The sequence below is a fragment of the Dryobates pubescens genome, chromosome 3 (assembly GCF_014839835.1).
Source record: "Dryobates pubescens isolate bDryPub1 chromosome 3, bDryPub1.pri, whole genome shotgun sequence".
In the NCBI taxonomy this organism is placed as follows: Eukaryota; Metazoa; Chordata; class Aves; order Piciformes; family Picidae; genus Dryobates; species Dryobates pubescens.
Genome location: NC_071614.1, coordinates 21,188,099 through 21,399,152, shown reverse-complemented (window position 1 = coordinate 21,399,152; position 211,054 = coordinate 21,188,099). Strand labels below are relative to the sequence as shown.

The following is a 211,054-nucleotide window of genomic DNA, read 5'->3' as shown; positions in this document are numbered from 1 at the left end:
AGAAAGCTGAAGCAAGTGGAAGAGGAGTCAGAGAAGTCCTCTGAGAAAGTCCTCATGGTCCAATTTATTTGTTTGGCTTTCTTGAGCTTGCACTGCATCAGGGTGATGTAGTTAAGGTGGGGCCATTTTAGGGACAGATGTCACAGGGGGGGAATTGAGGAGAGGTTTAGTTTCAAAAGCCAAACAAGATGGTAAAGACTGAGAGCTGAGTAACATTGTCCTTCCACCAATGTCAGCCAGGCACACTGTTACCAGAGCCACATCACCTTGCCAGTCATCCATGGAAGTTTCAAAACATCCTATCCACATCTGTGTGCTTCCAGGACAAGCCTGGAAGCCCAGAGGAGGCAGCAAGCATATTCTGCTCAGAGTGTGTTTCAGGCCTCTCTAAATGGTTCTATAACAGGGCTGAGGGCAGGTGGAAGAGGAAAACCACCCCTGAATCAGTCAGCTGCAGCCTCTGACCACATGCCCCAGATGTGCAAACACTGAAACTCCTCTTCATGCAGGAGCTGAAGTACAACATGGCCTGAGGAATGTAGAGTGGGCAGCACAAACAGTGAGCTATTAACCCAACTGCCTCCTGCCTGACCCTTTCACTCTTGTGACTTTGATACCTTCACACTGGTCCTGCGGAACTCCAGAGACAATGGTGCAAGAAATAAGGCTTAAAAGGACTTGGACAGGTTCTTCCCTTCTTCCCCTTCTTCCCTTCCCCAAAAGGGGCCACCTAGCAAACACCAAGAAGTTTTTGACATATCCCTAAACCCAGTCAATGAAATGCTGAGACTAAAAACCAGAACTGAGGGTTTAGGGGCTGCTTCACACCGGTCAGATTTCTGCAGCACATCAGAACAAAGTGCAGTAGAAAAATGGCTAAGACGGGAGTTTAAAAACCTTACAAGGCAGCAGAAGAAGCATTGCAGGACACAGGGTGGTCTGTCATCAGCACAACTCGTCACATGCCACAACCCAGCGCTGGTTCTGTTGAATCAATCACATCTAGAAAAAGAGTTAGGATTTTAACCCCCCCCAGGATTTTAGTGTCTTTACTCTTTATTGCTAAATTTCTCCCATCATATTGGCTTGAATGGAGAGGAGCTCTGTGCACAGGAGAAGGAGGAAGACCTGTACGCTGAAGATATGGTTGGAGGCTGCTCTGCACATTTTAGATTAGGATTTCTTTAGGAAAATTTAGAAAGCTGAGAGGATAGCTCAGTCCCTGGCAGTACTGTGCATGCTGCATTGTAACCCATCCCACCTTACTTCTGCTACAGATTAGTTTCTATTTTAATTTTATTCCTTCTGCATAAATGATATTAATTACAGTAAATCAGCATAATTACCTCCTTCACTGAGCTTCCCTAGCTCCTCTGATGACTCTGTATCTTTCCCTTGGACCTCTGAACCAGATGGTTAAGGCACTTAAGTTACCCACGCTGCAGCACGGGCACCACCGAGATGCACATTAAAGTTTAATCATTAATTTAGCATCCTAAATAGTCTCCACGTAGATAAAACGTCTATTGCTCAAGCTGTCCAGTCCCCCTGTGATGACTAAACAGGATATAAAGAGCTCAGGATATAAAACTCTGTGGCCTTCCCCCATCTGTCAGAAGGCGAGCCTGCGTACGTCGATATGTGCACACGCGTAGCCGCGGCGCGCGGACAGGAGTGCGGAGCCTGGGCCACAGGCAGTTAAAAAACAGCGAGTTACCAGACATAAAATCAAGTTGTTGGTTTTGTTTTTAAAAAAGCCAGCCCAAACCTCCCACTTTCAGGAGAGAAATCGGTTTCACAGAGGACTTTCCAGCTGTTCGCCCAGGTTGGGCTTTCCTGTGCTGCTGGGACGGCTGAGCTGGTGACGGAGGCACCTCCTCTTTGGATCAGCGCTCGGTGTGATGCTAGCAGAGCTCCTGTGTGGAACATCAGGCAGTGGATGATTGTAGAGCGCAGACATTTCATAGTTTAACACAATAAATAAAAATAAATAGGCTGGATTAATCCCATGAAAAGGACAGTGACCCTCTGCTCTGCAGAACCAGTTAAAATCCCAGTGTCCAAAGGCTGGGGGGGGACATGGAAGCACTGCAGTGCTCACCTCTCTGCAAAAATCCTCTTGGCCCATAGGGCAGAACCAAGGAGAAGGTGGTCCTGCCACTCTGGGGCAAGTCAGAGAGGGGATCCTGTCATGGTGAGAGTGCATGTTAAGCAGCTTAGACAGCAAATTTGCTCAGCTCTCCTCTTTCCTGATAGCAGAGATCAAAACTATTAGTGAGCAGGCCATGGGCCTTCTCCCATTCCCACCAAATCAGCTGGAAAGACTGTGTGCTGATCTCCACAGAAGGAGAGAGGGCCAGCAGGACAGTAATCACCATGGGGCCCTGCTTCCAGCTCACAAAACAAAAAGCTGCTGCTTTTTTTAATGAAGAGGGCTTGGGGGCTCTTTATTTCCAAGTCAAGTTTGAGCTTCACTTCTCTGCCTGTCCAGACCCCAACCCTGCCCTCTCACCATGTGTTTCCATGCTATGGACACAGTTCTGAGGACATTAGGAGGGAACTGCTATTTTGGGGAGTTTTTTCTTTAAAACCAACAGTCACATCAAGAGAAGTGTCACTGCCTGAGGAGGATTACATAGCCACTGGAAAGCCATGGCTTAATTTGAACAATTTCTGTGCCTCTTCCTTCTCCAAAAGGAAGAAGAGCACAGAGCTTCCACCCACCGCCACGAGCTTTCACCAGTGGCCATCAGTCATACCCTGAACCGTCCCAATTTGTAACAGGAAACGAAGGACCTCGATCCAGCACCGTGTCAAGGCAAAGAATTAACATGTCAATCACCCAAAGCAGAGAGGAAAAATCTTTCATTAGTGTTTGCCACAGACTAGGAGTTGAGGTGGTTGGTTCAGCTTGCCGAGGCGAGCAGCCCTGCTCCCCTGGCTGGGCTGCGCTGCTTGCCGTGCTGGGCAGGGCTGTCTCAGCTCGCCCAGGATTTCCTGTTCTCTGCGTTCTTCTGGCTCTTCTCCGGTCGCAGCATGGAGCCTCCTTCTGATTTGGCCAGGGCTGTGAGGGAAGCCAGGTTGGAGGCTGACCCGGAGAAGCTGCCGCTCTTCCTGTTGTCGGCAGCAGCGGCTCCTCCTTGCAGCTTCAAGCCGGTGCTGCGCCGCCTGGCCGGGCCCGTGGCCCTCTTAACCCTGCCCGGTTTCACCAGCAGCCCGTAGCCGGGGTTGCAGCGGAAATACTGCCTGCCGCCGATCGAGCCGTCGTTCTTACCTTGGGCAAGAAGGGAAAGACCAGAGACAAAACGTCATTCCTTGTGTCTCCGTGGAGTGTGCTGCCAGGAGGACACCAGAAGACGAAAGAGCTGAGAGGGAAGATGACTATTCCCTAAAAACAGAGTATGAAGGAAACACCAAGAAGGAGAGAGCACTACGGGCATGAGAAGACAAAGCCGCTGGTACAAGAGCAAACGAATCTGAAGATCAATACTTGTATTGATATAAAGAAAAGTCTTCCAGCTACTGGAGAAGTGGGAGTAGCATTCCCACAGGAGTGAATCACAGAATTAAAGGGACCTCTAGAGATCACCCCCCCTGCTAAAGCAGAGTCAGCCAGAGTCTGGCCCCATTCTCTTGGCCCTCACCCTTTGAATATTGATAAGCATTGAGAGGATTTCCTCTCAGTCTGCTCTTCTCCAGGCTAAACAGCCCCAGGTCTCAGCATCTCCTCATCAGAGAGAAGCTTCAGTCCCCTCAGCATCTCCACAGACTCTGCTGGTTTCTTTCCAGTAGAGTTCTCCATCTCCCTTGAATTGGGGAGCCCAGAACTGCAGCCAAGACTCCAGATGTGGCCTCACTAGGGCAGAATAGAGGGGAAGGAGAACCTCCCTCAACCTGATGGCTGCATTCTTCTTAATACACACCAGGAGGCCATTTGCTTTCTTGGCCATGAGGGCACATTGCTGGCTTATGGGGAATTTGTTGTCCACCAGCACTCCCAGGTCCTACTCTGTGGAGCTGCTTTCTAGCAAGTCAGCTCCTAACCTGTCCTGGTGCAGGGGGTTATTCCTCCCCAGGGACATGACTCTACACTTTCCCTTGTTGAACTTCATGAGGTTCCCCTCTGCCCAACCCTCCAGCCTGTCCAGGTCAGAAAATAAAAACATATTAACTGGTTTTATGTCTGAACTTGATGAAATTGTAAGACTAGAGGAAGCAGCTGCCTGTGACAGGAGAAGGTTGGACTCCATTCAAGGTGGCTCCCAGCTGCAGGCTTGTGCTCCAGTGACAACAGTATGATTTACTGCTCAACACCAGCACGCAGACAGTTACTCTCAATGGAACACTCCACTTTACTCTTACTCCCTACTTGCTATTCAGGGGAACTCTTTAATTTCACCAGAAGTGTTCAATAGTCAGTTCAGCTATAGACACATTAGCAAGCTATCAGGAAGGAAGGGGGGGAAAAAAAAGACATTTCAAACAGCTTTTTGTTTTCCAAGATGATGAGAGTCTGAACATAGGATGAGTTACTGTGCCTGTGTCATAAAGCCTCCACAGAACAGAAAGAATAATTTCTTTACACTGATGCTGTCTCACCAGACAGGATTAGAGGAGCAGAATCGCACCCCCTCAACCTTCTGGTCACATTTCTCCCTTTAGATCATTTCTGATTCTCATGACCACAGCTCTGGGTACCAGAACAGAGACTGCTCCCATCTGTAACAGCAATACAAATAGATACAGCAGCTCTTTAAATTACCTAAGGTCACCCCTCTTGTTTCATGGTCATTTCCTTCTCTCTACCATGATTACATGTTGGGTCCAATATGGTAATTTGCCCTCACCTGGCCAAGGACTTGGGACTCCCACCTCTGTTTCTAGTATGATGAAGGTACAAGTTTGTGGTCCTACTTCCCAAGTGAAGCTCCAGATGTGCTAGAGGCTAGTTATGCTTCAACAAATCAGGGGCTTGTTCTTTGTGGAAACAGAAAATTAAACCAACCCCAAAATGCCAGTAAAATCACTAGTTGAGTCCTCAACAGACCAAAAATCTTGTACCCTTCTTGGCCACCTGGGCAGCATTGCCCAGGAACTGTGTGTTCCTACTTCTACTGTAAGAAGCCAATGAAATAACTGAGAAGGGACAAAATTCAGTCAGAGAGAGGTCAGGAAGACTAAGTTTACAAAGGCAGACTGGGAAAAGATTAGAGCAGGGAAAGATCTTTTCTATGTCTCTTCTCAGAATGCACTAGTAAGGGCTAATTACCAGCCCCCCTCATCAAAGAGCAGCTTTAAAATGAACACTGCACTCTGACAGGCTGTCTGCTCCAGATCGTATTTTACCTGAAGGTAAATCCAGTTCGACACCAACCCATGTTCCCTCTTGAAAGTCTGTGGGTCCAATATATCTAACAATGCCTGTCTTATTTGTGCCAACTGTGACATATTCTCCCTCCTTCAGCCACTCAGGAATTTCATTGGCATCTTCAGAGTCAGAAGTCATTTCCAGTTTTTCCTCTGACTTCTCTGATCCGTTATGGTTCAGTCCATGGGCAGTGGATGTGCCCTTTTCTCCTCCTTGTTGCTCTTCTGTGTTTAGTGAGCACGAGGTATCTGGCCCCAGCATGCTTGTGAAGGACTTCAGCTCTGATGTCTTGACTTTCTGGATCTTGAAGGGGGAGGCTGCAACACCGAGCTGGGACAATTGGTCAAGGTGAACCTGTGGTTTGGGAAACCCCAGTTCTGAAGCCCTAGAAGCCATTTCTTTTTTCCTTTCTTGTCCTGATGATTCCATTGATTGTTTGGGTGACAACTCCTTCGGAGTGGAGGTAGAAATAAAGCTTTTTGTGTCAGTGGCTACAGAGGCATCATTTGCCTGCTCACTTTGAGTCACAGGACATGTGCAAGGTTTTGATTTCAAAGCATCATTTCCATTCACTTCAGTGCTCTCTTTAGGTCTTGCATGAGCACTTTGAAGGTTGAAGGCAGATAGACTCTCTCTCTTAGTACTGAGACAGCTTTCTGAAGAACTTTCTGAGTGCCCTGGCAAGTCAGAGGAAGAGATCTGAGCCACAGCAGGAGCTGGGAAGTCACTCACTGCAGGCATTTGACCTCCTGGTTGAGCCACAGCATCACTTCCTGCTGCAAGGGCTTCAGAGAGTGTGGCTGTTGAAACACTGTGAGAAAAGTACCCACTGGAGGCTTCACTCAGAGGACTTGGAGGTCCTTCCTGAGAGTCCTGCACCTGGGTGTCTCCTGTGGGCTGCTGCAAAGGCACTTTGGGTGTTTTTTCCAGACTCTTGTCCGCCTCAGATATCTGCACTGCAGCTTCAAATGGCTGTTTCCCTACTTCTTCTTGGTTAATCTGAAATAGAAGAGGACCACGGAGCTCTGTTATTCAAACTATCTGGGCTAAAAGAACAGCTACAAAGCCTCTGGGAAGTACTAAGGCCTTCAAGCTTATCTAAATCCCCGTGTAGCTGCAATCTCCAGAAGATGCAAGCTGATCTGAAGTCAGCTTTGCCACCCTGGGTAAGGATTGTCAGCTCGTTTCTCCCATTAATAAGGAAAGTGTCAACTAAAAGAAATACGCTTCCCAATATTTACTGAGAAATTATTTATATTACAGGAATGGTCATTTGCTGTTTGAATAGCAGGATTTATAAGGAATGTGAAGCAGCCATGATCTATAAGTCTCTCACAGTTATTTGGCTTAACTCTCAGGATTGATAAATCATCCCTCTCCAACTAAACTGTCATTTATGTCCCCGTTCCCAAATGCCATTCCCACCTCAATGCCTCCAGCACCACACACTTTCAGGGTATGAAATTAACTGCACTTCATGAGATTAACAGCCCATTTTAGTGATGTATGACTTGGCTGTAAAGTTTACTAAATCTGATAGATCAATATCTTTTGCCAGCACATGTACTCTAAAAGATTAGGATGTCTCTAAATCTCTTTGGGAAGGAGGAGGCTTCTAATACGAAGCGGGGCGGGGCGTGGGGGGGAACCCAAAACTCCAAAGTGGTTGGAGGATGGCAGATCTGCACCTATCTTGGGTTAACTCTCAGGTATACCTCATTGATTACTTTTCAACTTTTTGTGCTTTATCCCATCTTGGTTAAGTCCCATCCCAGCTTGGTCAAGTCTCCCAAGCTGCAGGGTTTTCACTTTATTTTGAAGTGCCTTTTTTTCCCCTGGAAACTGAAGCAGCATTTGAAGAAAGAGGGATTTGATTGAATTACAGGAATTTCAGAAGCAAAACTATTGCTAAGTGAAATGCAATACAGAGAAGGTTTTTTTTGAAATATTCCTGAGGATTAAAGTTGTATTTTTAGCTTCTCTGTGGAAAAGCAAGCACGTGGACTCTGGAGCTCTGCTCTTTCTTCGGGCTTTCCCTTTTAAGCGTTCAGATAACACACATTTTGCTAAGACAATAAAAGCACAGTGGGAGAAAGCTGATTTGCTATTCAGGGGACTGGAGTTCTGCTGAACTGTGGGAGATCACTGGGTCTATTTTCTCTCCAGCTTAGCAAGAACCTTTTTTTCACACCAATATTATGAACTGGCTTGAAATGTCAAACTGAGAATTAAGCTCAACACTCGGAATAACACACACGTTCTGTTTATAGCAAGCAATTTGCCTTTTAAAGCAGCAAACCAGCTGAATTTTAGCTGGTTAACTGCTAATGCAATCATTTCATTAACCAAGCTTTCAAATATAAAAGTGCAACCAGTGATAGAAGGGGAAATTTTACCACAACCTGAGAGAACACAGCAACACACGCTGCATTTCATTGTCTCCCAGTGAAGTGACAGCAGAAGTGCAACAGGTTTCAAGTAGCTAACTCAGCAGCTGCTTTTGCCACCTCTGGTTTTCAGGCATGTGAGTATGGAGATTGTTTCATGCCTTCCTGGGATCATAGAATCATAGAATGGTTTGGGTTGGAAGGGACCTCCTCCACTAGAGCAGGTTGCTCAGAGCCTTATTGAGTCTGACCTGGAATATCTCCAGGTATGGGGCCTCAACTACCTCCATGGGCAACCTGTTCCAGTGTTCCACCATCCTCATGGTAAACAACTTGTTCCTAACATCCAATCAAAATCTGCTTTTGTCTAGTTTGAAGCCATTGTCCCTTGTCCTATTACTGCAAGCCTTTATAAACAGATCCACTACAGCCTTCTTGTAGGTTCCCTTCAGGTACTTGAAGGTCGTTACTAGGTCTCCCCTGAGCCTTCTCTTCAGGCTGACCAACCCCAGCTCCCTCAGCCTGTCCTCACAGCATAGCTGTTCCTGCCCCATTTTTGTGGCCCTCCTCTGCACCTGCTCCCTCAGGTCTATGTCCTTCCTGTGCTGAGGGCCCCACAGCTGGATATAGTACTCCAGGTGAGGTCTTACCAGAGCAGAGTGTCAGAACTACCTCTCTTGATCTGCTGGCCATGCTTCTTTTGATGCAGCCCAGGATGCGACTGGCCTTCTGGGCTACAAGCACAATGACTGCTCACATCCAGCTTCTCATCCACCAGCACCTCCAAGTCATTTTCTATAGGGCTGCTCTCAATTTCATCATCCCCCAGCCTGTACTGATATTGAGGATTGCCCCAGCCTAGGTGAAGGACCTTATATTTTGCCTTATTGGGCCTCGTGGATTCATGGGATGTGCTCACCTGTTTTATCTTTGCAGCACTGACATCAATACTGGCAGACTGAACCATGATCCGTGGGACAGCCTGCAGAAATGCAAAACAAAAGGATTTTTTCAACACTACAACTTATATTTGAAATTCTGGAACCACAAGCAAACCTTTGCCAGGAAAGGACAGGGAATTGCTATTTTATTGGACTCTGATGACATAACTGAAGGGGTAAAAATTCTAACCATCAAAAATTCCTGAATTTTAAGACATAAGCAGCTACAAGTACAAATTCATGGGGTACAAAGTTTTCTTCTACACAGTCAGTCAAAGACAAATCACTGGTAAACCAGATAAGAAAGAGCTCTGAGGTCATGCTGGTCTGGCTACAGAAATCTTCAGCTTCTGTCCATCTCCAAACTCTTTCTCCATCTCCAGTACCTGAATTTGGTTTAGCTTGTGGTATTGTTTGCTTGAACTCAGAAAGGAAGCAAGAAACAAAGTCAAAGAGGGCATCACCACTGCCTGCTAGAGTGGAAACTATCCATTGCATATACTGGTCCTGTTCCAGAAAAAACACTTCAGTGTTTCAACAGTATCTTCTCTGTTATAGCATGGGGCTTGATATGAAGGCATTGACAAGAAATGTCTCTCACTTGCTCCACATCCAGGCTCTTATGTTAAAGATTTGAAATTATCCTAAAACCATAACAGCAAATTTGTGACACTTGACTATAAATCTTAAGCTAAGATGTCGTCTTGGGCTGTCATGCACTGTTGACACAGGAGAGAAAGGGACCACCAAGTTAATGGAGAACCTGGGTAAAGGGCAGTGTGAAGAAAAGGAGAGAAGAGAAAAAGGCAGAAACATTTCTCTTTGGCACTGTTAAATAATGTCACCGTCCCTGGAGGGCTTTAAAAGTCATGGAGACGGGGTGCTGAGGGACATGGTGTAGTGGTGACATGGCAGTGCTGGGTTAATGGTGGGCCTTGATGGTCCTAAAGGTCATTTCCAAGCAGAACAATTACAGAATTATAAGTGAGGACCATACCTTCAGGGAAAGAGCTCTTTAAAACCAACATATGACACAATTTGGGAGCAATCTGATTTTCTCTTTTTTAATCCAAGGGACTTCAGAACCCCTTGAGACATGCAGGCAGGTGCTCATCTGATAGTTACTTCTAGAATTCCACAGTCTGTTTAAAGAATGGTAACTTTCCAGCTAAAGAGTGAGGTAATTTTCTCTTGATTCCCTTCTAAGTACAGTCAAGCAGAAATATGACTAATCCTGTCCCCACAAGAAATAAAGATGTGAGAAAAGAACAGCTGCTATTTATACAGAGATTGCCAGGTATTAAATAAAACCACAATTATTCAAGGTTAAAAACAAACAAAGACAAGAGAAGGACAAAAAGGGCCCAACAGGTTCACAATAGATCAAAATATGGGGTTTTTTTAATCAGACATTAAACCACAGAAGCAGGGGCAGAGCAGGTTGCCCAGGATCACGTCCAGGTGGGTGTGGAATTTCTCTAGAGAAAGAGCCTTTAAGTCTCTGGGCTGCCTCTCTTCCAGTGCTCTGGCACTTATGCTCAGATGGAACCTCCTTGGTCCCAGCTTGTGCGTGTTGCCACTTGTGCTGTCACTGAGCACCACTGAAAAGAGTCTGGCCCCATCTTCCTGAGTTTCTCCCTTTAGATATTGATGAGCACTGAGAAGATCCCCTCTCAGTCTTCTCTTTACCAGGCTAAACAGCCCTAGGTCTCTTGGCACCTTCTCATCAGAGAGATGCTCCAGTCCCCTCAGCATCTTTGTAGACTCTGATGGCCTACTTTCAGTAGGTTCCTCTCTCTCTTGAACTGGGGAGCCCAGAACTGGACCCAGGACTTCAGATGCGCTACTGATCACAACCCTCTGAGCTCTGTTGGTCAGGCATTTCTCAATCCACCTCACTGCCCACTCACCTGAGCCACACTACTAAACTTCCCTAGGAGGATGTTACAGGAGACAGCATCAAACAACTTGCAGAAGCTGAAGTAGACAATATCCATTGCTGTTCCCTCATCTACCCAGCCAGTCACACCATCACAGAAGACTATTAGATTGGTCAAACCTGATTTCCACATTGTGAAAGCCTCAGTTCAATAAAAGAAAGCAGGACAGGAGGGGTTTACTTGTTATTAAACCTGCTAAATGAAAGTACACCCCTGAAGTGGGGTTCAGAGCAAACTGGCTCTATTTCAGGTGAACAAGGTATTAGCATTTGGTGGCCCTTATGAGGATGTGCACTGGGGCTCCTGGAAGCAGATGGTGACCTGAATCAACAAATCAATGAAATCTAAAAATAAGCACAGCTTTAGGGCTTATGATCCAGTGATTTTCAGACACCTCATACTCCAGAACTAAAGCTTCCTTTGGAATAAAGTGGAACTCTTCCAAGACAAAAGCATTAACCTGCAAACAACTGTGGTACTGACTTGTGTCTTAGTTCCAGAGATAGCTTAGAGCCATGAGTTGTCCCGGGTATTAAGTCAGGTATGCAAGGGTAACCAGACTGTCACAACAGCCAAGTGCTTCACTTTGTCAAAGACTAGAGAGAAGGACTAACTTTACCATGAAGCAACCATGCAGATTTTAGGTTTAGTAGAAACTCATCATGGTGTTTTAAAGGAGCAGAGTATTTGGCAGAACAGTTATTCCCTCCACTTTAACCATCTTTGAACCACAGATTGATCCATCCTCAAGTGCAAAGCCAAGCTATTAAACATCACCTTCTAATGAAACAACAACAACAAAATCTGTAGTCACAAGGCATTAGGGCTAATCCCTAGGCACTTACAGAGCACTTTAAACCTTTTGCAGAGGTGCAGCTGAATTTCAGTGAGAAGTCAAGGCTGTTGAACTCAAATGATCTGAGTTAAATATCTCCATGCTCCACTGCTAGAAGCAGTACGTTTTGGCATCTCAGGAAAGGAAAAACCACTGTCCTTGTTGTTTCCACATTACTGTTCATGATCTGATACAGCAGTGGAAACAGCCATTTTTGGCAGACCTTGAGCTAAAGCCAGGTCAAGGCTCTCACACTGGCACTGTAACACAACTGGATATTTTTACTCCATTTTCTCCCAGTATCTGTGCCACCTCTGGGAAGTGGTCTGAGGTCTAGCATTATCATCATAAGATAAGCACTCAGAACAGGAATAAGAGAAAGTATTTAAAGCTATTTCTCACTGCCTTTTATTTCTTGTTCTCACTTTAAAAAAAATGAACAGAGGAAAAGAGTTTGTTTGGGTTTTTTTTTATCTCTCAAAAACCTTCAGTCTTACAGCCTGTAAAGCCATGAAATCTGAAAATCCAGTCGATATCAAACAGCAAAAGAAAGAACAGCGTTACACTTTAATCATTCCTCATCAAGTTCTCCTCCTGAAAGGATGACAAATCTCAAAACTACAATAGCTTTGCCAAGCAATGTTTAGAAAAACATGGAGAAAAAAAAGCAATTATGAGAAGTGGCACTTGCCCAAGTTTGGTGTTGACAAGAAACAGATGGGCAGAAGCAGCCTCACTGGGGTGGCGGGGCTAAGGAAACAAATCTTTGTTATGAAATGCAGTTGAGTTACTTGTGGGGGGAATACTGAAAACAAAGTGTTTGACTATCTTTGAAGACATTTACTGGATGAAAAATATTTCTGAGTCGAGAGCCAAATTCTGTCATTAAATGTTTGTAGATAGCCACTGCTGAACTAGATGTATATATTTATCCAATGGCAAAACACAACCCTTTTCCAGTGATAATTGTTGGCACCACTTCTCCAACCAAGCTGACAAAACAGGGAGCAAGAAGAAACATGAAAGCAATTCACTTTAAAGAATCTTTGAATCTTCATAGAACAACAACAAAAGTGTCTTTTTCCTAAGAGCTGCTGCTTTTTGCAGTGAGTTTAGAAGGTGCAAATTTTCTGGTCAGAGGGCAGGTCAGTTTGCACATACTTCGAGGTGACCAGAAGCCAGGTACTTACCAGTGATCAGTGTAACCTGACCTGGACAAGCTTGAGAAGAGGGCCTTTGTGGCCAAGTGGAAGTTCCTGCATCTGGCTTGGGGCAATCCCCAGTATCAATACAAGCTGGGGGATGATGTGATGGAGCACAGTGTTGAAGAGTAGGACTTAGGGGTACTGATGGATAAAAAAACTGAACGTGAGCCAACAATGTGGCTCGCAGCCCAGAAAGCAAACAGCATCCTGGGCTACATTAAAAGAAGTGTGGCCAGCATATTGAGGGAGGGGATTCTGTCCCTCTACTCCACTCTGGGGAGACCTCAACAGAAGTACTGTGTCCAGCTGTGGAGTCTTCAGCACAAGAAGGATGTGGACCAGTTAGAGGAGGTCCGTAGAAGGCCACAAAAATGCTAAGAGGCTTGGAGAACCTCTGCTGCTGTGAGGACAGGCTGAGAGAGCTGGAAACCAGCATGGAGAAGAGAAGGCTCTGGGGAGAGCTTATTGCAACATTTCAGTATTTAAAGGAGCCTATCAGAAAGATGGGGGCTGACTGCAGGAGGCCTGTTATGACAGGGCAAGGGGTGATGATGTCCCTGCTGACTGTACGGGATTTGAACTGGATGACCTTTAAGGGACTCTTCCAACCTAAAGCATTCTATGACTCTACAACCTGGAGACCCTCCTGGTATGCTGGTGAGCTTGAACAGCAAGTGTGTATCTTGCTCCACATAGAGATACCAAACTTAATCATAAGTGAACTGCTGATCGTACCATATATTACAAATACATGTCAGTCTCTTCACTGAGCTCAGAAAAAAACACATTTCATATTTCTATGTCATTAAACATTCTGTAAAATGCCTCTGACAATGGTGACTGATGACTTCAGCACAAAGCCTTTTGACTTCATGTCACTGGATGAAAATCCTTCAGTGCTAACACCCAATCTGCAGAAAGTTCAGTGGCTGTTAACAGAACAGACTGGGCCAGCATGCACAGGAATAATCCTCCAAGCACCAGAAATGGTCTAGCCAAGGTTACAGCTGATGCAATCCTAAAAGGGCGTTATCAGAAAACTCCCATTGCTCTTGTCTGTGCTTTAACATCCACAGATAGAAATGACTGAGATCAAGGACTGTCACACCGAAGGCTTTATGCTTGCATCGCCATTTAAAAGCAGCTACTGGAAACTTCTGCAGCAGGGCATAACAGTTGCTTCATTAAATGTAGATTTAAATCAGTTTGGAGCAGCCAGGATAAAATACTATCACAAGATATACACAGCAAGAATTCTGAATTCCCTAGTACACAGCCAAGAAAACTCAAGAAGGCAGAATCCATTTTAGAAAAGTCCCTCCCAGCAATATTCCTCTTTGCCCTCAATTTTAAAATCATTTAGAAGCCATTAATTATTCAAATATAAAATTTTCCCTCATTCATAGAAGCAGAGAATCATTCTGGTTGGAAACAAACCTTTAAGATTATCAAGTCTGACCATTTCACCCGGCACTGCCAGGTCACCACTAAATCATGTCCCTCAGCACCTCATCTACATGTTTCTTAAATCCCTCCAGAAACGGTGACTCCATCACTTCCCTGGACAGCCTCTTGCAGGGCTTCACATCCCTTTCAGTGAAGTCTTTCCTAATGTCCAACCTAAGCCTTCCCTGGCACAAGTTGAAGCCATGTCCTCTTAGCCTGTCACTCGTTCTTTGGTAGAAAAGACTGAACCCAACCTTGCTCCAACCTCCTTTCAGGGAGTTGTAGAGAGCCAAGGTTGTCTCCTCTCAGCCTCTTTTTCTTCACACTAAACAACCCCAGTTCCTTCAGCTGCTTCTCAGAGGACTTGTGCTCTAGATCCACTGGCATCTTTGGACACACTCCAACACCTCAATGTCCTTCTTGGAGCAAGGGGCCCAAAACTGAACTCAGTATTTGAGATGCAGCCTCACAAGTGCCAAGGACAGGGAAATAATCCCTGCCCTCATCCTGCTGGCCACTGTATTGCTGATAGAACCCCAGATGCTGTTGGCCTTCTTGGCCACCTGGGCACAGTGCTGGCTTATATTCAGCTGACTGTTGACCAACACCTCCAGGTCCCTTTCTGCCAGGCAATTCCCAGCCACTCTTCCTCAAGCCTAGAGCATTCATGAGATGATTGTTGTGATTTAAGTGCCGGATTCAGCACCTGACCTTGTTGAATCTCATCCCGGTGGCCTTAGCCCTTTGATCAACAAAGACATCTGAAACTCAGTACAAGTTTGTTTGCTGGGTTTTCTTGGTCTTTGTTTTCTCCTCTAAAGACACTGTGCCTTTCACATAAATCTGAGCACACCCTTTTTATTCCACCTTCCATATGTGGAACGTCTCAGCCTGTCATAATACTTTTGAATTCCACGTTTCTAATATACTTTATGCAAAATTAACCATACCCTTTTCTGTGCAGTTAAATTACTTCATTTCTAGGTCTGGACAGATTAAAAGGGTAATTCATAATCATCTTCCAGTTAGTTCATACAGAAATTTCAGTGGTTTCCACTAAGAACTTTAAAAACCAGTTTTCCATCCTCATTCTCATTAAAAGCTACTTGTATAAAGATGACAGGGAAAAATGAACTCAGAAAGAAATCAAACCACTAACAACTCAGTCACAAGAACTAGATACAGAGGAGCTGAGCTGGCTGCAGAGGATCTGTTGAGCTATGCTGATTACAGAATCCAAACGATTCTTTACTTGAAGCTCTGAAAAAAGCCTTCAAGATTTTTAAAGAAGGTTCTGAGAGGCCACATTATTTACATTTGGTTAAGGAATGTCAGTTCTAGCAGTTAAACTATGCACCATGCACATCCATGAAACTGTTATTTTTTAATGCCCTGCCAGAAAAAAAGGCTTTTCATTAGCCACATTTCATGATTTTTTAAGAGTCTGCATCAAAAGGTGGAAAAGGAAAAAAAAAAAGGAGAGCTGCCCTCTCCCTGTGTCAACATCTCTGCATTTCTATAGCACAAATCAAAAATCAATTACATTAGGATGTGGAAATTCAATGAGGTTTTTTGTGCCTCAAGACCTCTCATTTAAGCCACGTGCTAACAAAAAGACATTTGAGCATCCAACAAGTTTCCCAAGTATCAAGATGGCCAAAACCCACTTACAAAATGCACACTGCTCAGAGGCTTGTGCTTCTGCTAGAGCAATGTCATAAACCAGAAATCTGGAATGTAATGTGTACATTTTTCATGGCAGCACCCAGTGATGCCCCAAAATGTAATTACACAGGCAGTGCCTGGAGATCAACGGGGTCAGAAGGTAAAGTACAGGAATTCTGGCTGGTGCACACCATGAAAGCCTTAGTATGTTAATACAAAAGACAAGCTTCAAGAGCATGTACATAGTATCATTAAGCACAGAGAGATGAAGCTGATTCTCCATCCACCTGCATGTTTTACCCAAGTATTTTAAACTTTTCCTCATCAGCAGTAAGGTTTAGTGAAGCTTTAAATCTTGTACACCGCAGGACTAAGCTTTCTGGAGAATAGGCTGAGAAAATAAAAAGCAATTCCAGCCATCAATAAAGATTCAAATTGTTGGGTTTTTGGTGGGGTTTTTTTATTATTTACAGGCTACTGGCAATTAATTTAAAAGGCATCAGATAATAGAGAAAATAGGCATTTTCTAACTTAAAAGTATATACACAGCTTCATCAGAAACCAATCTTTTAGGTACATAAACAGCTTCATCGGAAGCCGTTTTGCTAGTTACATAAAGAATCCTATTATGCCAAATTAATTCAATCTAACTAATTAGAGAGCAGGAAGTTCTTTCAATTATTTTATGTGCTGTCTGAGAAACACACTTGAATACGAGAGCAGATTTCATTAATTGCGGTTCATTATTCTCCAGATTAGTTACTAAACTTGCATCAGAAGGTCAAAGACAGCAATTTTGTTACCTTGGCTGGAATGTCTCTGCATTTTTGAAGCTCAGGCAACCACTGACAATAAACAAAAACAGCACGGGGAAAGACCATTCTGTTAGGATAACTTGTGTGTGTGCTCGCCTACTTGAAGTTTGATGCCAGCCTAACCAACTGCACCTGACTGAAATAAAAAGCTGCTAAAATAAAAGATGGCATTTGCAGCACGAGTGATCAGAACTCCATCTTCTGTTTACTTGCACAGGATCAGGTTTGATAACCCATCCACTTGGAATGCTGCTTGGTCACGATGAACTTAACTCCAGTACTAAACTTGAGAAAAGGTTAAGTGCTGCTCCCTTGGAAATGATGCTCAAAAGCACTAAAATCAACTTAGCCGTAAGACCCTGCTTACAAGGCACAACAATTCTGATGCTTCCTGCAGAGCTGTACAGCCAGCTAACCCTGACAGTTTCACTATAGAATCATAGAATGGTCTGGGTTGGAAGGGACCTCCAAAAGTCATCTGGTCCAACCCCCTCTGCAGTAAGCAGGGGCATCCTCAACTAGATCAGGTTGCCCAGAGCCCTGTCAAGCCTTACCTTGACTATCTCCAGGGATGGGGTCCCAACCACCTCCCTGGGCAGATTTAATCCAACAGTCAGGCCAGCCATCTATTTCAAGATGGTCCACCAGTATTTTTCCAGAAGGGGGTTTAATGGCATTAGATAATTAAGTACTTGCAAATAACACCACAGATAGGCACTGAAAAGGGAGCTTGATAAGAATTGTGGAAATTGTCTTTCACTGTAGTTGTTTGATGAACCAGGAGAATGTAATAAACTGATCCACTTAGCTTTATGGTATTTATGTTCAATACTTACTATATATCTGCTTGTTTGCTTTTAGCTATAAAAGGATGATTTAGATCTTCCCATTTGCTTTGAAAAGCATCCCTTTGGTCACTTCTATTCCTGAACCTAGCTCTCCCAATTTGTTGTTTCAGCAACACAAGTCTATCAGTTCCTGGTTAGGGGTCAGATTCCTTTGCAATCATAGCTGAAATATCCTTTGGGCTTTGACTCCCTTTATAGTTTTTGTAGTTCACCACCTACTCTCACCTTGCACATTCATTTATGTCCCCTGCCACCGTGTATCAAAGTTTTATTCTTCCCCAGAACTAAGATGCATTGTTCTGTATTTTCTGAGACTCAGAAATATCATTTTTTGTGTCCTCTCCATGGTGTGTTTTACTACAGCTAGGCAAGAATTACTACCTTGCTGTCTCCTTCTGGCAGGTTAGCAATAAGGCGTTAAAGCCTATTACCAAACAGTGACCATCAGCAGCCCCATCATCCACCGAGTACATCAGCCATTCATCAACACCACCATTTAAATCCTTCTGGCCACATTTGCATCATGATAAAGAAACAGCAAGACAGATTATGAGACATGGCATTTATGAGCTTAACAGTCCTGCTACAATGGCACGTATTTGTTGTGCTGCACAGAAGTTGCAGCTATTTCTGTAGCAGTTCCTTCACTTTTAGCTCTCTCTCTCCCCACGCTGTGATTGCTAACAGGAGTGAAGCAGAGCTGCAGAGAATATCTATAAACCTTTGAAAGCAGTGAGGTGTGTTTGAGATATGAGTGACTTGTTCTGTTACAAAACCTGCAAATAATTTGAAGACTTCCTTTTATTAATCAGATGCAGTGGTCATGGAAATAAACTTCACTTGCTCTTCAACTCAGCCAAGCACTAAATCATCACCAACTCCTATTAGCTTCTGGGTTTTTTTTAAACAAAGCAAAAATAGCATTCCCTCCTATTAAAAATAGTTGTGATCTCAATCAGAATGCTTAAGTTGCCACAGTAATCCATAACATAAATTAAAAATCTCTTAAAATAGATGTCTCTGTAGTTTAAAAACTGACTTCAAGGCAAATAATGCAAAGCTGATCTTGAACAGAGGGGAAAGAGTGGGAACAGGTGGTTAGACTAGAGGCAGGAAATTAGGCCTTGCTTCTAATCTTCACTCTCATTGATTCTGCAAGAGTTCAAGAAGTTGTGAAAGGCTCTCACTGCAATTGTAAAGAGCACCTATTTGCATCTTCTGATACCCAAATACTTTTAAAGAAAGCCACTGTCTTAATTCTCTAAATATCATAGATACATGATTCCAGTCTCCACATTAAGGCTGTTCTAAGCAAAAGGCAACATGAAACTGTAAAGGGTTAAATTAGATAAGATATTGTGATACTGTGATATGAGAGTAAAATTTGCTCTCTTTATTACTTTGTAAAGGAAGAAAAACCACACAGTCAAACTAATCTTGGGCTGCATCCAAAGCAGTGCGGCTAGCAGATCAAGGGAGGGGATTCTGACCCTCTGCTCTGCTGAGATCCCACCTGCAGCACTGTGTCCAGCTCTGGGGTCCTTAGCACAGCAGAGACATGCACTGCAGCATCAAAACAAAACCAAAAAACCCAAACCCAAATGTAAAATCAAATGCTTCTCTGACATGTGGAATAAATAAGAGAACGAACAAAATCAAGTGTCCAAAGTGCACAGCAGAAGATGGTAAAAGGTGACAGGAGGCAGAGCGAGGGGTAGGAGGGAACGGGGTATGAAATAAGGAATTAAAAATAGAATTACATTTTCCTCTTGGCAATACACAAGCACTAAGTGCACTTCATAAATTTTACTATTGTTGCTGCAAGTGGTATTACCATCAATCATGCTGGCAGTGTGTTTGGCACTTCTAAAAAGCCAAGTGGGGTGAGTGTATCAATAAGTTTAACCAGCTCCGCTACCTCTGAACAGAACGGAGGGGAAATGCATCACAGGGCTTTACTATGACTAAAAGCTTGGTTTGTGCTGCAACAACATAGAAAATAGCATTTTACCAGCCAGTCTAACACCACTCACCAATATTACTGCATAGGCTCTTTGATTTGATTTTTTTACCTGCTGTACAAGAGGAGAGGTCTGCCTGCCCTTCTTCTCATCCCTAACAGGAAAGAGAGACTTCAGCAGCTTTGGCATCTGAGGTACAAAAGACTTGACAGGATTCAAATAGGAAGCAGCAAGGCTACCAAGACCTGTTGGAAAAATTGAAAAATTAGAGATGATGCTGGAAGGTAGGGAAAAAAGCCCTAAAAAAAAATAAATAGCCAAAATGCAACAACATCTTCCAATGGTCAAAGCATTAGCCAAGGAAAAGCATTGAGTGCTTGTTTCAGCTTTGCGTGGGAGATATGAATTTGGGTAGGTCTTAATCTGTGGCCCCAGCAGACAAAGTATTTATGTTGTGAAAAAGCTTGCTGTTTGCAACTAGAAACACAAAGTGCTTTATAACGTGCAGAAGCAGGAAAAAAACCACCCCAAACAAACAACAAACAAGCAGCATAATGGAAAAAAGGATGTCCAGACAACACACAATTTAAATGACAATTCCAAAACTTACTAGAAGTAAAAGATGAGAAGATCCAAGTTAAGAAAAAGAAAAAATGTTAGGGGCATTCAACTCTCCTTATTCATACTCCTTTTTTCTACACTACTCTCCCTTGAGCAAACCTAGACATACAAAACATCACCACTATGTATCTCAGTGCTCTCAGTTATGTATTAGGCACAGAGTGCTGCTTATTTTCTAAAGCATGAGCAGTCTGTCTTGGCTGTTTTAACTCGTGTAACAGCATGTTCTGATCTCAGCTAACCCGTGGCTTTAGAAATTGAACTACCTGAGATAAAGACTGAATATTCAGACAACTTTAAACATGTGGCATTTATTTTGTAGTGGAACTAGTGTCAGGTTAGACTGGACATTAGGAAACATTTTTTCATGGAAAGAGTGGTCAGGCATTGGAATGTGTTGCCCAGAGAGGTGGTTGAGTCACCAACCCTGGATGTGTATAAAGGTGGTTTGGATGTGGTGCTTGGGGATATGGTTTAGGGGTGAACCTTGTAGAGTAGGGTTATCATTTGGACTTGGTGATCCTGAGGGTCTTTTCCAACCTGAATGATTCTGTGGTTTAGAGGTAAGGCTTGTTAGAGCTGCATGGAATCTGAGTAGCTTAGCCACAAGTGCTCATTGTTCACAGAGGACTGCATGGACGTTGCTGGAGAGGAAATTTCTTTGCACAGAATCATTTAGTCTGGAAAAGACCTTTAAATCAACCCTGATATCTTCAACTAGAGTAGGTTGCTCAGAGCCCTGCCCAACCTGACCTGGAATGTTTCCAGGGATGGGTTTTCTACCACATCTCTGAGCCACCTATTCTAATGTTTCACCACCCTTGATGTAAAAAACTTATTCCTTGTATGTTCCTTGCATCTCTGAAAGCAGCTCAGCTTTATCTGACATTCAGGAGCTGTGGTAACTTCATTCCATTTTTAGGAAAGCTTTAGGAAAGCCCTTACCTGGATCAGGAGAGTGGTTTTGCTGCCCTGAGCCTGGCAGAGAGGTACGAGATGGACTAATGCCTCTACTGGAATTTGTGGCACCTTGGGATACATCTTGCTGACTCTCCCATCGGCCCTACAGGTCAAAAAAGAAAGAGGTGTATTTTTCACTGTTAGCACACCAGCAAGAGTACAGCAGTACTTACACACCATGCCAGCCTGCACAGCCCCTTTGCAAAGTTCAGAATGCGCAGAGCTGAGGAAAGACCCTTGCCCAGAGACATTTTTAGTTGAAGCACCCAGCCCTGCAAAGATAAGCACCCTCAGCTCCCACCAGCATCAAGGCACATAAAAAGTCTATGTATAGACCTCAAAGCTATAGTATTTCACTCAACTGCACAGCTGTGTTTTGAAAGTTACAACCAAGTGAAAAGTTACAGCCAGATGAAAATAAAATAGCACTGTCTGCTCCAAATTCCTAAATGTTCTGTGTGTCTGCTCAGGAAGCCATCACAAGCAAGATCTGGCTATAGAGAATGTCAGAGAGAAGGGGTGAGGACAGACAGAGATCTGAATAAGAAAAGGAATACGAACATAAAGAGACCTAAAGGGTGGACTTTAGTGTCTAGGGTAGGATAATAGATGAGCTGATCACCACAAGCAGAAGCAAGTGTGGTACTCCAACTTTTTTTTAAAGTTGGAAAATTGAGATGGAAAACATCAAAATGAGCTGCAGACACCAGCAGCCAGAAATACATTATGAAAGTACAGGTCAGAGTTTTGACATGATTCGTGAATATGAAACACAGCAATTTTCAGACCTGTGTGTAGAGGAGAGAGGAAGAAACACTGAGTAAGAAGACAGGAGGCCATCTATCTTCCCAGGGTTCCTGGATTCTCTAGAAGGGTTTTCACATGGATACCAAGGGAGGTAAAATCATTCTGCAAATGGTGTGTGATTTCTCTCACTTTTCCAAAGGTCCATTGTAATTTTCATGTTTCCTCTCAACCTTACAGGTCAGAAGTTGGCTCAATGACAGAGTCTCTTGGCTAACAGAGAGAATCTCCAAGCAAGTATTTCACACCAGTGCATGAGTGGCAAGAATCTATGTGGCAAATTTGTTTGTTTTTTCTTCCAAACTATATCATCTTGAAAAGTAAACTAGATTCCAGATTTGTCTGCAGTAATTACAGGAAGTGACTGGCTGGAAGAAGGTGCTTCTGCTGATAGTTTCACATGAATATAAGACAGAACATTGCTTCACCAAACTGGCCGCCACGTTAGGTGTAGGTACTCATTTCAGGTAGGTACTGAAATCCATGTGGTTGTCCTGCAAACATCTGATACAGGTACAGCAGCAATGTTTGCTGAAGGAGTTCCCCTGCACTGCTGAAGACTAGGCTCTAATAAAGCTACCTGGTGCTAATTTACTTAATTTGTAAGAGACCTTAAGGCAATTCAAAATCTATTTAAGAGTCTGTGGATGAAAACAAACACTACAAGAAGTCTCAATGTCTTGTGGAAAAGTGGTGTCCTGTTCAGGGAGTAGAGTTCCCTCAGACTACAAACTACCTTCCCAGCCAAACTGAAGTCTGATCCCACTTCTGTTAAAGAGTTATGCTTCAGCTGGTACAAGATCTGTACTTGTTTGGATTTGTCTGTATCTGCATCTGAATCTTGCTTGTTCTTTTAAAAGACGTAACAAAAAGAGAGATGAGATGGTACAGTGAACATACTAGAAAAGAGTCACAAGGGATGGACAGATCTTCTACATGCCAGACCACAACTTTCATGTATTCTTCCTGGAGGAAAAGTGGGAAATGTGCCTCTTCCAAAAGCTTTGTGCTGCTGGATGTAAGGAAATTACCCAACCTTGAATAGAAAACTTGACAGGCAGCTAAACTAATCTTAACTGTAACCTAAAGTCATGAATATTTCACAAATAATAAATAAGCCAGGACAGGAGGAACAGATTTCTCCAGTTGGTGGAAGGTCACACTGAGCAGCCCAAAGCAAGAGTCATTTCCATTTGGATCTATATTAGTCTCATAGAAACTCTCCTGCTTTGAATAGCAAGTAACTTGTGCTTTTGCAACACAGCACTCATCTTCAGACCTCAACTAGCTAGCTAATATTTGTATTATGAGATGTAGAGACAACAGGCATTGTTTCTGTGAAATAACATCTGGGATACCTAAAGACTAATGGATGTCTGACTTCACTGGAGGCAGCCATTCTGGATGTCAAAACTGATATAACCCAGGCTGGGACTAGGAGTAATACCAGGGGTTTGTTTAGTCTTGTATTTTGGAGACTTTGGTGTTTAAGCCCTTCTTGAAAGCTTCATGCTCTATCTGGACAGATGATAGAGCTGTTCTACCCAAACTTTAAGCCCTGAACTTAAGCATTATCTTTGACCTGCAACACATTTATGTCTTACATCAAAAAGTCATGCCTGTGTCCAGAGAATTCTTTCCACAAAATGCTTCTATGAAGCGGTCTTTCCTATTCCACTCCTCAGACACACTTATTCATGTTTTACAGTCTTGTGTTTCAACTAGTGCAGGTTTCTTTCAGGTAGTCTTATCACATGCATCTTGATTGACTCAGATCCTCTCAAAATACTTCAGAGAATGCTTTCCTCTCCTGCCATTTTGATAATTCCACACACAGCACCTGACATTGAAAGCCAGCATGGAAACAGCCCAACGACTTCAGACAATGCTCAGACTGCCTTTCCCCTTCAGGATGGGAAATGTTTCCTGAAGTCTCCTTCTGTGGTTCCCACTGATAGGTTAGTTTGCAGAAGAGTAAAAAAATGAGAAAAGATGGGCAAAAAACCTGAATGTAGTTCAGTATTTTATGGATGCACCAGTTCAGGGGTGCTGAAGGAGGTAAAAAAAGGTGACTGTTTGGTGGGAAGTCATCACAAGACTCAATCAATCCTGAAAGAGTTCGGTTTTGTTGCTTTGCTGTCTCATCTGCCATCAGCCTGATAGATGTTGGCATTAGGTTAAGAAAAAGAACTACAGAAGAGTTCTGAAGGCTTCTTTTCTAGAGGATAAGTAACACTTGATTCATATTACTTTTGGATCTTAGGATAATGACTCACATAGTAAAGACAAATGGATAAATGTGACATGTGTTAAATATATGTACTGAAAAGAGTCTGTCCCCAGTCTCTTGACACCTGCCCTTCAGATATTAGTAAGCATGGAGAAGATCCCCTCTTGCTCTGCTCTTCTCCAGACTACACAGCCCCAGGTCTCTCAGCCTTTCATCAGTAAGATGCTTCAGTCCCCTCAGCATCTTCATAGCCTTCTGCTGGACTCTCAACAGTAGTTCCTTGTGTCTCTTGAACTGAGGAGCCCAGAAGTGGACCCAGGACCCCAAATGTGGCCTCATTAGGGCAGAATAGAGGGGGAGGAGAACCTCCCTCAACCTCTTCTGAATGTACCCCAGGAGACCATTTGCCTTGGCCATCGAGGGCACACTAATATGAGCCTCAACTTTAATAAAACAGCAAACTATTAAAACATGGGTAAACCAGGGCAAAAAGTGGAGAAATATTTGTAGAAGAAAATACTGGAGACAACTGAAAGGGTCAACTGTTGTGCGAAGAGCCTGCAGAGGCAAAAGGTATTTCATGAATGATTGATCGTACTAAACTGGATTGAAAGATAACTTATCTCAGTCTCACAAACCCAGAAAAAAAAATAGAAGAAATATTAACTATATTAACTTGATGAAGTTCCCAGGTTTCACATATACATGTTATATAGCACTCTCCCATGATTGCTTTGTGCATTCACTAACTGAAACACTTAAACTTTAAGTCTAAGCAATTGGTATACTTCAAGTGCTGTGAATCCTGCCTCTATCACAAAGGGTGGTGAGAGAAAGGAAGGAAGCCTGTAAATCATTTGCCCAGAGGAGCCATCAGTTCATGAATATATCTGGTCTCTGCCAAGTGACCAAACAGAGGTCAAGTGACTTAATTTAACAAATCAAAAGTAGCCACCTGATGAATGTGTGTCCTTTGATGTATTTTGATATAGAGCTGTTTATAAAGTTTTTTATTTCTATACATAGAATACATAGAATACATAGAATAAACCAGGTTGGAAGAGACCTTCAAGATCATCGCGTCCAACCCATCAACCAATCCAACACCGCCCAAGCAACTAACCCACAGCACCAAGCACCCTGTCAAGTCTTCTCCTAAAAACCTCCAGTGATGGCGACTCCACCACCTCCCCAGGCAGCCCATTCCAATGTGCAATCACTCTTTCTGTATAGAACTTTTTTCTAACATCCAGCCTGAACCTCCCCTGGCGCAGCCTGAGACTGTGTCCTCTTGTTCTGGTACTGCTTGCCTGGGAGAAGAGACCAACATCCGTCTGTCTACAACCTCCCTTCAGGTAGTTGTAGAGAGTAATAAGGTCACCCCTGAGTCTCCTCTTCTCCAGGCTAAGCAACCCCAGCTCCCTCAGCCTCTCCTCGTAGGGCTTATGTTCCAAACCCCTCACCAACTTTGTTGCTCTATACCTTCTCCTTCTCTACCTTCCCTTCTTTCTCACATCCTCCATGAAAAAACACCAGGGAATTGATTTCAGGTCAGCACCGACATGCACAGAATCTTTAGAGCAAATATGGGCGATCACTACCTAAGTCATCTGTAGGCTTTACCTGCCAACAAGTCTTTTCTTGAAGTTGACAGACCATTAAAATGCTGCCACTGCATGAAAGAAAGGAACAGTTCTTTTGTTTTATTATTTTAGCAATTCAGAAGAGGCTTGGGCAAAGGTGACCATGTAGCACTTAAATACAAGCATACAGCTGGGACAAAAGGCACTTGTTTTCATGAACAAGAGATTATTCAAACTGATCTTCATAGTACCAAACGGTGAAAAGACTCTGGTTCACAGTAAATCATAGAATCACAGGATAGTAGGAAATGGAAGGGACCTCTGGGGTGCATCCAGTCAAGACCCCTTGCTAAAGCAGGGCCACTTAGATCAGGCTGCACAGGGTCGTGTCTAGACAGGTTTGAATCTCTCCAGAGAAGACAACTCCACGATGTCTCTGGGTACCCTGGTCCAGTACTACATTGCTCTCACAGGAAGTATTTTTTTTCCTTATGCTTAGGTGGAACCTCCTGTGTTCCAGTTTGTGCTCATTGCCCCTTGTCCTGTCACTGGGCACCACTGAAAAGACTCTGGCTCCATCCTCTTGACTCCTGCGCTTTAGATACTGATCAGCACTGAAAAGATCCCCTCTCAGTCTTCTCTTGTTCAAGCTAAACAGCCCCAGGTCTCTCAGCTTTTCCTCATCAGAGAGACGCTCAGTCCCTTCAGCATCTTTTTAGCCTCTGCTGGACTGTCTCCAGCAGTTCCCTGTCTCTCGTGAACTGAAGAACACAGAACTGGACTCAGTACTCCAGATATGGTCTCATTCAGGCAGAGTAGAGGGGGAGGAAAACCTCTCTCAACCTGCTGGTCATGCTCTTCTTAATGCACCTGAAGTTTAAGTGGCTCAGTTGTATCTTCATTGGCTTTTGGATACAAGGTTTTTGAGCTACCAAGTATTGCACCTTTGGGCAAGGAAGGATGATTGTCAAAAGACAGAATGGCTACTATGCAAAGGAATTTTAAGACAAACTCATGATATTTTTCATCAATATGTGATTATAGTCTGAAAAAGACCTGTAAAACGAGACTGAGGTGCCTTCCCTTCTTTGTGCATCTGATTCATCCCTTTTAAGTCAACTGAATTTTTAAACTTCCAATACAAGCACCCTGGAATGTAAAAATCCAGCTCTGTATCTTGTATCACCACTAAGAGTCTACAGCCCTGCATCACTTGATGTGCTGATGTTTGAGATGCAATAAAACTCATCTTGCTCTCCTGTAACCGTATCTGAAGAGATAACAGAAGTGAAAATTGGCTTTTTCTCATTTAAGCAAGATGATATAACATAGAGGTGAGACCAAATGCAGCCCTGTGAACCTAATATGGACAGATTAGTCTGCACCCAATTCAGGCTGCTGTTACTATCCACAGAGTCACAGAAAGGCAGGGGCTGGAAGGGACTTCCAGAGCACATCTAGTCCAACCCACTGTGGTAAAGCAGGGTGACCTAGAGCAGATTGCCCAGGATTGCATCCAGGCACGTTTGCAATCTCTCCAGATAAGGACACTCCACAACCTCTCCGGGCAGCCTCCTCATGTTTAGGTTGGAACTTCCTGTGTTCCATTTTATGCCTGTAGCCCCTTGTCCTATCACTTGCCACCACTGAAAGAAGCCTGGCCCCATCCTTTTGATACAGGCTCTTTAGGTATTTATATTCTGTGACTGGTTATGATACAATAAACCACTTATTTGAGAACAGATCATAATCATTTGTAAATAAAAACAAATGCCTGGGGAAATGACTATGTATGACTGCTGGAGAAGACTTCTTTTTCATTAAATTTCTCTGCAAGTGACAAAGACATCTAACTTGGCTGACATTCTGCATACCAAGTTGTTTCCACACCCTTTATGCTGAAAGAGATAGGACCAATCTCACCAGTGTGCTTTTTCATCTGTGTGCTAAGAATTTCACAGAATAGGTTGGTTGGAAAGAACCTTAAAGATCACCTAGCTTCAACCCCCACTGCCACAGGCAGGAACACCTCCTACTTGAGCAATGCCAGGTTGCTCAAGACCCCATCCAGCAGGTCTTTGATCACCTTCTGTGGTTGGAGACTCCACAGCTTCCCTGGGCAACCTGTTCTAGTGCAGTGCAGTGTTACATTTGTTAAACATTTCATTGAGATTACAAAAGCTTTTCCTGTGGAAATGGAACCAGAGATCCATCTGAAACCTGACATTCCTAACAGGGGAGTTTTCACCCCCAGTGTCCTGAGTAACAAGTGCCTTGAACATGAAGCAAGCTGCAAGCAAGGAGGTAAAGCTACACCACCTCAATACCATGTTACAGCACTGCACTGTTTGTCAACAGCTACATCAGCCACGGTGAAGAGCTACAAAGCCTCATGCAAACCACTACCAATTAACTCTGGTTAACCAAAACCTGGCACAGCTAAGGGGACAGAGGCATTAGTCTGAGAGCATTAACATGGTATCAAGCATAAACATGTTTTCCATTGGCCCAGTACTAATTTTAAATCATTCTTTCATAGAAGTGAAGAGATGCTAATGCTGAACTAGTTGAAGTCATAAAGATTTGGAAGAAACTCTCAACATTTACCTCATCTCCAGGCTAATGTACACATGACTGGCAAATATTTGCTTGCTTTCATCTCTATCTTTCTTTTTTTTTTGAGCTAAAAGGCCATTTCTGAAATAACTTCACCCTGTCCAGAGAACTGTGAGAAATGGCCTTAAATAGCTATAACTCTGTAATAAAGCATAAGATAGACCCAAAGAGGAGACACTTCTCTCATTTGCACCAGTCTCACACTGCACTGATGATAGGCTTATCAATGGAAAAACTTATTTGCTGTGTATTATGCAAATGAGACACCACCAGCAGCATCTTCAAAGCAGAAAGTAGAAGTAAGACAGCAAAATAAACTTTATAGTGAGATAAAATTATTATCCCACTCATTAGGTGGACCTAATGCATTACCTCTGCTGGGACCTTTAGACTCTGAAACATGCAATGAGAGAAATCATTGAAAGGAAGGGAAGAGAAAAACAGAAATCATTAAGAACTCTGGATTTTAATTTTCACTTTAAAACCTGTAATAATGAAACGTTCCAGAAAACAGAAGTTGCTGTAAGCACTGTATCACCTGCAGATATTTTAGCATTCTCTACATGTATAAGATGTAGCAGATTTAGCAGCCAATGCTAGAGCACTACATCAAAATTCTATTATTCTGTGCAGCTGCATTATGCATTAAAATGCCTTGTCACCACTAGATTCTCCCTTTTAAAATGACTACAGGCTTGCTGGCCAGAATATCTCAGAAGACGACCCTTCAGTTTATCTGGGATTTGGAAAAGAAGTTTAAATTTAATCTTTCACTTTTTAAAGAAATGCTTTTGATCTATACTGTGGGGTTTTTTAAGGTGTGGAATGGCCTGAATTATCACCCACCACAAGCTTAGGACTGCTGGTTTCCCTCTGAAGGTCAAAGACTATCTTCAAAAGCCTCTATTCTGTCCTAGAGGTGGACCTACGGTTAAATATGAACCCAAATTTGTCCCTTACTCAGAAGGTTTGCATCCACCCAGGTGAAAGCTTTGGAAGAGCTCCAAAGCTTAAAAATGAGAAAATTTCCACTGCAAAATGCACTCCTGTGTGAGGGCTGGGTATACTTAATCTTGTCTAGTCTGCCATTGTACATCCCACAGCAGTTAGCAGCAGACTGACAAAGGCCTGAGAGCTTTCCAACAAGTCTTTTGTAGCACATCCAGAGCTAGAATGTCCTAGCAGTAATCCCAAGGATACAGGGAGCACATGGATGTGTCCTTTTACAGGAATTTTGCATTTATACCCCTGTGACTGGTACAGTGTAGTCACTGCAGACAGAGTGAAGATTTCCCAGGAGACCTGCAGATACTTACCCGGTTACTGCTCAGATTATAAAGGGGTGCTAAATCTTGGCGGCTTGCAGAAAGCTGAAATAGTTAAGACAAGCAGAGTTATTTCTGAACAAAAAGTTAAACAACTGATAAATATGCCTCTTGACAGACACGAGGAGGGGTGAAAAGAAATGGTTTTGTGGGTAAAACAACTAAAATCCAAGAGGTGAAGGTGAAGTCCCAATTACTGGCCCAGAATTTGACTAGTTTGGTTACCACTTCTACCAAAGGATTTCTTTTCAGGACAACAGAAGACTCATCTTGCTTAGGCACAACCCCATCACAAAGCTTAAGTTCAGTAAATATTTGTAACTTGCTTTCAAAGCTTCTAAAGAAACAGAAGAAAAACAAGTCTCCAACTTGATAGATACGTGAAAAAAAACAAACTCTATTTTTCAGGGAAAAAACCCTCCAAAAACTAAACCAACCCCCTAAACCTGCAAACAAATAAGCAATCTGAAACAAACAAAAAACCCTCAAAGCACAACAGAAGTTCTTTTTAATGTTGCTTTTTCATACAGTCTGGATTTGTGTGGGTGCTTCCAAGCATACTGGCCTGCATGATGAAGCAGATTTTGTCTCCCCTTTGGGATTTACATGCTCCCAAATAGCACAGACAAACACAAGGGTCAAAGAGAAGGAAATTCATTGCTATACACACTGAGTCTGACATCACAGGGACCTGTGATTGAAAACCTGGACTTGCTGTCCTTGATATGCTGCAGGGACCAGCATAGAATACTCACCCGATTCACATTGGGCGAGCTCAGGCTCCTGCGGCAGAGTTTTCCTTTTCCCATTAGCTGCTCTTTGACAGCAACTTCCTGCCAATCACAGAGAAGCAAAACAAAGAAAATATGCCTGATTTGCAAGAATCCAAGTTCCAGTCATCCCATCACAGTTTTGATTATACAAGAAAACTGTTTCTAAACAACCCTATTGCACAGGCTCATGTCTGTGAAATCTACTGTGATCTAAACCTTGCATGTAACACATCTAGTATATTGCTGGCTGGCACATGAAGGATTTTTCAGCTAGTTCTGATTCTAGGAGATGACTGTTACAGATGCAGAAACTCAAACACTCCCGTTCCTAGTTCAGAACCTATTTCAATCCCTTAAAGTAATTATACAAGACAGGGAACTTGCTTCCAGTACTTGGAGCGCATCACACTTCACCATTAATTTATAGTGGGCAGGTACAATACTCCAGCTTGTTTTGCATAACTTTCTTTTGTGCTTCCATAATTTATATCCAGAAGAACAATTCTCAATAAACACTTCTCCTCTCTTTTTCCTGGTAAACAGATCGAGCTACAGTACTTAAGATTAACCCTTACTGATTGACAGAACATTTTTGGTTACTTCAAGGCAGAAAATGGGCAAAATAACAAGAATCCTACTAAAAACTTCAGAAACTATTACTAAAGCCCATGCTTTTGCCACACAACTGCTTTTTCTGAACAATAAATCAGCAATAAAGGGTCTTTAAAACCAAGCATGGATCCCTTAATAGTGCATTTAATATAAAGCTTCCACTCTCATCCATATTGCAGTGAGAATCCCTCAGTGAAGAGACTTGCTCCTTTGGATGTTTGCCACATGCACATTTTGTAAGGATGAGGTATACACTAAAGTGTTGGGTTTGGTTTGTTAGCCATTGTATGCACTTATGAGAACATCTGCATTGCCATGCACTGTTCTCAGGAAGCAAATTCTCTGTTGTTTGATACAGCCTTAAACTCAGACCTGGCGCAGGCGATCCAAGGTGAGAATGTTCTCCACGGCCAGCACACTCCGCAAGTACTTCTCAATATAGGCTTCAGAGTCAGCTGAAGCTGCATCTTCCACATTTGCTGCCATTCTGGCCAGTGCCTCCCGCTCTTCAGCTCCTTGAGCATCCTAGGAAGATGAAAAGAAGCAACAAAATCACATAATGGTGGGGAGACTCTCTGAGATCATCTAGTCCAACACACCTGCAAAAGCAGGGATGCCTAGAGTAGGCTGAAGAATTTCCTTCTATGAAGAAAGGCTGAAAGAGTTGGGCTTGTGCAGCCTGGAGAAAAGAAGCTTCCATGGGATATCTTATTGTAATCTTTTAGTACTTAGGGGATATTTAGACTGGATAGAAGGAAGAGGGTGGTGAAACATGGTCATAGGTTGCCCAAAGAGGTGGTAGATGTCCCATACCTGGAAACATTCAGCTGAGGTCAACTGGGGCTCTGAGCAACCTGATCTAATTTATAATGTCCCGGCTGACTGCAAGGGGCGTGGACTAGATGAGCTCAAAAGGTCACCAAAATAATTCTGTGATTCCATGAGGTTGCCAGGGATCACATTCAGGCGGGTTTGGAACCTCTCTAGAGAAGGAGATTCCACAACCTCTCTGGGCAGCATGTTCCATCCTTTCAAAATAAAAGTAAAAATCTCCCACTTCAGCCCTGAAAAAGTCACATTTTTAACACATGCAGGAAAGATTCAAGAATGTTTTCCCTCATGCTTGGGGCAGCTTCTTGTTGGAGACTTCTAAACACAAGCCTTGTTAGACTGAAAGAATTCATGCCATGCCAATTGCATGGGAGCTCCTACCACTGTCACAGACATCTCAAGCTCCACGTGGCTGGTTGGTTTTGAGAGTCCACAGTGAGACATTGCCACTGATAAGACAAAGGGCTGCATGTTTTTAATTAAAAAGTGCTCAGATGCATTTGGGATGTTACCTATCCTGTGAGGAAAACACAATTTCAAGTGATTTGAAAAAAGACAACCAACCAACCAACCCCCAAAAAACCCACCAGAACACTGCTTGAGAAGCATTTTAACACAGAGTGCTAGATACAGCAGAACATAAAAGACAGAGTCAGGCAGCAATCAGACTTCCGGCTCTTCATGTGTTAATGTTTTTACAAGTGCTGTGATACAGCATCTGTTTGGAAGGAGAGGATTAGCATCTAGCTAGGAACATGCTCAGGAATCAAGAGTTGCATAAAGACATAACTCAGAAACAGCCACTTTGTTATTTTTTACAGATTCTCATGTACCCTACATTAGGCACTTCACATACACATCTATACTCCCCCTTTTTTCTCTCTCTCTAAATTGTTTCTTCAAGGACCTGAGCAAATGGATGCTCTCTCAACAAAATACATAATGACACTGATCAGGCACGGGTTGCTGCTAAGTCACAGCATGTAAAGGGAATATGCTTAATCTTTTATAAGAACCATAGTTTATGCTTGCAGCAGCAAGAGCCAGCATGCTCAAAATAGGGGGAAAAAAATCAGGAAGTTAAAGGCTCTTAGCCAACTTCAGAGACTCTGATTTCTTATTCACCTCTGGAATATTTGAGACTATCTCAAAAGTGACACCGCAGCCAGGAATGGAACTTCGGTGAGACATTCTCCGGAGGAAACTCTGTGCAAAGCCCTGTGGGGAAGCAAAAAACCAAGGCAATTATTTCTTGCTTTAAGGAAAACATGGTTTAACATATTTCTACTGAAGTAAATAGAGTTTACAGTGAAAGAAGTCCAAGCCCCAAAAGACTAGCCAATACATATGTAAGAGTCACAGATTTGAACTGGGAGGCAAACAATTTGCTTGTATTTTAGACACAGAGAATTAACCCCCTTCACTGCAAGGTGACTGCTTATCCAGCACACAAAGCATTTGCTAGTTCTAGAGGTGGAGGGTTGTTTTTTTTTGCTAGAGCCTTAGGTGACTTGTCTTGAATATTGACAAGTACAGACACTAAATTCTTGACCAAAGAGATCGTTATGAAGAATGATTTAAGGGGCATGGTCATTGTTTATGCTGACTTGGCGCCTTGCAGGGTTAAGAACTGGACTGGTGAATTAATGCAGAGATGAGTCATTCAAAGATGCTGCTGAGACAAACACCCAGCAAAGGTTATTGACAGGGATTTTTAGAAACCTAGCAGAAAGGCACAGATTCCATGTTGAATTAAAGTAAAAACTATCATTGACTAAAACCACAGAAAACAGAACTGAAGAAGACTTAACACAATTGTAATTACTGGCTCACTCCATTTACCCATTGGATACACACTTCCCTTCTAAATGACCAAAAATTTGCTGTTCCCATTCTGAGGAAAAGATTTTGCTTGATTGAAGCACCAGGAACTGCAGTCCTTCTATTCCCAGCACTAAAAGCAGTTTAAAATTGCCTACAAGGTTTCTGGGTGTGACCACACCTCTTTTGCTCTTGCTTCAGATTTTAACTACAGATGTGCAAACAGAATAACAATTCGGGCTTTCTGCTGTGTCACTACCACTGCTAGGGGAAGCTGGATTCTGAGACAACACTGAACAAACTCTTCCTCTTGCTCAAGAATCAGGTATTTTTCAGGACACAATGCAGCAAATGGAAGGACTACCTTCTGCTTTCCATTTACCATCCTGCTCTCACCTACACACTATCATAAGAGCACAAGCCACTTGGAAAACGTAAAAGACCAAGAGTGTTTAACTTTGACAAATTACACCAGAGGACCTCGGCTCCAACTGTTGCTGGATTATCTCTAAATATCTGGATGCATAAAAAGAAATTGTTAGGACTAAAGGGGTTGTGCTCGATCTCTACAGGCCACTTCCAACCCCTAACATTCTATGATTCTATGTTAACACGCTATAGGAGTAGGGAAACACACAAGTTTCTTTTGATGCACAGTTTTTGCCAAACAGGAACTCCAAGTTCATAAGAAGTCTACTCTTTCTACTTTTTCCAGTGACTGGAGATAAAGCACTTTGTAGTTAATCCAAATAACACCAAACCTCTCATACCTAAATGCTACTGAGCTTTAGAAAAAAAGCTGCATTATCATCCACACTATAAAAGACACCATCAAAATCACTTGGTAGCCTCAAGTCTCCATGCATGCCATTACGAGTCATGACAGCAGCATACTGCACAAACCACAGCCTTCCCCTCTTTGAGCAGTGGTGAACACAGAGGGGAGAGTGCAAATGTGAAGGATTATAGCAGGTTTACCTGTCTGCCATAGACATTCACGCAAATGCGTTTGCGTAGCACTAGCTGCATTTCTGCAGGGTGGCTGAGCTGGACAGTGGCTCTCACAATCAGGTACACCCTTTCATCTGCTGCTGTTCCTTTACTGAGCTGGATACAGTCATGGACTGTGGAATCCCATGAGGCTTCTGCTTTCACCTGCAAAGGAAAAAAATGTATCCTCTAATAAGCATAATTAGGTGTATAATTAAGTGTAATTAATTAAGCATAATTAACAAAAATACATAATACATACATTTTGAGAGTCAGCTTCTCCATTTCACCTTCCTATGAAGAAAAATCCCTGCTCTTTAGAAGAGGCCATTTAAAAATCAAGATTAGTTTGCCAAATGAAGATGTTGGGATTAAAAATGCCAACTTGCTCAAACTCTGGAATGTTTCCCCTTGAAAACAGGATCTTTGAATACCCAGGATCATTGCAAATCAATCATAGAATATGCAGAACGACAGGACCATTTGGCCTAATTTAAGATAAACCAGAGAGCAGCAGAGATTGCAGTGAAAATCTTCCCTCACACCCATAAACTCTCCTATCTGTATTTGAGGAAAAATTTTGCTAAAACATTTCTAGCAGTACAGCAAAAGCTGGAATTTCTCTTTTTGAATGGTAAAATAAAAACATTACTGAAGATTTAAATGGTTTATCTTCAAGCCATAAGAAAACTGGCCTGGCAGCCATCTTACTAGGCTTTAAAAGCAAAAAAGAACAAAAAAAAAGAACCACCCTACCAAAACCATCAGAAATAAAGTTCTTCTAGAAACAGAAAAATAAGTTTCAGAGCAAAGAGCAAAATTTGAAAGTTAAAAAAAAGTAACAATCAGAGATCCTGAACCTAGCAAAAAATTATAATCCAACAATTGTGAAGTCGTGAAACCATGATCTGTGTGGCAAAATGGAGTCTAATGAACGTCACAATCCAGAGGTAAATATGTTATCCACAGCAACTGCTAAGACTGGGTTGTCAGCTGGGAGGTTCAATGCTCTAATTTGCTCAAGGGTTTTGGTTTGGTGGGTGTTTTTTTTAATGCAAAATCAGACCCTCAAGCTTTTGTAATGCCTGGATTTAAATTAAGGCAGATCCCCGAGTTTTACTGTTGAATAGAATAGAATAGAATAGAATAGAATAGAATAGAATAGACCAGGTTGGAAGAGACCTTCAAGATCATCGTGTCCAACCCATGAACCAATCCAACCCACCTAAACAACTAAACCATGGCACCAAGCACCCCATCAAGTCTCCTCCTGAAAACCTCCAATGATGGTGACTCCACCACCTCCCCAGGCAGCCCATTCCAATGGGCAATCACTCTCTCTGTATAGAACTTCTTCCTAACATCCAGCCTAAACCTTCCCTGGTGCAGCCTGAGACTGTGTCCTCTTGTTCTGGTGCTGGCTGCCTGGGAGAAGAGACCGAGATCTGCCTGGCTACAACCTCCCTTCAGGTAGTTGTAGAGAGCAATAAGGTCACCCCTGAGTCTCCTCTTCTCCAGGCTAAGCAACCCCAGCTCCCTCAGTCTCTCCTCATAGGGCTTGTTTTCCAAACCCCTCACCAACTTCATTGCCCTTCTCTGGACTCGTTCCAGCAAGTCAACATCCTTCCTAAACTGAGGGGCCCAGAACTGGACACAGTACTCAAGGTGCAGCCCAACCAGTGCAGTGCAGTGTACAGGGGCAGAATGACCTCCCTGCTCCTGGTGGCCACACTGTTCTTAAATCATAGTTATTCTCCTAGCATATATTCTATGAATGCAAAGTCAGTCACATAAGGAACAAGTGTTGTACCCTTTGTATGCCATCTTTGATGCATTGTTTTCACATCTGAATACATAAAGAGAACAAGTGAAAGACTCCTCAGTGAAATATACCAGTCTGCATCTCTGCTTACCTCACTGTCATGATGCTTCACAATCTGCAGTTCAAAGAATTCCTCCTCCTCTTCTGCAATAAGTGTAGCATCCCATCCACCTGCTTCTGGGTCATCAAGGTTATCTTGAGAACTGAAGTCATCAGCTAGAAACAAAAGTGGATGCAGAAGGTGAGGGGACACAAAGCAATTATCCTTTTTAGAAACATCTGAGAAGCGATTAATTCACATTTCCATCACTAATTCCTCAGCCTGAATACTTACACTTTACCTACAAGAAAAGAGGAAAAAAACCAAGCTCCCCACATTGTTCCACCTAAGAAAGAATCCCATTTCTATGCAGAAAATATGCACAAGGATTTGGGAGCACACTCAAGAGTGCCTTGTAATGTCCTCTACTGTGTAGTCATCTTCTCAAGTCATAAACATCCCCTCCTAGTCCTCAGTAATGCTCGCAGTAGTACTGCTCAGTCATACCGAGTACATTGCTCATTTGGCATTAGATAGGTGTTGTGGAAGGGTTTTGTTGTTTTTTGCCTTTTTTTTTAAATGAAGATAAGCTGCTGGTTGAACAAGTAAAAATACAGTAATTATAGATCATGATTAAACAAACCCTTAATGTGGTTTTTGAGAAGAAGCTCAACCTGTTCTTGCTCCAATCACTCACCACGAATGAATTATTAACTAGCTCCTCTCTGAAGCCAAATTTGACTTATCAATGTGCTTTTTGAGGTGAACAAACCATAAATGTAAACAGTACTGCAGTAAACACAGGGAGAATGTCACCTCCTCACTCTCACACAGTGCTTCTAATCCAAGTGTTAACTTTCTTTTAAATAACTTTTCCTTTTAAAGAAGGATTTGGCCAACTGACTACGAAATGTTGACTCCCTGGACTACTGTGGGGTTGCTACAACTTCCCATTGTTGGTAGAAGTATCTGAAAACACAATGTTAGAAGTGGATCTTACAGAATGATGGAATCACAGAATAGTTTGGGTTAGAAGGGACCTCTTAAGGTCACCCAGTCCAACCTTCCTGCAGTCAGCAGAGACATCTACTGCACCAGGTTTCTCAGAGCTCCATCTAACCTGACCTGGAACATTTTCAGGGATGGGGCATCTACTACCTCTCTGGGCAACCTGTGATGGTGTTTCACCACCCCCAATGTAAAAATCTCTTCTATCTAGCCTGAATCTCCCCTCTTTTAGCTTAAAACCACCATCCTTTGTCCTGTTGCAACAGACCCTGCTAAAAAGTTTGTCCGTATCTTTCCTATAGGTCCCCTTTAACTATTGAAAGGCCACAAGAAGGTCTTCTTGGAGCCTTCTCTAGGCTGAACAACCTTAACACTCCCAGCCTGTCCTCATATCAGGTGTTCTATCCCTCTGATCATTTCTGTGTCACTCCTCTGGGCCCACTTCAACAGGTTCATGATTTCATTGTGCCCTGGATCTGGACACAGCACTACAGGTGGGGTCTCACCAGAGCAGAACAGAGGGTCGGAATCCCCTCCCTTGACCCGACTGCCACACTACTTTGGAAGCAGCCCAGGATATGGTTGGCTGTCTTGTATTTGGATGGATTGAAACACACATTGTTTAACAAAACCTACAGGATCATACTCTGTAAGGCTAACATGAACTTACCATGGTGTACTTTTTTGATATGCAGATGTTATTCCCAGTGACTTGACATTTTCTTCTAAGTGATCAGTAAAGCAATGACAGGATACAGCATCAGTGCTATATCCTTGTGAGACTTCAGAAAGAACATGGCCAACAATAATTTTTCCTTTACACTGACTTCTGCTCTTCATTCCCTAGGTGTACTCATTTTAATACTTTAATTATTAAATACCTGCAAAACACTGGGATTATTAAAACCTATGGTTCCCTCCATATATAATGTGTATTTTGAGACATTAAACAATGTTTCAGTGAAAAATGTGCATTGATCAAATTAATCTAATTGCCATTCCAGGTATTTCTTCACTTTACTAGCTTGTTTAAATTCCACAGTGTCAGTGGTTGTATAAATTTTGTTTCAAAGTGCTCTGTCATTTTAAGAACCACTTACCATTCAAGTCAAGGAAAATAACAGGAATGTGAGTTTCCATACCAGGCACAGGAGTCCTAAAACACAAGACAGGGACAATGGTGGCATTTAAACTAGTGCAGCTTTACTCAGCACTCATCTTATGATACAAGTCCACAGCACATTACGGTCAGTACAATTGCAATTCCAAACCAGACCAATGATAACCTTGGCAAACAGCTTTATTTTAATTTACTGCTGCAGATTCCAAGAGACTCAACTCAATTGCTGTTTTTTTCATACCAGCTCTCTTAAAATTATTATATTCTTCAACCTCTGCTTTCAGAAATGTTATCTTCCTCTAAAATACTATTAGCAAAATGAAGTTTACTTACTCTGACACACATTTTTATTAGGTGCAGACCCCTCTGCATTACTGACAGCAGTGAAGACACCAGAGTGAGAATCAGAAAAAGCAGCGTCAGAGTTTTTAAACTAACATTGATGCTGCCACACTAGAAAGCTGCTACTCTTTCTTATAAAACACACGAATTTAAGAGTCAAAGTTGCCCTTTAAGGTGTCTTTCATATCATGGAAGAAGGGGTTCTGTTTTTAAAATAAATTGTTCAGTGGCCAAGCTACACAAGGTTAAGTAGGTATTAAAAATGTAACATAAAGCATGAAAGACTTTAAGGCTCCTTCTTGCCATCTGAGCTGTAAAAATGGGTTGTAGCCATCTCTCCCAAACTGAGAGGAGTGGCTGACACACCAACAGGCTGTGCTGCCATTCTGCAAGATCTGGACAGGCTGGAGAGCTGGGCAGAAGGGAATCTCATGAAGTTCAACAAGGACAAGTGCAGGGTCCTGCACCTGAGGAGGAATAACCCTTGCAGTGGTACAGGTTAGTGGTTGACCTGCTGGACAGCAGCTCTGCAGAGAAGGACCTGGGATGTGTTTCCAACATGCATTTGCTTGTTCTTCTGTTTTGTTTCAGAAATACCAGCTTTACCAAACTTCACCCTTAAAACTCCATGACACTCCATTCCATCAATAAACACTGTCAGAGACTTGCCAGGAAAAAAAAAAAAAGCTGAAAACAACTGAAGACAAGAGGTTTGGAGTAAAAACACCTTGCTTTCTTATCTACAGTTGTTACTCACAGCTGCTACAGTATGGCAGCCTCAATCTAGTGTAGTTTATTATTTTTAAGGTTCATATGCAACACTTGCTGCCTACACAGTCTTTGTGCACAAACCAGGAGCACAACAAAATGCTCCTGTAGATGCAGTTTTATTATGACAGAGCAATCTTTTAAGTGAATGAACTAGGTAATTATCATATTAGCTAATTTTTTTAAATGCTAAGTGCAGTGGTAATAAATATTGATTCCGTTTCTTCAGAAGGTCATAATTATACTGGGATCAATAATAGTATCGTTTACTAAATAGCACTTCTGGATTTCAGATAAACAGCCTAATAAAATAATTTAAGCAAAAGGCCTAATTTTAACAGCTTTGCTCATGCAGTGTACAGAGGCTAAATTAAAGCAAGTAGAAAAGGGCAACAATCCAAGCCAGGAAGAGGCCATGCATCATTTTTACATTCGTTCTTGCATATGGCACTGTGTGTTCATACCACTCCGCCGGAGCTCCAGGGATCCCACTGCCAGCAGAAGGAACCATGACAGCATTCCTCTCTTCAGTGAGTGTTAGCCTCATCTCCAAAAGCTGTGCCTCCCGATCTGCATCATCTTCTGTTTTATCTGGAGAAGAAGGAAGTCAGGACAACTTCTTACTCAGTGCTTTTGAGGCTCTTACACCATCCACACCAGAATAAACCCCACTCTGCTGAGCAATTCAGCACACAAGGAACACACAATACATGTGAATAATGAACAATCTCTTATGTAGGTTTCTCTAACTTTAGTTTCACTGAAGCAAGCTACTGGTGAGAATAAAAGTGCATGGCCATGACTCTTTCCACCTTTCATTAATAGTACTTTGCTTACCAGGCTTCCCAACGAGTTTTTGCAGTTGCTGATCAAGGTACTCCTGACGCTTTGTTAAGGCACACAGCCACTTCCGACGGAGCCTCTCCAAATCCCTATCCTGTGAAGAGGAAAGAAGTCATTGTAAATATTGACTCAGGAAAGCCAAAGTTTCCTGTTTGTGGCTTACATATTTCCTCAACCCTTCTGCTCATCCTGCACCCAAGAAGTACATGAAGACAAAGTACACCTCCAACAAATCAGTTAGTTCTTCTCTATTCTCTTTAGCACAGGACAAGTTAAAAGGAAACACAGAATGGCTGCTGTTGGAAGGGACCTCTGGAGACTCTCCAACACTGCTGTGTGCCCAAAGCAAGGTCAACCACAGCAGCTTGCTCAGGGCTATGTCTTGTTGGAATTTGAGTATCTCTAAAGATGGAAACTCCACAACTTCTCTGGGCAACCTGTTCCAGTGTTTAGCCACCACCATGGGAGACTCATTGCATCTCATCATTTAACTGGATAACACTGAGAAGAGCTTGTTGTCTTTACCATTTCCCATTTACATACATTGTCAAGATCCCACCTGAGCCTTTTCTTCCCCTTAAAGTTAAACCACTCCAGTTCTCTTAAGCCTTTTTTCACAGGTCCAAATTCTTAACTTTCCACATGTTACTGGAAATAATTTTGCCTGGTAGCCTGAGGCATCTTTTTCTCTGTTATTCTGTACTACACAGACAAACAAACCTCACTTTATACATCTTCTTTGCCCCCAAATTAGTTTAAACTCACTAACCACTATCCTGCAGCAAAGCTGGAAATCCCAGTCCTTAACCATGACTCACCATTCACCCACAGTGTTTAGCAGCCTCAGATTAGGAATCCATCCCTGCTCTGCATCATGCCACTGTCCAGTCATGGCACTTGCAACTGAGCCTTTTAAAATATTTTTTCCTAAGTGTTCATGTCCTTCACAGAAAAACCCAACTCAGTATCCCGAAGAACATTCAGTTCATTGTCTCTGGTGTAGAAGTGCTCAGAAATGATGAACAATACTGTAGATACAGCATGCTGGGTGCCACAAAGATGAGCTATCAGCTCAGGGATGCCTTCAGGCAAGCCTCTTTTATGGCAACAGCAGTTCAGATTCATTCCACATCAAACTGTAACAAATACTTTGTCAAGAAGAATGGGTGGATGCAAGCCTATAAACTACAGTTGTATTACTCACCTGCAGACCCCTACAAGGCATGCTGGAGTCTGTCAGAGAGCATTAAACCTAAATCTCTGGCTGCTTCTGTTATACAAAGTTAAGATCTAGAATGACGCTGATGTGATGCTGTTGAGTTATGAAGATGAAAAATATATCACACATATTGTGCCTCGTCAGTTCTGATGTCATTCTGATATTATACAAGAAAAACTGATGTGCTGATTTCAGCTTCTTACGCCTCCAGCAACAGAATCCCCCTTGCTTGCCTGAGAGCTGACTACCAGCAGCATACCCCAGCTCTCATACACATACTGTGTTTGTAACAGGATACAGTATGAAGTATTTTGACTGCATATTTCAATACTGTCATGCTTCTTAATGAGGACAACTTCAATCTAACCAGAGGCTGTCCAGAAGGAAGACTCCTTCTTTCAAAACCAAAAAAGCAATTGGAACTTGTTTTGGAAAGACACATTAAGGCATCTTGTTCTTTCCCGTTCACCTAATCCACCATACAGCTCCGCAGCATCTATGCAATTCTTCAGCTTTGAGTTTCTTCAGAATACAAGTTCTGTGCACATCCAACCAGCACAGCAGAGTTAAAATGCTGGCCCTCCCCTACAAACTTTAATCTGAAAATGTGTAAGAAACAAGAGAAGTCAAAATTTTTACCTGGTAGCTGTCCATTTCATCCTCTTCTTCCTAGGTCAAAACATGCAAAATCATGCCATTAAATTTATCTGGTAGTGGGAAACATGCTGAATGCAAAAGGTGTAACCGTCTTAAGCAGTATTGGCAGTCTTACACAGAAGTCTGAGCTTAGCAATGCTATGATCACAGAATTAAAACACATTGACATGCCTAAGATTTGCTGCTGTCAGCTCATCTAAATAAAAACTAGAACTATTCAACAATTACAATGCAAAAAAAAAAATCCACTCTAGAAATATAGCTATTAGAAGTCTTCATGATTGGAAGCAAATAGAATACTTAAATTGTTCTAAGAAAAGATAAGATTTACAGTGGAAACAACTTGAAGTTTGTTGATCCTGGACATGCTGGTTTTTCCGTAGGAGTTAACGTTACTGGAAGCATTGAAAAAAACGTCTGGCATAAAGGACTCAAGGCAAGCTTGCATTTAGAGGAGAAAAAGTGTACATGTCTAAACTGATTGTTAGGGAGTTAGAATAACTGTCTGCCACATCAGGCTTCACAATGCAGACCTCCCGACATTTTGCTTTCCATTATTTTCTGATGGGAGACATCACCTTTTGTTCTTGATATTCATAGACTCACAGACTAGTTTGGATTGAAAGGCACCTTCTAAGGTCATCTAGACCAACCACCCTGGACTCAGCAGGGACACCTTCAACTAAAGCAGATTGCTCAAAGTCCTAGGCAACCTGACCTGAAATGTTTCTAGGGATGGGGCATCTACCACCTCTCTGGGCAACCTGAGCCAGTGTCTCACCGCTCTCAGTGTAAACAATTTCTTCTTACTATCTAGTTTGAATCTCCCCTCTTTGTCCTGTTGCAACAGGCTCTGCTAAAAATGTCTGTAAAAAGAGTCTAAAAAGACACCAGTTGCTCTAAAGGATGTGGGTATTGGGCACTTCTGTGATGGAAGGGTGGCCAGCAAGCCTGCAAGGCAGAGTCACTAGCAGAAGCATAATAGGAACAAAAGCAATAGCCTGCCTAGGATGCTGCTGAAGAGGGAGATCTCTGCAAAGGTGGAAAAAATCTCCGTTTTGTGTGCCAGAAACACAAGGAGCAAGGGAATGCTGAGGTTAGGAAGTACAAAAACTCCAACTACTTCAGAGTTCACAAAGGGAAAAACAATACTGACTAAGCAAAACAGGGGAAGCAGACATGCACTGAATCACACCCTGTCAACAGGGTAAACATTATGGAAGGCTGGGAGGCATCCCGAAAACTACATGACATTTAGTTGGCCTTGTCTCAAGCAGGGCAGCTTATCATGCAAGTGAAGAGACTTGCTTCTTCTGTTGCATCAGATCTTGGCTTGCTAACTGAGACCAGTGAGAAAATTTTTATTTAGCTGTTGGGTGCAAAAGTCAAAACTGCACTAGAAACTGATAGGAGCATCTCAATCAATATTGATCAATATTGCTTGCACTTTAAGATGGGATGTAGTGCTTCTAAGGTTGTCCAACAATTCCCCAACATAGAGAATCATAGAACTGTTCAAGTTGGAAGAGACTTTTAAAATTATCAAGTCTAAATGTTAAACCAGCCCTGCCAAGACACCATCAAACCATGTTCCTCAGCACCACATCTACATGGCTTTTAAATCTCCAGCCATGGTGACTCCCCTACTGCCCTTAGCAGCCTGGTCCAGAGCTTGATAACTCTTTCCATGAAGAAATGCTTCCTAATGCCCAACCTAAACCTCCTCTGCTGTGACCTGAGGCCATTTTCTCTTGTCCTACTGCTTGCTACTTGGGAGAACAGATCAATCCCAGACTCACTCCAACCTCCTTTTTCTGAAAGCTGTAAGGAGAGTGAAGTTCTCCCCTCAGTCTCCTTTTCTCCAGGCTGAAAAAACACTCAGTTCCCTCAGCTTCTCCTCACAGGACTTGTGCTCTAGACCCTTCACCAGCTTCTTTGCCCTTTTAGGACACTCCCCAGCACTTCAATATCCTTCTTGGAGTGCGAGGCCCAAAACTGAACCCAGTATTTGAGGTGCAGCCTCACCAATACCCAGTAAGGGAGAATGAACCCTGCCCTTGTCCTGCTGGACACACAGTTGCTGATCCAAGCCAGGATGCTCTTGGCCTTCTTGGCCACCTGAGCACACTGCTGATTCACATTCATATACCATGAGACAACAACTGTCTCTCACAATTCTGGCATGTAACTCAACATGGTTTGAATATATGTTCCATTGGTTTATTTGCAGCCATACCTAATATTTGAAATAAAATCCACTGGACAAACTCCTAAGGAATTTTTAGAACCATTGGCTTTTGCTCTTCTTCTGTGAATGGTATGTTAAGCTTCTGCTGCTCTTAAGCACAGGAAAACCATCCCCAAAGCCAGAAGAGTCACAGAAGGTAGTCTTATGAATATTAGCTTTGCCATGGAAAATTATTTTTGATTAAGAGGATGATCCTCCACAACACTTTTTTGATAGAGAACTAGACTGGAACTAAGGTGGATAATCCATAAAATCACCATCAATGCAATTCTGATAATTCTTCTTGACACTGCTTTATACATTTGAGGTGTAGGTGCAAAAAATATCCCCCAAAACCAAACTAAAGCTTGAATGAAGTGGTGTTGCCTACACCTGCAACAAACTTAGTCCATAATATTGTGCTTTTGCATGTCTTGGAAATAGCCATAGCCGACAGGAAACGTTCAGACTCTTACCGGATAATTTTCAGGTCCTTTTTGTGACTTGACATGTTTTATCTGAACACAGCCAATGCCAACAGACAATATTGATTCCTCCATCAGTGGCAAGGTCCCAGATTCCTGTACAGACCTCACTTCAACCTGAATTCGTCGTGATTGCCCCTGCCCAAAAGAACAAGTTGAAATGCTTGAAGAAAAAACATACAACGCTGAAAGCTTAATGACAGAGAGACCTCTACTGGCAGAGTCCTCTGCAAGCCACGCTGTGTTTGTGTTTTGTGAAGAGCACAGTGGTGAGTACTGCAACGTCAGTGGTCCAGTGTTTAAGAGCTACCCCTTCTGTTGCAAGGATTTATGTTTACAGGTTTTATGTATTCGCATTCAGCAAATCCCCTGCTTACTTTTCTGGAGCATTTTGGAAAACATCCAGTTACAGGATTTTATTGTTAATGCTTCTGAAGGTGGAAAATAGGATCTCTGCCCCACTTACAAAAGAGGAGAGAAAATAAGTCTAATTTGGTAAGATACTGGAATTTCAGTGAGCTTTTCCCAACCCCTTGGGGCTGAAAATTCTTACCCACTCATGCTATCAGTGTGGCAAAGCAACTGTTCTTTAGTACAACCCATGGAGGGGGAAGAAAACACTGAAAAAAGGAAAAAAAAAGAAAAAGAAAAAAAAAGAGAGAGAAAAAAGAGAAAAATATATGATGGGGAGTTCAGAGGTGCAGCCTTTCTGTCTTACTAATTCCTAGTCTTCTCTCAGCTAAAGCTTATCAGTTGAAAATATTAACTATTCTGTTAAACATTAACAATTTAGTGTGTGTAGAACTCCAAGAGAAAAGGAGTGCTTGGCTGGAAGGATCAAATAAAAGGGGACTCTGGACCTCTCTAAAACATAATTCAGTTCAGTCAAGACTGATATCCTCTCTACCAGGTGCTATCACAGAACAGGGAACAGAATGTAGCACAATGATTACAGGGAAGCCGCTGAACACCTTTGCATCTGAGCTCATGCACAGTGGCAGCTCCACAAAGCACAGGGGGACTCCACTTTCCTCCACTTAATTTCTGTTTTAGACACGTGCTGGTTTGGGCTGGGGCAGAGTTAATTTTCTCCACAGTAACTTGTATGGAGCTAGGTTTTGCATTTGTGATGGGAACAGATTTGGTAATTTAATGATGTTTTTGTTACTGCTGAACACTGCTCGCACAGAGCCAGAGCTTTTTCTGCTCCCACCGCAGCAGAAGTTGGGAGGGAACATAACTGAGACAGCTGACCACAACTGACCAAAGGGACATTCCAGATGTAATGCTCAGCACACAGTGAGATGTAATGCTCAGCACACAGTGAGATGTAATGCTGAGCATACAATGCTCAGCTGGGGGAAGAAGAAGGAGGGGGAGTGTTCAGAATGATGGTGTTTGTCTTCCCAAGTAACCATTAGGTGCAATGGAGTCCCTCTTTCCTAGAGATGGCTGAACATCTGCCTGCCAACAGGAAGTGGTGAATGAATTCCTTGCTTTGGTTTCCTTGTGCATGGCTTTTGCTTTACCTCTTCAACTGTGTTTAGCTCAGTTCTCAAGTTTTCTCCCTCCCATCTGACCAGGATGGAGCAAGTGAGCAGCTGCATGGGGCTTTTAGCTAGCAGGTGGGGTTAAACCACAGCAACACCATATAGTGTATTGTGTCTAAGCTTGACAGTTCCTTGGACATCATCCCTTTACCTTCAAAATAGAAGTTTCTTAGTTTTTCACAGGCTCTTTTCACAGAATCACAGAATCACCAAGGTTGGAAGAGACCTCAAAGATCATCAAGTCCAACCTGTCACCCAGACCACATGACTAGACCACTGCAGCAAGTGCCACATCCAGTCCCCTCTTGAACACCTCCAGGGATGGTGACTCCACCACCTCCCTGGGCAGCCCATTCCAATAGCTAATGACTCTCTCAATGAAGATTCACAGCCAAAACACTGTACATGTCACATTACCTGTCTGAGCTGGAAGATCCCTCCTGTGCACACATCCTTGGCGGGAGTCACCTCAACTGGGCAGTATTCCCCATTCTCATTCAGCTCTAGAATTTGAACCCAGAGTTCTAATTTTCGGGTGACTTCACTCCATCTGCAAAACATGTCAAATAGGGTTTCTTTTCATTTCAGTTCCAGTTGAAAAGACAAATCCAAAGCACCAGCTCAAATGCTGATTGAAGAAGCAAAGGAATGCTTCAATAGACGCACCATTTATAGGGTTATTAGTTGTGCAGTGCACACACATTTTACTAACAATTATTTTGGTCAAACATTAGAAATTAGCCTTTTTTTGATTCCAATACAAACTCCAATTCCACTGTGTTCTAACGTTTAAGCTCTGGTCCCAACTTGTGCCACAGAAGCCCAGCATTGTCAGTGCAATCAGATTCACACAGAACACAGCAGAATGAAATATGACATTGTCTCACAAGCTTTCAAGATTCAGGGCACTTTCCTGAACTTAATCATACTACTGTCCTCTCTCCTCCTCTTCCAAGAGCTTAAATGAGAAATGGCCACTTTTGTAGTACTTAAAAATTAAAGAGGAAGAAGGTACTTAATACTCAGCTACCAAATGTATCTGATTATTTTATAGCATCCTTTTTACATCTCTTCTTTGCCATATTTTCCCCCACTTTACTTTTAAACATCTATATATATATCTCAATACTCAACACAAGCTTAGGTTGGCAGTAAGAAGAGAAACAACTGCCAGCAATTCAAGGTGCAGAGCTTGAGAGAGGTAAAACACTCAGGAAAATGCTACTAAGCTTACTCTGGGGAGAATAAATGGCTGCCACCAAAAAAGCAGCCCCCTTCTCTGCCTAAAATCACCACACTGTTGCATATTTACTCCACCTGAAGTAACTAACAATAAAGCTCTTCCAGTGCAAGCATTACAGGGATGACATTTTGCAGCCAAGAATGAACTGCAGTCAGATATTAAATAAATATATGAGGGTACAGTCAGAACAACATCTTGCTGTTTTGGACGTGATAGCTCCTTCTGGCACAGATTAGTATAACAAAATATGGGAAAATAATCAGCTTGCTCTTTGCTGAAACACTAATTATGCACATGAGTTTGCCTAAACAAAAAGGACTGCAAAGTCTTTCAAGCTTTACCACTTTTAATTTGGAATGGAGATGGGTATTTCTCTTCTATCACTTTTTTAAAGCCAGCTGACACATTGTATTGTGTATTGCAAGTAGAAAGAGTCTATTTATGATAGCCTAATAGACACAGTCTCAAACACACATTGATTTGTCTTCAGTTCAAAATCTGACTACTTAGCCCAAACCTGCTTTAAAACTGGGCACCTCCTACAGTGATTCTCCAAAATACTAACCCAGGGATCTATTTGTGCTATTTACCTGTCACGAAGGCTGCGTGTTTTGGCTTGAATTATTCCCAAATCCCACAGGGCTGGATTTTTGCGGTCCCCACTCTGCTTGTGTCCATACACTTCAATTGCCAAGGCACCTTCATAGAGATGCTCCATGAAGTCTTCAGAGATATTTACAGAAACTTCCTGTGGGTAAGCAACAAACTGGTTGATGACTGTTGACCACACAACAACTCAAGCTTAGAGATTAACTATCTTGATTTTAATATAAGCGGGTAATAAAGTCACCCTGGTCCCAAAGACACAATATAGAGGAAAAAGAAGAACTGTTACCTCAGGCTGGAAAATCAAGAGGCAAGGAAAAGACACATGATTTGCTGAAGATTGGAGTCTATAAAGAGCTGAAAAATCACAGAATGGTTTGGGTTGGAAGGGAACTTCCAAAGCCATCTAGTCCAATCCCCCTGCAGTCAGCAGAGGCATCTTCAACTAGATAAGGTTGCTCAGAGCAGAGGGGAAAGAGAACCTCACTTGACCTGCTGGCTACACTCTTAATGTACTCCTGGAGACCATTGGCCACCTCGGTCACATTGCTGGCTCCTAGATGGTTTGCTGTCCACCAAAACTCCCAGTTCTTCTCTGCTGCTTTCCAGCAGTCCAATCCCTAACTTCTGGGGTTATTCCTAGCGCACAGAGTTAATGCTTCCCAGGTGTAAGATCCTACACGTGCCCTTGTTGAACTTCATGAGGTTCCTACCCACCCAACGCTGCAGTGTCCAGGTCTCACTGAAATATTATAACGTGAGGAAATAGGTAACTGAAACTGTTTTGCAAGCCTAAACCTGCTTCCCCTGTCTATAGTATCATTACTAAATCAGACAAAATATTTACATTGCAATGATCGAAGACAACCATGCACCGCGGCTCCTTGGTGGTGGAAGACAAGGAAGGATCCACTTCAGGCGCAACATTAACTGGTTCCAGTTGATCCCAGAATGTATATTTGCAGAACACAAAGTTGGAGAGGTGCTGTGGCAAGCCTGTAGCCTGAAGTATTTTAATCTAGAGAAGAGAAAGAAAGGAAGACCACTTAGGCATAGAATTAAAAATATCTTCTGTTGCAGTAGTTTTATTCTAGTCTGCTGCAGGGGATAACAGCAGAGAGAAAGAAACAGCAAACCAAAAAACTTGACAAGACACGAATGTCAGCATTGGTAAGACGCTGGAGACAACATTTTGAGTGCATCGGCTGAACACCGCCACTAGATGTCACCGAGCACGTATTTCTTGGGAGTAAAAAGCTCAGGGGCTGGATTTCACAAACACCGAAACATTTTGTTAATTTTTAAGGGTGAGATGCACTAAAACCATTGCAACTGAAGAGGAACACAATAAAAATCTCATGTTTCTACAAAAATGGCTCCTTTATTCTGCAAAATCTTTGGTTTAAGATACTATTTGCCCTTATTCTGTGATACCTTACCAATACAAAAGCAGCCTGTCTTTTTTTCTCAGCACTAATGTTTTCAATACATCTGCTCTCAACAAAGTCATCATATGACTAGATGAACTTTAAAGGTCCCTTCCAACCCAAACCATTCTGTGATTCTATTTTAAACATGCTATTTAATAAACTTCTATTCTCCCTTTGTCAAATTAAGATCAAATTAGGCAGACTTCTACAGTAAGGCAGCACTCAAGATCCTCAGGAGAATATGTTACCTGCAACAATGCCCCATGCAAGTAGATGGAGCTCTATGGAACAAGGTAAAAACTGAAAAAAAGTGTAATTGCCCCCAAATTGGTTATAACATCCATAAGCCAGCAAAGTTGAAGACCACTCCTAGTGCTTTTTGCCTCCCTCTTTTCTTATCTGTAGCTTTGGATATCTTATATCTTACTGTATCACAAAACAGCTAGCAAATATCTCATTCTATTATTAACAATAATAAACACTTCTGTATATGTTTCACAAAACAGAGAGAGACATAATTGAGAAAGCATGATTCACAGAAACAGAATGGTTTGGGTTGAAAGGGACCTTTTCAAGTCATCTAGGCCTGTAGTGAGCAGTGGCATCTTCAAGTAGGATCAGTTTGCACAGAACCCCATCCAACCTCACCTACAATGTTTCCAGGGATAAGGCCTCTACCACCTCTCTGGATAACATGTCTCATCACCTTCATATTAAAATAGGTCTTCCTAATACCTAGTCTGAATCTCTTCTCTTTTAGTTTAAAACCATCAATCCTGTTATAACAGGCTCTGCTAAAAATCTATGCCAAACTTTCTAATAGCCCCCCTTTATTACTGTGTGGCCACAAGTAGGTCTCCGCAGAGCCTTCTTTTCTCCAGGTTAAACAACTACAACTCTCTCAGCCTGTTCTCATAGCAGAGCTGCTCCAGCTCTCTGATCATTTCCATGGCCTCCTCTGGACCCTCTCCAAGAGGTTCATGTCTTTCCTGTGCTGAGGATTCCAGAGCTGGATACAGTGCTGCAGGCAGGGTCTCACGAGAGCAAAGCAGAAGGGCAGAATCACCTCCTATGACCTGATGACTATGCTGCTTTGAATGCAGCCCAGATAGATGGTCAGTTTCTGGCCTATGAGCACACATTGCTGGCTCATGCCCAGCTTTTCATTCACTAGCAGTCTTGATTCCTTCTCTACAAGGGTGCTCTCCATCCCTCAGCCTGGATTGATACAAAGAATTGCTGCAGACCAGATGCAGGACTTCGCACTTGGCTTTGTAGATCCTCATGCGGTTCACACAGGTCCATTCCTCCAGTTTTTCCAGGTCCCTCTGGAGCAGTGAGAGCTTATCAGATTCTGTGATTCATTTCAAATTAGAAATTGTAGCTCCAATCCTAGTTCACAGATCTTCAATGTTTTCCAATACTACAATGACAGTTCTGGGGTCAGACTGTATGCATACGTAACTGAAGTTTAATTAATACCTTGCAGGCTTAAAAAAAGCCAATGGGGATTAAAAGGTACAAACCCCATCAGTTCTTCTGATGTATTATTTCAGCCACTTCAGAAACAAAACAATGTGAAAAAAGACAACACAGCATCATCTCAGGACAAATGTTGGACAGCAGAACATTATATAAGGCCATGAAACAAACACAGCATAAGTATTAGGCTGTCTACATACAATTGAATGATGAGGTACAGTTAAATTATTTGCTCATTTTTTCCTTTTTCTTTCTTTTTGAAATCTTGAAACATGAATACAGTTTTATGTAGCCAATAAATGAGTTTAACAACAGGATTCTGGTGTAGCAGCCTGCTGGAAGTGAACACAGTGCATGAGGTTACAAACAGCCATCTAACATCCAGAAGCCAATGCACCAGGGACTTCTTTAAGACTTGGGATGGAAAGAGAGAAGGTTGTTCAGAGGTCGGGATACATTTGAAACTCACCCTGCAGACAAGTTTTCTCTCCTGAGTGTCATTTTCAGCTGAACAGTCTGGACTATCCTCACCTCCAACCAACCTGTCGTCTATTTCTCCACTCACTCGAACAACTTCAACATGGAGGCGACCTGATACCTGATAAGAGGCAAGTTAGAATTACTTGTGTGTCAGGAACCAGAGACAGGTTCATCCCTTTTCAGGTAATTACAACTTACTGCTATTTACAGTCTGTAAACAGACAATATTTCATTCTTTTCCATCGTGCATTCTATTGTGCAGTTGCACCAGACTAAGAGTGCTTTGGAGTAAGACTCAAAGAGTAGAACTGTAAAGCAGCCAGCCACAAAAGTGACTTTGGCAACAGCATACTGCAATCTCACACATCTTCACACCAGTTTCTAGAGTCTGCAAAGTGTATGTAATGCAGAGCACAGAGAATGTCACCTGCTATGCTCTAACTGTACTTGAAGCTGTTCTTAGAGCATATATTTAAAAGCCTATTCTTGGTGGCAGTCAGTGAATGCCAGCAGAACAATAGCTCATATTTATTCTAAGTATTTCTTTCAGTCTGCTTTGTTTATAAAGGTGCTAACAAACTTTCAGAATCACTATGCTGCAATTCCAAGGTGTCTGAACAACTCTAGTAAGGTGTTACTGGATTTGTATAATTCTAAATTGTTAGCAAAGAGCTTGTGCACATGAAACTGGAAAGTCTGTAGTATATACTGGTAGTAAGACCCATGGTCTGTAATTGAATTGAGTAAGCACAGATTATAGAAGAATGACAAACCTCTCCCTTCTGATTGATGATTGGAACAGCGTATTGTAGCTTCACATCATAGAACAGGCACTCAAGAAAAACATTGGCTACTCCGATAAGGCTGTGGTTTTCCTGCTCGTCATAGAAAGGATCAGCTCGCCTGAAGTAAGCTCTCATCACCTGCAATCAAATCCACAGTAATGTAAGAGAAAAAAATTTTCATGAAACCATTTTCAAAGTGTTGCACAACCAGCCTAGGGAAAGAAAAATGGACTCAAGTACGAGGCCAGACTAGATCACAAGAAGAATGGAAGTCTGAATTTTACTTTAGGCCAAGTATAAGGTCTGTTCCCAGCAAGCACTCCTCAACGTTGTCAGATTCAGAGAAGTCAGCCTGAATGTCAACTGCTGGTGCATTTACTTGCTGCCTCTTGCATCCTCAGTTCTGTCACCAAACTATGCATGCAAATAAGCATCAAAGTGACAAGATAAGGGTTAAGGAAATGCTGAGGACCTGCTTCAGTACGAGGAAAAGCTAAAGCTTGGGAAACCTTCTCTCTTTACATATTCCCACCCTGCCTCCATGCCCCACCTCTCGACCCAGAAAATTTTCTCACATCTACTTAAACAAGATAAAATGTACAGGGAAGTAATTCTATCAGCACAGTACTGGAATAATTTTTACTTACTGGGTTGTCTTCCTCACAGTCTTTCCACTCCTGGTAAAGATCCCTCATGTCTACCAATCGATTCTCCAGCTTTTCCAGTGACCAAATCTGTTTGCCTTTGCCTTTCCTCCTCACTTGAATAGCTGGCTCGCTGAGAATTGCACCTCTCTGCAAAACGATTACAGAGAAATCAATAAGGATTTCAATCAGTTTATGACTAATACAAAACTGAGAATACCTTTGGGAAAAGTCTGAATTTTGGTTCTTTTTCTTATTCTAGCTTAAGCAACCAAATCAGAGTGTGACAGCCTCTGAGCTCAGCTGTCACAGCATATTCATCTTCAGTTTAGCTATGAAGTTTAATCATAGCTATGGGCAGTAGTTTCCATGGAATTTCACCTTACATAAATGTTAGAAATAGGAACATTTAAGCATTTTGCAAATATCCTCAAGTTACAGCAGGCCTGGAGTTCCAGATAAGGTTACTACTGTTTGCAAATTCCAACCAGTGCAGAGACTTAACCTTCTTTACTATGCTGTTTCTAGACGTGCCAGAAGACTGCAAGACAAACCAAGCGAATGAGGGAAACTTCGGAAGCAATTGATTGTCCTGGTTTGAGCTAGAACAGAACTAATTCATTCATGTTCAGTGATTTTTACTTCTCATCTCAGTCTCAGTGATGGCACCTTCTGAAGCTAGCAGCATGTTTGCACAGACACTGTCTGCTTCCAGAAGTGATAATGCCCTGCATTTATAGGGATTGGGGTGCAGACAAAGGTCACTGCTAAATCTTGGGTACCACATTGGGAGTGCAAAGTAAAAGGCTGCAACTGCGAGGAGGAGTGGACAGGGCAGGTGACCCTAACCTGACCAACAAGGCATTCCATTCCATCTATGTCATATTCCCCATAAAGCTGAGGGATCATAAGGGTCGAGCCTCTTCTTCAATGGCCGCTAGCTGAGGAGGACTCTGTCTGTTCTGCTTTTGATCTCAATCCCTGTGTTCCAGAATCCTGTTCCAGAATCCAGCTCCTAGATCCAGTTGCCATCTGCCACCGAGCACAGTCTGGGACATCCCAAGTACCTGCCCACAGCAGGGCAGTGGGGGTGCTGTCGTTGGTGGGGGTGTGTGTGTTGTGTGTAATATTTGGGGGTTTATATAACTGCATATATTTTATTTTGTTATTATTTTCATTAAAACTGGTTTAGTTTTCTTTTGCAACCCCTAAGTCTGTCTCCCTTATTCCCTTTCTCTTCCCTTTAGGAAGGGAAAGGTGTCAACAGAGCGCATCTGCCACTGGTTTAGTGCCCAGCCCAGTCCTAACCCTTGACAGTGACAGAAATTCTAGTCCTCTACTGCACTAAAGACAACCCAAGTATCACCAAAGTATTAAGCTGACCTCAAGAACTGAAATAATACCATCTTAGGCAGCCACCTTGAGGCAGGGGTCAGTTCCCTCCTCCCAGATTTTCTAAGATGCCTGGAACAAATCCAAATCTACTCTGCTCCAGTTCCTCCCTGAACAGTGGGGATGGCAGCATTTTCTCAGCTCACTAGGATGATGCAAAGCCAAATATCCCCAAGGTGATGGTACATCCTTGAAACAGATGTTCCCTACCCTGCAGAGATTTTAGCACTCTGCAACAGAAGCAAGTATGAACTTCAACACCAGTGGAAAGATCTTGCACCAAAACATTTATCAATAAGCCAGCATGTTGTAAGAGTTTTATGGTAATAAAGAAGGGTGTATGTGCATTAGCAGAGCCATATTTAATGCACTGTCTTGACTGTTAAAGTCAGAGTACAATATGAATGGTGAAGGGCAAACTTCACAAACAACAAATTTAGTTCCATTAGGGCTACCTTACCTTACTGTTAGCATTAAGGCTTGAAGCTGGGATCTGGAGAGTAACTTTGTACTCTGTCCTCTTGTCCAACTCCTCTCCGATAAAATTGGCTTCTCTCACATACAAATTTGCTTTAACAATTTGCTCTCGCAGCTTTCTCAGGCTGTGGGTCAACATTTCTTCCCTAAAAGAAGGGGATTTGAAGGGGGAGACAGGAAAAAGATGGCATTTAAGTATTGAAACTGAGAGGAAAATAAATGATCACTTGACAGGAAGGAGTCTTAACATTCAGAATTTTAACAGACAAAAAAAAAAACAAAACAGGGAATCTAATTGCATTTATTCTGGAAAAGAAAAAGTATTATCTGCTTGAATTCAGCAATATGGACATCAGCATACTGCTGGCTTTGGAAACCTCTCCATGCATCTGCTGAACAGTCAGCTCTTATGTGGCTTATTCCAGACTTCCCCCACCACAGATGTGGATGTTCCATTTTACAGAGAGAAGCTTATTCAGACACGATGATCCACTTGCTCACTGGTCTGCCTGGCAAGTGTGAGAGTGTGCTAACTGTGCAGCACAGGGATCTGGCACCACAAAATATTGCAGACACACAGCTAGCACCTTGTTAGACTGTCTCAAGTATTTTCTGTTTCAAAAGTTGCTCATTTAGCAGTAGCCATTAGATTTGTGTTTTCTCGTCACAGTGTTTTTATCATACTCATTAGTTAACGTTCTTCCTGCAGCTGCTTTTTGACATAATAGTAGAGAAGATAATTGATATGCTAAAGTAAATAACCTCAGTGCAATTGCCTAGGAAAAGGCAAAGAGGACAGTGCCCTCTCTGTGGTTATTAAACAGCTTTTGCAATCCTCTGGATCTTTGTATTATCCTCTTACTCCCTTTTCGTTCTGCACTCTTCTGGTTGCCAGGACCTGCCCAGGTCAGACAGATGGACGTGAGTCAAGAGGGAAAACAACCTTCCAGCAGCTGAGTCATGATCCACAGAACAAACTCAGAGAGGAGTCCCAAAACGTCTTCCAGTCACCTCATGCTTACTTGTTGTCAATCAGGATAGAGTTTCTCCTCAACAACAAAACAGGCACTGTTTCTCATCTTTTCTAGCGTTACAGCTCTGATTGCTCTTAGACCGATACTTCTGGCTCTGTGCCCTCCTCAACCGCCCACAGAATTTGGCAGAGGTGTGCCACACAATCCATGTCTTCCAATTACCATTTACTAGCACTGAAGAACTTTAAATGAACACTGCTGATGGTCAGATTCGGTCACCCACCTCTCCTCCGCCCACTGCCGCAAGCGCTGCTGAGCGCTGGGAGAATGGAAGGAGAACCTCTCCATGCTGCGGAAGTGCTGCTTCTCCGGCGACAGTCGCCGTCGCAACTGCTCCAGCTCATGTTCATACATCAGTCTCTGTCGTTCAAGAGCAGATCTCTTCTCCTCTTCATGCTGCTGCTCCAGGCTTTGCAAGATTGACTGCATTGGATCTAAGCAGATGTTGAACATAAAGCATTTAGTATTTCTGGGGGGTCAAATACCTGGCAACCATAAAAAGAAATGGAAACAGCCTTGTCATGAGTGTGGGGCAGAGATGGAGGATACAGAAACATGAGATCTTTCCCACGTGCTGCCACAGATATGCTGCATGGTGTTGGGCAGAGCACAGATCACTGTGACTTGGTACTTCCCTATTCTATATCTGCAGTTATCCACATTAGGGCCTGCAGCAGCTGTTGAAATCCATGGTGAGGAATGTCCCAGGGAGCAAACACAGTTATGATATAAAAGGAGGAAGAGGCTGTGTTTTTGTTGTAATGTATACTTTAAAAATGCCATTGAACTGTGGAGCAAAATAAACATCTCCACAACAGTTTGGACATCTGAGTCAAGAGAACTGAGAAAAGGGAAAGACCAGCTGAAAAAAACTTCCTCCTCTTTCCCAAAATAATGCCATTCTGGGACAGCAACATGAGACCACAACAACTAAGGAACATGATTTCAGAGACGGCAATCACAACAGTTAATGCCTGAGCGAGACATAACACAAGAAAAACAAAGTGAAAATAGTTTGGTTCAGGGCTGTAGTTCCACCAACATCCCAGTTTTGGCTTTTCCCTCAACAAGAACTGCCAAACTAAACAGTCTGTGATGTGTTTTTTCTCCCCTCGAGTGCAAAAATGGTTATGATGAGTCATTCACAACAAAAATTATCCAGCAAGAAGTTATAAGGGAAAAAGTCTGTTGTTTAGAATCCTTTCCAAATACTTCAGTTGCTTCTTACCATTACTACCAAGTGCTTTCATTGTGACTTCCATCTGGGCATATTCATAGCTGAAGTTAATCTCACTAGACACTTCACTGGAATTATCTCCATCTATGTCCAGCTGCTCAACACTGTTACTGTACTTCATAGAGTTGTCTCGCTCTTCATCCTCATGATCTGCCTTCTTTTTCTTCTTTGGCAAATTGAGCCTTTCAGTAAGAAGGAAATTTTTAAGGTACTATTAATTGCTCAACTCTGAAACAATGGGCTGCTTTCAAAGATTAGTAAGTCAATTATCCAAATCAGTAAGTTTTTTCCCTTTCACAATTTGTTGATCTCACAGAATCACAGAATGGTGGGATCTGGAAGGGACCATCTGGAGATCATCTAGTCCATCCCCCATGTTAAAGTAGGGTCACCCAGAGCAGGTTGCCCAGCATCATGTCCAGGCAGGTTTGGAATCTCTCCAGAGGACACTGCACAGCCTCTCTAGGCAGCCTGTTACAGTGCTGCAACACCCTCACAGGGTGGAACTTCTATGTTCTGCTTTCTGCCATGTTGCCCCTTGTTCTATCATAAAAGGAGACTGGCTCAATCTTCTGTGAGTGTGAACAGAGGAGTTCAAAGTAAACTGACTAATCCATTCTACACTTTAATGAGAGTAACTAGTATTACTGAACACATAGTTTAGATCACCATTAATTTTTTTCAGTCCTCACATATCCAAATAATTTTGAGGCAACAATGAAATTATATCCCACTTGTTATGCAGATTCTTCTTTCCAGTATAAAAGAAAACAATTATGTTGGAGATTCTTGTTTAAATCCACTGATCTTTAAGCTATTTGAGACCAGCCACAGAGGATTTCAACAATACAATCTTTCACAGAAAACTCTGACCAGTAATCCTGTCTGATACAGGAAGGTTGTAGGTGTGGCTGGAGATGGAACTCTGAGGAACAGAGAACACAGTGACCTAAGATCCAGATCACTGTATAAAATAGGTCAAAAATCTAATACCTTCTCTGCAAAATCCAAAAGGCAACATATCCAAGCCAAAGCTCAAGTGTAGAATTTTCAATGTGGAAGAGAAACTATTTAATATTAATATGGCACTGAACTACATTATAGATACCAGATCAAAAAGTAAATCTATTCAGTGAGATAACAGCACTGATAATTACAACAAGGTCTCCATCAGTAAAGTTACAATACCTTGAAAATACAAGAAGTCAAGTCAATCTAGTTCTCTGAAATCATGCACAGTTGCTGTAACTAAAGGGCATGTGTTGAGAAGATAGTGCCAAACTCTTTTCAGTGGTGCTCAATGATAGGACAAGGGACAGTGGGTACAAAAGGAAAACCACTTTTCCTGTGAGCGTGTTGGAATACTGGAATGGGTTGCCCAGAGAGACTGTGGAGTGTCCTTCTCTGGAGAGATTTCAGACCTGCCTTGACATGATCCTGAGCAACCTGCTCTGAGTTACCCTGCTTTTGCAGGGGGGCTGTACTGGATAATCCCCACAGGTCTCTTCCAACTTCCACCATTCTGGGAGATTCTGTGATTCTGTAGTCTTCTTTGTGGTAAGTCACCCCAGTCCCAAGGCTTTGTGTGTAAACCCAAATTCCTACCCCTTTAAAAAACAGTGGCTTCATGATATTGATAATTCCTATGGGAAAAGCCAAAAGCAATAGTCTAGCAGAATCTTAAATCCTGACGGGACCCCAAGCAGCCTGATCTAGTTCATGTCCCTGCTCACTGTAAGGGCATTGGACTACATGACCTTCAAAGGCTCCTTCCATCAAAACATTCTATGATGCTATAACAGCATTCAAGAAGAGTCAGGCATAAGCATTGCCTTTGTAATCCCAGTGAAAAAGAAATCACATCCTTCTGCAGCTTGAATGCTCCACTGACACATTTCCTTATACCATAAGGTAAAGCAAAATTGGTGCAAGCTCACAATTTCTTTAATATCTTTTGTACCTGAAGAAGTGGTTGTTTCCCCACAATATTCTGTCTCCATGATGTAGCTGGATAGGACACATGACAGCTGAACCATTTACAAATGTCCTGTGAAAAGGCACAAATTTAAAGCAGATGCATCGACATAAAGCTTCATTTTTTCCTCCACTACTACTTTCTTTATTGCTACTACTTAAGGTAGAAGAACGGGTTTAGGGATTGCCAAAAGGCAAATTATCCCCATAAAGTTCATTGATTTGCCCTGTGCTGTTTCATAAACACCTGAATCTCATCTTCTTTTGACTGTTTAAGCTTATGGAGTTCAATACCATGAATCAGAGTAAATGTGAAATTACTGAATTCTGTGTAGCTAACAGTAAACTATCGGAGATGCTGATGACGCATGTCATTTTGTGATCAATTTGAATATCCCATCTGCTTTTCAAGTACTGCTGCTTAATCAAATAAAGCAAAAAATGCTTCAGTGGCTCTTTGCATAGCACCAGATTTCCTGGAAAATTAATTCAGATTTTGATAGAATTGCAGCTACACAGCTGCAAATCAGTATTTACTCGCTGAGAACATACACAGCTTACTCATCCTCTCTTTGGAAACTTAGACTACAAACACCATCACTGAGTTGGCAGAGAGGTAAGATGGCAATTAAAATGTAAAAGCAGGATATAAGAAGTAGATTTTTCTACCTTGAGAATACAGAAATGCTTCTCTTTTTTTGCACCACTAATCATAAAATACTAGATAGAACCACAATTATTATACAACTGGAGCTGTATTTTATTTCATTACCTAGTATTTTTTTGAGGTGTGAGCATAACCTGTCCTTCTGGGGTGATGTCTATGATGCAGTGTTCAGGAAGAATTCCCATTCCACACAGCTGGATGTCTTGAGAATTGTCTGAGCCTATTAACGTGTGCTCCTGGGGAAAATCAATTCACATGTCAGCAAAAAGATTGCAAAAGTTCACTAGTTCTAACTCAGCCATTCTCCTTCTGGATGTATCTTGTCATCTAGTGCTGATATTTTAAAGCTGTTCCATACTTCCCTTAGAGGGCAAAAGGGGAATGAAACATTATAAGCAAAACATAGAATCCTTTAGGCTGGAAAAGACATTTAAGATAATTGAGTCCAACCATTAACCTAACACTACCAAGTCTGCTGCTAAACCATGTCCCTCAGCACCACACTTCTTTTAAATCACTTCATGGATGATGATTCAACCAATCCCCTGGACAGCCTGTTCCAGAGCTTGACAACCCTTTGGGGTCCTTGCATCCAGTCTAAACCTCCCCCGATGCAACTTGAGGCTGTTTCCTCTCATCCTGTCACTTGTTAATTGGTAGAACAGTCCTCACTGTGTCTTACAATAACAAGTAGGGAGCACTAGGGAAGGTTTACAGGCAACGATGAAATCCAAAGATGAGGAGGTTTCTATAATTTATTATATAGAATTCAGTGCCTAAGGGCCAAAAGCATAAAGGAGTTCAAAGAAGAATTAAGACAGATTCACAGTACTTAGTTCCATGGCTATTACACAGGTTCCACCTAGATCATCCAACATCTTAGGAAGATCCTGAAGCACTCGAGGCATGAGGGATTTGGCAGATGAAGGATCACTCCACACATGCCTCAATGCTTCCCTTTCTTTTTAAGACATCTCCAACCAATTTTTGAGGAACAGATTAAAAAATGCAGGTCAGACCAAGCCCTCTAGAATATATGCAGCTCAGCATTAAAGAGTTTATTCTCATGATTTGAAGCAAACATGTACAAGTCATTTCATCAACAGAATTTCAAAGCACAGGGATCTCTACAGCAAAATTCATTCCAGGTGAGGTTGGATGGAGCCCTGAGCAACCTGATCTAGTTGAAGATGTCCCTGAGCACTGCAGGGGGTTGGACTAGATGGCTTTTAAAGGTCCCTTCCAACACCCACAATTCTATGAGTCTATGAAATTTCTCTACCAATGAAACAAATGTGTGTTATTTTTAAAAAAATAAATTAATAAGTGAAATATACAAAACTACCCCATGCAAAGGGGCTTTCTCAAAAACACCAAAGTGGAACAGCACCAGCCAAAACTTTTCCTGCTGGTGCTGACTGGTCAAGGCCTGTTTTCTGAGCAGGCTTTAGCCTCGATATACTCTTGTCTGTTCACACTGAACACCATAAAAGTAGATTCTGCTTCAATACCTTTCAGTGCCAAGGCTAGTTAGCAGCTTGAGTCACAACTTACACACCTACATGTAAGGCTTCTGGGAAGTATTCAATTATTCTTCTGAAACTTCAGCTCAGTTCTTTTGTCCATTTTAATGTTTTTTAGCAGATGCAACACTGACAAAGTTCTTTCCCTTGCTTTCATTCAGATATCACAGAGCAACAATGGCTGGTACCAGAGGATCAAGTATTTCCTAAGAGGACTAAACCAAAACCACCTTACAGTCAAACTGCTAATTTTGTGGTTGTTTTGAGAGTTACTACAGACCACATCAAAAAGAAGAGAATCATTTAATGTGGAGCTCAAATTGCCAGTGTTCTTACACTGCTAAATTTATAGAGCTTGTACTCTGAAACGTGACTTGAAAATGGCTGTGCCTATTTCTTCTCCTAACTCCACATCTACAGTGTGTTGAACTAAAATAAACTGCCCAAATGTTTCAGTGCAGAGTCCAAAAGTTCTATCATGCATTTTAGGTTTAACATTAGTAAGGGGGAACCACACTGCAGCAGAAATGCTAAGGCAGAACACCATTTGATTTTCATTCCTGTCAAGTTGCATGAAGAGGAATAAAAATTCCGTTTATAAACTGAAGGAGTCTGAATTTGGACCTCACATGTAGAAGCAGGAGATTACTGATATGCCCAGTCTTTATACAAAACCATTTTCTCAGCAAAACCTTGTGTAAATTGGCACACAGCCCACAAACCAATAAAAACCAAAACCACACCTCCACCCCCCCAACCAACAAAAAGCCCAACCTTAAACCAGTAGTTTCTCAAAAGGAACACCTCTACATTTCTTTCAAAAGACAAAAACATAAAATCCCCAAACTTTCTCTGCCACGATGAATTAGATTTGAAACAAAAAGGTTTTACTAATTTTTACAGAATCAAGGAACACAGAATAATGCTTTAGATACACAGTTTTCAAAGTACACCTCTGTCAATGGCATTAGATGCCCCCTTCTATTAAAACATATATATATGTCTCAGTATTTATTTTTACCTTTAAATAGTACACCAGAAGTTCATTGAGAGCTGGATCTGCATTCAAATTAACCAGGAAGCACTTATTATCCCCAACTTTTATCCCAGAAGACTGAAGAGATATGCCAAGGCTTTCCAGCTGTTTCTGACGCTCCTGCAAGAGAGTAGCCATCAAAAAAAGGGAAAAAAAATTAAGCTGAATGATGTGCAGCCTTTCAAAAACACATTCCTGTCTACCAAAGCCACAAGATAAGATGATGGAATGCTGCTTCTGAAAAAGTTAACTCCTTCTGCAACAGGTTACACAGAAAAGCCTTCGTTTTCTCAAGCATGGATGAGGATATCTTTAATCTCTCTTGTCCTTCCACCTCTGCTCTCAGAGGGCTACGTGCTGTGGTCTCACACAGTTGCATCTTCCCAGTGAAAGAGGAAAACAGCTGAAAGCAGCACACTGTGGTACTGTAGGAGCTTCTCCATGACCTCACTGGAACAGCAAAACGCTACCACAAAGACATCTCTAGAGCCCTTTATTTTCCTCTTTTGAGCTAAAAGGCAACAAGTTAGGTTAAATCCCTGCCAAGGCAAGCTCCATGTCTATCTTTTATTCCAGAGCAATCAAAATGACAAAAAACTGGCAACCTGCTATTTAAGTGATGCAAATAACACTTCCTGCTGAACAAGAATAGTAGCATTTTGGATGGTGTTTTGTTCTTGTCAATAGACTTCATAGAATTCAACAACAAAGCATCACTGTGCAAAAATGTACATCTCTGAAAGGGAAGTGTTTGGAGGAAGACTAGAGCAGTGAAAGAGGAACATTAAACATTTCTGACTTAAGAACAGAAAGGGATTCTTCTACCAAAACCAGTGAGGTTGTTTCCAGGATGATAAAGAAATTGAAATGAGACTCACTATCCACAACAGCAAACATTTAAAACACAAACATGGGAGGCCTCTTGTAGAATTACTAGGTTGAAGCACAAACAGGGGAGAGTAAAAGAAGTAAGTTAAAAAAATACAAGTGACCCACAGTGTTCTCCCCATGATCCTGAAACTGAAAAAAGAAGCAAAAATTAGCAGAGATTATGTAGGAATAATTCTGGAATGTTTATTAAGGCTCTGACTTTTGCCTATCATTTTGCTTTGTATTAGGATACAGAGTATGTCATAGTATGCAGTGTAATTCTCTGTTTAGTACTGCAGTGGTATCAGGTCTAATCTTGATTAAAATTGCAAAGAATAGCAACCACAACTTGATCTTTATTTTCTTTATCCTGTCTCCCCACACACTTAAAAAGCCAACATAATGTCCTTGTGAGGAAAAGTCATGTGTGTGTGTGTGTGAGAGAGAGAGAGAGGGGAAAACAAAGAACAGAGGAAAAACTACAGAGTGATGTCAAAGATCTCTCTTCTGATCATCTGTGCCAGGCTCTGAGGTTTGCATCATTCCTTATTATCTTGTGAGATAAAGAATGTGTTGCCCAAAGGAGGACTTGGCCCAGAGTCTAAATCTCATAAAATTAACTTAGATTAATTTAAAGACAATGAGCCAGTTGCTGATAATTTCTGCTCAAGACCTAATGTTAATTAATTCATACATTCAAAATGCATTAAAAGTATGTCAAATACCCACAGAAAACGTGAAAAATTGCCCATTTTTCAGAGCTTTAAAGACTTTAAAGCTCTGAACCCTTACTGCTGCTCCATCTCTAGCACACTGCATATTTGAGAGTCCTCTTTCTTTATGAAGTATCATCCTTTCCTCAGAGATTTACAGTTATCTCCCCATCTTACCTGCCTACCCTGCCACAATCTGACAGACAGCTGTAGGTGGATGCTGGCCAAAACCGAAATCACTTGACAAGCTGTGACATAAATGTCTTTAACCTTGGGCCTCTGTAAACTTACTGAAGATGGCAGAAAGCTTTTCCCACTGGCTTCCAAGTGGTATTGAAACAGTCTTATACTGTACAAACAATAGCCCCTCCTCCACAACAACCCCAATTTTCTGTAGCTGCAAAGCTCATGAAATTCCCAGCATCAAAACACTGACATAGTCTGAGAATTTAGAGGCAGAGAGGAGAACTGAAGGAAGCAGCTACATGCAAACATCAAGGCAGACTTGGTCTGTTGAGCTCATTACTCCAGTTTTTCACTCTCCTCAAACACTCGGTTTCTATGCCCAGAAATTATTGTGTAGGTTGACAGCAGAAATTTTATCATTACTATTACTCATCCTTATGCACAAGCAGAAAAACTGCTGGGATGAATGTGTATTGCAAGTCAGGAAGCCCTCATAGTCACAAGCAGTATTTCCCAGAATGGTGGACATTGGAAGGTCATGCCAGGATCACATCCAGGCAAGTTTTCAAAGTCTCCAAAGAAGGAGACTCCACAACATCTCTGAGTAGCCTGTTCCAGGGCTCCAGCATCCTCAAAGGAAAAGTTTTTCCTCATGTTCAGATGGAAGGAACTTCCTGTGTTCCAGTTGGTGCCCATTGTCCCCTCTTCTGTCACTGGGCACCACAGAGAAGTCTGGCCCCATCCTCTTGACTACCACTCTTTTTTTAGATATTGGTAAGCAGTGAGAAGATGCCATCTCATGGTTCTCCTCTTCAGGCTGAACAGCCCCAGGCCTCTCACAACCTTTCTTTGTCAGACAGAGACTCCAGTCCCCTCACCATCTTTGTAGCCTTGGCTGAACTCTCTCCAGTAGCTCCTTATCTCTCTGGAACTGAGGAGCCCAGAACTGGGTGCAATTTTTCAAGATGTGGACTCCCTTTGTGACAATGGATTTTTAAAATCAAAGTCAGAACAGTCTGTTCTGACTGTGTTATTTACAGGAAGGCTTTTCATCAGAGGCTTTGTCTTCTCCATATGTATTACAAGCTATTCAGAACTTTTCAATAGTCCTCCCCTGGACGAGCTCCCTACTGCAGATACATCAGCATTTGTGTGGTAAGGATTGGAAGCGTCATACAAAAGTTGTGGCACCCTGAACAATTTGTCACCATCACCTTCATAAGCTGTTATGGTCTGAGGCCTTAAATATCAGGACAAAAGATAATAAAAGATGCAGGGATCCTGAAGAGTTCTGTTTTTTAATGCTCTGAATGCCTTTTGCCTTGTGTACTGAAGCATGCTGTACATAGCCTTGAATTTAACATTCTCAACACTCCATCTTCCATCACAAACAGCAATTTCACTGTCTGAAGAACATAAAATCCCTGTAATCTTCTCATCCGTGGATTATTATTGTTTTAAATACCATCTCCATTTGCATACAGTGACTATTTATTGTTGTCATTGGAACAGTAATCTGGGAGGCACCCAGCTATCACAGGAATTAAGTGAAGCTTTTCAAAAGGGCAGTAAGCTTGACCTACTTACCCATAAATGTGGGGAGAGATTCAGACGGTCTCTATGAACTGACAGACAAAGGAAACAAGTCTATTTTTCTTTAAAAATTAGGGGGGGATGACAAACCAGTAAGAAAGCAGCAAACCTGTGCTATCTCCTCAGTTTTTCTTAATTTTTCTTCCCAGGTCACAGTCATTTCCTGAATCAACTTTTCTGATTCCTCCAGCCGTTCTTTTAATTCTGGTGACTTCATAGCCTGCAGAAATAAAACAAGAAAGCTTGTGGTGCTTTGGGTTGGTTCTTTCATCCACGCTCCTGTCACACAGATATGGATAAAAGGAAATATAACATTGCTTATTTTCTGAGGCATACTTATCGGTAACTAAAGAGGTTTTTTAAAATGCATAGTACATATAAATGCAGAATCCATCCAAAGCTCCTTTAATTAGTTTCAAGTAGAGATGCTAATGTGTAGCATATACTCTATATATAAAGTATACTTCATATACTTTAATGCAAACCGATTACATGATACTGGCAGATTTGCACAAAGATATTCAAATGCAAACTAATCTCATTTTTATATCAATACAAGCATCCCAAATGACTCATATCTGAAACAATCTTGCTTCTCAAGATACTGCTGATCTGGCCACCATCATGTCAGCTGCTGTTCACTCAAAAACACACAATCACAGAATGCTTCAACTTGGAAAGGACCTTCAAAGGTCATCTAGTCAAACCACCCTGCAGTCAACAAGGACATCTTCAACTAGATCAGCTTGCTCAGACCCTCTTTACCCATGACCTGGAACGGTTTCAGAGATGAGATATCTACCTCCTCTCTGGGTAACCTGGGACAGTGTCTCCACATCCTCAGTGTAATAAATTTCTTCCTTGTATCTAGTCCAAATCTCCCCTCTTTTAGTTTAAAACCATCACCCCTTGTCCTGCCAGAACAGGCTCTGCTAAAAAAAACACCATAAAATAACAAAAAATCTGTCTCCATCTTTCTGATCATCCCCCTTTAAGTACTGAAAGGCTGCAATAACACCTCCCCAGAGCCTTCTCCAGGCTGAACAACCCCAACTTTATGGGCAGAGTCCAAGGGCATGAGATTTAACACATCCAAGTGCCGGGTTCTACACATTGGCCATAACAACCCCATGCAGTGCTACAGGTTGGGGTCAGAGTGGCTGGAGAGTGGCCAGGCAGAAAGGGACCTAGGGGTACTGGTTGACAGTAGGCTAAACATGAGCCAGCAGTGTGCCCAGGTAGCCAAGGCCAATGGCATCCTGGCCTGCATCAGGAACATCGTGGCCAGCAGGAGCAAGGAGGTCATTGTGCCCTGGTTAGGCCACACCTTGAGTCCTGTGTGCAGTTCTGGCCCCTTCAGTTTAGGAAAGATGTTGAGTTGCTGGAATGTGTCCAGAGAAGAGCAAAAATGCTGGAGAGGGGTTTGGAGCACAGCCCTGTGACGAGAGGCTGAGGAAGCTGGGGGTGCTCAACCTGGAGAAGAGGAGGCTCAGGGGAGACCTTCTTGCTGTCTACAGCTACCTGAAGGGAGGTCGTAGCCAGGTGGGGGTTGGTCTCTTCTCCCAGGCAACCACCAACAGAACAAGAGGACACAGTCTCAAGCTGTGCCAGGGGAGGTTTAGGCTGGATGTTAGGAAGAAGTTCTTCACCGAAAGAGTGATTGGCTATTGGAATGTGCTGCCCAGGGAGATGGTGGAGTCACCATCACTGGAGGTGTTTAGGAAGAGACTGGATGGGGTGCTTGGTGCCACGGTTTAGTTGATTAGATGGTGTTGGATGATAGGTTGGACTTGATGATCTCAAAGGTCTTTTCCAGCCTGGTTTATTCTATCCTACTCTACTCCACTCCATCACTCCATTCCATTCCAAACTCTCTCAGCTTGTCCTTGTAGGCGGCACTGAACATCTCCAGTCACTTAAACTGCCATCTAATCAAATGATTTTTATTGTTAATTTTGTTATGGCCTGATGGGTGTGGGAGGTTTTTCTTTCTACAGCAAGTATCATCTAAAATGTTGTGGTTCCCCACCTCTGCATATGCATTTCAGAGAGTGGATGTCAAAAGAAGCCTTACAATGTGCTTCTGCACACTGGAATTTGGTTTTCTTGCTAAGACATCACAGCTCTAATTTTGTTTTGTGAAATACTCAAAGGCCCTTCAGCATAAGAAGATGCCCTCACCATCCATCAGACACTGCAGCAACTGAAAGGGCCTTAAAATTTTTATACTACAAATATTTACTTCCTCCAGTGTCAGTACTGCCATGCTCGTCCTCTATTGTCTTGAAGAGGAAGCCTGTGGACTTCCTCACATCATTTTTTCACTACTGCTAACAAAATGCAAATAGTTTTGGCTGGTAGGTATTTATGCAATGCAAATTAAACAATGTAAGCATCATTCTCCATCAGATACTCCCTTACCACAAAACCCAGGTGTTCTCACAGGAATCCAAGCCAGACTGGTCAGATTACACTGCAGTTTATTCAAGAAAAGGAGTGTCAGGAGAAGAAAATCCTGCTTTAAGACAGGAGTTTCCTTTGCCATATGACACAATGGTCTAGGCACTGTCAGCTGCTGTGTCCCATGTAGCCTTTTTCTGGTTACCTCAAAAATCTAACTACAGGGTAAAAAGGGAGCATGAACTCCACACAGAAAAGAAATCAAAGCCAAGGTACTCTCCAGAGCAAAGATTTAGCATGATTGATAAAACCTGATCAGTGTAAAGGTGCTGGACAGAAAGATGAAGCCTTCACAAAGGAATATGAAGACTCTCAAGTCTAAGTCTTGTTTGTCCATTTATTTGGACCTGGGACTAAACTGCTCAACATTTAATGTCCTTTAATGGTAAAATGAGCTTGGTAATTTTCCCTACAATGGTTATAGAAGCAGCAGATATATGGGTCCAGAATCACAGCAGACCAGCAGCTGTGCTTCTGTGCTGACAGCAGTTAGTTTAAATTCCCAGCTTAGGAAGGAAAAGCTGGTGGCCTTGGTACAGACAAATTAAAGCATGTGGAATTAACTTTGACAAGAGAAGATCAAAATGTGTGGATTAAAAAATGAAAAGGGGAAAAAGAGGATAATGCCTTACTCTTCCAGGAGGAAAAGGAAGGCAAACTGTCAAGTCATGTTGTGCCTTGGCTATTTAGGAGAAAAAAGGATACTGGGAGAAAAAAGGATACTGACACTAAAAGTTAAAAAAAGACAAACTCACAATTTGGCAACCTCTGTATTTGGAAATGAGCCTTGAAAATGAAACCTGACTGTCATAAAAGGTCAAGGCTTTGTTCACATAACAAAATCCCCAACTTACTTATGCACATTTCTCCAAGAGCAGTTAGATAAGCTACAAATGTGAGAAACTGAAAGGAGAACACCACAACGAATATGGGTTTTGACCATTAGTGTGTAGCCTCTTAATAATCAGCTAAACTATTTTTTCCCATGCTTTTTGTCAATGCCACTGAGATGACAACTAGGGTGGGATTAGAATACTTGGAGAAGGAAATATTTATGACTTAATATTTCATAGAATCATAGAATCAGTCAGGTTTGGAAGGGACCACAAAGATCATCTAGTTCCAACCCTCCTGCCATGGGCAGGGACACCTCACACTAGATCAGGCTGGCCAGATATTTAGGAAGCACTACTTCATTACTGTGGAAAGCTGCCATTTTTTGGAATTAATGCTCACAGATGAAACAAACAGGGAGACCTTGCATCTTTCAGAGTCCTGTTATGTCTGTGGTTGATGTTTTAGGGGAATTTTTTGGATATTTAACTTGAAATACATGAAAAATATATGCTTTTGAGATTCTTAGCATACTAGGCAGCTCAAATGAGGACAGTCAAAATCCACCAGTTATTTCCAGTATCACAGCCAGCATTCCCTGCATACCTCATGAGGCAAACACTGTAGCAATAATATTTGTAAATTGCAAACTGAATGGATTGTGTCATCATTGCTTTGTCACATTAGAGAACAGAACTCAGAATTACACCAGTTCTTGGCCTTCACCTACAATTTAGAGCATTCTCCTTTCAACCTTTGACTGAGGTAGCTATGCAGATGTTCACAATATTGCCTAACCCCTGTAAAGGTTTGCATAAGAATAGTTAAAGCTTGTAAGCAAGCATTATTTAAAGTAATTCACACCTCACAGGATGAAGCCACATGGAATTCTTAAAATACACCTGCAAAGCTCTGCCTGCACAATCTTACCTCCAATCCTATTCCTGCCTCTGTGTCCTTGTGCTTTTCATCTGTATCTTGCAGTAAACCCAAGACTGCTCAACAATCTGTTGAAACAGAACCTGGTATCCCATTATCACCCTTGTTTCAAGACTAATGTACAGAAAAATGGGAAGAAGCTATGTAAAGGTAGATTTCTTGTGTAATGGTCTGTGGTGTTCATTTTGAGAGTCAGGTAAGAAAGTCACAGAATGCAAGCATGCTGGGAGCTGAAAGGGTACCTCTGGATATCATGTAGCCCAAACGCCACACTAAAAACAGGGTCACCCAGAGCAGGTTTAACAGGATTATGTCAAGTTGGGCTTTGAATCTCTCCAGACAAGGAGACTCCACAGCCTCTCTGGACAACCTGTCCTGGTGCTCCAGCACCCTCACAGGAAAGAAGTTTTTCCTCATCTTCAGATGGAACCTCCTGTGTTACAGTTTGCACCTTTTCCTGCTCTCCTATCCCTGGACACTACTGAAAAAAAATTACCTTCATCCTCTTGACATCGACCCTTTGGATATTGAGAAGCATTAATAAGATCCCTTGCCCAGTCTTCTCTCCTCCAGGCTAAACTGCCTCCCCTCTCCTATTCATGACAGATGCCCAAATCCCCTCAGCATCTTCGTAGTCTCTGCTGGACTTTCTCCAATAGTTTCCTGTCTCTTGAACTAGAGAGACCAGAAGTGGACAGAGTACTCCAGAAGTCATCTCACTAGAGCAGAGCTGAAGGGAAAAAGAATCTCCCTTGACCTGCTGTCCACAATCCTCTTAATCCAGGAGACTATTGGCTTTCCTGGCCATGAAGGCACATTGCTTGCTTATGGTAAACTTGTTGTCTACCAGTGCTCCCAAGTCCTTCTCCAAAGTGGCTTTCCATCAGGTCAAGCCCTAAGCTGTACTGGTGCATGGGGTTATTCCTTCACATGTGCAGGACTTCACACTTGCCCTTGTTGAACTTCATCCAGGTTCCTCTAAATCCTGACAATGGGGTTTACAGGACTTACTGGCTACTCAAGACTAAAATCTGTACCTCTGCTTTTGTGAGCTGTTCTCGCAGCTTCTCTACTTCCTCACGGAGGTCGCGAATAATGCGAGCGTTGGGGTCTTCGTTCACCACAGCGTGATTAACGATGTTCTTGGCCCGGTCTGCATACCTCAGTGTTGAAAGGGTCTCATCATAGTTGTCTGCTGCTGGGCTTACTGTTGCTACCATGGCAGTCTTGCTGTTACCACCGAGGCTATCCTGGAAGGCAGTAGAAATTATAAAATGAAAACGTTTTAATCAGTCAATGAACTTATGCAGCCAATAACAACATAGGGCTGGGAGCAGACGGAGGCAACTAACAACAGAAACTTTATTGTCATTGCTGCTTGGCTCAGCATTAGTATTTGAAGATGTGCAAATCAAGAAAAAAATCTGATTTTCAGTCTTTTTGTTTGGTTGGGTTTTTTTAAAGTACATTTAGTAAATGTCATTCTTGGCTTTCAGAATCAGTTTCAGTTCAAACAGGAATGAAAACAGTCCCCTTTGGTGCCTGCTAAGGGCTTCAAAGGTTTTGTACTCAGATTTATAAACTAGAAACACAAGTGCTTCAGTATTAAGCTTCTCAGACACTACTGAAGGAGCTCAGGAAAGATCACAACGAATCTGGAATATCTCGTTTTAAGGACTGCAAGTGAGATGTCACCAATAAGCACTTAAATTGCTTGAAGATCTCCTCAGAAGCAAGACACTTGATTTTGTTTTTCTTACAAGCATTTCAGAATGTGGCTTTTCCCCTACCCTCCACTTTATAAAGCTCACAAATCTAACTTGAGTTATGCAAGAAAGAAGGGTGTGAAACCACATTCCTGCAAGGCAGTGTGTGAGGGAAGGGGGGGGGGAAGGAAAGGGGGAGGAAAGGGGGGGGGGGAAAAGGGAAGGGGGTGGGAAAGAGAAGGGGGGGGAAAGGGAAGGGGGGGGAAAAGGGAAGGGGTGGGAAAGGGAAGGGGGGAAAAGGGAAGGGGGGGAAAAGGGAAGGGGGGGAAAAGGGAAGGGGGGGAAAAGGGAAGGGGGGGGGAAAGGGAAGGGGGGGGGAAATGGAAAGGGGTGGGAAAGGGAAAGGGTGGGAAAACGGAAAGGTGGGGAAAAGGGAAGGGGGGGGAAAAGGGAAGGGGGGGGAAAAGGGAAGGGGGGGGAAAAGGGACGGGGGGGGAAAAGGGAAGGGGGGGAAAAGGGAAGGGGGGGAAAAGGGAAGGGGGGGGAAAAGGGAAGGGGGGGAAAAGGGAAGGGGGGGGGAAAAGGGAAGGGAAGGGGGGGGAAAAGGGAAGGGGGGGAAAAGGGAAGGGGGGGAAAAGGGAAGGGGGGGGGAAAAGGGAAGGGGGGGGAAAAGGGAAGGGGGGGAAAAGGGAAGGGGCGGGAAAGGGAAGGGGGGGAAAAGGGAAGGGGGGGAGAAAGGGAAGGGGGGGAGAAAGGGAAGGGGGGGGAAGGGAAGGGGGGGAAGGGAAGGGGGGGGAAGGGAAGGGGGGGAAAGGGAGGGGGGAAAAGGGAAGGGGGGGGAAAGGGAAGGGGGGGGGAAGGGAAATCTTTTTAATCAACCACAAAATCATGGTTTACAGTTTTGGTCAGTCTAAAAGAAAATATTCTGGTTTCCATTTTGCAGCAAATATCTTTGGTTGGGGCTGTTTGTTTAGGGGGGGTTGTTAGGTGATTTTTGGTTGGTTTGTGGGGTTTGGGGTTGGTTTTGTGGGGGTTTTTTTTGGTGGTGATGTTGGTTTTGCTGTTATTGTCTGGTTTTACCCAATATTCCTTTCTGATATGAACCATGCTATTAACTTTCTCATCTTCAGTAACCCATGAAATGTAGGTCAGGCATTGCCATTAGAACAATCTGACTACATTAGCTGCTTGTCTAGCCATTTCAATTACAAAGCACACATGTAGCTTTCCCTAGCAATCATTACAACGCCCCTTTAAGTATTTCCTTAAGACTCTCTTTTTTCCCCTGTGATGACTAAAACAGTTTGACAGCAATCTGGCTGCTTCAGTGGTCTGACAAGCATTGACCACACAGACTGATTTTGCTTCGTGGCTGCACTAGTAGCACTCTGTCTCTGGTCATGTAAAATGGCTGCTAGCATGGTTTGGGTGGGAAGGAACATTTAAAGTTCATCTAATCCAATCCTGCAGTAATCAGGGGCACCTTCAGCTAGATAATGTTGCTCAGAGCTCCATCCAACCTGACCTGGAATTGTTCCAGTGATGAACCATCAACTACCTCTTCAGGCAACCACAAACAGACTGGAAAGAACTAAGTTTAGTTCTTTTTAAGACTAAACTAGCTCAGTCTTTAGCACAAAGAATGCCATGAAAACAAAATGTAGAGATCAGAAGTTATATTTTCAGGCAGTAAAACATGAAGGGCTTCTGACTAAAATGATAAAACAGGATCTCTATGCTAATATAATTTGCTAAAACCAAGAAGTTGAAGCAATGACAAGTGTCCTAGACATAACCTGATGCCACTCTTTGAGCCTCCTCTTGCAATATTATTTTTCACCTCATACTTTGGTCTAAAGATCCTTAACAAAATTAAACAAAATTGTTAGATCTTGAGGTCTCCTAAATTTCACTCATTTCTCAGGTTTGTGTATGATGGGTATTTCTAGTGTTAGAACATATTTACTCTACTTCAGCATTATAATTAGAAGTTGAAAGCCAGAGAATCATAGCTTCTACAAACAGGCCGCTTTAAATGAATAAATTCCTTCTTTGATCTTCAAATAAAAAAGTTTAAATTTTCCCTTTCCAAAACAAAGCTTCTCTTCAATGTGCTTGTTTGTAAAAAATCCAAAAGCCCCAACCCTTTTGTTTGCACTTAACATAGCTGGATGTTAAAGACACAAAGAAGGTTTGCTTGAAAGAAGGCAGAACAAAAGTGTGCTTCTATTTATGAGCTAAAGCATGTGCTGTGCATGGCCATCGTCATCGCAGCTACAATGCATCGGACAGGTGCTAAACAGGAATTTCAGTCTGCTTGCTGGGTTTGTTTAGAAAGGGGACAGCATAACTAATTCCAACAACAACGCTAGAAATTTGTTAGGAAAGTTTCCACTCTGTTTGCTCAGCCTGTTACAGCTGCATCAGGAACCCAAGCACACATGCCGCTGGAGCAAAGCAAAGCTAACGGCATGCTGGTTTTGTTCCCAGCTTCTTTAGAGAGAGCCAAAAAGCACTTGTGAAATTCAGCCCTCAGTGTAAATATATAGAGGCAAAAAATATATTTAAACACTGGAAAAGCCTTAGTGCAAGGAACACTGAGAAGTGGGGACTTACTTTACTGCAGAAAAGCAGACACTTATTTTGAGATGCCATTCCAATTTTCCTCATCACTAAACTATCTGATGCCTAGTACTTGTGATGTTTAGCATTACAGAATCATTAAGGTTGGAAAAGACCTCCAAGATCATGAAGTCCAACCATTAACCTAGTCACCACTAAACCATGTCCCTCACCGCAACCTACACATTTTTTAACACTTCCACAGATAGTGACTCAATCACTGCCCTGAACAGCCTGTTCCAGGGCCTGACAACCCTTTCAAGGGAAGACATTGCTCCTAATATCCAACCTAAACCTTCCCTGGCACAACTTGAGGCTATTTCCTCTTGTTCTGTCACTAGTTGAAGCCATGGTTTAGTAGTCATGAGGTCTTGGGTGACAGGTTGGACTTGATGATCTTTGAGGTCTTTTCCAACCTTACTGATTCTATGATTAGTTACTAGGGAGAAGAGACCAGCACCCACCTCACTCCAACCTCCTTTCAGGGAGTTGCAGAGCGCAAGAATATCTCCCCTGAGCCTCCTTTATTTCAGGCTAAAGAACCCCAGTTCCCTCAGCCGCTCCCCACAACACTTGTGCACCACCTTTGTTGTCTTTCTTTGGACCTGCTCCAGCACTGTGTAGTGAAGGACCCCCAATGACACTAAGAAGAATACATAGAATACATAGAATAAACCAGGTTGGAAGAGACCTTCAAGATCATCGCGTCCAACCCATCAACCAATCCAACACCACCCAAACAACTAACCCACGGCACCAAGCACCCCATCAAGTCTTCTCCTGAAAACCTCCAGTGATGGTGACTCCACCACCTCCCCAGGCAGCCCATTCCAATGGGCAATCACTCTTTCTGTATAGAACTTTTTCCCAACATCTAGCCTGAACCTCCCCTGGCGCAGCCTGAGACTGTGTCCTCTTGTTCTGGTACTGGCCGCCTGGGAGAAGAGACCAACATCTGCCTGTCTACAGAAGAAGAGACATTATTTCACAGTAGTCATGCTAAAAGCTTAATTAACAGGCAGCACTGAGAAAAATGAAGCCCTGTGGCATCAGGGGGTTACATGAGTAGAGGTTATATTTTACTTCAGGTTTGAAGCAAACTTTGTTTTTAAATCTAAGAAAAACACCTTTTTTATAATCTCCACACCTCTGTATAACCTACAAGTAAACTTTTTTCTCACGTGTGGAGTTAAATTATTGGGACATCAAATTCAAACAACATCTAAAAACACTGCTAAGAGTAAGTGGAGAACAACAAAATCTAGCCAGAGTGCTTGCAAAAGTGAGAGGATGATAAAAAGGTTGATGTCAAAAATCACAAAAATCACAGCTTTCTACTAACAAACACATTGGGGTTGTTTAAACTGAAGAAAAGGATCTTGGGGAGAGACCTTCTGACTTTACAGCTTCCTGAAAGGAGGCTGGATCGAGGTGGAGGTAGGTCTCTTCCCCCATGTAAAAAGCAGCAAGACAAGGGAAAGCGACCTCAAGTTGTGCCAGGGGAGGTTTAGGATGGATATTAGGAACACTTTCTCCATCAAAAGAGTGGGTAAACCCTGAAACAGGCTTCCCAGGAAAGTGGTTGAATCATCATCCTTGGAAGTATTTAAGAGATGTGTAGATGTGGTGCTGAGGTACATGGCTTAGTGGTGACCTGGCAGTGCTAGATTAAGGGTTGGACTGGATGATCTCAAAGGTCTTTTCCAGACTACACAACTCTATCTTAGTTGCTCCTCAATAACAATAAAACAGGGGGGGGGGGTGGCAGGCAGGGAAAGGAAACTTGCTAAGTTAGCATTTGTAATGAGACATGGTTACAAAACATCCTGGCAGTCAAGTGATGAAGAATTTTAACAAAATGACAGGTTACAAGAACAAAACTCAAGCCACCTACATGGGACACCTAATTCAATAATCCTTCAAAATCCAAGTCAACCAAGACCACTCAGCTGTACCAGGGAAGACAATAATAAGAAAGACAAACCATCTCTGATAGCAAGCAAGCTCTGACAGAGAGCAGCGGCTACATTTGTAGTTCCCACTCAGAAAACAGGAGAAATCCAGATGATGACTATGCCTGAAATCGAGCTTGCACTCCCATGATTTTTGTCATCAGGCTACCATGCTTTACAGCCTCTCTAGAGAGGAACAATGAAACCAACAGCTGGCCTTTTAATTCGACATACAAATAACTCATACTCAACAATTTGGGGGTTTTATGCAGCCCTTACAGATCTTCACCCAAATACCATCATGGTACACTCTTTTCTCCCCTAAATAACTCCAAACAGTCCTATGCAGTACAGATAGCTATTTCACATGAATATGATGTACAAAGTAACCTGACCTGTCTTTCAGACTTTAACTGAGATAATGCTCTGCTGTCAAAAGTACATTAACAAATATACTGACAATTAGGAAAAGGTAACAGTCTTAATCAAAACCTTCAATGCAAAATTTGGTTGCATGTGGCAGTATCCTAAATTAAATTAGCTCCAAGGTTGCATGTGAAGCTATGTGTCAATGGATCCATACAATAGAATGCTTTCAGCATCATGGGGTTTTGTTTGTTTGTTTGGCTTTTTTTCCAAGTTTTTTATTCTTTAGTCCATGCCAGCATGGACATAGAATACACTTAGCCTGTAGGGACTTATATCCAGCTGATTTTCCAAAGACAATTATGTTTAACATCAAAATAAGAAGGCAAAAGAAGCATTTTCTTTAGATCAGTGAGACTCTTCTCCCCTTTTCTTCCCTTTTATTTCTCTTTTGAAAAACCTCCAAGGTCAGAGTACTTACTTTTAGTAACCAAGTGAGGACAGAATCACGATAAGGAACAAATTTGTTCTTGTTCTTGCCAGCAGCCTGATCTGCCAGGGCAGAAATGACGAGCCCAAGGGTTGTGAGGGATCTGCACAGATAAGCAGTTATTAACAAGTATAAAAATTTGGAAGTCAAAGGCATATTTAAACAGTCACTTTCTCTGCAAAAACAAGTTCCAAGGAACAAGTTCCTAGCAGAGTTTTGACCATTCATCCTATAAAGAAGCTCTACTCCTTGCTTCCAGTTTTTCAGCCTTAATAAACAGGTCTTCACAACACAATTGCATGGTAGTTACAGGAACACAAGTGCAGAACGAAAAACACCTTCCATTTTAAACAGGCAGAGATCTCATTCAAACATCTGAGAGTATTGTATGTCAGGAGGTGGAGAGAGAAGGGAAGAAGAGAACTGACTTTTGCAAGTCTGTTGGATTTAGCAGTCATGAGTGTTTCCATGGGAGAAAAAAAAAAAAGAGGAAAAGAAACAATTGAAACAATTGTAGAGTCTTACTTGTTGATGTTGCTTCCTTCTTTCAGCCTGTCTCCTGCAGCACCAGTCTTTGTTGCCCTTTCACTACCCGCTAAATCCACCAGACTCAGCTTGCCCACCTTCTCACCTGACGTCTGCAAGAGGAACGAGAGAACAGCTGCTGTTAGTTCACCCACGTTATAGAGCTTGAGGTATTTTCAAATGAGAATTAAGCTTCACATCTTGTGTAGGCTGTCTACAGCTGCTCTAATGGTTTTGAAAGTCACTGGACTTGAACAATATCCTGTCATAACTCAATAGATGCTGCTCCACAAATAATAGGAGGACTTTAAAAGAAGGCAGACATACTAGCATCTTCAAGACATCTCAGAAATCTCCAGAGGACAGGTACACAGGGCACAAGAGTAAAAGGTTAAACTAAGAACATATCCAGAAGGAATAGAGGCCAAGGAGTAACCAAGACATGAATTTTACAGCCCACCTCAAAAACAGTCTCCTAAAACTCTCAGAAGTTATACCAGGTTTCCCCTGTTTTTCAGAGACTAAGAATGAACACGACAAGAAGCATTTTATAATTTATGAAAATGATTACAACTGCAGAATTCTCCTACATCCTAACAGCCTGCTAGAAAGCAATCCAAGCTATGCAAGTATCTAAACCTGTAACACAGATTTTTGTTACAAATCCTTTTATCTCATTTGACCCAAAATGACATTCTAAAACACTTGCTGAATTTCATGTGTCAGCTTGAAGTTGAAGAGCTAATACTGTCTTTGAGAAGAGTTTGCTCACATCGTGCTCCTCTGCAGCATCTACAGCTCTAGCATATCTGTATCACAGCTGCAAAGTGCTTCATTACCCTAAGTGAACAGGATAATTAGAACCAATATGCTTTCAAAAATGTTACTCTAAGCCTCTCACAATATTGTGTGGTCATCAGGCCATGCTGAAACATGTCATTCCCAGGGCTGAAAGAACAAGCAGATGGGAAAATAGAGACATCTGTGCCAGAAACTCACAAAGTGCTCACTGGAAGATGAAAAAAGACAATCAGAACTACCACCTCGCTTCCAGGTTGACCAAGACCACAAAAAAATATGTATGGTAAGGATGCAGCATAGTTACAGTAAAAACAGAATGATAAACCACGGCAAATCAAGGAGTTTAATATGACTGCTGATTTGAAGTGCAAAGGCAAAACAACGTCACATAAATAAGGAAAATTGTTTGGATAAGAAGATTGCTGGAGACTGAGAACTGAGGATGGGGAAAAAAAATGCAAATTCTCTTTATGCTTTACATTCTGTTCAATATTTCACCATATACAGGCCTTAGATTTGCATCATGGACAGCAAACATTTCTCCAAGGCTCTGAAGACAAAGAATTGGCCAAACACAGAATCTATCAACAAAGCTCAAAGAGTTTTGGTATGGAAGATCTATTTCAGTTTTAGTTTACCACCATTTTCTGTGAGGGATTAAGTATCATTAACACAAATGTATTTCACATCCCCCTTCAAGGAATATTTACTTGTAAAGTAATGTAAAGAAAAACACTTTCATATATATATAAAATAAATATCCATGTCATACAATGCAAAAACCTTTGTAATGTTTGTTTCTGTCCATGAAATTGATAATCTACAGACATTTGCATGAATTAACCTCTCCAAGGGGATTACCAAGTACATACTCAGGTGTTCTGTTTTTCATCTACACATTGCATCTTTAGTTTCTTCTCCAAGCCTGTACTGAATGCTGTTGCTTAAAAAGAGGTGCAGGTGTTTGTTTAGTTTAGTCTAGGATTAGGAGATTTTTCCTGCACCCTCTGAAAACCTCATGCAGTGCTGGCAGTATGCAAGGACTAAAGACCTCCTGAAGTCCCTTTCAATTAACATTTCTATGAATCTATAAGATATATTAAAGCAAGAGACAAACAGCCAACATTTACACCTGGACCTTGTGACTTGTTTTACTTACCCCTGACTGTACATCATAGAGTGTGTGAGTGAGGATAATCTTGAACACTGCATGGGACCGACTGCTCTCCTCATTCATGTTGGTTGCCGCCACTGTTCTAGATTTGTTGCCCTCAGACATCAAGGACTCAATATCCTAGATACAATTTTCACAGTCATAAGCATATCTGCATTAACATTGAATTATCTACCAAAACAATCCCATTTTGATAAAACACAGCAAGTATTTCCTCACTACTACATAAATTACAAGAAAAAAATCATTGTGATTTCCCCTTTAAAGACCAGAAACTACACCACATTCTGACATGCATATTCATAGAGTGGTCTGGGTTGGAAGGGACCTTTAAAAGTCATCTAGTTCAACCCACCTTCTGTCAACAGGGCCATCTTCAACTAGATCAGGTTGCTCAGAGCCTCATCTACCCTGAACTGCTATGTTTCCAGGGATGGGGCATCTACCATCATTCTGGGCAACTTAGGCCAGTATCTCACCACCTCCAGTGTAAAAATTTGTTCCTTATATCCAGTTTCAGTCTCCACTCTTTTTGTTAAAAATCATTACCTCTTGTCCTTTCACAACAGCCCCTGCTATAAAGATCATCCTCATCTGCCTAGATGTAACAACAATAATGCACCTGGCTGCACATAGCAATACTCAAAAGAAAAAGGAAGGAAACAGTAATTTATGCTTGAACACCATAACACTTTAGCCTCAGCTCTCAAGCACATGCTCTTTAAATCTGTAATACCAACATAAGGCTCTAATTTTTACAGGATAGAACCCTGCTGATATTCCTTCTACATGTAAGAGCTTATGAAGCCATCCGATACATTAACTTGTGGTACTCCAAGTTAACTCCCCTGTTTCTGGGTTTTGCAGCAATCCTGTACAACAGTTCAAACTTTATAGTTTTGGGCTTAACTTTTATTTGAGCTGGATGATGCTAAGAGTAGCCCAAAATTGAATCAAGCACAAGACCACCACAGACCACTTTGACTCTGTATGCTCTATCACATAAAGCTGCTGGGCAGAATTTAAAGGAAAAGCAACCTGTCTTAAGGGAAACTACCAAAGAGAGGTGGAGGAATACCCTGGAGAGACTGCAATAGGAAGGACTGCACCATTTTCACGTTTTGCTTAAGATGACAGAATTCCATCCCATAATTACTCATTTCTCTCACAGTACATTAATGCTTCTTAGCATTAACGCTTCTTGGCCATTTTGTGAAGTCATATGTAAACATTTACCATCCAGCAGGCAAGTTTTAGGCATTGTTCTCAAGTATTTGCCTTGTAAACAACCATTATTTTAAAGCCCCAGTGTGTCTGTATGCTACTGGTAAGGGAGATTACTAGGCAATAGCCTGACAGCCAAAAAAGTGACAAAATGTGGTACTGAAACCCCATCTCTGCTAAACCCTGGTTCTGTAATTAACCACAGAGCACTTTCTCATGGATTAAGTGTACAGTTTGGGAGGAAAACTGTTTCATTAAGTAGTTGAATTACTTCCAGAATTCCTGAGCAGTGCAGGATGAAGATGAGTTTCTGCTCCCAGTTTTGTGCTCCCTGGTGATCACAATACCACAATGCCACAGCTCTCTTGCTCTAAAATCCATGTTACTGCCATGGCAATTAGAAGTAGCTTGACTTTGTGCTACATAAAGGGACAGTATTTAGGCTTTTCATAAAATTGATCCTTACCTTGTAGCTAGCAACAGCTAGCTTGGATAGGCCATCTACGTAGGGACCATAAACACTGTGTTCTCTAACTTTAAGTGACTGACGGCTTCTGGGTGGAAAAAAGCAAAATTATTTGTAAGCACATGACCAGCTTAAGACAACATTTACAGAAAGTCAGCTTCTCACTGACAGATCTCAAACGTGATGTTCCTACAAATACCATACTAAAGCACAGAACAAGGACTATATGCAAACAGAAAAGCCTGAAGTCTACATGCAAAATGCTGACATGGACATTTTGGTCCCTTGATAAAAGGTAGCATTAGGGTGAGTTTACTCCAAGCTTTTAGTCTTACCACTTTATTGTGATTTAAAATGAAGGGACACTGAGATCACGAAGAAGCAAAAGCCATCCCACGCAAATGCGGGATCCATTAAGGTTATGGAAAGAAAGGGTGTATGACAACACATTACACAAATCACTTACCCTTTTGGGTCCAGAAGATCTCTGACTTTCTCATTGTATATCTCCATGTAGGATACTTCCACTTTGAAACTCTGCTCTTCATTTTCCTCTTTCTGTGCTCTTTCAAAAAGTCCACTGCAAAGTCTAGGGATTAATCCAGGCTGGTCAGCAGTACCCATCATTGTGTATGATTTCCCAGATCCTGCATGATTGAATCTATGATTAGTATACATGCAATGCAGTTTCTTGCTGCATGGATCATGGGAAGGAAACAGAGAACGAGAGCTAAAAAAGATAAAATATTGCCTTTCAGGGGAAGATATCTGTGCAATTTTCAATTTCCAAGTAACCAAAATGCAGTTTAGCTAAAGACTATAAGGAAAAGCAAAGAAAATGTAGTTCAAACTGACAGAGAGGACTCTTTCAGGTATGTACAGTCATAGAACACAACCCACTAACACCCTACTATGTACAACAATGAGAAAAATCAGGTGCATGACCATACTCATTTTGGCATATTAGACAAAAACTGATGATTAAAGATTATTCTAACTGCAGAAGCAGAAAATATGAGCAATGCACTGAACTCAAGGCTGCCCATGATCATTCCAAAGATTACCATCTGCAGTGAGAGAAATATGGGTAGCCAGCAGCAACAAAATACCACTTCTCATCTTGTCCACCTCATATCTGATGTCACAAAGAATGAAAATATTTATCTCCATCAAGAGGCAGGTCTCCAAAACCAGTGTAACAGCTGTGTCAACAACCTTTGTGTCAATAATTTTTCTCACCTACATCCATAAGAGACTTACCAGTTTGCCCATAGGCAAAGATGCAAGCATTGTAGCCTTCAAAGGCATTCTGAAGAATATTCTCCCCAAGGCACTTGAAAACAACATCTTGACCTAAGAAATAAAACACACAAGCTAACATTGCAACAAAGCCACTGATTCTACCCACCCCTTGATTTGGATCCTTCAGCAACTGTGTAGAAGCACCCAACCAGTCTCCTCTAGAGACTTTCAAAACCTGCCTGGATGGGTTCCTGTGTGGCCTGCCCTAGGTGATCCAGCTTTTGCTGGGGTATTGGGCTAGATGATCTCTAGAGGTCCCTTCCAACCCCTAACAATCTATGATTCTACAGACTAGTATTTTCCTTCTGTCATTGCCCAAATCATGCATTTAGCACCCAGTATTTGTTCACTCTACAAGAGCAAGACCATCAGACATGCTCCAGATTCATGCTACTGTAAAAATCAGAAACTGTAATGATGTCTATACCTGCATGTGTTTAAGACAATATCCTATCAACCTTCACAGCTAGAAGTTTTATCAGCAGAAAATCTACTTCCAACTGCAGAATTTAATCTACTGGTAAATGAAACCACCTCCAAATGTACACAACCTGTCCATTTTAGCAGCCCTCAGTCCATTTTAATCTAGGGCAATTAGGAGAACACTAGATAATTTTCCTGTATAAGATATTTAATAATACTATGAGGAAATTTTTGCAAAGAAGGAATCAAAACTATGCAGGAGATATCATAGCACAAGATATGCACTAGCAAAATACAGGCTACATCACTTGTTTTGCAATTGAATTCAATCTGTTGGGACAGCTTTTTGGATTCTTTTCCAAGTGAAGGAAGACATGGTTCCTATATTTGGGTATTAGCTATTTAAACAAACCCTCTATTTTAAGAATTTCTGATACAAGCAGAGGAACTAAAGTCTAAACAACTCATGGACACAAAAAATAGTTCAAAGGCTGGAACACCTCTTCTGTGAGGACAGGCTGAGAGAGTTCGGGTTGTTCAGCCTGGAGAAGAGAAGGCTCTGAAGAGACCTTCTTTCAGTCTTCCAGTAAGTTAAAATGGCCTAAAAGAAAGATGGGGACAGGGTTTTTAGCAGGACCTGTTATGACAGGACATGGGGTGACAGTTTTAAATTGAAAGAGGGGAAATTCAGAATGGATATAAAGGAAGAAACTGGTCATGCTAAGGGTGGCAAGACACAGGAACAAGTTTCGTAGAAAGGTGGTAGGAGGTCTCATCCCTGTAAACATTCCAGCTTAGGTTGGATGAGGCTCTGAGCAACCTAACCTAGTTGAAGATGGCCCTGCTTACTGCAGAAGGTTGGACTAAATGACCTTTAAAGGTCATCTGCAGTGTTTTCAAAGGAGATCTGTCAGTGGAGTTAATCAGCTGCCAAATCATAAGAGGGTTTATTTTCCTTCCTCCATGGTTATAAAAAGGTAGTTACACCAGGCTCTATTAAAAAATGCTGAATTTCACAACAGTAATTGGAAGTTTGGGTACTGGCATGCTGGCAGTTCATGTTCAACTTTTCACCCTTCTCTGCAGGGCTGCTCTCAATCCATTCATTCCCCACGTCTGGATTGAGAACTATGGCTTGCACTGTCTTAGATGCAGGATCTTGCACTTAGCCTTGTTCAATCTCATGAGGTTCACACAGGCCTACTTCTCCAGCTTGTTCAGATCCCTCTGGATGACATTCCATCTCTCAGGTGTGTCAACAGCACATCAATAAACATACAGATATGAGTAACTCAGTATTGTGATGTATTTCTCAGTTTCCTATGCTGCAAACAGGCAGCCCTGCTATGGTTATGATCATCTTTCGCAAAGAGAAATAGGGTGGACTGAAGACTTTCTTTTGAAAACAAACAAAGAGAAATAGGAAAGGCTGAAGACTTTCTTTTGACAACAAGCAGTCACACAGGGGGAAGGCAAGTGCCATATGGTCTGTGTCCTTCAGCAAATACGGCATTTTAACTAGATCATTCTCGCTTGGAGACAGCAAGCACAAAGCTAGAGCAAATCTTACCTGCATATTTTTCTTTGACAGACTCATCCATAGACCAAAAGCAGTGATCATAGGCAAACACCTGTAGGAAAAAAATCAGGAGGATAACTCATAAAAATTCTGGGCAAATAAAATATGGTATTCAAATTCCGACAGCACTGGATTACGTTGGCTAACATGGTCCTCAGGAACATAATACACATTTTGAACATAATACACATTCCAACAGAATTAGGCATTTTTCATGAGTTGGAAGCCTAAACAAACACCACATGTTCCTGTATGAAAGCCTGTTCCTTGCTTTTATTTCTCCCTTTCTACTGTGTGAATCCTACTCCAAGCTCTCCACGTGGCAATCAAGTGGACGTCAAGAAGCCCTCCTTCTCTCTCTTTAAACCCATCCATGCAATTCATTTGTTACATGACTTGCTGTTTTGCAAACTGACAGATGTCCCCTGGCTGTTTCTGCCTTCCATCTCTCTATGTCTCTTGTCTGCATAAATTAAAACCATGCCTTAGGGTAGGGACCTCTTTCCATGCAAGAGGAGTACATATTTATATACTGCTAACAAACAGAAGCAGTCGTCACCCAAGTCCAATACTTGTAAAGAACAATATAAAACAAATGAGTTTTACCTTCACAAGAAAGCAGCACTATCATCTTTTTAAATAGAAATGTTTCAGTTTTGTGATAAATCCATTTAAAAGTCTACAGGCACCTTTCACCATGAAAGCTGACCCTCAGTAAGCCATTTTGGGACAGACAACTGCAAAAACAACTCCCCCGGGTATGTATTTGCAAGAAAAAAAAGGGGAAAAAATAATCAGGGTAATATCTGACCTACATTCACAGGGATAAAATTTACTCTGTAGGACATATGAAAAGAGAAGTGCATTCTATTGCTCTTTGGCTTAGATCACTGCCAGATAGCTGAGGCTTGTGTCATTTCAGATCATAGAATGGTTTTAGTTGAAAAAGACCTTCAAAGTCATGGAGTCCAACCATTATCTAACAGTCCCCCAGCATCACTTCTATGTGTCTTTTAAAGCCCTCCTGGGATGGTGATTCAACCACCTCCCCAGGAATGTTTGATAACACTTTTACTAAAGAAGTTTCTTCTAACATCCAATCTAAACCTACCCTGGCACAACTTGAGGCTGTTTCCTCTTGTTCTATCACTTGTTCCTTGGGAGAAGTGACCAACCCTGACCAGACGCCAATCTCCTTCCAGAGTTGGAGGCAGGAAAATGGCCTCCCCTGAGCCTCCTTATCTCCATTCTGAACAACCCCAGTTTCCTCAGCTGCTCCTCAGAAGAGCTGCTCTCCAAACTCTATGCAGATCACACTGGCACAACAAGCCCACCATGCCAGGCACTCATGCCCATCTCTTGAACCCTTGTTATTTCTGAAAGTTTCACGTTATCTGTTAGTATATTTCCATGCTCTATTTTAGTGATGTAGCAATAAAGCAAGTCTTTCTTAAGTATTTAAACTAAGACATGGAGAAAATTTATGCAAGAGTTGAAAATCCATACTAAGAGTATGTCCAAACTTATTCCCTATGCTGTGAAAATGTTCATGTAGCAAAATCCTTGACATTTAAATAACTTAGCTTTATAATATATTGCTTTTTTCCCCTTATTCATGTCCCAGAATCAAAAGATAAAAGTAGTTATTTTACATCCTCTGAGGAAACAACAGCCTGTTTAAAATTAAGGTGTGTTTTTTTCTCTGAAATTATGATGCAATTAAATATATTATTGTAACATCTCACACCTTCAAAGCATTTAATTATGAGCACGTCGATGACGCTGAATCCTGATACTCCAGGACAGAGATACATATCTGCATGCCACTAACAAGAAAATTAGTTTGCTTTAACACAAACACAGGGAAATGATTTTAAAAGCCCACAAATAACAGGACATCTCCCATTCACAGTCTGTAATGCTGAGGATGGATGTTCTCATTTGTTCCTGTGACTCATTTTTTGGCACAAGCTGTAGAGGCACTCCTCTGCAGCAAGGAGATGCTTTGAGTTTCTTCCTCAACAGCTGATCCACTGCAGAGCTGTTTTTTTAAATGCTTTTAATATTTGGAGAGCCCCAAAGTGGATAAGTGATATGACAATTTTCACACACTCATGTAAGGTGCAACAGAAGCCCTTACCTTTGGCTGGCTCCGACTGTCCCCCAAAAAGCATCATGAGGAGGAAGGTTTTGGTACAGGGTTGGGGTGGAAAAAAAAAAGGAGAGAAAAGAAAAACAGACTGTTAGTTTTAGTAAATTTAGAATCACATAACCATAGAAGTGTTTGGCTTGGAAAACATCTTTAAGATCCCTGAGCCCAACCATTACCTCTACCAAGTCTGGTGCTAAACCATGTCCTTTAGTCTTTGAGTCTTTTAAACACCCCTGTAATGTAAAAATTTCCAAACCCACTGGAACAGGAACTTCAGGAGAGCTATTTAAGAGTCTAGCCCTTGGACTTGCTCAACTCAGTTCTCTCACTGCTGGGACAGCACAGTGAACATTTGTTTTCCCAAAAGAATGAGCAGAGAACAGCAATTCCTTTAATCTGTTAGGTGAAGAACTGAAAAGCTTGTTTGGGCTTTTTGGGGGCTGTTGTTTGTTTTTTATTTGGGTTTCTTTAAACAAGTACAAAATTACTGGAGTGACCTTTGAAATAACAGCACAGCACTGGTCAAAGCCCTGACAGCAGGTTATGCAGCCTCCCCACAGACTGAACACTGGAGAAATGCAGCAAACACACAATGGAGAAGTGATATTCTCCTTCTCCTGGCCCTTTCAAAAGAAATTAGGAAATCCTTGACATCAGCAACAAATAAAGTCTTGTGACAAGCATCACTGATTTCTTTTGGGCAGAGCAGAAGGACATGGGAGCCACGTAAGATTACTCTCAAGAGTTCTGGCTGCTCACATGGGTTAAGAAGAGAGTTTAAAAATAGTAGTTTCTCAGCATTGCCTCTCAGAAATAATTTTTATTAAGCAAGCCCATCATCTCTTTACCCAGGCTTAGCTCTAAAATGCATTATCTATTTGACATAACAGGAACAACAGTGACTTTGGATAGCAGCAGTTGGTATGACCCACTACACAGGGTGATTATTTAGGTCAAGGTTACCCCACAACTGTGATGTTGCAGGCTCATTCCAGGGAGCAATACCAACATGACCACTTTTCCTCCTGCCACCTGGCTACATTTGGATAAAAGCACTCCCAAGGTCCTTGACAGCACACTTAGTGCAGACTCTCAGCTGTTGCTGGTGCTCCTGGGTGGGTCATAGATATAGAGGTGTATTGAAGGAACCTCCTTCATTAGGGCTTTGGTCTAGACACAGAATACACCAGACAGCCTGTTTGGATTACTCTGAGACACAAGAGCATTTTGTTGGCTTTCTGTGCTCTTAAATGCTAGTGGAGCACTTTGCTGAAGGACTTGACTTGGAAACGGCTAAGTGGTTTTTAGGGGTGCTCCTGTTGAAAAGACAGGCTTATTCCTGCAGGAAGATAACTGATGTGAAATAAAGAGAATTTCAAGCCTGGATTCTGAGTTTGAGTTCAGCACTCAGAGATGTGATGGTACTCTCAATTCAGCAAGCAGTTATGTTTGTATTTTCCAGCCCAGGTCCATGGCTGGATTACATTATGACATTGCAGCTGATTCTTCCAGCCCTCAAAAGTGGATGTATGCTTGAGTGTTTGGATTAAAGCAGCAATAAGGATATGATCTTAGAATTCCTATCACACACACTGTTTTAAGAGGATGGATTATGCTAGGCTATGCAAACCATCAATCTTAGTTCAGACTAAAAGTCTTAATTTAAGTGTCTCATTCTCTAAAGAGCTGCACAAACACACAAAACCACATCTCACAGCCTCACTTAATCCAAACATGAGCAAACAGAAGCCCCACACCTAAGAAACCCAACATGCACCATACAGGATACAGCACAGCTAACTTGAGCTGAGCTTATTCTGTATACTTTGGACCAAGAGGAGAATAAATTGGATAAATGTTTCCCTGAGGGAGGCATTAAGGGTGCAGACTGCATTATGCAGCATCACGCTACACACATAAGAATCCTTAGCGCTGCAACTCCACGCTGCGATAGCCAGGCCCAGAAAGACATGAAAAGATGGGCAGCCTGACTTGAAATCCCAGGGGAATCACAGAATGGCTTAGGTCAGAAGGGACTTCAGAGATCATCTACTCCAACCTCCCTGCCATGGGCAGGGATGCCTCTCAGCTAGACTCAGTTGCTAAAGGCCTCATCCAACCTGGCCTTGAACACCCCCAGGGAGAAGGCATCCACAGCCTCCCTCGGTAACCTATTCCAGAGTCTCATCACCCTTGAACTGAAGAACTTCTTGCTAAGATCCAGTCTAAACATACTCTCCCTCAGCTTAAAACCATTCCCCATGTCTTATTACTAGACACCCTTATGAAAAATCCTTCTCCAGCCCTCCTGTGGAATCCCTTCAGGTATTGGAAGACAGCTATAAGGTCCCCCAGGAGTCTTCTCATCTCTAGGCTGAACCCCAACTCCCTCAGCCTGTCCTGACAGCAGAGGTGTTCCAGCCCTTGGATTATCTTTGTGGCTACAAACTAAGCAGAAATAGTGTGTAGCTGCAATAGTGCAGCCAGCAGGACTGGAGCAGGGATTGTACCCCTGTAACCAGCACTGGTGAGGCCACAGCTCAAATACTGGGTTCAGTTTTGGGCCCCTGATTCCATGAAGGAAGCTCCATGCCCAAGTATGGTACATTGCTACAGTCCATCTCAGAGGTAATGAAAAGGTAAATACCAAGTAACAGCATCACCTATGAAACAGGAGAGTATCTCCTACAACAAATTAGAGATCACAGCAGCATGTGCAGAGAGCATTTTCTATGGTTAAGGATGGCATTAACAAAAAACCTGCAAGGATGCAAATATTGACAACTGGTAATTGTGACAAATTGTAAAGAATTGCAAGTAGTTCTCAAACTGAAAAGATACAGAATCATAGAAAGGTCATCTAGCCCAACTTCCCTGCACTGAGTAGGGACAGAGCAGCTTCAATTAGAGCAGGCTGCTCAGAGACCTGTCTGACCAGAGCTGGGATGCTTCCAGGGATGGGGCATCTACCACCTCTCTGGGCAACCTATGTCTCACCACCCTCAGTGTAAACCATGTCCTCCTTAGATCCAGTCTAAATCTCCTCTGTTTGAGTACCTTGTGTACATCTGTCACCTGGAAACTGTTCATGCCAAAATCCATGTCCAAAGCAGTGTCTGAAAAGTACAGAGGGAAAAGGAGCACACAGCAAAATGATCACTGCAGGACTCCTAAAGCATCCATGCAGTGGAAGCCCAGCAGTTTCCCCCAGGGATGCTGCCATTTCAGAGATACATACACACAAGGCTTGCTATTGTTCCTCAGCTGACAGCCAATAATTCACATCTAACTCAAATCCAGCAAAAAGATCCAGGACAGGAAGGGAAAACTTACATTTTAGCTACTGAAGGATGCCACTATGATGTTTTCAGCTACGTATGTTCACTTGAATCCAGACTGACAGGACTTCCTTTCACAGACTCCCTTCTTTTATCTTTTTTCAACTCTATGTTTAATAGAATCAGTGGGAATTTAATATATACAGGGTTTCTAACATTAGAAAAGAAGAATAGTGCTCTAAAATTACTTCATTTGTTGCAGCCAACTGAATGTATATGCTGTTTCCAGAGAGAAGAAAGATATTCAGCCCATCCATTTTTAAACCAGCTCCTATAGGATGTAAGTTTCTTGACCAGGACACTTTGCTTTCATGCTAGTGGTTTCACAAACCTCAAGCACAACTTAAACACCAGCTAAAGCCAAAGCAATTACCAGCTGGGACTACCAGCACAGGTCCAACACCACTACTGCTCCTGTTTATTTACAAACTAATAGAACCTTCAATAATTAAATGATAGATTCAAGCACAATGAAACTTCTCTGCTCAGCCCCAGCTGTTAGTGATAGTTTAGTTGTATCTCAGACTGGTTTTCATTCTGGCTTTCCAGGTTCAAAAGGAGAGGGAAGTTACAGTGACACAAAGAGTATCAGAGATCTGATGAATCTCATGGGGAAAACACAGTAGCAAATGAGTAGAGATGAAACATTATTGGGAAGAGGAAAAACTAGCTCAGACTTTATCCATTCTGTCTGGCTAACACAGCTCAGAGACAGCAGCCAGCTGGCAAATCAGCACATCCTGCTTCTTGCCTAAATCAGAACTGGGCAGATGGGGGCAAATGGGAGGAGAAAGGTGGAAGGTGGCAAGTCAGAAGGCAGGGGAAAAGAGATATGGAGGCTGTAGGACATGATCTGACAAGCCAGACATTTTTTTACCTTTTGAAAAAGAACATTTCACTGAATCACAGAGTCGCAATTCAAGTAATGAATTCATCCCGTTTTGGAGTTAATTAGTGCAGTGAAAGAGGTTCCCACAGTGCAAACTGTTTGATTTGGAAGCTAAATATCTTGCCACCTCCCTGATAAATGTTGGGGGGTTTATGCAGAATCACAGAATTGTAGGGGTTGGAAGGGACCTCTGGAAATCACCTAGTCAAAACCCTTGCTAAAGCTGAGCTGACCCACAGCAGGTTGCCCAGGATTGTGTCCAGGGAGGTTTGGAATCTCTCCAGAGAAGGAATCTCAACCACCTCTTTAAGCAGCCTGATCCAGTGCTCCAGCACTCACAGGAAATAATTTTTTCTGTATGTTCAGATGGAACTTCCTGTGTTCCAGTTTGTGCCTGTTACCCCTTGTCCCATCACTGGGCACCAATGGAAAGAGACTGGCCCCATCCTATTGACAGGGGCCCTTTAGAGGTTGATAAACATTGAGTCTTCTCTTCTGCAGGCTAAACAGCCCCAGGTGTCGCAGCCTTTCCTCATCAGTGAGATGCTCCAGTTCTCTCAGCATTTTTGCAGCCTCTGCTGGACTCACTCCAGAAGTTCTTTGGCTCTCAAACTGAGGAGCCCAGAGCTGGACCCAGGGCTCCACATGATGCCTCACTAGGGCAGAGCAGAGGGGGAAGAGAACCTCCCTCTACTTGCTGCCCTCATTCTTCTTAATGAACCCCCTGAGACCACTGGCCTTCTTGGTCTCAAGGATACATTGCTGGCTTATGGGGAACTTGTTTACCAGCACTTCCAGTTCCCTCCCTGGGAAGCTGCTTTCCAGCCGGTCAACCCCTAACCTGTGCTGGTGCAGGGGGTTATTCCTCCCCAGGTGCAGGACCCTGCACTTTGCCCTTGCCTTCCTATCCCAACAGTGACCACAACATCATCCAAACTACACAATTGGCTGATGCTACTTAGTGGCACACTATGTTTACAGAATTGTAACCTAACACTTCACCATTTTTAGAAATCTTCTGGAACACCAAAATATAATAAGAATTTAATCACTAAAAAACAGAGGGGAGGGAACAATTCCAACAATAGCTACATATTAGCAAAGTCTCAACAGATCTCCAGAAATTCTTATTGCTTTCCACTTTCAATCTTCTATGAGCACTGCAAAAACAAGTGTATCAGATTCCAACATAATTACTGCTGGTTTATGCCCTTTGGCAGGAACTGTTCAGCATAAACTTCATAAAGTAGCTAAAAATGTAACTAGAAAATTATAGTGATGGGGAAAAACTACGTAGGGCTTAGCAGCAGAAAAGGTATTAGTGTCTCCGCGAGACTGCTCTCTAAGACCACATCTTTATACTGCTGGCAAAGTTAGTTTGCCTTAAATCAATTGATATTCACACATGTTTTATCAAAAGTAAACTTAGCATCATGTGTCACAGTAATTTACTACGTTGTAACTCTGCCTTTACTCTCCTCAGTGCACATGGGAAGATTTCTTGCAGATAAAAGCAACACAATAACTATGCTGAGTTGTGACACAGACTCCTAACTACATCCACAGCATACCTGGAACCACATAATTAATGCTACACTGGGCAGCATTAGTTGTCCCCACAGATCTATCTTTCTTTCCTTTCCCTGGTTAAGTATGCCCCAAATAGTACCTGTATGGAAAACCTTGAACAGTAACACTGAATTTCTTTTGTGGCTTCTGCACAGTGTTTTCATAAAATAGAATGGAATAGAATGTTTCTAGGGATGAGGCACCCGGCACCTCTCTGGGCAACCTGTGCCAGTTTTTCACCACCCTCAGTGTAAATCATTTCTTCCTTATACCTAGTCTGGATCTAACCTGCTTTAATTTAAAGGAAGTTTTCCCTTGCTCCTCATTCATCTGCCTTGAGCTTCCCCAATCAAACACAGCATGGGAAGGATGCTTGTAAATACATCATAAAAATCAGGCATCACCTTCACAGAAGCTTAGTGCAGAGCTTTGCAAAGCAAATGCAGGCTGTTTGAAGAGCAGTGGGTTAGAAGGTACTGGTGTTAATGGACTAAAGAGCTTTATAAGAAAACTAGTGCTTCAAACAAGACTTAGGAGTTTATTATCTCAAAGAAAAAATAGTGGGCATAGATGGAGCAGAATACCAAAAGGACCTGTGCATCACTCATGTTATCTCAGCATCAGATGTCTACCTGTAACAGGGGCAGGATTTAACAAAGCACTGCTTTATGGTCTTTTCTTTTGGAATAACAGTGCTTACATCTGCAAGTTTATCTTACACTAAGAACAGGCAAATATTTTCCACACTCTATTACAGGAGCTTCCTACTCTGCAGAAGCTGGTAAGTGGTATATGAATTACTGAAGAGCTCTAGCACCAGCAAATCTCAAGGCAGACAATTACAGGGACATCAAAAATATCAGGAAGATCATACAGAATCATATCATAAAGACTTCCAAGATCATATAGAATCATATCAAAAGACTTCCAAGATCATTGAGTCATTAAGACTACCACTACTCCATGTCCCTCAGCAACACAACTACGTCTAGGTTTTTTTAAACATTTCTAGGTACTACGACTTCCCTCAGAAGCCTCTTTCAATGATTGACACTTTTTCAGTGAAGATGTTCTTCCTAACATCCAATCTAAACCTCTCCTGGCACATCTTGGAGTGAGAAAGGTCTCTCTTCAGCCTCCTTTTCTGCAGGCTAAACAACTCCAGTTCCCTCAGCTGCTCCTCACAATACTTGTGTTTTAGACCCTTCACCTTCACCAGTTTCTTGCCCTTATTTGAACATGCTCCAGGACCTTCTTGAAATGAGTGGCCCAAAGCTGAACCCAGTATTTGAGGTGCAGCCTCACCAGCACCCAGTACAGTACACTGCTCTGTGCTGCTGGCTCCAATATTGCTGATCCAAGACAGGATGCTTTGGCCTTCTTGTCCACCTGGGCACATGCTGGCTCATCTTTAGTTGGCTGTTGACCAACAAGCCCAGGTCCTTTTCTGCCAGGCAGTTTCCTTCCACTCTTCCCCAAGCCTGGAGCGTTGTATGGAATTGTCATGACCCAAGGGCAGGATTCAGCACTTGGCCCTCTTGAACCTCAAAATATCTTGCATTTCTTTGAAACCTGGGATCCCAGATATCTTTCTGAAGCAGGTCCTTTAACTGGTACTGTTTAGGATTTTTTTCTGTATGAAAGGATTCAGAATAAGGTTTTTGGAAGAGCCAGTAAAGAGTTAGTAAAGACACTGCAACGTTCAGAGATTTACTGTTTAAACTTCATCTGCAGAGTTTCTTTCCTGGCATAAAAGAAAGCCAGACAATAGTGAAATAAAATGTAGGCTGTGATTAATTTTTTTACTAGCATAGACATAATTGAAAGATAACAGTATGACAACTGATAAGAAATAGCAGAATTAATAGGGAAGCTGTTTCCTTTCCACAAGTCAGACAGATAAAACTTGCAACACATTTTGCTGCTGCTAGGCAGACAATGAGAGGAAACATTAACTAACTCAAGTTTGATCATCCCATGATCTTGGAAATCCATTTTCCCACAATATTCCATGAGATAAAATACTTAAGGTTGTTGGGTTTAAGTTTACATTCTTCCTCCAACTTTACATATAGACCAAGAGGTATCAAAATTGTGAGCTGCACCAGACTCCAGTTTCTGGATAACACCCTTCAATTAACTCCGTTCTCAGAGAGTCTTGATTTTACCTCCACAACAATACTGAGCTCCTCAGGTTAAAACCATGCCACCCTATTTAAGCTACAGCATTCCTGCAAGCAGGAACAGTCTCTTTAAAACATAATCCCCAAATCATTAACAACAACAACAACAAAAATGTAGTGAAAAAGCACACATAGCCTAAACTTGTGTAGCCAAAAGGAACAAAAGTAATCACTGTTACTTGGAAAATTCCTTCAGCGCTCCAAGGCATTCCATGCATAGTTGGTGGTTACTTAGTTTCTACTGACAAAACTAATTTTTGCCAGCTCAATCAAAACAAACCCCAAAAGAAAAAAGAAAAAAAGTCCCCCAAAAACCAAGACCTTGGGCTGAACAGCAGCTTTGTGGGTTTGGGGTGTTTTTTCACTTAGAGTTCAATTTTCTGTATTGTTAGCACAATAATCTGCTTAGTCCTGACCACACTCAAGTGGTGCATGTATCCCATAAAGCTTGTGTTATGACAAGGGGATTACAACTTTATCCTTTTGTTTGTAAACACTTAGATGTCAGGACACTATTGTGCTCCAGAGAATGTTTGGTGAACAGCCAGTACCCAAATTTCCAATTACTATTGTGAAATTCAGTATTTTTAATAAAGCCCAATGGAGCTACCTTTTAACAACCACAGGAGGGAAGAAAAAAAAACCCCAAAACTATGATTTATCATGAAATCATAGAATGGTCTGGGTTGGAAGGGACCTTTTAAGGTCATTTAGTCCAAACCCCCTGCAGTAAACAGGGACATCTTCAACTAAATCAGGTTGCTGAGAGCCTTGTCCAACCTCACCTGGAATGGTTCCAGGGATGGGGTATCTACCACCTATCTGGGCAACCTATGCCAGTTCTCACCACTTTCAGTGTAGAAAATTTCTCTTATACCCAGCCTGAACCTCCCCTCTTTTATCACAGAATCATAGAATCAATAAGGTTGGAAAAGACCTCAAAGATCATCAAGTCCAACCTGTCACCCAACACCTCATGATTACTAAACCATGGCTTCAAGTGCCACATCCAATCTCTTTATGAACACCTCCAGGGATGGTGACTCCACCTCCTCCCCAGGCAGCACATTGCAATAGCCAGCAACTCTTTCTGTTTTAGATTAAAAACATCACCCCTTGTCTTGTCACAACAGACTCTGCTAAAAATGTTGTCCCCAGCTTCTGTATTGGCCCCTTAAAGTACTGAAGGGCCACAATAAGGTCTCCCTTCTCTTCTCCAGGCAGAAGAACCCCAGATCTCTCAGCCTGTCCTCACAGCAGAAGTGTTGCAGCCCTCTGATCATTTCTGTGGCCTGCTCTGGATCCAGACAGGTTTTGGACACAGTATTCCGGATGTAGCCTTACAAGGGCAAAATAGACAAGAGGAGAACCTCCCTTGGCCTGCTGGCAACGCTCTTCTGAATGCACTCCAGGAAACCACTGGCCTTCTTGCCTATGAAGGTACATTGCTGGCTCATGGTTAACCATATTACAATGGCTTTTTCTGCCTGTTTTCACTCAGCTAGAGTAATCTAGAGCAGTGTTTTTTCAAGATTTGTCTCACTATTCTCACTTCAAAATGATCTCAAGGCTTACTGCAAGTCCTTGATTCAAGCTGGTTTTTCATACAGGCTCAGCAAAAGGAGAAACGTTGGAAACAAGCCAAACCATTGTCAGTGTCTCCTTCACCAACAAAAACTGCCCCAGACAACCTCCTCAGGCCCCCTCACAACTCACTTGAGTAGTGCAGGGTTTGAGAGCTGTCAGCACTCCCTCACTTCTCACACAAAACACGCTGACATCCACGGAAATTTCTAAGATTCTGCTGGCAGCTGGAAGTAGAAAATAAAGGTGGGAGAGGAGAGTGGGGGGAGAGAGAATTCCTTTATGAACACCTGGGAATGAAAACAAATTTTTTTCATCTATCAAAGAGCATTTTGAGAACTCTTTCAGATGAATCTCAAGCCCATCATCCAACTCATCAACTCATTAGAGCCCCTGCCTTAAACCAGTTTGTGCTCCCCATAAACACACAGACATCATCTAGAATAATTTTGGAGGAGAGCAAATTTTTTTCCATGGCCTCCATTATATTTACACACAGGTACCTACACACAAATGTGTACAACCAATATCCTCTCACAACAATCGAATCCACTACAGCACCTCTCTGCTTCAAACAAGAAGGATGAAGAAGTAACAGTTGATGCTGATCAGCAAAGAGCCATTTCCAAGAGCATGAAAAGATCTGCAGTCACAGAGGCTGCAAGCCTCCAGAGAAGCCCAAGAGCTCTTCAACCCTCTTGTTAGGAAGTCCATCATTCCAAGTTACAGCAATTACTGTGAGGACTCTTCAAGCCAGGGAAACAAATGATTCTCTCCTATGGTTAAATACCTCTGAACAGTTGCTAATTCCCAGTTCACTCTCCTTCCACTCAACTACCAAGAAGTTCCCATGCATTTTCTGCTCTAAAGACCACATCCCCAAAGAACTTACAGTCATTCATGACTGTCCACATACACTTTTATGTTAATCACAAAGACTGCATGTCAGGAAACATCTTCCAGCTTGGTGGTCTGAATAATGTCAAACCACCTCCTTCCTCTGTTGGTTCTATGAATCGACCCTGTTTTCAAGTGAAGAGTGACATCCTCCTCTCTTTGGAAAGGCTGTTAAAAGACTGAGAATTTCATTGGACATAGTCTCCAGTTACTTTCTGAATGATGGGGCTATTTCAAGGGGCAGTTCTGGGCACACGCACAGTGCAAAACTTTATACTTTAGGAATAATCTTTGATGCCTCCAGGACAAGAGAGCTGCCAATCAAAGTGTTATTTTCATATGATAAGTCCCTCACAGCCAGTTTTGAATCCAACTTCAAATTACAGACTCAAGTGGCATTTAAAACTACACACACACTGAATACCACAAATGACAGTAGTCTGTCATGTATCAAATATAGAATACAGAATTAACCAGGTTGGAAAAGACCTTCAAGATCATCAAGTCCAACCTATCACCCAACACCATTTCATCCAGTCTCTTTTTAAACACTTACAGTGATGGTGACTCCACCACCTCCCTGGGCAGCCCATTTCAATGACCAATCATTCTTTCTATGAAGAGCTTCTTCCTAACATCCAGCCTAAACTTCCCCTGGTGCATCTTGAGACTGTGTCCTCTTGTTTTGCTGCTGGTTGCCTGGGAGAAGAGACCAACCCCCACCTGGCTACTAGCACCCCTCAGGTGGGGAGGAAGAAGAGCTGTAGGCAAGCAGGGTTAGTCATTAGCATAAAAGTTATTTGTCTTGCCTCCATGGTTCACTAACTTCCTGAATTTTCTTACTTCAGCAGATACACCTTTCATGACAACAGTGATAAGCCAGAGGCTGTTGCACCACATCTACGTCCTCTTGACTCAAACATCCCATCAGCATTCAAGGAGACTTGGAGTTAAAAGAACAACACAATGCAGCTGAGACACTCCAGTAAAAAATGTATCTGAGCAGGGCAGCTTGCCAAGACACAGGCATCTCAAAAACAGCCCTGCAAAAGAAAAATCTTGACACATATTAGAAGCCTCAAATGTTCAGCTACAGTAAAATCAGTGTTTGATCCCTCTCAAAACTGCCTTACTGCCTTTCCCTCTGCCCAAAAGCACACACTACAAAGTTTCTCTCCCCCTATCAACACTTTCAATGCTGCAAATATTCTTCCAACCCATTTTAGCAGACTCCACTGGTAAGGTGAAGGCAACAATCAATATCCCTATCACCATCCTTAGAGGGATTTAGATGTGATGCTGAGGGACACAGTTTTTTTGGTGAGCTGGCAGCCCTGGGTTAACCATTGGCCACAATGAGCTTAAAGGTCTTCTCAAACATAAAGATTCTATGATTCTAATATCCACTTTGACGTTTCCCATATGCAGCAGAAATGTGAAGCATTTTGACATACACTGACACATTATTTTTTCTTCATGATTCCAAGCCTTTTTCCCCAGCACTCTATTTATGCAAATTCACTCCAACAGTTGAGCAGCTGCAAGATTATAGCTCTGCCACCAATGATGTTAAGAGAGGATTGCTTCCCTCAGCTACCCATATCCCCACTACAGAAAGGAGGACTTACTTTCTCTTGTCATTTTTCCAAACTATAATCACCTCTCAAGACTGAAATCTTACTACTAGAGTATTTGGCACCAGGAAATAAAATCACAGCATCACAGAATGGCTTAGGTCAGAAGGCACTTCAGAGATCATCTACTCCAACCTCCCTGCCATGCCTCTCAGCTAGACTCAGTTGCTAAAGCCTCATCCAACTTGGCCTTGAACCACTCCCAGGGAGAAGGCATCCACAGGCTCCTATTTCAGAGTCGTGATCACCACCCTCGAACCGAAGAACTTCTTCCTGAGATCCAGTCTAAACCTACTCTCCCTCAGCTTAAAACCATTTCCCTATGTCTTATTACTAGACACCCTTATGAAAAGTCCCTCTCCAGCCTTCCTATAGGATCTCTTCATGTATGGGAAGGCAGCTCCAGAGTCCCTCTTCTCTCTAGGCTGAACAACCCCAGCTCCCTCATCCTATGCTCATAGCAGAGGTGCTCCAGACCTTCAATCATCCTTGTGGCCCTTCTCTGGACTCTCTCCCACAGTTCTGTGTCCTTCTTATGATGGGTACACTAGAACTGGACTATGCCAATCTTTCTAATAGCCTCCCCTTTTACTACTGTATGGCTACAAGTAGGTCTCCCCAGAGCCATTTTTTCTCCAGGTGGAACAACCCCAACTCTCTCACAGCAGAGCAGCCCCTGCCCTCTGATCATTTCTGTGGCCTCCTCTGGACTCTCTTCCAATGGGTTCATGTCTTTTCTGTGCTGAGGACCTCAGAGCTGGACACAGCACTGCAGGCAGGGGTCTCACTAGAGTTAAAGGGACAGAATCAGGCCTCTTGACCAAAATCTTTGTCCCAAATAATTTAAGACCAGAAAGAAGCATTAAGCCAAGCAGCCTAGATCCTTCCCTAGCCTCTCTGACTAGTGCTTTTCAGGGGAATGTGTTTTTGCACCAAGCTGCTCTTCTGCCTGACCTAGAAAAGAAATCCTTATCCTCAGTGCATCATTCAAATCAGCTGTTCTTTTCCCAGCAGGAGGATGGGAAATAAGCTATAATTGACCTGTTTGCTGAGAAGCAAGGGGAAAATATGGCATATTATGAAAATTACAGGCAAGCCTTCACCATGACAGCTTTGCTCCCCATGTCCCCTATATGCCCTGCTAATGGCTCCAGACTGCTGAAAAAATGCCCAAGTGCTCCAGGCAGAATTAAATATTGGCTTGTTCCTAGAATTGCATGAAAGCATGAAGATCTGCATCAAGAACTTGTTCTAAAGACACACACACACACACACACCCATCCTTGGAATGGAAAGGAAACACAGATCCCAGGTTTGTGGGCACACAATCCACACAATAAAGCCAAGGTGCAGCTGGATGTACAACTACAAAGTACAAGCTTAAAGATACAAAAGTCCTTAGCTACAGGAGTAAAACATTACTTGCAGATGAAGCATTTTGATTTCTTTCTCTCTGCAAAATACCAATTTCTTTGGTATTTGGAGGTATTTTTCTCCTTTCTTGCAAAGGAGAGTCTGAGAGTCCCGTGGTTCTTTAGCTTAGAGAAGACTGAGGGGGGATCTTCTCAGAGCTGGTCAATAGCTAAAAGGTGGAGGTCAAGAGGATGGGGCAGACTCTTTCCAGTGGTGCCAAGCAACAGGAAAAGGGGCAACAGGCACAAACTGGAACACAAGAAGTTACACCTAAACATCCTAAATGTAAGAAAAAATTTCTTTCCTTTTAGGGTGATGGAGCACTGGACCAGGCTTCCCAGAGAGGTGGTGGAGTCTTCTTCTCTGGAGAGATTCCAAACTTGTCTGAATACGATCCTGGCCAACCTGCTCTGAGTGATCCTGCTTCAGCAAAGGAATTGGACTGGATGATTTCCAGAGGTCTCTTTCAACCCCCACCATGCTGGGATTCTGTGAAAAGCCCAACTATTTCTTTCTAAATCAGTGCTACTGATTCACTGTAGCATTCCTCTGTGCCCTTAAATTGGCTTAATTCATCTTTTGTCTGTATGATGTACTTGGACATCTCCTTTGTCTGTTCTCCCTCCCACCTCAGCAAATCACCACGGCCATTTTTAAGCATAGGAACTAGTGTGTGAACTATTCTTAAGTCAACATACTACAGAACTATTTGAAAGCACTGCAGGTCTCTCATGCCCACTGTGCTCCAGTTGAAAGCTCTCACTTGGGGAAACAGACAATCCTCAAGTATTTAATACTTTATATGGGGAAAGTAATTTTGAATAAGCTTTTATTCCCCCCCTTTGTGTTCCAGTGATGTTTATTGATTTTTGTGTACAAAAAGTTCTTCCACCAAACATTTGTGCCAACTCCCATCACCTCCAAAACCAAACTGGGTAGTTACTTAAGGGCCTGTACATTCACACTGGGAAAAAAAAATCTCAACCAGAAACAGGCATTAGCAGGGAAGTAGGACTGGTGGTACCAACTACAGAAGCTACAAGGCCAAAGCTACAGTGTAAAGGCATCCAACCACCAATCAAGTCAGAAGTTAGGTAGCTGGAATAGGTGTTGTAACTGGAGTTGGTAATGCTGCACATCATTTCTGGCTGACAAAACATTCTTCCAGAGACTATGGCTTGCAGCCCTGTGAGAAGCAATCAAGGATTAAGTTATCACTGCAAAAGAATTCTGACATTTAGCAAGGTGAAACACGCACCATACACCATCAGTTATCCCTTTTATCCAAATAAATTGTGTCAGACTATATCCTGCCTTGTACTTTCCTGCCAACCAATCTCCTAGGCTCTGGAATCCAGCCAGCAAATTGTTCACTTTTGCCAACTCTTTATGTTGTCCCACATTAGAGCAAAGAAGTGCCTGCAAGAAGCAGACCAACATGAGACTGGTGCTAGTAGTCTTTGGGGCAACTCCTGCTATCAGTCCAGACTGGGAAGTGAAGGGACGGAGAGCAACCCTGTGGAGGAGGACTTGGGGGTGCTGGTGGATGAAAAGCTGGACACATGCTAGCAATGTGTGCTCACAGTCCAGAAGCCAACTGTATACTTAAATGCATCCAAGGCAGCATGGCCAGAAGGTCCAGGGTTGGGATTCTGCCCCTCTGCTCCGACCCCATCTGCAGTGCTGTGTCCAGCTCTGGGGTCCTCAGCACAGGAGAGACCTAGACCTATTGGAGCAGATCCAGAGGAGGTCACTGAAATGATTCATGGGCTGGAGCACCTCTGCCATGAGGATATGCTGAGAGTTGGGGTTGTTCAGCCTGGAGAAGAGAAGGTTGTGGAGAGACCTTACTGCAGCCTTTCAGTACTTAGGGGGGCCTAGAAGACAGATGGGGACAACCTTGTCAGCAGGGCCTGTTGCTATAGAACAAGGTATTAGACTAAAAGAGGGGAGATTCAGATTAGATAGAAGAAACACAGTTTTGACAATGAGGATCTTGAGACACTGATCCAGGTTGCCCAGAGGTGGTAAATGCCCCATCATTGTAAAACTTCTAAATCAGGTTGGACAGGGCTCTGAGCGACTTAATCTAGTTGAAAATGTCCCTGCTGAAAGCAGGAGGTTGGACTAGATGACCTTGAAATGTCCCTTCCAAAGCAAACCACTCTGTGATTCTATGATTCTTATTAGGCATCTAAAAAAATGCAAAGATGAGTGTTCCAGTCCATCACCAATTTATATCACATGTAGGAAGTGGTGCCTGAAAATGGGATGCAGGGCTTTTAGACACATAATGACAAGTTAACACCCAGCAGGCTTTCAGTAGATTTTAGCAAGTCTTTCAAAGGGACCTGAGGTAAATCCAGCAGCTCTGGGAGCAAACTTTTCCCCAGCAGCTTCTAAGCATCTACAGGCCAAGGTCAGAGGCACTGCTGAATGCACAGCAGCTGCCAACCAGATTTCCTCCTTCCTCATTCTTATCACTAATTACTTCTATGAGCTTCCCACGAGCAACACCATCTATTCACTTCCTGCACCACTCTGAAACAGAGCTGTTTATCTCCCCAGCATGCCTTTTCTTTTGAAAACCCTTTCAACACCTCTCCCTCCAAAATAAAACCACCAAAAGGCAACCCTAAAAAGGGAGCCTTAAAGTCTTTCACAACACGGTTTCTGGAGCAAAAATTATGATTGTAGATATTAAATAAATGTCCTTTCCATGACATGACACATGTGCTGTATTACATGCAGTTCAGGGCAATTAAAAGTTCATTGTATGTTCAAGTGTCCTGTGCTGCAAGAATGCAGCTATCCAGCTATTTAAGTACTTACCCCCTCACTTACTCTGTATGAAGGACCACAAAACAGCATACCACAGAGCTGGTAAAAAGAAACACTGCATTGAGGCCTAGATGTGAGGGAGTCTTTGCATGGTTGCAGTGAACAAATGTGTTACAACTGCAAAGCAGATCATAGAAAGGTTTGGGTTGGAAGGGATCTTAAATATAATTTAGTTTCAACCCTCTGCCATGGGCAGGGATACCTAGCACTAGATCATGTTGCTCAAGGCCCCATGCAACCTGGCTTTGAACGCTTCCAGGCTTGGGGATCACCCTGAGACCTGGTTGCCGCTGCCAGGACTGATTAATACAAAATGCACATTCAGGCAATGCAGAAAACTGGAGGAAAATATCCATTCTCATCTCTGACCATGAGTTATAGCCCTGTAAGATATTAATTTGTTAAAGCAGTGCTTTAGAAGAATTTGCTTTTGGAATAGCTTGTGGTCTGGTGGCTTTAACCTTCATAAAACATAGAGCAAATGTTTCTGTGAAGCGTCACCAGTAAAATCTGCCATAAAAGCACTGTGATTAAAGAGGAAAAAATTCCTAATAACCCAGAGAAGTAATCAACATCTCCTTGTTGTGGTCTGATTTTGTGTGAAATTACTTGCTCGTGCTTCTAAATACTTCACTTAAATAAGCAACTTCTGAAAAGAATTCTACAATCACTAAAACACCCACCACTAAAAGCAAGTGCTGTGGAGTTTCTGTGTCACAGAATCACAAAGTCCCCTCACATGTCCCCTCAGCACCACATCTATGCTTTTTTTTCTCCAATTCCTATATGGGTGGCAATTCCACCACTGCAGTGGGCACCCTGTTCTAGGGCCTGACAGTCCTTGCCATGAAGAAATTGTTCCTCGAGTCCAACCTTAACCTCCTCTGGTACACCTTGAGGACATTTCCTCTCATCCTGTCAATTGCCACTTGGGAGAAGAAACTAACCACCAGCTTCAAACTCCTTTCAGGGAGTTGTAAAGAGTGAGAACATCTCCTCTCATCTCCTTTTCTGCAGGTTAAACAACCCCAGTTCTCTCAGCTGCTCCTCAGAAGGTTTGTGATCTAGACCCTTCACCAGCTTCAATCCTCTTCTCTGGACATGTTCTAGCACCTCAATCACCTTCTTTGAGTGAGGGGTCCAAAACTGAGCCCAGTATTCAAGGTGCGGCCCCACCAATGCTGAGTACAGGGGGATGATCCCTGCCCTAGTCCTGCTGGCCACAGTATTGCTGATGCAAGCCAGGATGCTGCTGGCCTTCTTGACCACCTGGACACACTGCTGTCTCATATTCAGCTGTCAACCAGCACATAGGAAGCAAAATCTGATACACTTTGGGTACAGTACTCTGCAAAAAGCTAAAACTCTGTAGGAGAAAATAATCTAAAACAAGATAGAGAAAAATGTAACCTAAAATTTGAACCAATATTTATCTCCTCACATGGCTCTTTTGTTCCACAGTAGCCACCAGCACCAGATACTTGCTAGCAGCTGGTTTCACATAAACCTTTCCTGTTCCAACGCTCTATTTGGGATACAAAGTGTAGAACGTGCCATGTGGAAAAGTGTTTCATATTTTGTGGTCTCAGTGATTATTATGGTATCATATCTTCATATGGTATCATAGTTCACATAGAGCATTAAGAAGCCATTTATTTTTCGGGGGGGGGGGGGGGCAAGAAAAAAAAAGGAAAAGATAAAGGTGATACCAAATAAACTTCTCAGCTCCCCATGCCAAGTTTGCATTGCAGAGAAACTATTTTAAGTCTGCAAGTGTAGGCTCCACAGTTAGTTGCTGGTATTCATAAACAGTAATGAGACGTAAGGCTTTCATCTGTACTGAAAGGAGCCAAATGATGGTTTCTGCTGAATTCTGACTTTGAACTTCCAGATTGCCTGCTGGTTGCCTCTTCTAGCTGAAATGTGTTGCTTTTAGATGCAACTTATTGCCTGCTCGGCTGCAAGTCATATGGGACAGCACAGGCAAAAGCACTGTAAGTGACACAGAGATGATTTAGTACCCTACAAACAATAAAAGCAGATGTTTGTAGATGTGCTTCAAGAACCCCTCTTCATTATTTTATGCAAACATATCACCAAGAAAAGCATTCATTTTGCTACTGCAAAACTAAATTTAGAGGTTAGAAAGCACTCAACAATACCTGCAGTTAATAATGAATTACAAGCAGTTATGAGTGTAGGAAGACAATGAACCGGCCTGACTTAGTCTCAAACTGTTTGAAGTAACTGCCCTCATAATCACCCATGCTTTGTTTCTCTAAAGCCCAAATATGGAGGTGGTAGAATCCCTGGAAACATGCCAGGTCATGTTGGACAGGGCACTGAGCATCCAAGGTGGCAATGCTTGGAGCCACAGGGAGAATGAAGTAAAATTATTTATCTGTCCTATGTTCTTCAGTCTTTTCCCCCAAACTTAACAGAACTGCAACAATTTTATACAAGACCTGTGAGCTGCAAAGGAACAAATTTACATTTGCAGAGAGTGGACTTCTGCAAACACTTTAGTGACAGTGTGTGACACCCATGACCGTCTCTTATAGTCAGTCCTAAAAAAACATGTTGAAACCCACCCCTTTGGATGTGCAAGTGACAACATGACAACAGGAAAGGAGAAAGAAGAAGTCAGTTAGCAGAGAGATAATCTAAGGTCAGCTGCTCTAGTACAAAGCCTGCCTTTGCAAAAGAAACTATTAACAGTTGTTTCCTCCCAAACACAGCCTTGAAAGTGGTTGGGTAAAAGAAGTTTCCCTCCCCCATCATTTTATTTTTCTGCAAAGGGAAAAGACTCATAGCTTACTTTGATAAAACCACTTAACAGATGTGAAATTAATATCAGACTTTCAGAAAAAAGCCTGTGGGCATGCAAAGAACTAAATATAACAGTTGACGAAGCGCATAAGAGGAAAGAGAAGCTAAGGAATATTCACTTAAAGAGCAGATCACATGTTCCAGCTGAATGAGTTCCTCTAAAATCAGACTTCAGCACACTGGCTTACTGTCCTCTGCTACAGCTACAATTTCTTTATGAACACAGGCTTGATTTTAACAAATGAGCTAATCTATCTGATTTGGGGGTTAATCAATTGGGGTTTCTGTGTTTGGTTTTTTTGGGGGTTTGGTTGTGGTTGTGGTTTTTTTTTGTGGTGGGGTTTTGTTGGTTTTTTAATTGTTTTTTTTTTTTTTGAAAGCACTTCTAATTACAAGCATCACATTCTCAGACAAGTAAACACAATTATTTTTCTTGACACAAAACTAATCTTATGGGGGTGCACATATAAAAGACATTCATAGAATCACAGAAGCGTTTTGGTTGGTAGAGCCCTTTAAGATCAAGTCCAGCTGTTAACCTGAATGTCAGCATAAGAAGCAATACCTTGACAAAGACATCCTTTTCTATGCTGCTCTCAGTTTTCTGTAATATTAGATTTATGTCTCTCATAGCCAGCAGAATGAGAAATGATGTGGTTCTGGAACCATTACAGGAGATCCATTGAATAAAATTAGCTTTATATTATTTACATTTAAAGGAGAGCAACTCTGAGAAACAATAAGCTCTATAGCACACATTTGCACCATTGTGCCTATGTTATTTGCCTCTAAATGTCATGAAACTAAACATGTACAGAAAAAACATCCCAAAACCTTGGTATTTGGATATATGAATCCAGAGAAGGGCAATGAAGCTGGTGAAGGGTCTGAAGAACAGGTCTTCTGAAGAGCGGCTGATGTAACTGGGGTTATTCAGCCTGGAGAACAGAAGGCTGAGGGGAGACCTTCTTGCTCTCTACAACTACCTGAAAGGAATTTGGAGCAAGGTGGGGATTGCTGTCTTCTCCCAAGTAACAAGTGATAGGATAAGCAGAAATGTCCTCAAGTTGTGCCATGGGAGGTTTATATTGGATATTAACAGAAACTTTTTCACTGAAAAGGTTATCAAACACTGGAATAGGTTCCCATGGAACCTTCCCATTCCAGGAAGTGCTTAAAAGGGACATACTTTAGCATAGACTTGGTAGAGTTAGATAATGGTTGGACTTGATGATCTTAAAGACCTTTTCCAACCAAAACAATTCTGTGATTCCATATACAGCAGAGAGATGATAGCTTTCAGGTAAGTCAATTTTGTTCCTTCGTCAGCTTGATAGTATTCCTTTAACCTCATTACTTCTCAGCAGGCAGTATAACAAAATAGACAAGATGTCTAATTATCATAATTTGGCCATTCTGGCTTATAAAATCTGCAAGTGCTCATTCATGCGGCTGATTGAATGAGTCTGTCCATGCATAACCACAAACAGAAAGATGCTGGATATTCAATTTGATCATTTGATGCTACAAAACCAGGACACGGCAATAAAATTCCTCCCTACAGGTATTGCAGCAACAGTTATTACCATGTTAGAATCACTCATGCTTTTGGAACATGTTATCCATGATTTCATAACTAGCCCCCATAAAGCCATGCAGAAATTTATGGCACTTTTTTTAAGCACAGGATGAAGAAAGGATGTTCAAGATAGGAGTGTCACTGCTAAGTCTTCACACTCCCCTTTCTTTTGCTTAATAAACAATCAATACCAGATTCTTACCACACTTTACTTTGCAGAAGTAAGTGGAGTTTGCTGCCCTAATGTGCAGGATTTGCACTGCTGACCCCAGTCATCGCTGCTGAAACACATACAGAATAAGCAGAGGGTATTTATCCTTGCAGGCAACCTGGACTGGCTCTGGTTATTGTGGCATTGGGTGGAGGTGGGGACAGAAATGCACTGCTGCCATTGTGCTGATTACAGTGACCAGGAAATCAGTCTCTGGTGGACAAAGCATTTTAGATAAGTGGTACAACTACATATCAGAAAGGCAGAGAGCGAGCATCTCTACAGCTCTCTCCTTATACCCCCAACACACAATCCATAAAACAGTATTTATGGATGACTGGGGCAGCACATAGGAATGCAGCATCACCTTGAAAAGGACTGATATGACTGTGCAGGCTCTAGTGCCACATGGTTTCAGGTAGAAGTGTGACACCAGAGACAGACTGTTGGAACTTTCAAATCAGAGTTGGAAAGAATTCAGACAAACACTTGGCCCATAGAGAAGAGCTTCAAAATACAGTTTGTGTTTGGCTGCATGTTAAAATCAAGTACCTGACGAGACCCTCGCTTATTTGTATCTTCCTCCTTACACCTCTGTTTTTTCCCCTGGAGCTTTGATTTTCCCATCAGCAGCATAACGACTGAATGCTCCCAGAGGAAGAGTTGGGTTGTGCAGTTCCAAACATGCAAGTTTCCATTTATTGTTCCACAGAATGAGAGGAAAATCCAGCCTCTCCAAGTACAACACGGTGTTTGAAAAATTACATTTGCCTTCCAGAGTTGAAAGGGAAAGAAATCTGTTTAAAACATGACTTGCAAACAAGAAAGGAAGAGCAAATATGTTACAGGCATAAAGCTGTATTGTAAGAGATCATTTGAAAGGCTGCCAATGCTGCAATTCCCCACAGCTTCTTTGTCATAAATACACATCAGAAACTTGAGGAATGTCTAATATGATTTTTTTTTAGCTGCCAGACAGTTTCAAGTAGGGCTCTGATACCAAAAGAGAGATTTCGAACCTCTCAAGCTCTATAGTAAGACTTTCAAAGGTCCTAGTTTGTGTCAAGCCCAATGCTCCTTTCAGAAATGAGGCAATTGACTTTGCATGCCTAAAAATGACTGAGCAAACCCACTAAAAATTAACAGCTAAAAAGATCAGATTTTTTAGTATCGTCCCCAAACTATTAATTCTTCTCCAACTGAATGCTTTTTAAGTTCCATTGTTAAATGCATTTTTAAAAAAACTTATGAGCACTTAAAAGAAAGACTCAATACTAAAACCTTTCCAAGGGCACACAATCCTTCCCAGCACAAGTTCCTTAGAAAGAAAACTGTGGACAAGTACACATCTAAAGGCTCCTGCACTTGAGGCAAAGAAAACCTTCAACAAAAATAATCCTGCTTAGTTTAACTAATGAGCCCAGGCATCGTGTTTGTCATTAGGAACACACAATGAAGCAGGCAGGCTTTCAAATCAAGTCAGCTTACTCACTTCAGGTTCTTAAAACATGCCCAGTGGAACTACTATGGCATTTACAATTACAGAATCATAAATTCATTTTGGTTTGAAGAAACTTATAAGATCAAGTCCAACCATTAACCCAGCATTGCCAGGTCACCACTAAACCATGTTCCTCAGCACCACATCTACGTGATTTTTTCAATCCCTCCAGGCATGAGGACTATTCCACCACATCCCTGGGCAGCCTGTTCCAGAGCTTGACAGGCTGGACTTCTGGGGAAGGAACTGTTCCTCATGTACAACCAAAATCACCCTGGGAGACCTTGAGGCCGGCTCCTCTCATCCTGGCAATATTTACTTGGGAGGAAAGACTGATCCCCCACTCACTTCAACCTCCTTTCAGGGAGCTGCAGAGAGCAAGAAGGTCTCCCTGAGCCTCCCAATCCAGTTCCCTCAGCTGCTACTCAGGAAACTTGTGCTCTAGACCTTTCACCAGCTTCACTGCCCTTCTTTGGACATGCTCCAAACACATGATTAAATACACATTAACTATATGATTATACATACATATGATCATATGTAACAGGATTTTAAAATACACCATAAAATGTTATAAACCTAAGATGGGGCAAAGTTTGGGTTCATGAGTACATTTCTCACCTGGCTTAGTGGCATTAACTTAGCTACCTGTGCTACCAACAAAATCCACACAAATGATTCAAAATCAGAACCACTCAAATGCGAAGCTTTTCTTTTGTTGCTTTTTAAATAACAGGGAAGTATTGAGAGTTTTTTGAAGCTTCTTGCATGGTTCCCACTGTGTGGCTATGGTAAGGCTGCATGTGTTGGCAGCAGAGCTCAGAGCCTTCTTTATCCAGCCCTTGCTATATAAGCACCTGTGATGCCAACCTAAGGAAAAGGATTTCACCACACAAGTCATTTTTTCCAGCATCCAAGGGCTTTAGAAAGAAGGGGAAAAGGAGGGAGATGCTATTTCTAAAGACCTCATAGCAATGTATTGCGCTGCCTTTTCCCTGATGAAGCCTTCCTTTCAGCCTGAGGTTTGCTCATGGAGCTGCTCATACCAGCACTATTAGCTTTTTGAACTAAATACAGATAAATACTCTTTAAGGTGGTTATCAGACACTGCCACACAGCCCATGTAAAAGTTGCCTTGAATGCAACAGAAAACAATGTAGAGTGTATATATAAATACCCAAGTGGGAAAGAAGCATTAGAGTTAACCTGACTTTGCAGTATCAACTATACAATTACACCCATCAACCTGTATTTATTCATAGAATTAAAGAATCAGAATGCTTTGGGTGGGAAAGGACCTTTAAAGGTCATTTAGTCCAACCCCACAGCAGTCAGCAGAGACATCTTCAACCAGAGTATATTGTTAAAGCCTACTTCAATAGGGAGCCCTATATGAGAGCAGCAATCAGCCTTGGCCAAAATCTCTGTGGTACCCAAACAGCCTGAAGTGCCAGGAGATTAGCAAACAATGACATAGAATGGAGCAGAATTCATCAACATCATTTAAACTGCTAGAAAATACCCCTCTCATTTCAAACAAATCAATTGTCCCCTATTTTTAGCATGTCAGGTAGTGACAGGACTAGGGGGAATGGAACAAAACTAGAAATGGGTAGGTTCAGATTGGATGTTAGGAAGAAGTTCTTCCCCATGAGGGTGGTGAGACAGTGGAACAGGTTGCAAAGGGAGGTAGTAGCGGCCCCATCCTTGGAAGTTTTTAAGACCAGGCTGGATGGGGCTGAGAGCAACCTGATCTAGTGTGAGGTGCCCCTGCCCATGGCAGAGGGCTGGAACTAGATGATCCTTGAGGTCCCTTCCAACCCTAACATGATTCTATTTACCCTTCAGGTTGCAGGACTCATAGTTCAAGCCAGCACTGTTAAACCAGCTTCACTGTTTCTGACACCACTGTCACTATCAGCAGTAAATCTTCCTAAGCAGTCCTTAGATGATAAAAAAAAAAAGATTTCTACCTGCATCCAATCCTTGACCACTGCTAATTAAAAGCCAGATAAACCAGAACAAGCTGTTGTGAAGCAGTGATTCATGAGATAAGCATATGCATGGCTGGCTCTTTGTGCAAGGCCTAAATTTAATTACCAAGAATAAGAAGTTATAAACCAGACACATTAAAATAGAATAAATGTAAAAAACCCAAGTCATTCCAGACTATCCAACTTCCCAGGAATGGGGAAAGATGAATTTAATTTCCCCACAGCACAAGCCAGGAGAATCATAAACACTGTCAAACTCCTGGACACAGCATTTATAGGTGATTCTTAATAATAATGCTTTAACAAAGGTTTTGAGCCACAGCAAGTTGGTGTTTACAGGAAGGAACCTGCTCTGCCTGGATCTCACTGCTGTGGAAGCAAAGTCACTTTGAAGTGTTCTGTGGCTGCACTGTGTCAACTGTTAAATGGCAAAATAAACCTGCTAGGGGACTTAAAGTAAAACTTCAAGACTTGCAGCTATGTTACAGCTCCAGGGAAAAGCATCAGCTAGCAGGCAACACCATAGCCTCATGTTGCACCAGGAAAGTTTTAGATTGGATATCACAAGAACTTCACTGAAAGGGTTATCAAACACTGGGATAGGTTCCCCAGGAAGGTGGTTAAATCACCATCCTTGGAGGTGTGTAAAAGCTGCATTGATATGCTGCTAAGGAACATGGTTTAGCAGCACACTTGGTAGAGTTAGATAATGGTTGACTCAATCTTAATGGTCTTCTTCACCCAAAACAATTCCATGATTCTACCCAAACTGCAACAAAAGCAAACGGTGCCCAAAGCTTTTCATAATCATGCTCCTTGGGCTGTCTGTTGAAGGGTGGAAAGACTGAAGGGAATGCCTTCATTAGTGTTTTTCTTTCCCAGCACATCAGCAGTTCTCTGACACTTTGGTTTAGGCCATTCCTCTGGCTCCTGCTATGTGCTGCACACCTCACACTGGCTGAGAAGCACTGCTGTAAGGAGGTGTATACCTACATACACATGCTATACTCCTCCAAACCCTGGTGTAACCTGCTGTCTGCAGCCACTGCTTCACAACAGGTCCTGCAGCAGTGACAGACACAAGCTTCTGCTGTCCATACTTGCGCAACCAAGCAAGCATTTTGCACTCTTCTCAGTCAAGCAACCCACTGTTATTATTTTGTCCTGCACTGAGTCTAAGAAGCACTTTTCCACCCATGAACTGCTGAATTCAGGGCACTCACTGAATTTCCAGAAGGCAAACACCAACCTTGAGCACTTCAAAGAAAGCATCAGAAAACAGCATCTCAATTTCTTGCATGAATCTCACTTTCTGGAGGGCACAGTTTCTCTTGCCTGATATTCTTAACTTGTGACCACCGAGTGATTTCTGATAAAGGATCATGGCAATAACCCCAGATGCATACTGGAAAGGGCAAAATCACAAGTGAGAACACAGCAGGGCAGTATGGGTTTGCTGATGAGACCTCCATATGAAAGGTAAACCTGAATGCCTGTCATTAATGCCCAACCCAGATACTAATCTGAGTGATACCATCATTACAAATGCAAATGATTCAGGAAGCTCATGAGCAAAGTTTAACCATTACTAACCCTTTCCCAACTAGTCATTTTTATTACAATCATCTACATGCTACTCTCATGGAGTGCTACAGAAAATGATACAGGTTTAGTAGTGGGATATTTAACTGAATTCAAGATTTCATATAGTAAAGAAACAGGAAACTTGATTTTTGCCTTCCAGAAATTGAAGCCACATCTACACTCACTGATGAAGGGGGGAAAAAGCCAACATGGGTCATATAAAGTCTCAACCTTTTCTGAACATCAGCATTACTTCACATGATTTTCAGAATACTCAGTCTTGCTCAACCTCTATTTCAAAACTAGTAGGTTTCATGATGCTTCCATGGATCATTGCCACAGAAGGCATTGCTCACGATACATGAGTACAACAATCAATGTCCTGTCTCCAGTGCATACGAAGGCTGAAATATTCAACATCCTTCAAAGCTCATTTATACAGAAGCCAAAGCAGCCAATAACTACAACACAAGAAATACGGAGCACTGAGGCAAAAATATTCAGCTTGACTTGGGATTTCTTTAGGTCCTATTCCAGCAGGAGGCATCAACAAAGTTTTCATTTAGAAAAGAATTCTTGGAGATGAACATTCAACAACTGTGATTCAGTCTTTCAGTTTCTGGATGGATGTTCTGCTAAATATAATTTACTACAAGGCCAGTTTGGATGGGGCTTTGAGCAACCTGGTCTAATGGAAGGTGTTCTGGGCCATGGCAAGGGGGTTGGGATTAGATGATCTTGAAGGTCCCTTCAAACCAAAGCATTTTATGATTCCAGTAATTTGCCTCTCACAAATTAACTGCTGACATCACTACTGCCTTGAATATGAACCTGTCTCTGACTTTCAAACATATTAATTATAGACAAAATTGTACAGCGAGAGTTGGTGTTTATATTCAGTACTGTCAGCTGACAGTTACCACATCTCAGCAAGATGCTTTCCAAAATTCTACCACTCTGAATAAGGTCATTCTTCAACAGCCCACAAACAACTTATGATTTTATTCATGTACAAAGCTGCATGAATTATTCCTTGGAGATATCAAAAAACCCCATCTGGACATAGCCCTGGGAAACCAGGTCTAGGAGACACTGCTTGAGCAGGAGGATTGGACCAGATAACCTCCAGAGATTCCTTCCAGCCTCAAGCAGTCTACATGCACATAACTATATTTAGGAGTGCCACAAGTAAGCCTGCTATCACAGCAGCAATTCTAAAACATTCTGGGACCACATTTTCTCACAATCTGTTGGCAGGCAGCTGACCTCTCTGCTCAGTAAAAACAGAATCTCAGCAACAACTTCTCAAAGGGGGTTGCTGACCCGGGAAAGTATCACAGAAGACGCGTAAACAGACACTAGAAGCACTGTCAATGAAAATAAAGGTATGAGGCAATGTTTGAGTACACAGTCTACAATATCAGTAGTTCAAAAGGCTAACACCTTTTCACAAGAAGCTGTACCAGGATACACATCACATGGTATTAGTGAGCTCTACAAGTTTCACCTTGCGTCACCCTCACAAGTACACCACCTCACCCACAAGACTGTCCCCAGAAACTGGGTCATAAAGGACTATCCTACGCCTGCTTTCCAATCTATGTCAAAAAGCTGCAGGTTTTATTTAGCATGCAGACCTGTGCTTGCTCTGTATCGCTCATACCCCTGTATTATGGTGTGAACCTGTCATGGGTCTACTAATTGTCTCATTCTTGTATTGGGTATGCTGCAAAGGAGTTGCCAGAGCTCTCCCTGTAGCTCGATTAAACTCTCAGCAGCAGCAAAGATGTTTTAGTGGTGACGGGAAGAGATGATCACTGTGTGAAAACTTTGCAGAGAGCAGTAGCTCAGGCTGGATGTAAGGTTTTAGCATGAAATGACTGCAGAACTTAATCGCTGGTCCTAAGTGAGATTGCTTGTGGGTGGCAGAGATACTTCTAAGCCTCAGCTGGTACATGTGTGGTTTCAGCAGATGAGTAAAGCAACAAGATAATTACTTCCTCCCAGAACCATCTCTATTTTGCCTATGCCACAACATTTGCATATACTTTGTCTTTTCTTTTTTTTACTTTCTTTCTTCTTCACACCTCTGAAGTGTTCATTTTTCTGCTCACACTGAAATCCTCCCTTACCATGGCTGCAAACTCTGCAAAGTCATTATCTCTAGTTGTGTTTTCAGGAGGAAACAAGAACTACACAAGCTATCAAATGAAGGCTGGCTGATGACAAATGCCAGCCAAAGAGTTCAGAAGAATAGAGACAAGAGCATTCATTCCAGGAAAAGACTGTACAGAAGAATAAAACAATTGTTAATGCCACTTTTGTTCAGAGCTATTCATATTTGAAGCTTTTTTGGTAAGGAATTACATTTGTTACCGAGTATAAATAAAGTTCAGATCATAAACACGTGATTAAAACTCAGAGAGCTGGAATTGCTCATCACTGGAGGGCTATTCCAACAAAAGCTGGGAAGATATCCTGTTTCATCCTTTCATTTATCTGATCAGCACAGCAGAACTACCACTGCTTAAGAAGACAAAAAAAAAATGCAGACCCTGAGGAAATGGAAAGAAAATGGCATTGTGCTTTCCAAAAGGCTAAAAAGGAAAGTAAGTGGACCAGCATAAGAACCTCAGACAATGCACATTAAGATATAGGGTTGCTTTACGTCACTAACACAATATAGAGGTCCCACATTCTGGTCCCACTGAGCTATGTGATGTAAGTAATTACACAGAGGCATAGGAAATCTTCCTGCTTAAAAAAAACCCCACAAAACCATATACAAAAACCCCTCAAACAAGAACTCAAGACAACAGCAGCAGCAAAATAACCTAAACCAAACCCCACCCTCTTCAAACATAAACCCCCTCTTGCACTCAGTATCAACCGAAATGCTGGCAAAATGCTAGATTCATTATTTTAGAGGCTAGAAATAAAGGAGACTCTGAAGTGACTGCCCTACAGTCAGATACAAAGTGTATCCAACACCTGTAAGTAGAGCTGAGGCAAAACTTGGACCTCCCCACGCAGCTACTGCTCTGACCAGAAGCCCATCCTTCCTCTCCCCAGCACTTTACATTTATTCAGACAAAACCACACTACTTCAGCTCAGCTGACTGCTTCTCTCCTCAAAGGAGTGCTGATCAGACAATTAAGCATTGCATTTTTGTAAGATGGTACATGCCTTTCTCCAGACCAAACAACCCCAGTTCCCTCAGCTGCTCCTCACAAGGCTTGAGCTCTAGACCCTTCACCATTCTCACAGCCTTCTATTGGGCTTTCTTAAGCAGTCTTTGCTCTTCTTTATACCAAAAGGCAAGTTATTTTTATGTCATTAGAACCAGAGGAGAATAGTTTGGTACCTCTAGAACTGAAACAGCAACAAAACCAACATTCACTGTGCCTTTTAGGAGGCCATAGCCAGCTGTACCTTCATAGCTTCTTTCCAGGAGGACAGACATTCCAGCCCAGAGGGAAGGGTGCTGCCCATGCAAGAGCAGCAGATGCTGCATTCCTGCAGACCGAGGTCATGGGAGGGAGGGGGGAAAAAAAAAAGAAAAAAAGAAGAAAAAAAAAGAAGAAAAAAAAAGAAGAAAGCAAAATAAAAAAAGGAGGGGAAAAAAAGGAGAAAAACCCCACAAAAAAACCAAAACACCCCAAAGCCACCAAACTAACCACCTGCAAGATGTAGATTTTTCTTTCCTCCTCACAGGAGGAGGAGAAAAACAAACAAACAAACAAACAGCCCCCAGTCCTTCTGTCTTTTTTCTGTATACTGAAATTAAATTAGGTAAAATAATCTAAAATATTAATCTGGAGGTGCTACAGCAGCTGCAGTTGTTCCTTCTTATTGTAAGACTCTGAGAAACAAAGATGTACAGAAACAATTTTCTCTGCATTCAGTAGTGTTATTTCCAACTTTACAGAGCTGTAAGATTGTGGCAGAATCAGGCTAATCCCCTTAGAAGCAATGGAGCATCAAGGGTAACTCCTAAAATTTCCATGGCAACAAAAGAATGACAAGTTACCTCACAACTCCAAAAGCTTCTTCAAAGTACCTCAGGAAAATGAATATAAGACACTAAAAGGTTTAACATAAGACAGGAGGTTTCTCCTTTTCCTCTCATGATAAGCCCACAAATAATTTAAGAAAGTTTTTATATTCCATTTTCCAAAACTTCTGGAATTCGTAAGACTATGTGTGATATCATCTACATTGTTCTAGTTGACCATAAAAGTACATGCCTGATAACATCATAAGGCATTTATTACCTTCTCTAGAAAGCATCAAAGCATGCCTGGCCACAGATACTCAATCCTGAATATTCATCTCAAACTTGCTTGAGGGAGACATCTACATAATGTAAAATGACCACAGCAAAGATCATTAGAGTTGTTCAGTACAAAGTTATTCTGGCTATTAGTAATGGAATATTTCCAGGGCTGAGGCATTTATCACCTCTCTGGGTAACCTGGACCAGTGTTTCACCATCCTCAGTGTACGCAATTTCTTCCTTCCATCTAGTCTGAATCTCCAGTCTTTTAGTTCACAACTATCACCCCTTAACCTGCCACAATAGGCCCTGTTAAAAAAGCCTGTCCTCACCTTCCTTGCAGGCCCCTTAATGTACTGAAAGGTTGCAAGAAGATCTCTCTGGAGCCTTCTTTTCCCTAGGCTGAATAACCACAACCCTCCCAGCCTATCCTCACAGCAGAGATGCTCCAGCCCTTGGATCATTTTTGCAGTGTCTTCTGGACTCGTTCCAAACAGGTCCATGGCTTTCCTGTACAGAGGACCCCAAAGCTGGACACAGCACTGCAAGTGGGGTCTCGTCAGAGTGAAGCAGAGGAGGAGAATCGTCTCCCTTGCTAAGTACTCACTGACATTCCAAATACCTTCCAGTGCTGAGGTTTTAAAGCTGTCCTGAATGGCATCTATTAACTTCCACAGAACACAGCGGCTCCAGCCACTAAAATAACCCTTCAGCCTGCAGGAGTATTCTTCAACACCATTCTGACCACTGAATACTTTATTACAGTCTTACCTCACAAAGCACTAGTATTTAAGAACTGAAAGTAAAGATGGAACAACTGGACATAAGCACTCATGCTGCAACATTTACTTAGAATACTGAAGGCAGATACTAAGATCGAACTTGTTCCCCTAAACATCTTTACTTCTCCCAGTTTATGATCACTAGGTAAGTCCCTTACCGTGCTTGATTTGATTTGTTAAAAGGAAACATACTTTAAAGCCTTTATTCTTTTATTAACATATCAACATAGGAAACAAATATTTTAAACTTAAAAGCTCAGCTTTCATTACCTACCCAGTGCTTTGTTTGGTTCCTGCTGTCAAAATAGCACAAGGTAATTTGTTGGTGTTTCATGAATTCAAACAGAGTTCTGACTCGATTTCTACTATTTCAAAGAATAGCTGAAAACTAATCAAATGTTATGCCCTTACAAATTCCCTTCCTAAGAGAGAAACCTATATTGCAGCACAGGCAAAAAAGCCATCGGGCTAAAGTGGAAAACACCAGGTCAAACAGTAATTCCACTGAAAGTGAAGTCCAGAAAAAGACTGACACTGAGCCAAATTCCAGCCGACTCTTCTTAAAGCAAATGGATTTGTCTGTTTTAACTGGTGGATTTAACAAGTCAAGAAAACACTTAACACATCACCACAGTTTCCTTGAAGCTTAAACAGACTGATAGTCTTTAAGTCTCAGACAGCTTTAAAAACAAAACTGTTGACAGTCCTCTCAAAATGTTCATTCTTACAGCTTCAATATGCCACAAAGAGGAGGTGTTGGTTTGGTTTTGTTCTAACACTGGGAACTGGCTTTACTGCTACTGCTTTGCAATAGGAACAGACTACAAATGACATTCTATTTGCAGCACTCCTTAGATAATTTACCATCAGAAGCCTTTGCCAGCTCCAGAAAAGTGCATGAAGGATAGGCTTCTTAGCAACCATCACCATGAACCTCCAAACACTGTCTGTAAGCAAGTCCAAGTCAACAATATTCAGGGTACTCCAGAACTTGCTGCTAGATTACAGAGCCTATTAAAAGCCTTCAATTTAGTAAGGAGTTAAGGTTACAGGTATTTTACAGATAGAATCATAGCATGCTTTGGGTTGGAAGGGACCACCAAAGGTCATCTAGTCCAATTTCAACCACAGTGAGCAGGGACAACCTCCACTCAGTCAGGTTGTTCAAAACCTTGTCAAGCCTGACCTTGAATATCTCCAGCAATGGGGTCTCAACCACCTCCCTGGGCAACCTATTCCAGGGTTCCACTACCCTCATGGTAAACAAGTTGTTCCTAACATTCAATCTAAATCTGCTCTTCTCTAATTTCAAACCATTGCCCCTTGTCCTGTCACTACAGTCCCTCTCTTCAGCCTTCCTGCAGACCCCCTTCAGGAACTGGAAGGCCACTATTATGTCTCCCCAGAGCCTTCTCTTCTCCAGGCTGAACAACAAGACAAAGTACCAGAATTTAGGAATCCACAAACCACAAGTTTACACTCCAGATCACATGATATGTGAAGCAAATTCTTCATCTGTTCTCTTTACTCTTTCCCTCAAATACAGCAGGTTAGTACCAACTTGCTTGGATCAGCAATGACACCAAAAAAAGGCCTCTTTCATGCTCAGCAAAGTGATATAAGGTGGCCAAGGATGACTCCTAGTAGTGGCATGGCCACCCAGTTCCCATTGGCTCATGTTAACCAGTTTTCACTTACAATATGGGGAAGGGGTTTATAAATAACAGATACCCCTAAATTGCAATGGCTATGTTAGCCATAAAAAAGGTGAAAGTAAATAGGTGTGACCCAAGAGGTGAGCAGGGAACTATCTACAAAAAGAACATGGTAAGGCAGTCTCGCCGCTTTATTTTCTTAAGCAACACACAATAGGATACAGGCCTTTTTAAAGCACATTGACACACTGTCCTGGTTTTGCTGGGACAGACTCTTAGGCCAGCCATGGGCTGCAGGCCATTAGCAGTTTGGGACTACTGTTTTATCCCAGACCAGAAACATCAGTTTAGGAAGGATATTGACTTGCTGGAGCATGTCCAGAGAAGGGCAATGAAGTTGGTGAGGGGTTTGGAAAACAAGCCCTATGAGGAGAGGCTGAGGGAGCTGGGGTTGCTTAGCCTGGAGAAGAGGAGACTCAGGGGTGACCTTATTGCTCTCTATAACTACCTGAAGGGAGGTTGTAGACAGGTGGATGTTGGTCTCTTCTCCCAGGCAGCCAGCACCAGAACAAGAGGACACAGTCTCAGGCTGTGCCAGGGGAGGTTTAGGTTGGATGTTAGGAAGAAGTTCTATACAGAGAGAGTGATTGCCCATTGGAATGCGCTGCCCAGGGAGGTGGTGGAGTCACCATCATTGGAGGTGTTCAGGAGGAGACTTGATGGGGTGTTTGGTGCCATGGTTTAGTTGATTAGGTGGGTTGGACTGGTTGATAGGTTGGACACAATGATCTTGAAGGTCTCTTCCAACCTGGTCTATTCTATTCTATCACACTCAGTATAAAGTGGAAGTCTGCTGAAGAGAGGGGAGCCACCTCCTTAGGCTCCTCCTGACTCTGCTTCTCTTCCTTCTCCTGCTCTCAAGGACTGTTTTCCTGTTTACTGTGCTGTGCCTTTGCTGGGCTGAATATAACTTTGTATTGGTATTGATATCAGTTCTGTTGTTTCATTAAATTTATTTTCATTTCAACCCATGGGTCTTCTCTTCCCCATCCCCCTCTGCTGGGCAGGGGTCATTGGATAGAGCAACTGCTAAAGTTTAGGCCTGGATATGGGCTAAACATTGACACACACACAAGCACAGCTCAATGTTTTAATGATTTTGTCTATGACAAGAACTAGTGGTGGGTTCCTAGCTCCCATTTTCACTTTTACTCAAGTCAAAGTATGTGAACAGTGGCAAATACACTTCCTCAAAAGCACAACTCGAATTGCAGCAACCCCCTTCTCTCCCAGTAGAGTTCCTACTTCCCAGTTTTACACAAGATAAGTATTTTACATGTCAAGCATTCACCTCCTTGTTCAGTATCATCCCTTGCTTGTGCAACCAGACTTAGGAGGTGCACAGTAACAGGCCCATGTTTGTTAGCCTTACAGTCCTCAGGACAATCTCCATTCCTTGTCTGTCCTGACTCCTCTCCAGTTTAGTATCTTTCCAGGACAAAAAGATCAACTTTCAATCTTTCAGGGAACAAAATTATTTCTGTGTACTGCAGCAACTCACTTGAAGTATTTAAAAATACAATTTTCACATCAGAAAACATTTTTCAGTAAGACAGAGATGACTGGCAGCTGGATACAGGTAGGGAGTGTGCTTCATAACCTGGGTTTAATGTGACTTCCTACAAAATGCACTCTGGTAACAGACTGAAAAAGCAATGGCTTTACCATAATTTCCTTCAACCATTTACATTACTCTGTCCAGTTTAGGTGAGGCTTCTTTATTCCCCCTCTTCTAACTTATTTATGCTGTCAGTAACTTGGTTAATAAAAAGCAGCATTAAGTACTTGAGGGAGCTTATCAGAAACATGATTTCATAGAACAGGGTCGTGCTTGAAGTGCGAGTTCTACACAGAGATGCAACAGAGCTGCACAAAGTCAGCAACACAGGAAAATCTCACAGCACTGTTTTTGCAAACATGAACTTCCTGTGAGTTGTTTTGTGCCCACAAAACACCCATCTGCATGTTGAGAGGCAGTCTTCATGTCCTTCTGGATGTCAACTATCAGTCTTGGGCATACACACTGCCTCTCTGCCCCCACAACTTACTGGAACATTTATGCAACATTTCATAACACAGAAATCTGTTCCCTCTAAGACAACCACAAACTACCAAGTAAGCCAGAATTTTCACTGTCAGGGTTTATACATCAATATGAACCCTTACCCACAGTGCAAGCTGCTCCCCCTTAGTGTGAAGGGGGAGCACAGCCAGTTCGTGTTGCTTCCACACACTCACTCACATCCCAGTCAGAATTACTCTTACCCCAAGCAGTTCAACACAGCAGGAATTCATTCAACCCTAGGCAAGATACAAAGAAGCATACAGAGTGCAATTCATTTTCACCCATCTTCAAAGACAGTAAGATTCCTTCCTTAAAATCAGAATCATGGAATTGCTTTGGTTGGAAAAGACCTTCAAGACCATCAAGTCCAACCATTATCTAACTCTCCAATGTCTGGTGCTAAACCATGCCCCTTAGCACCACAACAGTGCAATTAAACCACCTCCCCCAGGAACCTATTCCAGTATTTGGTAACACTTCCACTAAACAAGTTTCTTCTAACATCCAATCCAAACCTCCCCTGGTGCAACTTCAGGCCCTATCTTCTCATTCTTTCACTTGTTAGTAGGGAGAGGCAGCTGACCTCCTTTATTGTAGTTGTAGAGAGTCAGAAAGTCTCCCCCTCAGCCTCTTTTTTTCCAGGCTAAACAACCTGTGCACCAGACCCTTTATCAGCTTTGTTGCCCTTCTCCGGACCAACTCCAGGACCTCAATGTCTTTCTTGGAGTGAGGGGCCCAAAACTGAACCCAGTATTTGAGTTGTGACCTTACCAGTGCCAATATAAGCTTTTCACTAGTTGATGGACATTTTCCCCAACCCACACACTCCCTCCCTATTTATAATTTTCACATAAAGCATAGATTTATGTGCAAATTTTACCACCTCACTAGTCAGGCATTTCCCATGCAGTCAGCTACACTAAGATTAGCATTTTCCATTTTTATCAAGGGAGCACAAGATCTCTAACACTCCCCCTAGCAAGAGCTGATAAGTCATGACTTATTTTCAGCTTTTAGCCAGCTCTAAGGAAAGTTCTCGCCTCAGCCTAGAGTCACACACACATCACAGCCAGAGGAAAGCTGGCTTCACCTGCACTGTATGCAGACCTAAGATTGTATAACTTGCTAAGGCTGCACCAAGCAGGAGCTTATCCTACTCCTCAACACGCTCACTGGTGCTGCCTTGGTGTCAGGCAACAATGGTCACAGATTTGTGGCTAGTGGAGCAGGCAGAGGGAGCTTGTGTGGGCTTGCACAAACACTGTGTTCTAGTTTTTAGCAACTGGGAAAAAAACAGGTGAAATCAGAATCTGATAAGATTGTATTTGGTTCTAAATACACTTTGAACTTGGCAAAAGTTCTGGGTGCTGCACCTACTATTTAACCTGGCATCTAGGCATTTTGTTAACTTTCCAGTTAAAGTAGAATATGAAGCTTGGCTCAACAGGACTACAGCAGCACTATTTTACTGTCAGTAAACCCTTCCAATCCTTCAATGTTGTTAAATCTAGAAGTTGCATGTGTTTGTTACCATTCATCCACTTCATAATGAACCTTTCACAAAGACTGAACTAACGCTGCTTGAGTCCACTAATTGTTTTCTGGTACCATTTCTTCCTCTGAGAGCATTCTGTCTCAGTCCTAATCTTAATTTCTTCCTCAAGAAGGTTCTTCAGCTTTTTAAGAACAGAAAAAACCCTTCAGTCCAAAAACAAACTATGAAAAGTCTATTACAGGCTGCCCACATAGGTTCCAAAATCCACCTTGATGAGATCCTGGGCAGCCTATTCTGGGGAGCTGGCCTAGAGGATATCCAGAAGTCCCTACCAAATCCCACCAGGCTGGGAATCTGTGAGGAAGTTTTGACGCACTGGGCTGTTTATTTCAACCCAGTAACTGCTTGAAGTCCATCGTTCATCTGAAATAGGCAATTTATTACCTAGTTACTGTACAAGTAGGTTGAAGGTTTTTTGTTGGTCCTTTTCACTACATTCTGTGAGTACTGGTTTCATTCTCTCAACAACCTTCAAATTCATTATGGAAGAAATTTCTCTTTGGGAATATCATTAGTAGTGGCCACAGCAAGGTAACCGTTACTTACCTAAAGCTCTGAAAGGTGACCCCATTTTAATTGCAAGGGAAATAGTTCAAAATTTCTCACAGAACTAGAGCACAAGAGGTTTCCAGGGCTGTCATTTGTCTCAGAAAAAAATGGCACTTGGAATGGTAGAAGAACCTTATAAAAGTATTCCTTTATAAGTAAAATGTACTTGGGCTTCACCCAGTTCCTCCTCAAAGCAGAAATCATTAATCTTGCATGTTGCAAGGCTACAAAATTCCTCAAGTCTAAGATAATAATATGCCCTTTCTTGGTTTCAAAGAATCCCAGCATAGTGGGGGGTTGGAAGGGACCTTTGGAGATCATCTAGTCCTAACTCCTTGCTAAAGCAGAGTCATGCACAGCAGGATGCCCAGGATTACCTCCAGGCAGGTTTGGAATCTCTCCAAAGAAGACGACTCTACAACATTTTTGGGCAGCCTGGTCCAGGGAGTTGGCATTCTCACAGGAAAGCAGTTTTTCCTCATGTTCAAATGGAACCTCTTGGGCCATAGTTTTGTCACCATTGTCCCTTCTCCTGTCACTAGACATCACTGAAAAGAGTCTGGCTCCATTTCCTTGATACCTGCCCTTTAGATACTGAGAAAATTGAGAAGATTGAGCATTGCTAAGATCCTCTTTTTGTCTGCTCTTCTCCAGGCTCAACAGCTTCAGGTCCCTCTGCTTCTCCTCATAAGAGAGATGCTCCAGTCTCCTCATTTTTGTAGCACTCCACTGGACTGTCTCCACTACTCCCCTGTCTCTCAAACCTGGGAGTGCAGAACAGGACACAACACTCCATAAATGGCCTCACTATGGTAGGATAGAGGGGGAGGAGAACCTCCCTCTACCTGATGGTCACACTTTTTTGAAGGCACTCCAGGAGACCATTTGCCTTCTTGGCCACAAGAGCATGCTGCTGGAACTCCTTAGAAAACAATCAAATTGAGTTTAAGTATCATGACTTCATGAGCAAAAACACTGCCTGTGTGGATACACAAAAATAAACTTCAGACTGGAATAGATGCCTTAAAAGGAAACCTCTCTAAAAAATTATTTATAAAGATACTCAATTATTGAAATGTCTATTCCAAAGCACTAATTGTAAAGATATAATGGCTGAAAAGGGAAAATTCAGCCTTGTTTAACAGACTCAGCAGCTCCAATTAGCTGCACTCATTTCTTGGAATAGTTTTTACCCTGTGCCAGTCTTTGGAATCTCTCTGCTCTGCAAAACAAAAGGGAAAGCATCTAACAAATCAGGAATTATGACAAAAGTATACAGAAGTCAGCACTCTGTTTTTAAGCACATTCTCTTAACAAGAAGACCCAAAAGTGGTTTGTTGGGCAGATTTAATAAATTATTTGTTTGACAAATAATATGGTTCATTCATAGGCCTGGGTCTTACTGCTACACAACTGATTTCTGAGCTTGCATAATTACATATCAATTACAGTTATGTTTGCAGTATATAATAAAACTCATGTCAAAAATCATGGAATCTTAGAATGGTTTAGGCTTGAGGGGCCTTTAAAGCCCCCTGCAATGAAAAGGGACATCTTCAAATACACCAGGTTCCTCAGAGCTCCATTCAGCCTGTTTCCAGGATCGGGGCATCGACCACCTCTGCACAACCCGTGCCGATGTGTCACTACCCTCACTGTAAAACAACTTCTAATTTTTAAAGTCATTTTTTTTTGGTTTGTTTGTTTGTAAAATGCCTGCAAATTGTAAAACAAACAAAGAAAGAAACCAGAGACATAAAGAAACTTAGAGCATTTAATGTCAATTTGGAGCGTTTCCAAAAACCTTAATTCCCATAAACATTCCAATTGTTGCCTAGGACTTAACTATTCCCTTAAATCAAAATGAGTTCACACCCTCCTTCAAGCCTCAGCTACCAAGTAATAACTCAGTGAGTAATCTTTGTAGCACACAGTAAACCCCAGTGTTGATAAAGAAACTTTAGCCTTGACCTTTGCAACAGACAGAACAGATGACTAGGGAAGGCAAACAGAAAAGTCAGACAAATCATGCTAATGACACTATTCACTGCCAGCCAATCCCTGGAGATTCACACATCCTGCAGAAGGGAGCTTTTGATTTAAAGAGGTCATCTTGGGGAAATTGGTGACAAAACTCCCGGCTCTGTAGCAAAGAATGTAGTGAAAGCAAGTAAATGGAAGGTTCATCACTTCTACACGGTGTAAGTTGCAATTTAATACGAGCAACCGCCACTCAATCAACAACCCCCCACCCCCCAACAGTAGCCCAAGGTTAGTAACAAAGGTCTGGAGGTCATCTGATGGATTTTTAAATTAATCTGTTGTACACCAGCAGGTTACTGAAACCTGCACAGCCCTCTTAAGGATTGCTCAATAAAAAAGAACTGCTGCCTTTCTCTGTCTCAGGAAAGGTTGTTTCTTGGTTAAGGAATAATCAACAAGAGGATGCTTGATTTTTAAAGCTGCATGGAAAGAGCCACCTTCTTTTGAAAGCAAGTGTTTCACATGCATTCTTAACTCTCTAGGGGCTTGAGAAATGTGTAAGTAATCTCTTCAGCAGGAGAAAGTGAGGTCACTCAGTTGTCATTCAGATTTTTTAAAAATCCTTAATGATTAATGCAAACAGCTAAAGACACTCTTTTTCTGAAGCCCTGAAAGAGTTTCACTGACAGTTACATCAACACAATTTGATGTCCCTGAAAGTCAGGCCCCACGCATCTGTCAAAATACTACGTACATTTTTGATGTTCTTTTGCACATGTTCATTCCCAGAGCCATGTGAAATCATAAGGAATCATAGAATCATGGAACAGTTTGGAAGGGACTTTTAAAGGTCATCTAGTCCAACCCCGCTGCAGTGGGGAGACATCTTCAACTAGATCAGGCTGCTCAGAGTCAACCTGATCTAGAAAGGCTCCACAGTTTCTCCAGGCAACCTAGGCCAGCATTTCCTTACTCTGCGAAAACAATCTTCCCTGTATCTGGTCTAAGTCTTCTCCCTTTTGCTTTAAGGCCATCAGCCCTTTTCCTGTCACAACAGGCCTGGCTAAATAGATTATCCTCATCTTTCTTACAGGCCCCCTTTTTGTACTGAAAGGTCACAACTGGTCTTCCAGAGCCTTCTCTTCTCCATGCTGAACGACCCCAACTCTCTCAGAGAATCCTCACAGAAGAGAGGGGTTCCAGCTGTCTGACCATTTTTGTGGGCTCCTCCAGACCTGCTCCAGAAGGTCCACTTCCTTCACGTGCTGAGGATTCCAGAGCTGGACATGTCATTGCAGTTGGGGTCTCATCAGAGCAGAGCAGAGGCACAGCTGGCCACTCTGCTTCAGATGCAGCCCAGGATGCAACTGGCCTCTGGGCTGTGAGCCAGCTTTTTATCCACCAGCACCACCAAGTCCTTCTTTGCATGGCTGCTCTCAATCCTTTCATCCCCCCAATCTGGACTGATACTGGTGGTTGCCCCAACCCAGATACAAGACCTTGTACTTGGCCTTGTTGAATCTTATGCAATTTGCACAGGCCCACTTCTCAAAAAGGGTAAGTGGGGGTATCACTTCCAAACTCCAAAGACTGCTTCTCCTCTTGCACTCAGAGATAGGTGAAAACTCTATGCCAGGTATTTGCCATTTTAACTGATCTGACTGAGGATTTTGCAGACAAACTGACATATTATGTTGATCTCTGGCCTGCAAGAATCACCCTGGGGAAACAGGATAAGAATGTGTAACTGTGACAGGGGCTAATTCACCCATGAAACTATTTATTCACACCTCCCCATCTCCCAGATTTGGTTTCTACAGTGAATGGAAGTGGGAAAATATGCATATTTGTAAAGGTCATTGGCTGTTTTTCCCAGTGTCACTCCCTACTACAGCACAGCTGAACACAACAAGTGGGGATGTGACAGCATAGATTGGTTTCCAAAATTCTTTTCCCTATTCCTAAACTGACCCTGGCATCTTAATGAGAAAGGCAGAAAAGCTCTTAAAGATTTTCAAACTTACCCTGCTTTTCAAGGATCTAAAGAAAAGTAAATAATACTGTAAATGCACTCTTACTTGTTTAATTAAAAGCACTCTAGGTTTGTCAGAACTCCTTTAGCTCATTTTAGACAGTGGACAAGGCTGAAACCATAATGAATTATTTTACAGCACAAAGCTGTTGATGATGGATTTGGGAACAGAAGGAGAACCTTGGAATAAATTAACCTACAAACTTAGAAGAACTATAATAAAATTAACCTTTGCCTTGACCTGATATTTAAGATTCCTCTGATGGTGCTGCAGAATCCAAGACAATTTAGCAACAGCCTCTCTCATGGGTATTACACAGAATCATAGAATCACAGTATGGTTTAGGTTGGAAAGGACCTTTAATGATCATCTAGTATTGCCACATTCTGTCAACAGGGCTATCTTCAACTAGATCAGGCTGCTCAGAACCCCATCCAGCTTGACCCAGCATGGGGCTTCTCCCACCTCTGTCCAACCCTTACCAGTGTCTCATCACCCATATATAAAAATATTCTTCCTTGCATATAGCATAGAGCAAGTCTCTCCCCTTTTGGTTCAAGGCCATCACCCCTTGTCCGGTCACAACAGGCCCTGCTAAAAAGATTGTCCCTGTCTTTCTTATAGACCCCCTTTAAGTACTGAAAGGCCACATTAAAGTCTCGTCTGAGCCAGGCTGAACAACCCCAACTCTCTCAGCCGGGACCCTGTTCCAAATCCTCAGTACCCCAACTATGTTTTTAAGTTAAGTTGTCTCAGTGTTTGCAGGCAAACCTTTAATGCAGTTAATGGGCATCCACTTTCCCCCCCTCTGTTAAATCACAGCATATAAATTTACTCTGCTTCCTGCCTTAGATTAGCAGTGGGTATTTGTGAACATGCAAATGAAGCATTCTTCTGGCTGGCACACTGGTTTCTCACACTGGGCTCACCATCTTGTCTGGGATGTCAACATTACTGCCAATTGATTCCTCCCTTGCCAGGAGGCACAATTTACATTGATGCTTTCTCTCACAGCTGCAGTAAGAACAATTTCTAAACTTATATTTATGAATACAAACTATGCAGCATTCGATTACTTGCCACATTTTAGAGAAACTATGAATAATATTCTTAATACAGCTCTGGCTGACTGAGAATCTCCATTTCCTGCCATTTTTAGCAGTTTCCAAAGCTCAAATCAACATAGGTATTTGGCAGCTGAACAATACACGTGTTTCTGGAGGAGGCGGATATTGATACAAATGAAAACACCACACACAGCCTGTTTGATTTGGAGTAACTTATTAAAGCTCCAGTCCCACTGTCTGTAATAAGTCTTTCAACTGATGACAAACAGAAAGTACATTTTGGACCTGATGATCTTTTTGCTTTTCCATTTACTACTGCTTGGCTTGACGAAGTTTAAAGTATCAGAGGTCAGGTAAAGAATACTTCTGCTGAGCACTTTACATGAAAAAGCTCTGATATGTTGCATTCAAACAAAGGTCTTCTATGTGTTTAACTGATTTTTTTTTCCTCATTTCTATCACACTTAAGGCCACTTCTTTTCTTTTCTACTCAGAAAACAGATCATGACTTACTGTGGATGTTCAGTAATGGGTATTGCCTTTTCCTGCACCCCTGTTGTTTTGTTTCATATGTACAGGTCTCTTTCAACCTGGTTTATTCTATTCTATACTATTCTCTATATTTTCTCATTTCCCCTCTTTGCAAACAGGCAATTAATTAGCCACAACCTTAATGTTCTCAGTTATTACAGGACTTACCAATTTCACAATATATAAACAAACTGATGCCAGTTCTGACATAAATTGGACCCTACCCTTAGCCACCGTTCCATGTATTTTTGATGCATGTAGTGCCCCAGTGTCAAAGCACTCCTAGAGCCACACCTCACCAGCATGTTCCCATTCCCTTTTTCACACAATAAATACCAGCCCACTGTGAGAGAATAACTATTAATTTAATCCCAAACTAGTCCCCACTCATATTATTCTGCAGATTTCAATTTCTCCTGTTCTGTAACAGCACTTGAGAAGAACTGAAACAGTTCACAGACCCATTAATTGCCAACACATTGTTCAGAGCAGGAAGCAATGCAGTAAGCACTAGGTTTCCAAACAGCTTCCCAGTTTATGGATGATGGAAATTATTTTGCAGGAAAAATATACATTATTTTTGCAACTGAAAGCCCTCTATGAGGACCTACATTTCCTAGTTGTTATCCTCAATTTATGAAACCTGCTCTTCCTAATTTAAAAAAATCTTACCTGGCATCTCCTTTTGAAAGGTTGGTGTTTACAGGATGAAGAATAACCTTGTTTGCATCCACATCCACCACACATTTTGTATGCAGATCAAGCTCTACAAAGAAATGAGAAAGTGTCAAGTGCTGCTCCTAAAGCAGTGGGATTATATACAGCATTACTTCCTCCAGACACCAAATTTATTCATGCAGCCTGACAGCCACCCATCACCTAGAGAATAGAAACAGGACTATTGCCAAATTCCACTTCTAGAGATATTCTGATGGGATGGATCCTGTCCAGCTTTAAAGCAAGCACTCTTTTCAAAACAAGAAAGAGCACTTGGGTTTTACTGAAGGACAACCAGCATACACAAGCAGTATGAAATTTCTTCTGGGGAAAGAGCCATTAGGCATGGTACCACTTTGACAGCTCTTCTTCTTGCTCTCTCAATGCCTTGCACGCTCCAAGGGAAATCTGTTCCTACCATCTGCAGCACATTTTCCCCAGCCACTGTTGTGACATTGTGGCATGTCACGCCAGCTGTCAGTCCTGGGGCACCTGCTTGGAGAAATTCAAGGCCCATCAACAAAAATTTAGGTGTGAGTATGCAGGAAAGGGCTTAGCCTTCCCCAGAGGCTCCCAGTCAGCTGGAAAGCCTCACTCTTCCAAATGACACTAAGCAACGGGATATGAGTAATAAGAATACTTGGAACGTATGAGAATTCTCAGCCTTAGAGGCGGGGGAAACAAAATAAAAGCTTCAGATAACACTGACAACCATCCAAGGTATCCACCCAATGACAAATGGAGTTAGAGCTTTAAAATAAATAAATAAATCACACAGCCACTTGTAATCAAAGTCACTGCCTACAGACACAGGGCCTGGACACAAACAAGTCCAGTCCTATGTGCTTCCACTCCAGCGCTGAACCAGGGAAGTGCACCCAAATGTCGATACCTATAAACATGACACACTGCTCACACCCAGCAGGCACTCTGCGAGGCCCTCACACTGTGATGACGAGGGGCTATGCTGAGTAACCTCCATACAGGGTTCACTACCTTAGCTGAATCACCAAAATATGCCTCTTGTCTAATCATGTTAATTATAATCCTCATCCTCCTTCATCTCTGCTCATTCCTTCTTCGTCACCTGTACTTGCTCTTTCACCTTACAGCACCTTATAAACTCCGACTGCAAATCTCTCCGGCAAAGACTACAGTCCCAATTATTGCGTGCCACCTTGCTGGCTTCTTGCTACTGTTAAATAACATAATAAGAGGAAATTTCTTCTTTTTTTTTCCTTCTTCATTTCCTGAAAGAAACATTATAGCCTCTTGCTGCTTGAAACACAGAGAAAGCCAAAGCTCAAGATTACTGCTCATAGCAGGCAGTCACATGAAACTGAAATCCGTCCCAACAAAACTCCTCCTCTATTATTAAACTGTGCTTTTGGAGAAGGAAGAGACAGACAAGTTGCAGAAGCTAGTGTTTATTTTAATTTCTCTCCACGCCCTGAAAGCCAATTTGCCTATCATTAATATGCAACACACGCTTGCTTAGATGAAATTATATTCTTCATACATCCCATATCTGACAAGCTACTTGATCTTGGTCTGGCTGGTTAGTGATTAACATTCTGTATTGCAGTGACCTGCTTCTTAGCTACTGAAGAAGTTTTTTTTACATGTCACATCCCTTATGTGAAACACAAGTATGTCCACTCTGTGTACAAGCATCATTTTTTAGCTCATCTCAAGAGAGAGTGCTGGTGGCAAGTTCGGCATCCATGACTGCCCACTGAACTCAAGGTCTGGCTAACATTCACCAAGCCTCTCTTTTTGAAATACCTTTAAGGAACCTCACAGACAGGACATCAGAGTTCCTTAAAGTCACCTGTCCTCAGAGGAAAAGAAATGTGTCAAGTACAGCACATCTTGTCTGATGATCACCTTCACAAAGGTAACATTAAAACCCCTTACCTAAGCATCCTGCTGACAAGAGACAGCATGGTTTTGGGAGATGTGGTGAGCCAACCTAACAGCTACTGCCAAACAGCGACATCTGTCCTTCCTTCTGGCTGCTGTGCCTATTGCTCACCTTCCACCACTAATGTGCTCACCAGACCCCTCTGTGTTACCACTCTAAATTACTTCACTGACAGAAAACTATTCAGCATGAAAAATGGATGCATTCAGACACACAGTTATATCAGCCCAGTGAAAGGCCTGAAGAACATGAAAGGCCATGCAAACAATTGGGTATACCTCCACAGAGAGGAAGACAGAAGAGGAAAACCCTCTCCCAGCAGAGATGAATGGTTATATCAGTTCACAGTGTCCCATGAAATAACCCCTAAGAAACAGTTATATCCAGCCTCTAAACTGGGTCATGCAGCCAGACAGCTTTAAGGCTACTTACCCCAGTTACCTTGGTGAAAGACTCACTCCTCCAAACTGAAGAAACAGTCTGCATTTGGTTTTTATAGCACATCGCACACTTCCTACACATTCTAGCTCCATTATAAGGCATGTTTTTGACCTATTTCTGATATCTTTAAGGCTTCTAGTAGGTGAAAAGATGAAAATCATGTCATCATAGTTTCCACCTCATTAAATGTTTAATATCATTAAAGCATATTATCTTCCTGCTCTTTCAGATATGATCATACACTGACTCCACCCTTACTTTTACTAGTTGCAGTGTCTCCTTGGGAAGCAGTGCACTTGCTGTCCCTGAACAACAAGCAGAATTAGGATGCATTAAAATAAGATGATAAGCATTAACATCCAAACCCATCTATTAGTTCACCTTGTAGCAAGGACTCGCTTATCAAGGTTTGGTATTACTCTTTCTTTCAAATATACAGCAATTTTTTTTCAGGCAGCACAAAATGAAGGAGAAGTTAAAAGACATCAATAAGGCCAAGTGCTGGGTCCTGCACTGCACTTGGGTCACAACAGCCCTGTACAATGCTGCAAGCTTTAGGAAGAAAAATCTGGAAACTGCCCAGTGGCAGCACTCAAACTCTCAGCATCTCAAGACACATTTATCACAGGGAAAGAAGGCCGCTTTCAAAGCTTCAGAGTATGACAGTGTGCCATCCACAACAAAAGGGTGACATGTATCTTAGTCACTTTTCCACATTTGCATTTCACAGTTGGAGAAGTGTTCAGCAAAGCTGAGTGCAAGAGTAGTTGTCAAGTCACTTGTCCAAGTTACTCAGCAAGAATCTCTCAGAAGACTTCTTATTTTGCATGTGAAACTGCAAGGTAGGGCTTGAAGGAGGCCATTTTCCTTCCCATTTCCCTGCATTTTTCTATGCTTCTCCAAAGTCTTCTAAGACTTAAAAAAACAGGGTCTTTGCTGAAACCAGCCTTGTGTAAATCCCAAATGACTATGCCTTTGATAAGCTTTATTTCCCTCTTTCTTATTTAAAAGAATTCACACCACTCTTGTACACTTTGGGCTTTTTCACTAGCCTAAGAAATCTCATGTGTCTCAAACAGGGTGGAAGAGTTAGCAAGCAAAAGAGAGAGCAGGTAAAGCAGAACCAGGAGCAGCATACCACCACACGCAGTGGTGGATTCAGCAAGGACTAACCTATTATTCCCAACAACTGGTAGGAGTTTACATTCCCTCTGTAATAGCAGTCACACCTCTGGTAATGATCAACTCAAGGTAGCCAATTTTCCACAACAGTCTTAGGAAATGCCATTGAAGTTGCAATGGACTAAACAGCTTTGTGGCAGAGTGTCTGTGAATCCTGGAGGAACAAAGTTGGTGAGGGGTTTGGAACACAAGCCCTATGTGGAGAGACTGAGGGAGCTGGGGTTGCCTAGTCTGGAGAAGGAGGCTCAGGGGAGACCTTCTTGCTGTCTACAACTACCTGAAGGGAGGCTGTAGCCAGGCGGAGGTTGGTCTCTTGTCCCAGGCAACCAGCACCAGAACAAGAGGACACAGTCTCAAGCTGTGCCAGGGGAGGTTTAGGCTGGAGGTTAGGAAGAAATTCTACACAGAGAGAGTAATTGCCCATTGGAATGGGCTGCCCAGGGAGGTGGTAGAGTCACCATCATTGGAGGTGTTTAGGAGGAGACTTGATAGGGTGCTTGGTTGCATGGTTTAGTTGATTAGATGGTGTTGGATGATAGTTTGGATGCGATGACCTCAAAGGTCTCTTCCAACCTGGTTTATTCTATTCTATTCTAAGGGGAGAAGAGATGCATTTTGGAAAATGTAGGATGTTTTAATCTCTAGGAAACCTCCATCTTGACTTGGGGAGCTGTCTTCACAGATGAGCTGTAACTAATGACACCACTGGTTGGATAATGATGTACCCAACTCTCTCCCTAGAAGGGTATAGAATCAAACCCAGTGAAAACATCTGAACTGCCATTAGGGGTGCAGTGATACTGAAGCTTTTTCAACCAGTACCCAAAAAAGCCATCCTACCTTTACAGTTACTCTGTTTCAGAAGTACATACAATGATCCTAGAAGGTATTACTTCCAACTGTCCTGTAAAAACTCTTAAAGATAATACAGTAAGCAAGTCTGTCTGCAATTGTGGTTTTTTTTAACTGGTGGTTGGGGCCATGGCATTAAAAAGGCTTTTAGTACAACAGCCATGGTAGCTGAAAAGTCTGTCACAACTTATTTGATGTTCCGTATTTTCTTCTTCATATATTCTGTTTTTTCACACTGTACAAGATGGATTCAGGGAAAGCATTTCCCAATTCACAAGAACCTTTATTCCCATATAATTTTTCCCATCAAATTCCATTTCAAGAAATTAACTTCTGATGACTGACAGTTTTTCAGCCCTTTCAGAGAATGTCTGATCCCACACCACACTGAAACACAGACGCATCATAACACAATTAGGATAAATTCTGTGACAGATTCCTCACAGTCCCACACCAGATGTAGGGCAGCTCCACCTGTAGTGAAACCCAGGGTCCCCTGGGAGACAGCACATGGGAACCAGCATGTCTGCTCTTGTAGAATTTCTGAAGAGCTAACTGAGGTATGAAAAATAAAATGTGAAAGGTTTAAAGTGCATGTACTAAGCTCCCAAGCCAAAATTGGCCTCAAATGTGAAAGCTCATATTAATCTCCTGTACAGACTGAGACAATAGAAATTTTATATTTTCAAGTTGCCAGTAGATTTTCAGGAGATTAACATTCCCTTGAAGGTTAGAACTGGAATGTTGCAGTCTGAGCCTTCAATTTGCACCAAATAAGAAATTATAGCTGGCTTTGTGTACTCTTCTTGGTCCAAAAAACCCAAATGGCAATTAACACTGAAAGTCATCCAAACAGTTACTGAAAAATACATAAAAGTTCCTTTATCACAAAATTAAATGAATGCCAACCAAAAAAACTAACCAGAGACTGCTGTTTGTTGGCTTTGCTTATTTGTTTGAAAACGAAATGTGAAGGCAAGTTCAAACACAACAGGTCCACAACTTTCCTTGCCAATATTTGTTGCCTTAGAGTCACTTTTCTCTTTGCTATGTAGAAGCCAACACAAATAGAGGAAAATACAACCAATGGGATGAGAAAGCATAAAAATAACCTACAGCTAAATAGCAATGCTAAGATCTTAAATAGGGGGGAAAAATTAGTGCAATAACACTTTTAGGGCATTAACCATAAGCTGTACTGATTGATGCATCCCGGACAAAATACAGTAATTTGACTTGCCCCTTAAGTCTGCCAACATGAAGCCTACACAGGCATCTTTCAAGCTTCTCTGCCACATATATATCTGAACAGGGCAAATGTACTTCATGAAATTTTCAGTTTGCAGCAATTAAAGACCATTAAATATGCATGAGTGCATCTGGAAGAGCACACAACATTATCTAATCGTGATGACGAGGTGTAAGTCAGCACAAACCGGTGAGCACATTGAAGGCAAGCAATCCCTCCTCACATGTTAACACTACATTGTCCACGTAGTACAAATAAATTGTTCTGCCTTCTGCCGTTTCATTTTCTGTGAGACAAGAGCCTGACAAACAGCTTTACTAAAGGCACTCCACGTATCTGAACCATAACCTTACTCACAGTCTGCTCAGCTGCTTGCATGTGCTGCTCAGTGAGACCAAGCAAATAAACCAGCCTGGTGACATTCTGATGCAGCAAAGAACTCTGAAGAAAAATTCAGCACAACTCTGTGCTGCTGCTTTGTTTTGAGCTTGAGAGTTAACAGGATCAAAATGCAATAGTGTTTGCTCTGCTACCAACCACCCCAAAGCCCAGGTGGAACCATTCAGTTTGTCTATCCGATCTTCTGTTGACTGCAGGAGGAGCAAGCAAACATGAAACCAGAGCAGCAAGGTAATCTCATACTGCACTTCAGGCTAGCTCTAAAGATGTCATTAGCAGAAGAATTGTTTGCCCTTGTGGCATCCACATTGGACTGACTGGTAGTCTCAAAGACTTCAGCCGTGAAGAGCAAGCTTGTTAACACCTTAAGCATTCTTAACATACAATTGCCTCATCGAGAAACACAAGATGAAACACTAACTCTACATGGTTTAACCCCCACCCCCTGTCACAGATCTCTGGGTTATCCCTGCTCATACCACAAACACTATTTCATAGGTTATCAACCATCACTAGGAAACAGGAAAAATTGAAGGCAGTCTTGTAGGACAAGGATAACGACGAAGAAAAGCTCTGCGGTTTGCATGCTGCCGTCAGGATACAGCAGGTGCCGTTTCATTCATTCTAATACCATAATTAATCTTGTAAAACTGATTGCACAAACTATAATTTTTAGATGAATTGTTTCTGTTGTAACCTCCAGTGGGAAACCAATCAAACAATAACAAAAGAACAACCGCCGCCTCCTCCACCAATACCAACACCGTTTCAAGTGACTGAAAATGCAACCTCCTCCAAAGAGTAGGAGGACATAAAATTAGCACATAGCACCGTGTATAGAAGCTTGCACAATGACAAAAGGAAACCCCTTCATTATATGTACTGGAGACAGAATCTTTATCATCAAGCACCAAAAAGATCCCTGTTTGAACACAGAAGCCAGTCTGGATGAATGTATACATGGACAGACACCTGTAGGTATAATGACAGGAAATCTAGATATGTTTACTGGCAGCTAGAGGTCTTCCACCACAATCCTACAAACAGTTTAATCTGTTAGCTTTGCCAGAATCCAGGCTATAGTCCCATACTGTGTAAACTTTGCCTGGCACACCCACACCACCACTCCCCACCTGAACTGTAATGCCACCACCCACCCTTGTGCCAGCACCAGCACTTCTACTGCTCCTCAATAAATTCATTCCAAGCACTGAACACATTTTTTTGCAGTTAGTTTCCTGCCTTGTTTAAACAGAAAAGTATTAACCCAAGTCAGGCACAGTAACACAACAGCTTCAGACATACCTTTGAGTGTAAATTATATTCTTTTATTACTGATAATAATTACTACTTTAATTAGCACTATGCTGGATTTATTCAAAAGGCACAGAGAAATACCAGGACTTCACATACTTATGGATGCCTGGACAGCAACATCACCCAAAGCCAAAATATTCATTAACATAAATCTTAAATTAAAAGCCTCCAGCTGCCTTTTGCTTTGCTCCACGGCATGGCTTGCGCTCTTGCACATTTACCCAAACTGAATATCTGCTAAGTGAATCGAAACACTGACAATGCTCATAAAAGGAAATCCACTGCAACTCCAAAATACAACAGCAAAAGAACTTACTGCTATCAAAACTCCATCTGAAAAAGGAGATGTTTCAGTGACTGAGAAACCCAAGAAAACAGAAGCCTAGGAATCCTATTTAACCAACCAGTATTCAATTACTTAAATTTTAATTCTTTCACTACAAGAAAGACAGAGGTGCTGATGCAAGTCTGGAGAAGGGCAGTGAAGCTGGTGATGGGTCTAAGGCATGAGTCTTGTGAGGTGTGCCTGAAGACAGTGTATCATAGTATCAGTCAGGGTTGGAAGGGACCACAAGGATCATCTAGTTCCAACACCCCTGCCATGGGCAGGGACACCCCACACTAGATCAGGCTGGCCAGAGCCTCATCCAGCCTGGTCTTCAACACCTCCAGGCACAGGGCCTCAACCACCTCCCTGGACAACCCATTCCAGGGCTTCACCACTCTGATGGTGAAGAACTTGTATAGTCTGGAGAAGTCTCTCTAGAACTACCTGAAAGGAGGTTGGAGTGAGAAGGGTGTTGGTCTGTTCCCTCAGGTAACAAGTGACAGGACAAGAAGAGTAGAGTCTCAAGTTGCACCAGGGGAGGTTTAGGTTGAACCTTATCATAAACCTCTTTACTGAAAGGGTTATCAAACACAGGAATAAGCTCCCCAGGGAGGTGGATGAATGACCATCCCTGGAGGCATGTAGAAGATGCATAGATGTGGTGCTAAGGGACATGATTTAGCACTAGATTTGGTAGTTCGAGAATGGTTGGACTAGATTGTCTTAAAAGTCTTTTCCAATCAAAATGATTCTATAATAGCATGCTACTCAAAATCTTGGCTTGCAAGGCAGAAAACATGCAAAAAAGAAGAAGTCACTATTGCTATGTAGCAGAGCCCCCAACTTCAGACATGATGCTAATTTGAAGCAATAAATAACCTAGATCCTAAAAAACCCCATCTCAACAAACAAAAAACAGCAACAACGAAAAACCAAACATGAAACCCAAGTACAATTATAAAGGCTTCCTCTCACTGATAAACATTAGTACTATAAACTTGGTTTATAGATTACCATGAGAATGAAGCAGGACCCTCAACACTCTCCCGTGAAAACTAAGTACTATGAATAACCATTTGATACGGAAATCCCTTCAATGTGCACCCAAGGAAGCTATTAAACTTTTATGACCTGCATAAATTAGTAAGAGCGAAACATACCACTTTTATTAACCTAATAAACCCTCGCCTTAAGAAATTCATACTTCAAGCCCTAAAGACAACCACCACAAGTAAACACTGAGAGTATTTCAGAGCTGAAGTTTCCACAGTGGCAACCATCTGACAGGCTGGCAATTTTTAAGCCTTTCAGTGCAGAGGGAAGGAAAGAACATTACTCGTGATCCTGAAGAAAACAAATACATGCTTCAGGTCCTAAGCCCCACAACTTTACACAAATACTGCTCAGAACAAAGTGCATATTAGGGAGCTTCCAAGAAAGCCACCTCTTGCCTCAAAGAGCAAAGCCATGGAAGTCTTACAACCTGCTGACTCTTCAGAAAATCAGTTACACAAATTGTTAAATTTAACATTAAATGAATCCAAATCATTGTTTGCTTCAGTAAATTCTAGGACTATCAAAAATGCTGCATTGAGGTATCAGAGCATCTGGAGTGTGACAAATACTCTGCTGAAAAATAAAAATTATAATAATGAAAAAAAATAATAATCAATACCAGGGCATTTTGCTTCAGAGAGAAAAAAATACTGATCTTTTAGGCTAGACTTACATGGATTTAGGTGTTACTCACATAGTAAGAGGATGCTTTAATAGCTGAAAGGCAGTTTTTATAGAAAGAAGGGACTCCCAGACTGCCACGCTATATGCTAAGAGCATAGGGTTCAGGTCACTCCTCTCTGGGGAACAGCAAAGATCAATAATCAAATATCCTCCAGTCCTGGATAAGCTTTCTAACAACCAGGCTATGACCATTCTCTCTAGTCCATAATATTTTTTAAGTTTATACAAAATAAAACAGCTGTGATAACAAGATACACTCTCCCATTCTCCCAAATGCAGCTCAGAATAAGAATATTCCCCAGCAAGACAGAAGATTCAGATACATGTATTGCTCTAGATCTATCATCTTCCATAATTTTTTCCCTTTTACTTCCACCCCTTCTCCCCCACACATTTTCCCAGTCCCTAGCTGGAAACAGCATGAAGACCACTACACGTGCACAAACTCTGGGCTGCACATGCATAGAACATATGCCAGGAGGGAGAGCAGCATTACTCATCCTTGGAAAGTCACAGCTGGACTGAACAAGGTCCTGTGCAACCTAAATTTGACCTGTTCTGAGCAGCTCATTGGACTAGAAACCTCCAGAGGTGCTTTCTAACCTGAATTATTGTATAATCCTGAGGGCAAAGAGCACCACACAGTCAGAAGATGTCTGGGTCACAGCCAAGGAAATGACCTGTGACAGGAAAGGGACATGAGCAAGAGGAAGGCTCATATATTTCACTGAAACAAGGCACCACCTTTCAGCTGCTTTCCATTTCAGCTCCCACCAACTCTTCTATACTGATACTCAATCTCCTCCACCAAGGCGCATCCCTTCTCAGCTTTGAAACTGCTACCTGAAACTTAACAAAATGGTCAAAAATATCCTTGACTGTCCTAACCACAAGACTGTGGGGATATCAGCTGTATCTCCCCTGTTTTGGTTGTGGGACTTGAGAGCTATTGTGAACTCAAGTTTGACATTCCCCTACTTTTCTTTTAAAAGGTATGGAAATACTGTAGTCAAGACTATGAGTTTTATTTATTTATTGAAAGGCATTAAAGAGTTATTTTGTTTCAAAGTCTGTAGAAGAGGTTTCCCCCCCTACCATCTTCCTCTTTGCTTTAGCTATTAAACTGACTTCTCTTGATTCTCTGTCCTCAAAAAAGAATTACTGGCACACTTCTATGAGAACGTGGGGGGGGAAAGTCACCCTACATGTTTCTTGGAACTTTGCCTTCTTCACCTTCCCATTCCTTGGCTGAAATTGCCTTTCCGTACTTGCTTCCTCATCATCTGAAACAAGTTTTTTCTAATTAAGACAAGTAATAAACATTTAAACAGATACCCAGACCACGGCCGGATTAACATAACCCTTAGGCAAGTTTCGTTGGGGGGGGGGGGGGAAATCCCACACCAACTCAACAATGAAATCTTCTCTTGTCAATTCACGCCTCCTCTTCCCTGTTTTCTTGTTTGTTTTCGTTTCTTTATGCCTTGATAGTGCCTCTGTCATCTGGATAGCTCCGTCCCACTCAGCCACCGAGGGCTAAAAAGAGGGGTTACGGAGCTGTGGGTTGAATTACTGTAGGGAAAAAAAAATGCAGAGGGAGAGGCACTTTTCTCCCAGAAAGCAGGAAGAAGGAAGAGCTCTCCCAGCAGAGAACGGGGCACAGCTCCGCGGGAAAGCAGGTGCAGGAGGTGTGGAGAGGGGTGTACGCCGCGGGGAGGGGGCTTTAAAAAGCCCCTCAAAACAGGGCGAGCTGAGGATAAAGGTGTCGGCAGACGGGTGAGAGCAGCTCGATTTCACAGAATCATACAATTTCGCCCCAGAGCTCCCGGTACCTACACAGGCGTGCATAACAATTAACAAATAAATACACAGGCACGCTCCACTACCGAGACGCACACCCCGGCAAACACGCCCCCGCGCCGGGACACCCACACCTGACCCTGCAGACACCTACGGGGACCGGCGCGCCCCGGCCTCCCGCCGCGCTCTGCCCCTCAGGCCCGCTCCCCTCACACTCCCCCTCCGTGAGCGCCGGGAGGGGAGAGGGGATCGCCGAGGGAGGAGGGTCTCACCTCGCCGATTCATGGGGCGGACGCGCACCGCCACCTTCACTTTGGAGTCCCCCATCGCGCCGCTCCAACCTCCCCGACTCCTTCGTCCCTCCTCGGCTTCCGTCTAGCAAGGGAGACCCGGCGGCGCGGGGAGGGGCGCGGAGCGGGGCGTGGCGGAGCGGGGAGGTGAGGCCGGGGGCGGGCGGAGGGAGGCGCCGCGGCTGACCAACGTCCATCCGGACTACAGCTCCCTGCATGCAGCGCGTGGCGCTCCCCGCTCCCGGATGGGCTTGGCGAGGCGCGCGGGGAGATGTAGTTCGCCCGGAGGCAGGCGTTCCGTGCTGGGCTATGTAGTCCTCCACCACAGAGTTTCATGGAATCATAACATCACATGGTTTCACAGAATTTAACCCTTCAAGAGCCTTCTCTCTAAACTGGAGAGATGTGGATTTGATGACTGTTCAGTGGATAAGTAGCTGGTTGGATAGTCGCATCCAAGGGGTAGTGGTCAATAGCTTGATGTCTGGATAGAGACTAGTGACAAGTGGTGTCCCACAGGGGTCTGAACTGGGACCGGTGATGTGTAACATCTTCATCAGTGACAGGGATCTAGTGCACCCTCAGCAAGTGTGCCGATGACACCCAGCTGAGTGGTGCAGTCAATACACCTGAGGGATAGGATCCACCCAAAGGAACCCAGGCAAGCTCAAGAAGTGGACCAGGTGCAAGGTCCTACAGCTGAGTATGGGCAACCCCTAGTATCAATACAGGCTGGAGGATGAAGTGACAGAGAGCAGCCCTGTGGAGAACTTGGGGGTACTGGTGGATGAAAAGCTGCACATGAGTGGGCACTGTGTACCCTCATCCCAGAATCCAACTGTATCCTGGGCATCCAAAACAGCATGGGTAGCAGATTCAGGAATGGGATTCTGCTCTGGTCTGGTGAGAACCCACCTGCAATGGGTCCAGAGGAGGCCACAAGCAATCTGAGGGCTAGAGCACCTCTGCTGAGAGGAGAGAATGAGAGATTTGGGGCTGTTCAGCCTGGAGAAGAGAAGGACCCAGGAAGACTTCATTGCAGCCTTTCAATACTTAAAGACAGGGAGAGACCTGAGGGACAGTTGTAACAGGACAATGGAGGATGGTTTTATACTAGAAGAGGGGAGACTTGAACTAGATGTAAGGAAGAAATTCTTTATGTTGAGGGTGGTGAAAACCTAGCCTAGGTTTCCCAGAAAAGTGTTAGATGCCCCATCCCTGGAAACATACCAGATCAGGTTGGATGGAGATCTGAGCAACTTGTAGTTGAAGATGGTCCTGCTTGCTGCTGGGGTTTAGCCTAGATGACCTTTGCAGGTCCCTCCCCACCCAAACTATTCTATGATTTTACAATGTTTTTGCTCATCTGTAGTGTTTCTGTCCCCTATAAATCACATCACATTGAATATCATGAACCATAACACAACGTATGATCATGGTTTAAGATGATGACTGAGTCTAGTTTCACAGAGCAACCTCCGACTCTCTGTCAACACACTGTTATTAACAGGTCCATTGCCATCTGCTCAGCTAAGGCAGCTCACTAAAAGAGCTCAACAATAACAATCAGGGATGCTATCAACAATAATATGATTTGTCCCCATTAAATGGCTTGACTGCTCAACCACAGCTACTGAGTGCAAAGACCAAGAACAAAGCTATAATGTAAAAGATGCTGGAAAAAGTTAGTCTCAAATGGTCACAGCTGAAAAATGTGTGGCTACTATTTTAGTTCAAAGCAAGGATTCCCTCTGTGTTATTTTGAAAGGACTGATTTCATCAGGAACAGGGAGGGAAAAAACCTCCAAATCAGTATAATTGTTCAACATCAAGTGAGGTTTTATGACACAAATAAATAAATAACCCATTCCTAAGTGGTCTTGAGATAAGACTTCAGAATCCAGCACTTTTTGCCCAGAAGAATTGCACTCAATATCTATCAGTTCACGCCTGCCTGATCTCAAGAACATCTTGTCAAGGCAGAGAGAAAATGAATATTAAGTTGGTGTTTAAGTAACACTAGGATTAATATTCATGGCCCTAAGAGCATGCTAAGAGATCATGAGGGTCAAGAAGATATCCTGAAGTCAAAATACAAGTTAAGTAACAGCAGGTCAGACCAAGCAGTGTGGCAAAAGCCTGACACAAAAACATTCTGCTGCCCATAGAAGCAGAAAACACCATCTTATCATGCTGTGGTCATGGTCTAGCCCTGCACCCCTTGCTGAAGAGAGTTTCTTGTCGGGAGAGGGGATGTCCTGCTTTCAGCCTGCACAGTTGGTTCTTGCACTTGTGAACTTGAGGATCCAATTACAGGATGAAACCAGCCTTTGAACTTCTTGTGGTATTCTCCAGCTGGGGCACTCAGCAAACCGCACCAACGCTTTCTGAAACTGCATGCTTCATGACAGTGATAAATATAATCCTCCTTTTACAGCTGGGCACGATGTGCAGCAGGCAGAGGGGTGGGGTTTCTTTTTACCTCAGGTTGAGTCACCCTGTTTTAAATAAATGGGCTGAAACCTGCCAGATGTGCATGCTACTGGGATTAGCAGGTGTCACACACATCCAGTCCTCCCTGCTGCAATTTGTCCTCTGGTATTAGCTATCATTGGTGTCTCTGTTACATGTGAAATTAAACAGTAAGTCTTGTCAAGTGGGTTTGGGGTGAGCTGGCCACCAAACAAGTGACAGACACACTGAAAGAGTAAGAGAAAGGCAATAAGGGAGAGAGGTATGGCTCGGAAAAGAAAAACTAGTTTAATGAAGATAATAAAAGAAAATCTCTATTAATACATAACAACCCAGGCCCCTGATGTCACATCACCACTGATACTGTGGCAGAAGGCCCAGACTGGACTCAGCATCAGATGGCAACCACATTCAGGAGCTAGCTCTGGAACTGTATTCAGGAGCTCATGGATTGGGATTGAAGGGAGAATGGACAAAGTCCTCCTTGGAATCTAGCCACTGGAGGAGAGCCTTGACCCTGGTGATCCCTCAGCTTTATACCAAATATGATGTACATGGGATGGAATCCCTTGTTGGTCAGTGTCCTGAACACTTCTTTCCACAGGTGCAGCCTTTTGCTTTTCACCCCAACATGGTACGCTACATTTGGCAGTGACCTTGGTCTCTGAAGGAGCCTTTCTGCACACCAATCTTTGGCAATAACTCTAAACATCAGCATTACCACTGCTAGCAGCAGACACTGTAAACACATTCCAAAAGTGCACTGGGAAGACACTGGGCTGAAAAGTACAATCCCTGAACAGCACTAGTTCTGTTCTATCTCAAACCAGGAGAGTCTTCTATGTGTTAGAAAGAGGTGCCAGCACGATTTAGGTGCCATGTACATGCACACACACAATTCTTGCAAGCTTCATTCCATGAAGAATTTAAGATCTGAAAAAAAAATCGCCCTCCTAGCCTTTCTCAAATTCTGATTGCAAAGTTCTTCAAAGGTGGAGACATCCTTAGAGCCCGGAGAAATGTCCCCAGCTTCAACGCTGGGTTTTGCCAGGTCTCTGGGATGGCCCGTGGGAGCAATAACTTCTCATGGGTCTCTGCAGTCCTGCCTCTGGATATCTCCTTTATGCAAGCCCCTGCTGCCTGCAATGAATTACAGTAATGCAGCTTCTCTTGCACTGGCACAAGCTACCCCAATGTAATTACCCCACTGTGAATTCCTCAACAAGCCCTTTCCCTGGCTCAGTGTTCCACAATCTGTGGGAAGCATCTCCCTGGAGGGGCACAGCTTGGAGGGAGGATATTGTTTCCATTCACAGCACTGGAACATGCTAATTATGCTGGGAGGAAAGAGGAGGGGTGGCAGCTTTCACTTGGGAGGGACAGGCTGGGCAAATAGTTTGTGAAACGCCAACTTAACCCCATCTTGTAGGGAATTGTCTCCAGCTCTTTTCCCCCTTCCTAGTTACTGTAATGAGGCGCTGACTTCCCAGATTAGCTCTGGCTATTTAAATGCTAATTTAATTAACAAAACATCGTTGTGGGGAGAGGCCACTACTTGTCCCTCCCATTCATTTATCGAGTTTCTGAATGCAACACTATTTTCCTCAGGTTGAGGAGCCACAGTTCTTGCTATGCCCACCTGGTCATGGCAGGGGTTAAAGCAGTGATGTGAAGGAGACAAAACCGGGTCCTTCATCTTACCTCTTTTTTTTTTTTTTTGCAATGAACCGAATTTGGTTGATTTTATTTAGAGGTAACCGTGTCAAAACTATTTCATGTGTCCTGCATAACTGTGGTGCCTGGGCTGTGTGTATCACCAGGCTGCAGTGGAAGAAGTTGGCTTTTATTTTTATCTAGAGGAAGGTAAGAATGGTTTAGCTGTTGGATCATCTAGACAGAATTAAATCTCAGGGCAAGGTGGAAAACATGACAGTCCTGGGGATGTCTCTTCTTGCAAACAATAGCAAGCAACAAATCAAGCATATTTTAAATCAATTTCTTCATTTGTTTGACTGTGTATTGAAGGAGACCCATCAATTATGAATTTACTCTAGACCTACTTTCTGCCCATGAATCATTCAGGCTTTGGAAAGCGAAGGCAGAAGATCTTATCAATGTTTAGTTAGTTACATGCAAACTCCTAAGTGTCACTGGGGTCCACTTTTGCAAGCACCAACTGGGACAATCCCAGTCAGAGATTGGGAGGCATCCAGGGCATCCATCAACTCTTTAGCGTCTTCATTGATCAGGTTTTGTCCTGCCTCTGGGAAAATGAGTTTTATTTTGTCTTCAGGTTTATCTTGCTTTTCAGTCTGGACACACTGATATATAAACATAGTAGAAATTTGTAGCTATTTCTAGGCAAAACTAAAGCATGTTTGTTATGGTTTTCTTTCAAGTGCAGTCAAGAAAGAAAGCACTGAGGAAAATCTGTATTAAAATAGGTCAAGAAATCTGGATAAAAGAGAACATCAGCTTCTCCAAACCATTTGTGTGTGAGACCTGGACGGACCGGAGAATTGGACAGAGAGGAACCTCCTGAAATTCAACAAGAGCAAGTGTAGGGCCCTGCACCTGGGGAGGACTAACCACCTGCACCAGGACAGGTTAGGGGCTGACCTGCTGGAAAGCATTTCTGTGGAGAAGGACCTAGCACTGCTGATGGACAACAAGTTCCCCATGAGCCAGCACTATGCCCTTTTGGCCAAGAAGGCGTGTGGTGTCCTGGGGCCACCATCTTCTCAATATTCTCCAAAGGGAATCCCAACTTGATAGCCAGGCTCTAATCTCACCATAAACTCAATGTGTGCCCTGTTTATGCAGTGAAATTTCTTTCAGCTGCTCATTGGCTAGGCTGCTTCTCCTGAAGAGTAGGATTTCAACACAAATTCACACCTCCAGCAGCAATGCAGGGCTAGGTAATATCAGCAATATACATGCCCCCAGTGAGAACATTTTCATCTTATTGACTAAAAATTTGTATTATTCTTGTTGTTCAGTTTGTTGATACATATTTCAGAGCAGCTGGGTTTACCAGCCATGTTGCATTTTATTTGAGAGGTTTCTTCTCTCACATAAAGATTTGACATTGAATTTAGTTTCCTTGAAAGTAAAAGGGATTTTGTGTCCTTGAAGAAAATGGGGAATCTCTAGAGAATTGGAAACTATAAAATTATCAGGGGATTATGTTCAGTGGTTGCAAGGCAAGCTCATAGTCCCGAGAAAGCAAAAAACCCCAACACAATGACAATCACTGATACTCTGAAGAATGAATAATTGGAGATTTGTGTAGTGTTTGCAGCACTTATCACAGAATGTTAGGGGCTGGAAAGGACCTTGAAGGATCATCCAGTCCAATCCCCCTGCCAGAGCAGGATCACCTATACCAGATCACACAGGAACACATCCAGGCAGGTTTTGAATACCTGCAGAGAGGGAGACTCTACAAGCCCCCTGGGCAGCCTGTTCCAGGGCTCTGTCACCCTCACACTGAAAAAAATATTTCCTCGTGTTTCCATGGAACTTCCTAAGCCTCACCTCCCACCCATTGGCCCTTGTCCTGTCATTGGGCATCACCAAGCAGAGCCTGGCTCCATCCTCTTGGCACTCAACCTTTATGTATTTATAAACATGAATGAGGTCACCCCTCAGGCTCCTCCTCTCCAAGCTAAACAGCCCCAGCTCCCTCAGTCTCACCTCATAAGGAAGATGTTCCACTCCCTTAATCATTTTTGTGGCTCTGTGTTGGACTCTTTCAAGAATTTCCCTGTCCTTCCTGAACTGAGTACTTCTGAGATACATGAGTGGTGAGAACTGAGCTGTCTTGACTTTGAAGGCTGGAATATGTTATGGCTGAATCATAATGTCCTTGCTCCACTCCAGCTGAGCAGACACGAACCCCATGTTTTATTGCTTTTTTCTCTCCTTCACCTTCCAAAAACTGTACAGCTTCAGGGCATGTCCAAAGTGATCCAGACATCACCAGACACTGGTCAAGCTTCCAATCCAAACCCAGATCTAAATTTTTCATCTGCACTTACACTAACAATAGTGGGTCTAATGTGTTTATGTTTAGCAAATAGCACCCCGGGCTAAAACATGATCTCCAGATACCTCAAGATTTGACAAACTGGTGATTTGATGTCAAAACCTGTGAAACTGTGATAAATGGGGATGTTGCTGTTGCCTTTGGGAGCTGCAGAACTTACTGATGAAAGAGCATTTTAATAGTGACCAAACATTCCTTTCGAACACTACAGACAAGGGTGACACCCGGTGGCTAAGGAGTAAAACCACCAAAATCAGAGCTAATTGTTCTGCTCCCCTTTCCTGTCCTTGTTCACTGATTTTCTCCAGAAAAACCTGGAGACCAGGAAGCACCTCTGCCTCCTCAGAGCATGTGATTGATAGCCAGCTGGAGATGAGCCAGCAATGGGGACAGGTAGCTGAGAAGATCAACAACATCCTGGCTTGAATCAGCAATAGTGTAGCCAGCAAGAGTAGGGCTTGGCACTGGTGATGCCACACCTCAGTCTCAGTTTTGGACCTCTCACTACACCGAGACTGAGGTGCTGGAATGTGTCCAGAGAAGGGCAATGAAGCTGGTGAAAGGTCTAGAGCACAAGTCTTGTAAGGAGTGGTTGAGGCAAGTGGGGTTGTTTAGCCTGGAAAAGAAAAGAAAAAAACCCCAAAGGAGTCTCAGGGAAGACCTTGCTCTCTACAGCTACCTGAAAGAGGGCTGAAGCAAGGTGGAGACCAATCTATTTTTCCAAGTAACAAGCAACGGGATGAAAAGAAACAGCCTCAGATTGCACTCAGAGAGCTTTAGACTGGACATTAGGAACACTTTCTTCCCCTTGAACAGCCTTGAACAGGCTGCCCAGAGAAGTAGTGGAGTCCCCATCCCTTGAGGGCTTCAAAAGCTCTGTAGGTGTGGCACTGAGGGGCATAGTTTAGTGGGGACCTGTCAGTGATGACTTAAAAGTTGGACTTGAGGATCTTAAAGAGCTTTACCAATCTAAAGGATTCTATTATGTGATTCTGTTCTATGATTCTGTGAGCACCCATCACCTGATGACACCAATTCCAGCTCCTTTGGGGTAAAACTGGGTGAGCAAATGAGTGCTGGCAACCCTCACATGGCTCCTAAAACACTGCACAGATATCACCCTGGCAGCCTGAATTTGGGCAGAGGATTTCCACTGATCCTGCTGCAATGATGCTGTGGCCCTTCCCAGGGTTTGTCTAGACTTAGAGCTTGTGGTCATTAGGACACAAGATGGGATTTCTTTAAATAGTGTTTCATCTAAAATTGCAACAAATTCATTTGAGTCATGGAATGTTTTGGGTTGGAAGGGACCTTTAAAGGTCATCTAGTCCAACTCCCCCCCACCTCAGTAAGCAGGGTCATGCTCAGCTAAATCAGGTTGTTTGATGCCCTGTCCTGCCCAACCTGGTATGTTACCACTTTTCTGGGAAACCTAGGTTAAGGCTTCACCACCCTCAACACAAAATAATGTCTTCCTTATATCTAGCTTGAATCTCCCCTCTTTTAGTTTAAACCCAGTCCTCATTGTCCCATCACAACAGGCCCCCAAGTCTCTCCCTGTCTTTCTTTATAGGTCCCCTGTAAGTATTGAAAAGCTGCCATGAGGTCTCCCTGGTTCCTCCTCTTCTTCAGGCTGAACAATCCCCACTCTCTAGCCTGTCCTCAAAGCAGAGGGATTCCAGTCACAGGATCACAGGACCACAGGATGTTAGGGGTTGGAAGGGACCTCTGGAGATCATTGAATCCACCCCGCCCCTTGCCAGAGCAGGGCCAGTCCTCATCAATTTTTGTGGCCTCCTCTTTCCTATGCTGAGAACTCCAGAGCTGGACACAGCACTGCAGGTGGGGACTCACCAGAGCCAAGCAGAGGGGTAGAATCCTCTCCCTTAATCTGTTGACTATGGATGCAGCCCAGGATATTGTTTGCCTCTGGGCTGAAGGTTGGCATAGATTTTCAGAGAAAGGAGGGTCCTTTTTACTTTGTGCCTACTAGGTGTTGCTTACCATACACTACAGACTGTGTGACAAAAAGAAGGGAACAGCATTTTTAACCACCACTGTGGATGTAACCCTGATAAACTTAGCTAAGTGATTATTGATGGGTATTGCAAATGGCTAACTTTATTTGGACTTTAATTTGGACTTACTAAAAACGAAAATGTAACTGCTCAGGTACTTGCATCACTCACTGGGTTGTGGCTTTAATAAATGTCAAGTGTTGGCAGTGTACTGCTAAAAGCTGGTGTCATGGGTCTCCACTGGAAATCTGCCCACTGGACAAACCAACTAATTTGGCTCCTAAATCAAAAGTCCCCGTGGTATTTCTGTGTGGGTGAGCCTTGATGTTGGATGTTGTCTAAGGTACCTATCCACACCTGCATGTGTTATGTACAGGGAGCTCAAGCTGTGCACTGAGTCTATGAGTTTCTGTTCATCTTACTGGGAAAACGAAGCCCAGCTCTGAGACTTGGCTCCTGCTGCTCACTCTGCTTCCAGACCTTGACTGTCACTACTGCTACCTGAATTGAAGAGCTCACTGCTGCTGCTTCTAATTGAAAATCTGGAGCGGGAGAGGATAGCTGGAAAGACAGACCAATGTACTCTGGTCTCTCACCTAGGGAAACACAAAAATACTTTCTATTAAACTTTGGTCCCTGCAGCCCCAATATGATTAACAAAGAGATGTGTGGCTCTGGGAACAGGCTGGTTCTGTTCCTCAGAGATGTTTGGTGAATTCCTTGGTGTATTTTACAGGAGCAGTCAGCATTTGGCACTTCATAAAGTCATCCTGACCATTCCTTTCCATGCACTGGTGTTCTCAGGCAGAAGGGGGAGCCCATACATTATTTTTTTTGTGCGTGCAATCATCTCAAAATAGTGATGAAAAGCCATCAGATCGGTAGGGGGTTTGGTTTGGTGTTGGTGTTTGTTTGTTTGTTGGGGTGTTTTTGAACATGAGAGCTTCTGCTTAGCTGATGTTACAGACTCCTACAGCTAGGGGAAGGCAGGATTGTAGAGCCCAGATTACTGTTATCTGTTCCTTCACAACAATGAGAAATCAAGGAAGATTTGAATTCTAAATAAATCTATCATGTGTCATCATGTTAGTTCAGATGCTAGAAAACAGAATTTAATTAAGAACTTATTAAACAAACAAAAATTGGAAGGGAAAACAAACCCTTTAGAAACAGAGTAAGTCATAGCTGCATGACATTTATTTTTGCTAATTTACCTCAACACCCACTGGGAAACCAAAGAAGTTGTCTGTGCAGTACCAGTGTGGTTATTTGCACAGAACCAGTGCATCAGATGTTTCCTAAGGATGTACATGAACATTAAACTGTTAAACAAGCATTGGGCTTTTGTAGATACTCCTAGCAGGATGAGAGATTAAATAAAGGCACTGTGCAGTCCTTTTACCTCTGCCCTTACCTCCTTCAAATCTTTTATCAGTGCAGACTCATAGAATGGTTTGGGTTGGGAGGGACCTCAAAGATAATCTAATTCCAAACCCCTTGCCACAGGCAGGAACACCTCCTACTAGCCCAGGTTGTGCACTTGCCCATCCAACCTGCTTTGAATACTTCCAGGGTTGCAGCCTTCACAACTTACCTGGGCAATTGGTTCCAGTGCCTCTCCACTCTCACAGTGCAGAATTTCTTCTTAATGTCTAATCTAAATCTATCTTCTTCCAGTCTGAAGCCATTATCCCTTCTTCTGTCGTTATATGTCCCTCTCCAGCTATCCTGCAGGCCCTCCTTTAAATACTGAAAGGCTGCTATAAGGTCTCCCTACAATCTTCTCTTGTTCCGATTGAACAGCCCCAGCTCTCAGGTGTTTTCACAAGAGAGGTACTGCAGCCCTCTGATCATCTCCCAAGAATGCTACTGTCATGTCCTTCAGTCACAGATCCTGCTCTACCCTATAACCAACATTTTGGTGCATACTTGTGCATCCAGAGAAACCCCTAAGGCCATTTTAGCTCTCAGGACCTCTGTGGTCCAGCCCCTGGGATTAATTCCTTCTTTTCCTCCAAGAAAGGATTTGGTTGTATTTTCTGATGAGTTGGAAAGCCAGCAGGTACTTGTGACTTGTGTCTTTGACACAATCTGTGCTACCCTTTCGTGGTATTACCCACCTTCTGCCCACCAGTGGGAATGACACTAGCAAATATTTTGGCTCAAAAACTTGTGACCATGTGAATCTGCATTACTATAAGCTCATGTTAGGTTTATCTCACACCATGTGTAGGAGACTTTTTTTTTTTCCCCCCACCTGTTTCAAATCAGTATGCTGTGACAGGACTGCATGGCTTAAAGCCTTTGCAGCTTTAGTGTGGTGTATGTATGATGTTAAAATATAAGTAAAAAGAGCAGTAGCCATAAACAAGTTGATCCTCACTCCAGCAAGGTAGGTAGCTGCTAGACAAGAGTAAACCTCTACGTCTCAAGAATGGCAGTCCTGGAGGCCAGAAGTTTATCTAGCCCAGAAGATCCTGGCTGCAGGTGTGGTGGTAAATGGTGTATGTGAAAGAGAAGAAGAAGAGGGTATGTCTGTGTCATCCTGCCTCCCAGTCTGGTAGTATAATCTCCATGCATAAGCTTCAGTGGGTAGGGAAAGTGAAAGACAACTTCTACACGGCGGGTGGCGGGGTGGAAAGAAGAGCTGGATTTTCAGTATTCAATCCAAACTTGAAAAGCTCACATTGTGGAGAAGTAGATGACATTCATGTCTGAGCATTTTCTTGGACATGGAGACAGTCAAGTGTTCAACTGTGTTGCATTAAAGGTTTTCCCCTGCCTGTGTCTTAAGAGCACTTGCAACAGGAGGTAATTCTAGGAAATTCAGACTTGTGTTGGTAAACTGTACATTAGCCCAACAAAGTTTTGCAGACTTGGGTTTTAGAGCAGTTGTAAGTGATTTAGAAGGTTCCTTCTTCAGATATGCTCATGCATCTGGGTGCTACGCTGGTGCTGGAGCTGCCAGCAGTACTTCCCAAGCCATGACTCTCCAGCTGGAGCTGTGTTTCCTTCTTACCCTGCTCCTAGGGCTATCCCAGGATATAATTGCTTGGATGACTTGGGATTGCAACTTCGTGGCTCATGTGTCCTACAGCTGATGTGTTGGGAACCACTTGTGTTTGAGCTTCTGTCCTATGGGAGAGTGAATGATTGTGGCTGAACTCCCACACTGGAGTATCACTGGATGAAGGTGCTGAAGCAGAGCAGTGTGTTTCCTTGTGGGCTTTTGGGCTTCAGGATATCCTGCAAGACTGGATGCATTGTCACATCAGTTCACAAACATATTTGGGAGCAAGATCTCAGATGCTTTGGGAGAAATCAGCACACAGCCCCACAAACACCAGTGGTGTTCCAGTTCTCCCTGACCCCTTGAGTAGACAGCACTGTGTCTGTGCCAGCCCCGCTCCTACATTCTCTCTTGAGTGCTAAGAAGTTGCTAAGCAACCTCAAACCATCTAGCAACCAGCAGTATCACCACCATGAGGATACCACAGTATGAATATTTGGGTACCATTTTGTCCCACAGCAGCTACTGCACCTGAGAAAACTTCATCCTTCTTCCCCATCCCTGGTGAGAGCAACAAAGGGCTGTCTACAACTTTGCAGAAACACATGGGCATACAGATAGAAGGTAGAGGGACCTGGTCTTTATATGAAACACCTCTGCTTTAGCCTCATAGGGGGTCATTTGGGAATGGTGTGGCTTTTTGTCAACATGAGCAATATGGGGCATTCAAAGGTAAAGCTCTCTCCTGAAACCTGAAATTTGCATGACCATAGAACAATTTCAGTTAGAAAGCACCTTTAAAGGACACCTAGTCCAATCCTCTGCAGTAAGCAGGGACACCTTCAACTAGATCATGTTGCTCGGTGTCCCATCCAACTTGACCTGGAATGTTGCCAGTGATGAGGCATCTACCACCTCTTTGAGTAAGCACCATCCTTTAGTTTGATACCATCCCCCCCTGTCCTGTTGCAACACACTCTGATAAAAAATGTGTCCCCATCTTTCTTATAAGCCATGCAAAGTGATGGAGAATGCAAGGAGAAGCTCAGTGAAGGACAGGATGGATGCTTAGCTACTTGCAAACCCTCCAGCATGGGCTGTTCTTGTGTATGCAGAGACCTCAGCAGTGGTCTCATATGTCCATTCAGCTTTGGCATCCTAAATGTGTGGCTGAACCAGCAACTTGCCATTGCTGGGACTTGCTTTTCCACAGAAAATGGATGTAGGCAGAGATATTTATGGCAGCTTTCTTTAAAGAAACTAGCAAAATGTTGGTGTGTTTCTCTCGTTGAAAAAAATTGCTTGTTTTTTTCCCTTCTCCTGCCTCCTTTCAGCCACGCAGCTTCTCAGTGCTGTTAGAAGGGTTTGCTTTCCAAAAGGCATCCATGAATATTTAACAGACAGACAGATTGCTCCGAGACAGCATGATGATGAACCATGTGGACATTATGGTGTGGTTTTCTTTGCTCATTACTTGCATCGATCCTTCTTCACAAGCCTCCTGCTTTCCTTCTTGCTCCTTCTTCCCAAAGGCTGCGAGGACTTTCCGAGTCCCTCTCCCGGACTCAGCCGGCGGCTGCACAGGGCTCAGCGCTCCCTCTAGTGGCTGCCGCACTGAAGTGCCGAGAAGTGCTCTGCACGTTTCAACTCTGCTCAGGAATGGACAGCGCTGCCAAAATCAGATCGTCTGCGAGAGCTCCGTGGTTCCTGCAGGCTGGGAAAACAAGCCCATAGAACTCGCTCCGTTTGTGCTGTGCCCTGGCTGCTTTGCACAGGATTCAGCCATTCTGGTGTGGTTTCTGCTCTTCCAAGATTTAGATGGGCTATTTGCAATGCAGGATTTGTCCTGAACCAGCAGAGAGGCGTGTGAATAGGAAGAGCTGCATCACACTTCCCATCTGGGACTCGTCACACATCTGGTCAAGGACACTTCTCATTCGTGTGGGTTTTGTACCGCTAGGATTTTGGATTCATCCACACCAGACAAGCCAGGGTAAAGCTGGTTTGATTTCAAATCTCATTACAGTTCCTCTGTGTTTCATCATCCTGCAGACATGCTATTTGCTGCAGCATCACTCCTTGCAGCAGGAGGAATTGCAGTGAAAGCCTCCAGGACTGGTGGGGAGGGAAAGGTGCTGCCATCCAGCACACAGGACCTTCATTGACATTTCTACTTCACTGTCACCACGGAGCTCAGCCAAGACAACTGTATGTGCAGCCATTCTTGGGGTTAAACTGCCAAATCTTGTGCAAACAGTGTATAGTAGCATTTCTCTGGCTGAGAGATACTGCATAGATGCTGAGAAGGAAAGGCAACCACAGGGGTGCAAGTCTAGAGCAGCTGAGGAAACTGGGGCTGATTCACCTGGAGAAAAGGAGGCTCAGGGGAGACCTTCTCACTCTCTATAACTACCTGAATGGAAGTTGTAGAAAGGTGGGAATCGGTCTATTCTCCCAAGTAACAAGTGACAGAAAAAGAGGAAATGGCCTCAAATCATACCAGAGGAGATTTAGGTTGGAGATTAGGAAAAATTTCTTCCTTGAAAGGTTGTCAAACCCTGGAACAAGCTTTGCAGGGAAGTGATGGAGTCACCATTCCTGGAGGGATTTAAAGGATGTGTGGATATGGTGCTGAAAGACATGGTTCGGTCATGGGCTTGGCTGTGCTGAGTTAACAGTGGGACTTGATATTCTTAGAGAGGTCTTTTCCAACCTAAACAATTCTATGATTCTAAGATGCCTTGTCCTGGCTCAGGTATGACCAGAAGAGCACATCTGACACTCCCTGGTGTCACCTGCCTGGGTCTGTGGGTGCCTGAACCATATCTGAGAGAGTCATAGATCCAGACCCTGCAAAGGACAAATGTCTTCAAAAACCCAGGATAACTATTTAAATGTAAACACTTTAAACCTTTCTTTGGTGATCTGGACAAAATCCATCCGGGTTAAATGGAGCAATCAGTGTTTGTATCTATCCACAAAACTGCTGCCTGCAAAAGCAGAGCATTTGTCCATGCTGATGCACGCTAGAAATGACTTCTGATCACTAAAAACTTTCATTATCTTTTATGATTGTGAATCTTCCCTGGACTATTTCAGTTCCAGTCCTGCTCTCAGGGCTGTTCCACTGGCTGGTTAAAGAACAACTGTTTGTACCTCCTGACCAAATTTTTCAGCAGTCATAAAGATATTTTGCATTTCACTCAGCTTGATCTTTAAAATACACAGGATGGTGTCTCCTAGTTATTGCTGATTCTCAGGCACTGGTGCAAAGCTGTGCTCTCTTGCTGCAGGGAACACACAGATTTAAAAATAAACTGTTTCCCTATTCTTTCTTACCAGAGATTTCTCTGCTGAGCATCAAGAAATAGGTTCTATGCTTTGGGTACCTCTGCCTTGTACAGAGCAGTTAGGGCAAAGCCCACATGCAGGTCCCCTAAAGCTGCATCTGTACTAGTTAGTTATTAACCAATAAATTAACCAGTGCCAGGAGGAGGTTATTAAACTCTCTCCCCTCCTAACGGGGCAGCTGCTTCCAAATTATCTGTTGGGAACAGTCCTGTTCTAAGTGCTGCTCCTGTCCCTGAATGGGAATTGCTTTTTACAATCCATGTGAAAAGAATTTCCTTTTAATTTCCCTACTGCTGCTGTTTGTGGAGCCTCCACTGCATCTGCTGGCCTTCCTCATCAGCAGGGATGCTGGTACCACCCAACTCTGCCTGCACTGACAGGCAGGTTATTTCCCTGTGCTGCGGCCAGATATTTATAGCCAGAAGATCTGGGCAGTAATTAGGCCACAGGATAATTTCAGTTTGCACTGGGCCCACCGAGTGCTGCTAGAGGGGAGCAGGAGATCCTCATCCAGAGGGAGTGAAACTTTCTTGTAGGTGTGTTACTCCTCAGAACAGGCAGAAGACACTGGCTCAGTGTGTCTGGTGACAATTCATACCTGCCTGTCCATCTTGAGGGTCATCAGGGGTGTATAGCAGGTAGAGAACAGTACCTTTTGGGCCACATTTATATATAGCTGAGGGCAGCCAGTCACTGGAAAACTGCCCAGGACTTCAACGGTTTAATTGCTGTTTCCTGTATGTTCTCCTCTCTGTTGTTTATCACAGATGACAACTGTGCTTTCATGTCCATGGTATTGGGAGGGGTATTCCTGGGAATCTCATCTCCTCATGCAATTACTGCTCCTGAATATCTCAGCTGGTCTGGGTATTCAGGTGCATTAAAAAGAGCATGGCCAGCAGGCTGAGTTCTACATGTATGTCTGGAGTACTGGGCTTGCCACTTAAAGAGAAAGAAGGAAATTTTGGAGAGAGTCCAGTGGAGTCTACAAAGATGCTGAGGGAACTGGAGCATCTCTCTAACAAGGAAAGGCTGTTTTAGCCTGGAGAAGACTGGGGATCCCCCTGGAGAAGGAGGTCTAATCAATTCCTGTCAATATCTAAAGGGCAGGGATCAAGAGGATCGGGCAGATTCTTTTCAGTGGTGCCTGGTGACAAAACAAGGGGCAGTGGGCTCCAAACTAGAACACAAGAGGTTTAATCAAAATATGAAGAAAAACTTATTTGCTGTGAGGGTGGAAGAGCCCTAGAACAGGCTGCTCAGAGAGGCTGCAGAGCCTCTGTCTGTGGAGAGATTCCAAACCCTTCTGGAGGTGATCCTGTGCAACCTGCTGTAGGTGACTTTGCTTTAACAGGGGGATTGGACTAAATGATCCCCTGAGGGTCCCTTCTATCCCTGTCATTCTGTAATTTTGTGATTCTATGTCCTAGAAGTCTCCTTTCAGTTAAGATCATCTGTATGGACCTTATTTCCTCACCAGAACTGCTACAAGGTGATGTTGGTTGCTATTTTACCTGGAGGCATGAGTGAAGGATGGAGTGCAGTAATCCATAAAACACACTATGCATGATGGGGTGAGACTGGGATGGACACAATGCACAACAAAAAAAACCAGGGGAGGGCTGGAAAATGAGCACATTTCAGGCACCCTGGTACTCACTGTCAGTACCACAGAGCTGCATTAGTGTAAAGCAGGGCATAATTAGACCTTTTAAGGCTTGTGTGTGCTTGCAGATAAATACACCATTTGCTGCACCCTGATATTGATCCTGAAATAAAACCATGCCACCCTTCACTCCTGCTTCCATTATCTCCAACCCCAAGCCCCCAGAAATCACAGCCAGAAAACCCCAGATCACAAAACTGGGTCAAAGTTTTCAATCATATTTTTAGCATTCTTTCTGATGTGCTTTGAATTTGCCTTCTGGTTTTATTTCTCCTAGAGTAAACTCAGCTCATGCCTCAAACCGTTTGAAAATGGAGGTTCTTAGAAAATCATTTGCCTCAGGGGCTTGTGGCTTTAAGAGAAACAACATGTAAGTGTATGTATGTATTCCCACATATATTCATCCTTACATAAAATGAGATACATGGTAAAATTACAGGAGCTGGCAACACAACCACCCTGTCACAAGAATCTCTTTGACAGGGTGACAAAGGACCTGCGCCCAATGCACTGTGCTTTGTCTGCCTGGGACTGATAGGAGAGGGCAAATGTTGGCTTGGCTAAATCGAGCCCTGTCAGCCCTGATCCTTCATGTCACTTGCCTTTGGGTTTCACATGTGCACTCCCTTCTTTTGCCTTGAAACCTTTAGATATCTCCCCCAGTTCAGACTGGGCTGTGGCCAAGAACTGGATATTTGCTTTAAATCACAGAGGTCTTTGCCGTACTTTAAAAGCTGATCCTGGGCTAAAGTCATGCCAGGATGAGTTTTATCAGTGACAGAAAGCAAAATCTGATAGCAAATGCTATAAATCTTTCAGAGCATTAAAAAAAAAAAAAAATCAAACAAAGGGAGGTCTTTTCTCCCATGGACATTTTAATAAAGCTAGTTGCCTCTGGACTGAGTCAGTGCCCACCATGTGCTCCTCCTACACCTCTGGTTAATTCATCTCTTGATGCTTCTTCCTCCAAAGCTGTCATAAGCACCATCACTTGGTAAATCTGATGGAAAAAGCTGCCTGTGGGTATTTGTGTCTGCAGGGATGCTGCCACCTCTGCCACGGGCACTGCTGATCCCGTGGGGAACTGCCAAACCAGCTGATCTTTGGGGAAAGGTTGCAGAATGAGGACCACTGCTGAGTAATCCCAGCCCAGAGACCTACTCTCCTGCCTGCTGTGGCATCACAGGAAGGCTCTGAGCCATCATATTTAATGCATAAGGTGCACTGGGATGATCTATCCCTAGGTGATACTCTCAGGCTTCACTTAGTTTTAATTGTTGGGTAATAAGATAAGGTTGAGTGCCTGGGTTGGTAGCAGAGGTCTGTAGGGCAAACATCTGGAGTCAGAGCTTTACTGGAGCCTGTTCTTCATCCTGGGGACCAGGGACACCCTGAAGATCCCCAGCCCATGCACGGCTGCTGGTCTGAACTATGTTGCTCAGCCAGGCAGGGAGTGATGATGGAGGGGTGGATTCGAGCTCCTTGTCTAGCAGAGTGCACATCCAGTTTCCCCATCCTTAAAACTAAGGAAAATATTTTTGCTTAAACTCTAGTTTTACAGTATTAGATTTTGTTCTAGAAGAATGGGAGTCCAGAGTTCTGGACTATATCCTCTGTTTTGTCAGTGATGTGGCAAGTGAAAAGCTTTTCCTCTGTTAAACACATCTGTAATCCCTCTAGTACCTTGCTGGGCTTGGCCACCAGCTTGGAGGTCTACTTGTACTATCTGTCTTCACCAGATTAAAAACAAGGAGCTTCCTTTTCTTCTCTATAGATTTTCATCTTGCAAATTTTAATGAGAAATCCTTAACTCAAATGAAGCACATCTGGATCAGTGAGTTTTATCCCCTGGCCCTTGGATGGCTGCTGGTTTGGACTATGTTGCAAGCCAGCTCTTGTTATATAGGTATTTTTAACACAAGGCAAATGAGGTAAGAAAGCAGGAGAAGGAAGTTCAGAGTTAATTTCATGTGCATTTCTGTTGTAACCTGTCTTTTCTGTTGGCTGCAATGACACACAAAGAGCCTTTGGGATTTTAATGCTGGTTTACTGGTTAGCTAGACTCATGGACCAATGTAGGTTGATACAGGACCATTGGATACCACTTGGTCCAACCTCAGAAGATTTTCTGGTTTGTAGCTATTTTTTAAAGTAACTTAATGTTTGTTTTTTTCCAAGAATGATGGGAAACAACCCACCCTTTTGTCCCAAGGCAGGAACAAGTATTTCCTTCTGCCATTCCTGAGACATTTTTCTAAACCTGGTATTAAAACCTCTTAGGAGCAGAGGATCCATCCCAGCTGCAGATAATCCATCCCCACGCTAAACTAAACTAACGCTAAGTTTACCTGGGAGCAGGATAAGAAAACCCCACACTATCAACTGAATCAAACAACATTTATTTTACTGACTGTATCAGTAACTGAATCCTGGTTTTGTCTGGGCCATTGAGATCATCAACTCTGTGCCAACGAGGGCAGCGTTAAGAGGATGCTGCGCTGGGGAGGGTATATGAAAAGAAGGTAAATTCAGGTCCCTCACAGGCATAATCATTGCTGTATAGTGCCTTCCCAGCACGTATCACATCCCATCACGTCACCCCATATTAAGCAACCTAAGGGCATTTGCCTCCTCTCTAGGAAAATCTGACCAGCTAAATTCCTCACTATTTAGCAGGACTCAAAGCAGCAGGGGGAAGGAGGAGAAAACGCAATATAATAGGCCACAATGTAGTGCTATCTATAAATATTTTACCAGCAAAGGTATGCAACTGGTATTTTGAACAAATCCCCAGCCACAGTTTTAATAAAGTGCCTTTAGCATGCCACTCCGCCGCGTTTAAATCTAATTCCAGTTGTCAGTCAAATCGCTGTATGTTATTAACCCATGGGCATAATTGCCTATTCCAAGCCCGCAACTCGAAGAGGCTTTATGTACAATTCTAATAAATGAAATAACTTTTATGATTCCAGCTCACAGCTGAACACTTTGACATGGAAAATTACACATGCATCGGTGTTACTTCCGTCTGTTCCCTGTACAAGATGTTATCGGTGCAAGCGATGGCTGTGGAGGAAGACCTGTGCGAGCGGAGACATGACTGAGCTTTGCTTTAGCTCGTCTCTAGAGCTGGTGCTGCAAGGAAACACTTCAGCCTGTCTTGGTTTAAGGAAAAAAAGTCTCCACCATGTATCAGTGATGGGGAAACTCTCAGCCACTGCTGTGGCCAAAGCAATTGGTATCAGATTTAAGCACTAATGGCTGCTGTGTCTCAGTCCCCAACGTCCTCCCTCTCACCATGTTGTATTTTGTGCCTGCAGCAAGGAACTGATGCTGAAGGAGGATTAGCTCCTTGGTTTCATTTTTGTCACCACTGGGGCAATATGAACATGAAACACAAAGGGCAAAGGCAGCACTTTCCAGCAGCACTTTTTGTGCTGATGGAATGCACAGCATGAGTGGGAGGGCAGTGAAGGGTCACCAACCACCGAAGGATGTAGGTGTTGTGAACAGCAGGTCCCAAAAGGCATCATCTCAGCCTTTCTTGGATGTCATCAGACTTTAAAAGAGGTCATGCCACCCCCAGCAGTAATTTGTGGCAAGGGGATCTCATCTATACCCTCAGCAAGTTTGCAGGCAACAATAGGCTGAGGGGTGCTGTTGAATGATGGGATTCATCCAGAATGACCCAGACAAGCTGGAAAAGTGGGCCTGTGTAAATCTCATTTGGGTTAACAAGGCCAAGATCCTGCCTCTGAATCAGGGCAACCTCCAGTATTGATATAGGCTGGAGGATGAAGGGACTGAGAAGCCCTGTGGAGAAGGACTTGAGGGTACTGGTGGGTGAAAAGCTGGACATAAATGAGCAATGTGAGCTCACAGCCCAGAAAGCAAACTGTATCCTGGGCTGCATCCAAAGCAACATGGCCAGCATGTCAAGGGAGGGATTCTACCTCTCCACTCTGTTAAAACCCCAGCTGTCTTTATGTATCATGATATATACATTCATTTGAGTGAGTGGGACCAATCAAATCTTTAGCATTGGTAGTGATTCAAGAACTGTGATTTCACCAAGCATCATGTCTCCACTAAACCAGAGAGGGTCCAGATAGTTGCTAGATGCTCTGTATTTCTTGAGCTCCACTTACCCAGCTATTTCTGTTCAACACAGCTGATACTGTGGAGAAAGTCAGGATGTCCTCTTCCAAATGCAGCTCTACAGGAGCCATGGGAATCCCTCTTCTTGAGATAGGACAAGAAGAAATGGCCTCAAGTTGCACCAGGGGAGCTTTAGGTTGGATATCAGGAAAATTTCTTCCCCAAAAGGGTTGTCGCAGGGTTGAAACAGTCTGTCTAGAGAGGTGGTAGAGTCACTGGCCCTGGAGGGATTTAAAAGCTGTATAGATGTGGTGCTGAGGACCATGGTTTAGTAGTGATATGGCAGTGATGGCTTAGTGGTTGGACTTGATGATCTTAAAAGTCACTTCCAATCAACATAATTATATACTTCTTTACTCATCCCCTGGCCTGCAGGATCTCTCGCTTCAGAGCAGCTCCATTCCCACCTTGGCACTCAGCCCTAGCTCCCTTGCCCCTCTCTGTGGTGTTTTTGGCTCTGAGCCTTGGCTGCAGAGCAAAGCATTGACAAAAGTGCTATAGACTCCAGGATACCATAGTAGCATCACCATGCTCTATTCACAGCACGACTTGGGACCATATGCATGGACAAGTGTGCAAGTGTCATGGTAAGGAACTACTGGAGGGAGTCCAGCAGAGGCTACAAAGATGCTGAGGGGACTGGAGCATGTCTCTGATGAGGAAAGTCTGAGAGACCTGGGGCTGTTTAGCCTGGAGAAGGCTAAAGGGGGATCTTGTCAATGCTGATCAGTATTTAAAGGGCAGGTGTCAGGATGTGATGATCAGTGGCAGGACAAGGGGCAATGGCCACAGACTAGAACACAGAAATTTCCATCTGAACATGAGGAAAAACTTCTTCACTGTGAGAGTAAAGTACTGTGAGAGTAATGGATCACTGGACCAGGCTGCCCATAGATGTTGTGGAGTCTCCTTCTCTGAAGACTTTCAAAGCCATCTTGGATGCAATTCTGGCAACCTGCTCTGGGTGACCATGCTTTAACAGGAAGGTTGGACTAGATGATCTCCAGAGGTCCCTTTCAAACCCTCCCACGCTGTGATTCTGTGATGGCATAGTCTTCAGCATCACCACCCACAGCTCCAGGACAGCAGGAGATCTGACTTTCCTCTCCTCTGCAAAGCTCATCAGCTTTGCTTATTTGGCTACTTATTGCCCGCAGGCCTGGAGCGAACCCAGTCACACCTAGCATCCTGGCAGTGCTGATCCGTTGGGTGCTCATGGTCTTGATCTGAGTTAATCTAATTACTGATCTGATTCTGAGTGATGGGGAAAATTTATTTTGAGGGGCTACTTTGAGATGCCTTCATAGGAGAAACGGGATGGCCTTGATGTGTGGGAGCATTGCTGCAGCACTATCCCTGTTCTTCAGGGCGTTATGTTCAGCTTCCCTATTTGACCCCTTAATTTCCAGCAGTAACATCACCAAAAGCCCTGTTTGTGGTCTCACTGATGGTCTAAATTTAGAGTGTTGAAGATGTTTTGTGACTCTGTTGCTGGGCGCAGGTGGGGGAGGTGGGGGGCAGTTGAGGAATGGCACGAGTCCTGTGTCACTGAGGTCTGTTTGAGCTTTGAAGACAGTGGAGTGGTGCATGAGGATGATAGTGCTGTCCAGGAAGAGTGGAGGGGGAAAAAAAACTATAGGTCTCTCAGTCCTTTTTATAGTCTAAGCAATTTAATTGAGCTCATTGCTTAGCCAAGACATTAAGGAAGGATTTTCCCCTTGAATCCTGATTCGATTTCCCAATAAAACGCCCACTATGACTGCTGCTGCTGCTAGGAGATATGGTGGTTTGCGGTTCAAGGAGGCACAGGGCGTAAAAATGAACTGAAAAAAAAGGAGCTGGATGCTGCAGGGATGCAGGGGAAAGGATCTTTCTGCATGAACACCATCGTCTTTCATGGGGCTGGCTGAACAGCAGAGGTGGAACTCAATGGAGAGATGGGAAATGAGGGAAGAAGATGAATTTCCCACATCTTCCTTTCTTCCTCCCCACCAGAGCCAGAGCATCTTGAGTCAAACCAGCGCTGCAGTCGTGAGCGAATTGGTCAGGGGGTGGGCGTGGGCAGGGAGAAATAAAAATGGCATAAAATCACAGATGGAAGAAGCTGTGTGCCCTGCTTCTCTTTTCCATCCATCCCTCCCTTCTCCCCACATCATGGGTAGCCAAGGGTCCCTCTTCCTGGCCCTGACAGCCCCTTCAATAGCTCGACTTTGAGGCCAGACGCCTGAAGGTTATTTGGGGGCATCAGTATGTTAATCAAATGTTCACACAAGCTGCTTAATACCCCCTGTATAATCCAACTGGAGATGGAGCCTGGCAGGTTTCTAGATGTTATGTTTACATCGGACTGCGGGTGGAGGGAGGAAGGAGGGGATGGGGCGGATGGGGTGGAAGGAGATGACGTGCTTGGAATAAAATTGTCCTACCTCCTCCTCCAGCCACATAAAAAAAAACACCCAAACGTTTTTGTCCACCCCCCTGCACCATTTCCATACCCAAAGTGTCCACCCAGAAAAGGAGGGGCCATGCTGAAGCTCATCTCAAGGGGGCAAAGGTCTTTGAGAAACCCCCAGCTTGATTTATTCAGGCCATCACAATATTTCTTGGGATTAATATTAATAAGAGCCTTCTGCCCTCTCCTTTCCATCCCCTGAGCTGAGCCCGAGGGACACAGCTGGATCCTGGTGGGGTACAAGGCCTCCCCACCTTTGGATGCGAGGTGATGGCGTCTCTTCATCCCAGCTGTTTCGCAAGCAATAACTGGATTAATTTATTTATTTATTTGGGGTTATTGAGTTCTTGTTTTTCTCTCCTGTGCTGCAGCTTGTTAAAGGAAAAGCCGCTCTCTGGGTGAGTGCCGGGTTCTGCTGGGGCCAGCAGTGCTGCAGAGGGATGCTTGGTGCATAGTGCAGCAGGGCAGGGATCTGCTGCAGGGATGGAAGCAATCCCAAATAGAAGGCATCCCAAATCTCCTTTTCCCCCCTCTCTTTTTATTCATTGAACAGGCACTCTCTGGCTGTTCAGACCCCTCTGGAGGTCCAGGATGTCGAGGCAGGCACCCTGGGTTGAGCAGGCAACTGTGGGTGGCCAAATTGAAAGGTTAAAGGCTTTATTTTGGGGTAGGTTTTAATATTGATCCCCCACCTGGTTCTGAGTGTGGGTCCTTGAGGGGGAGCCTGCCTCCGCCACCATAAAGGGACGGATGAGAAACCTCTGTGAACAAAAGAGAGGATGCAGGAGCCTGCAGCGAAAGAGCTTTATTGGCACGGCATGACCTGACAGGCTCCTTGTGGCCTCCGCATCGGCCGGGATGCAAGCCCAGAAAGGGCTGCCCCGAAATACCTGCAGCACCCCAAGGCAGGGTGGAAAGAGGCGTCCTAGGGACCCCAAGCTGATGTCAATGCTCCTGCGGGCACTGTCCCATAGGTGAGGGTCTGCTTGCAGGGCTGCAAAGAGAGATGGACCCCCCCCAACACCATCATTAAAGGGAACCCCAGCCTGGCTGCAGCTCTGCAACCACCCCACAGCGTTGAGGGGCCATCCCCTCCTGTGAGGCCTGTCCTTGCCCAGTGCAAGGCACCTGCTAGGAGCAGTGGGGTGGTCACTGGACTGGCCATGGGGATAGAGTGATGTGGGGCAGGTCGGCCTCTAGCTGCAAAGAGAAAGGAAGGGGTGGGAGAAGAGCAGGGAGGTGAACGGCTGTGGAAGAAGGTTAAGGGGTTGGTGACAGGCTCCCAGGCACCTTTCTGGCTAAAAAGATGGAGAAAAAAAAATTAAATTAAAATAAAATTGTGAAAACGGAGGGGAAAATAAAAGAGGGGTGGTGGTGGCGGAGCAGTACCCTGTGCAGGGACACCTGCTCAGCATTAGGCCGTGGGTTCACAACATCCCTCCATTGCTTTCTCTCCCCGGGCTTCCAGTTTCTTGAATTTTATTTTATTTTCCAAATAATTCAGGTGCTGGTTGAACCTCCCCCCCCCCTCCCCGGCTCCTCCTGCTTTCACCCCCCTCCCTCCTCTCGGCTCCTCGCACACACAAGCCTCTCGCCGGGGCTGTGTTAGGGGTATAATGAGGCAGCCGATGGGTAATTGGGATCTTTTGTAGGGAGGATGTATGGCCGGGGCAGCTGCTGAGGGGGGGGGGATAGGGGGGGTGGGGGCAGCTGGGGGGGACGACAGCATTACCATACAAAGGGAACAAATGACATGTTTATCCCAGCAAGAGATTTACGCCCGGCCTCGCCCTGCAGACACAGCTCCCCCCCTTCTTCTCCTCGGCAATTTTGATTTAAATTATAAGGATTACAGGAGGGGGGTGGTGGGGATGGACAGGAAAGACACACAAACAGCCACGGGAAAAAATAATATATAATAATAATAAAGCTTTACAAAATTCAGGAATAAAGCAGCTTTGCTCAGTCTAACATCCTCCCCCTCCCCCCCCCCGGCCAAAGTAAGAGGAGCAGCGTGAGCCCTGGTGACCCTAAGACCTGCTCTTGCTTTTAGCAGGGAAAAAAAAAAACACATTGAGAAAAGACGAGAGAAAAGGCAAAGCACAAAGCGGCGGCGGCGGAGCAGCCCCGAGGGCAGCAACCACGGCCTCCCCCGGGCCCACCCGCGGGTCACCCCCGAGTGACAGCTCCAGATTTCCTTCCCCAGGTGCTTATGCGCGCAGGGACACCCCACCCTCCCGCTCCTTTTATCCGAAGTCCCCCCTAAAAAAGGTGCTTTCTCCCCTCCATCCCTTTCCTCCCCCCCCACACCCCCCCCCTCAGCGCTGCGGCCACCACCTGCGCCGGTGCGCAGCGCTGCCTGCGCGTCCCGCGGCCGCGCTTTTTTTTGGGGGGGAAAGAATGCTTGGGAGGGTGGGGTGGGGGAGGGGGTTGGTTCCGCGGGTGCAGAGAGCCGCGGGGCAGCCTTCGGCCTCGATGCTGGTCAGCCTCGTTCTTGGCATTCACCGCGTGCCTTAATTGTATGGACATTTAAATCAAGGTCCGCTGTGAACACGGAGAGAGGGGCCTTTCCTCGGGAGTGGCAGAAACGGAGCGTAGGGGGGGCAAATTATTAAAAATAAAAGGGGGGGGGGGGGGAAGGAATGAAGTGGGAGAGGGGCCGCGCTGCCCACCGCCCCCGCGGAGCCCAGCCTTTGTTCTCCGCGCCCTTCTCCGTGAGGAGGGGGTGGGGGTGTGTGAAGGATGAAATCCTCCAAATTTCTATAATATAAAATAAATCAGAAGCTACGGAGTGCTGTCCCGGGAAGGAGCCGGGGCGGCGGGGGGGGTGGGGGGGGAGGGCCGGCGCTGCCCCGTTACCTGCCCTCCGTCTCTGCCCGCCGCTGCCCGCTCTCTGCCGCCTGCCCCGAGCCCCGCCGCGCTGCTCTAAACGGAGGAGGAGCAGGGGGGGTGGGGGGGGTGGGGTGGGGGGGGTCTGGAAGAGCGCAATAAACCTTCCCCCGTTCGCCTGCTGCAGTCAATCCTTTCGCTCAGATCCCAAGTGGTGCAAAAAAAAGAGGAGAGGGGCCCATCTGGCTTCTCATCAGCTTTGTCAAGTCTTGCATACGCTAAAATGCTAATGACCTAGATAGCTCATGCAAAATGCAGCAGAGAGGGAGAGAGGGAGGGAGCAGCGAGGGAGGGAGGAGGGAGGGGGAAAGGCAGAGGGAGGGGGAGAGCCCGGGTACATCACCCCCCCTTCCCCACAACTCCCCCCTTTAGCCCTCACTGGCCAATGCACCTTGGTAGGTACAAGCCGGGCTTTGATTTGAAAGGTCAACCGGGTACGATATGGTGGCAGGGGTAGGGGGGGCGAGCAGAACCCACGAATAAACCGCTCTTCACTCCCCCCCCTCCAAGTTCTCCAAGGTGAGAAGAAAGGGCGCAGCCCCCGTTGCATTCCCCCCCATCCTGCCCCCCTCCGGGGGCTGCTGTGGGGGGGCGCCTGGTCTGGCCCCCCTTCCTGGCCCGAGCCGAACCCCAAACCGCCTTCCCCAGATAAGAGGAGCGAAGGAAATACCCCCTGCGGCAGCCCCGCCGTGGTCCTTCCGTCCGGCAGCCGATGCAGCAGCGCGGCCAGGAGCGTAATCCCGCGGAATTTGCTCTGAAGGCGAGGGGAAGTACCCCCCCGCGCAATGCAGAGGAGAGGTGAAAATAATATATATATAAAACATATATATAAAAGAAAATGAAAGGAGGGGATGAAGCCGAGAGCGGAGAGGGTGTCTGGAGGGGCGCAGAGGGAGCGCGCATCGTGGAGCGGACGCTGCGCGGAGAGAAGAGCTGTCAGCGGTGCCTTCTCATTTATCATTAGCCAGCCCTAATCTTGCTCGCTGTCCTCCTTCGGTGATGTTGATCCACTTTCCCTCCCTCCTCCCCCACCCTCCAGCCCCCCTCTTTTTCCCGCACACCCCCTCCCCGTAAAGGATTATTCAGCCAAAAAAAAAAAAAAAAAAAAAAAAAAAAAAAATCACAGCTGCTGACTCCGTGCGCGGAAAACAAGGCGGCTGCAGCCTTCACCCCCAGCCCTCTCTCCCGCAGAGATGCTCCGGGTGTCGTCCGCAGAAATGCTGCCTTTTAAAACAGGGAGCGACCCGCGGGGAGAAAACCTTCAGCCCTGCCCAGCTCCCCGCAACACCATCCACTCAGTTTGGGGAGAGAAGGGGCTGGGGGGGGGGAACCCCCTACCCATGTCCCCTCCTCAGCCCTGCTGCGGAGAAAAGATGCTGCAGAGCTGCAAGAGGGGAAAGGGAAAGAAAAAAAAAAAAAAAAGAAAAAAAAAAGGATCATTTTTGGATGAGGCTTTGCCTTCTCTCCCACACACCCCCACCCTAATGCTGCTGGTTTCATGGCTACGCTACTGTAATTATGAATTCTTCTTCTTGCGACTTGTGTGTGTGTGTGTGTGTGTGCGAGGGGCTGGGGGGGAAGTGGCTGTGTTTTGCGGCTGACATCACTGCAGTGGCGTGGAGCTGACAGCTCCCAGGGCTGCGCTCAGGCTGCAGTGGCTCCTCAGCTTTTTTTGCAGCCTCTCTGCTGACAATTGTCAGGGAAAAAGGCGGGGGTGTGTGTGTGTGTGGTGTGTGAATAATAAAATAATAATAATAAAAAAATCCCCTAAACCCAACAAACCCACCCTGCCTCTCTGCATTCAAGGTGAATTTCAAGGGGAAGAGTGCACGCTTTTGTTTGTAAGGTCCTGATGGTGATAAGCAGAGCATGCCGTGGCTGTCTATACCCAGGGATGTCTACATACCCCCAGCATCACCAGTCCTTCCTGAGCACCCTGTCAGACCCTGTCACCTTGTCAGGGCGCTGCGCAGTGTAACCCAGGCTAAACCAGTGGCTGAAGCAGACTCCCAGGGCAGGAAATCCTTTATTACTTGCTGGGTGATTTCGTATCAAGGGCATGTGCCCGCTCCTGGGATCTCTGCATAGGCTGCGTCTACCGTGCCGTTGAGATAATTTCAGCTACGTATCGTGCCGCAGAGCACGTATATTCCTTCCCATTGCATGAAGGCTAATCCATGATGCTGTTTCCACCCCCCCCGCCCTGAGTCGAGGCCTAGAAGTGGCTGAGAAAAATCCTCATGGAAGCAGAGGCACACGGTTTGTACCCCAAGCACCGATCTTGTGTGCTCAGAGACAGGCAGAAGCATCCATCTCTGAATAAGCACAAGAGCCCTGCGAGCATTGCCTCCCCCCCACCCCCAACATGCTCAAAATCTTCGTGCTGAGCCGGCTGAGAGCTGTGGCTCTTTCTTCTTAGTGCTGTTTAACAGTAGGACCATTTTGTTTCCATTACATTAATGACATATCATCTAATGCACCAAATCAGAGGAGTTTTCAAGGAAATACTGGAAATTTGATGTCAAAAGGGGGTTTGGAGAGTCATCAGCCCAGGCACAAAATTCTCCCTACCAGCCTTTTATAATGCCACTCCCTCAAAAAAACCCCCGATGACAAATTATTTGCTTAATAAAACCCCAAACCCTATTTACCTTGAATAAGCAACTTCTCATATACCTCCCTTAAACTGTTTGCAATTCAAATAAGGAGCCATATAGCACAGATTTTAAAGGTCTCGCTGACAGAAGCCAACAGCCAGAGCATCCCTCTGAGACCACCACGCTTCAAACTGCAGCTGGAGCCACGAGCCACATGAGCATCAGCCTCGGCAGCTGCCCGATGGGGACTGTGCCGGCGAAGGGGTCACGGCGTCACGTTATTTATCTCCTCCTTGGTTTTGTGTCTCAGAGATTTATAGAGAGCTGAGCTATTTTACTTAGAAATAAATAAATGTGTTTCAGCGGAGGTAATTTGGTTGGAAGTAAAAAAAGTTGACATTTCAGCCTCTCTCTCCAAAATGAGTGTAATATGTGAATTTACAGATAATAGTGGTTTATCTCTCTGTAACATCTTCCTCTGGAGCATCCCAAAGTGCTCTGGGAATCTGCATGAGCACTGATCCCAGCTGTAAGGAAGTAAACCACAGAATCGTTTTGGTTGGGAAAAGCCTTTAAGATTGTGGAGTCCATCCAACCTTTACATGCAATCCCCCCTTTGCACAAGTGGGAAAACTGAGGATCAGGGATCCCAGAGACATTTTGTCACCCATCTTTGGTGGCTTCAAATGGAAGTGAGATGCCTACAAAGCTAAGCTGTGGACATGGAGCTGTTGAAAACTGCAGGAGTGGCTGGAGATACAAACCCAGACCAGGGCTTGCATCACCCACAGCCCTCAGTGCTGGGCAAAATGTATTTGCAAAATGGACACAGGGATTTTCAGCCTGAATTTGAGCCTGCTCATGCTGGGGCTGCATGCTGCTTTATAAACCAGCGCTGGGTTAATGCTCAAAGGGATCCCTCAGGGTCTTTTCTAGCTCACACGCTTGCCCGCTCCCCATCACATTTACCAAGGGTATTTAGAGCCCACTCCAGCCCGCTCAAAAACACATTATGCTCCCTTACAAGCATAAATCCTTGGACTTAACCGGTGATCCACTCCCTCCCTCTGCACTATTAGCACATTAAGAAATTAAACGATAAAACTCCTAAAGATCCGATTGACCAGCATCGCGGCGCTCCATATGGCACGGCATATGTGTCCGGCCCTCCCGCACGCTCCGTTCGGGATCGCCTGGATGTGCGCTCAGGCAGGCTGGGATGGGAAAAGGGTTTCAAGGCAAATTTGGATTTAGAGTTGCTTGGTGGGTTTTTTGTTTGTTTGTTTTTGTTTTATTTTGTTTTGTTTGTTTGTTTCTTTTCCATGACATTTCACTTCTCTGCTCCACCTCCAGTGCCAGAGAAAAAACTGTAGAGGTGATCTATGCCCCAAAATAAGGATGCAGAGCTTTGCCTTGCTGGAGGAGGTCAGGTGAGGCTATTTAATGCTTTGCAGGATGGCTCCTAAATGGTGATGGGTTTAAGGTCACAACCCCAAACCCCAAAGCTGCGGCACCATATTCAGCTTGACAACTGAGCAAACCGACTTTAGGGTAATAGGTCCCACTCTCTGGGTGCTGAGCACCTACCCACTCCACAATAAATCACATTACAGCAAACAATAGTCTCTGGGCCTTGCTGGGAGCTTTCCCTGAGCCATGATGGGTTTCTAGAAGCCTTTATGAGCTTTTTCACCACTTTAATGAAAGCTAAACCTCCTTTTGTTTTGTCTGGGGCTCACCTGGATTTCTGGGAGTTGGGAGGTACAAGGGGGTGAAAATTGCAGAGCTGGAGCTGGCAGCACCTCGCTGGGTTTAGCCCTATGCCCAGCACTGCAGAGATGGACAGAGCCTGTACTGAAAAACTTTAACTCTAAACATGACCTAAACCAGCTTAATGGGGATATACACCAAGGAAGGGATTAACCCCCCTCGCCCCCTAGCCAGGAGTAACAAATCCCATTAACTCCCCATCCCTAGGAGGGGAAACTTTGCATCCACTGGTCCTTGAATTAGGGATCTGCCGCATTCATTTAGTTATTTACTTCAGTTAAAATTCCCAGCCCGTGGCAATGTGTCTCTGTTCTGAGAATTAAGGATGGCTTCCCTGGGAAGCATCAGCATCGCTGAGCACCAGCCTGGCCGTGTCACTCTGCTATGACTCCTGCGTTGGCTGCTCACCTCCTAAACAGTTAATTCCTGGAGACTGCAAAAAGGTTAAATACGTACCGGGACCAGATGCAGTCACCTATAGCACCCCTTTCTGCAAGATTTCTTGGTGCAGCAAGAGGAGGGTGAAAAATCTCCCCCTGCCTGTAAAATCCAGGTTGTAATTTGTTTTAAAGCAGGCGAATTACTCACCGAGGAGATAGGTAGGGATGCCACAAAACATAGTGGGGAGGAAAAGAAACTGTTAGAGACAACAGCAGAAGAAAAACTCTGTTATCTATGGTAACAGTCTGGAGACTGATTTATACAGCATATAAATAGAGCAGGAGAAGCTTTCTTGATGTCAACTGATAGCAAATTGAGAGTTTATTTTACCCTCCCTTTCAGGTTCTGCTTAATACGAACATTTTCCCTCTTTGCAGAGGCTCCTGCTCTGCAGCATTTACGCTATCACACCCATTTCCATAGGAAATGGGCCCAGACATTCTCCCCTCAATGCCTGGGATTCAAGCCTGGCAATTCCCCCCCTTCCTCAAGTACCCATTTCATCTTAATTAACCCTCTCACCTCCCCTCAGAGCAGCCCTCTCTAAGTCCCCAAATATTATTGCTTTGTTTGCTACTGGGTTTTGTGGTGGATGGAAGCTGATGAGCTAGGTCCCTTATGCAAAGTACTTATTCCCTTCCATTGTTTTAATATTATTTCATCTACTCTCTGTAAAGGGGAAAAAAAAAAATCCAAACCAGACCACATCTCTTGTGCTCTGATTTCTATCTGAATTTTCCTTGAGGAGAGAAAAGTCACTTTAAGGTCTTCAAGCCGAGGGTTTAAAATAATGCATCATATTAACGCACATTTTATCAGAGTAAGCAGTATAGAGAAAAAAGGGAGGATGTCATGCTGGGCTGGAGCCTTGTCAGGCATTTTGAGCAACATATATTTTAGAGAAGAGGAATGTAACATATGTTTTAGAGAGCAAAATACAGGGGTTAGCAGCGAGATTTCAGCACTTGTCTCAGGCATACCTGGGCTGTTCATGTTTAGGAGCCTCAAACCCTGCCGTGCCATTTGTCCCCTTCACATTTTGTCCCTCTATCATTTTGTGAGTAAACGCTGCAGAGCGGATTAAACCCCCAAACTTGCCTCACCTTGCTGGAATTTGCTGTTTATTTTCCAAGCTGCTCTGCTTACAACAGTAACGGCCTTGAAATCCCGCACGGTGCCATCTCCCTGTGTATACATTCGCTGGGCTCCTATTGTTCTATAGGTCAGCGTGAGAGCCCTGAATCAGGTAAAAGCACTTTCCTAGTCCCTTTTGTGCAGTATGCCACAGTATAAATGCCTGCCTAGTGTGAGTTTCCCATACGCAGATTCAACTGGGGTGGAAGAGCAGATGGTTCAGGTAGCGGATTTAAAAGCTGTCCCAGGCAGCCTCTAATCCTGACCTAAATTGCAGGATGAATGCCAGGCATACCTTTGCTTCCCCCATGTATCTTTGGGGTGTTTCTTTCCCCCTGTCTTCTCTCCCAGCTGTCAAAAAAAAGGAAAAAAAAAAAAGGGGGGGAAAAAAAAAAAAGAAGAAAAATGAAGGGAAAGGAGGGAAAAAAATTTATATCCAACCAATAGCAATACCTTCATGACTGATATTTGCACAAGTAAATATTTTTTATGTATATCCAGACAGTACAAAATGATTTTTAATGAATTATCTGCGAGTGAAAACAGTTCTGTAAATCAGCAGGGCTGCAGGCAATTCTTACCATATGTCGGCTTGCATTTGTATCACAGGATTTGGTTTGGCGAGGACGAAATATCTGCTTTTCTCTCCTTGCTGATGTGCAAAGAATTAGGAGCTACATAACTCAATGTGTTTAAGCAAGAATATTGTCTGGTTTTATTGGACTATTACTAATGCAAAGGCGAATGCATCCTATGCTGCACTGCACAGCGAGGCAGGCAGCAAGAGCTGCACGTTAGCAGGGAGAAGCCTAAATGGTATTAAAAACTAAAACACCCCCCGCCCCCCACCCTTTTTTTTTTTTTGTTCCCCCTAAAGCTTCCTTCAAACCTTTCTCCTGGAGGTTTCTGAGACTAAATCAGCAACTTGCACAGCAAAAATAATAAATACCTGCGATATACAAGCTGCGCTCTGCACACATCCCTCCCTTCCCCCTCCATAAAATAGCATCTGAATTCCTAATGGTAATAAGGATGAATTACTTAACGTATGGAGGGGCTGCTAGGGCTAAAAACACACTCCATAATAATACTGAGCTTTATTATTGCTGTGTTTACCCGCAGAAGTGTAAAGCTCATCATGCACAGCAGAAGCTGGAGCCCAAAATGAGAAACTGCCACCATAATACCTTGCAAAACGCAGGTTAAAACTTCTGACTGGTCCAGGTTAGGAATAAATTGCTCTCCTAAATCCAGCTAGAAAATCAAGATGAAGAGTAACTGGGGAAAGGTGTGTGTGGGGGGTGGGTGGGTGGGAAGGGAAACACAAATCAAAATTGCTATGGAGAGCTTTTATTCCTGAACTCTGGGGATTTTATTCCTGAGTTGGTAACGCTGAGGAAATGTTTGAATTACCTTTTAAAAATATTGCAGCAGTAAAAATCTAAAGACAGGTTCTCCAGCATTTAGTTCAGGCTAAATCAGAGGGCAAGAAGTAAGGGGGGGGACACACACTTCACCCAGGTTGCAGTGATGCTAGGAGGGAGGAGAAGGCCTCTGGGAACAGTGGTCCTCCCCTCTGCTGTGCCAGACCCCGAACAAAGAAAGGTTGCCCCTATTTGTATACGGGTCCTGTATATTGAGCGGTTTGCTGCTGGCTTCAATGGGAGCAGGATGCTCTCTGTTTGCCCACGGGAATATTTCTGGCCATGCTGGCGCGAGCAGGGGGAAGGGAGAGGGGCTAGGAAAGTATTTTTTGTGTGTGAGAGAATAAAAATTAAAAATGAGTAAATAAAATAAAAAGAGAGAGAAAAATCCCAGTTCCTTCTCTTCTGCCCCCATTTTCAGCCTCCCTCTCTTGCGAGGACACAGTCTTGAGGCAGACGACTCTATTATGACGTAATGCTTAGATGAAAAATGTCATAACCATTTGTCACCAAATACCCCCTGTACCAAGATACAAAGCAAACAGTATGAGACTGACAGGGCTGATGAAAAACAGCACTTAACCTAATTTCTCCCCCCCTGCCCCGACTCCGTTGTGCACTATGCAAATATGATTGGGAAAGTGGGCCATGATCAACACTTTAACGCTAGTTAACTTTTGGAGATGATGCTCAGAGCAATCAACATAAACTTAGCATACAGTAACTTAAATACCAAAACTGCTTCGGCGCTGAGCGTCGGTTCCCGCTCGGCGCTGAGGTTTGGTTCCAGCCGGCGGAACGCCGTGTGATGGATTGTGCCCTGCCTGCACACAGATTAAAAAGACATTGCTTCAGATCACTAGTGGCAGTAGCGAAGAGGAACTGGTTTTAAACCAGAATAACAGTAATGGCAATTATCTAACAATCTGGCCTGAATCATCTCACCCTGCTAGCAGTTATTGATTATTAATAGGATAATATTTGCATGAGCCCGCCAGAGACCACATCCCTCATCCCACTGGCTCCTGAGCCAGTGCACAGTGAAAATTGACCTCCTGCTGACGGACTCGCAGTCCAGTGGTGGGTGCTTGCTGGCTCTTAAATTTATCAAGCTCCTCAACAAGATGTTGAGGATCCTAAATGTCCGATTCCTAGCAGCATGCAATTGTGTGAGAATTGCAGCGTTCCTTGTCTTTTTGCATTTTTCCCCTGGAAAATAAATTTCTCCTTATCCACATGAGCTGTGCAGTGCAAACCTTACAGGTCACCCTCTCAAAGAAAGGAAGAATAACCCACAACTGGTTATTTTAAAAAGCTCATGGTGATGGGAGAGGCACCGTATGAAAAGATGAATTGATTTAGAGGAGAGGATGGGGCACGCAATCGCCCTTGTTAGCATTCGTCCCATTCCCTGAAACAACAGGGAACAATAATAATACCTTAATACCTCCCAGCAGGGTTCAAAGGAGCTGGAAAAAGAGGATTTAGGGTGCAAGCTGGGGAGAAAAAACCCACCCTGCTCTGTGGCTGAACCTGCGGGGAAAAGTTGAAGCTGAATTTTATGTCGCGGTGTTATTGATTGGGATGTTAACAAACCCGGAGTGCAGGGAGTGGAGGGAGGTTGGACAGCAGCCAGCTGCTGCTGCTGGTCCAGGCCTGGAAGGATGCCTGCTCAGATATAGCAAAAACTGCTCCCCAGCCTAAGGTCTTCTCAAGGCTTCTTCAAAAACATTAATTAAGACTCACATACTCAGTAAAGTACAGAGAATTATCTCTATATTGCATGTGCAGAATTGAGGTGTGGGGAGGAGAAGCACCTTGATGAGGACGGTGCAGGAAGCCCACCAAGAACTGAGTTCTGTCTTCATGGTCTGAGCCCTCACTTTGGACCGTGCCTTCTCTAGTCGTCTCCTTAATCAAACCACCTGTGATCTTGTTAATTAATGGACCTCAGCAATTCATAGCAAATATTATAGATTGGAGGAAGAAATGGCATCTTTCCCAAAATTCAGGAGATATGCCAACACATGCAGCTGGTACAGAAACCAGAAAGATGAGCAGTGCACCATGGGAGGTCTAGCCAAGGAAATACTCATATCCAAGAGAAAGTCTTCTTTCTTGTCTCAAGGAATGGCTGGCTGCAGTGATGCAGGAAAGTGCAGGCTTTCCTCCCTTTCTGAGACTCAAGCTGGCATTTTATGGGTGAAGAAACCAAGAAGCACCCTTCTGGGTTTGCTGGATCAGCATGTGCCGGGCTCCTTGCTGGGATTATCACACCAGAGAGCAGAGAAATCCCTAACTAGCATGAATTAATTTATTAAAAAAAGTGATAAAATGTGCTTCAAGTCTTTGATAAAGGGGAAGAGCAAGGCTTATCTATTACCCAGGTCTCTGCTCATGGTGGGGTGGGATTCACTTCTCCAGACTTCAGTTATTTTGTTGTCCAGTGCCAAGACCGGCTCTAAAGTGTTTCTGAAGCCAGCAGCAATTTAGAGGCACCAAAGAAAAGCTGAGATTGCACATGCAGGGCCCTGGGTCACAACTCCTCCACCCCAAAACCATGGCCTTGTGGTGAAGGTAAGAGTCTCTTGCACAGGTTTATTTATTTGCTGAATTCTACAGTTTAACACAAAGGGTTTGTATAGCTCTTCTGCTCCTGGCCAGCATTGAATTAGAAACAGATATGGTCCAACTTGTCAGGTCAGGGATGGGGCATCTTTGGTTCATTAGCTTCTGCTGCCCCAGCAGCTCACCTTGAATTTCAGCTCCTTAAACTCTGCTGGGAAGGCATCTTCAAGTTGGGCAATGTAGCCAGGGTCTTGCAGTCCCCAAAGCACCACCAAGATGAGTTACCAGCTCTTTACACCTTTTTCTGTGTCCAGAATCTCACTGGACTTCACCCACCTGCAGCTCCACACTTCTGAAGGGATGTCTGACATTGGGAAGTAAGAAAAGATCACCCCATCACAGCAAAAAGCCTTCTGTAGCTGTGGCTGCTCTGGAGGGGAGCTGAGGTCAGCCAGCATGTTGCTTTTTTGATGAGAGAGCTCTCTTCATTCTCACACAACGCAAAGCCACTTCACCACTGACTTTCTGAAGATGTAACATGCCCAGTCCCTGGTCCCTGGCTGCCTCTCACAGCCATCAGCAAGTCCTGGAGTGAGAGCATAAATGCACTTGTTTGGCCTTCCTGAGTACAAGGAAACTGTCTCAACAAAGAGGATGAAATATTTCTCGTGGCTTCCTGCAAATGAAGGGAGAGAAAGCAGGCAGACATCAGCTTCTCAAACCACTCCACACGGTGATTCATAGCCTACAAGAGCTTTGCAGAACCACTGGGACAAGGCTTTCCTGCCATAGATAAACCTGTTTCTTTACCATCCTTGCCTAGATTCCCTTTTCTGCTCTTCCAGTCCCTGGTTTTGTAATAAATAGCATCAAAGTCTGTGAAGAGTGAGCAAGAACAGCCCTCCCAGAGTCTCCTGTTTTGCTCTTCATTGTACTCCTGTATCCCTCTCTGTGATTAATTCCATTTTTTGCCAGCAGCAGTGAGATACAAGAGACCATCACTGCTAGCCTCAAATATCAGAAGTTGTGTTATTTGGGTTGCAGAGATTTGAGCATATGAGCTGTCCTCCATGACACTGAAAACAAGGCCAAGTGCCAGGTGCTGCACTTGATTCATAACATCATGTAACTAACAGTCAAGGCCTGGGGAAGTGTGGCTAGAGAGCTGTTTGGCAGAAAAGAACCTGGGGGTGTTGGTCAACATCTGGCTGAAGATGTGCCAGTATGTGCCCAGGTAGCCAAGAAGGCCAACAGCATCTTGGCTTGGATCAGCAATAGTGTGGCCAGCAGGACCAGGGCAGGGATCGTTCCCCTGTACTGGGCACTGATGGGGCCACACCTCAAATACCAGGGTCAGTTTTGGGTCCTTCATTCCAAGAAAGACAGAGAAGTGCTGGAATGTGTCCTCAGAAGGGCCAGAAAGATGGTGAAGGGTCTAGAACACAAACCTTCTGAGGAGTTGTTTAGCCGGGAGAAAAGGAGGCTGACATGAGACCTTCTCCCTCTCTACAACTCCCTGAAAGGAGACTGTAGTGAGGTGGGGGTTGGTCCCTTCTCCCAAGTAATGAGCAATAGGACAAGAGGAAACAGCCTCAAATTGCACCCAGGGAGATTTTAGTTTGATATTAGGAAAAACTTCCTCCCCCATGCTTGACAGGGAATTGGTGGAGTCTCCAACTCTGGAGGACTTTAGAAGCTGTGTAGATGTGGTGCAGAGAGACATGGTTTAGTGGTGACCTGGCAGGGCTGGATTAATGGCTGGACTTGATGATCTTTAGAGGTCTTTAGATGGTTTGAAGATGACCTTTTAAGATCTTTTCCATCCAAAACGATTCTATGATGTTGACTCCAAAACACCTCTCTTCAAAGTCCTTTTCTGCACTTGAAATGAAGGCCAAGAAAATGTCCTCATTGCTGTCACATCATCACAAATGACTGCTGGGTTGGTTTTTTCCCCACTTTGAGCAACCAGCATCAGCTCTCATCCTATGTTTTATACATGGGCAGCAAGAGACAATCTCTTTCATAATAGGGCAGGAGCACATCCAATTAAATTGGCAAACAATGTCACATTTTCCTATCAGCCTGTGAAGAACATCCTTTCTGGTAAAGAGGAGCCCAGAGGTTATGGAAATTTTAAGGATTTCTTTCTTTGCAAACTATTACCTGGCTGAGTCTGTGATCTCAATTTGAATTAGCTGGTACCTGCTCTTTGGGCTGTTTGTTGTTAGATGCCACCAGTGATGGTGATAACAAAACACAACAGACTCAAAGGGATCTGAGGTCAAGGGCAATAAAGTTTAAAATACAGTCTCTTCTTGCTTGGAGATATTTTTGCACACATATATCCTGAAAAGGAAACTCAGAAGGAAAATGCTTTCATAGAATCATAGAATCAACAAGGTTGGAAAAGACCTCAAAGATCATCAAGTCCAACCTGTCACCCAACACCTCATGACTAGACCATGGCACCAAGTACCACCTCCAATCCCCTCTTGAACACCTCCAGGGATGGTGACTCCACCACCTCCCTGGGCAGCACATTCCAATGGCTAACAGCTCTCTCTGTGACGAACTGTCTCCTCACCTCCAGCCTAAACTTCCCCTGGAGCAGCTTGAGACTGTGTCCTCTTGTTCTGGTGCTGGTTGCCTGGGAGAAGAAACCAACCCCCTCCTTTCAAGGCAACTGGAAGAAAGTCAAAGGGAAAAAGGCAATATATTTTGTAACAAATTTGTTTAAGCAGCTCAGGTGATATTGTTGATTTGCTGCTCCCTGGATTATAATTTATTAGAAATTGCTTCAGATATTTACAGGATGCATAAAGACGAGTTCAATGTAAATAAGGAGCTGCTGTATGTTTAAGTGTCCCTTCTGGTGAATTAAATATCTTTATGAAAAGACTTCTTGCATTTATTTATTCCACTTTCTACTTGAATGTCATCTTGGCTCAGTTAATCAGAGGAGAACCTATCAGGACAGATTAAGAGAGTTGAGGTTGTTGAGTCTGGAGAAGAGAAGGCTCTGGAGAGACCTTATTGTGGCCTTTCAGTACTTAAAGGGGCCTATCAGAAAGACAGGAACAATCTTCTTATCAGGGCCTCCTGGGACAGGACATTTTTAAACCATTTTAAACCATTGCACCAGCACAGGCTAGAGGCTGACCTGCTGGAAAGCAGCCCTGCAGAGAAGGACATGGGACCTGCTGGTGGACAAGTTCCCTATGGGCCAGTAATGTGCCATCATGGCCAAGAAGATGAATTGTCTCTTGGGGTGCATTAAGGAGAATATGGATAGCAGGTCAAGAGAGGTTCTCCTTCTTTTCTATTTTGCCCCAGTATCAGGAGTATTGTGTCTGGTTCTGAACTTCCCAGTTCAGAAGAGACAGGGAACTACTGGAGAGACTCTAGCAGAGGCAACAGAGATGCTGAGGGGACTGGAGCATCTCTTCGATGAGGAAAGGCTGAGACCTGGGGCTGTTGAGTCTGGAGAAAAGAAGACTAAGAGAAGATCTTCTGAGTGCTTTCAATATCTAAAGGTCAGGTGTCCAGAAGATGGGGCCAGTCTATTTTCAGTGGTATTCAGTGAAAGGACAACAGCAACGGGCACAAACTGAAACATAGGAAATTTTTCCATAGAAGGAAAAAAAAAAATTCCTGTGAGGGTGCCAGAGCTCTGGAACAGACTGTCCAGAGAGGTTGTGGAGTCTTTTTCTCTGGAGAGATTCCAAGCCCACCTAGACATGATGCTGGACAACCTGCTCTAGATGAACCTGCTTTGGCAGGTGATTGGCCTAGATGATATCCTCTTTTAACCTCCACCATTCTGTGACTCTGTAAAATGAAAAAGGGCAGATTTATGCTAGACCTAAGGAAGAAATTTGAGATATTGAGGGTGGTGAGACACTGACACAGGTTGCCCAGAAGCTGGGTCAATGCCCCATCATCATCAGAAACTTTCCAGATCAGGTTGGATGGGTCTCTGAGAAACCTGATCTAATTGAAGATGTCCCTGCTCACTGCAGGGCATTTGGACTAGATGACTTTAAAGGTCTTTTCCAATCCAAATCATAGGATCATAGAATCAATAAGTTTGGAAGAGACCTCAAAGATCATCAAATCCAACCTGTCACCCAAGACCTCATGACTACTAAAACATGGCACCAAGTGCCACATCCAATCCCCTCTTGAACGCCTGCAGGGATGGTGACTCCGCCACCTCCCTGGGCAGCACATTCCAACAGCTAACAACTCTCTCTGTGAAGAACTTTCTCCTCACTTCGAGCCTAACTATGATTCTATGAAAAAACAGATTGCATGTGAAAATTTCACCATTCTTGCTGGTTCCACACCACCTTGATGGTTCCCAAATCACCCTGTGTGCTCTGTTACCCTCCTCACTTCCTAAACCTTATCACCCTGGGGGCACAAACACTGCTTTCTTCTGTTCAAGATGCCACTTTCTGAAGCAGAAGTGGTCTTTTCCCTCTTTCAACTGCTGCACCATTGCAAAAATGCTGAGCCCAGCAGAGGAAAAGCTTCTGCTGATGAACAGCAGGGAGGACCATGGCACATAGCCTCTGCAAGAGTGACCTTTTCAGCAGATTGATTTGCTTCACACGAGTCTTGATTTCAATGTGGAAATAAATCTGGAAGTCTATATACAACTGTCTCCAGTTATCAGACAGCTCCTGTATAGCCAAGGCTAATCAGAAGGAGTTGTACTGTACAGATTCCTTAAAACATCTTAAAATTAATGGCAGGATCTATCCTAGAGCTATATATATATATATATATATATATATATTTTCCCCAGAGTGCTCAAAAGGGGTTTTGCAGACATAATTCAGCTGGATCAAACAGTCTAATCTGAGATCTACATGATTGGTGATGCTTGCTTCTCTGGCAATCAGTTCCTGCAGTGCAAGAAGGAGTTCTGAACTCCTTGGTGTGAAGCACATTAATTCTAACAGGTTTATTCCTTGTTGATCACAATTTCTCATTAGACCCCTCACAGACATACCCCCCAAAGAAAGTCTTTTTGTTTAACCAGTTGTCCACCAAACCTTCAACACCAGCACTTGCTTCTGCTACTAACCATGCCCTCCTGCCAATGCAGAAACACCTTGCAAGCCCCCAGACACCTTTCATAGCACAACATTGCACATTTTCTCCCAGCAATGGTGCAAGCTTCCTTGAGCAAGCCCTTGGTCTGGTCTGCTGTATGTGGTGATCAACCTCCACTTGGCATTGAAGCTTGGCAGGAGATGTTTTCTTCTCCTGAGACTTTCAAGACCCATCTGGATCCATTCCTGCATGACCTGCCCTAGGTGATCCTACTTTGGCAGGAGAGTTGGACTAGGTGATCCCCATAGGTCCCTTCCAACCCCTACTTCATTACAATCTTCTTTGAGGAAATTGAAGAGAGCAAGAAGGTCTCCCCTCAGCCTCCTTTTCTCCAGCCACTCCTCACAAGACTTGTGCTCTAAACTCATCACTGTCTTTGTTGCCCTTCTTTGGACACAAAGCACATCAATGTTCTTCTTGCAGTGAGAGGCCCAAAGCTGATCACAGGATTTGGGGTGTGGCCTCAGCAGTGCCCAGCACAGGGGGATGATCCCTCATCTTGTCCTTTTGGCCACACTATTGGTGATCCAAGCCAGGATGCTGTTGGCCTTCTTGGCTACCTGTGCACACTGCTGGCTCATCTTCAGGCAGCTGTCAAGCAATACCCCCAGGTACTTTTCCAGGCACTTTTCCTCAAGCCAGGAGCATTGTATGGGGTTGTTGTGATTGCAACATTCCAGAAGTAATTTCTCAAATGTGAAATCCAAATTTCTTCAGTGCAACATGTGTTTGACTTTATCCTTGTACTTGACTTCTCCTGAAGGATCTGGGCATCTACAGGGAACTGAATTTGTTAGAGATGCTCTCCCATACTGCAATTACATGCTCACTGCCCAGCCCAGATACAAATCCACGAAGGTATCTAAGCCTTCACCATGGATTTTAACATGTAGGAGTAGAAATTTAACTGCATGCCACGTAAGCTTGACTCTGGAGGTGTACTTTTTGTGTTCTCCCATGGGGCTGTACTTTGTGGTCACCCACACAAACAGGTGAATTTTTACGTGTCTCAGGCTCCTGGTTATGATCTTACTTGGTGGTGGTGAGCCTCAAATTTCCTTTCAGATGTTTGGGCTTTAAAAGCCAAGTATTTGTTCTAGTTGTGCTGTTTTCATCAGGGTGATTAAAACCCCTGTTTTCCTGACACCAGATATGGTCATAGAATCCTCTCTGTTTCTGACCCTTAAAATCATTGAATCTAACCATTACCTAATTTATCTAACCTGTCACACCACCCCCTGTGTAAAATTGTTCCAATATCTCCTCTGAGTCACCCCTCTTTTAGTTTAAGTTGACATTATTAGCCCTGTCTCTTGGTAATGGTTTCCTTTTCACCCTGGGGTCCATATTCTTCCTACTAGCAGAAGTACTGTGAGACACAGGACATGGCTGTGGGCTCTAGGAGCTTTCTTGCAAGACATGAATTTTCCTTTTGAAGTTACAGCTTTTTGTCATTCCTTCCTAGGAGCTTCCCTTCTGAGGGTGGTGATTGCAAGGAAGCAGCTGCTTGAAGAGAAGCCCCACATACAGAGCACCCAGAGACAAGGTAAAAGCTCCTTTGCTCCAGGCTTTGGAGTGTGATGCAAGACAGAAGGAAAATTGTTTCCTCCCTGAAAGCAATGCAACCAAAGCTGGTTTTGTTCTGATCTGTCCCCATTCAGGTATTACAGAAGTGCTGCTGCATGGATGTGAAGGGGTAACATGTCAGTGGGCTCCTGCAAGTTCAGGCTGGAGAATCTGAATGCAAATTAGATTCCTCTACTCAGTGGTCAGGAGCAAAGAATGATATAACATGGAATAATTTAGACAACAAGCTAAAAAAATATCAACCTACATATGCTGTTAAAATCTTCCTTGGTATTTCAGCTTCCTGCCTGGGATATCCATCTCCAGGAGATGTTTCAGGAGCAGACTTCTAGAATAGCTTCCAAGCTGGACTGGAAGCCTGCACATCCTCCAAGAGGAGTGTGTCAGGGGAGGCTGTGTAACAAAATGACAGATTACAAGGTGGTGATGGAGGAAACGCTGAAAATATGCAGGAGGGCAAAAGCATTTCTAAACTAGAAGAAAAGGTGAAGTCATCAAATTATGGTTTGGTCTGGCATCTCCTCTTCTACTGGCACAGAAAGAGTGGCAACACAGTTGTGCAAACTCTGCACAGTGATGTGCACATTTGGCTGGGGCAATGAACACACCAAGTTTGGGTTTGCTTTGGGCTCATGATGGGTTAAGAGCAGGTGGATGAGCAGCTCTCTCCCTTCCAGCGATCCAGATGAAATTAATTATGCCTGGGAAGCTTGATCATGTTGGAGTTTGAAATGATGCTAAAAAGACATCATGGGGTTTCAAGATGATTGTCTCCTGTAGTTTCTGATCAGTTATAAGAAGCCCTCTTACAGCTCCAAGGCTTTAAGTTCTGCTTCAGGTCATCTGGAAATCAAAACCTCTTCTCTTTCTCCCTCTTCCATCATCTGTGGCCATATGGGAGGTTTGACTATCAGAATTAAATCACCAGTGCTGGCTTCTGAAGCAGAAGAGGCTCTAACTTATTCTTTTCTGTATCTAGGCAAGGTGATGTTTGTGACACCAGCTGAGTTAGAATTAATCATATTTTCATTTTCCTGGGTAGAAGTGTAACGTTCCTTAGGTTTGATCTTGCAAAATCCTGGGTGCTTTGGCCTTGTTCCATGGCCAAAAATCATAAGATTGCTTTGGTTGGAAAAGACCTTTAAGATCATTCAGTGCAACCATTAACCCAGCACTGTCAGGTCACCACTAAACCATGTCCTTCAGCACATCTATGTGGCTTTTAAATCCCACCTGGGAAGGTGACTCCATCAGAGCTGTCAGCCTGTTCCAGTGAACATGCCTGGTGGGCATTTGCAATGTGTATACAAATTCTAGAACATACATGGTGTGTTGTTAGCATGAAGCAGTTTGTTCTAGTGCCAGTGCTTGGTCAAAACATGAGCAGGAGCTGTGTCCAGCCAAGGGAAGATTGTGACTGTGAACAGCATCATGCTGATGGAAGGAGGAACACCAAAGTCAATCCTGTGAGCTATGAAGAGATGATGTTTGCCATTGTTGATGCTGAACGAGCTAACACAACCTACTTCATCTGAATTAGTGCTCTGTTGTGACTTTGTAAATGATTTGTAGTGACACAGAAAGGGAAATTGATGCCATCCCAATGGGGTGAGGAGATGCATTTGGACCTTGTTTTCCCTCCAGGTCCTCATCAGAACTGCTAATGGAGCCACATTTAAAGGCAATAGGCACCATCATTTTGCAGTTCAAATGCTCATAGGACCTCTTAAATTTGGCTTTCCTGGATTTCTTAGTGGGACAGGAGAGAAGAAATCCAGAAGGGAGATTAGAGATGGAAGGAGCTCATTAGCAGAGAAAGTGCTTCTGCTCTCTCATTTCTTCTAAATGAATGCTCCAGGTATTGGAAGAAAATCAGAAATCAACTTTGGGAGAGCTGTTAACACCTTGGAGTTAGGCTGGGATGCTTTCATCCCAATGCTGAGCTGTGAAACCATGGAGCATGGACCTGCAAATGAAGACTCCCTGACTATGATGTGCTGGTTTAGTTTAGCTGAATGTGTCAGCAGGCAGCAAGGAGAGTTCAATATTTATAACATGTTTTGACCAGTAATGTATTCAGCCTATTTTTTGAGCTGTATGGTTCTGCACAGAGGGACATCTCATGTCTCTGAGCCCTATTGCAAACTGTTGCCCCTTGAAGGCAGCTGGAAGAGTTTTACAGCTGATATTCAGGCTTGAAGAGAAGGTTCCCAGCCTTGCTTCAGTTTTCTAGCAGCTGAGGAGAAAATCAGGTCTGGGGTTAGGGTATTGCACAATTCATGAGGTGGGAGAGGACATGGCATTGAGTTACAGATATGGGATGCCTAGGAATGGCATGAGCCCGGCCAGAGTGGGATTGACTGCAATATCATCAAGTAGATTCACATGAACATGATAGAAGCACAGAATGGTGGGGTTTGGAAGGGACCTCTGGAGATCCTGTAGTCCAATCCCTCTGCTAAAGCAAGTTCACTCAAAGCAGGTTGCCCAGGATCACATACAGGTGGTTTTGGCTTTGGTATCTCTCAAGAGAAGGAGACTCCACAGACTCTTCAGGCAACTTGCTCCAGTGCTCTGTCAGCCTCACAGGAGCAAAGTTTTTCCTCATCTTCAGATGGAACCTCCTGTGTTCTAGTTTGCGCCCACTGCTCCTTGTCCTACCAATGGGCACTGCTCTGGTTTAGGTTATCTTGAAAAATGCTTTGGCTTTTGCTTTAGGAGGAAAGTCTCCTGGCAGCAGTTCTCAACCACAGATCAGTTCATTTATATGAAGAAGGATTCAGATAACAAGAAAACACCACTATAAGCCCAGATAAGCACCAACAAGTTATTAAAGAAGGAAACCATTCTCCAGCACACCAAACAGTTGAAATTCAGGTTCTAATGTGAGACCAGAAAGAAAAATCCATAGCAAGAGGAGATGAAACCTGTCTTGTATGGATTTACGTGATTAGGAGTTTTACTGTTTTCAGCATCACTAATCTGAAACAGTAGCAACCTCAGCAGAAAATTAGTCAATGTGGGAGGAAAATTTGGTGAATATTTTGAGTTTTATTTCTGCACTGGAAATCAGTTGCTACTTAGTTGGAAAACACACAGAGAAATTCAAGCAGTTGATGTTTCCCTTCTTCTGTTGCACTCAGAGCCGGTTTCTTGGAAGGGAATTTGCGTGGGACATGACAGCAGTTCCTGTCACATAAATCCTAAGTCTCCAGATACAGACATGTATATATATATATATATATTTTAATGAACATTTTGGGGGCCTGAGTATTGTTCCTAATTAAGCCTGTGAAAGAGAAGTGGCTAGTAATGAGGAGGCTTTACTTCATCTCTCCAAACAAGCGTCACCTAGATGAGATTTGTGCCTACACAGGTCTGTACAGGGGCCTGAGCAGTACCTGAAATGTAAACAAAATCTCCCTGTCTGCTCAAACAGTGAATGGGAGGGTGAGAGAAGTCTGTTAGGTGCCCAAATTTGGGGCTAAGCCAGAAGATGTGGGCACAGGTCTCCTGGCTTTCTCTTTCATGATTAATTTCACAAAGCTTTCAGGAAAAGGCAAGAAATTTGGAGATGGCTTTTTAAATAAGAAGTCACCTCCATGTAACCTGCACAGCAGCTATGGTGACTGAGCTGAACCCAAGCCCCTCCAGTTTTGGTGCAATGGGAATGGATACAATGCAAAATTCAGTAATAGGTTAGCCTGGAGTTTGAGGTCAGCTGGAATCAGCATAGGAAAGACATGGACAGGTTCAGAGGAGATTTGAGGGTAGACTGAGAGAGTTGGGGTTGTTCAGCCTGCAGAAGAGAAGGTTCCAGAAAGATCTTCTTGTGCCTTTCAGTACTTAAAGGGGACCTATAAGAAAGATGGGGACAATCTGTTTAGCAGGGCCTGCTGTGACAGGACAAGGGATGATGGTTTAAACTGAAAGAGGGCAGATTCAGACTAGATAGAAGGAAGAAATTTTTGATTATGAGGGTGGCAAGACACTGATCCAAGTTCCCAGAGAGGTGTTAGATGCTCCATCCCTGGAAACATTCCAGGTGAGGATGGATAGGGCTCTTAGCAACCAGATCTGGTTGAAGATGTCTCTGCTGATTCCAAGCAGGTGATCTTTAATGGTGCCTTCCAGCCCAAGCCTTTCTGTGATTTTATGATCAGAGATTCTGATTCACATTTATAATTCCTTCCCACCCCAGTTACAAAGTAAACCTGCCTTAGAATGACTGTGCAGTATCAAATCCTTCTCTTATTTCCCTAGTGGTGCAGAGGTCTCTAAGGACAAGCCCTGTGAGTGTCTGTATTGAACAAGGGCTAAAGAAGAGCCAGGGGATTTAGACTTTATCTTGGAAATAGTATTTCAAAGCATTACCCTGAATGAACTTCTGCCAGAGCTGTTGATGGGTCAACGATTTCCTCAGCAAACCTTAGACACAGGTGGAACCCTGAGCAGGGCTTGGTGCATCATTCAGCCAAACTTTTAAAACAGCAATCCCTGTAATAGGATTAAATGGTGCCAGCCAATAGGGGCAAAGGCTTGTGGAGATTATGAGAAGCATGTGAAAAGAAGGATTAGTGGGAGGTGCAACAAAAACGGAAGACAGGAGAGTGCACTTAGCAGTAAGGGCAATCAGAGCCACGTGCCATGCATGCGTCGGGTTAATTAACCTCTCCACCTCTGCTCTAGGACAGCCCAGGCTCAACCTCTCCATCCACAAGAACAGTCCCTGTGCTTTGCCTCAAGATGTGACATTGCCATTTGGACACCAGCTTGTAGCCAGGAGGGGGCTGATCTCTTCTCCCAGGCAACCAGCACCAGAACAAGAGGACACAGTCTCAAGCTGTGCCAGGGGAGGTTTAGGCTGGATGTTAGGAAGAAGTTCTTCACAGAAAGAGAGATTGGGCATTGGAATGTGCTGCCCAGGGAGGTGGTGGAGTCACCATCACTGGAAGTGTTTAAGAAGAGACTGGATGAGGCACTTGGTACCATGGTTTAGTTGATAATATGGTGTTGCATAATGGGTTCGACTTGATGATCTTGAAGGTCTTTTCCAACCTGGTTAATTCTCTTCTCTTCTCTTCTCTTCTCTTCTCTTCTCTTCTCTTCTCTTCTCTTCTCTTCTCTTCTCTTCTCTTCTCTTCTCTTCTCTTCTCTTCTCTTCTCTTCTCTTCTCTTCTCTTCTCTTCTCTTCTCTTCTCTTCTCTTCTCTTCTCTTCTCTTCTCTTCTCTTCTCTTCTCTTCTCTTCTCTTCTCTTCTCTTCTCTTCTCTTCTCTTCTCTTCTCTTCTCTTCTCTTCTCTTCTCTTCTCTTCTCTTCTCTTCTCTTCTCTTCTCTTCTCTGTTAGTATTGACATGGTCCAGGGCTCCTGGGGTTGATGGCTGCTGAGAATGTGGACAGCTGTATGTACCAAAAATGTATAATTTGAGGCCACTTCTCTTCTTGTTTGCAGTTTGGTAGCCACAGACTGAGTGTTGTCTCAATTATTCTTAGCTTTCTTATCTAAAGTGGTCCAGCAGGTTTGACATGACAGGAAATTCAGACACCAAAAAGAGTCATAGAATCATAGAATCTTTAAGTTGGAAGGGACCTTAAAGTTCATGAAGTCCAACTGTTAATACAGCACTGCCACATCACCAGTAAACCATGTCCCTCAGCAACACATCTACTTGTCTTTTTGGGTGACTCCCCCACTTCTCTGGGCAGTCTTTTTCCCTTTGGGGGAAGATATTTTTACTATCATCCAACCTAAACCTCCCCTGGTGCACTTAAGGGCATTTTCTCTAAGCTTGTTCCTTGGGAGAAGAGACTGACCCTCACCTTAGAATACATAGAATAAACCAGGTTGGAAGAGACCTTCAAGATCATCGCGTCCAACCCATCAACCAATCCAACACCACCTAATCAACTAAACCATGGCACCAAGCACCCCATCAAGTCTCCTCCTGAAAACCACCAATGACGGCGACTCCACCACCTCCCCAGGCAGCCCATTCCAATGGGCAATCACTCCCTCTGTATAGAACTTCTTCCTCACATCCAACCTAAACTTCCCCTGGCGCAGCCTGAGACTGTGACCTTGCTCCAAGCGCCTTTCAGGCAGTTGTATAGATTGAGAAGATCTCCCTTCAGACTCCTTTTTCTCCAGACTTAACAACCCCAGATCCCTCAGCCACTCCTCACAAGACTCATCACCATTTTTGTTGTCCTTCCTCAGACAGGCTCCAGCACCTCAATGTCCTTCTTGGAGTGAGGGGCCCTGCAGCCCCTGTAGCCTCACCAGTTCTAGATGAAGCAGCCCTCAGTAAATGCCCAGGGTGTTCTGCAGACCATTAGTCAGCCATGCCGGGCTTAAGCCGATTGGCTGCAAGCATGAAGAAATCTGCTTCTTTAGCTCCTTCTAGTAAATCCACGGTCTCTTGTGCCCTGATCTATCCCTGTGTCATCTTCCTGGGCAGCCTGCCTGCAGCAGCAAGACAGCTTTATGAGTCTGCTGAGGTCATATCCGAATATCCTGAGTAATCTTCATCACTGATGGAAAAATGCCCATGTGTCTTGGTAAAATACTGCAAGGAGCAGCCACTGTTGTTTAAGATATATATCGGATTTCAAACCTCACCTTGTCATGCAAACTGTGAACAAGGCTGAGTCAACCAATGTGCTGTCACTGAGATTGCATTTACTTTATATATATATATATATGAATGACTTGAGGCAAATTTCCATGGAAAAGATTTATTTTTGTAAAACTTCATTCTTGACTGAGGAGGATGAGTACAAAGAGAAAAGGAAGCTGTGTGGAAAAAAAAACCACCGAGCCCACTCCAAAATCAATCATGGTTTTGTTTTGTAAAAAAAAACAACCAACCAACAAAGCAACCTTGAACATCAATTGGGGGAAAAAAATGGTGTAAAATTGTGTCTTTTTGTGGTTTTGTGTTCCATTGAAAATGTCTTTGGAAATATGCCTTTGAGCATCGCTGACAAGCTCTGAAAATAAACATAGCCAAACAAAGCTGGAGTCAGTCATCTGTAGAGACATGGGATATATCAGGTTTCCTCTGTCTAGACCCAAATTTTTCAGGTTTTCAGCTATTCCCATCCAGATTCCTGTGTTGACCCACTAATATAATGTATGAACTTCAGTCTGCTTCTGAACAAGGGCTGAGTATCACTGCAAGAAGCAGAGATGACCCTTCGATAGCAGTTGCAGCAACTCACATTCATAGAATCATAGAATCACAGATTAATTTGGGTTGAAAGGAGCCATTAGATGTCACCTAGTCCAGCCCTCCTTGCAGTCAGCAGGGATCGCTTCAACTAGATCAGGCTGCTCAGAGCCTCAGCCAGCCTGGAATGTTTCCAGGAATGGGGCATCTACCACCTTTCTGGGCAACCTGGGCCAGTGTTTCACCACCCTCAGTGTGAAAAATTTCTTCCTTCTCTCCAGTCTGAGTCTCTCTTCTTTTAGTTTGAAAGCATCACCCCTTGTCCTATTGTGAAGGGCCCTGATAAAAAGTTTGTCTACATCTTCTTTCCAGGCCCCTTTAAGTATTGAAATGCTGCAATGAGATCTCCCTGGAGCCTTCTCTTTTCCAGGCTAACAACCCAAACTCTTTCAGTCTGTCCTTGCAGTTGGAGTGCTCCAGCCTCCTGATCATTTTTTTGGCCTCCTCTGAACCTACTCCAACAGATTCATGTCTCTCCTGTGCTGAGGACTCAACAGCTGGACACATCATTGCAGGTGGGTCCTCACCAATGTGGAGTAGAGGGGCAGAATCCCCTTGCTTGACCTGCTGTCCACCCTGCTTTGGCTGCAGTCCAGGGCGTGGTTGGCTTCTGGGCTGCAAGAGCACAGTACCATAGAATCATGGAATTGTCAGGGACTTCAAGTATCATTTACCTCCACCCCCCTGCCATGGGCAGGGACACTTTCCACTAGATCTGGTTGCCCAGAGCCACATCCAGCCAGACTTAGGTAAACACATAATGTTGACAAGCTGTGGGAGGTGAAGATAAAGTAGAAAGTCATACTTGCACGAGATGCTTGGTGGGGATGGGTGCTAGATCTGTTGCTCCTCCAAGCCTCAGCTGCTCCATCACTTTCGGGGATCTCTTAAAGGAAAGAGCTCTGTACGTGACCATTGATATCCTTCCTAAGAATGCATTCAAGAAATGCCAGTTCGGGGCAATGGAAGAGGAAGAGGGCTCTGAGAGGAAAGCATCAGCTTTTGGAAGCCCCTAATCTGCTGTTTCCCAGCTCTGGATGTCCTGAACCAAGCTGATATTGGGAGCAGAAGATTTCTTCCTGCACTAGAGGACACACTCTCTCCTGTCCCTGCTCATGGCAGGTAAAAAAGGGGTTCTGAGCTGTGTGGGTCTCCAGCTGCTGGGTTGTGTTTAGGACCACTGTCATCCTCCACAGCCCATGGTTATGCTGAATTTTGGAGGGTGATTTCCCCAAGTGCTTGTCATCTGTGGCTGACTTTTCCTTGCAGACTATTAGATAAGGAGGGTCTGTAATATATAATAACAGCTTGATGAGGGCTGAAGGGCAGTCACGTTTTTACTGTCTCTCATTTAAATTTAATTCAAATTGAATTTAAGCATTACTACATGTCCCATAAGCAAAGTGCTCCAGTTGGTTTACCTGACAATGAGTTTTTGTCAGAGAAGTGGCAAGTAGCCCTGGATGACTGGTGGGGGCTACTAACCCTGGTACAGCCTTGGCAGATTGAGAGCCTCCCACTGCTGCTGACATGTAGGTGATTGCAGATGGCTGTGCTGAGGTGCTGCTCAGTCCTGGTAAGGCCAGCTACAGCATAGTCTTCTTGGCAGCTCTGGGCCAGGGGTATGAGATGTCACACAACCCTTCACCACTCAAGGAAACACATCTACAAACTGGCTGAAGGTGCACCCAGCTGGTGAGCCCTCGTGGTATTTTGTGGGTCATTTTTGGAGGGAGAGCTATGGAAAAATGCTGAGGAGTCCTATTTTGCTCGCTGCTGCTGTTCCTGGGTGGCCTTGCTGAGTTCTGCTTTGCATTCACAAATGCTATCCCATTCTCAGAAAGCACAATGGTGATTTCTTGCTTAAAACCCCCACAGTGGTGCCTTATCCTGCCCCATACTAGGTGCAGCCTCCTCATCCACAGCTTAACTCATATCCTGCAGAATCATCAGTGTAGCCACCCAATGTCAGACCTCTTTCACTACTACTAAAGGGTGCAATGCAACTGATGTGGCTAGGACCCTCTCCTGAAATAAAAGTTTCTTGTACTAATGCTTTAGTTTAGGTGCTGGAGAAGGTCCAGAGAAAGGCAACAAAGCTTGTGAAGGGTCTGGAGAACAGGTCTTATAAGGAGCGGCTGAGAGAGCTGGGGTTGTTTAGCCTGGAGAAAAAGAAGCTGAGGGGAGACCTTCTTGCTCTCTACCTGAAAAGAAGTTGGAGCAAGGTGGAGGTCAGTCTGGGTTCCCAGATAACGTGTGACAGAAGGAGAGGAAATGGCCTCAAGTTGTACCAGGGGAGGTTTAGGTTGAATGTTAGAATATTCACTGAAAGGGTTATCAAACACTGGAAGATGCTCCCTGGGGAGGTGGCTGAATCACCATCCCTGGAGGTGTTTAGAAGAAATAGATGTGGTGCTAAGGGTCATGGTTTAGTAGCAGACTTGGTAGATTGAAATAATGGTTGGACTCGACCTTGAAGGTATTATACAACAAAAACAATTCCATAATTCTATGATTTTATTCCTCCTCCCAAATAATCCTGAAACACCCTGGACCCATGCAACAGTGCAATGCATGTGGACCACCCTGTGGCAGGGAGGATGACCTGAATAATGTAGTACAGCTGCTCCATGGCAGAGATGACCTCCATACTTGCTTTTTTGGCTACCTCTTTACTAGTAAGGCCACCCCTAAACATGAGAGCCAGCTGACAGAGTTGTGCCATGTCCATGTTATCTGCCTGCAAAATCAGGCGGGTAGATTCCAACTGCTTCTTGGGATTGGAACTTGTCCTGCTGTGCTGAGCAAGACCACATCCTGCCACTATAAGAGCTACCAGAATAGAGGTGGGCTTTGAGTTTTCCATCTATGTCCTGCAGGCACCACTCCTGATGCCCTGCATCTTCCTTTATGGCAGGGATTTCTTTCTGTCTTTCTGACTCAAAGACCTCTTCAACACACTTTTCAGGTCACCGCAGCCTCTGTGTGCGGTTATACTTCAGACACATCCCCAAATATCAATACAGCAAAAGAGAAGAAAAGAGAAGGTACACCTCTCTTAATGACTTTAAAAGCTTTTTTAAGGTCCTGCAGTTGGACTTTTGTTTAGTACAGAACCACTCCCCCGGGACCAACTCTTGGTATAAATTTGTGCTGATACAATCTAACATCTGAAATAAATCTAAAGCTGAGGTAATCCTTTTGAGCTCAATCCTATAAAACACTGAGTACCATCCCCACCTGGAATGATTGTGTTTCTTTATTCCACCTCTGGGTGCAAAGTGGGATCTTACTGACCTTTTTTATAGGGCTGAACACTATGTTCCCATCTTCATGATGATCCTGCTGTGTACCTTGAAGCCGGCTCTGACACTTCAATTTTCTCTTGTGAGAAACACAGGCTACAAGATCTTCCTGAACAGCCTTTTCTTACAAATAAGTGCATTTCCCCCCCCCACCTCCAAATTCCCTTGAGATGTGGCAAGTTAAGTACTTTCACCTGTTTACTGAAGTGTGTATCATATTAGCTGTACCAATATTAATATATAACTTACATAGAGTAGAAACCTCTCAAGATACATCAAGGGTTTTCTCAGTGCCTATCATAACAGTCAGATAAGCCCTGACCAGCCTAAATGTTAGTCACAGAATGGTAGGAGTTGGAACAGACCTGGAGATCATCCAGTCCAATTCTCCCTAAACCAGGCTGACCCAGAGCAAGTTGCACTAGCACGTTCAGGAGGATTTTGAATCTCTTCAGAGAGAAGGAGACTCCGCAACCTCCATGGGCAGCCTGTTCCACCCTCACAGGAAAGAAGTTTTCCTTTATGCTCATATGGAAATTCCTGTGTTTTAGTTTGTGCCCAAAGTCCCTTTTCCTACCACTGGGAACCGCTGAAAAGAGTCCGTCTCAGTCCTCATGATCCCTGTCCTTTAGATATTGATAATCATTGAGAAGATCCCCTCTCAACCTGCTGTCCTCTGGGATAAATGGCCCCAGGTCTCTCTCAGCCTTGCCTTGTAAGAGAGATGATTGGTTTGATTGATTTTGTTTCTCCACAAAGCCACCTATTTGAGTTCAGTGCTCCTTGACTCTTCTTCTGTTGCCCACAGACTCACGTTGATATGAGACTTCCCTCTCCATTTTCTTCTGCCTCAGGCAGTTACTCAGAAACTTGATTTAAGGCCCTAACATGATGCCCTTGGGGACCAATGCTCACCTTACAGCAGACCCTGTCAGAAAAAGTGAATTTAATGGATGTTTGAGTCCAGTGATCATCACCACCATGACCCTCACATGGTTTAGACCTGGGACATTTTGATCTAGTGGAAGATGTCCAGGCTCATTTCAGAGAGGCTGGACTAGACTAGTCCCTTCCAACCAAAACCATCCTGTGATTTGATGACTCTATGAAATAATCCCCAGGTTAGAGATTGCATTTAACAGTTTGTCTGGATGCAACCACCCTGCTTAGGCAAACAAGGTTTGGCAGAATGGATGTGGCCCCAGAACAGATCTCAGTGCTGTTTATTTCACCAGGACAAGTGCAACCTTAACATTACCGTTGCAAGTGCTGGCATCCCAGTGTGCTATGAGAGCAGCCATCTTCCAGTGCTGTTGTGCTTTTATTTCATCCTGGGCTTCAGCTGTGTTCTCTTAAGCTGTGCTGTGGGAAAGCTGTAATTGGAATCCTGAAATTTAATTTAGTGGTTGCCTGGTTGTCAGGCAGTTTTTCTGCCCATCATAAGCCAGACGTAATCCTATTCCATCGGAGGCAAAATAAGTCAGTATGGCCTGCATTACTAAGTATAGCACAAGTTTACTGCCCTCTGGGTTTCCTTGGGTTTCATAGAATCATAGTATGGTTAGGGTTGGAAGGGACCTCAAGGATCATCTAGTTCCAAACCCCCTGCCATGGGCAGGGACACCTCACACTACATCAGGTTGCTTACAGCCACATCCAGCCTGGCCTTAAAAACCTCCAGGGATGACATTTCTACCACCTCCCTGGGCAACCTGTGCCAGTGTCTCACCAACCTCATGGTGAAGAATTTCTTTCTAACATCCAATCTGAATCTACCCATTCCTATTTTTTTCCCCATTCCCCCTAGTCCTATCACTCCCTGACACCCTAAAAATTCCCTCCCCAGCTTTCTTGTAGCCCCCTTCAGATACTGGAAGGCCACAATAAGGTCTCCTTGGAGTCTTCTCTTCTCCAGACTGAACAGCCCCAAATCCCTCAGTCTGCCCTCATAGCAGAGGTTATCCAGCCCTCTGATCATCCTCGTGGCCCTTCTCTAGACATGCTCCAGCACATCCAGATCCTGTGATAGGGGATCCAGAACTGGACACAGTGCTCCAGATGGGGTTTCACTATAGCAGAGCAGAGGGGGAGAATCACCTCCCATGACCTGCTGACTATGGTGTTTGTTTTGTTTTGTTTTTAACCCATGACTCACACACATATTTGGTTTTGTGAGCATAGGAAAATTGAGAGAAATGATGAAAATATCAAAGTGGAAAGGCCAAAGGGCGGTTTAGGTAAAATAAAATAACAGAAAACCTTAGCCCTGTAATTGTTATACTACTACTACTAATATATATCCTGTCAAGAGTAGGAGACTAAAGGGGAGAGTGTTTGAGAGGATGGATAGGAGCTGACGTGAAAAGTGAATCACAGAATGGGTTAGGTTGGAAGTGACTTTAGCGATCATCTATTCCAACCTCCCTGCCACAGGCAGGGACACCTCTCAACTAGCCTCAATTGCTCAAGACCTCATCCAACCTGGCCCTGAACACCCCCAGGAAGGAAGTGGGCAACCTATTCCAGAGTCCCACCACCCTCATACTGAAGAACTTCTTCCTAAGATCCAGTCTAAAACTATTCTCCCTCAGCTTAAAACCATTCCCTCTTGTGCTATCACGAGGCCGGAACAGAAGCAAAATAATTTAGTGTGTTGCAATGTTGGATAATCTTCACTTTGGCTGAGATAAGATCATTTCCAAAGGTCATGGCAGTCCTGGTCAAAGAGGAACATGTCACTTTGCCTGTGCTTTTCCATAGCCAGGCTCCCTGCCCAGTTTAGATCAGCTTGAATCAGTGGTAAATATACATGTCTAGAACCATTTCTATTGAAATAGCCATAGAGACCCCAAGCAGCTATATAATGAAGTTATCTGGGCTAAGACACATTTCCCAAACCTGCAGGGAGAGTTGTGAGTCCAAACAGAGAAAGGGGTTAAATAAACCACCAGAGAACTAGACAGGTGCAGTGCAAATGCCTTTAAAACAAGCCATCCAAAATGACCAGGGAATTCGTGGCTACCCCTATTATGGCTTACATTTGTTAAGTCCCACTGAAATGATGAAGGGACAACCAACAGCATCATTTAAGCAGTGACAATTTGTGAGCTGCTGCAAGGGAGCCTGACTCAGGCTTGGGGGAAGCACTGATTCAGGTTTTAACAAAAATAATTAGAATTCTGAGGGTGCAAGCAGTATATTTTCTGCAGTCACTGTAACATCACGTTGAGATGCTCCTGGCCAGAGGGCTGCTGTGAAGTTTGTGGAAGATGCCCAGATCCCTTGGAGAAACTCAGCTGTGCCCCTCTGGCAGATGCCTGCTTCTGCCAGCAGTCCTCAGTTGACTTTAACTCCTGGCTTTGCCTCTGAATGCTTCTCTGTCCTCTTTTGCTCCCCATTGGAAGCCTTTTCCCCCTGGCAGATTGATGGTGTTATGGAGGGTGTCTCCAGTGGCCTTGTTGCCATCTGTCCCCCCTCCCACTGACACAACTCAGAGGCAGTGCCACTTAGGAATGGGTTTCCTGAATGCTTCCAGGGGTTGGATTTCCCCTCTAATGACTGCTGAGTGGAGCAAACATCTCTCTTGGTGAGATGCAAGTACCTGAAAACCATGCCTAACAGCAGGTCACTCAAATGTCCTCGCTATTCAAGACGCAGGGGATGCAGCAAGGATTCCCCTTTGCTGTACAGTTTGCTCCAGTCTGTTATAAAAATCACTTATTCCAAGACAATTCACTCCCTGGAGGAAGCAGAAGACCAAATCTCCTGATTCCTTTCCTGGCTTCATTTTTTAACCATCCCTGTGGCTTTTCTATTCCCTGCCTGCTGCTCATCAGCATTCCTGGTGAAGAGCAGCTGCTAATCTGACGGCAGTAGTTAGTGCGTGTGGAGCGTGGGGAGGTGGCTGGGGGGGGGGGAATGAGGTGAAACGCTCCCAGCAGCTCCTGCCCGGGCTCCTGCCTCCAGCATCACCACAAAAACTCAAAGTCCTTGTGGCAAAAAAATGGATTCAACCTGGTGCACCGAGTCCCACCCCTAAAAGAAAAGCTTGGGGATTTTTGGTAGCACTTACATGTTAGGGATTAAAGAAGTATATTTGTAGATGTGTACGATGTGTGTTTGTGTGCGTGCGTGCGTGTGTGTATATAAATACATAGATATATTTTCCCTTCTGAACCAACTCGCTTCCCTTTGGGAATAAGGAGATCTTTAAAAATGCAAAAATTCCTTCCAGACAGTTTGTCATGTCTTACTAGAAACAGTCGACCCTATTAGCAATTTAAATGATGTCTCCTATTAGCATAATTTTTAATGAAGCAAAGCACGTGTTCCACATTTGTGTTTCCGATGCAGTGGGGAGGAGGAACTTGGACACTCAATGGGAGTAGTAGAAATCGGCTTTGAGAAGCTAAGGGGTGATGCCACAGCGTTTTGACGCTGACTCAAACCAGTGCTGTGAAATTCCAAGTTGAATGTGTGTGTGTGTGTGCGTGTGTGTGTTAATGGTCCTCTACTAACTACTCCTGAAGGGAAGTTGTAGCCAGGTGGGGGCTGGTCTCTTCTCCCAGGCAACAGCAAGAGAACAAGAGGACACAGCCTCAAGCTGTATAGGGGGAAGTTTAGGCTTGACCTCATAAAGAAGTTCTTCACAGAAAGAGAGATTGCTCATTGGAATGGACTGCCCAGGGAGGTGGTGGGGTCAGCATCCCTGCAGGTGTTTAAGAAAAGCCTGGATGAGGCACTTAGTGCCATGGGCTAGCTGAGTAGTTAGGGTTGGGTGATTGGTTGGACTTGGAGGTCTCTTCCAACCTGGTTAATTCTGTGATTCTGTAAAGCAGCTGATGGTATCCATGTGGCCATCCTAACAGACTGGCCTGTAGACAACACATCCTGCATCAGTGTGACACTATGTGAGCCCCCTGATGATGGGACAGAGGGCACCCTAAGGAAGTTTGTAGATGACACCGAGTGAACAGGTAAGCAAAGTCATCTCTGTGGTGTGGCCATCTTCACCAGTGAAAACACAAAAAGAGTCCACTAGAATATTTTTAGGGTTCACACAAGGTTTCAAAGTGCCCACTGTTGTATGTGCACAGAGAAACCATGAGTTTCATTTATAGTTTTTGTTATTTTCATTCCCAAAATCTGAGGAATAGCATGATTTTTCTTCCCTGCTGTGCTTCATAAAGTCTTTGGCTGGAGCACCTCTGCTGTGAGGATAGGATAAGGGAGGTGGGGTTGTTCAGCCTGGATAAAAGACTCCAGACCTTATAGCTGCCTTTGAGTACCTGAAGGGATCTAACATGAAGGCTGAAGAGGGGCTTTTCATATGGGTTTAGACTGGATCTGAGGAAGAAGTTCTTCAGTACAAGAGTGGTGAGACTCTGGAATAGGTTGCCCAAAGAGGTTGTGGATGCCTTCTCCCTGGAGATGTTAAAAGCTAGGTTCAATGAGGCCTTGTGTAACCAAGTCTTGTTCAGAGGCATCTCTGCCTGTGGCAGGGAGGTTGGAGTAGGTGATCTCTAAGGCCCCTTCCAATCTAAGCCGTTCTATGATTTGATGATCCAGAAGCTTTCTCAGACTGGTCCCCTACAAACCAGGCTGTGATTGCAGCCCTGGGTCCTCCATACCCACTTGGGAGTCCAAAAAGCGTTAACCCAGTAAGCAGGGTAAACCCAGAATGACTGATGCCAACAAATCATAGAATGGCCTAGGTTGGAAGGGGCCTTAGAGATCATCTACTCTGACCTCCCTGCCATGTGCAGGGTTAATGATAAATAAAATCACTTGCCACCCCAGATCTGTTATTATTATTTCAAATCCTTACTTGCTTTATGGTACCCTTGTAGTAGTATGCAAGGAAGGAGTGCCAACGCGTTTGCAACTCAATCAAACATCAGATGAAACAAGGCTGGCTGTTTGTTTTCCTTCTACATCTTACATGACTTCTCTAAGATGAAATAGCAACTGAAATCTGCCCATCTTTCTCTGTGTGTTTGCCACCTCTCCCTCCTGCCTGCAGTGCTGATCCGTTGCACCACGCCAGGTCCTCGCACATGAGCCATTTGCGACGTTAGAAGGGAAATTGTGCGTGGGTGTGAAATGTTGTGTGCACACATGTTCTGCATTTTGTTTGCTTAAAAGCCCGTGCAAAGCTTTTTTTCCTCCTTCTCCTTCCTCCCCCCTCCCCTTTCTTCCTAATGGGAAAATCCTCTTGGGAACTGAAGTTACACAGGCAATAATGCACAATACAAAACAGTAAGGGAGCCCTTCTGGGGAGGACAGAAATGCCCTTGTGCTGGGCCACCCTTTGGGAAAGCAGAAGGTCACTTGGACCAATCTTCTCCCCGTGCCAGCCTCCCCGTCTCGTGCACGAACGGTCTGCCACGATACAGAAACATCCTCATTAGGATAATAGGCAGATTTCCAGGATCCACTTCTGATTCCCTCGTCCTGGAACGGTCCCAAATATCACAGATGTTTTGACGGCTCTCCCAGAGGGCAGCAGCAGCTCGTCCTCCACTTTCGGCACGTTGAGCCCTGGCATGCCACGAACGGCAAGCTGCTCATGCACTGCGCTGGGGATGGCAGCCATCCCGGTGCTCTCGCTGAACCCAACATTTTTGTCCCAGCAGAGCCAGGTCCTAACATGGGGTATCACCCAGCTGGGATTTTCAAAGCCCTGTGGCATCCTGGAGATAGTATCTCCAATCTGTGCATGCTGCAGTAGCTCCTGAGGTAAAAATATGTCTTTTTAGGACACCCTGCAAGCAAGAGCTGCGTCTTGAGAAGCACCTTGCTTTTAAGAAAGATGCAAAAGAGGTGAGAAGGATGGATGCCTTTCCACAGGCCAGGAAATTATGAATAGGAAGCAAAGCACAAAATTACAGTAAGGACAATTTAAGCAGCAGGGCAAAAAAGCAGGGAATAAGCTCCCAGCATCAAGGTGGTCTTCAGCATCAGGATGACCTTCCTCAGTCTACCACAGACCTGAGTAAACACAACCCTGATTTGCATGCTGGGTCCCATTCTGATGGCTAGAGGATGGAATATTGAGTTGAGAGAGAGATGAAAACACGTCTTGATTTGTTGGGCAACCTCAGGAAATTCTCTCCTTCTTTCCTATCCTCCCCACCTGCCTCAGAAGAGGCTGTGAAGTTTACTTCACTCAGGATTGCAAAGTGCTTGAGAAAGTTCAAGTGAAAGACAGCATGGAGTTGTTATTACTACTGATGTTTTATTTTTAATTAAGGGGGGGGAAACATGACTAGTTATTCATTGGGTTGTGTAACAGCCTCTTGTAGGGTATATCTCCCTTCGGAAGGAAACAAGAGCTGCCTGTTTATGAGAAGACTGGAAATATCAGACAGTAAAAGAGAAGCATCTCTGCATGTTGCTGCCCTGGTCCACCTCCCACCTGAGGTTCACATTTATAGCTGCTCAAAGTGATTGCAAAGTGGGTGCAAAGTGCTGTTCTGGCAGGGTAGCACTGCTGGCTACAACGCAATAAATCAGACCCTGAATCAGAAACCATGAAGCTTGTGTGTGCTTGTGAGAGAGACAAAGTGGAACTAGGTGGGCTCTGAAAAGCTTCAACTCCCAGCTAGGAAACCTGGTGATAGGGGAAGGGAGAAATGTGGCTTCTACTGCTGTGGTGATCTGGGATTTAGAGAGGATAACACCTTAGCAGCAGGGGTGGAGATATTCACAGAATCACAGAATGTTAGCAGTTGGAAGGGACCTTCAGAGATCACCGAGTCCAATCCCTCTGCCGAAGCATCATCACCTAGAGCCGGCCACACAGGAACACACCCAGGTGGGTTTTTAAAGTCTCCAGAGAAGGAGATTCCACAACTTCTCTGGGCAGCCTGGTCCAGTGCTCTGTCACCCTCACCATAAGGAAGTGTCTCCTTGTGTTGAGGTGGAACCTTCTGTGTTCTAGTTTGTTTCTGCTGTTCCTTGTCCTATCACCAGACACAACGGAAAAGAGCCTGGCACCTTCATCTTGACAATCACCCCTCAGATATTTATAAGCATTGAGAAGATCCCCTCTCAGCCTTCTCTTCTCCAGACTAAACAGCCCAGGTCTCTCAGCCTTTCTTCATAGGAGAGATGTTCAAGCACTGGTATCATCCTTACAGCTTTCCATTGGACTCTTTCCAGTTGATCCCTGTCTCTCTTGAAGTGAGGAGCACCAGGCTGGATGCAGAATTCCAGGTGTGGTCTCATCAGGGCGCATTGCTGTACCATGGATAACTTGCTGTCCATTGGGACTCCAAGGTCTTTCTCCATGGAGCTGCTTTCCAGCAGAGCAATTGTTCATCTTTATTTTTTAGTTTGTTTCTTTCCCCCCTCCCCCCATTCCTTGGAAAGAAGTTTAAAAAACCTTGTAGCTGCTCAGCTTTGCTGCACTTAGTTGATGTGTCCTGCTCAATGAGATGCTTGTGGAATCTGTGGCATGGCAACAAATTCACAGCTCGAGGTACAAATAGCAGCTAACTGGAGAATAATCATGCTTAGTGCTGTGCCTTTATTCAGAGCCCTTCACAAATATTAACCCAATAAAGTGCATTGTATTACCCTGTGAATTAAGTTAGGGAGATCAGGGTTGCATCTGTAATGCTGTGCAGAGCATTCCCAGGCCACCACTGTTTGTCTCTACAGGAGCATCCATCCCTGGGGCAGCTGCTGGAATGACCCTGCTGTTGTTTCTGGGGACAACTTGGTCCTTAAGTTGTCTTCTCACTTCTCACCTCCCCTCTTGCTAGCTTCGTACCTCTAGCTAGTCCTGCATTTATTAAGTGACTCATAAAAGCACTATGTGACACACCATGGACCCTGGCATAAAGACTCATTGCTACCTGAGGGCTAAAATACAGCTTTTCACCTACCTTCTCCACAGAGCTTTTTCCTTTCAAAGGAAGCCTGTGGTCTTATATGATAGGGCAAGGGGCAATGGCTTTAAACTGAAAAAAGGTAGATTTAGATTAGGCACTGGAACAGGTTACCCAGAGAAGTTGTGGATGCCCCATCCCTGGAAGTGTTCAAGGCCAGGTTGGATGAGGCTTTGAGCCACTGGTCTAGTGGAAGGTGTCCCTGACAGTGACAGGAGGGTTTGGAACTAGGTGATCTTTAAGGATACTTCCAACCCAACCTATTCTATAATTCTTTGATTCATAGTGGGGAGGTATGCATGAACAGTCATGAGATGGAATGCTGTATGCTCATGATGAAGAGTGCTTTCCTTAGGGCACCAAACTGAACTCAAGTCTCATAAAGAAATCCCAGGACAGACCACAGCTATTCTGATTATAACTTGGCCAGAACATTGGAAATCATTACATGCCAAGCCCATTACATCCCTTCCTTCCTTCCTTCCTTCCAAATTCCAAATTCCTTCCTTCTGAATTCCTTCCTTCTGAATTCCCCCCTTCCATCTACAAAGTACATGTTTTACAGGGAACAGAAAACCCCAGGGAGCAAACAGAAAGTTTCACTCCAACTTCTGCCATTTTTTGGCCAATGCAGATCCTATGTGGTTTTGGAGGAGCTCCCACCCAGCAGGTAGCTCTTGCAGGTAGGTTTTGCAGTGGGCAGGTTGTTAGATGCATCTGAAATTCCTTTTCAAATGTGCTACTGAGTAAATGCTTTTTCCTGCTCATTTGTTGCTAGGCTAATGTTGTTAAACAGCAGAAAAGGCCATTTATAAGTGTAATGTTAAGCAGCCAAGCACATGCAAATCTTCATCTAAGGTCCATACAGATTGGCAGCTGGCACTTTAGATATAGCTCTTAAAGATGATGAAGTTGACCAGTCTTTGGAGTTTTCAGTCTTTCCTACAGCATCACTCAACCTTACCAGTTGCTCTGCTGGGATTAATAGGCTTGTCTTTGTGGGATCTTAAACTGTGAACCATGCAGTGGATCCTCAGTAAGTTTGATGATGACACATAACTGGAAGGAGTGGCTAACACACCATGAGGTTATGCTGCCACTCACTGAGTCCTGGGCAGGCTGGAGAGCTGGGCAGAGTGAACCTCATGAAATTCAAGAAGGGCAGCTATAGGGTCCTATATCTAGGGAGGAATAACACCCTGCAGCAGTACAAGTTAGGGGTGACCTGTTAGAAAGATGCCCAGCAGAGAAGGACCTGGGAATGCTGGGGAACAAAAAGAGAAGACTGAAAGATCTTACCAATGCTTATTGAGATCTAAAGTGCATGGGTGAAGAGGATGGGGCCAGACTTGTTTCAGTGGTGCCCAGCAACAGGACAAGGGGCAATGGACACCAACTGTAACCCAGGAGGTTCCATCTGTATACGAGGAAAAAGATCTTTGCTGTGAGGGTGGCAGAGCTGTCCACAGAGGGACCAGGCTGCCCACAGAGATTATGGAGTGTCCTTCTCTGAAGAGATTCCAAATCTGTCCGGATGTGATCCTGGGAAAACTGGGAAATCTTGCTTTAGTAGAAGGGTTGGACTAGATATTCTCCAGAGGTCCCTTCCAGCTCCTACCATTCTCTGATTCTATGAAGCTATATGCAATACTTCCACCTTCACAAAATCTTCTGAAAGGACCTTTGTAATAAATAAAGAAATTGATTTTCTTACAAATTGTTATTGTTGACCTCTCTCATGCAGCCATCAAAAGAGTTCATTTCCATTGACTGTGGATCCCAAACTTCAAGACTCCAAGCCAAGTTGATGGGAATCAGAATTTGCACTGACAAACCCTAATTGAACAAAATGTGAGAGGGGAAAAAAAAAGATAGTGAAGAAGTAATCTCTTCACAGATAAGTGCCCATAGCAACAGACTCCCAGACAAAAAGTGCTGTGCCAATAACCCATTTTATGCAAGGCTTTCCTAACTTTAAACAAATCCCCACTGGAGATCCATCCAAGCCAAATAACTTTGTGGGATATGGCCTGCTGGTGTCTCTCCTCAGAGGAAGCAGGCATGCACTGACTTAAAGCTGGCAGTGAGCCTCCATGATGATGGTGCTCCTGAACACATATTGTCCCATTTCTTGCCATGACAGTACCACAGGTCTTAAAGTTTGACCTACATTTGTTTTTCTTGCTGATGTAATGTAAGAATGCCCTTAAAAAGACCTCTCTGTATTCTCTGCATTTCAAAATCCTTACATCCTGGGAGCCTGCTAAGCTGTTTAACCACAGTTACATATTTTCTCCTTCTTCAGCAAAGATAAGTTACTTCTCCTGTCTGCTCTGCTATGGCCCAGGAAGAGGAAACTCACTGAGCTCTTGACAAGGTTTACAAGGGGTTGCCCTGGCACTGTGGTTTGGAGAAGCGATGGGAGGATTCAGCAGCCCTATCCAAAGCCGTTAGCGGAGGGGATTTATTGTCCTGTGCAAACCGCTTGGCAGGAGCACTCCTTCTCCCCCACCAGGATGGTGGGAGGCACATCATCTTCCTCTCCACACAGTTGCTGGCGAAGCTGTGAAATTAATGTGGCCATATGGAAGTAGGCTGCAGATATTGACTGTCTAACACACTCCAGTTTCCAAAATTGTGCTCCTGACACAATGCAGCCATAGGCTGCTACAAACCCAGAGCCTGTGGCAAAACAGACAATTTTGTACCTCTGCATCAGCCAAGCTACACTTTAGGTGTGAAAGATAAAGGTCTCTCTAGCAATTTATCGCTGCTAATGTTCTGGCCCTGAAATAACCATGGAAGACATTTTATTTTTCTGTTTATTCATCCTGACTTGAAGTGAATCAACTTCTGAGCTCACACCATGTGATGGTGGCAGTGGTGCATGTGTTTTCTGTGCCAGGAGAGAGTATCCAGGCAACTAGACCAGATATCAAAATCTTGACAGATTTTTTTCCCACCCTGTATTTTGTCTGTCTTGCAGCCCTTATTACCACTGAATTTAGGACCCGCTGATCTGTAATGAGTTTCATCTCACAGCTGCCTTTTGCAGACAGAGCAATGCCTACATCCTACAGAGGGAGATGGGAGACGTGGAGAGCAGCGTAGAAAACCTGCCTGAAGTAGGGATTGAAGTGGGATGTCCCAGCTCATCAAATAGTAACAAGAAACCTTTGTTTGAGGGTGGGAATGGCTCTGAGTGTGAGGACTTCAAGCCAAGGAAAGGCAAATTAACATGTTTGTAGTTTTACTGGACTGTAGGAGAATTTGGGCTGGAAGGGGGCTTAGAAGGTCCTCTAGCCCAATTTCCTTCTCAAAGCAGGGATAACCCTGGGGTTAGACCAGGTTGCTCATCAGACTAGGTCTTGAAAATGTCCAAGGACAGAGACTGCACAACTGCAATGCTCTCTATTCTTTGTGCCCCTTGCCCACACTCCGAAGCCTTTCTGCATCCATCTGCCGAGCACTAGCCCAGTGAGTCCTCACAGGTGCAATCTGAGAGAGTGACCAAACTCACTGCAGGGAGGCTTCTGATTTTTCTGCTGAAGCAGAGTAACAAAACACAGATCATTGCACAGGAGCTAGAAGTAGGATCTGACCTCCGTTATACAGGCACCCAACTACATCAAAATTTTGTTCCTATCCTGAAACTCCTGTGTTCTTGTTACCTGCTCAGGGCAGAGATGCAGGGGCTCTGAAGACCTCCCCATAAGAAGATCCTCAGAGTGTCCATAGCTTCTTTGCATTTGACATCCATCCCTGGGCAGGACAACCAGATCAATTCTCGTGTCATTGTAATTTCTCCCCTGGTGAGTGAGAAGCAAAAGTCGAATCCTATGGCGTTAACTTCTTGTGCTTATCCTTCTCGTTCCTGCTTTGTGTTCAGCACTTCATTGTCAAGAGGAGGAATTGAGGAAGACAGGCATAATTTCTTGTATGACCACAGAGCCAGGACAGAAATGGAATACCTGACTTTCTGCCACCCCCCCCAGGTAGTTTGGAATGTAGGAGTCACTCACAGACATTGTTGCTGTTCCTGGGGATTGTTCCAGTGGCATGTGGACCATGTGGCATGCGGACCAGTGACATGTGCTTAGAGATATGGTTTAGTGTTGACCCTTCAGTGCTGGGTCAGGAGTTGGACTGGATAACCTCTGAGGTCTCTTCCATCCATGTATATTCTGTGATTGCCATGGCAGAATGGTGGCTAAATACTGACCTAAATTAGACTTTACATAAGTGTGGAATATTGAGACCTGAGAATTATATGTTATCTCCCTCTCCAACCCTGTTAGGAGAAAAAATGGTTTATTTTTTTAGATTAAACAAGTGTTATTGATGACCCAACAATCTCAAACTGATTCATAGGAGTAGGGGGAAGTCAGGAAAATCAAATACATTTTTAATTCCCTGTCATTTGAGTTTTATGTCCTCAGGTCTGATTTCTTTAACAATTCTTAAATACACTTATTCCAAAGCCTATGTCCTAATTAAAAAACACAGTGCCCTGAAATAAGAGCTGGCATGCATGAATGTCCTAAATAAAGAAAAATGAATAAATAAAGGCCTGTGAATTTTTCTACATAAGGTCTATGAATAAGGAAGCATCAACCTCTTCCTTTTTGACCTATGGATGTCATTAACATGGACTGTTCCAGCACAATGAACTGGAAAGAATGGTAATATTTTTAATTTCCTCTCTTTGGTAGAAATTGTTGCTTTACCACAGTAATGTCTGCATGAGTGATACACTGACTTGTGGCTGACATGAAACAGAACTTGGGTTTTGGGGGTAGGTCAGAATAAAGTCTGATTGCTTTGAGAAACAATATTCATGCTGCAAATTTTAATGAGTCCTCCAGAGGTGACCCATAGAGCCTCTTCTCAACTGACCTGGAGTGAAAAATGGCTCAAAATTCCTCTTGGTAGATTGCACACTCTTGATTATATAGCCTTGGCCAACAAGTCCACAGTTAAATTCCTGTAAGTAGTTTGGACACACCCTTGGTTAATAAAGCCTTGTTCAACAGGTCCCCAGTTATCTCCATTTGGTAGCAAAATCAAGATTCTGCAGTAAGTTACAGGTATAATTCAACTTTCATAAACTGGACCATGAACCAAACTTTACCCAGATTTGCCATTGTTTTTCCCAAGAGCAGCTTACAGAATCAAAGAATCCCAGGATAACTGGGGCCCAGAACACTCTGTGTTCCTCTGTGGAACATGTAGTCCAACTTCCCTGCTGAAAGACACCCACAACAAATGTCCCAGGATCATGTCCAGGTAGTTTTTTAATCTCTCCAGAGAAGGAGACTCCATAACCTCTCTGGGCAGCTGTTCCAGTGCTCTGCCAGCCTCACAGGAAAGTGTTTCCTTATGTTTAGATGGAACGTCCTGTGCTGAGTTGCTGGAACGTGTCCAGAGAAGGGCAACAAAGCCAGTGTGGGGTTTGGAGCACAAGCCCTACGAGGAGAGGCTGAGGGAGCTGGGGTTGCTTAGCCTGGAGAAAAGGAGGCTCAGAGGAGGCCTTATTGCCATCTACAACTACCTGAAGGGAGGTTGTAGCCAGGTGGCGGTTGGTCTCTTCTCTCAGGCAACCACCAACAGAACAAGAGGACACAGTCTCAAGCTGTGCCAGGGGAGATTTAGGCTGGATGTTAGGAAGAAGTTCTTCATAGAAAGAGAGATTGGCCATTGGAATGTGCTGCCCAGGGAGGTGATGGAGTCACCATCACTGGAGGTGTTTAGGAAGAGACTGGATGGGGTGCTTGGTGCCATGGTTTAGTTGATTAGATGTGTATTGGGTGATAGGTTGGACAAAATGATCTCGAAGGTCTCTTCAAACCTGGTTAATTCAACTCTGCATTGGTTAGGCCACACCTTGAGTACTGTGTCCAGTTCTGGGCCCCTCAGTTTAAGAAGGACATCGAGACACTTGAACGTGTCCAGAGAAGGGCAACAAGGCTGGGGAGAGGCCTTGAGCACAAGCCCTATGAGGAGAGGCTGAGGGAGCTGGGATTGTTTAGCCTGGAGAAGAGAAGGATCAGGGGTGACCTCATTGCCCTCTACAACTACCTGAAAGGTGGTTGTAGACAGGAAGGGGTTGGTCTCTTCTCCCAGGCAACCAGCACCAGAACAAGGGGACACAGTCTCAAGCTGTGCCAGGGGAGGTTTAGACTCGAGGTGAGGAAAAAGTTCTTCACTGAGCGAGTCATTCGTCATTGGAATGTGCTGCCCAGGGAGGTGGTGAAGTCGCCGTCCCTGGAGGTGTTCAAGAGGGGATTTGACGTGGCACTTGGTGCCATGGTCTAGTTGTGGCGTCTGTTGGGACAGGTTGGACTTGATGATCCTTGAGGTCTCTTCCAACCTTGGTTATACTGTGATACTGTGATACTGTGATAATTCAATTCAATTCAATTCAATTCCATTCAATTCAATTCGATTCAATTCAATTCAATTCAATTCAATTCAATTCAATTCAAATCCTATTCTCTTCTATTCTATTCTATTCTATTCTATTCTATTCTATTCTATTCTATTCTATTCTATTCTATTCTATTCCATTCCATTCCATTCCATTCCATTCCATTCCATTCTAGTTTAGTCTATTCTATTCGTGCCCATTGCCCCTGCTCCTGTTGCTGGGCACCACTGAAAAGAGAACTGAAAGTGATACTAATTAGAACAGCTTTCATTAACTAGTGACCCTGCAACTGGGCACAAATGGAAGGCAGAAGCTAAACAGACTCAGAAGTCTGCATGAGAACTTCCTCATTCCTTTAGAATAGCTCCTGGCCTTTTGTTTTCCTGTTTAAAATTGTTTTGCTAATAATCTTACTGAAGATTAATGACAAGAATGACAACCAAATCAATAAACTTTTCTCTCTTCTGCCTTCCAAAGGGTTTGCTACTTTGTGGACTATGTAGTCAAATCTGATGCTTCCTATAATCCCACCTGAGGCATGTGATGGCCATGGGACTGAAAGGTCTAAACATTACCTGTGCACTTCTTCTTTTTAAAGTAGAG

General features: G+C 43.6%; 1 protein-coding gene across 1 annotated transcript; it reads right to left on the bottom strand.

Moving 5' to 3' along the window:
• Positions 1–1,728: 1,728 nt before the first annotated feature.
• Positions 1,729–141,985, bottom strand: KIF13B (kinesin family member 13B). Its single transcript, XM_054179732.1, has 41 exons — positions 141,870–141,985; positions 130,321–130,414; positions 87,034–87,049; positions 84,885–84,945; positions 82,850–82,942; positions 82,056–82,236; positions 81,590–81,677; positions 79,885–80,019; positions 77,925–78,037; positions 77,391–77,502; positions 71,301–71,513; positions 66,140–66,250; positions 62,654–62,788; positions 60,215–60,345; positions 59,429–59,515; positions 57,460–57,650; positions 56,455–56,665; positions 55,181–55,343; positions 53,332–53,478; positions 52,673–52,822; positions 51,889–52,017; positions 49,355–49,525; positions 48,492–48,649; positions 47,076–47,208; positions 45,100–45,246; positions 42,379–42,408; positions 40,515–40,614; positions 40,142–40,268; positions 38,548–38,603; positions 36,491–36,615; positions 34,566–34,742; positions 32,892–32,984; positions 31,308–31,460; positions 30,306–30,383; positions 29,542–29,595; positions 28,598–28,618; positions 20,978–21,095; positions 19,523–19,656; positions 8,675–8,737; positions 5,347–6,367; positions 1,729–3,274 (listed from the first exon to the last, which is right to left on the bottom strand). Exons 1-41 carry the CDS (start codon positions 141,922–141,924, stop codon positions 2,979–2,981), a joined length of 5,871 nt encoding a protein of 1,956 aa, XP_054035707.1. The 5' UTR covers positions 141,925–141,985; the 3' UTR covers positions 1,729–2,978.
• Positions 141,986–211,054: the final 69,069 nt, after the last annotated feature.

Bases quoted from the DNA above. Each gene is read 5' to 3' on its own strand.
- KIF13B (XM_054179732.1), bottom strand. From the start codon at position 141,924: ATGGGGGACTCCAAAGTGAAGGTGGCGGTGCGCGTCCGCCCCATGAAT. The intron at 71,514-77,390 runs GTAAGTACTCTG...ACTGCCTTCCAG, and splicing joins TCCTCACTTGGTTACTAAAA to GATAGCCTCGGTGGTAACAG. The intron at 30,384-31,307 runs GTCTGAGTTTAA...TGTGATTGGCAG, and splicing joins CCTTGGATCGCCTGCGCCAG to GAAGTTGCTGTCAAAGAGCA.